Source organism: Saccopteryx bilineata, chromosome 1 (assembly GCF_036850765.1).
Source record: "Saccopteryx bilineata isolate mSacBil1 chromosome 1, mSacBil1_pri_phased_curated, whole genome shotgun sequence".
Taxonomy (NCBI): domain Eukaryota; kingdom Metazoa; phylum Chordata; class Mammalia; order Chiroptera; family Emballonuridae; genus Saccopteryx; species Saccopteryx bilineata.
In genome coordinates this window covers 94,486,531-94,758,439 of record NC_089490.1, presented here as the reverse complement: position 1 = coordinate 94,758,439, position 271,909 = coordinate 94,486,531, and the positions used below count along the sequence as shown (strand labels likewise).

The following is a 271,909-nucleotide window of genomic DNA, read 5'->3' as shown; positions in this document are numbered from 1 at the left end:
GACCCCAAACACCCCGCCCCCTCCTTACATCCTGACGCTGCCAAGCCTACCCTGGCGGGCCTCGTTTTCCCCATCGCGACTGTCGGCGGCGCCCCTGGCCCCGGCCTCTCCGCCGGACAAACAGAAGAGGCGGCCTGACTCTATCCCCTCCTCGCATCCCAGGCTCGCAGACCCTGCAACCCGCTCCGATCGAACCTCACCGGTCCCCGGTTCGGGCTCAGCGGCCCATTCGGCCGGTCTCTCCTCTCTGTGCGCTGCAGGATCAGGGTTTGCGGCCCCGGACGCAGGATTTGTCCGGGCTCGAGCTCCTCGGGCTCCCGCGCCGCCTCCTCCCAAAGCAGCAACCTCCGTACCCTCCTCGGCCCACGGAGCCCGAAGCGCTGCCAGGCCCGGGCGGAAGTGACGTCAAGGCGACCCGCCCACCCCTGGGCCGGGCCCACGGAGCTCCGCCCACTGGTGGGCGTGGAGAGGAGGCCCCGGCCCATTCTGGGGCGGCGGGGCGCTGGGCGCAGGGCGCAGGACGTGAGGGTCCTCTGGGGACAGAGGGTGGGGCTTGAATGCTAACCTGGATTTGGGTTCTGTGACAGGAAGAGGCTCCCTGTAAGGGTTTGAGGAGGAGGGAGCAGAAGAGTCCATTCCTCGCGAGGGCTGGGATGGGGCGGCACGTTCACCAGGGGAAGGAAGAGATCAAGGGCCAGATTCCCATGGGGAGGGGTAGGCTCCCTATGGACAAGATAGGGCGGGTCCCTGGAGGAGCCTGGAGCAGAGTTTCTACGGGAGAAGCGTCCAGCCCAAGAGGGAGGAAGGGCGGCAAGTCTGCGGGGGAAGCGCTAGGGACTAGTTCTTTCAGAAGGAGGTGCGATCCAAGTAGGGGGAGTGTTCCTGGGAGTGACGTAGAGGAGGAGGTGACAGTCCTGTCCAGGTCTAGCTCAGGCTTAAGGAATCCAGGGTAGGATGGCGGCTCGGCTGCCAGGTGGCGCTCTTCGGCCAGGCTGGAACTACTACCTTAGAGAAGTGGAGTTGGTGAGGCTCCTAAACCCCCTCACCCTGCTGTGAGGGTACGACTGATAAAGGCTCTAGTTTGGAAATAATCTCATTTAGTGCCAACCTTCTCTTTCTTTTCTCTAACTCCTGTGTTCCCAAGGATCTAAAGTTTGGGAAATGAAGAAAAAGGCTGGATAGCTCCATTAACCAGAATCACCTAGGGGTGGAGCTCAAAACAGACTCTGGAGCCCTGACTCGGAGGCCAGAGGCCAAAGACTGATACTTTGACATAGTAAATGTCTTGCATAAAATCTGGCCCAACTGGAGAGAAGGGCCCTCCCCCTGGGTATCAGGGGATTTGGACTGTCTAGGATGGACTTTAAACCAGATTTGTCCAAATTCTAGCTTTTCCTGTTTCTTTACTCTGGCTGCTGGCCATATGAATGCTATGTGGAGACTGACAATGAGAAAGACTTGTTCCCAACACTTCCCTGAAGGGGGCAAGGGGTGTTGGTAACTCAGGAAAAGGTACTGGGTGTAGGGCTCCTCGATTTCTTTGAAATTGATCTCTATTAAAGAGGAAAGAATAGTGAAGACAAAGAGGACAGATCATTTAGAAGCTGGCAGACTGGCAAAGCCAAAAAAAAAAATAGACAAATACAGAATAAAAGAAATTTTGTTTTCATTGGTATTTCTGGGGAAGAGACTTGGTAAAATCTTTTACATTTATCTTCCAGATGCTCTTATCTCTGGACATACCACCATGCAAATGCCCCTTTTCCTCTTAACCCAAATAACAACAGTTTGACATGCGATTGAGTTATCCCAGTGAGAGTTTTGGGGCCCTGACTTAACTAAGTGTAGTCCCTCACCTGCCAGCTTCTGCTTTCTCATTCCCATATCCAACCTTCAAAACTGGATAAGAGCTGTAACTTAGCTTTTTAGCCTTCTCCTTTTTTCTTTTTTCAATACTTGGTACTCTACCTACTTCCTTTAAGTAACTAGAGATTTTTCTCTTTTTTCTTCAAAAAATTAAGAATCTGATATCAGTTATTTTTACCTTTGCATGATTTTATTTAGTTGAGAGAGAAGGAAGGAAGGGAGAGATCCAGGAAGGGAGAGGTGTGAAGCATCAACTTGTAGTTGTGTCAGTTTAGTTGTTCATTGATGGCTTCTCACATGTGCCTTGATGGGGTTAAGGGCAGGGGGCCTCAAGCCTAGCCAGTGATCCTTTGCTCAAGCCACTGACCTTTGGATCATGATGACCTCATGCTCAAGCCAGCAACCCCGCGCTCAAGCTGGATGAGCCTGCGCTCAAACCAGAGACCTCTGGATTTTGAACCTGGGGTCTCAGCGTCCCAGGTTGATGCTCCATCCACTGCCCAACCACCAGTCATGCCACCTTTGCATGATTTTAAATGTATTAATTTCAATGTATTTCAACTCCTAGGAGTACACTTGACCCTTGAACAAGCAGGGTTTAGGGGCGCTGACCACCTGCAGCAGATAATCTGCATGGAACTTGTTGGTTTTGTACATACTTGGATTCTCAACCTAGAGCAGATCCAAAATAGTATTAACAATTAAAATTTACCTTCTAACTATAAGACAAAGCTCCAAATCTGGTTTGGAGCTTTGTCTCCGGTTAAAAGAAATACTTGAGTAGATGGAAATGAAGTAGATGCAAGAGCTCATTTTCAGGGTCCCCAGAGACATACCATTTAGGCAGCCATCTACTGCAAGAATTGAAGGAATGTAATTTTACAGATAACCTTTCTATTCCCTACAGCCACGTTCCCTTCCCTCCTATACTCCCACACTCGCTTTCTTTCCCTCCCTCCATCCATCCATCCTTCCATCTCTGTCCAATGAACTCTGATGAACAGAAATTCCTCAATCACTGGAGTGTCTTGTAGATGGTAAGATGTAGGAGGAAGTTTAACACAAAAGGATAAAGATTGTGGGGAAGGAACAGAAACAGAGTACTGTGGTTCCTATATTCACTTCTCTAGTTGATAGAGACAAAGTCAGGAAGTCCTTGAGAAAGTAGAGCTTGGACAGAAAAGGGCCTTTTTAGATCTGAGGTCATGCACCTAGAGCAATCCCAGGGCAATGGGATGTTGGAACAGAGTGAAGATGGGGAATGATGTGGGACGTAGGGGTGACTGGACTTCCTACCTGAGCCAAAGTGAATGAGTGTGACTGAGTGTATGTGTGTATGTATATGTGCACTTACATTGGGGGAGGGAGCTAAACCCTGAAAATTAGCACTAAGGTGTCCCAAGCAGAAAGCATTGTACAGTAGACACCAGATCAGTGTGAGATTTAAGAGTAACTCAGGAGCATTTTTTTAAAAATCACTTTAATGGCCTGACCAGGCAGTGGTGCAGTGGATAGAGTGTTGGACTAGGATGCAGAGGACCCAGGTTCGAAACCCTGAGGTCACTGACTTGAGCAAGGGATCACTCACTCTGCTGTAGCCCCCCCCCCCGCCCCGTCAAGGCACATATGAGAAAGCAATCAATGAACAACTAAGGTGCCGCAATGAAGAACTGGTGCTTCTCATCTCTCTCCCTTCCTGTCTGTCTGTCTGTCCCTATCTCTGTCTGTCTCTGTCTCTGTCACAAAAATAAATCACCTTTCAGTTTGTTTTTATATCCACATCCACTCAACAAATATTTATTGAATGGTTACTATGTGCTAAGTGCTGTTCCTGGCCCTGGACATACAGTAGTAATATAGAGAAAAATAAAGCAAGTTGGAAGGAGAAGAGAGGAACAGGCAAGCCGCTGGGAGGTGGTGATTGCTTTTTAGGATGACTAGGGAAAGCATCATAGGTAAGGTGATATGTAAGCAGAGACTCCAACAAGATGAGGGATAGTTGAGGTGAGAGCTTTCTGAGCTGAGGAAATAGCAAGTGCAAAGGCCTAGTGGCAAAAGTATGCTTACTGTGTTCAACAAAGAAACCATTGTGCCTAGACTGATGAGAAATAGGGAAGAGCAGTAGTAAAAGACAAGGTCACAGAGAAAGAAAGAAAGAAGCCAGATTATGTGGGAGTTTGTAAGACCTACAAAAGGATCAATGCAGCTATTCTATGGAGACTACACTGTTGGGGGACAACAGCAGCAAAGAAGGACCTATTCACATGCTGTTGCCATAATCCAGATGAGACATGATAGTGGTTTTGAGTAGGTTAGAAACAACAGAGGTGATGAGAAGTGGTCACATTTTAGATATATTTTGAAGATGAACCTAACAGAATTTGCCAATGGATGGATGCAGTGTGGGAGAGGAAACAAGGAGGACTCCAATGGCACTGGCCAGATAGCTCAGCTGGGTAGAGCATCATCCCAAAGCACAGAGGTTACTGGTTCAATCCCTGGTCAAGGCACATTCAGGAACAGATTGATGTTCCTGTCTTTCTCTCCCTCTTTCTCTAAAATCAATAAAATAAACATAAAAAAAGAGAAGGACTGCAAGATTTTTTGGTCTGGGCAAGTGAATGAGAAATAAATGTTTGCTGCATTGCACTGAATATATATAGACACTGTCTTGAGAATAGTATATTAAAATTGTGTTTGGCTGGAAGATCCTGACCATGTAGCTACGATAACTGACCTGGGCAGTCTTACCTTTAGAAGCTAGACTGGCCACCTAAACAAAGCAGGAGATATGGACAACAGTAATAATTTATTTTCATACCTAGTTTGACCATAAGGTATTAGCTATTAGGCCATCACAGGTAGATATGCTAATATTAATGGTTGGCATTAGCATTGGAGTTTTAAATCTTAAGAACTTCCTGTTGTTCTTTGATAATTTCAAGAAGACATCCTGAAAGAGGCAGAACATCTTGTGATTAACATGGGAATTAAGGATTGATTTTGTGTTACATGTTAATAAGTATTTATTAAGACAGGCAAAATAATACATGTTAACCATATTTTTAAATAAATAAAAAAATATTATGTATTATTAGTGTTAAAATTGCACATATGAAACCAAACTTGCTGTCATTAAAAAAAACTGTAAAGGCCTGACCTGTGGTGGCGCAGTGGATAAAGCGTCGACCTGGAAATGCTGAGGTCGCTGCTTAGAAACCCTGGGCTTGCCTGGTCAAGGTACATATGGGAGTTGATGCTTCCTGCTCCTCCCCCCTTCTCTCTCTCTCTCCTTTCTAAAATAAATTTTAAAAAAACTGTAAAGTTGGGGTTTTGGGGGCCCTTCAGAAGTTGGGGCCCAGGGCATGCGCTCAGCATGCCCACTGTTAAATCCTACTCTGATTGGCCCTTGCTGGTTAGATCAGGTGGTTAAGAGCATCATTCTGAAATGACAAGGTTGCAGGTTCAATCCCAATCCTGGGTCAGGGCACACACAGGGTACACAGGGCACAACCAGTGAGTGCACAAATGAGTGGAAAAACAAATGAATGCCTCCCTTCCCCCTCCCTTCTCTTTCCCTTCCTCTCCCTGTCTCTCTATAAATCAATCAATAAATTAAAAAATAATTAAGTCCTGGCCAGATAGTTCAGTTGGTTGGAGCATCTCTGGAAGCACAGACATTGCCTGTTTGATCCCAGGTCAGGGCCCATACAGGAACAGCCCAATTATCCTGTCTCTCTGTCTCTCTCTAAAAAATAAAACAATGAAATAATAAATAAATAAATATTTATTGAGCTCCTACTATGTGCCAGGAATAGTGCTAGGTACTGGGAATGAAAAGGCAAGTAAGATGTGATCTCTGCCCAAGAGGTTGGCTAACATGGAATCAATCCAGTGAAGTCTGCAATAGAAAGATTGATTGATTGATTGATTGATTGATTTGAGAGAGAGAGACAGACAGAGATGGAGACAGACAAGAAAGGAGAGAGATGAGAAGCATCAACTTGTAGTTGGGGCACTTTTAGTTGTTCATTAATTGCTTCTCATATGTGCCTTGATGGGGGTGGAGGGTCCTCCAGCCAGAGACCTTTGGGCTCAAGCCAGTGACCATGTCTATGATCCCATGCTCTAGCCAGCAACCCCATTCTCAAGCTGGCGAACCTGTGCTCAAGCCTGATGAGCCTGTATTTGAGCTGGAGATCTTGGAGTTTCAAACCTGGGTCCTCAGTATCCCAGGTCTATACTCTATCTACTGCGCCACCACCTGGTCAGGCTATTTATTTATTTTATAGATTTTATTTATGATTTTACAGAGAGAGAAGAGAGAGAGCAGGACAAGAAGTTTCAACTCATAGTTGCTTCACTTTAGTTGTTCATTGAATGCTTGTAGTATGTCCCTTGGCCAGGCAAGCCCAGGGTTTTGAACCTGAGACTTCAGTGTTCCAGGCCAAAGGTCTATCCACTGCATCGACACAGGCCAGGCAGATTTATATTATTTTCAAAATTTTTGTTAAATTTATTTGGGTGACATTGGTTAATAAAATTATACAGGCCTGACCAGGCAGTGGTGCAGTGGATAGAGCGTCAGACTGGGATGTGGAAGACCCAGGTTCGAGACCCCAAGGTCGCCAGCTTGAGTGTGGGCTCATCTGGTTTGAGCAAGGCTCACCAGCTTGAGCCCAAGATCACTGGCTGGAGCAAGGTGTCACTTGGTCTGCTGTAGCCCCACAGTCAAGGCACATATGAGAAAGCAATCAACGAACAACTAAGGTGCCGCAGTGAAGAATTGATGCTTCTCATCTCTCTCCCTTCCTGTCTGTCCCTCTCTATGTCTCTGTCACAAAATAAATAAATAAAATTAAACAACAACAAAATAAAATAAAATTATACAGGTTTCAAGTGTACATTCTATAATACACCATAATCTGTATATTGCATTGTTTGTTCACCAGCCAAAGTTAAACCCCTTCCATCACCATATATTCAACTCCCTTTACCTTTTTTTTTTTGTTTTTTTTCATTTTTTTCTGAAGCTGGAAATGGGGAGAGACAGTCAGACAGACTCCCGCATGCGCCCGACCGGGATCCACCCGGCACGCCCACCAGGGGCGACGCTCTGCCCACCAGGGGGCGATAATCTGCCCATCCTGGGCGTCGCCATGTTGCGACCAGAGCCACTCTAGCGCCTGGGACAGAGGCCACAGAGCCATCCCCAGCGCCCGGGCCATCTTTGCTCCAATGGAGCCTTGGCTGCGGGAGGGGAAGAGAGAGACAGAGAGGAAAGCGCGGCGGAGGGGTGGAGAAGCAAATGGGCGCTTCTCCTGTGTGCCCTGGCCGGGAATCGAACCCGGGTCCTCCGCACGCTAGGCCGTCGCTCTACCGCTGAGCCAACCGGCCAGGGCCTCCCTTTACCTTTTGAAAGATGTGTGTGTGTGTGTATATATAATTTTTTTTGAGAGAGAGAAGGAGAGAGAGATGAGAGGCATCAACCTGTAGTTCCAGCACTTTAGTTGTTCATTGATTGCGTTCTCATGTGTGCCTTGACTGGGGGGAGGCTCAAGCTGAGCCAGTGACCCCTTGCACCCCTTGCTCAAGCCAGCGAGCTTAGGCTCAAGCCAGCAACCATGGGGTCATGTTTTTGATCCCATACTCAAGCAGCAACCCCCCCCCCCCCACTCAAGCTGGTGAGGCTGCACTCAAGCTGGCCACCTCAGGGTTTCAAACCTGGGGCCTCAGCCTCCTAGGTCGATGCTCTATCCACTGCACCACCACCGGTCAGACTGAAAGTTGTATATTAAAAGGACAATGTGGTTCAGAAGAGGGAGTGACTTTGGGGGGTAGGGGGAATCAGAAAAGCATTTCAGGCAGAAGATGTGATCAGTGCAAAAGCACAGAGGTATGCTCCACCTGGGAAGAAACATGAGGAGTAAGAAAAAGAGGAAAAGGCTGACGTGAAACTTTTCAGGGAACAGTACTGAGAAATAAGGTAACGGAAGTTAAAGGGATCAAACCTTGAAGGGCTCTGTTTGCTCCTAGACTTTATCTGATAGGCTTGGGGAAGCTATCAAAGGGTTTTATATAAAAAAAATTATAATGGTCTGTTTGTATTTTAGGTAGAAAGGCACTGTATGCATTTCAGGAAACATTTTGAGCTCCTACAATATGCCAGGTAGGGGAAGTAGGTGCTGAAGATACAAAAATTCTTTAAATTGATTGAAAATCTTAATTTATTAAGCTTAAAGTCAGACAGTGGTGTTGACTGCTGGAGTGGAGGCAGGACTGAGCTGGGAGAGAAGAAGAACTTAAGTAATCTTTATAAAGTGAAATGTCAAGGATCTAGGGAGGGAAAGAAAAGGTGGAATCTTGAATGACCCCTTTGCATGAATGAACGAGTGGAGGGCAGTATCTTTAAATAAAATAGAAAACGAGGAAATTTCACATATGGGGTTTGAGGAGCTGTGCAGCCCCCAGGGAGAGATGAACAGAAGGGAATTGGAGTCATGACTCTGGCATTCAGGAGAGAAGCCAGTGCTAGAGATTCAGGTTTGAGTCATCAGTGTTTGAGATATGTGTTGGCAGTGGGACTTAAAACTATGGAAGTTGCCTGAACTGTGGTGGCACAGTGGATGGAGCGTTGACTTGGAATGCTGATGTCTCTGGTTCAAAACCCTGGGCTTACCCGGTCAAGGCACATACAAGAAGCGACTAGTACAAGTTAATGCTTCCAGCTCTTCCCACCCCCCACCTCACCTTTCTATTTTTATCCTCTCTCTAAAACCAATAAATAAAATCTTAAAAATCAAATATGGAAATACATGATAGAGTCATTTAGACTGTGAAGAGAACAGGACCCCTAAGACTAGAGTCACCTGGAGGGTTCAGTCAACACTGTTATTGCCTTCTCCTGGTTATTTATTTATTTATTTTTTAAATTTTATTTACTCATTTTTAGAGAGGAGAGAGAGAGAGAAACAGAGAGAGAGAAGGGGGAGGAGCAGGAAGCATCAACTCCCATATGTGCCTTGACCAGGCAAGCCCAGGGTTTCGAACCGGCGACCTCAGCACTTCCAGGTCTACGCTTTATCCACTACACCACCACAGGTCAGGCGTGCCTTCTCCTGGTTATGAAGTCTTCTTTGTCTTTTACATTCTGGGCAAAATAAGTTTCTAGCTATCATTCCTGGTCCCATTTCCCTATCCTTTTCATTTCTACTTTTTTTTCTAGACCAGCCACAGTCTGTTTAGTCTGTGAAAATCCTAAACAAATCTGCACCTACAATAAAGCATATAACAACAGTGGCTCAGCTGACTTTCAACACAGGATCCAGAGTTGCTCTTGACTTTCTCTGTAGAACACTGGGGATGGAGAAGGGAAAGGAGGTAGAATAAGAAAAGAAACCTTAGGGCCAAGGTCTAAAATGGTGCTATCCAATATGGTAGCTACTAGCTACCTATGGCTATTTAAAATTTTTTTAATTCATTTTTTTAATATTTTATTTATTTATTTATTTGAGAGACGGAGAGACATAGATCTGTTCCTATATGTGCCCTGAATGGGGATCAAACCGGCAACCTCTGCACTTTAAGACGAAGCTCTACACAAAAGAGCTATCCCATCAGTGTGGTTATTTAAATTTAATTAAATTTAACATAAAAAGTGCAGTTTCTCAGTTGCATTAGCTATATTTTAAGTCTTTTTTTTTTTTTTTTCATTTTTCCGAAGCTGGAAACGAGGAGGCAGTCAGACAGACCCCCGCATACGCCCGACCGGGATCCACCCGGCATGCCCACCAGGGGGGCGGTCGCTCTGTTGCATCCAGAGCCATTCTAGCGCCTGAGGCAGAGGCCACAGAGCCATCCTCAGCGCCCGGGCCATCTTTGCTCCAATGGAACCTCGGCTGCGGGAGGAGAAGAGAGAGACAGAGAGGAAGGAGAGGGGGAGGGATGGAGAAGCAGATGGACGCCTCTCCTGTGTGCCCTTGCTGGGAATCGAACCCGGGACTCCTGCATGCCAGGCCGACGCTCTACCGCTGAGCCAACCGGCCAGGACCGCATTAGCTATATTTTAAGTGTTCAATAACCGCATGTAGCTAGTGGCCACTATATTGAAAAACTCAAATATAGAATATTTCCATCATCACAGGAAATTTTTTTTTTCCTTTTTGTATTTTTTTGAAGCTGGAAACGGGGAGGCAGTCAGACAGACTCCTGCATGTGCAGGATCCACCCAGCATGTCCAACAGGGGGCGATGCTCTGCCCATCTGGGGCATCCCTCTGCTGCAACCAGAGCCATTCTAGCGCCTGAGGCAGAGGCCATGGAGCCATCCTCAGCACCCAGGCCAACCTTGCTCCAATGGAATCTTGGCTGCGGGAGGGAAAGAGAGATACAGAGAGGAAGGTGAGGGGGAGGGGTGGAGAGGCAAATGGGCACTTCTCCTGTGTGCCCTGGCTGGGAATCGAACCCGGGACTCCAGCACGCCAGGCCGATGCTCTACCACTGACCCAACCGGCCAGGGCCATCACAGGAAATTTTATTAGAGCCAGAAATCATTTATAAATGTTATCTTTCACCTGACCAGGCATTGGCGCAGTTTATAGAGCGTCAGACTGGGACTCAGAGGACCCGGGTTTGAAACTCTGAGGTTGCTGGCTTGAGCGTGGGCTTACCAGCTTGAGCGCAGGTTCTTTGGCTTGAGCACAGGATCCTAGACATGACCTCATGGTCACTGACTTGATCCCAAAGGTTGCTGGCTTGAGCCCAAGGTTGCTGGCTTGAACAAAGGGTTACTATCTCTGCTGAAGACTCCCCCCCATCAAGGCATATATGATAAAGCCATCAATGAACAACTAAGGTGTCACAATGAAGAGTTGATGCTTCTCAGTCTCTCTGTCTCTGACACACACACACACACACACACACACACACACACAAATACAGTGGTACCTTGAGATACAAACAGACCAACATACGAATTTCTAAGATACGAGCTGCAACTCGGTCCGTATTTTTGTTCGAGATTCAAGTGAAATTCCAAGATACGAGTCGTGATTCGGGAAGCTGCTGCTAGTTGGCACGTTGGCGCATGGGTCCAGTATCAGCAGTTTGATATACGAGCTGACTGACTTACGAGTTGACTGACTTACAAGCTTGGTTACAGAATGACTTAAATTCATATCTCAAGGTACCACTGTTGATAACTAACTAACTAACTAACTAAATAAACAAAATGTGATCTTTCTTCTGCACCTTTTTGAAGGCTTGTGAAGGCTTTTTGTTTTTTGTTTTATTTATTTATTTATTTATTTATTTTATTATTTTATTTTCTTTTTTCTGTATTTTCTGAAGCCGGAAACGGGGAGAGACAGACAGACTCCTGCATGCGCCCGACCGGGATCCACCCGGCACGCCCACCAGGGGGCGATGCTCTGCCCCTCCGGGGCATCGCTCTGTTGCGACCAGAGCCACTCTAGAGCCTGGGGCAGAGGCCGAGGAGCCATCCCCAGCGCCCAGGCCATCTTTGCTCCAGTGGAGCCTCTGCTGCGGGAGGGGAAGAGAGAGACAGAGAGGAAGGAGAGGGGGAGGGGTGGAGAAGCAGATGGGCGCTTCTCCTGTGTGCCCTGGCCGGGAATCGAACCCGGGACTTCTGCACGCCAGGCTGACACTCTACCACTGAGCCAACCGGCCAGGGCCTAGAAGGCTTTTTGAAGAGTGCACCTGGAGGAGGAATTGAAAGGACAGTGGAACTACAGCAAACTATTCTTGGTGTAAAAGTGGAAAAAGGTTACAAAAAATGTCAATCAAATAATCTGGAGGAGAGGTATGATGGTAAAACCAATTCTTTTTTGCTGGGAAGAAAGTTCATGGGGAAGTGGAAAAGTCACAGAAATTTTTTTTTAACAGTTTATTTTTTTTAGATTTTATTTGTTGATTTTTTAGAGAGAGGAGAAAGAGTGAATAAAAGAAAGGAAGAGATAAAAAGAGGAGGTAGAAACAGGACACATCAACTCATAGTTGCTTCCTATATGTGCTTTGTCCGGGCAGGCAGGCAAGCCCAGGGTTTTGAACTGGTGATGTCAGCGTTCCAGGTCAACACTTTATCCACTGCGCCACCACAGGTCATACAAATTTTGGTTGTGATGTTGATTGATACCATAAAAGACAGTGACAACCCCAGACATCAGTAGTTAGTGAGATCCCAAGTCAGAGAGAGGCAACCTGATATCTGGGTAGCAGGTTGTATGTTCTTCCCCATCTACTCAAATAAAGGTTGAGAGGACTCTGAGATTGAGTACAAAATGTTGTGGCAGGGTTAGGAAATAAATTTATTGAGTTCTTCCTCTTTGAAGCCTAGCATCATATGCTTCTTTGGTACTAGGTATTAGGTACAGGAGAGGGAGACAGTAAGAGTGGAGGAACCAAGTAAGACTGGAGTTGGGGACAATGGATAAGGATTTGTAAAAATCAGAGATCAGGGAGGCATTCCTGAAGAGTACCCACAGAGATGCGATAGCGTGCTGTCTGGTATGACTGGTGGAAAGAGAGTGCTGGATACATGCCTATTTTCAAGTTGTAATTTGGGTTCTCCCTATCTATTCCCTGAGGGCAAGGACCATGTCTTTTTCCTTCAGCTTTATGTCTCCATCACATAGCCAGTGCCTAACACCTAATAGGACTTCAATAAAAGTTTGTTAAAGTGCAAAAATTCAAGCTTGTTATAGAGCAGGGGTCGGGAAACTTTTTGGCTGACAGAGCCATGAATGTCACATATTTTAAAATGTAATTCTGTGAAAGCCATACAACGACCCGTGTACATTACGCATTATCCAATAAAAATTTGGTGTTGTCCCGGAGGACAGCTGTGATTGGCTTCAGCCACCCACAACCATGAACATGAGTGGTAGGAAATGAATGGATTGTAATACATGAGAATGTTTTATATTTTTAATGTTATTATTATTTTTTTAAGATTTGTCTGTGAGCCAGATGCAACCATCAAAAGAGCCCCATCTGGCTCATGAGCCATAGGTTCCTGACCCCAGTTATAGAGGGAAAAAAGAAACTTGGAATTATTTTTTAGTTTAACTCTACTTGAATGTGAGTAGAATATAATGATGGACACACTTGAATGGTAGTGTTTATCATGATGAATGTGTATTGTGAAGATGATTTCTTAATAAATACTCCTGAAGCAACATACTCAAACAAGATCAAAGTTTAGATGGTTCAGATCTCTCTCTAGGAATACATTTCTTTTCAACTCTCCACTGACTTGAATTTTTTTAAAGATTAAAAAAAAAAAGTACCCCTGGTCGAATAGCTCAGTTGGTTAGAGAGCATCGTTCCAAAGTGCAGAGGTTGCTGGTTCAATCCCTGGTCAGGGCACAGAGAGGAACAGTTCCTGACTCTTTCTCTCTCTCTCTTTCCCTTCCTCTCTTTTTATTTTATTTTATTTATTTTATTTTTTTACAGAGACAGAGAGAGTCAGAGAGAAGGATAGACAGGAACAGACAGATAGGAACGGAGAGAGATGAGAAGCATCAATCATTAGTTTTTCGTTGTGCGTTGCAACACCTTAATTGTTCATTGATTGCTTTCTCATATGTGCCTTGACCGCGGGCCTTCAGCAGACCTAGTAATCCATTGCTTGAGCCAGAGACCTTGGGCTCAAGCTGGTGAGCTTTTGCTCAAATCAGATGAGCCCTCACTCAAGCTGGCGACCTTGGGGTCTCGAACCTGGGTCTTCCGCATCCCAGTCCGAAGCTCTATCCACTGCGCCGCCTGGTCAAGCCCCTTCCTCTCTCTTTTTTTTTTTTTTTTTTACAGAGACAGAGAGAGAGTCAGAGAGAGGGATAGACAGGGACAGACAGACAGGAAACGGAGAGATGAGAAGCATCAATCATTAGTTTTTCTTTGCGCACTGCAACACCTTAATTGTTCATTGATTGCTTTCTCATACATGCCTTGACCGCGGGCCTTCAGCAGACTGAGTAACCCCTTGCTCCAACCCCTTGCTTGGACCTTGGGTCCAAGCTGGTGAGCTTTTTGCTCAAACCAGATGAGCCCTCACTCAAGCTGGCAACTTCAGGGTCTCGAACCTGGGTCTTTCGCATCCCAGTCTAACGTTCTATCCACTGTGCCACTGCCCGGTCAGGCTTCCTCTCTTTTTAAAATGAATAAAATACACATTTAAAAAATAAGAAAGCAAAGAAATATAGAAAAGAAATAGAAAATGAAGTTATTGGGAGTGGGGATTTAAAAAAAGTACACTGAGGCCCTGGCTGGGTTGCTCAGTTGGTTAAGAGCATCATCCAGATACATCAAGGTTGTAGGCTCCATCCCCAGTCAAAGCACATACAAGAATCAACCAGTCACCTGACCAGGCAGTGGCGCAGTGGATAGAGAGTTGGACCGGGATGTGGAGGACCCAGGTTCGAGACCCTGAGCTCGCCAGCTTGAGTGCAGGCTCATCTAGTTCGAACAAAAGCTCACCAGCTTGGACTCAAGGTCGCTGGCTCCAGCGAGGGGTTACTCGGTTTGCTGAAGGCCTGCGGTCAAGGCACATATGAGAGAGCAGTCAATGAACAACTAATGTGTCGCAAGGCGCAATGAAAAACTAATGATTGATGCTTCTCATCTCTCCGTTCCTGTCTGTCTGTCCCTGTCTATCCCTCTTTCTGACTCTCTCTGTCTCTCTAAAAAAAAAAAAAAAAAAGAATCAACCAGTGAATTCATGGATGAATGGAACAAGTCCACATTTCTTTCTCTCTCCCCATCCCTCTAAAATCAATTTTAAAATATTTTTAATTATAGTGAGGAGCAGGGAGGTACAACTCTTAGGTTTCTGTTCTCCAAAACCTTTAATGATAACTAGACCTCCCTTAGCACTTAACCTATAAGATAAATAGAAACTAAAAAACCAAAACCAAAACCAAAAAAAGCCCCCAGGAAGCTGGAGAAGGGGGAGAATTCACTTAAGAATGAGATGGTGGTACAGTTGGTAGAGCGTCGACTAGGAGTGCTGAAGTCGCAGGTTCGAAACCCCAGGCTTGCCTGGTCAAGGCACATATGAGGAACAACTGTGAGTTGACGCCTCCTGATCCTCCCTCCACTTCCTTTCTCTCTCTCTCTCTCTCTCTCTCTCTGAAATAAATAAAATCTTATTTTTTATTTTAGTGAGAAGAGGGGAAACAGAGAGACAAACTCCTGCATGTGCAAGGACTAGGATCCACCCAGCAAGCCCACTAGGGGGCAATGCTCTGCCCATCTGGGGCCATCCTCAGTGCCTGAGGCCAACTCCCTTGGGCCATTCAAGCCATGGGTATGGGAGGTGGGGGAGGAGGAGGAAGAAGAGGAGAGAGAGAGAAGGGGGGGCGGAGAAGCAGATGGTCACTTCCCTTGTGTGCCCTGACCTTCTCCTGTGTGCTCTGACTGGGAATCAACAGGACATCCACATGCCGGGCCAACACTCTACCACTGATCCAATTGGCTAGGGCCAATAAAATCTTTTTTATTTTTTATTTTATTTATTTATTCATTTTTAGAGAGGAGGGGAGAAGAGAGAGAGAGAGAGAGAAGAGAGAGACAGAGAGAGAGAAGGGGGAGGAGCAGGAAGCATCAACTCCCACCTGTGCCTTGACCAGGCAAGCCCAGAGTTTTGAACCTAAAATCTTTTTTAAAAGTAAAAAAGAATGAGATGGAGCTCTGTGCTCTGTTGGTTAAAACGTTGTCCTGATGCACAGAGTTTGCAGGTTCAATCCCCAGTCAGAGCACACACAGAAAAAGATCGGTTTCTGTCTCTCTAAAACTCAATAAATGTTAAAAATTAGATGGAAATGGTTTGACTTAAACACCTTACACACAGTACTGAGGTAAATTTCTAGGGTGTCAGGCCATTAGTCCTAATATCCAGAGTTCCTGCTTCCCTTGTTTTCACCTGGCCTCCTTTTTCCCACCTCCAGAAAATGTGTAAGAAGCACAGGTTTCCCCATTCAACTGGGGGGGGGGGGAGGATTCTAAGTAGGACTGTGGAGTGATAGAATTCTAGAGATAGGCAAGCCTCCACAAGGCTTCAGAACTAGTTCTCTGGAGTGACAGAATTCTAGAGATAGGCAAGCCTCCACAAGGCTTCAGAACTAGTTCTCTGGAAAGGAGCAAACACAAGCTGGCATCATTTAACACTGTTTGGCCCCAGAGGCCAACTCTAACCCGAGGGAGTACAGAGGTTGAAATTCTGCAACCCACCCACTCCATATTCACCCCACCTCACTTCTAGCTTCTTTCTCATGAAGCCAAGACTTAAGACTAGTCTGTTGTCCAACTAGACCCGGGAGCCTAAGGAATGCATTTCCCATGCACGACTTAGATCCCGGGCTCCTGCTTCCTAGGTCTTTTTCCTACGGTCCCTGCGGACCCTAGTGTAAGAACTCAGATTCTCAAGGCACTCCCATGGGCCGTGGGGCAGGACTCCCATTCTCTGCCTCTCCATCTCCCTGGAATTTTCCACTGCAGCTGCCTCCGCTCCCAGACACCCCTCCCTGGGCAAAATTCCCGACTCCCTCCGCCTCCCCTTCCTTAATCACACCTCATTCCCACCCCCGGCCCTGAGGCCCAACCCACAGTGCCGCTCACACCACACACTAACCCCGGTGGTCCCAGTTAGAGAAATGGGAGGACAGGTCCTTACAGAAGAGTGAGAGAGAGAGAGAGACAGAGAGAGAGACAGAGAGAAGAGAGCCCCAAGCTCTTTCCAGAGCAGGCAAAAAAGGGCAGTGGACGGGCTGTTCCTAGTGGGGCTGGAGTGTGTGTGTGTGTGGGGGGGGGGGAGTGGCCCTCCTCAAATCCCCATATAAGGCAGGGCAAGCAGTTAGGCTTTTGGATTGGCTGATTCAAATGAGCATTCCACCTGGCAACAGGGTTTCTATTGGCTCTCAGGAAAAATAGGAGGAAGGTGGATGGAGGTTGTTGGTGGCTGGGATTGGAGGGGGGAGGGGAGTAGAGGTGACCGGAGTGGGGGGCGGTTACCAGGGCAACAGGGTAAGAGCCCAGCAGGGTGTCCGAGACATCAGGCGGGGCTGGAAGGTGGCGAGGGGGGTAGAGGAAAGGAGGGTGGGAGGGAGAGGAAAAGGAGTGAGACAGGGAGACTAAGGGGGAGGGGGAGGGCAAAAGAGGGGGGAGAGGAGGAAAATGAAGCAAGAGAGCACAGAGGTGGAGAGGGTCACAGATCGCTAAAGACATCAGCGAGTGAGTCAGAGAAACAGACTGAGAGATGGAAAGATCTCAGAGGATAGGTTCGGCAAGGAAAACTTGGGTGGGGCTCCAAGATTTTTGAGGAGTGGGAGACTGAGAAACTGATAGAAGAGTCAGCAAGAGAAATTGGGAGGTGTGTACACCAAGGGCCCAAAAGATGGTGTATTTAAGCACTTCAATACTAAATTACGATGATTGATCAGTGTCTTTTTTTATTAAGAAAATTATACCAGCAATGATAATGATAACCAAATACAGGAGTACACACACACCAAAGATACCCTTTCCCAAACCCTAGCCTTCCACCTCATTCATATTTCTGACTTTTAATTTAATATACACCCCAGCTCCTGTCCCGCCTGAAATCCCAAGCTTCTCAAAATGACCGAAAGATAGTGAGGCTGAGGACCAGAAACTGAGCATGTGTGGAGTAGAGTGGGGCTGGAACTCCAAACCTGGTCTCCTGGCAAAGGAGGCAAACATAATTCCGAAAGGCTAAGCAAGATGGCAGCAGAGGAAAGAGAAAAGAACGAGAAATGCGGAAAATAAGGACATGAAGAGGAACTGAGGAAAATCAGCTAAAGATATAGAGCTAGGTGACAGATGAGACAAGAACAGTGTTGTCTAGGAGAGGGAAAGAGATAAGAGATGGAAGGGTAGAAGAGGGCAAATAAAAAGCAGAGCACAGGTGACAGAGTAAGAGATGTGAGATATGAATGGTCGTGAGGGAGGGGTCTGAGTACCGGTGAATTAGGAGGAATGAAGAGAAACAGGACCAGGAGAAGGAAAGTGAGGTGAGAAGGGCGAACAAGAAAGGTCAGAGATGGAAAAAAGAAAAGGAGACTGGAGGGCCTCTGACTCTCCTCAGAGCACAAGGAGGAGCCAGGAAGGGAAGAACGCGGAAAGGGTCACAAAAGTCAGCCTGGGGCAGGGTAGAGGCTAGGCTGCCCTTGATGCTCCCATCCCCTCTGAAAGCCACACAGAATATGTTGATAGATGTCGGATAAGGGGAAATCCAGCGTGATGTGGAAGTAACTCTTCCTCTTCTTTAAGCTTTTGGTTTCTCAAATACCTGCCCAGCCTTTCCCTCTGCTCTCCCAACCACCCCTAGGCAATATCTCAGGGCTTTTGGGGGTGGAGGGGAAGGTCAGTAGGACTCTGACCATTCCTTCAGTCTGTTCCCAAAAGACTGACTCCACATTCAGAGGCAGTAGGTCGGGATTCGAAGAGGTCCCTCCCCACAGGAACCCCACCCCTTACCACCTCCGCGCCCCACTCCTTTCCCCACGACCGTCAGTCTCTCCATTCCCCCCTCCCGGTCTTGCCCTCCCTCCCGCTTCTCGCGCTCTCCCTCCCGCCTCTCGCGCTCGCCCTCCCCTCGCTTTCATCCTCCTATCCCCACCTCTCCAACCTCCGCTTTCATCCTCCTCCCTTCTCTTCTCCTCCCAGCTCCCGCCTGCCCCACCCCTGGGAAGCCCCTCCCGTCGGGCAGCGCCGCCTTTATAAGCGGTTTCTCTGGCCGGGGGCGGCAGCGGCTGGTCGGCGGCAGCTCTGCGGGTGCGGGGGCGGCGAACGGAGGACTAAACAACAGCGGCCGGAGCGCGCCGGCCACCGCCCGCACCGCCCTTCCGCCCGCTCTCTGGACGGCCGCAGCCCTGCGGGTCTCCACCCCCCCCCCACCGCGCGCGCCTCTGCAACCTCTTCCAGAAACCCAGCGTGCTGAGCGGCTGCCGCTGCCGCTGTCGCCGCCGCCACCGCGCCAGGTTTTGGCTGCGGCCACCTTCCGCCGTCCAGGGCCCCTCCGTCCCGGCCCCGGGACCCCGGCTCCCCTCTAGCCCCGGCCCCGGCACCATGTCGGAGAAGAGTGTGGAGGCAGCGGCCGAGCTGAGCGCCAAGGTACGGGTGGGGACGGCCACAGCCTGGACCCCGCGCGACCCCCGGACTACGCGCGGTCGTACGCCTTAGGCCGCCACCGACGGCCCCACGCTGCCTTGGCGCCGGATCCCAGCAGACCCTTTCCGCCCTCCCCCCGCTCCCCAGCCTGGTGCTGCCTACCCTGCTCGGCGCGCCGCTCGCCTGCGCCCTCTAGCTTCCTGAGTGCCGCTCCCGGCCCCGCTCGGGCCCAGCCGCCGTCCCCACCCCTCTCCCGGCCAGGCCAGCGCGCCTTGCCGCCGGCCACTTTACCGTCGGAGCTCTCTGTGGCTCACTTTATTTGGCCCCTCCCTCTTACCCTTCTCACCGTGCCGCGCTTCTCCGTCTCTCCTTCCAATCTGACCTCACCATTTCCGCAGCTAAGCGGCTTGAGACCCTCCAGTGTAAACAGGACTCCCGGGAGGCTGCGCCTCTAGGTCCCTCCCCTCGAGGCCCTACCGCCTCTTCTGTCCTTGGACGCCTACTGCCTCATTTTATTCCCTTCTTTCTTTCCCCAGGGCTTTACCTATCTTTTCTCTCCATAGCAGCCTTTCAGCCTCTCCCCCAACATTTAAAGAATCTTGAGTCCCTAAAAATGAGAAGCGGGGCAGGAATAGCCTTCGAGAAAAGCTCAGCTTAGCATTGCTTGGTCTTGCATGGAACCGTTCTTGCTCTCATCAGCTCCATTCTCTGGCCCATCCGTTTGCCCTTGCTTCTCTTAATTTCCCTAGGGAATCTGCTGAGTGTTGCTTTGGGAAATTAATTTAGTGAGGGCTTGGGGGCTGGGAGCCCGACCTTGGGGGTGGGGGGTTGCTGAGGAGGTCAGAGAGGCCTCCTGGTGGCTTGTGAAGTGAAAAGGGGGAATCAGTGGGATTAAAGGCAGTGGGAGAGAGGTGCTATGAGTGAGCTCTGACAAGGTGTGCCGTGTGGCTCTCCGGTGGGCTTTGTGGTGGCATGTGACTTCACTGAGTAGGTGTCTTTGTATGTCTGAAATTCAGCGAGTGTGTGGGACTGCCCGTGTCAGCTACATGTGTGCATTTGGAGACCTGGAGCCATGTTGTTGCTGTGCTTGTGCTGAGTGGCTCCACTCAGCTCTTGTGCTGTCTGTCTCAAAAGTGTGCCAGAATGCCCAGACACCAGGCCATGTGTCTTTGGGTCGCATGGGTGCTCCTCTGGAACCATGTGTGTGTGAATTGGTGTCAGCCTGTGTCAGTGTGTGTGACTGTGTTGAGTAAATGAGGCCAGAGGGCTGCTTAGCACAAGACCTGGATCACATATCCTCCTGAAAAGGGATCATGGAAGGACAGTGACCAGAAGGACAGGACAGGGAGGAGAGGGCCTGGCCCCTTGGACTTTGGTCTCTGGTGGTAGCCTCCCTCCCTCCCTTTCACATTCTCTCCCTCCCCCATCAGCCCAGACGGGAAACTCAGGCCAGGGCCACACAGACCTGAGGTAGGGCCCCAGATGAAGCTGAGGAGCCCCAGGCCTTCCAAGCCCAGGATGGAGGAGGAGCAAGTCCACCAGATAGAAGAAATGCCATACCCACCATGTGGCAAAGAAATGAGGACAGCCAAGTGACAGGAAGGAACCTAGCTGGAGTGAAAGGGTCAAGCATTCTGTGCTCCCCTGGAAGGGAAAAGGGAATTGAGTGACTCTCCAGGCCAACCATTGGCACCCCCCCCATCCCCAGTCCCGTTCCAGAAAGGACACACCCTCTCAGGGTGATCTACTCACACAGAAAACTTCCATCCACACAGAATCAGATATACAGAGTTGCACACTAACACCAGGTTGGATCACAGGGAGACACTGTCGTTCAGTGCCTGCCAAGGGTGGGGTGGGAGAGGACTGGAATCAAAATTGGAAGGGCCTGTGTGTCTAGAGAGGAGGGACTCTTCTAGGAGCATTTCTCTCTGCCACATCAGAAAAGGATTAGGGCTGGCCTGATATCTCAGTTGGTTAGAGCGTCCTCTAGATGCATAAGTTGTGGGTTTGACCTGTGATCAGGGCATATACAAGAATAGATTGATGTTTCTCTTTCTCAAATCAATAAAATAAAAATACTTTTGAAAAAGAAAAGGACATTTGGGTATGCCTATTAAGACCTTGGGGTAAAGAAGAGAGAGGTGCCTGACCTGTGGTGGCGCAGTGGGATAAACCATCGGCCTGGAACCCTGAGGTCGCTGGTTTGAAACCCTGGGCTTGCCTGGTCAAGGCACATATGGGAGTTGATGCTTCCTGCTCCTCCCCCTTCTCTCTCTCTCTCTCTCTCCCTCTCCCTCTCTTCCTCTTTCCCTCTCTCTCCCCTCTCTGAAAATTGAATAAAGTCTTAAAAAAAAAAAAGACGGGGCGGTGTGTGTGTGTGTGGGGGGATCCTCTAGACAGGTACGTTCCGCATCTGTATTCCTGTCCCACCCCAGACACAAAATTTGTCTCTCGTCTCCCATGTCGCACACTCCCATTTTTCTTTTATCCTATTTGACCTACATCCCCTGGAAGTGGTTATTTCTACCCTTCTACCACACCATGCACATTCACGAGTCTTAGGGAGGAGGGAATACTTGAACTTTTTTTTGGAAGGGGAAGTAGGGAAGGGTGGGGAGGGGTGCCAGAAATCAGGCTAGAGTGCTCTCCCTGTTATGTGGTATTTGCCCGAGTAGGAGCATAAGGATTCTAGGGACAGATAGAGGGAAACAAAGGCTCTGGTAGCTGGGGGGAAGCTGGGAGGGATGCCCAGGAGAGAGTACCAGGAAAAGGCCCCAGAGGTAGACAAAAGGCAGAGCTCGGCAGGCAGTGGGAGGGGGTGGGGCATTGGGGCTTTGACCAGATGGAGGGGATTTGCTTTGCTGAGCTGAACTCTGGCTGGGGAGGTTTGGAAAAACTTGATGGGGATGGTGAACAGTTGCATTGACCACCTAGTTCCCTTTCCTCATCACTTCATCTTCCCCGAGTCTTGGGGCAAGTGTCTGGTCTCAGCCTCTTTGTGGTCTTAAAGACCCTGGGACCTCTGTTCTAACTCTAAGCTGCTATGAGTCCCTTCTCCGTTTCACACTCTAGGCTCCTCTTCATTTGTGGTGAAAGAAAGGTGATCTCTCTCTCTCTCTCTCTCTCCTCTCTCTCTCTCTCAGGACTTGAAGGAGAAGAAAGAGAAGGTGGAGGAGAAAGCGAGCCGGAAAGAGCGGAAGAAAGAAGTGGAGGTGCTGAGGGTCAGGGCTGGGGGTTGTGAACACACCTGCCCACCATTCCCCCTTCAGTTTCTGGGAGGCTGGGTCCTGTCTTTCCTCTGACTTATTCTATCCTCCCTGCCCCACCCTCAGGCTCTCCCAGTGCCCCTTGCCTGTGGTGGTAATAGTGGGTGGAGGCAAATAGCCAGCCTGACACTGCTCCCTCTTCTGGTTCCCAAAGGAGGAGGAGAATGGAGCTGAGGAGGAAGAAGAAGAAACTGCTGAGGACGGAGAGGAGGAGGATGAAGGGGAAGAAGAAGGTAGGGAGGGGCAGGGTGGCTAGACTCCAAAGAACATTCAGAGTGGGTTTGAAGACCGGAAACAGGGCTGAGGGCGACCACAGGGGGTCTGCTGGAGCTTCCTGCTCTTCCCCAATGACCCATTTCTGGCTCCTCAGATGAGGAAGAAGAAGATGATGACGACGAAGGGCCCGCGCTGAAGAGAGCTGCTGAAGAGGAGGTTTGGGCTGGGTTGTGGGGCCTGAGGGGCTGTCAGGGATGCAGCAGGTGCTGGGAGCCCTTTGTATTTGGACCCAGATCCCTGTAGTGCATGGGTGGGTGCTGGAGCAGGGCAGGGACAAGGGGCAGTCCCTCACACTTAACAGCTCTTTCCCTCTCCACAGGATGAAGTTGATCCCAAGCGGCAGAAGACAGAAAATGGGGCATCGGCATGAGCCCCCCTGCCAATGGGCTGGGGTGGGAGGTCCCTTAGGGCCTGGAGATGGGGGCAGGAACCATGAGTGCAGCCACTCTTCACCTGGCTCCTTACTCTGGGCCCTGTACCAGAGCTGCCACCCTCTTTCTCCCCAGCCTCCTCATGTCCACCTCTCCAGACACTGCCCCCCCCCTGCCATTCTTCTACTTCCTGACCTGTTCCATCTGAGTTTCCCAGCTGGTCCCCAATTGCCCCTCTCCCTCTTTTTCTCTCTTCCTCCCTCCCACCACCCCCGACCCTCCTCTGTTAGCCTTTCTTTCCTAATCACTGCATCCTAGCCTCTTGTCCTGTCCATCCCTACCCTGCCTGATACCTGGGTCCCCCTCACATCCCCTTCTCTCAGACAGCGCCAGGCCAGGGTGGGGCCAGGGTCGGGACCGAACCCCACAGCTGCCCCCCTCACCTCCCCTTTTTGTATAATTTAATAAAGAAATGGTCGCGCTTCTGTTTTTAACCTGTCTCCTGCTTTCCCAGGGCAGAGGGAGGAGGGTGGCTATGTCACATTCTGTCAGAACCCTTCCCTTATAAAAAAGTTCCGTCCTACCATCCACCACTCAAGAAGACAAGGTCAGCACTCCCAGGATGGACATGGAGTGCAGCATCTTTGAGAGCTATTGTCCTCTTTTTGGATTCTTAGGGATGCTCCTCCCCAGTAATACACACTTCTCTGCTAGACCACACCAGGTCTAGACACTGCTGAGCAGAGTGGAAAGCTACCAGCCCTATTGTGCTGAACCAGGCAAAGAAACAGCTTAGAAACAAGAAGTCCTACTCCTTCAGTGGGAGAGGACTGGGAGGCCTGGGTCTCAACCTCTTTGTACCTGGAATGAGTTTCCTGGCATCAGAATTTCCCTTTCTGGAAACACTGAGAAAGTGAGCACCTGGTTAAGTAGAGAATTCCAGGGCCTCCTACAGTACCCAGGCTGGCTGTAAGTTCTTGGCACCAACCCTCCACCACTCCCTGCTTTGCTTCTCAAACTGGGTGGGATGGGGAGCAAGAGTCTCTCTGGCAGTCTCAGGCTTTCTTCCATACTACTTCTGCCTCTTGTTTTTCTAGAGTTTGATCTCTGTTGAAAGATCTCTTCAATTTCTCTATATCACCCTGGCCAATCCAGAACCACTGATTAGGAGCAGATGCTGAGTATATACTGGTTTGAGCTGGGGTAGGGTGTGTGTGACTCATGGATGCCACCATTCTTGTCAAAAGAGCCACAGTTCACCAAGGGTCAGGTCTATACATAGCTTTTGTCTTCACACTCCATAATTGATTTTGGAATATTATTTAATCTCTGAGCCTCTTAGTTTCCTCATCTGTACAATGAGGATAACATTAGATCTCATGAGTTACGGTATCTACAGTGTCCAATACAGTGCCTAACACACTGAAGGCTCAATACAACGTAACTATTCTTTTCCCTGGGCTTAGGTGCCATTCCCCAGACTTAACATCTTTCAGGGTCCAGTAAAGCTGTTTACCTTATTCCCCAAAATCATCCTATGGATGGGTGGGGGAGGCAGGTCTACAAGGGTAATGAAGTTCTAGGAGATTGAAGGAATGAGGGAGGGGACTGGTACCAAAGGGCTGGCCAGGAAGAAAGTGTGAATGTTGGGATTGATTGGGGAGGCAGCTTATAGATGGGCAAGCAGGTAGTTTTAGGCAGAAAGGGTTTCCAGAGAAGGGCAGAAGGTCTTGGGAAAAAGAACAGTCAGGAGGGTAGGGGAGGGCAGAGAGGGGGTGGTGGGGACACCCAGGACTGAGGAAATAAACAAGGGGAGCGCCACCACAGGGGTGAGGGTAATGCTGCTGGGAATCAGCCCCCTCAGACTTTCCACTGCGAAGCGAAACTGTAAACCCTGAAGTGTGTTGGGGGGGGCAACGCGGAGGGGAAGTGGGGAAGGTGGAGGGAAAGCAGAAGGACAGGGGCAAGGGCCCTGGGAGCAGCAGACCGGCCTCCCAGCTCAAGACATTCACCTTGCCTCGCTCTGCTCTCTGCCACCGCCCTGTCCCATTCCCTGGGACCCCCCTCCTTCACCCCCTACCCGTCCCAGCCCCCAGCTGCCTGATCTGGCCAGCTTTCCTCTGGATTCCAGCCTTTGGTCATTGGTTCCTCCACTCTCTGTCCCTGTCCCTCTTCCTCTGGGTTCCCTTCCTCCACCTCCTACTGTGCAGAACCTTTCTTTTGGCAGGCTGTCTCTCCCCACTTTCTGATCTCTTCCCTTTGTGGGGCTCATTGTTGCCCAAGCCTAAGGGGAGATGGGGAAGGACCAGGTTCTGGTCTTGCTGCTTCTGCAACTGCTGTGGGTGGCTCCAGGTAAGGTGGGGATGACCCTCTGGGGGGCTGACCTCCAGACCCACAGGAGGGGGTCGGCAGGGATCCCTGGATGACTGCATAGAAGCCAAGTTTCTTAGTTTGGGTGGATTCTTCTCATGCCTTGCTTGGGGCAGTCCTTCAGACTCCAAGCCTCTTCAGGCTCCCCTTTGTCAGGGAAGGGGCAGAACCCTTAGTCTTCTCAGGCTCCTTCTCTACTCCTAAGTCACTTGGCTCATGGCCCCTTCCTTTTCCCCTTGGCCTCTTTTTTCCTCCCCAGTGGAGACAGCAAGGCCTGGGGCAGAGGTCCCAGAGGTGTGGACCCAGGAGGGGGCTCCTGTCCGGCTCCCCTGCAGCCCCAAAATCCCCCTCCAGGATCTCAGCCTTCTTCTGCGAACAGGAGGGGTCACTTGGCAGCATCTACCAGACAGGTATGCACCCCAAATACGGGAAAACAGAACTCCCAAATGCAGCAGTAATGGTATCCAGACTCATAACCTAAGGCCCAAGCCAGCCCCCAGTCCCCTACCCTGAGCTGTCAGTCCCTCTAAAACCAGTGGCCTGCCTTCCCTGCCACTCTGCCCCTCCTCTGCAGACTTCTCCCCTCATCCTTGCATCCCACAGGTTGCTAGCAGGGGATGTACCGGCGCAAAGCGAAGGGGGACGGGGACAGTTAGTGGTCAAAGATCTTCCCTTTGGGTGGGCTTCCTTATCCTCAAAGTATGGCGAGACTGCATCTCCCCTGAGCCATCTTCCACTTTAAGGTCTCCATCTGTCTCCCCCGCGCCTAGCCGGCCTCCAGCCCGGGGCCCGCGCCCAGTGGCGCCCGCCCCCTACACGATGCTGAGGCTGACTCCCGGGGGCCTGCGCAGCGGGCGGCCGCCGCTGCAGCCCCGCGTGCAGCTGGATGAACGCGGCCTCCGGCGCGGAGACTTCTCCCTTTGGCTGCGCCCAGCCAGACGCTCCGACGCTGGCGAGTACCGCGCGGCCGTGAGCTTCAAGGACCGCGCCCGCACCTGCCGCCTCCGTCTGCGCGTGGGCCTGGCCTCGAGTAGGTGGGGGCGGGGCGAGAGGAGCCGGGTTGGGAGGAGGACGCCCAGTCCTGCGCCGTCTGGAGGCAGGAAGGGCTGGGCTGAGACTGTTCTTGTAAGGATGCGCTCTATTTTCTCTCAGCAAGCCCCCAGAAGGGTAGCGGAAGGAGATGGGAACTGGATTGCTAAGTGGAAGGTGCCCCCCCAAAACACGTGTATGTGTGTGTGTGTGGGGGGCGGCTGTGGAGAGATTGTATCACCCCTTGAGCTTCCCTTCCCCCACCCACAGTGGGAGTGCCAAAGTGGAGGAAGGGAGGCACCCCTCGTGGGGGGAGGTAGAGTGATTCATTTCAGACATCTGTAGCTCAGGAGTTGGGCTTAGTGGGGATCCAAAGGCAAGGCCTGGTGAAGGGGAAGAGTAGACCAGGCCAAGTAAACCTCGAGTCAGGGGAAGTAGATAGGAGACTCCGGGCATCCATTTTAAACGCCTCCAGGAGCCAGGCACTGAACTGGGGGCTGGAGGCAGGGGTGGAGGTGGGGGTGAATACAAAGAAATCGACATTGTGCTGCCTATTTCCAGGAGCTTCCAGCTTAGTTGGCTGCTGTGTTGGAAAAGTTTTTGTGGTGGGTCTGATCAAACCTTCTTTATCTTGCACAGTGACTGTCCATCCCTCATGGTCTCTCAAGACCAATGATTGGGTCGTTTTGAACTGCTCCTTCAGCCACCCTGACATCCCAGCCTCGGTGCACTGGTTCCAGGGCCCAAGCAGAGTCCCTGTTCGGGAGTCCCCACATCACCACTTGGTTGGAAGCTTCCTCTTCTTACCCCAAGTCAGCCCCTTGGACTCTGGGCCCTGGAGCTGCATCCTCACCTACAGAGATGGCTTCAATGTCTCCATCACACACAACCTCACTGTTCTGGGTAACTCCTCCAGTCTGCCTTCACATTTGACCACAATGCCTTCCTGTCCCCCTCTCACCTCCCCCTGACTTATGGGTCCCCAAAGCAGCTCTTCTGCAGTTAATACCACCTATGATTGCTCTGTCTCACAGTCTGTCTTTCTCCTGTTGCAGTCTTTCGGCTACCTGCTCCTGTTGTAGACTTTCCTTTGGCTATTCAGCCTCAAATACCAGCCAGCCTTTGGTCTCCTGCTGGGCCAGCCTACATCCTGGTTTCTGAGCCTCTTCGGTTCATCCACCTCCTTCTCCTCCTTAGCACTCTTCAGAGCTGGACCACCTCCTTCACTCTTCTGCTTTCTTTCCAGCCCCTCTGTTATCTCCCCATCTCTGCTTTAACTTTGGGTTCCCTTTTCTCTCCAGATCCAGAGCCTCCAGTCCGTCTGACAGTGTACGCAGCAGCAGGTTCCCGGGTGGAGCTGCCCTGCCACCTCCCTCCTGGTGTAGGGACCCAATCTTCCCTCATTGCCAAGTGGGCTCTTCCTGGGGGAGGCCCTAGCCTGCTGGTGGCTGGAGACAATGGCAACTTTACCCTTCAACTAGAGGCTGTGAGCCAGGCACAGGCTGGGACCTACACCTGTTGCGTCCACCTGCAGGCACAGCAGCTCTGTACCACTGTCACTGTGGCAGTCATCACAGGTCAGCTCTGTGTGGGGAAGGAGCAGCTTCTAACCCAGGGGAACTGGGACAGATTGGGAAGCTGGGCTGGGCAAAGACTGAGCAAATCCGCCTCATGCCAGTCCATGGGCACAAGTGACAGAGGCTTCCCTTAGTGGCCTCCTCCTTTCTCGCCCCCATATATAAAGAACTGAAACTGAAAATCTTCCCTGAGTCACTAGATGAATGTTCCATTTTTCTCTAAGGGGATCCCCTGCTCTGAATTGGGGGGAGGGTCTGAGAAGTTAGAAGGAGAGGTGGCAAAAATTTGAATGGTTCAAAAGGGGTGGAATCAATTTCTAGAATCCTTGTCTTACTTTGGGGTTAGGTCTTGGGTTAAAGTTGTGGGAAGTGGCCTGGATTTGGGAGGACTTAAAGCAGTCCTTTAGTCAGCAAATATTTACTGATATGGGCTTTCAAAGACATTGTAAAACAAATACTCATTTTAAAGAAACTCAGAAAATGTATGAATTGATTGGTAATTCCATCAATTACTGATTGCAGTACTTACCTATGGCCACTAAATAGTAGCATCACATAGTAGGTGCATAATAATGTCTGTAGGTTGAATGAATAAGTGAATATGCCAATACGTAATACATCTTCTGGGGCAAATGCTATATTTCCACATGCTTCCTGGATATTTCTACGTAGATATTGTAGTCACACCTCAGCCTCACTCTGAATGCCATCTTTTTCCTCATTCCCAATCCTCTTGCTGACTTAGCCTTCCTGTGAATAACTCTACTTGTATCCCACCCTACTCACCCTGAAACCTGGCCTCCTCCTTCCCCCATGTGCAGTGAGTCACTAAAGCCTACCAATTCTTTCTTTCCAAAGTCTTCTTGAAGGTCCAGTATTTTGTGTCAGTTCCCCATGTTATGTCATGACAACTCGATGGGAGATGTTTTATAGAGAAAGAACTTTCCCAGTCACACATCTGGGAAAGTGCCAGACTCAGGCGCTACACTCAGGTGTCTGTGTCACCAAATCTTCAGGTTCCTGTACACCAGGCTCAGTTCAATGTCCTTCACCATTTGTCTCCTCCTACTCAATCTGTCTCTCACTGTTCAGTTTTGAGATGCTCTGACTCTAGATCATTTGGTCAGTTCACTGTTCTCCAAACATTCAGGAAGGAGGCAATGCCATTCAGGGGGTACCTCAAGACAGGGGCACTGATGTGATTCAAATTGTAGAAGCAGGGGAAATGCAAAGTATTATTGGGGGCCACTCATCTGACAGATATTGGGGGTTCTGAGCATTTGATTGGACAGTAATGTAAAAGAATCTGAGCCCTGGCCAGGTAGCTTAGTTGGTTAGAGCATTGTCCTGATACACAAAAGTTGTGGATTCCATCCCCAGTCAGGGAATGTGCAGGAACATACTGATGTTTCTCTCTCTCTCCCTCTCTAAAGTCAATAAAAAAAATAAAAGAATCTGAAATAATATTTGTTATATGATCCTTCTGGGCCAATCTGAGTTTGAACAGTTCCCTGAAGGCTGTAGGGAGCCTGGAAAGTTTTGGAGCAGCAGAGTGGTCTGACCAGAACTTTGTCTTCATAAGGTTAATTTGGCCATGACCCTGATCTCCTCCCCTCAAACTCACCCAATCAGAGCCCAGGGGAGTGCTATGTGATTGAGACTTGGGAGTTGAAATTATGGTGTCAAGTAAGGGGGTCTGAGTACTCAAAAGGTCTCTTCTAATGTTTTCAGTGACTGCTAAATCCTTTGGGTTACCTGGCAAACTGAGAAAACTGCTTTGTGAGGTGACTCCAGCATCTGGACAGGAACGCTTTGAGTGGAGCCCCCTGGACAAGCGGTCTTGGCGGAGTTCCCCAGGACCCTGGCTGGAAGTGCAGGAGGCCAGCTTCCTTTCCCAGCCCTGGCAGTGCCATCTGTACCAGGGGGAGAGGCTTCTCGGCACAGCTGTATACCTTACGGAGCCGGCTGGCCTAGGTCTGAGACCCCACAACACCTCAGCCCCAACTACAGACCAGTCATCTTAATCCAACTTGCAGAACCCCTCCACAGCCCACCCAGCTTTTTTTTTTTCTAGTTAAGGACCTGACTTCCAGCTCTTGTCTAGTTCCTACCCACTTCTGCCACTAAGTAGCTGAATGATCCTGGACAAGTCCCTTAAACTCTCTGGTCCTCGTCTGCATCTGTAAAATAGGAGGGTGTGGCAAGTTGCTTTTTCGGCAGTAACCCTATGCCTAATCCTGTACTTTCTCCTTAGGTGCCCAGCGCTTCGGGAGAGCCCCAGGAGCCCCGAAAACAGCTCATCTCCCTCTCTTTCTCACTCTTGGTGTCCTCCTGCTCCTTTTGGTGGCTTCAGCCTTTGGCTTTCACCTTTGGAAAAGACGGGTGAGCCAAGGACTCCCTTCCCCCTGCCACTAGCTTCAATTCTCCCCAGTCCAGAGTGCTGTCTGGCATCCCTTTCTCAGGAAAGGTGACTAAGATGGACCCTGATCTGGCTTTTAGAGCCCCTTCCCCTCTAGGGAAGCCCTTGTGTTTGAAGAACCCAAGGGAGGCTTGAAGGGGCTGAGAAAAGGCCTAGGACCAGATGGGGAAGGCAGGGGGCTGAGAAAGAATAGATGGGCCCAATATCCTCCTTATTCCCTTTCTCTTCATCGTTCTCTTCCTCCTACCCTCCACGTATTCCCACAGTGGCGACCAAGAAGATTCTCTGCTTTAGAGCATGGCATTCACCCACCTCAGGCTCAAAGTAAGATAGGGGATCTGGAGCAAGAACCAGACCTGGAGCCAGAGCCAGACCTGGAGCTGGAGCCAGAGCTGGAGCTAGAGCCGGAGCTGGAGCCACAGCAGCCCTGACCTGGAGCTGAGGTAGCCAGTGGATCTCCATAGCTCAGTCCAAATAAACTCCCATCAGCAGTAAGCCTGAGTCTGGCTCCTTCTTGTCCAGTGGAGGTTCTTGTCTCTCCGGACCTCTGAGGGTCTCTTCTCCCACCCCAGCCTTTCAACCTACTTTCCCCAGCCAGTCTCTCTTATCTTCTCTTTTCTGTTCCTGGCTTCTCCATGATTCTTTTTGCCTTGATCTCTTTCTTACTGTCTTTCTCCTGGGTTGCCCTTTTCTGTAGCTCTAGAAAGCCCTTATCCCTTACCTCCACAGCCCTTTCCTCTGTCCTTTAGCTCATATCGTGCTGGCTGCCCTGGTTTCCTTTACATTTTTATTCCTCTGGCCCACCCACCACACCCCACATTTGGCTCCACTTCAGCACTGTCCTTGGCCCTCTAGCTTCAGTGCGCGCATGCGCGCTCACCACACACACACACACACACACACACACACACACGCGCGCGCGCGCGCCCAGTAGCCGTGCCATGTCAAGTCCTCCTGAAGATCAAGTCTTGCAACCTTTCTGCGCTGCTGGCTGAGGTTCCTGCCTGCCCCCCCCCCCTGCCCTCCCTTCCTAAGCTCCTGGGGACCTGTCTGTTCCCAGGCATGAGAACACACTGCCACCAAGTGGTCACTGTTTGTCACTCACCACTGAGGGTCACGAGGTAGGCCTGAGCAGGCCGGATCAGCAGTGCAATGGAAAGGTGGACACATATCCCCACAGGTAGGCACTGCCTTTGTGGGGAGCCCTTGCTATGGTCTGCATATGAGTGTGCACCCAGCAGCTGTCACATGCCTATGTACCCACCAGGAGAGGGACTGAACAATATATGCCCTGGGACACAGAGCCCTGCACCCAGCAAGGTTATACTTCAAGTCTGACAAAGGAGAGTGCTGTGAACAAAGGCCCCACGTGGGGACAAGAACAGTCAACAAGACAGCTGGCTACTGCTGCAGCTTTGGGAGTCAGGAGACCTGGCTTCTGATCCCAGCTGTGCTGATGTGATCAGGGTTACTCTCCCTGAGCCTCAGCTTCCTCACCTTTTAAACGGGATAATGATAATAACCCATCAAAATGGGCTATTGTAAATACTGGATAATAAAAGGGCTTGGAAAACTGTGATGTGCTCCACCCATGGGATGTACTTGTCTGATCATCCATTTGTGAAGGCGGAAGCAGGCCTGCTCAGGTGATGCCAGGAAGGATATAGAAGACCCACCAGCCTGCCTTCTCCCCTCGCTCTGTCTGTCTTTCTTGGAAAGAACATTTATCTGGGCCAAGCAGATCATCATCAGCAGAGCGCACACAGAGCAGCACCCCCACAGTGACCTAGACCTCTGCTTGCAATGTGTGCAGGGCTCTGGACTTTGGCTGCAGATAGCTCTGTCAGGGAACTTTACCCTGGACAGAAGGGAAAGAAAAAATTGGAAGGGAGTGGAAGCAAGTCTGCAGGAGCCCACATGTTTCAGTGGGGCAAGGGTTTCCTGGAAATTTCTGTGGGTGGCATTTTTCCTTTCTACATTTCCTATGCCCTTTGGGCTTATGAAAGTAGTCATCGAGGATTCACCAGCATCTATGTGGGGACTTCCCCATGCTCCTCCACAAAGGGGACAGGGAGGGGACAGGGGCAGAGTGAAGGGCCACCTTCTTCACCCACTAAAGAAGTAAAGAGCAAAGAGTGGAAGGAAGAGAGGGCATGGGACTTGTACATACAGTGATCATTTTATTAATTTTTACTCCCTTCCCTATGAGATCTCTCCTAGGGGGTGACACACCAGCTCTTCCCTCTCTCCCCTCAAAGCCCTAGCAAGATAACATCCGGCCCTTTCATGTCCTCTTAGTCCTTACAGGGAGCTATGTTAATTCATCCCACATTGCCAGGTTTATCTGTGAACCAAACCAGTGTTTCTGGCTGGGGACCTGGACAAGGAAGGGGCATCAACGAGGCAGGGAACTCAGTGCAACCCGCGGGGAATGGGGAAGGGACCATCTTAGGTCCTGGTTAAAAAGGAAGGGGTGTATTAGTTATGCATTGACACATAATAAATCACCCCAAAACTCAGTAATTTAAAACAATAAATATCTCACATGGTCAGGAATCCAGGAACAACTGAGTTGAGTAGTTCTGGGGCAGGGTCTCTTGTGAGGTTGCTACCAAGATGTGAGTCCAAGCTGGAGTCATCTGAAGGCTTGGCTGGACGAAGATCTGCTTCCAAGAAGGCTCCTTAGGTGGCTGCTGGCCAGAGGTGTTAATTCCACCCCACCTGGGCCTCTTCTTAGGGCTGCTCCTGAGCAGCCAAGACAAAAGCTATCATGCCTTTATAACCTAATTTGGAAAGTGACATACCTTCCCTCCTGCCCTATTCTATTGGTCACAAAAACCAGTGTACTGTGGGAGGGGACAACATAAGGGTGTGACCTGAAGGAGGTAGGAATCACTGGGGCCATCTTGTGTCATCTTGGGCTAGCATAGGAGGAACAATGCCTGAAAGAGAGCTAGACCACAAGAGAGGAAGAGGTATCTCTGAGTACCTCCACCCCCAGCCCTACATGGACCTGACAGCCCCCCGATTGTCCACTGTCCAGAAGTTCTGGAGGCCAAATGAAGTCCAGAGTCTTGCCAAGTCAAGTGTGTCAGGCTAGAGGCCATGCTATGCTCATCCAGACCTGTGGTCACATTTGCCAGTGTGTCCACTCTTCTGACCTTGGTCTTCTTATCTTTATGGTGCAGGGCAGACCCAGAAAGTTCCCGGTTTGACCTCCCCCACCAGGCAAAGGTGTTAGAGTTCAGGCCTGGGCTCTGCTGCTATCCCTCTCACAAAGGGGGTGAGCAAGGAGTTTAGGTGTCCTTGCTTGGGCCCACCCCAAGGTGGAGTTTGCCCTTTGAAGGGCATGGGGTTGGGGTGGGGATGAGTTCTATCTGTTTCACCCTGTGGCTGACAGTTTATCCAAAGGGCTGCAGGTGCCAGCTGGCTGAGCCCAGGCTGGGCTCTGAAATTTGCCTGCTCATAGCTCCCATGGGGTGTGGGAGGCCCAGGAACCACCCTCTGATAGTTGCAGAAGGTGGTCATGACACTAGGGAGAATGTGGCCAAGGTGGAGATGGGTCAGCCCTCCAAGACTCTACTTCCCAGAGAACAGGCTCTGTGGCCCCTCCCCCACACCCTCATCTTTAAGCCCTGCCCCCAACCCCCTTTGCAGAGGGTGTCAGTGTAGCTGCAGATGTTTATGGTAAGGAGGCCACCACAGGACTGCACCTGGGCCTTCCAACTTCCCTCCCACAGGCTTCCACAGGCAGCCCCACCCCTTCTCCAAAAGCTGGGCCTCCACCACTCTGTCAGCCTTAGTGAAGGCTTCCCCCTGCTTTCCCTCTCTTTCATGCCACTTGACCTCCTCCCCTCTTCTAGCCTGGAGACAGAACCCATGCGGCAAAAATAGCTCTGTATCAGGAACAAGAGACTTCTGGAAATCTCCATGCTCTGTGCTTATAGTCCTATCATGAAGCAAATAGCTTAAGTTCAGTTTCTTCTGCAAAATGAGGATCCTAATACCTACCAGAAGGGTTTGGCATGTGCTAATGTATGTGAAAGTGTTTTGAAAATGGAAAATCACCCTATAGATATAGGGATAGTGGTGACGCTAAGCCTCAGAAGCCCCAGATGAGGTTGTCAGCCTCATATCCCTGCACCGGTATGGGAAGATGGCTTTAAGTCATTATCCTGGACTTCCTTAATGAGGAAGAGAGGAAGTGGGATGAGGGGGACAATCCAGGCATTGAGGTCCAGGTAGAAGTTCAAATTTCAGTTCCACCAGTTATGGCCACTAGCTCTGTGTGGCCTTCAGCAATTTTATTAAACTTTCTGAGCCTGAGCCTCAGTGTCCCTACCTGTATGGTCTGCAGAATAATGTTTATACCCTATTAGTGTTGTAAGGATTAAATATAATATACAGCCATATAAAGCACACAGCTGTTCAAAATGTTCAATATAAACTTGTTTTCTCTTCCTCTTTGGAAATCTCAGAGACAGAGCTGAGTTCTTGGAGCCTGTTGACTTTTGGGAACTCATTTTCATAGGTGTTCACCGATCACAGACCCAAGTGTCACATAACCCATCTTGATCATCAGGTGCAAACTGTGAGCCCTAAGCTAGACCCAGCCCTTGGAATGCTTTGTTTGATTTACCCAGTGTTAAAACAAAACAAAACAAAAAAATTAGTTACCAACATTAAAATTAGGAGATATTGTATAAATGTCTGGTTTTCCATCTTCTCTCAAAATTTTGGCAGAGCTGGCAACTCTGAGTCCACATTCCTCTACTGTCAACTCGGCTGCAGCTGTGTGATTAGTGGCCACTCTCATTAACTGAGGCAGGTACTCTCTAGTTTACCTCAGTCCCCACCCCTCCCTATTGTTCACAGCCAGTCTGCTTTTCTCATTTACATTACCTGGCAGGCTCCTGTAGTCATGTAAGTTTGTGATTCAATCTAGTCCCTCTCCATTCATTCACTCAAAAAGTATTCAATAGCTCTGGCTGGATGGCGTTGTTCACTGGAGCATCTTCCTGAAGCACAGAGTTTGCCAGGTTCGATCCCTACTCAGGGCACATACAGGAACAGATCGATGTTTCTGTCCTCTCCCTTCTCTCTACTGTCTTCCTCTCTCTCTCAAATCAATAAAATAAACATTTTTAAAAAAATTATTCAATGGTCAGGAGCTAGGAAGAGGGAGAATAGGGAGTTAGGGTTTAACAAGTATAGAGTTTCAGTTGGGGAACATGAGAAAGTTCTGGAGGTGGATGGTGGAATGATTGTACATCAATGTGAATGTATTTAATGCCACAAAACTGTGTACTTAAACATGGTTATAATGGTAATTTCTATGGTGGTATGTATATATTTTATCACAACAAACTTAATATCAATAAATATCAATAAAATTTATATATATAAAAGATTTGAAAAGTATTAAGGGTCTAGCAGGCCCTAGGCACTCTGCTAGTACTAAGTAAGACAGAGGTGGTAGCCATTCTAGTCACTAAACAATAATTTCATAATCCTTACTTGGACAAGTACTTCCAGGTAAGAAGCAGCACAGAGTACTGGAAGATATTACTGCAAAGACCCTGATTTCAGCTGAGGAACTTCAGTAGTCTTCTCAGGCTATGAGGAGAGGTCATGGGTGAAAGATGGTCAAGCCCAAATCCAGTCTCTAGGGTGCAATGTGGAGTCCCCTCACCTCCCTCACCTCTGAACCACCTACCTCCAGACTCCTCTCAGGTGAGAATCAACTTCAGTCTCATGTAAGCTTCTATTATGTTGAATTTCCTTTTACTTGTAGCAGAGCCCAATGCTTAAGAATACACACTTCCCATGGAAGTCTTTTTCAGTGCCCCAATTGAAGCAAACTTCCCTGTGATAAGCTCTTTTAGCACTGTCTGCTTCTCCCTTTGTAGCACTGTCTAATCATCATGAAATTGTTGAGTGTTTAGTGCCTACGTCACAGGCTAGAGCAGTGACCATGTCTAGTTTACCTAACATCTCCAGCACTCAGCAGAGTACCTTGGGTCTGGTAGACACTTAACACTTGCTGAATACATGAATGAATGGAGGAACCAGACTAGATCAGGGTTATAAACTTAAATGCCCATCAGAGCCTGCTAGGGAATGTAAATGAGAAAGCAGACAGAGGGTGTCTGCATTCCAGCCTGCAGTAAGGGAATGAAGGCCTGAGGAAGGACACATGCCCTCCTTTTAAGGGTATCCTCTCTTGAAGGACATATACCCTCTTTTAAGGGTGTTCTTTAGAAGATGTACCAAACATTTTCACTTATATCCATTAACTACAATTGTCACTTAGCCACATCCACCTGCAAAAGAGGCTGGGAATTATAACTTAAATCTGGGCAGTCATGAGCTCCACTAAAAATTGAGGGTATTACTAAGGAAGAAAAGAAGACAGACTTTGGCAACAATGAAGGTCTGTGCAGAGAGATGATTAAGACCTGAAGAATGAATTAAAATTTTCTAGATTAGTGGTTCTCAAAGTGTGGCCCATGGGAGTTCCTAAGACCCTGTCAGGGTTTGTGAGGTCCAAAATCAGGTAATTTTCATTAAAATAATGGAAAGTTTTCTGTATGTTGACATTGCAATGATGTTGCAAAAGCAATCTGGGACAGATGCTTGCTGCCTTAGCACAAACCAAGGCAATGGAGCCAAATCATACGATAGTCATTGTAGTCTTCACTGCCAGGCACTTGCAATTAAAAAAGGAAAAAAATGTTTCACTTAAGAATGTCCTTGATGAAGCAGTAAATATTAATTTTATTAAAGTTCAACCCTTGAGTACATTGTATAGAATGAAATGTAGCACTTCTCATTTGTTATGAAATGTTGTAAAAAGAGAAGTGCTTCTGCTGCAGATGAAGCCCAATGGTTGTCTCAAGTGGAAACACTGTATTAATTGTTGGAGTTGCAAGCTCAACTAGACATTTTTTTTCATAGTAAGGGAATGGCATGATGATATGTGCATATTTAAATTTAGGCTGCTGTGCAGAGGAGGTCTTAGAGGAAGAAGAATAGAGAGGCTGGGAGACCAGTGAGGAGTCAAAGGTGATCGTCCAGGAAAAAGATGATATTGGCACCTTGGATGGGGATGGTGGCAGTAGAGTAGAGTGACTTGGATAGACTTCAGAGATATTTAGAAGATAACATCCACCTGACCAATGGTTGTGCAGTGGATAAAACATCAACCTGGAACTCTGAGGTCACTGGGTTCAAAACGCTGAGGTTATGGGCTCCCCAGTTTGAGTATGTGGTCACTGGCTTGAGTGCAGGGTCATCAACACCATCCAAAGATCACCGGCTTGAGCCTAAAGGTCACTGGCTTCAGCCCAAGGTTGCCAGCTTGAGCAAGGGGTCACTGGCTCAGCTTGAGCCCCCTAGTCAAGGTATGAATGAGAAGCAATCAATGAACAACTAAAGTGAAGCAATGATGAATTAATGTTTCTCTCTCCCTCTCTCTCAAATTATGCCCATTTTTTTTTTTTTGGCTTCTTCAACTTGGTGGATGGTGAAGCCCTCAATGAATGAGAGATTTGAAAAAGAAGCAGAGGCCTGACCTGTGGTGGTGCAGTGGATAAAGCGTCGACCTGGAAATGCTGAGGTTGCTGGTTCGAAACCCTGGGCTTGCCTGGTCAAGGCACATATGGGAGTTGATGCTTCCAGCTCCTCCCCCCTTCTCTCTCTCTGTCTCTCCTCTCTCTCTCTCTCTCTCTCTCTCTCTGTCTCTCCCTCTCCTCTCTAAAATGAATAAATAAAAATTAAAAAAAAAACAAACAAACTAGCTTTAAAAAAAAAAAGAAAAAGAAGCAGAGTTGCAGGTATAAAAAAATAATAAATGAATTTGTTTATTTATTTATTTAAAAACAATACATACCTTCATTACATGAGCTATAATAGGAAGAAGGGGGATTTATTTGCCTTTCTGGCCTGGTTTCCCTTTGCTGAACTCCAGCTCCTTGCCATCTAGCACAGAACCATTTGCCTGCCGCTCTGGCCTGGTATTGAAGTAATGTGAGCAAAAAGCTTGCCCTGCTGGAACTGCTCCTCTAGAAGGCTGCGGATGTTGCCATCCTTTTTTCTTTTACCATATTTCTTCTAAATTTTCTTTGATTGTTTTTCTTCTTTAAATTCTATTCCTTCTCAGGAATCAGCTTGGCCACCTTCTTGTGGCTGGGGGGCAGTGAATAGTGGGGCACTGTCAGTGAGCACAATGCCGCTCATTACTAAGGTCTTGATACAGACTGGCTGATTGTTGGATGCATTGCAGACAGCATCAACAATCTCTGTTCTGCGTATGTAACACTTGGAGTCCCAGGGAAAGTGCTTATGTCCAGCCCAGAGCCTCGGTACTTCTTCCCACATGCAGACTGTGTGTCGGTGTAGGGCTAAACTTAGTTTTGGCAGCAGTGTGTCCCAGCTCATACTTCTACTTCTTGTGGTGGAGCTTTTTCTTGTCCCAAGTCTTGCACAAGTGCTCGTGCATGAGAAATGGAGAAATGCACATGGCTCAGTGCTGGCTGGAAAGAACAAAACAGAGTCACTTTAAAATGGAACCGGAGCTGTTATGCGAGAGGCACATTGCCCATCTTATGCCTCAAAACTTTGGAATGTTATAACAGGGCAAAATAATTTTTGGACTGGGTGGGCCTAAAGCAACATTGTGTCCCGAAGAACTGTTTCAAGGATAATAAGAAAGCAGTTATTATGACTATTGGAGTGATGACTACTAGATTGAAAATTAAAAGCATTCTTTAGAATAAACATCATTATGTTATGTTATCTGCACCAATAGAAATGCCTTCTTTGTATTGATGTAATTGTTCACCTTTCCTTTCTTATAAATGCCCCTTGTCTTTGTCTCCTAATTGGAACATTATTTGGGCTTCTGCTGGAATCAATGCTTCCCAAATAGCTATTCTTCTGATCTCAAATAAATGCTTGTTGCTTCTCACATGAAAACATTATTTTATTTATTTGTTTGTTTGTTTATTTTTCCAAAGTTAAAAGCAGGGAGGCAGTCAGATTCCCGCATGCACCTGACTGAGATCCACCCGGCATGCCCACCAGGGGGCGATACTCTGCCCAGCTGGGCCATTGTTTCATTGCAGCCAGAGCCATTCTAGAGCCTGAGGCAGAGGCCATGGAGCCATCCTCAGCGCCCAGGGCCAACTTTGCTCCAATGGAGCCTAGGCTGCAGGAGGGGAAGAGACAGAGAGGAAGGAGAGGGGGAAGGGTGGAGAAGCAGATGGGTGCTTCTCCTGTGTGCCCTGACTGGGAATTGAAGCTGGGACTTCCACATGCCAGGCCAACGCTCTACTGCTGAGCAAACTGGCCAGGGCCTAAAACATTTTTAAAAAATTGTTTAGCCTGACCTATGGTGGTGCAGTGGATAAAGCATTGACTTGCAATGCTGAGGTTGCTGGTTTGAAACCCTGGGCTTGCCTGGTCAAGGCACATATAAGAATTAATGTTTTCTGCTCCCCCTTTTCTCTCTCTCTCTCTGAAAAATGAACAAGTAAAATCTAAAAAAAATTTTTGTTTATTGGCCTGACTAGGCAGTGGTACAGTGGATAGAGTGTCAGCCTGGAATGCTGAGGACCCTGGTTCAAAACCCCTAGGTCACTGGCTTGAGCACTGGCTCATCTGGCTTGAGCATGGGCTCACAACTTTAAGTGTGGGGTTGCTGGCTTGAGTGTGGATCGTGGACATGACCCCATGGTCACTGGCTTGAGCCCAAGGTCATTGGTTTGAGCAAGGGGTTGCTGGCTCAGCTGAAGCCCTTTGGTCAAGGCACATGTGAAAAAAGCAATCAATGAACAATTAAGGTGATGCAACTGTGAGTTGATGCCTCTCATCTCTCTCTCTCCCTTCCTGCCTGTCTGTCTCTCTTACAAAAAAAATTATTTATTGATTTTATAGAGAGAGGAAGGAAGAGAAAAAGAGAGAGACAGAAGCATTGATATGCTTTTGTATGTGCCCTGACCAGGGATTGAACCCACAACCTTTGTACATCAGGATGATGCTCCAACCAACCAAGCTATCTGGCCAGGACTTTTGCCTCTCACTTTGAAAGGTCTTTTACTTTAGGATAACAGGGTAGCAATATGCAGATGATAAGTTTGGTTTAGGACAGTTGTCTTTGCTATGTCTGGTGAACATCCAGGGAGAGATGTCCAAAGGGCAGAAGGATATACACATCTGGAGCTCTTGAGAGATGTAGGCTAGAGATAAACGTTGAGGGTTGGCCAGGGACAAAGGCCCAGAGGGAAAGAGTCTGGTCCCTGGTCACTCTAGGTATCTCCGATATTCTCCTTTCCGCCCAGGCCCTTTTCTGAAGCTGGAAACGGGGAGAGACAGTCAGACAGACTCTCGCATGCGCCCGACCGGGATCCACCCAGCACGCCCACCAGGGGCCACACTCTGCCCACCAGGGGGCGATGCTCTGCCCCTCCGGGGCGTCGCTCTTTTGTGACCAGAGCCACTCTAGCGCCTGGGGCAGAGGCCAAGGAGCCATTCCCAGCGCCTGGGCCATCTTTGCTCCAATGGAGCCTTGGCTGCGGGAGGGGAAGAGAGAGACAGAGAGGAAGGAGGGGGGGGTGGAGAAGCAAATGGGCGCCTCTCCTATGTGCCCTGGCCGGGAATCGAACCCGGGTCCCCCGCACGCCAGGCCGACGCTCTACCGCTGAGCCAACCGGCCAGGGCCTGCCCAGGCCCTTTTTGGTGCCTACTCATGAACAAGTGCCCACAGGGCCCGGGAGCAAGCTGCTTTTGAGGTCTTACCACAGCTGTTCTCATATGCCCTCTGCTCGCCTCCCACTTCTTTCCCTGAAGCCCGGGCCAGACTGCAGTATCACAGACAGAATCTTCTTTTCGCCACCTAACAAAAAAGTGCAGTGACACTTTTTCTTGCCACCCAACAAGAAGCCTATGACGCTCTGGGCAGCCTGATTCTGCTTAACTTTTTCCCTTGACTTTGGTATTTTCACTTTGACATCTTCTCCAACAGGCTTGGGGGTGGGGACCCCAGCCCCAGATGGTGACGTTGGGGCCCGGCCCAGGTCCGGGGTGTGGAGGAGCCTCACTACTGGGCTTCCTGTTTCTTCGTTACTTGCAGCTCTGCAGGAGTAGCAAGCACTCTCCCCAGTGGGCTCCTGGTGCCAGAGCTCCCAGCCCTCACATAGGCACACCTGTGCGAGAAGCAGACACAGGGAGACAAAAGACACAGGCCTAGAGGTAAGACTCAGCTTCATTCCTTTCTGCAGGTCTGGGAAGGGGAGGAGAACGTGGCAGCAGGTGCGTTGGAATGTACTAGACTCCCAGGTCTCTGCCCACAGCTCTGGCCGCCTTCTCTTGCTTTCATGAGCAGTGATCTCCCATTGGGACTGTGAGCCTCAAAAGGCCAAGGACTATGCCAAACCCCTCTCCTTGTCTCCACCATGTGCAGCTCAGTGCCCAGACCAGGAGCTCCTCAGAGGGGTGTTGACTCAGATTGCAAAATCAGAGAAAAAGTGGGAACTCAGCCCTCAGGCTGAGAAAGGCAGTGGAAGGCAATTAGCTATGGGAGTGAAGAAGATGAAGACAGGGAGAGGGAGGACAAGAGGAAAGAAAGAAGAAAGGAGTGGGAAAGAAATAGAACAAATATTACAGAGGGAGGAGGCCTATAAAAGATAAATGAAAAAAGAGGAAACAAAGGGAAAAGCCAGGAAAAGAGAAAAAAAGAGAAAGAAAAGAGAAGTAGAGGCAATTCTTTCAAAATCAATTTGCCAATGACACAATCACCAAAAAAGTCACCCCAAAAGTCATTTGCAGCACTTCATAGGGCACATGACTGATGCAGCCTCTGCTAATTATCTTTTCTGTTTATATGTGTTTTTACGTTTTTGTCTACTTTTATACATTTTTAGGATTTTTGAAATGTATAGCTAAAGGCACTTCTCTTTTAATTAGCTTTAAAATGATTAATGAGATGGAAAAGCTCAAATTCTCAAAGAGGGTTGAAATTGAGCATTACATACAAAATGCTGTAAAAATGATAGATGTGCATTTTTAGGTAAATACGTCACTGGAAAAATTGGCTCTAAGAGAATTGGTTTTAGGTGTTTTAGCTGCTCTGGAAAAGGAAGCTAGAGGGTTAGAAAAAGATATGCAGACCCCTTCCCTACCCTGGATTTGGTCAGGTGTGGGGAGCACTCAAGATGTGATACCCCTCAAGATGCGATACCTTATACAACTCCGCAGCCTTAGACTTCTTCTCTCCTAAGACCTCCATGGCCAGCCGCATACCCAAGGCGTCCTCTGCCTTTCCTTTGTAGACATGTCCTGAGAGAGGATCCTCCTCAGTACCATCATATTCCTCAAAATAGAAAGACCCCACCCATTCTCCTTAATTCAAAGATTTTGTCCTTGGTGAAATATCTCCTCCTGAATGTCCTGCTCCGTGGGGCAGATATTTAATAGTATGAGGCTGAGAGTGGAACCTGATAGGGGAGATCACTGGGTTTTTTTCATGTTTTGACAAATAATTTCTTGGGCTACACTAGATTCTGTAGGGTTATACAAAATGGCCGCCCTCTTAACCTCAGATGAGAGAGTTCCCAGAGGTCAGGGCCAGAGACAACTCACCAGATGACTTTGCTCTTTCAGTGTGGAGGCACTTGTATAGAAAAAGTCTACCTTGAAATAAAAACTCCCCCCACCAACTGGTTCTAGGCAGAAGCCTCTCAGTGCCTTAGGCCTCAATCCTGGCCATAGTGGTGAGGTGGCCGTGAGGGAGTTAGGTAGACCAAGGACTTTGCACATTTTAGACACTGAATAATGAAATAAGACGTTGTTGAATGAAATAAGCTTGATGAGGGTGGGTGCTGGGAGAAGGCAGATGGGAGCCTAGGTTTGTAAGGCTCTAAGGTCGAGCTCTGTTCTGCACCTTTCGGGGGACAGGGGAAGGAGGGAGGGCACGGCTCCCCCAGTGTGGGCGTCTGAGGCCAAGGAGAGGATGGCGGAGGTTGCAACCACTGAACCACAAGGGTCCCTTAGAGGGGTCGTGATATCTAGGAAGTTACATGAAACCAGTCAGCAGTGGAGAAGGTGTGTGTGGCGGGGGGCACATCCGTGGCTGGGCTTGAGGGAGCTGACTGGGGACCATGGGGAGAAGATAAAAGTGCCTGTAGAACCACAGGCTTTCGCTGTGGTGGGGCTGTGCCCTCTTCCTTTCCCCAGCCTCGCTCCTCTTCCCATCTCAGGTGCCAGGGTGAGGGCAGCAGGAGCCTCAAGGGCTCTGAATGTGCACTGTGTGTTTCCATTTTGGTCTCATCGCTCCCTTGTTTTCTGTCTCTCTTTTGGTCGACTGCACTATGCATGGGTCTTACGCCTCAGAATTTCTTCGTCTCTTTGCCTCTGCTTCCACCTTGTTTGTACTCCCCTGGGCTTTGTGTGTGATCATGGACTGTGCCGAGTGTAGCTGTTGCTTTAATGAGCTGCTCTGGGTCTCTCTCTACCTTGGGCTTTCCCTCCCATCTTCCTGTCATCAGCCCCCAGGGTGTCTGCGAGTTTCTCTGAATCTGTCCCTTTCCCTTTGTCCAGCGTGCAGCTCTCCCCTTTGTATCCACCCCTCAGCTCCAGGCTGTGCTCTGCAAGCTCCCTTCAAATCAAACTTTGTTGACAGCTTGCATTCCAACCCGAGGCCTAGATGCCTGTTTACAGGCAAGAAAGAGGACTAGAGCTTGGTGGCAGCTGGAATGGGGAGAAATGAAACAAGAGAAAAGGCAAGGGGCGCTGCAAGCAAAACCAGGAGAGATTTGCAAGCAAATCCCTCCTGGCGGATGAGGCACCGAGGAAGAGAGACAGAGACCCAGGGAGTTGAAGATATGTGTCCACATCAACGTGGGGAGACGTAGACACAGAAAGCTCAGATGTGAGCAGAGAAACAGGGAGAGAGAGAGAGAGAGAGAGAGAGAGAGAGAAGCACCAGGACCTTGAGGACCAACAAGCCCTCCCAACCCCTCTCAGGGGACTGTGGTGTACAGGATGCTGCTTTACTTGGGGCAGAGCGCCTCTGGGGAGGCTGAGGATGTGGGAATCAAAGGCCAGCTCTCTGGGGTGGTAGCGGAAGCCCAAGGCACCAAAGCAAGCAGCAGCTGGAAACCCATAGCCCGCTGCACTGAGCTGAGCCCTGGGTGTGGGCTGGGGCAGTGCAGGGAGCTGGGAGTGGTCCTTGCAAAGACCCCAGGATCACGGAGGAGGGAAGAACAGATGACCACCATTAGGGGAAAGGTCAGAAACATCCCAATTTCCTCAAGCACCTAAGCTGAATTTGAGCACCAGGGTAGGGATATCCCACAGGAGACCCCTTCACTCTCTGCTCACCTAAGACACCATGAGTCTGGGATGAGGGGACAGTAGGAACCACTTCAGATGTAAGAGTGCCCCCAACCCTCTGTCTCACTCAGCCTTCCCCTCAGCGCTTCCCTGCCCCAAACTAGCTTGTAAACAGCTGCACCCCGTGACCAGCCTCCTTCCTTTTGTGAACCCTCCTTCCTGACATTTTTGCTTCCTATTTCCCTGGTTAAAAAAAATTCTATAGAGACCCTACTATGTGTTAGGCCCTGGGTAATTGTTCTTTCAAAGCAGATGGGTTGACTGGAGAAGGCATTAAAAAATTTTTTTTAACGTTTATTTTTAGTGATTTGAGACAGAGAGGAAGGGAGAGAGAAAGAGACAGTAAGAGAGAACATCAATCTGTTCCTGTATGTTCCCTAACAAGGGATTGAACCAGCAACCTCTGTGCTTCCTCTGGGCTTTTGAACGATGCTCTAACCCCCTGGTTGGCAAACCGTGGTTCACGAGCCACATGCAGCTCTTTGGTCCCTTGAGTGTGGCTCTTCCACAAAATACCATGTGCGGGCGCTACCTTGATAAGGAATGTACCTACCTATATAGTTTAAGTTTAAAAATTTGGCTCTCAAAAGAAATTTCAATCATTGTACTGTTGATATTTGGCTCTGCTGACTAATGAGTTTGCCGACCACTGCTAACCAACTGAGTTATACGGCCACGGCAAATGTTTTGTTTTGTTTCTTAATTTTTAGAGAGAGGAAGGAAGGGAGAGAGATAGAGCTAGAGATAGAGAGAGGGAGAGACCGATTTGTTTTTCCACTTATTTATGCATTCATTGGTTAATTCTTGTATGTGCCCTGACCGGGGATCAAAACCGCAACATTAGCGCATGGAACAATGCTCTAACCGAATGAGTTATTTGTTCAGGGCCTGGAGAATTTTTTTTTTCTTTTCTGAAGCTGGAAACGGGGAGAGACAGTCAGACAGACTCCCGCATGCGCCCGACCGGGATCCACCCGGCACACCCACCAGGAGCGATGCTCTGCCCACCAGGGGGCGATGCTCTGCCCACCAGGGGGCGATGCTCTGCCCCTCCGGGGCGTCGCTCTGCCGTGACCAGAGCCACTCTAGTGCCTGGGGCAGAGGCCAAGGAGCCATCCCCAGCACCCGGGCCATCTTTGCTCCAATGGAGCCTTGGCTGCGGGAGGGGAAGAGAGAGACAGAGAGGAAGGAGGGGGGGTGGAGAAGCAAATGGGCGCTTCTCCTATGTGCCCTGGCCGGGAACTGAACCCGGGTCCCCCGCACGGCAGGCCGACGCTCTACCGCTGAGCCAACCGGCCAGGGCCTGGAGAATATTTTTTTTTAAATCTTCCCCCACCCAGAAGTCACTGGCTTGAAGCCCAGGGTTGCTGGCTAGAGCCCAAGGTTGCTGCTTCGAATAAGGGGTCACTGGCTCGGCTGGAGCCCCCCTCAACCCCATGAAGGCACATATGAAAAAGCAATCAATGAACAACTAAGGTGCTGTGAGTTGATGCTTCTCATCTCTCTCCCTTCCTGTCTATCTGTCTGTCTCTCTCTTGCTTAAAAAAAAAAAAATCTTCCCTCAAACCTCACCAGGAAGACCCAGCTCCCAGCATCCCTCTCTTGACTCCCAACTCTCCTTGAACAGCCCCACCACCTCTTCACACCTTGGGATGGGATGCCCTTCCCCTTGTCTTCAAGTGAGCATCAGTCAGCTGGAGGTCTGTGAAAGCACAGACTGCTAGACCCACCCCCAGTTTCTGATTCAGCAGGTTTGGGTGGGGCCTGAGCACTTGCATTTCTAACAAGTTTCCAGGTGACGCTGCTGCTGATTTGAAACCACACTTTGAGAATCTCTGCTCTGACCTAATGCTGCCCCTTCCTCAAGGTCTAGGCAGAACTTTTCTGCAGTCCTCACCCCCACCCAGCAACAGTCTCTCAAGCACATTAAATGGCTCCTGCTCTTTTATCTTTTTTTTTTAATAAAGGGTTTTTTAAATTAATTTATTTATTCATTTTTAGAGAGGAGAGAGAGAGACAGAGAGGAGAGAGAGACAGAGAAGAGGGGAGGAGCTGGAAGCATCAACTCCCATATGTGCCTTGACCAGGCAAGCCCAGGGTTTTGAACCAGCGACCTCAGCATTTCCAGGTCGACGCTTTATCCACTGCGCCACCACAGGTCAGGCTTGCTCTTTGATCTAAACACTGAAAAGGCCTGTCATGCTCATCCCCCTGGGAGTGATTATAGCCTGGGTGGGCTAGTGAGCAGGGCCTCCTCTCTGTTCTTTCTCTCCCTATCCTCTGCCTCTATCAAACCCCGAGTCCTGGGAATCTCACTTCAGAACTGTTCCTCAAGTCAATCTCTTTCCCCACATTCTTACCACCACTGTCTGAGTTTAGGCCTTATCTTCTCTGTCGGGATTGTCACAATCCTGACTCTTGTGCTTGGCCTCCTCCCATTCCTCTTTCATACAGCAGCTCAAGGGACCCATTTTGCATATCTAATCATGTCCTTCTCTACATAAAGTCCTTTGCTGGATCCCCATGGCTCAGGGCAGGTCCAAGACTCCCAGTCAAAGACCCTCATGGCTTGGCTTGGCCCCCTGACATCAGTCCCTACCAATTTGCCACTTTCTCCATCAATCTTTTTCTGATTCCAACTGGCAGGGACCCCACCCCTGGCCGGGGCCCAGCATTATGTGGCAGATACTGGTGAGGGTCTTCTTAGAGGTAGACTGAGAATCTGGCTTGGCTGCAGGTTCCTGAAGAAAGAGATTGCCTAACATCCCCATATGCCCCAGGTTCAATAAATGCCTGCTGCCTAACATTTAGTACCTCCCTCAGGCACTACCCTCCTGCAGGGGAAGGCCCAGGTCCCTGCCTGCCTCAGCACCACAATGAACCATGGAAACTCTTTTAAGCACCTGCTCCTGCTGCTGCACCTGGGTGAGTGCTCAGACTTGGGGTGTGGGTGCCGAAGGCCTGGGATGGGAGGGGGCACTGACTGAGAAATGCAAAGGTGAGGGATGGAGCAGTGGTGGGACAATGACTGGTTTGAGGCCTGACCACCTTCTTTTCTACCCAGTACCGCTTCCCGGGGTCACTCAGGGGAAAGAACTGGTGCTGGCTAAGGCAGGAGACACAGGGGAGCTGCCCTGCAAAGCTTCCCAGAAAAAGAGCATGAGCTTCAACTGGAAAGAGTCTTCTGGGACCAAGATTCTGGGAATTCGGGGCACCTTCCCAGTTATAGGTAAGGTGGCCCTGCTCCCCACCCAGGGAGAAAAAAAGCATTGTGGATCAAACATCCCTGGTGTCAGAGCTTTGCTCTTAGTAAACTCTGAGATCCCAGAGGGTTCAGGTTGACAGAGACTCAGATACAAGTGTTGGTTTTAAGGGATAATTATAATAACATTGTTTTTATGTTGTTTTTATAGTTGCCTTCTGTTTGTGTCAAGTGATACAGGCTTTCTGTTTATTGTAGCAATATAAAGTTTCCTTTTTAAACGAATTGATTTAAGTTTAAAAAATGAATCCATTTGGCCCTGGCCGGTTTGCTCAGTGGTAGAGCGTCGGCCTGGCGTGCAGAAGTCCCGGGTTCGATTCCCGGCCAGGGCACACAGGAGAAGCGCCCATCTGCTTCTCCACCCCTCCCCCTCTCCTTCCTCTCTGTCTCTCTCTTCCCCTCCCGAGGCTCCATTGGAGCAAAAATGGCCCCGGGCGCTGGGGATGGCTCCTTGGCCTCTGCCCCAGGCGCTAGAGTGGCTCTGGTCGCGGCAGAGCGTCGCCCCGGAGGGGCAGAGCATCGCCCCTGGTGGGTGTGCCGGGTGGATCCCGGTCGGGCGCATGCGGGAGTCTGTCTGACTGTCTCTCCCCATTTCTAGCTTCAGAAAAATACAAAAAAAAAAAAAAAAAAAAAAAACCTAACAAAAAAAAAAAAAAAAAAGAATTCATTTAACAATGTTACATGCCTGGCCTATGGTGGCAGTGGATAAGGTGCTGATCTAGAGTGCTGAGGTTGCTGGTTCAAAACCCTGGGCTTGCCTGGTCAAGGCACATACAGGAAGCAACTACTATGAGTGGATGCTTCCTGCTCCTCCCCCCTTTTTCTCTCTCTCCCTACCTCTCACTAAAAATCAAAAAATAAAAAATCTTAAAAAAAAAAGTTGCATAGCCTGATCTGTGGTGGCGCAGTGGATAAAGCGTCGACCTGGAAATGCTGAGGTTGCCGGTTCGAAGCCCTGAGCCTGCCTGGTCAAGGCACATATGGGAGTTGATGCTTCCAGCTCCTCCCCCCTTCTCTCTCTCTCTCTGTCTTTCTCTCCTCTCTCTCCTTCTCTGTCTCTCTCTCTCCCTCTCTCTCTCCTCTCTAAAAATAAAAAAATAAAAAATAAATAAATAAAATAAAATAAATTACTTAAAAAAAAAAGTTGCATAAACAGGATTGGTAGGTTTGGCCAAAGCCATGTATAAGGTATGTGAATGGTTGAAGTCTGGGAAATATGGCTCCAGTCCAAGACTGATTTTACTAGTGAGGAAACAGGTCCAGGAAGAGGAAATCCTGACCTGAGCTTTTGTAGCCAGTTAGAGACAGAGCTGATTGGAGCTTTGGTCTTTCCATTTTCATGCCGAGGCTGCCATGTAGAAAGCTATCCTCATTGCAGACAAACTTGAATTGACCACAGTGCATAGGAAACCATCTTCCTTGAAGATAGACATCTCCCCTTTCAGGGGGAAAAAGCTCCTTCTTGCTGGGCTTCCAGAGTCACATTTCAAACACCCAGATCCACTCTTCTGGTCTGAACATAAAGAAAAAGCCATTCCCTAAAATTAACAAAACTCTCAGTTCCTGATCCTAGGCTGATAAAAACACAAAGCAGAAATTAGCAGGATAACTAGATTAACTGCCCCTTGTGGGCCATGTCTTGTCTTCCTTCAGACAGCTGTTTCAAGAAGCCCTGATGATCAAACTAACTTGTAGTCTCCCCTGGACCAAGGACTCCTGGTGCCCATTGTATAATCACACCCTTGGACAGAGCTCAGGGCTACAGCTCTCACAAACTTTGCAAGTGATTTTTCTGTCCTAGAATTTTATTCTGCTAAATTGCTTAAAATAAGCTGAATTTTTGTTGGGTTATTTATTCTGATTAATTCTAAAGTTAAAATAACTTGAAAAAAATAATACCGGTACCTGGTAAAAATTTAAAGCTGTGCAAATGATATACAGTGACAATAAATCTCCCTCTTACTTGTGATCCCTAGTTTCTTAGCTCTGTTCCATAGAAACAACTGTTTTAATCACTTTTTGTTTCTTTCAAGAGATGAACTATGCATGTAGAAGCCCGTATGTATTTGGTCCCCTACTCTCTCTCTCTCTCTATTTATTTATTTTGTGTGTGTGTGTGTGAGAGAGAGAGAGAGATGAGAAGCATCAACTTATAGTTGCAGCTCCTTAGTTGTTCATTGATTGCTTTCTCATGTATGCCTTGACCCAGGGGCTCCAGCCAAGTCAGTGACCCCTTGCTCAAGCCAGCAACCTTTAGGCTCAGGCCAGCCACCATGGGGTCATGTCTATGATCCCACACTCAAGCTGGTGACCCTGCACTCAAGCCGGTGAGCACACACTCAAGCCGGTGACCTTAGGGTTTTGAACCTGGGTCCTCAGTGTCCTGGGCTGATGCTCTATCCACTGCATGATCTCCTGGTCATGCTAGTCCCCTCTTCTCTTAAATTATCAGTTCATCCTCTCTCTCTCTTTCTCTCATGCCTACAATTGCTAAGTAATGTTATAGATGTTGGGAATAAAATAGAGTGAAAACAAAAGAGACATTCAAGTGGTGAGCATACCATAGCTCACACCTGGTTCTAACCTTGTATGTATGTATATATGTATGTATATATGGATTTATTTATTTAGTTGATTTCTTTTAGAGAGACAGAGAGAGGAAAGGGGGAGAGAGAGAGAGAAAATAATTCATTTTGTTGTTCCACTTAGTTGTGCACTCACTGGTTGCTTTCTATATGTACCCTAACCCAGGATTGAACCCACAACCTTGATATTTCAGGACAATACTCTAACTGACTAAGCTAACCGGCCAGGACCTGTTTTGTTTTTTAATTAGACAGCTATTTTGAAGGTTGTTCTATATTCATATGTAGAACAATCTATAGCTAGCTAGCTATCTGTGTATATTTCTACTTCATTTCTTTTCAGTGACTATATAGTTTTTTTGTATAATTACACCACAATTTATTTGACTAATCCCATATTGTTGGACATTTAGGCTGTTTTCAGTTTATTGCTGCCAAACAATTCTGCAGTGAATCAAACCTTGTATCTTGGACACATATGCAAATTTCTTTGTAAGATAAATTCTTAGAAGTGAAATTGGTGGGCCAGGTCAGCGTGCTCTTTAGATATCTTTTTGTTACACAAATTTTGCTGAAATTGCTTTGCTATAATAAGACTTGACTGTGTTTTAATTCACACCTTCCAATATATTACTTCCTTTATACAAATTTTATTGATATTACTGTTTTTTTCTTCAGGTTTTAGGAGTATTACATCCTCATTACAAACTATTTGGCAAATGCAGAAAATAATAAGGAAGAAAATAAAATAGACACATACTTCCAGCACTCAGCTATTCCCTGCTAACATTTAATTTATTTCCTTCCAATCTTTGTTTAGAGTGGCAAATATAGTACATGTTATGTACATAGTTGATATTTTACTGTCTATACCTTTATGCTACTCCTTAATAACATTATATAATGATGGGATGATCAAGTAGACTTAATTTTACAAGTAATCTGGCAATGTTTAATAAATACAAAATTCTATAACCCTTTTACCTAGTAGCAGCTATTCTGGAAAATCTATTTGACAGAAATAAAACTGTGCCTGACCAGGTGGTGGCACAGTGGATAGAGCTTCAGACTGGGACGCAGAGGATCCAGGTTTAAATCTAAGAGGTTACCAGCTTGAGTGGGTGCTCACCTGGTTTGAGCACAGCTTGAACTCAAGGTCGCTGGCTTGAGTAAAGGGTCACTTGGTCTGCTGTAGCCCCCCGGTCAAGGCACATATGAGAAAGCAATCTATGAACAGGTAAGGTGCTGCAACAAAGAATTGATACTACTCATCTCTCTCTTTCTGTCTGTCCCTATCTGTCCCTTTCTCTGTCTTTCTCTCTGTCTCTGTCACACATACACACACACAAAGAAATAAAATTGTTAATATTTTGTGATATCTATGCAAGGCTGTTATTATAAGTATTGTTTATAAAATGAGAGAATAGAATTCAACTTGAATACTAATTAGTGAGGAAAGAGTTGAATTATAGTACAATTGTGGGAAATTATGCAGGTAATAAAAAAATGAGGGCTGCCCTGGCCGGATGGCTTGGTTGGTTAGACTAGAGCATCGTCTTGAAGCACAGAGGTTGCCTGTTCTATCCTCGGTCAGGGCACATACAGGAACAGATTGACGTTCTCTTCTCTCTCTCTCAGCTTCTTCTTTTGAGAAAATAAAAAAATTTAAAACTGAGGGTTTTCATGTATATATGTAAATACAATAGACTATTACTATAAAATGACTCATTTCTACAGAGCTTGATAAATGTTATAAATTGCATCCTTTACCCTAGAGCATAACTGCAGGTTTAAAAGACATTTTGGGGCATATTTGTGTATGAGTCAGTTGTTAGTTCTGATCTCTGTAACCTGAGTTAATCCAAATATGCTCATTTACATATTTTAAAGGGGAGGAGCTCTTCACAGTGTGTGTGCATACAAATTCAATTGTGTTTGTGCAATAAAATAATACAATTTAAAACATGAAGGCTTTCAGGAAAATGAAGTAGATGTATACATTATTCTGCTTGGGCTGCTATAACAAAATGCCACAGACTGGATCACTCAAAAAACAGAAGTTTATTTTCTCACAGTCCTGCAGGTTGGAACTCTGAGATGAAGGTGCCAGCATGGTTGGGTTCCGAAAGCCTCTATTCCTGGCCTGCAGATGGTGCCTTTTTTTAAAAATTAATTAATTTGCCTGACCAGGTGGTGGCGCAGTGGATAGAGCATCGGACTGGGATGCTGAAGACCCAGGTTTGAGACCCGGAGGTCGCCAGCTTGAGCACGGGCTCATCTGGTTTGAGCAAAAGTTCACCAGCTTGGACCTAAGGTTGCTGACTTATGCAAGGGGTTATTTGGTCTGCTGAAGGCCTGCAGTCAAGGCACATATGAGAAAGCAATCAATGAACAACTAAGGTATCGCAACGAAAAACTGATGATTGATGCTTCTCATCTCTCCGTTCCTGTCTTGTCTGTCCTTGTCTATCCCTCTCTCTGACTCACTCTCTGTCTCTAAAAAAACAAAACAAAAAACAAACCCGAAATTAAAAAAAAATTAATTTATTTATTTATTGTGTTTACATAGATTCTAGTGTCTCCCCAAAAGCATCCCCCCTTCCCCGTATTCCTCCCAACATCTCCCCTACCCCCCTCCCAACAGCTCCCTCCCCCCTTCCCTTCAGGTTTAATTCCATTCCTCAGTTCACATTGTTTCTTGGATTCCTAAAATGAGTGAGGTCATTTGATATTTTTCTTTCTCTGCTTGGCTTATTTCACTCAACATATACATATATTAGTTTCCAGGTCCATCCATATTGTTGCAAAAGGTAATATTTCCTTCTTCCTCGTAGCCCCATAGTATTCCATTGTATATATACCACAGCTTTTTTTTTATTTATTTATTTATTTATTTATTTATTTATTTATTTATTTTTATTTTTATTTTTCCTAAGTTGGAAACGGGGAGGCAGTCAGACAGACTCCCGCATGCGCCCAACCAGGATCCACCCGGCATGCCCACCAGGGGGCGATGTTCTGCCCCTCTGGGGCATCGCTCTGTTGCAACCAGAGCCATTCTAGCGCCTGAGGCAGAGGCCACAGAGCCATCCCCAGCGCCCGGGCCATCTTTGCTCCAATGGAGCCTTGGCTGTGGGAGGGGAAGAGAGAGACAGAGAGGAGGGAGGGGTGGAGAAGCAGATGGGCGCTTCTCCTGTGTGCCCTGGCCGGGAATCGAACACAGGACTCCTGCACGCCAGGCCAACGCTCTACCACTGAGCCAACCGTCCAGGGCCTATACCACAACTTTTTAATTCGCTCATCCACTGATGGACACTTGGGCTGTTTCCAGTTCTTCGCTATTGTGAACAATGCTGCCATAAACATGGGGGTGCATTTCTTTCTTTCAGTCGGTGATATGTGTCCTTGAGATATATTCTTATGAGTGGGATGACTGGGTCAAAGATGGTGCCTTCTTGCTGTGTCTTCACATGGTAGAGAGAGAGAAAGCAAGCTTTTCAGTGTCTTTTATATTTTATTATTATTATTAATTATTTTGAGAGAGAGAGAATGGGAGAGAGATGAGAAGCATCAACTGAGAGTTGCGGCACTTTAGTTGTTCATTGATTGCTTCTCATATGCACCTAACAGGGGTAGGGGGGTGGCTGAGCCAGTGACTCTTTGCTCAAGCCAGCGACCTTGGGCTCAAACCAGTGACCACATGACATGATCATATCTATAATCCCACACTCAGGCCAGATGTGCCATGCTCAAGCCAGCAACCATAAAGTTTCGAACCTGGGACTTCATTGTACCAGATCAATGCTCTATCCATTGTGCCACCACTGGTCATGCATGTCTTTTATTTAAAAATTTTTAAAATTTGATTAAAAATCTTTTAAATTAATTTTAGAAAGAGAGAAAGGGAGAGAGAGAGAGAGAGAGACAAGAGCATCAATCTGTTCCTGTATGTGCCCTGACCGGGGATCTAACCGGCAACCCCTATGCTTCAGGACAATGCTCTAACCAACAAAGCTAACCAGACAAGGCTTAAATTTGATGAGAGAGAGAGAGAGAGAGAGAAACATTGCTTTGTTGTTCCACTTATTATGCATGTATTGTTTGATTCTTGCATGTGCCCTGACCCAAGACCAAACCTACAACCTTGGCGTATCAGGACAACACTCCAACCAACTGAGCTATCCAGCCAGGGCTCCAGTGCCTTTTCTTATAAGGACACTAATCACATCTTGAAGGTCCCATCCTCACACCCTCATCTAAATCTAATTACTTCCCAAAGGCCCCATCTCCAAGTACCATCACATATAGTGTTAGGGCCTCAACATATGAAATTTGAAGAGACACAATTGAGTGCATAGTAACATACTTTTTGCTGTTCCTCTCAGTAAGTACAACTGAAAACCCTGGACATTATGTATAGAACTAACAAAAGAGTATTTTGAAAGGTGCAGAGAAGAGGGCAGACTGGTAGGGACCTCAGGACCTGAGGAACAATATGTAGTGAGTTTCCTTGGTGCTGTATATATACCAGTCTTGGAGCTGAAAAAGCTGGCAATCTGGAAACACCAATGGGCACAGACAAAATAAGCCTCAACAAAAGCCCATTTTCTCTAGCCAAAGGACCAGGAAAAGAGCAACTTAGATAAAACACTTTTAGATAATAACTGCTCTACTTCAGCCAAACACCAGAGAAAAACACTGTGGCCCACAAAAAAGAATGAAAAGTTCTACATGTACAATCTCAAGCATATTTTCTTAAGTGGAAAAAGTAAGGTATATATGTTAATATACCATATTTCCCCATGTATAAGATGCACCTTTTAAAAAAAAAATTGGGGTCTAAAAACTGGGTGTGTCTTATACAGTGGTTGTAGATTTTTTAACTTGCATTTCTCTCTTTTTCACGCTTGTTTTTGCGCTCATTGTTGTAGATGAATAAAACTTGAGTTCAATAACTTTATGGAATACATTTTTTTTTCAAATTTTGGGCCCCAGAATAAAGGTGCATCTTATACATGGGAGCATCTTATACATGGGGAAATACAGTACTCTCACTTTAATTTAAAAAATACAACCTGCCTGACTGGGTGGTGGTGCAGTGGACTAGGATGCGAAGGACCCAGGTTCGAGACCCCAAGGTTGCCAGCTTGAGCAAGGGCTCATCTGGTTTGAGCAAAGCTCACCAGTTTGGACCCAAAGGAGCTGGCTCAAGCAAGGGGTCACTCGGTCTGCTGCAGCCCCACGGTCAAGGGACATATGAGAAAGCAATCAATGAACAACTAAGGTGTCGCAATTAAAAACTAATGATTGATGCTTCTAATCTCTCTCTGTCCCTATCTATCCCTCTCTCTGACTCTCTCTCTCTGTCACTGTAAAAATAAAAAATAAAAAATAAAATAAATAAATAAAAATACAACCTGACTGGTAGTGGTGCAGTGGATAGAGCATTGACTCCAAGCGCCAAGTTTGCCAATTCAAAACCCAAGGTCACTGGCTTGAGGTCAGGGTTGCTGGCTTGATCCCCAGTCAAGGCATGAATGAGACGGAATCAAGGTACAACTAAGTGGAGTAACAATTGATGTTTTTCTCCCTCTCTCTCTCTAAAAATAAAAAAATAAAATGTGAATATATGTTTGCATAAGCTAAGAAAAAAGCATGCAGGAATCCACACCAAACTGTTTACAGCAGGGTTAGAAAGGTGGGCCAGGGATAGAGGAAGTGTTGAGTCTGTATGATTTTTCTAATTCAAATAACAAACTTAAAAAATAAAGATTAGCTTAACATAACTCAAAAAAAATTCCATTTCATTAAAATTTATTTATAAATATTATTTTTGGTGCCACCCTATTATTCTATTGAATTTGTGTACACTAATATGTAGCCATTATCCTCTTGTCTAAAGTTGTACCCTATTAACAACACTATAGTTATTACTTTTGTACTCCTATTTTAGTTTGAATTTTTAAAATTATTGTTTTAAGAATAAAGTTCTAGAGCCTGACCTGTGGTGGCACAGTGAATAAAGTGTTGACCTGGAACACTGAGGTTGCCAGTTTAAAACCCTGGGCTTGACCGGTCAAGGCACATACAGGAAGCAACTACTATGAGTTAATGCTTCCTGCTTCTCCCCCCTTTCTCTCTTTCTTCCTCTCTCTAAAGTCAATAAATAAAATAAAAAAAGAATAAAGTTTTAGAAGTGAAATTAAGAATATGAACTTTTTTTTTCTTTAGAAAAAAAATTTTTTAAAGACAGGAAGGAAGAGAGATGGAGAAAAAGAAAGTAAAAAGCATCAACTCATAGTTGCTTCGCTTTAGTTATGCATTGATTGCTTCTCTTACCTGCCTTGACTGGGGATTAGATCTCAGGCTCAAGCTGAGCTAGCAACTCCTTTCTCAGGCTGGTGACCTTCGGTATCGTGTAGATCAGTGGTCCCCAACCCCTGGGCCGCGGACCGGTACCGGTCCGTGGGCCATTTGGTACCGGTCCGCAGAGAAAGAATAAATAACTTACATTATTTCCATTTTATTTATATTTAAGTCTGAACGATGTTTTATTTTTAATAAATGACCAGATTCCCTCTGTTACATCCGTCTAAGACTCACTCTTGACACTTGTCTCGTAAGTTCGACAATTATTTTTACGCCAGTTGCATAATTTTATTTTGTGCATTTATCCATCCCACCCTAAAGGCCGGTCCGTGAAAATATTTTCTGACATTAAACCGGTCCGTGGCCCAAAAAAGGTTGGGGACCACTGGTGTAGATGACCCCTCACTCAAGCCAGCAATGCTACATTCAAGTTGGCGACCCCATGTTCAAGCTGGTTACTTCAGGGTTTCTCCCCCCCCTCCTCCTCCTCCTCTTCCTCCTCCTTCTTTTTCCTTTTTGAGAGAGAGGGAGGAAGAGAAAGATAGGAACATCAAGCTGCACCTGTATGTGCCCTGACAGGGGAATCAAACCCTCAACCTCCATGCTCTGGGAGGGGGTACTCCAATGAAAACCAACAGAGCTATCCTTTTTTTTTTTTAATTTATTGATAGAGACCAGAGAAAGGAGATGCGGAAAGGAAGTACTCATTTGTTGTTCCACTGAGTTGTGCATTCGTTGGTTGCTTCCTGTGTGTGCTGACCAAGGATCAAACCCACAGCCTCCTTGTTTCCAGACAACGCTCTTAACCAACTGAGATAACCAGCCAGAGCCATCTCAGGGTTTCAACCCAGTGACCTCAGCGTTCCAGGTTGATGCTCTAACTACTGCACAACCACAGGTCAAGCTAAGGATATGAACTTTCAAAAACAGTTAGTGTAGCCTGGCTTGTGGATAGAGCATTGAACTGAAATGCTAAGGTCACTGGTTTAAAACCCTGTGCTTGAGTGGTCAAGGCACATACCACAGGGAATCAATGAACAACTAAAGTGAAGTGACTATGAGTTATACTTCTTGCTCTCCCTTCCCTCTCTCTCTTCTCTCTGTAAAATCAATAAATAAAAATCTAAAACAACAGTTGGTGTGCACTGTGCACCATTGCTTCCAGAAAAGTTCTATTCATTTGCAGTGAGTCTAGTGAATGCAGTGTGCTTCTCTCACTGGTGCCCTTGCCAGCACTGAATAGTATTATTTAAATTTTTTTCTCTTTTAAGATTTATTAAGTTTGGGGAGAGGAAGAGAGAGAGATAGAGGGGGGAGGGAATGAGAAGCATCAACTCCTATTGCTTCTCTCCTTGGCTGGGCAAGTCAGGGGTCTTGAACCAGAGACCTCAGCATTCCAGGTCAATGCTTTATCCACTGTGCCACCACAGGCCAGCATCTTTTTCTTTTTGCTAACTAGACAGTTAAAAAAATATATCACTGTTATTTTAATTTGCATTTCTTTGATCATTTGTGAGATGGAAAAATGTGCTCCTAAAAATTCTTAAGTCTTTTGTGTTGACGCATCTGTTCTCTTTCTCATTGGAGATTCCCAACTTCCTGATCTCTGACAAAGTCAGTATCAATCTCCTGGTTCCTCTAGTTCTGAACCACAGAGTCAAGGCTTTTTCTACTTTGGCCCTGGCAAGATAGTTAGGTTGGTTAGAGTGTAGTCCCCATATGCCAAGGTTGTGGGTTTGATCCCTGGTCAGTGCACACACAAGAATCAACCAATGAATGTATAAATAAGTGGAAAAACAAGCTAATGTTTCTCTCTCTTTCTCTCTTTCTCCCTTCCTCTCTCTAAAATCAATAGATAAAAATTACAAGATTTTTTTTCTACTTTAATCCCTGGTTTCCTATCCATCCCCAACTATGGCTATTCCTCACTTTGGAAGTGCTTTTCTGTTTCATCTTCTTTGTCCCATGTGAATGTCGCTATCATCCACCAAGGCCACACACCTGGTAATCTCTCTGCTACTAACTAGTCTCTTCTACTTTGATTTCCCTTCTACCTTTTGCAGCACTAACTTCCAAAGCAATACTCTACATGTCACTCCCTAGTCCATTAGACTAAGCCCAGAAATTTCTGCCTGACATTCACCCCTAGCATCACTTCCCACAGCTTCCCAGCCAGAAACTCCACACCCAGCTGGTTTCCCCACTCCTTCAAGGTGGTGGCCCCCTGGAGCTTTCCCTCATTTTTAGAGGTCTTCACCACTCCTCTTCCCTCTAGTCCACTGGTCTTTTAAGTCTTGGTTCAACACTGATCTCCTCTGTGAATTTATCCCAGACTCAACCACATCCATAGACCTCTCACATTATCCTTTCACATTATCCTGAAAAATCACTTTTGCAAAGTATGGGACAGCTTGGCAAAGTGGACCATCATGAGCCCAGAAGGGGAAAAGACAGCAAGGAAGAAGAGTTATTTTAGGGAAGGAATGATGCATTTCATTTTGAACCATTATTTTGGGTGATGTCAGGCTTATCCGATAAAATTATCCCTTGGGCTGCCTGACCAGGCAGTGGCACAGTGGACAGAGCATTGGACTGGGATGCAGAGGACCCAAGTTCAAAATCCCGAGGCCACTGGTTTGAGCACAAAGGTCACTGGCTTAAGCAAGGTGTCACTCACTTTGCTGCAGCCCCTCGGTCAAGGCACATATGAGAAATCAATCAATGAACAACTAAGGAGCTGCAACGAAGAATTGATGCTTCTCATCTTTCTCCCTTCCTGCCTGTCTGTCCTTATCTGTCCCTCTGTCTCTATCACATGCACAAAAAATTATCCCTTGAGCTACTGAAAATGTGGGCCCAGAATTGAGGAGAAAGATTGCAGTTGGGAATAGCAATTTGGGAGTGATCTGCAGCAGACAGGAGGCAGTGGAATCTAGAATACCAACAGAAACGCGGGGGAGGATCCAAGGCAGAGTCTGGGGTGAAACGTAAACGTAGATGCCAGAACAAGAGTCGAAAATGAAGAAAAGAGAATGGCACTTACTTAGATATGGGGGAAAGAATCAAAAGAGGTACACATGGGGCAGAACTAGAGAAGGCTACTCTTTCAAGAAGTTTGGTAAACTGTGAAAGAATATGGTAGGGAAATATAGCCGGAAAACTTGAGGAACTAAACCAACGTGTAGCTCCAAGGGAAAGAGTAAGTAGGGTGGGAACAACTGAAGGGACAAGTGAAAGGGGTGTTGAGTGTACTGGAGGGAAAGCGGGGCTGGGCCGGTCCCAGGGCTCCCGGCTCTCTGGGAAGGTCTCCTGGAGAGGGTGAGCCTGGGGGGGGGGGGCTATGAGGTCTGGAAAAAGAGAGAAGGGAGAATGCATGGCCAACATAACATGCAGTCTCCCACGCCAAGGGCCTAGGATGGTTCAGGGAGGCAGAGCTGGTGCCGAGGGGGTTGACGGGAGGAGCTTTATTTCAGCCACCTTCTTCCCATCCCTGCAGACATGCCCTCTAAGTAAAAACCCGTGTGTTTGCTAAAGCCTTACTCCACGGGAATTCTAGAGCTACCACTGCACTTGAAAATGGTTAGCTAATGAGAACTTCCTGGTGGCGGTGATGGTTGTTAGATACTAAAAGAGGAGACTGCAGGAGACCACGTGTCTATGCCTGAGGAACTTCCCGGAGACAGACTGCATGGTGTACTTGACAGGCCTGAATTTTAATCCTACTCCATCACTTACCAGAGTCAAAATCCAAAAGGCAGAAAAGGGTATATAGTGAAAAGCCCTCCTCCCACACCTGTGTCAAGGGTATTCACTTCCTATCTCCAAGAGGCAACCAAGGTTACCATTTTCTTATGTTTACTTCTATAAATATTTGTTCATATACAAGATAGATAAATAGATAGATAGATACATAGATAAATTGCCCTTTTCTTTTTAAACAAATAGTAGCCTGTTTAATATTTTGCTTTATTCAGTTAATGGATGATGTTTCTTAGATATTATTCCATTGCAGTATAGAAAGAGCTCCTCACTCTTCTTTTATAGCATTCCACTGAATGCTATGGATGAACTATAATTTGTTTAACCTATCCTTTCTTGGTGGACATTTTTTTTTCTACAGAGACAGAGAGAGGGATACACAGACAGGAACGGAGAGAGATGAGAAGCATTAATCATCAGTTTTTCGTTGCAACACCTTAGTTGTTCATTGATTGCTTTCTCATATGTGCCTTGACTGTGGGCCTTCAGCAGACCGAGTAACCCCTTTCTCAAGCCAGCAACTTTGGGTCCTAGCTGGTGAGCTTTGCTCAAGCCAGATGAGCCCGCGCTCAAGCTGGTGACCTCGGGGTCTCGAACCTGGGTCTTCTGCATCCCAGTCCGACACTCTAACCACTGCACCACCACCTGGTCAGGCTCTTGGTGGACATTTAGTTTTGCATGTGCATTTGGAATTCTGGTAGATATTACAAATTACTTTCCAAAGGAATTGTACTGGTTTATATTTCTGCTGACATTGCGTTGGGGCAGCTACTTAATCCCTCTAAATTGCAGTTTCCTTATCTGCAAAATAAGCAAAACAGTAACTATTTCTTGGAATTGTTATGCAATACCAAGAAATATCTGAGATAATGTATGGAAAGTATTTGGCAAGTAGGAGTTGGTGTTCCCTAAATACAGTGTTTATTCTGGATTAGTGAGATCTTGTCCTGTCCAGGTAAACGAATGTGATGGGACCTACTCGCCAGCCTGGGGTGCTCTGACTAGGATGAGGGCATATCTGCAGGAAGTTAGCAACTCAGATCAGAGGAGTTGTGGCCTTGCCTTCACCAGGGGTGCTGTGTCTTTAGAATACTCCAGTTTCCTCCATGTGACTTCTATTCCCAGGTTCTTCCAAGCTGAAACAACGCATCGAATCAAGAAAACTCATGTGGGATCAAGGATCCTTTCCTCTGGTCATCAAGAATCTTGAGATAGCAGATTCAGGGATTTATATCTGTGAAGTAGAGAACAAGGCAACAGAAGTGGAATTGCTGGTATTCAGCTGTGAGTAGGGCAGGCCTGAGGTGTCAACACCTCCAGCCAATCCAATCTCCTTCTCCCCTTCCCATCCCTTCACCAAAAGCAGGGCCTGAGCTAACAGTACATCAATAGTCCAAAGCCAGATAAGACTGGCCACCACATCTTCCTCAGACCCTCCTCAGGCCTTGAGGCAGGCAGGAAGGAGAGGAGGAGACCTGGAGAGAAGAAAGGAGAGGGGCAGGAACCCTAGGAAGGAGGGGGAGAGACAAAGGAAGAAGGGGAAGGGCCGAGGAGGGGAGAGAGAAGCCTGCCAGGGCTGGGGCTGGGCAGCTAGCTGGCTGTTAGCTGGAAGAGGGATGTTGGGACAGGGATGATGAAGGGGCACTCTTGGTTTCCTGGTTTCTTCCCTTCTCAGGGATAGTGTGTGTGTGACACAGGTGGCCTGCTCCCTCCACAGTGAATGCCAATTCGGAGACCGGAAGCAACATCCGCCTGCTGCCCGGGCAGAGCCTGACCCTGACCTTGGAGAGCTCCCATGATACTAACCCTTCAATAAAATGGGAAGGTCCAGGAAATAAAAGGCAGAATGGGGGCAAGAGCCTCTCACTGTCCCAGCGGGAGTTGCAGGAGAGTGGCACCTTGATGTGCACCGTCTCGAAGGACACGAAGACACTGGTGTTCAAAATAAACATCTTAGTGCTGGGTAAGAGTTGCTTCTCTTTCCTGCAGACACCCCCCTGCCTCAGAGGCTGACGGACCCTCCCTCCCTGCTCTGCTGCAGAGTCTGGTACTGGGCACAGAGGGAGGCTGGGGCCAGGCTCCCTCTATCCAGAGGGATACACTGGGCCCTCTCTACCTCAAGGTGGTGGACAGGGAGGGAGGAAGGGGTGCGGGAATGTAAGGATAGGAGGGGCCCCAGAGACTTCTGGAGGAGGCCCCACAGGAGGAATGTCAAGGACATCTATTTCCTTTGTTGCCTCAGCTCCCCACTCCCACCAAGGTGGCAAATCTACTTATTTGGGAACAGTAGCCAGGCCTGAAGAAATTCCATGTCACCTTTAGAATTCTAAGCTAAGCACTGTGAGGAAACTGAGAGCCCAGAATGCAGGTTACTTCAGATGCTGTCTAAATGCTTGTGTGACACAGGTAAGGTAGGGTCCGGATTCAGATTCAAATCCTGGCTCTGCCTTAACCTTGGGCAAGTTACTGAACCTCTCTGTGCCTTGGTTTCTGTAAAACAGAGGTGAATGCTCTCTGTGATAGCATGCAGCTTGTAGTGTTATGGTAAGAATTAATATACTATGTAAGAACAGTGCTTCTTGGTACATAGTAAGCCAGTGGTAGTCAACCTGGTCCCTACTGCCCACTAGTGGGCGTTCCAGCTTTCATGGTGGGTGGTAGCGGAGCAACCAAAGTATAAATAAAGAGATAGATTTAACTATAGTAAGTTGTTTTATAAGGCTTTATTCTGCCAAACTTAGCAAAAATCCGACATAAAGTACTTGGTAAGTAGTTATTATTATATGCTTTAACTTGCTGTAACTCTGCTTTATAAATTTTATAAAGTAAAGTTACTTCCCTACTTTATAAATCACCATTACTGTGGAACCTGTGGGCGGTTAGAAAATTTTACTACTAACAGAGATACAAAAGTGGGCGGTAGGTATAAAAAGGTTGACTATCCCTGTAGTAAGCTCTATGTAAGTGTTTGCTCTTATCTTGTGAAGGGTGTTAAGCGTCTATTTAATGTAGGCCAAATACCCTCTGTGCTCCAGGGATCCTGAAGAGGGAGAGGTCTCCCTCTGGCTGGGCTGTTCTAGGAGGGCTTCCAGGGGGAGGAGGCACTGCCAAGGGAGCACACTAGGGGAGAGAGATGAGAGAAGGTTGGAGGGGTAGATGGGAATTTAAGGGCCTGAAATGGCACCCTGGGTGTTTAGATGCCCCTGGTCTCCTTCCATCTCTTTGCTGCGCCCACCTCATGCCTACCCCTCTCTCCTATACCCTCATCATTCTATCTGCTTCTTTTTTTTTCTCTCTCTTTTTTTATTAATTTTAATGGGGTGACATTGATAAATCAGGGTACATATGTTCAGAGAAAACATCTCTAGGTTATTTTGACATTTGATTATGCTGCATTCCCATCACCCAAAGTCCAATTGTCTTCCGTCACCTTCTAACTGGTTTTCTTTGTGACCCTCCCCTCCCCCAACCCCCTCCCTCTCCTCCCCTCCCTCCACTGTAACCCCCACACTCTTGTCCATGTCTCTGAGTCTCATTTTTATGTCCCACCTATGTATGGAATCATAAAGTTCTGCTTCTAATCCAGGTTCTTTCTCTTCCCACCTCCAGCTTTCCAGAAGGTCTCTAACACATTCTATGCAAAAGAGGGAGAGCCAGTGGAGTTCTCCTTCCCACTTAACTTTGAAGTTGAAAGTCTGGACGGAGAGCTGAGGTGGCAGGAGGAGGGGGCTTCCTCCTTGCAGTCCTGGATCACCTTCTCCTTGGAGAACAGGAAGGTGTCTGTGAAGAAGGTTCACCAAAACCGGAAGATCCGGTTGAAGGAGACCCTCCCGCTCAGCTTCAGCCTCCTTCAGCCCTCCCTGCAGGATGCTGGTTCTGGAAACCTGACCCTGTCTCTCAGCACGGGGCAGTTGCATCAAGAAGTGAAGCTTGTGATGCTGAGAAGTGAGGAGCTGGGCTGAGAAGGGAAAGGAAGGGGCTGGAGGTGGAGGGGCTTGCCCCAGGGCTCCTGCTAAGGCAGGATATGACACCGAAGCCCTGGTTGTCTGAGGCAGCTAGTTCAGGGCCCACTGGTTTGGGGGCTGATTTTGAACTATAACTGGAATCTGTATGTCCTTCCCTGACATCTGTGAGCCAGCCTTGGGCACATTCCACCAACAGTCCCCAAAGGGCATTGTGTTGATAACCAGGGTTCTAGTTCTGCCTCCGCCCCGTCCTCTGTGTGCCCGGCTAAACTCCCTACCTCTGCATGTACCTGCTTCCCCCTAACGAGGATAACAAACCCTGCTCTGAGTGGGACAGTGATGATGATAATGTCGGGCTTTTCTGAGTTCTTCACTTCTCTATTTCCTTAATCATCACAACTCCACAAGTAATAATGGCTAATGCTTCATGCTTCCTACATGTCAGGCCCCGTTCAAGAGCTTTACAAATATTTGTGCATTTAATAATCATCCAGGGCTCGAGTTGCTAAGTAACTTGCTCAGGGACACACGGATAGTAAGCAGCGGGGCTGGGATTTGAACCCAAGACTGTTGGACCTAAAAAACTGTGTTTTCTCTATTAGAACTACATGGAAATGTGCTCTGAGAGGCTAAAAGAGGAATGCCCACGTGAAGTGTCATTTTGATTGTTCTGCTGATTCCCCTCAGAGCATGCAGGTGCCAGGAACGCAGGGGTCCAGCCTCCTAACCTCAGGCTCCTGTCCCTCTACAGTGACTAAGTCCCAGAACCAACTGACCTGTGAGGTGCTGGGGCCCAGCTCCCCCAAGCTGATGCTGAGCTTAAAGCTGAACAACCAAGCTGCAAAGGTCTCAAATCAGCAGAATCTGGTGAAGGTGACAGACCCTGAGATGGGGACATGGCAGTGTCTACTGACCGGGGAGAACAAAGTCCTGCTGAAATCCGAGGTTGAGGGTGAGTGAGGCTTAACCCTGAGCCCCTGCCTCCTTAGCTGCGGGACCTGCCCAGGGTTGGTGGAGACCACCCAGAGTCCCAGCCTCCCACCTGCCTTGGGATAGGTGGGTTATGTGTGTGGTGCTTAGATACAGGGGTGGTAAGATGAGGTGGGGAGTCCTGGGCTCTGGGTGCCCACCTGTAGTCCTGCAAGTTCTCACCTCCCTAACGTCTACAGCCTAAGAAAGGGGCCCACCTGGTCAAGAAGTCCCCATTCTGGCTCTTTTCCAAACCCTTCCACAAGCACTCGTGTGTGTGTGTGTGTGTGTGTGTACACGTACATGTGTGTGTGCACACACATGCAAGGCATACAGACTAGACCGCTGCTCCTAGCTCCCCAGAGTGCCTTGCAGTCTCTTAACCTTAAAACCCTTCCCCAGACCTTCCCTCCCAGCCCCGTGGCCTGTGAGACCCCAAGGGGCCCCGCCCCACTCTCCCAGTGCTGAGATCAGAGCCAAGTGGAGCTGGGCAGCCAGGCCTTCACAGGCCCTCCGGAGTGCTCTGTGCATTGATGGGAGGTAATGAGCTGAACACACCTCTCTCTCTTACAGTTTTGCCCCCAGAATTAATCCGGGCCTGGCCAAAGCTCCTGGCCATTGTGCTGGGGGCAACTGCAGGCTTTCTGATTTTTACTGGGTTCTGCATCTTCTGCTGTGTCAAGTGTCGGTACCGAAGGGTGAGTGAGCCCCCAGACCTTTCTCGCTCCCACAACACACACATAGCAACAAGGGTATCCTGCCTACGTGACCTACTTCTGCTGTTTCTCTATGTCCACCACTGAGTTCCCTTACTGCCGACTGGGCTCTATCCCAGATCCCAGGGAGGGGAGAGGCTGGAAGGAGTAGAGTTAACTCGGGGACAGATGGCCTCAGCCACAGTATCTGCTTCTCCTCTCCCAGCTTTCCCCACTCCCCCCTCCAAGGGGCACCTCCCTTCTGGAGGCCTGGGACCCTCACAACTCCCCTCCTTCTTCCTGGACAGCGCCAGGCAGAGCGGATGTCTCAGATCAAGAGACTCCTCAGTGAGAAGAAGACCTGCCAATGCCCCCAGTAAGGAACTGGGGAGGGGGAAGAAGGGTGCTGAGAATGGGAGGGCTGAGAGGAGGGCAGGAGGGGGAAGGAGAGAGGGCAGGGGAGGAGGAGGGAGGGAGGGAGAGGTGAGGAGGTGGGGCTAAGGGAAGTGATGGAGGGAGAAAGGTGCAAAGGGATGGCTGAGGAGGTAAGAAGCAAACAGAAGGTGAAAGGAGGACGTGGCCGGCCGGCAACTGGGCCCAGAGGCCGTCACCATACTGGAAGAGAAAAGGGGTCTGGGAGCCATGGAGGTTCTAGAATTCAAAGGAGTGGGGGAGGAAGAGATTTGCTCCACTTATTCTTTTTTCCTGCAGTCGATTCCAGAAAACATGTAGTCTCATTTGAGGCACCAGGCCAAGGGGAGCTTTCCACTCACAGCCTCCCCAGCTGTCTACCCTGCATTTGCTCTGGGCTCCTGGGCCTGCGGACCAGATGAATGTAGCAGATCCCAGCGCCTCTGGCATCTCCTGCCAGAGGTGGCCGAGTCTCTTCTTCCAGAGACTTACTCACGCTACTGCTTCCCCCTTCCCTTTTTAGTTTAACCCTGACCCTTCTTTGATTATTTCTTGTCAACTCTCTCCCTCACTGTCCACTTGGATGCCAAGGAAACATGCAGGACCAGCCCTGCCTGGCCTGGAGTGTGAGGCTGGATGTCAGAAGCACAAAGCACAGAACTGTCATTTTACATGGAAGAACCTTGGGATAAGAGAGGGCAAGGACTAGTACATGATCACACAGCCAGTCAAAGACAGATCCAGAGCTAAAGGCTCCACTGTTCCATTCTGACACACACCCAAGTACACAGCTCATACTTGTGCAAACACAATTCCTTATCACCCAAATAGCACACTCAGTGTATAAACCAGTTTCCTATCCTTTGTCTATTTAAACCTTATGAAAATCCTACAAGGCTGATAGTGACAGGACCAAGATTAGCATCTACAGGTTATAGATCAGAAATGGAATTCAGAGAGGTCAATGATTGTCCAAGGTCACAAAGCTAGTAAGTACTGGAGTCGCAACTGGCCCAGACTGCTTGACCCCTAGTTCTACCACTGTTTCTTGGACATAGTAACAAATGTCTCACAGATCTCTGCAGCGGGCTAGTCACAGATGCCCAGTATGTACGTTAGGATTCACAGGAGCATACCCCTCAGGGAGGGCCTGCTTCAGAGAGTCAGGAACATGGAGGAGGGCCTCCCTACCTAAAATATTTGCTTCATTACTGGTTGGAGGCAGGTCCTGTTACTAGAGGACAACGCCTTCTGCTCTAATCAGAGCACAGACTGGGAGCGCAGACTCTGTAGGAGAGAGTAGCTAGTGACCCACCACTCACCTTGTGCAGAACTTTCTAGAAGGTGAGCTTTGCCAGGGGTATGGGATGGGGCACTGGCCTGAGAGTAAGCCCTTCGAGAGGACTTCCTGTGAAGGGTGATAGCACTGGGCACCCCAGTCGGCCCCACCCTGCCCTACACACTCCTTTGTCCTTCCCCCAAACCATTCAGGATACAGGAAAATTAAGGTTACATGTATCCCTCCTCTTTTTCTTGATCCAGTTCTCTCAGGGTCCCTGGGCTCCTCTGCCTCCCCTTCCATTCTTTTCTCACCATCTCCCACAGTCCCTGTGCCCTTTCCCTTTCTTCTCTGCTTGCCTCTTCCAAGAACACCCAACTGCTGCCAGAGCTCCTCACTGCTCGCTTTGTATCCCTGCCCACTCCCCGTGCCTAACTCCCTGAGCTGACAGAAAATACAATAAACTTACTGTAAAGAACATGCTCTTCTTCATTTGTGTGTGTGCGTGTATGTGTGAGAGAGGTGTGTGTGTGCGCGCGCGCGCTGGTCTCTGAGGACCCAGAATCTTCAGAGCAGGGTTTGCCAGGCTTGCGCCAGGAAGAAGAGGTTTCTCTAGAGAAAAAAATCCTTTGGAGACTAACTGCCCACCTACCCACCCCAAAGGGCCCTGCACATGTGTGTGTGAGGCTAAGGCTTTGTAGTCACGCGTGTGTGATGCACTGAGGGGGGAGAGTCCGTAGGGGTGTGTGTTTTCCACACCTGTGTAGGGCTGTGGTGGAGAGCAAGGACCATGAGAAACTGTCATGTGCACATGCAAATTGTGTGTGTCTCCAGGAGTGTGAGTTTGTGTTCCAGGAGGTGCGTGCGTGCCCCGACCCCACTAGCAGCCCAGCTGCAGCGCTACCACCCCTCACTGCCCACAGCCTCCATCCAGCACAGGCCCCTCTGAGCTGCACCCCAGGCACAGCCCTCACACAGGCACACACGGTGACACATGCTGTCATGCTTTCTCCTTCTGGAACAGCTAGCTCCTCAGTCCCTGAACACCACCAGCTGCCTCTAGGAGCTTGTGTTCATGTTGAAAACGGGATAGAGTGGGGGTAGGACACCAACCATTTCACCAGTGAAGTCGGCTCCCCGCCATGCTCCTCGCCCCCTCCCTCTCGGCGCCTTCCTTGCCCCTCCTCCCGCAAGTCACCACCGTCCAGTTCCCCGCCCTACACTCGTCCCCCTTCCCCCCGAGCAGCTCGCCTTCGGTCCTCAACCCGGGGCTCAAGGGCTGGAGGACTCAGGGAGACAGGGCTTGGGGGAGTCCCCAGGGGCAGAGACGGAGTGCGCGGCGGGCAAAGCGGAGAGGCTGGGACCAGGGGGAGGGCGGGAGGCCAGGAGTGGGGGGAGGGGAGGGAGGAGGAGAGCGGGCGAGCGGAGCAGGCGGCCCCGGGAGCCCGGCGCGCGGCGTCGGGAGCACGGCCTCCAAGGCAGTGCTGGGCGCAGCCCGAGGTAAGCCGACCCCTGCCCTGTCCCCAACGGTCTCTTCCCCTCTCCCCTCCACCCCCAGCTGCCGCCTCTCCCCTCCGACCGGCCCCTCCTCCCCAGCCACCTGCTGTTTCTGCCCTGGAGAACCCGGTAGCAGCAGGACCAAGGAGCCACCTGCTCTTACGCCTTCACCCCGAAGAGCGAGAGACCCCTCTTCACTCTGGAGTCCCCCAGATCCTTTCTCCCACCTTCCTGTAATTTTTCCCTGCCCTTCACCTCCTTCTCTCTGTCCTTCAGATCCTTCCTGTCTTCTTCCCTCTATGATTCCCCTGTCATTCTTCCTGAGCCCACCGGGTGGGCCTAGGTGGGGGTGAGTGGAAAAGGGGCCCTGGTTGTCCGGGAGGAAAGTGGGGGAGGCGCTCCTGACCAATTCTTTCCACCTCCCTCTGGCTGGCCATTGCCATGGCAACTAGGGTGTCCTGGGCTCCAGAGAGGAGACAAAGGTTGTGGGTGGACTAGGACCTCTCCAGGAAAGCAAGGGTCTGAGGTTCTTTCACAAGACATAAACCCTCCCATTGCTGTGTCTCATTTCTCTCCAATTTACCCCAAAGCCATTATGCCCATCCTTCCTGCCTCCGCTCTGTTTATTTAAGGTTGCACCTGATTTCCTCTTAGCCCCCTCTCCAGGGCTTACTGAAGCTCAGCATCACAAAATTCAGGACTATCCTCCCTCCCATCAAAGGGGAACTGAGGCTGGGGCAGGGGAGGAAAGACTCAAGGTCTACCGTGGGAGGCAGCCCCTTAGCAAACATTGAGCTTTTCTTCTGTGCCTCCCTATTCCCTGCTGTCTCCCTCTCTCCCTCCCTCCCTCCCTCCAAATCTTCTTCTCCAGGGGTCGCTGGGCTTTTCCTTCTATTTTCAGATACTATCACTTTGCCCCCTCTTTCTTTCTCTTCTGCTCAAACTCTCCTCCTTCCTCCTAGTTCCCCCTCTTTCCATTTCTGGATGCTTCTGATGTCAGCGGTTTCCCCGCCTTCAGGTTCCCTAGTAGTCTCCCCTCGGTTCCAGACTCCTTTATCCCATTTCCCTGATTCCTGGTGAGCTGAAGGGAAATCAGGGGGCAAGGGGAAATGGACTGAGCACCAAGATCACCATGATCCCGGGAGCCTGAAAGGTTGGGGAGGGGGTTGTAATACCATATCCCAGTTTACTGTGAACCTTCAAGAAGAAACAGCTCATACGTCTGCCATCAGCAGCTCCCAAGAGGGATTCTGGGGAGTGAAGAGGGGGTTGAGCAGCACTGAGCAGGGGGTATGAGAAGAAGGGATTTGAGAGTGCCAGAGGTAGGAAAAGGGCTGAAAAGGGATGGGAGACAGGTGGGCAGAAAACCTTCTTTCCTGGAGGTCTGGAAAACAAGACTTTTATCTGTGTGGGGTGTTCCAGCAGCCATCTGATTTAAGGCAGGAGAATGTTCTGAATAAATGACCTCATGACCCCTAATAATCAGTCATTTCTATAGTTTCAAGAGAAGGGGAGCACGAGACACCAGTTGGAGACCAACCTAAGCCTTACTTGTGCCCTCCCCTTTCCACATCTCATCTCTCCTTTGCATCTGTCCAGGTGGCTGAACCTCACCTCTACACCCCTTGGGGCATCTGGAAGATCCCCAACTGGTCAAGAACCAGAGGAAGAAGAACCAGAGGAAGAAGAGAACTGCAAGTCCCAGCATGGGGCCCCGAGCTCTCCAGCCACCCTCATAGTTGAGAAAGTAGCCAGCGCGCCTCCTCAACTACAGGGATACTTCAGGAAGGGTCTCAGCCAATATGGAGGCTGAGGACCACCTCTGCTGACCCCCAATCTCTTCCCCTGCCCTCCACACCTGACCTTAGTTGGGTCAGTCATGCAATGCTGAGCACTAGGGTGGGCTTAGGGGCTACTTGCCTCACTACAGGGCAAGGACTGTGGGCATCATGGGGGTGTGTGTGAGTGGGGCTCCTGGGTGAGACCTAGCCCCCACCCCCAGGAGTTTAAAGGGGGTGGGGGGGCCCAGGATAGAATGGCTCGGGGCGGGGCAGGGGCAGAGGAGGCCTCCCTGCGCTCAAACGCGCTGTCCTGGCTGGCCTGTGGGCTCCTGGCTCTGCTGGCCAATGCCTGGATCATCCTCAGCATCTCTGCCAAGCAGCAGAAACACAAGCCACTAGAGTTGCTGCTCTGCTTCCTGGCCGGCACACACATACTCATGGCAGCTGTGCCCCTTACCACCTTCGCTGTGGTGCAGCTCCGACGCCAGGCTTCCTCCGACTATGACTGGAATGAAAGCATCTGCAAGGTCTTTGTGTCCACTTACTACACACTGGCCCTGGCCACCTGCTTCACAGTCGCCTCACTCTCCTACCATCGCATGTGGATGGTGCGTTGGCCTGTCAACTATCGCCTCAGCAATGCCAAGAAGCAGGCACTGCATGCTGTCATGGGCATCTGGATGGTCAGCTTCATCCTCTCCACTTTGCCCTCCATTGGCTGGCACAACAACGGTGAGCGCTACTATGCCCGAGGCTGCCAGTTCATAGTTTCCAAGATTGGCCTCGGCTTTGGCGTCTGTTTCAGCCTCTTGCTACTTGGGGGCATTGTCATGGGGCTGGTCTGTGTGGCTATTACCTTCTACCAGACGCTGTGGGCCAGGCCCCGGAGGGCTAGGCAGGCCTGGAGAGCAGGGGCTGGGGGTGGGGCTAAGGGGAGTGGGCCAGGGGGCTTGGGTACAAGGCCAGCCTTTGAGGTGCCAGCCATTGTGGTGGAAGATGCCCGAGGGAAGCGGCGGTCCTCGCTGGATGGCTCCGAGTCGGCCAAGACATCCCTGCAGGTCACCAACTTGGTCAGCGCCATCGTCTTTCTCTATGACTCACTCACAGGGGTGCCCATCTTGGTGAGATTGGGGTCCCCCTCTTTTTTCCCCCAAATTAGTCCCCAGCACGATCACCTGACCTCCAACTCCATCATCCATCTTCAGTCCTCTACCCATCCCCACTCCATTTGTGAGCCCCCATCTCTATCATTCACCCTCTGGTTCCTATTACCCCCAGCTCCATCATTTGTCTTCCAGTTCCCACTACTCAACTCCATCAGCCATCCTTCAGCCAACTACCTAACCTCCAGCTCCATCATCCATCCTGAGGCTCTGTTACTTAGCTCCCCCCACCCCTGACCTATTTATTATCCAGCTGCTAAACTCCACTTTCTATCCCAAATTCCCTCTGAGCACTCCTGGGTGGAAAGCCAGCACCCCAACTTTTTGCATCCTTATGTGGTGCTTGAGAATTGTTTTCTGTCTTCAGGTTTACTATATCACCCCTGCTCCTCACCCAGAGCTTTGCTCTAGTACCCTCCCCTGACCTTCCTTTGAGTATATCCCTTCCCTTCTATTCATCCTGTCTCCACCTCCAACTTTGCTTCTGTCATGATCAGATGTGATCCGGGCCATTCATTCCTTCCTGCCTTCTTGCCCACCAGCTGGATACCAGATCTGGGGTCAAGTGGGCCCGTGGGCTCTGGGCCCTGACCCGGCGCCATTCCCCATCCTCCCACCAGGTGGTGAGCTTCTTTTCCCTTAAGTCGGACTCGGCTCCCCCATGGATGGTGCTGGCTGTGCTGTGGTGCTCCATGGCACAGACGCTGCTGCTACCCTCCTTCATCTGGTCCTGCGAGCGCTACCGCGCCGACGTGCGCACGGTGTGGGAGCAGTGCGTGGCTATCATGTCCGAGGAAGACGGCGACGACGGTCAGAAGAGGGACCGGGCATCGACTCCCTTTTTTTACCCCTTTCTACCAGCCCTTCTCTCTGCTGAGAGGGCAACCCTGGAGTGCCCCCTACTGGACAGAACCTGCGCCGTCCCCGGGCTGACTCCAGGCTCCCCTTTCCCTAATCACATGCCACGACGAAAACTCACGGCTTCCTTCTGCACTGAGGCCTCCCTCCAAGGGGCATCGGTTCCCCTCTGGAAGTCTACACTACTCAGCTCTGCCTCCGCCAAGCAGAGTGCCTGAGAAACAGTCTAGAGTCCTAACAACCATAAAGGAAGGACGTAGAACTAAGGGAAAGTTAAGCTTCCTGAAAGGGACCCAGCTATAGGGATAGCCTTTTGGGGAAGGGCGGAAGGGGATGTCATGCCTATAGTATTCGTATATGCCTGATGCACTAGGGATTCAGCATTGAACGCCACAAACCACTCTTACTTTCCTATTGGAGCTTACAGAGTAGTGGGAACAGAAAGCTTTCTCCGGGAAACCTATAAAGAGGGTGGAAGCTTTTAAATGGGGTGGGGAGTGGTGAGCATTCCCTGCCTGTAACCACTCTACCCCTTTTCTCTCCTAGATGGGGGCTGTGATGACTATGCAGATGGCCGAGTGTGCAAAGTTCGCTTTGATGCTAATGGGGCCACAGGACCAGGGGACCCCGCCCAGGTGAAGCTGCTGCCTGGGAGGCATATGCTCTTTCCCCCTCTTGAGAGGGTCCACTACCTACAGGTATGAGACTAGGGAATATGCCTCCTATTTTGCGTCTCCCCTCATTACTTTTTTCCAGTCTCTTTTATCCATCCCCCCCTCCCCCAGCCCTGGCTATTTAAGGCACATAAGAGGTAGGAAAAAGAAAGGCACAGCAAGAGAAACTCTCCTTCAGACCTCTCAGAACCAGGTTTGCCCATCAGAGGATGTTTTGCAGTTTAAGGGGGTGGAGCCATCTTGCAGAGCCCCACTTTGGCCCCTGCCTCTCCCTCCTTTGTGCCTGCAGTAACTCTGGTCTACTTGCTCCTCTCCCCAGGTCCCTTTGTCCCGCCGTCTATCCCACGATGAGACCAACATCTTCTCTACTCCTCGGGCCCCAGGCTCCTTCCTGCACAAGTGGTCATCCTCTGATGACATACGGGTCCTCCCAGCCCAGAGCCGAGCCCTGGGGGGCCCTCCTGAATACCTGGGACAAAGACAAAGGCTGGAGGATGAGGAGGATGAGGAGGAGGCGGAAGGTGGAGGGCTCGCCAGCCTTCGACAATTCCTGGAGGGTGGGGCTCTGGGGGCTGGGGGGTCAAGGGGTCCTGGCTTTTTCCGGGAGGAGATCACCACCTTCATTGATGAGACACCTCTGCCTTCTCCAACGGCCTCTCCTCGCCGGCCCAGGCCACTGGGCCTCTCACCCCGCCGACTCTCCCTTGGGTCCCCTGATAGCAGAGCCATTGGACTTCCTTTGGGGCTAAGTGCAGGGAGACGCTGCTCCCTGACAGGAGGTGAGGAGAGTTCAAGAGCTTGGAAAGGATCATGGGGCCCAGGTAACCCCATTTTCCACCAACTGACCCTGTGAGCCCAAGTGGGCCTGCTGTATGCAGAGGAGGGGGCCTGGGTGTGTAACACCTCCTTCTGGCTCTGAGCCTAGGGTAGCTGCTACCAGACTCCAGGGAGATGGGCACTGGATCTGGGGCCCGGGAGCCCCCACTGTCTCCTCCAAGTGACCAGATGTCCTATTCACTTTCCAACACCCCTAGTAAAATGTATTAAAGTCTGAAGTGTTACCATGGAAACCTTTGTGTGCAGTGTACTTTGGAGGCAAAGGGTATATGGTCAGAGGCTTGGGGGGGGAGTGGCTAATAGAGGACAAAATAAAGCAAGGGCAGTGGACAGAGGCACAGAAATACCTACAGAGAAAGACAAACAAACTTACACATGCAGATACACACAGAGAAGGGCGTATAAGAGCACCTCATGCTGGGGGGCATGGGGAATCACTGGTTTGGGGTGTGAAGGATCTTTTTTTTTTTTTTTTTTTTTATTTATTTTTTACAGAGACAGAGAGTGAGTCAGAGAGAGGGATAGACAGGGACGGAGAGAGATGAGAAGCATCAATCATTAGTTTTTCATTGCACGTTGCAACACCTTAGTTGTTTATTGATTGCTTTCTCATATGTGCCTTGACTGCGGGCCTTCAGCAGACTGAGTAACCCCTTGCTGGAGCCAGCGACCTTGGGTTCAAGCTGGTGGGCTTTTGCTCAAACCAGATGAGCCCGTGTTCAAGCTTGCAACCTCGGGGTCTCGAACCTGGGTCCTCAGCATCCCAGTCCGACGCTCTATCCACTGCGCCACCGCCTGGTCAGGCAGGGGTGTGAAGGATCTTTGTTCAGATATGTAGAGGTTGTTTGAGTGTGACCCTATCCCCCATGCCTCTTTCCCCCAAATCCATGTAAGGGCCCAATTACTGGTCAGGAAAGGGATTGGGCCTGATTTAATAATCACAAGCCTGGAGTTTACACTCCTCCATGCTGCATTCTGAGGCTCTTTTCCTGGTCCCAAGAGTGGAGCCGAACACAGCTAAAGCAGTGACTCCCACGGGCCTCAGGGTCTGACCTCAATGGTCCTAGGAGACTCATCACTCACTCTTCCAAAGCACCAGGCCCGCTCCATTCTTCAGTTCGGCCGGCCCGTCGCGCCCTCCTCTTGTCCCACACTACCCCATTCGCCTTAAGGACCGCTTTCTTCACTTTCTGTCAGGCTCCCTCTGAACTCTCTCTCGCTCGTACTGGCCTCTCCCAAGGTTGGGTTTCGGCTCCATCTTTGGCTCAGCTCATTCATTCCTCTCTCTTCCTTTCCTCCCTCCTCTCTATCTCTCTTTCCTTTCCCCTCCCTCTCCCTGCCCCCGTTCCTCTCTCTCTCCCTCTCTGCTCCCGCATTTCCCTTCGGCAGCCGCCGGAGGCTCGAGCACCATGCTCCAGCTCCTCCGCTTGCTGCCGCTCCTGCTCCTGCTGCCTCCCCCGGGATCCCCCGAGCCCCCCGGCCTGGCCACGCTGTCCCCCGGGGCGCCCCCCCAGGCCCCTGATTTGCTCTACGCCGACGGGCTGCGCGCCTACTCGGCGGGGGCCTGGGCATCGGCGGTGGCACTGCTGCGGGAGGCGCTGCGGAGCCAGGCGGAGCTGGGCCGCGCGCGGCGGGACTGCGGGGCTCACTGCGCTGCCGAGCTCGGGGCTGCGCTCCCTGCCTCCCCGGGGCCTGCCGCCCCGCCGGGCCAAGAGCCCAGGGCCTGGGAGAGGCTGCTGCTCCGTGCCACGCTGCGCCGCGCGGAATGCCTGAGCCAGTGCGCGTTGCGAAGGCTGGGTCCCGGGGGCGCGGCGCGGCTCCGCGTGGGGAGCGCGCTGCGGGATGCCTTCCGCCGCCGAGAGCCTTACAACTACCTGCAGAGGGCCTACTACCAGGTGCGCCAGCCGCCGGGGCCGACGGTGGGGTCCTGCCCCGACCCACGTCGCTGTCCTACTTTTGCTTACCAGGAGAGGGCGGGTTGCCAGAGCCAGGGCTCGGGTGGGGCTGTAGGGGGCGATCAACAGACCTCTCCTTTTAAGTAGATCTTCCAAAATCACAACCAGGACCCACTGAAGTCTCAGAGGGACAGCCTAAGGGAGAGTGCGAGCCAAGTTGGAATGGAATGGGAGTCATGAAGCAGGGTGGAAGTAGATCGAAGATGGAAGGGTCCTGACATCCTAGTCTGCCCCTCTGAGACCTATTTGGGGGTGAGGGCTGCCCCTTCCTAGGGATGAAGCCAAGGAGTTAGGGGCAAAACTCGCAGCTGGATGGGAAGTATGGGAAGGGCGGTGAGCACGAGACTTTCCTTGGGGCAGGAGGGAGCTTGGGGAAGGTAACAGGAAGAGGGCCAGGCTCGGAAGGCCCGTGAGAAGGATGTTTGGGGGTGCAGTTGGGGGCGGGGCAGTGGACACTGCGCAGCTACTGGGACAGTAGCTGTCTGTTGTCTACGTGGCTGGGGACGGGGGCTGGTCACACACCTCAGCTCAGGGTCCTAGAGACCTACGGGTTTTGCTGGTCACTCAGGTCTCCCCTACTTACCACGTTAGGTAGCCATCACTTCCACCTTGTCTCCCAAACTGAGGGCCCTCTGCCTTCAGTCCCACTGACTTCAAAGTCTTCAGACTCCCATTCCTTAGCCACCAGACTCCTGAGAGTGCCAGCATACTGGTGTCCAGGGACCTGGAGCTTGGGAGGGGGGCAGTTCTGACTGACAAGTCTTCCAGAAGGTGTGTGTCTGGGTGGGAGGCTGGTGAGAGGCAGAGGTCTGACACCCACACCTCAGGGCACTGACTCCCTCTTCCTTCCTGCTTCTCAGCTGAAGAAGTTGGACCTGGCGGCGGCAGCGGCTCACACCTTTTTTGTAGCAAACCCCACACACCTGCAGATGCGGGAGGACATGGCTAAGTACCGACGTATGTCTGGGGTTCGGCCGCAGAGCTTCCGGGACCTGGAGACACCCCCACACTGGGTGAGACCCTCAGCAGGATCCCTATCCTTCCCCAGCCCTCGACCAATAGGATATATCATACAAGCTTCCCTGGACTGCGGCCCTGTGTGTCCTGGGCATCAGGAGATCTGGGTACCGTTCTCAGTAACCCTGGATGGGGAGTCCCTCTCTGGGACTTAGTTTGCTTCCTGAGGATCACTAAAATCCCATGTTCTAACATTCTGATCCTGAGGCCCACCCTTGTCTTCCCAAAGTGAAATAGGAACCTGGAGTCCATGCCCCAAATGATACCAACACCCTTTTCCTTCTTTCTATGTCCCAATCTTGTTTGGTACCCCCTGCCCCAGGATCTCAGGTGACTGACCACTCCCCTCTCCAACAGGCAGCCTATGACTCAGGCCTGGAGCTACTGGGGCGCCAGGAGGCAGGACTGGCACTGCCCAGGCTGGAGGAGGCCCTGCAGGAGAGCCTGGCTCAGATGGAGAGCTGCCGTGCTGGCTGTGAGGGGCCTGAGGAACATCAAAGGGAGGAAGAGGAAGAAACTGGGAGCCAAGGGGGCCTCTATGAGGCTATTGCAGGTAAGAAGATGGGAGGGGGGCAGGCTCACAGCTCTAGGAGAAGGAGCATGACAAGCTGAATAGCTTATGTGTGTCCTCCACAGGGCAGTGGATCCGGGTCCTGCAGTGTCGGCAGCGCTGTGTGGGGGACATAGCCACACGGCCTGGACGCAGCTTTCCTGTCCCTGACTTCCTTCCCAGCCAGCTGAGACGGCTGCATGAGGCCTCTGCTCAGGGTCAGTTGGGGAAGGGTGAGCCCTGGGGGTGATGAATTGGAAACAGGGAAAGTGAAGGTTTGTCTTTGATGGCATCCTGAGCCTCATCTCTTCATCCTTCCCGTGTGTCTCTGGATCTGTAGTTGGTCAGGGCTCCATGGGGACCGTCACTTCTGGAGGACTCTAACTTGCTTTCCTTTGGTGCCACTGTGGAAAGCTCAGGAGATGGGCCACAGGGCTCCTTCTGCCCTTGCTGCTTCTCACCTTCCTCTATTCTGTCCTCTCTTCCTCTCCTTTGAACTCTGACCATTCAGCTCAGGTATGTTTGAGTAAGTTTTGAAAAGAAGTGGTGGAGGAGCATGTCTGCGGTGGGTGGGGGTGGGGGACGAGGGTTTGCAGTTGGTTGGCATTGGGAGATCACTTTTTCAGGCTCTGCCTCTGTCTACCTGTCATCGCTGCCTCTGTCCGGGGATCATTGCCATTCTCAGTCTGTGTGCCCCACTCCACCCTATTGTTCTGTCTCCAGTGGGGAATCTGTCCCAGGCTGTGGAAAATGTCCTGAGTGTCCTGCTCTTCTATCCAGAGGATGAGGTTGCCAAGGAAGCTCTGAACCAGTACCAGGCCCAGCTGGGAGAGCCGAGACCCAGCCTCGGGCCAAGAGAGGTACATCTCCCCAACCACTTACCCTGTGAAGTAGCCCTAAATCAAACAAATGTACCTGAGCAGTAACCCGGACTCTGTCCCCCCATTCTGGCCCAAGCACTCTAGTCACCGGAGACAACCCCAAGTTCAGCTCTGACTTGTCTCCACACCCTGCTACCCACTTCAAACCCCTTCTGAGTCCAAGTGCCAACCCATCCCTCTCCCGTTAACGTCACCCTTGCCTGCCCCCACCCTATACACACAGAATCCTCCTCCCATTTGAGCCCAGATGTCCTGAGCTGCTGAGGGAGGAAAGTTGAGTGGAGAGGCATGGTGAAGTGTTTATGGAGCATGCAGGTTGTCCCCTAGAACCGGGGCTGCCCTGCTCTCCTCCAGCTTTAACTTCCTTGTCCCACTTAACTTCTTGTCTCACCCCCTACTCCCTGCCGTTCACCTTGCCCCAGGACATCCAGCACTTTGTCCTTCGATCCCTGGGGGAGAAGAGACAACTGTACTATGCCATGGAGCACCTGGGGACCAGCTTCAAGGATCCTGTGAGTAACTTCACTTCTCTCCATCTCACTCCCACATATAAAGCTCTTAGACTGCCTGACCAAGTGGTGGTGCAGTGGATACAGCATTAGCTTGGGATGTTGAGACCCAAGTTCAAAACCTCAAGGTCGGCCCTGGCCGGTTGGCTCAGTGGTAGAGCGTCGGCCTGGCGTGCAGAAGTCCCGGGTTCGATTCCTGGCCAGGGCACACAGGAGAAGCGCCCATCTGCTTCTCCACCCCTCCCCCTCTCCTTCCTCTCTGTCTCTCTCTTCCCCTCCCACAGGGAGGCTCCATTGGAGCAAAGATGGCCCCGGGCGCTGGGGATGGCTCCTTGGCCTCTGCCCCAGGCGCTAGAGTGGCTCTGGTTGCAACAGAGCGATGCCCCGGAGGGGCAGAGATCTCCCCCTGGTGGGCAGAGCGTTGCCCCTTGGTGGGCGTGCCGGGTGGATCCCGTTGGGCACATGCGGGAGTCTGTCTGACTGTCTCTCCCCGTTTCCAGCTTCAGAAAAAAAAAAAAAAAAACCACCAAAAAAATACAAAAAAAACCCCCCAAAAACCTCAAGGTCGCTGGCTTGAGCATGGGCTCATCCAGCTTGAGCGTGGGGTCATTGACTTGAGTGTGGGATAATAAACATGACTCCATGGTCACTGGCTTCAGCCCAAAGGTCGCTGGTTTGAAGCTCAATGTCGCTGGCTTGAGCAAGGGGTCACTGGCTCAGCTGGAACCCCCCCCCCACCGCCCCCAGTCAAGGCAGATATGAGAAAGCAATCAATGAACAACTAAGATGCCACAACAACAAGTTGATGCTTCTCATCTCTCTCCCTTCTTGGCTATCTTTGTCTGTCTGTCTCTCTCTCTCTCGTAAAAAAATAAAAAAGCTCTTAGCCCTGGCCGGTTGGCTCAGCGGTAGAGCGTCGGCCTAGCGTGCGGAGGACCCGGGTTCGATTCCCGGCCAGGGCACATAGGAGAAGCGCCCATTTGCTTCTCCACCCCTCCCCCTCTCCTTCCTCTCTGTCTCTCTCTTCCCCTCCCGCAGCCAAGGCTCCATTGGAGCAAAAGATGGCCCGGGCGCTGGGGATGGCTCTGTGGCCTCTGCCCCAGGCGCTAGAGTGGCTCTGGTCGCAATATGGCGACACCCAGGAGGGTCGCAACATGGCGACGCCCAGGATGAGCAGAGCATCGCCCCCTGGTGGGCAGAGCGTCGCCCCCTGGTGGGCGTGCCGGGTGGATCCCGGTCGGGCGCATGCGGGAGTCTGTCTGACTGTCTCTCCCTGTTTCCAGCTTCAGAAAAATGAAAAAAAAATTTAAAAAAATAAAAAATAAAAAAATAAAAAAGCTCTTAGACTAGCACTTGGCAAATAGTGCTATGTAAATTGTTTTTCTTGTTGTTATGACAGGGTTTGGCCCAGGTCTTAGGGCTGTTCCCTCCACCTGGCCCTCTGGAAGCAGGAGAACCTTAATGTGGTAGTTCAGAGTCTAATATCAAGGATCAAGGCTGGACTTTGTGGGTGATGGTGCTTTTCTTGTCTGTTCCAGGATCCCTGGACTCCAGCAGCTTTCATCCCTGAGACACTTAGAGAAAAGCTCAGGTAGGTGATGCCAGTGGTGGGAGGGGCTTGCCCTGAGCCGGAAGGTGACAGACGGGGTCCTGGGAGGCTGGGTCTGGGCAAGATGGATCTGGACTGGTCTATGCATCCACTGAGTATGTCTTTCACCCCTGAGAGAGGATCAAGAGCAGCGGCCTTGGGACCATGAACCTCCACAGCCAAAACCCTTGACAGACTGGAAGGGTAAGTTCCTGGGAGAGCAGGAGTCAGGAACCTGGAGGGTCTGGGGCCTGTCAGTTAGGGCTACTGCTTGGCCTGCCTACAGGGGACCCTCAATCCCCTCTGCCTGTCCTTTCCCCTACAGATGTCCTCCTCCTGGAGGGAGTAACCCTGACCCAGGATGCAAAACAGCTGAATGGGTCGGAGCGGGCGGTGCTGGATGGCCTGCTCACCCCAGCAGAGTGTGGGGTGCTGCTGCAGCTGGCCAAGGTAAGGAGACCTGTGAGCAGGTGGCACAGCTGGCTAGTAAGGGACTCCAGGCACAGCTGCCTGCCCCCTTGTTCTTGACCTGTCCCCTTTTCTGCCTCCTCTGGTTCTCCAGCGGGGACTGGGCTTGCCACTGCCTCACTGCTGTGGATAAGTTCCTGTTCCTCTCAACTTAGAGGGCATGGGGTGGATGTTCTTTACAAATGAATTTTGCTAGAAGTTGATAGAAAGAACAAAACAAAACAAAGAACATAAAGGCATAAAAAAGTGTGAGTATGCAGGTAAAGATCCCTTGCAGTATTTTTGTTTGTTTGTTTGTTGTTGTTTTTTACAGAGACAGAGAGAGAGTCAGAGAGAAGGATAAACAAGGACAGACAGACAGGAACGGAGAGAGATGAGAAGCATCAATCATTAGTTTTTTGTTTTTGTTTTTTAAAGATTTTATTTATTGATTTTTAGAGAGAAAAGACACAGAGAGAGAAAGTGGGGGAGGAGCAGGAAGCATCAACTCATAGTTGTTTCTGGTATGTGCCTTGACCAGGGAAGCCCGGGGTTTTGAACCAGAGACCTCAGCATTCCAGGTCGGGGTTCTATCCACCACGCCACCACAGGTCAGGCATCAATCATTAGTTTTTCGTTGCGTGTTGCAACACCTTAGTTGTTTATTGATTGCTTTCTCATATGTGCCTTAACCATGGACCTTCAGCAGACCGAGTAACCCCTTGCTGGAGCTAGCGACCTTGGGTTCAAGCTGGTGGGCTTTCGCTCAAACCAGATGAGCCCGTGCTCAAGTTGGCGACCTCGGGGTCTCGAACCTGGGTCCTCTGCATCCCAGTCCAACGCTCTATCCACTGCGCCACTTTTTGGTCAGGCTCCCTTGCAGTTTTGTTACTGGCTGGGCTGATGGTTCAGTGGACACACAGACTTCTTTTTCTACCCATTGAATTCCTTCCTAGTTTGGGTTGAGTGATCCATATTCACCAGAGTGAGTCTGCCATTTTTTCTCCCCAAGTTAGAAGTGAGGAGGCAGTCAGACAGACTCCTGCATGCCAGGATCCACCTGGCATGCCCACTAGGGGGCAATGCTCTGCCCATCTGGGGCATTGCTCCATTGCAACCAGAGCCATTCTAGCACCTGAGGTGGAAGCCATGGAGCCATACTCAGCGCCCAGGCCAACTTTGCTCCAATGGAGCCGTGGCCACGGGAGGGGAAGAGAGAGACAGAGAGGAAGGAGAGGGGGAGGGTGGAGAAGCAGATGGGCGCCTCTCCTGTGTGCCTTGGCCAGGAATCGAACCCAGGACTTCCACAACTGGGCTGATGCTCTACCGCTGAGCCAACCAGCCAGAGTGAGTCTGCCATTTTATAAAGCATCAATCCTTTTTTTAAAATTGATTTTTAGAAAGATAGAGAAAGGGGAGAGAAGTGGGAAGCATCAACTCATAGTAGTTGATCCCCGTATGTGCCTTGACCAGACAAGCCCAGGGTTTCAAACTGGTGACCTCAAGTGTTCCAGGTTGACACTTTATCCACTGTGCCACCACAGGTTAGGCTGAAGCATCAATCCTTATTCTAGGCTAGCACACTCTCTTTGAGTGTGTGCTTTGTACTCAAAGCTTCTAGGTTGCAGGGAGGTAGATGAACAGTGACCCTTCATCCAGGAGCTCGCTGTAGAGAGAAGAAATCAGATGTGGAGACACAAAATTAGGGTGGGTGGTAAGTCTGATAAAAGAAATACGTACTGCCTGACCAGGTGGTGATGCAGTGAATAGAGCATTGGACTGGGACACGGAGGACCAAGGTTTGAAACCCTGAGGTCACCGGCTCAGGCACGGGCTCATCTGATTTGAGCAAGGCTCACCAGCTTGAGCCCAAGGTTGCTGGCTTGAGCATAGGTCACTCAGTCTGCTGTAGTCCCCCCAACCCCATCAAGGCAAATATGAGAAAGCAATCGATGAACACTAAAGTGCCACAACAAAGAATTAATGCTTCTCATCTCTTTTCCTCCCTGTCTGTCCCTATCTGTTCCTCTTTCTGTCTCTGTCACACACACACACACACACACACACACACACACACACACAAGAAGTATGTACTCCTTCAAATAGAAGCACTGAAATGCAAAGTCATAGAGGGCTTAGTGTGAGGGGTGGCATTTTTTTTTTTTAATGTGCCTTGACCGCGGGCCTTCAGCAGACCGAGTAACCCCTTGCTTGAGCCAGTGACATTGGGCGCAAGCTGGTGAGCTTTTTTACTCAAACCAGATGAGCCCTCGCTCAAGCTGGCGACCTCGGAGTCTAGAAACTGGGTCTTCCGCCTCCCAGTCCGACGCTCTATCCACTGCGCCACCATCTGTCTGGTCAGGCCTTTTTTTTGTACTTTTCTGAAGCTGGAAACGGGGAGAGACAGTCAGACAGACTCCCGCATGCGCCCGACCGGGATCCACCCGGCACGCCCACCAGGGGCGAAGCTCTGCCCACCAGGGGGCGATGCTCTGCTCCTCTGGGGCGTTGCTCTGCCCCGACCAGAGCCACTCCAGCGCCTGGGGCAGAGGCCAAGGAGCCATCCCCAGCGCCCGGGGCCATCCCCGCTCCAATGGAGCCTTGGCTGCGGGAGGGGAAGAGAGAGACAGAGAGGAAGGAGGGGGTGGGGGTGAAGAAGCAAATGGGCGCTTCTCCTATGTGCCCTGGCCGGGAATCGAACCCGGGTCCCCCGCACGCCAGGCCGACGCTCCACCGCTGAGCCAACGGGCCAGGGCCCCATTTTTCTTTTTTACAGAGACAAAGAGACAGAGAGAAGGATAGATAGGGACAGACAGACAGGAATGGAGAGATGAGAAGCATCAATCATTAGTTTTTCCTTGCGCATTGCGACACCTTAGTTGTTCATTGATTGCTTTCTCATATGTGCCTTGACCGCGGGCCTTCAGCAAACTGAGTAACCCCTTGCTCAAGCCAGCGACCTTGGGTCTAAGCGGGTGAGCTTTTTGCTCAAGCCAGATGAGCCTGCGCTCAAGCTGGCAACCTCGGGGTCTCGAACCTGGGTCCTCTGCATCCCAGTCCAACGCTCTATCCACTGTGCCACCACCTGGTCAGGCGGGGGTGGGGGTGGCATTTGAGCTCAGTTGTAAGGATGTGTTAATGAGGCAGAGAAAGGGAGGAGAGTCAGGCTTTGAGGGAGAAGGGGTTAATAGCATAGGGCAGACCTCACAATGACTACCTGTGTGATGTTGGGCAATGTATTTTAACATCTCTGAGCCTAGTGTCCTCATCTATAAAATGGGGCTAAATGCAATGGCTTTGTGATAGTGTTGTTCTGAGGATTAAATGAGTTAGCACATGGTAAAGATCTTAGAAGACTATAGAAAGTGGCCAGTATCTAGCTGTCACTGTTATCATCTGCCTGTATATTATTTGGAGGTGATATAGGGGAGAGACCCAGAGCTGGAGTCACAAGAGAGATGGTGAAGAGCCCTGTGTACCCTACCAAGGATGGTAGGACAGCTTATTGAAGGATTTAAGGAAGGGGTTGACTTGAGTGTTCCTGTAGAACCTCCAAAGGCAGGGTCTGGAGTCACCACCATCCTGTAGAACTGGTGGGTCCCTCTAGTGGCAGTGTGGAGAAAAGCAATGGGAGGGGAAAGTAAGGGAGGACCCTGGAGTGATGGAGGGCGCCTGCTTTAGGTTAGGTCCTTATTTCAAGGGAGTGAAGAAAAGGGGACAGATGAGAAATATGTAGAAAATCAAAGACAGAAAAGTTAAGGACTAAATCTGTATGGAAGATGATGGAAGACTGGCCTTCAAGGGTAACTCCCAACATCAGACCTTTCTGTTCCTTGATTACACTAAACTCATTCTGGCCTCAGGACTGCATCACTTGCTACTTCTGCTGCCTGGAACATTTTTCTCTCAGATATTCAAGTGGCTCCTTCATATCATTTGGTTTAAATTCAGATGTACCTTGTCAACTAGCTGTACTGTAGCCACAAGGTTGTAGCCCTGCTTATATTTTCTTTGTAACATTTAACTGAATTGATCTGGTTGGTTGGTTTGTTATCTGAAAATATAAACTCCACCTAGCGTGCGGAGGACCCGGGTTCGATTCCCGGCCAGGGCACACAGGAGAAGCGCCCATTTGCTTCTCCACCCCTCCGCCGCGCCTTCCTCTCTGTGTCTCTCTTCCCCTCCCACAGCCAAGGCTCCATTGGAGCAAAAATGGCCCGGGCACTGGGGATGGCTCTGTGGCCTCTGCCTCAGGCGCTAGAGTGGCTCTGGTCGCAACATGGCGACGCCCAGGATGGGCAGAGCATCGCCCCCCTGGTGGGCAGAGCATCACCCCATGGTGGGCGTGCTGGGTGGATCCTGGTCGGGTGCATGCGGGAGTCTGTCTGACTGTCTCTCCTTGTTTCCAGCTTCAGAAAAATGCAATAAAAAAAACCCCCAAAAAAACAAAATATAAACTCCATGAGAACAGGGACCTTTTCATGTTCATAATTGTGTCCCCTGTGCCTAGAACAATGCCTGGCACATAGTAGATGCTCAGTACAAATTTGTTGAATGAATGAATACAAGAATAGAAGGTTAAATGACTTGCATGACAAAATGGACTCTCAAAGATGAGGTTTAGCCTGACCTGTGGTGGCGCAGTGGATAAAGCGTCGACCTGGAAATGCTGAGGTCACCGGTTCGAAACCCTGGGCTTGCCTGGTCAAGGCACATATGGGAGTTGATGCTTCCAGCTCCTCCCCACCTTCTCTCTCTGTCTCTCTCTCCTCTCTATCTCTCTCTCTCTCTCCCTTTCTCTCTCCTCTCTAAAATGAATAAATAAAATTTTAAAAAAATTAAAAAATAAAAAAAGATGAGGTTTATATATGGGATAACTAGGTACTGGTACGTTAACTGAGTTTCAAAAACCAAACAGAAAAATAAGTGTCCAAATATGAGGAGATGCCCCCCAGGTGATGACAGTCGTGTAGCTGTTGGGTGATTGGGACTTCGCATCAAGGCTTCTCACATTCTCCAAGAGCGTGTCAGTGGGAAGAGGTCAGAGAGAGATACCTCAGCTGGACTGGCCTATCGAGCTTCTGCTGGAGTCCTGTCTCCAGATAGACGCCTCTGATCTTTGCTCATCAGGGGTGAATGATCAAGCCGTCCTGCACCCCTTTCCCAGCTGTCCTTACCCTCTCAGAGGCCCTTTCCCCACTGCAGGATGCTCGCCAGAGTTCTGTGCACAGGCCCCTCAGCCAGTAGGACTCCAGATCTTTACAAGAGAGTGACAATACAAATGTGAAGATAGTCGTTCTCTGGGGAAGGACAGCAGCTCAGGAAAAATAGCCACCAGAGAACTCTGGGAGCTCCTAGCCTCTTCCAGAGAGTGGCAGGGTTGGAAGAAAGGTCTTGTGGTCTGTGGGCACTGAAGTGAGCAGAAGTCCAAGGCTGAAGGACGGTGACTCTAGTCAGCTCCCTTCTATTGTATTTAGGATGCAGCTGAGGCTGGAGCCAGGTCTGGCTATCGAGGCCGCCGCTCCCCTCACACCCCCCACGAACGCTTCGAGGGGCTCACAGTGCTCAAGGCTGCGCAGGTGAGAGAGGAGGTACCCATGCCCTGGTCTGATGCCCAGAACTGGAGAAGAGGATATATAGGAGGCTGGGCGCAAGGGCCTGGGCTTCCCCCATGGAGGGGCTCTCCTGGGACTGAGAGTCCTTAAGTCCTCTGCCCAGGATTGAGGAGGGGTTGTCATGGAGCCAGTGGAAGGAGCATTTGGAGCTGATGGGCAGGCTGGGTCCTGAGATCAAGCCCACCCTTCCATTGCCTCCCTCCTTTCTTGTCCTTCCTGTTGCCTGCAGCTCGCCCGGGCTGGGGCTGTGAGCACTCATGGTGCTAAGCTGCTTCTGGAGGCGAGCGAGCGAGTGCGGATCCTAACTCAGGCCTACTTCTCCCCGGAACGGCCCCTGCATCTGTCCTTCACCCACCTGGTGTGCCGTACTGCCATCGAAGGTAACTGCTGGGACCCCACTGTTCCTTCCCAGCCTTGGGTCCCTGTGGGGCGCTGCATATCCTCAACACCCCCAAACTGTGTGGGTTCATCTTCACTCCTAAAAGATTTTGACTCCTCTGCCCAAGTGGAGGCCTGGCCTCTCTGCTTAGCTGTGACCTCCAAGGTTCAGGGTGGGTGTGGATGGTGGTGGAAGGGAAGGGGGGCACAGAGACATTCCCCAGGCCCCTGTACTTTCTAGGGGAGCAAGAGCAGCGCATGGACCTGAGTCACCCGGTGCACGCCGACAACTGCGTCCTGGACCCTGACACCGGAGAGTGCTGGCAGGAGCCCCCAGCCTACACTTATCGGGACTACAGGTGGGCAGCCCCTCCGGTGACCAGGCAGGTGGGCCTGGGTCGGGATCTCACTGCCTCCTGTCTTCCTCCTCCAGTGGACTCCTCTACCTCAATGATGACTTCCAGGGCGGGGACCTGTTCTTCACAGAGCCCAATGCCCTTACTGTCAGGGTAAGTGAGGTGGGGGTTGGGACAGGGAGCCCAGCTGTGGGCTCAGGATTCAAAACAGAAGGTTCCCAGAGGCAAATGCAGGGAAATGGCTGGGGCCACTTTAACCCTTTCCTTCCCTGGCCTCCCCACCCCTCTTTACCACTTGTCCGTGCTCAGGGGCTCTCCTAGCAGAAGTTGATTATGCCCCCCAGGAGATATCAAAGTGGCCCCTCCAGATCCTGCCCTCAGTGTCTGCCTCACCTCTTTAGGGAGGGTGGGTGAGCACAGGGCCCCAAGTCCCTATTCCATGTAGAAACTGGGAGCTAGAAGGAGGTAGAAGGAGAGGACAGTGAATTCTCCTTGTCTACTGCTCTGTCATACCAACTACCTCCTTCTCTCCTTACCACCATCCGATACCTATAATCCAGGCCCTCCTTGGGGCAGAAGAATGTCCCCAAGTCCTTATCCCCAGTACCCTGAGTCTGGTCCTGTGCTAATTTCCACAGATTACTTCACACCCAATTCAAAGAATTAGACCAGAAAAGTCAGGGAACCCAGGGGGCAGGGAGGGACTAATGGGGGGCCCTTGATGGAGGCCCCTTCTCGTTTGGCTCTTTTAGCCTCAGTCTAGCACTTGTGCTCCCAAGTGCAGCCCAGTTTCCTTCCTATTTGTCCCAAACTAGTCCATGAATTAAGGAGTGGGAAGTGATGGGCAAGAGAGCTGACCTTTTGGTGCCTCCTGCCCTGTCCTGATCTGGGAGTCAGGGCCAAGTTCTCCGAGGGCCTCTCCCTGGAGCTGAACCTGCCCTCATCCCCCAGGCTCAGGTTCGTCCTCGCTGCGGACGCCTCGTGGCCTTCAGCTCCGGTGGGGAAAATCCCCATGGTGTGTGGGCCGTGACTCGGGGTCGGCGCTGCGCCCTGGCACTGTGGCACACGTGGGCCCCTGAGCACAGGGAGCAGGTGAGAAGGAGCAGGAATAGGAAGGATGTCTCTCCTGCTGTGTGAACATGGGCAGCCTGGTGGGAGAGGGGCAGGGGCTAAGATGACCCAGGGAGGCTCCTTGGGGCAGGGTGGCTGCAGAGGATTGGGCCAGACTCCCCTCCCACCTCCCAGGAGTGGACAGAAGCCAAAGAGCTGCTGCAGGAGCCAGAGCAGGAGGAGAAGGATAATGAGGAGCAGGAAGAAATGCCCAGCAGAGACCCCTCCCCAGAACCTCCCAGCCGCAGGCTTCAGCGGGTCCAGGACAAGGCTGGGAAGCCGCCTCGAGTCCGAGAGGAACTGTGAGGAGCTGAGCCAGCTCCTTGGGGATGTGGCCACTTGACTTGAAAAGAGCTGCCTCGATTCTAGGACCCACAAGAAGCCCCCATGTGTCAGGAGCAGAACAGCAAGCTCTCTGTCCCTGTACCCCCGCCATCTTGGGGATCACAAGGGCTGTCGAACCCTGGACTCAGAGGACACTGTACAGACTATCCGACAGCTCACCAGGTCTGAGGAGCCGGGCTTGGTCCCAGCTGATGGGCCTCCAGCCCCAGCACAGAGGACATGATGCCTCCCTGGGAAGAAATAGCAGGGGGCAGAGCCTGACTGCTTCAAACGGAGGATGAGCGGGGAGAATAACCCCACTGCCCTCTCCCAGCCTGTCAATAAAGAACATGAAGATCCCTCAGCCAGAGCCTGTCAAGTGTATCACAGTTTCTGTGGTGGCTGGAGACGGAAGCGGCTATGGCTGGCTTGGGAGGAGACAGGTGTCTTCGGGCCTCCCAGAGGTGGAGCCACTCACGCCTGTGATTTGTCAGGGAAATCTCAGCCACCTGCTCCCCTCATGCAAATTTACCCAAACCCCTGACAGCTGCTCCTTGGGCCTCCAGCTCTAAGCCCTGTCTTCCCTCTGAGCTTGGCCAAGACTTAGCTTGATCCTTAAGGCTCCTGCTTTCACAGCCCCAGCAGGACTTTGAGTCATGGGGGCAAGTAGTGGGCCAAACCCCAGATGGGAGCAGGGGATGGGGCTGCCCTCCACTTGCAATCCTTTCTGTACCCACAGTAGGGATAGACCTGTCTGTCCATCCTTCTGAATCCCCTGTACCCCACACCCTGCCCCCCAGGATCAGATCCTGGGGCAGCTGGTTAGGGTTTGTCGGGAAGAAGGATTATCCAGATCAGTCCCTTCTAATCTCAGCTCCCGCCTGAACTCTCCCCATAGTGACCAGAACCCTCTTTCCCCACCATCCTGAACTAAGGAATATAGTTTTGTGTATTGACAATTGGGCCATCTCTCACCCTCATATTCTGGCTCTTGGAATGGTTGCTAGGTAGGCCCTGGGTGCCAAGATCATCACGACTGGTGAGGGCCAGGGCCTGGGGGTGGGGGCTGCGGGGGCTGTGGTGGCTCCTGCTCCTCTGCACCCTCCCAAACCTCAACCTTTAATCCTCACAGCTTTGCTCTAATCCCAGGGGGCCTGATGCTCCTCTCTCTGCCTGCAGAGACTGAGCGGGGAAGCACTCCTTCCACCTCTCCTCCCTCCAGGGCCTGTGGGGGGCTGCTCCTCTATAGCCAGGCACTCCTGCTCCTGCCCCTCCCCCAGGCTGGGCCCAAGTTGGTCTGGAAGCTGCACACCTCTCTCCTGTTCTCTCCCCCCCATCCCGCCCGTGCCAGCTGATTTCATTTGCCTGACGTCCGTCCTTGTTGGCCCTACCCTTCCCTGTCGGTGCCCCCCCTCCTCAGAGTGGGGCCAGGCCAGGCCAGCTTCGCTGGCAGCAGAGCCGGGGCAGGTGACGAGCTGGCGTCGCAGCTGAGGGAGTGAGGACGCGCTTGGGAACCGGAGCTGGAAACCTGGGAGAAGTCCAGTCAGAGCCCAAGTAAGAGGGAGCTGGTCTGCTCCCCGGAGGTGCGGGCTGCAGGGAGGGCTCGGGCAGTGCTGGGCTGGCTGTACAGGACTCCAAACTTGGAGGGGACAATGGGGGAGGTGCTGTAGACCACCCGGTCATTTCTCTAGTTGTTGGAGTGGGCTCTCGCCCTCATGAAGAGTCTGGTGTGGGTGTGAGGGACAGAAAAATGGCCTGGTGGGGATTTCCTCTTTGCCTACCCCATGTTCCTGGCAGGAGCAGGAGCTACCCCTCAACCCGTCAGCCATGGGGGAGATGGAACAGCTGCGGCAGGAAGCGGAACAGCTCAAGAAGCAGATTGCAGTAACCCCAGAACCTTCCCACTAGGGACCCCTGAAAATATGGAAATGGGGACATGAGGGAGTGTGGCCTGGGAGGAAGGAGGCTGGGTTCACTCTTGAGTGGCACCTTAGAGACCTCTGACCTGGGAGTGACCAGAGACTGTCTGGATCTCATATTTGAGATGTCACCAAACCACAGAGCCCCAAGCCCACCTACCTCAGAGGCCCATTCACCTCCTACTCTGCCCTTCCCTCCCCTGACGTCTGCTTTTTCCCCAGGATGCCAGGAAAGCATGTGCTGACATTACTCTGGCAGAGGTGAGACTCCTGTCTCCCTGAGGCAGGGCCTGAGGGGAGAAGAGGGCATGGGAGCTCCCTGACCAGCCCAAGCTTTAGTGCATATGTCCTTGGAATGAGGAATAACAGTAATTAATTCATTCAACAAACATTTAGTGAGAACTCTCTGGGCCAGGGACCATATTGGAAGCTAAAGACGATGCTGTCTCTATTATCCATAAAACAAGAGTGATCACACTCCCTCACCTTGCAGGGTGGTGAGGATGAAGAAAGGGATGGTACTTTGTAAATCACAAAACCCTTGGAGATGCCAGTTACTAGTTGTCTAATATAGTATTTCAATTCTAGGATGCACACCTTTTCACATTTTGACATTTCTGAAATCAAGATGCATCCAACAATAGATGATACCTTACAATTAAAATGGGCAGTATTTTTTTCTTTCTTGATAATACATAAAAGAATGGTGCTTCCTAGAGTAGGTTGCATCTTAGATAGGATTAAATATCTCAATAAGAGTAAGCATTTACTGCCTGACCAGGCAGTGGCACAATGGACAGAGTGTCAGCCTTGGGATGCTGAGGAACCAGGTTCGAAACCCCAAGGTTGCTGGCTTGAGCATGAGCTCATCTGGCTTGAGTGCAGGCTCACCAGATTGAGCATGGGGTCATAGACATGACCTCATAATTGCTGTCTTGAGCCCAAAGGTCACTGGCTTGAAGCCCAAGGTCGCTGGCTTGAGCAAGGGACACTCGCTCTGCTATAGCCCCCCCCCCATCAAGGCACATATGAGAAAGCAATCAATGAACAATTAAGATGCCGTAACGAAGAATTGATGCTTCTCATTTCTCTCCCTTCCTGTCTGTCTGTCTGTCTGTCTCTACTCCCACTAAAGAAAAAGAAAAAAATAAGTAAGCATTTACTGAACATTTACCATGAGACAGACACTGGGCTAAGTTGCTTAAATACATAATTTCATTCAATTTTCATGACAACCCCATAAGGTAGATGCTATGAACATTTATAAATGAGGAAACAGGCTCAGAGAGGTTAAGTAAGTTGATCAAGATAATAAAGCAGGCAAATGGCAAGTTAAGTCTGCTGGCCCTGGAGTCCCAGACAAAGTCTAGAAGCTGGACAAAGTTTAAGGGGCATAGGACCACAAATTCCAGTAGGTGCAATTTAAGGTCACAGTGATACCCTAGATACCCAGTTAGAGTTGGCTGTGCTGCAGTGGTACGTGTGTGTGAACAGGCTCCTGGTGGTTTGGGACTATTGAACGTGTACATATCTTCCTAAATTCATGTTCAGCAACTTCACATTGGCATCTTGACACTGGCCAACCTCCCCTCACCCCCACTGGAGAGGGAGTTGTTAAACACTTAATAACAGGCCACTGGCTGTCTCTCACATCAATGTAAGCCACTACAGGGCAGTCTTATTTTTTTAAATTAATTTTATTTATTTATTCATTTTAGAGGGGGGGGAGCAGGAAGCTTCAACTCCCATATGTGCCTTGACTGGGCAAGGGTTTTGAACCGGCAACCTCAGCATTCCAGGTCGATGCTTATCCACTGCGCCACCACAGGTCAGGCCAGAGTCTTATTTCTGTAAGGCTCTACCCAGAGCCTGGCACAAGGTAGAAACTTGTACAGATTGGTGCCTGTAACACTGACATCAGGACACGTATCCTGCTCACCCTGATTCCTTTTTATTTTTCTTTATTGATTTTAGAGAGGAAGGGAGACAGAAACATCTGTTTCTGTATGTGCCCTGACTGGGGATCAAACCAGCAACCTTGGCATATAGGGACAATGCTCTGACCAGCTGAGCTATCCAGCCAGGGCTTACCCTGACTTTTCTTTCTTTTTATTCTTCTTATTTTTTTTTTTTTTTTTGTAAGAGAGAGACAGAGAGAGGGACAGACAGACAGGAAGGGAGATGAGAAGCATCAACTCGTAGTTGCAGCACTTTAGTTGTTCCTCGATTGCTTTTCATATGTGCCTTGCTCAAGCCAGCAACCTTGGGCTTTAAGCCAGCAACCTTAGGGCTCAACTCAGCAACCATGGGGTCATGTCTATGACCCTGTGCTCAAGCTGGTGAGCCTGCACTCAAGCCGGTGACCTCTCACCCCGATTTCTAATGCCCCATTTCTGCAGCTTGTGTCTGGCCTAGAAGTTGTGGGACGAATCCAGATGCGGACGAGGCGGACGTTAAGGGGACATTTGGCCAAGATTTATGCCATGCACTGGGCCACTGACTCCAAGTGAGGCTTGAGAGGTGCCTAGAGGGGAGGGGAGGCAGGAAGGAGAGGCTTGGGTGACATGGGATGCCCTCTCCCCAGGCTGCTGGTAAGTGCCTCACAAGACGGGAAGCTGATCGTGTGGGACACCTACACCACCAATAAGGTACCAGCCCTGCCTCCTGCCGTCCATCAGCCCATCCTTCCTTGGGGACACTATGCCTACCCTTCTCTGCTTTCTCCACCTGGGAGCTCAGCCCAGACCCTGCTTCTGTCCACCCGGCCCTCCTGCAGGTACATGCCATCCCTCTGCGCTCCTCCTGGGTCATGACCTGTGCCTATGCCCCATCAGGGAACTTTGTGGCGTGTGGGGGGCTGGACAACATGTGCTCCATCTACAGCCTCAAGTCCCGAGAGGGCAATGTCAAGGTCAGCCGGGAACTCTCTGCCCACACAGGTGAGTGAGACCTTCTCTTCCCGTCCCATCTTGAGGGGTCCAGGGGAGCTGTGGCTGCTGGGTTCTGGCTGTCACCAGGGCACTGTCCTAACCACCTCCAGGTTATCTCTCCTGCTGCCGCTTTCTGGATGACAACAACATTGTGACCAGCTCTGGAGACACCACGTGGTGAGGACTGAGCACGGTGGGCGCTGGGCAGGGGAGGCAGCTCTGTCCAGGTCTCTCTCTGTGACAGTCTCCCTTCCTCCTGGCAGTGCTCTGTGGGATATCGAGACTGGGCAGCAGAAGACTGTGTTTGTAGGACACACAGGGGACTGCATGAGCCTGGCTGTGTCTCCTGACTTCAAACTCTTCATTTCCGGGGCCTGTGATGCCAGCGCCAAGCTGTGGGATGTGCGGGAGGGGACCTGCCGGCAGACTTTCACTGGCCATGAGTCAGACATCAACGCTATCTGTGTGAGCCCCCTTTGTGCTCCAACTGCTGGGACCACCTCACCACCCCAAATGCACGTCCTTCACCCTTTCCAGAGCCCCCCACCTGTCTTTTTAACTTTCTACTTTAAAATAATTTCATCTTTCAAGAAAGTTGTGAGAGTAACAGAGTTCCCATCTACTCTTCACCCATATTCAGTTAACATTTTACATTTGTTTTATCATTCTCTCTGCAGAGGAAGGGATGGAGAAATGGAGGGAAAGATGCTAGCTAGCTATCTAGCTAGATAGACACATACCCCTAGAGGTAGATGTATGTGTACATTTTGTTAATTTTTCCCCTGTTTTGAGAGTATGTTGCAGGTATCATGTGTCTACCACTTAAATACTTTAGTGTATTTCTAAACATAGGCTATTCTCGCCCTGGCCGGTTGGCTCAGTGGTAGAGCGTCGGCCTGCCGTGCGGGGGACCCGGGTTCGATTCCCGGCCAGGGCACATAGGAGAAGCGCCCATTTGCTTCTCCACCCCCCCCTCCTTCCTCTCTTTCTCTCTCTTCCCCTCCCACAGCCAAGGCTCCATTGGAGCAAAGATGGCCCGGGCGCTGGGGATGGCTCCTTGGCCTCTGCCCCAGGCGCTAGAGTGGCTCTGGTCGCAGCAGAGTGACGCCCCGGAGGGGCAGAGCGTCGCCCCCTGGTGGGCGTGCCGGGTGGATCCCGGTCGGGCGCATGCGGGAGTCTGTCTGTCTCTCCCCATTTCCAGCTTCAGAAAAATACAAAAAAAATAATAATAAAATAAAATAAACATAGGCTATTCTCTTACATAGCCACAGTAAATTCCTTTTTTTTTTTAGAGAGAGAGACAGGAAGGAAAGATAAAAAGAATCAACTTGTAGTGGCAGCACCTTAGTTGTTCATTGATTGCTTTTTTAAATGTGCCTTGACCAGGGGGCTCCAGCTGAGCCAGTGACCCCTTGCTCAAGCCAGCGACCTTGGGCTTCAGTCAGCGATCATGGGGTCTGATTCTGTGCTCAAGCCGGGGACCTTGGGGTTTCACACCTGGGTCCTCAGCATGCCAGGTTGACAGTCTATCCACTGCGCCACTGCCTGGCTAGGCATATAATTCTTAGAATCAGGAAATTTATCAGTGACACAATAAGAATCTACAGTCTATATTCACATCTCACCAATCATCTCAAAAATATCTGTAACAGCAGTGTTTTTTCCCTGCCAGGAATGCGTATTGCTTTTACTTGCCACATCTTAATTTCCTTTAAACTGGAACTGTTTTTCTACCTTTATCTTTCATGACATTAACATTTTTAGAGTACAAACTGATTTTCTGTAGACTTTCCTTCTATTTGAGTTGATCTGACATTTCCTCATGATGAGGTTCAGGTTATGCATTTGTACTTGGCCCTGCTCCTACACTCTGATCCAGCCGAGACTATAGTGGGAAGTCAGACAGCCTGCGCCCTTCTAGCCATGTGATCCTGAGCGAGCTGCAGGCTCTCCCTCAGCCTCATGGGAATAAGGCTGGTCCGCAGCGCTGTCATGAGGAACAAGTGAAGGGTCTGGGAGAGCCACCGGGGTGCATGAAGAATGGTGCAACCTCCTTTCTCACCACAGGCCCGAGAAGGGACAGGCAGGGAGGCTGAGAGAAAGAAGCAGCTTGTCCTGAAGCCACCAGGACAGGAGTCAGGGAGAGGGCAGCCCAGGTTTGAGTCCTGACCCTCTTGCCACCTGTGCCCTTAGTTCTTCCCCAATGGAGAGGCCATCTGCACAGGCTCCGACGACGCCTCCTGCCGCCTGTTTGACCTGCGGGCAGACCAGGAGCTGACCGCCTACTCCCATGAGAGCATCATCTGCGGCATCACGTCTGTGGCCTTCTCCCTCAGTGGCCGCCTACTCTTTGCAGGCTACGATGACTTCAACTGCAATGTCTGGGACTCCATGAAGGGCGAGCGTGTGGGTAAGGGCCAGCCCCCAGCTACTGCCATCTCAGATGGATGTACCCTCCTCCCAGAAACCCTTGTTGGGAACCTCTTACCACTGTTTCCTAAGTATTAGACGAGCTCTACCCCTGGAACCCAGTCCCCTTTTGGTTTCCAATATAGGACAATCTTCCCTGAAAGAAACGTTCTAAGGTGGCCTTCTCCACCGCCCACTGTCATAGCTGCTCCTGGCCACTTGAATGTCCATCAGGTCTGGGTTTCAGGAGCATCCACTGAAGGAAAGGGCAGTCTCGGGGAACTATGCAACGAACAGAATCAGATCTAGAATGACCCGAGAGTCCTAGATAAGCTAGGGGCTAGTGTGGCTTCTTATCTTGGGAGAGGTCAGGTCCTGACTAAAATAACACTGGCCTGAGAGTCAGGATGCAAATCCTAATTCTGTGGCTTACTTTCTGAGTGCCCTTGGGCCTGTCACTTCTCCCTGGGCCTCAGTCCCTTCCTTTGGAAATAAATAGCATGAGTGGTTACTTTCCTAGTTTTCCAACCCCCATCAATAGACTTCTGGCTCTTTTCACAGCACACTGACAATGCCAACCTTCCTGCACCCTCTCTGCCCCTCCTCCACTTCAGGTTCTTGACAGAGCCTGGCCTCAAGAGAAACCCCACTGCTTAGGGCTAATCCTCTTTCAGTCTTCCAGTCTCCATCAGGGGAGGCTGAAGAGTCAGAGCCCAGCCTACCTAACCTAGGATTAGGTGCACACACTCCCTGCCAAACCAGCGCATGGAGACACGCTGACTCTTCTCCCTTTTCCTCAGGCATCCTCTCTGGCCATGACAACAGGGTCAGCTGCCTGGGGGTCACAGCTGATGGGATGGCAGTGGCCACTGGTTCCTGGGACAGCTTCCTCAAAATCTGGAACTGAGGAAGTTGGAGGGGAGGTAAAAGGCCATGCACACACTCAGCTGCCCCTTCCCCTGCCCTGTTTCTTTAAGGTTCCTTGAAGGCTTTCTCTTCTAAACCCCAGCTACCATTCCCACCAAGATTTCTCCTTTGAGGATAGTGGGGACCACACAGAGTGTGCCTTCAGGAGGAAGAATCAGGGATGGGCAGAGAACTGCCCCATCTCCTCCCATGGCCTCCCTTCTCCACTGTCCTGACAGTTTCTTCTTTAATGAGCAAAGACAACTACCCCTCCCCAGCCCTTGGCAGGCCCAGCAGGCTTCCGAGATGCGGCTCCAGACCCTAGGAGCCCTCCCCTAGAGTTACTACCTTAGTCATGACCCGTGTGGCACAGGGCACTCAGCCCCGTGACTATGGCTGTGGAACCACCAGGGTCCTTGGCCCCTTCTCCTTCAAGCTTTCTCCTTTTTCTACCTTCTTTTTTTCTCTCCAAAGCACCTGCAATAAAGTATATAACACCCTGGTATATCTGTGATGTTTGGCTTCCAACCTACTTCTGTTCCAAAAAGATTCAGTTCCCACTTAAGAAAGTATTACAGGTACAAGTGATAAAGTGTGGGTATTACAAAGCTTGTGGGCAGAAAGTAGGTTGGAGGCAGAAGGCCAAGTTTTCTGGGGAAGGCCTGAGACGGGTCGGGAGAGAAGATATTCACCGGTGGCTAGGGCCTGTGTGCACAGCAGTTTCCCACAGCCTGCCTTCAGTGCATACATGTATGTTTGTACAGGAGGATTATGTTGAGAAAGAATCAGATTAGAAAAGGCCTTGAGGGCCTGACCTGTGTGGTGCAGTGGATAAAGCATTGACCTGGAACACTGAGGTCACCGGTTCGAAACCCTGCGTTTGTCTGGTCAAGGCACATATGGCAATTGATGCTTCCTACTCCTCCCTCCATTCTCTCTCTCTGTCTCTCTCACTCTCTCCTCTCTAAAATAAATGAATAAATAAATAAATAAATGTATTCTTTTTTTTTTTTTTTTTCCTGAAGCTGGAAACGGGGAGAGACAGTCAGACAGACTCCCGCATGCGCCCGACCAGGATCCACCCGGCACGCCCGCCAGGGGCGATGCTCTGCCCCTCTGGGGCGTCGCTCTGCCGCGACCAGAGCCACTCTAGCGCCTGGGGCAGAGGCCAAGGAGCCATCCCCAGCGCCCGGGCCATCTTTGCTCCAATGGAGCCTTGGCTACAGGAGGGGAAGAGAGAGACAGAGAGAAAGGGGGGGGGGGGGGGGGTGGAGAAGCAAATGGGCGCTTCTCCTATGTGCCCTGGCCGGGAATCGAACCCGGGTCCCCCGAACGCCAGGCTGACGCTCTACCGCTGAGCCAACCAGCCAGGGCAAATGTATTCTTTTTTAAAAATCTAAAGAAAAAAAAGTCTTGAATGTCAGGCTAGAGTCAGACTTTTTTTTTAAATTTTATTTATTTTTTTTTTACAGAGACAGAGAGTGAGTCAGAGAGAGGGATAGACAGGGACAGAGAGACAGGAACGGAGAGATGAGAAGCATCAATCATTAGTTTTTTATTGCACGTTGCAACACCTTAGTTGTTCACTGATTGCTTTCTCATATGTGCTTTGACCATAGGCCTTCAGCAGACTGAGTAACCCCTTGCTCAAGCCAGCGACCTTGGGTCCAAGCTGGAGCTTTTGCTCAAACCAGATGAGCCCACGCTGAAGCTGGTGACCTCAGGGTCTCGAACCTGGGTCCTCTGCATCCCAGTCCGACGCTCTATCCACTGCGCCACCGCCTGGTCAGGCTAGAGTCAGACTTTATCCTAAGGGCAATGGGGAACCACTGAAGAGTTTTGAGCAGAGTAGTAATGTGATCAGCTCTGCTTCTCAGAGAGATGGCTCTAGCAGCAATGCAGGTTGATTAAACAGAGGGAAGGGAGACAATAGGGAATGAAAGAAACAGGTAGGAGGCAGGTGGCAAGAAATGCAATAGCAATACGACAAAGGGAACAAAGGAAGGGATGGAAAAGAAATTAAACTTATAGAATATAGGATTTAGTGACCAATACTTCCCTTAAGAGGGAAGGATTCAAAATGGTGGCCAACGTTTGGGTTTGGGTGGATAATGCTGTTTTTTATAGGGATTAAAATAAAAAAGAAGAGCCCTGGCCAGATAGCAGAGTTGGTTAGAGCATCGTCCTGAAGCACAGAGGTTGCCAGTTTGATCCTGGGTCAGGGAACATGCAGAAACAAATCGATGTTCCTCCCTCCCCCTTCTTCTCTCTCTCTAAGAAAAACAAAAAAGAAGGTGGTGGAGAGAAATAGCCTTTTGGGGGAAGATCACAAATTCAACTTTAGACAAACTGACTTTGAGAGACCTGGAAGTTAGCAGAATACAGCTACGTAGCAGCTAATCCCTAAAAGTGAACACCTAGGAAGAGCAAGAGGAAAGAGCCAAGTGCAGAGCCCGGGAACACGAGGATTTAAGGGAGGCGTGTTAACGGGATTTGGCGATACCAGTGCAGGGGTACTCAGGCCAGGGAACACAAGCTCCCCAGGCCGCCTTTCTACATAAAGACGACCCAGTGCAAGATTTAGATTTAACAGTTAATAACATGATTTAAAATTACTTCCTTTAATATTCAAGAAATACATAACACACAAAGAAAACTCTCAGTTCCAGAGTTGGTAGTTGAGGGCGAGTCAAAGAAAATGAGCCTTTCTAGTCACCCAGGGGAATAAGGGGTGAGAGGACTCAAAATATCACTAGACCCCTGGCGAACACAGGGCTGAGGCCACACGTGGCCTAATTCTCTACCAAGGCAAAGTGCTGATTTTCCTTGTCATGATCCTGGGCTTGTTCCCATGCTTGTCCTCCAGTTCTCAGAAGTCGTCCAGTTCCCAGAATGGTCCCTTCCTTTAGTTCCCTAACATTTTCACTCAGGGCAGAAGGCCGCTTACCCTACAAAAGGCATTTTGCAAGTTGGGGGAGGGAGGGAGGTTGTTCAGGAGAGGAAAGATAGGGTAAAAGCCTCCCACCTTCTTAGTTGGACTTCGTAGGAATAGATCTCACCCTCACCCTTTACCTGTCGTGGTGTCAGAGTTCCAGGGGAGTTGTCATCCTGTAGGATGGTGAGGGGAGATCTCCCTAATACCTTGCCATTTGGTTTCCGTTTATTGCGCTTAGAACCTACGGTAGGTGGAGTTAAAGCAAGGAGCCAAAATTAGGGGATTACAATTTATTCCTCCTAAACTATCTGTGGACATTATCCCAGAACATGATCCCAATTTCTTTTCCTTACACCTTGCCCTTAAGATTCTGTACCTGAAGATCTGGGCGTCTCGGGGTCTCTTGTGGGCTTGTCTGAGCCCTGGCTGGCCATAAGGGTTTCTGAGGCCTGTCCTGTTTCTTCCTCAGAAAACACCTGCTTGGAGGGGAGCTCATTCTGGCTCCTATGTGGCATCTGATCCTCAAGTGAAAACTGGGTGCCCAGAGGCAAGTCCAATTCAGAAGATGAAGGTGCCTCTAGGGGCAGAACAGGCTCTAGAGGAAGATTTGATTCAGGGGCTTTGGTCTTAAATACTTCACTCAGCTGTTTCACCAGTGGGCTTGAGGGCTCTAGAGGGAAGCAGTGAGACAGTGACCCTCTGATACAAATTGTTCAGTAAAGAGGAAAAAACGTAGAAGCCTTAGGATTCATGCCCTAGTGGGTGAGGAATTGAGTAGGGAAAAATCAAGGTGAGAGGGAACAAAGTGTTGAGAAAAGAATGAGATGGGTTCACAGAGAAGGATGGAGACCCCTTTAAGGAGTCCTGAAAGCCTTCATTGACCTTCCCTACTCAAGGATACTAGTTGACAGCTTTATCAGAATTTTGTGGGCCCAATACTTACCTTCACTGCAGGTCTTCATAGGTGTCCGTGCAATACCAAGTGTAGGAGAGCGGGGATCTGAGTCCTGGGCCTGATTAGGACCCTCCAGCTGCTCCCCTGCTGGTAGGTTTGGCTGTGGAGAGCTCTCCACCTGTCAAGACCAAAGGCTATTAAATATTAAAATCTTGGCCCTGACTCTTCTTCCCTCCCAGGTCTGCAGGCTCAGGCCAATGTTCTAGGCAGGAATTGCCAAGGCCGTCAGACATTCAGGCCTCAAAATAGAGGTGGGAAGTGGGGGCTCTCTCAGGATCAGATTAGGCAGGCCATAGAACTCGGGCAGTTTCTCTATCTACCCCACACCTGGCCCAGAGTACCTGGATGGGAGTGCGCAGGATGCCGGCACTAGGTGAACGCGGGTCCGCCACTCGAGCCAGATGCTTGTTGATCGGCGGAGGCCGAGCTGGAGTGACTGGTACGCTCTTTGCTGAGCCCATCTCAACCCGGTAGAAGGGTGGGGCAGGGCCCAGCCCGGGGCGAGGAGGGGATGCCTGTGAGAGGTGACTCAGGTCTCAGACCTCACCGCGACCATGTCCGACCTTGGACTCCAGACCACCCGATCTTCCCAGATCCCAGCTAAGGAACCTCTTGGCCGCTGGGCCAGAAGTCATCTCTGGGAACAATGGTGCAAATAGCAAGGAGGTTCATCTCTGGCCTGCCGGGCCCTCTAACTTATTTACTAATTTATTTAAATCACTTACCAGGCCCTAACTTCACCTTCCAGTGCACAGTAGTTCCAGCCTTAACTCTCGAGGCTGAGTTTCAAACCTCCCGCCACGCCCTCTGTCGTGATCCTATTGGCTGAGCCGACACAGACGCCTATAGGCCCGCTATTTAAGATCCGCCTCCAGTGAAGAAAGCCGTTGGGCTTGAGGGAACGTCTATCAGGGGACCTTGGGGTCAATGGGCAATGGCTTGGCTTGCCTAAGGATGACTCCTCCTTGGTTAAAAGAGACTTTTGTTCCTATCAGGCTGCGAGTTGCCCATCGTGAGACTTTAGGGAGTGCCATTCTCCGTTTTTGAGGCCTTCAGTTTTAAAACCAAATGATTTTATTAATAAATAGAATGAATTACTACGCTATCATGTACAGGTTCAGGCGGACACAGTTTTTTGAAGTGAGAGAAATAGTAATCCTTAGTGGTTGACGGCGTTGTCAATCACTCGACTAACTCTCAAACTCCGCCTCATTGGGTAGCCCCTTTTCAAATCCCCAGACCACAGCTGCCCTTCTATTTTCCGATTGGACAAGTCTCCAAGAAAGTCTCTGAGATTGGTTTAAAAAACCGTCAGTTTCTGCTCTTCAATAGAAGGCACGCGAAGGAACTGTAGGGGTCCTAGAGTGCGAGCAACGAAAACTCTGGAGCCCACCTCGTTGCTCTACAGGCGCTCTGACCTGGGAGAATGAGATTGGTTCTCTCGACCATCGATTGCATTAGAAGCTATTTTCATTGGTTTTAGTCAAGAGTAGGGCAGAGGGCGGAGCACTAGTAGGCAGGCCCTCTCCAACTGCCATTCTCGCGTGTTCCCAGCAGCGCATGCACCTAACGAGTAGCGCTCATTGGACCGCAAGAGTAAGGGGTGGGGGCACTGGAAACGGTGGGAGCTGCTCTGTGTGGAGGAGCTGCTGCCGGTGTCATGGCGGAGCTGAGTGAGGAGGCGCTGCTGTCAGTATTACCGACGATCCGAGTCCCTAAGGCTGGAGACCGGGTCCACAAAGACGAGTGCGCCTTCTCCTTCGACACACCGGTAAGCTCATTCCCCACGCTCGCAGTGAGCACGACTTCCATAGTCCTGGTCATTCTGCCGGGGCCTGCAAGGCTTGGGCTACCGCCTCCTTGCGATGCACCATGGGACATGTAGTCTTCCGTGCTACACCCTACCTTTGCTTTTAGTTAGCTGGAGCTGTTGTGTGACTACTGCCCCCGAAAGCCACCGCGCTTGCCTTGCCTCTCTCCATTTTGTGGAGCACTGTGGGGATTGTAGTCGCTCGCTCCCATCTGCCGTTCTAAGATAGGGGCGCGACCAGATCATCGGACTACATCCCCCAAGTGGATACCTGCGAAAGCCTGGGAGTTGGCCTTTCTTGACGCGCATGGTTCTCCGGGTTTTGTAGTCTCGTGTAGGAGTGATGGGGCGACCCCCCGCTGTTCTATGCCAGAATTAGGGTTTGAGGGTGGGTACTGCAGTTCCTAGGCGCCTTGTAGTCTGGAAGTGGCCATGAGAAAGGCCGTTTTTGAGAACGGTTTGGTTAGAGACACCACCCATGGGTAATATGGACAGGGGACGGGGAGGTGGGTTATTGGTGGTAGGGAGGGGAGGAAAGGAGAGGAAAGCTCCAGTCGTGTCTTCTTTAAGATGAACCATTCCCGCGGCCCTCTCTTTTTCCCGCCCAACACAGAAAGCAGAGAGAACCCCTTTTAAAGTATCCCCAGAGAGATGGTCTCTTTCTTGTAGGATACTAAGGCCCCCCTCGCATCCCACTCCCACTCTTAACTAGTTAGACAAAGCCGCCACCCACACGGTGCTTCACGTTATGCTGGCTCCACCCGGTACCTCCCTTCCTGCAGTTCTGCCTTCCTGTGTCACCCTCAAGCAGAGACAACGCTCTGGCCAGGCCTGAGCCTAAACTGAGAGGGCAGCAGCCTGGTTGGGATCCGCCCCCCTCACCAACCCTCCCCTGAAGTCCTGCTGGGCCCTGCCCAGAGCGTTCTGCCAGACCAGCTCGTGGTTAGGAAAACTGCAAGTCAGAATGGAAAGGCTTCATTAATGCAATGCTGAGGATAGGATCGTGATCTAAGGCTCAGTTCAGGATCACCACTGATTTGTGGCTTACTTGGTTTGCTAGGCTTTGAGCTTGGCCTCAAACAATGTGCCGTTTCTCTGAAGTCTGGCTATGGCAAAACTAAAAGAGGACTGCTCAGAGCAGAGGGCTAGGATTCCCAATCCTTGGTGAAACCAGTATCTTGTATTTACAACAGAGGAATTTAATCTCTGCAGTTTCCTCATGCCTCCCAGGTTATCAGATGCATGGCTTGGTGAAGCACTATCTCAGAAGGAAAAGGTTTTTCTTAATTACCATCTGATGGTAGAAATCAATGAATTCCTCTTTATATTCCTGTCTGTGTCCTAGTAAAAGCTTTGAATAATCCAGAGGGATTTTTGTAATCTTATTAAACTTTCCTTGTTTTACCCCAAATCAAGAGATTTCCAGTGTGGCCAAATTGGCTTTGCTAACTCACTGAGGGCATATTTGATTATCTTTACATTGGGTTCATGGTAGAAAGAGAGCTCATATGACCTCCCTGATGAGAAATGCTTTGTTTATGAATATTATAATCTACACTGTTCTAGGCAGTGGTACACAATCTGTGGGACCAAGAACTGGTGGCCTATTTTTAACATCACAGCAGAGAAGTTTTCAAGGCCACTGAGGCTTTTATTCCAGGAAGAAGATGCCTGCTGTTGCTCAAAACCTTGAATCTGAGGGAAGACTCTGTTGTCCCCAATTTTCTCCTCCACCTTCTCCATTACTTTATTCACAAAGGCACTGGTAAACTTGCTTAATTTGGGGGAAGTCCATTCTCTCCCGTCAGCTAATTGTCTTTCCCTATTTTCTATCTGGGTTATATATGTTCTGCCTGTCTCAGTGAGTGTCGCTAGATTGTTGTATAAAGGAGTTGGCTTTGAGGTTGGAGGTTGATGAAAATTCAGTGGGGATTTAGTTCTTGGTCAGAGGGAAGGCGACAGAGGGGTGGCTACAGAAAGCCAGACTTCGTGTCCCTGCCAGTCTGGGGCCAGGTTTAGCTGTGAGCTGCACATAAGATATTGTTTTCCAGGAGCCAGGCTTCAGCAGGAGAGGAGGGAGAAGACTTAGGGTGGACTGGGTTTCAATTACCTAGCACAGTATGTTAAAGGAAAGGTCTTGTCTGGCTGGTAAACTCTGGCGTTAGATGTACTAGAAGAATCTCTGCTTCTCTAGTCTGAATAGGTTTTCTTTTTTAAGATTTCATTTCTTGATTTTTAGAGAGAGAGAGTGAGAGGGTGAGAAGCACCAACTTGTAGTTGCTTCACTTTAGTTCTTCATTGGTTGTTTCTTGTATGTGCCTTGACCGGGCAAGCCCGGGGTTGCGAACCAGCGATTTCAACGTTCCAGGTCGACACTATCCACTGCACCACCACAGGTCAGCTGGTAGGTTTTCTTAATTCTGGAGATCAGATAGGATTTGTCATGGTGTCCCTGGTTTAGGTTCAGTGTCTGACATGCAGATCTTTCCTGTCTGAGAAAAGAAGCCTTTTCCCCGCTGGATATAATTTCCGGCACTGAGTCCATGGTATTTGGTCTCCATTTACTTTCTGGGGCTCTTGGCTCCAGGGAAGAGGTAGGGGAGTTCTCTGCAGTTGGCTGGAATGCTCCAAAGCCCAAAGAGGGAGAAAGGAAGAGGAACGGTGACCAACAGGTGTTCAGCTCCTGGTGTCCTTGTTGGTTATTATCAAAAAAGTCTGAGGAGGATAGGGAGAATCTTAGCCATGTACTAAGTCCTAGAAATGTAAATGACTTGCCAAGAGCCACACACACTGTTAAAGAACAGAACCTTTCTTCTGGAAGCCAGCAGTTTTTGAGCCCAGGTCTTAGTTTCCCCACCTGGCCAGGCTTCATCTTCCCTGTGTTTCCTCCTCTGCCTCTTGTCCTGCAGGAGTCCGAGGGTGGCCTCTACATCTGCATGAACACATTCCTGGGCTTTGGGAAACAGTATGTGGAAAGACATTTTAACAAGACGGGCCAGCGAGTCTACTTGCACCTGCGGCGGACCCGGCGCCCGGTAAGGCTAGGGGCTGGGCCTGGGGCATTCAGGCCCAACTCACTGGGCCTCATTTTGAATCTTTTCCATTCTGATTTCCTGTAGGCCTCAGTTTTCCTCTCACCTGTTTCTGTTGATATTGTTAAAACTTGGCACATGTGTTGTTTTTTATTTCCGTTCTCTTCTGAAATGAACTCATTTCATCTCGTCCATCTTCCTCATTTTACCTTACCTGGTGCTCACTGCTGATCCTGCCCCATTGCAGAAAGAGGAGGACACCACCACAGGCACTGGAGACCCCCCACGGAAGAAGCCCACCCGGCTGGCTATTGGTGAGCACCACTGCAGCCCTATTCTCCCTGAGCTGGTCTTGCCTACTCTCGGAGGTACTAGGACAGCCCCAAAGAACGGGCCTGATCAGTGGCCCTCGAGCTCCGGAGGTGACAAAGTAACATGCTCTATCAAAGAAGGGGCATTTACCTGTGGTCATTGTCCTACTCTCCCTCTTCTTCCCTGTCTCATCAGGTGTTGAAGGCGGGTTTGACCTCAGTGAGGAGAAGTTTGAGTACGATGAGGATGTGAAGATTGTCATTTTGCCGGATTACCTGGAGATTGCCCGGGATGGGTTGGGGGGACTGCCTGACTTTGTCAGAGATCGGGTATGAATATTTTCCTGCCCTTCCAAAGATTTTAGGGCCAGTGGAGCCAGAGCAGTGATGTCTTGGGCAAGCACTGAGAAGGCTAAAGACCAAGAGCTAGAGGAGCATGTGGGGCAGGGGTTGGGTGCTCTCTCTGACCCTCTGCTTCCCCAGGTGACCAGTGCAGTGGAGGCACTACTGTCGGCCGACTCAGCCTCCCGCAAGCAGGAGGTGCAGGCCTGGGATGGGGAAGTACGGCAGGTGTCTAAGCATGCCTTCAACCTCAAGCAGCTGGACAACCCTGCTCGAATCCCTCCCTGGTGAGGCCTGGCCCCTCCACCTTGGGGCACAACCCCCAGAGCTGGGGAAAAGAGACCACCTCCTGGGAGAGCTGGTGGGAGAGAGGGCCAGGAGCAGGACGGTTAGCGAGACTTGGGGGAGAAGAACTGTCCAAAGGAGAGAAGAGAGAGATCTTGGGATTGGCAAGAGCCCACAGAGTCCCCTTTCTGTCTGCCACTCCCAGATACCCCTGACCCATATTTCAGCTTGTTTTTTTCTCCCTGCATTAGTGGCTGGAAGTGCTCCAAGTGCGACATGAAAGAAAACCTATGGCTCAACCTGACAGACGGCTCCATCCTTTGTGGCCGGCGCTACTTCGATGGCAGCGGGGGCAACAATCATGCTGTGGACCACTATAGGGAGACGGGCTACCCGTTAGCTGTCAAACTGGGCACCATCACACCTGATGGAGCTGGTACTCCCTCCCCTCCTCAGCCACCTTCATGCCGATTTGTACTTTAACTGTTACTTACTTTATATGGCCCCAAAAATACATGAATACATTCTCTTGATAAACAATGAAAATATTGCAGATGAGACTAAATCTTCAGTTACCCTTCAAACCTCAGTCCCCTTTCTAGAAGTACCATTATTATCTGATTAGTAAGCATCCTTCCCAACCCATCTGACACTAGAACCTTATCCTGTGGGGTAGAGTCACCATTAATTCCAACCCTCACCCTGTTTCAGCCCATCTTTCCTGACAGCCATCCCCAGAAGGCTCAAGAAAGGCACTAAGAGGGTTACCCTGCAGACTTACCCTTCTGTTCCACCAAGGCCCCTCAGGGCAGGGGGTGGCATTGGTGGCCAGGCCGGTCCGGAGCCACCCACTCTGACACTGCTCCTGCCTCTTATCCTAGATGTGTACTCATATGATGAGGACGACATGGTTCTGGACCCCAACCTGGCTGAGCACCTGTCCCACTTTGGCATTGACATGCTGAAGATGCAAAAGGTGAGAACCATTCGGCTTCAGAGCCTCCCTGTTCCTGCCCAGTGGGCCCTTCTTCCTTGCCTGAGGCAGAGTACTAGAGAGTCACCACACAGTTACTCCAGTCCCTAAGATATGTGGGCTTTGCAGAACTTTTGAGAATCAGTTCATTCATTGAATACTCCTGCGTACCTCTTGTATGCTAGTCACTAATAAGGCAGGTATGGTTCTTGCTTTCATCAATTTCTATTCTATATAGAAAGGCAGATGTTAATCATATGCTTACCGAAATAACTAACCAACCACAAACTGTGAGGGGCCCTATGAAAGAGATGTGGACGGTGCTACAGTAGTTCACAGAGGGGGCCTGGCATAGTCTAGGGCATCAGGGAAGTTTCTCTGAGGAAGTATTGCTTGAGGAAACACCTGAGGGGTGAGGATAGGTACTCTAGAATGGGAAGAACACTTCAGAGAGAGGGAAATGCATTCATTCCATTCCCTCATTCAGGCCTGATGACTAAGTCCTCTGCGACAGTTGCTTACAGCCATCTGGAACCTGGACTGAATGATAAGCAGCACACCTCCATAATTTAATAAATGCTAGTCTAGCTGGGCACCATCCTAGAGCCTGTGAGAGATCAGTGTAAAAAATCCAGGGCTGAGTGTCTCCCCTCGTCTGAAGTGCCCCTTCCCTGCAGACGGACAAGACGATGACCGAGTTGGAGATAGACATGAACCAGCGGATCGGCGAATGGGAGCTGATCCAGGAGTCGGGTGTGCCCCTGAAGCCCCTGTTCGGGCCCGGCTACACAGGCATCCGAAACTTGGGTAACAGCTGCTACCTCAACTCGGTGGTCCAGGTGCTCTTCAGCATCCCTGACTTCCAGAGGAAGTGAGTGGTACCTTCCCCTCTGCTGTTGCTTGGCCCTGCATCCCTAACATCCCAGCTTCTCTCCTGGTCGCCAGCCTCTAGGCACTCCTCCTTCAGCTGTCACCAACACCTCTGTTCTAACACAGTTTTAGTTCCTGTGACATTGTGGCTGGTGTGCTGTGAGGGGAGCGAGTTGTAGAATTGTACCGTTGTCACCCAGTCACACAAACCCCACTCATTGATAGAGCAGAACACCAAATCCCAGGGCTCTCTGAGGCCTTCTGAGTGACTGAAGGATGAGCAGGTGGCCATTATTTTAGGCTGGTGACATCAGATAAGCACCTAACATGGACATGTAACACGTGGAGAGGGAAGGACTTGGGACACTAAGATAGAAGAAGAAAGGCAAATTCTTAGCATAAATGATTTTACCATCTAATTGGGAAGGACCTGATGTATATGTGAAAACTTAAAACATATTGACAAGTTCTGTTCAAAAGAATATGAACTATATTTTTATCTCTCTCAGGCTGTCTTCTCCCTTCCCTGGCTCCCAGGGAGAAGGCTGGGAAAGGCCATCTCGGCACACTGCATGCTGACATAGTTGAGCGGGAAGGGTGGGAAAGAAGTGGACTCCAGGGTCCAGCCACATAACTCCCACTCTGGAAGGAGCCTATTCCCTAAGCTGGCAGATAGTTTCTCTCTTAGCTTTTCTGCTGAGCCCAGACCACAGCTACTCCAACTGTCCTTTCCTCGGTTCATAGGTATGTGGATAAGCTGGAGAAGATCTTCCAGAATGCCCCGACAGACCCAACGCAGGACTTCAGCACCCAGGTGTATGTAGCCACGTCATACTTAGGGAGGCTCTTTAGAGCCTAGCAGCCTGCATGCCTCCTCTCTCCTCTGTGACTGCCTGGAGGGGGCAGCAGTTTCTCCCTGGCCAGTTAGGAGCTTTCAGATGATTGCTTTCTGGGCATGCTCTCTGTCTTGAGATAGGTTTCTGTGGAATCTAAGGTTTTCTTCATTTTAGAGAGTTATCTAAGTAGAGCCTTGAGCCAGGATTGAGTTGGGGAGGATGAGGCATAGACCGATGTCAGATTATAATTATTTGACTAAAGTAAATGGCTCTCTTGGATGTTAATGCAGGGCCAAGCTGGGCCATGGCCTTCTCTCTGGAGAATATTCCAAGCCAGCACCAGAGTCAAGCGATGGGGAGCAGGTGTCAGAACAAAAGGTGAGTCTGGGACTCTACCTTTCAGGCTTGAATTATGGGGAAAATGAGGTCTGGGAGATGTCTCAAGAAGGCTGATGGGTGGCCTCTTGAGCCCCAGGTAATTCACTCCCCTGGCTCTGCCTAGGAAGTTCAAGATGGCATTGCCCCTCGAATGTTCAAGGCCCTCATTGGCAAGGGTCACCCTGAGTTCTCCACTAACCGGCAGCAGGATGCCCAAGAGTTCTTCCTTCATCTTATCAACATGGTGGAGGTAAAGGCTGAGAAGACAGCAAGGGAGGGCACTCTTTGCAGTTCTTCTGTCTACCTGCAGTTCAGGCCCTCTCCCTCCTGCCCCTGCTTGCCTGGCAGCCTGCGCGCCTTCCCTGTGGTAGCAGTCATGCACAAGGAAAATTGGTCCTTAAACCTGATGGCTTGCTGCCTCATGAGAGATGTTCCCCTCATGAAAGAAAGTACTATCAGGATACTTAACCACTTTTTTAAAATTGATTTTAGAAAGAGTAAGGGAGAGAGAGAGAAAGAGAAAGAAATATCGATTTGTTGTTCCAATCATTTATACATTCATTGGTTGAGTCTTATATGTGTCCTGACCAAGATTGAACCCACAATCTTGGTATATCGGGATGACACTCAAACTAACTGAGCTACCCAGTCAGGGATGATAGATACTTCTTTATTTTATTTTATTATTTTATTTTATTTTATTTTTGAGAGAGAGACAGACGGCAGGAATGGAGAGAGATGAGAAGCATCAACTAATATTGTGGCACCTTAGTTGTTCATTGATTGCTTTCTCATATGTGCCTTGACCGGGAGGCTCTAGCCATGACAGTAACCCCCTTGCTCAAGCCAGTGACCATGGGGTCATGTCTGTGATCCCATGCTCAAGCCAGTGACCCCACGCTAATCTAGTGAGCCTGCATTCAAGCCGGATAAGCCTGCGCTCAAGCCGAATGAGCCAGGGTTTTGAACCTGGGTCCTCAGTGCTCCAGGCCGACACTCTATTCACTGCCACCACCTGGTCAGGTGATAGATACTTCTTTTTTTAATTTATTTTTTATTTTTTTTACAGATACAGAGAGTGAGTCAGAGAGAGGGATAGACGGGGACAGACAGACAGGAACAGAGAGAGATGAGAAGCATATACATTAGTTTTTCATTGAGCGTTGCAACACCTTAGTTGTTCATTGATTGCTTTCTCATATGTGCCTTGACCGCAGGCCTTCAGCAGACCGAGTAACCCCTTGCTGGAGGCAGCGACCTTGGGTTCAAGTTAGTGGGCTTTTCCTCAAACCAGTTGAGCCCGCACTCAAGCTGGCGACCTCGGGGTTTTGAACCCAGGTCCTCTGCATCCCAGTCCGACGCTCTATCCACTGCGCCACCGCCTGGTCAGGCAATAGATACTTCTTATCAAGAGAACTACAAGCACATTCCAACTCCGTCCCACAGTGCTGTGATCAGGCCAGAATCAGGGAGGGGATAGGTCATTGGGAAAGGCTTTTGCTCTGTTCCTGCATCCCTGTGCCTTCAGTGGTAGTCTCCCATTCCCTCTTCTCCCTCCCTGACCCCCAAGGACCCTTTTAGGTCCCCATTCCAGTCCCTAGCTGCCCAGACCTCCCCACCTGGCTCTTTCCCATAGAGGAATTGCCGGAGTTCTGAAAATCCTAATGAAGTGTTCCGCTTCTTGGTGGAAGAAAAGATCAAGTGCCTGGCCACAGAGAAGGTGAAGTACACCCAGCGAGTAGACTATATCATGCAGCTGCCTGTGCCCATGGATGCGGCGCTTAATAAAGGTTGGTGGCTCCCAGCCAGGCCTGGGTGTGGGTACAGTCTGGGTAAAGGCTGTGAAGAGCGCCCGGGCACCTCTTAGGAGCAGAGCCCACTGTATGTTCTGCTCCCTCAGCCAGAGGTCCGAAGGTAGGCCATCGCTGGAGGTAGGATTAACCTTGCCCACAGCTTGTCAGCAGTCCTGTGTTGAGAATTAGAAGTAAAATCACATACAGCTGCATGTCGGGTGGGACTAGGGAGGCTGGAGGAGCTGAAGCAGTCATGGACACAGAGCCAGCAGGGCCAGGCACCTTCTGAAAGGCCCACGCACCAATTCTGTCACCAGAGGAGCTTCTGGAGTATGAGGAGAAGAAGCGGCAAGCCGAAGAGGAGAAACTGCCACTGCCTGAGCTGGTTCGGGCCCAGGTGCCCTTCAGCTCCTGCCTGGAGGCCTATGGGGCCCCCGAGCAGGTGGATGACTTCTGGAGCACAGCTCTGCAGGCCAAATCAGTAGCTGTCAAGTAAGTCCTGTACGTCTGGGCTGAGGGTTTCGGGCCTTGTTAGGGTAGTCTCAAAGATGCTATCTGCTCCTTTCTCATTCTGTCACTCCCTTTTTTGGATGGGATCTCAGGATTGTATCAGCTGAGGTTGGTAAGCTGGTCCTGGTGGGAACCAGGAGGCCCTAACAGGAGCAGACTTAAATGATTACTACATATTACCTTGTCCTTTTCAAACCACCCCCTCTCCTCTCAGGCACAGGGTCACTTTTTAGTGCAGCATCTTTACTTCCTCAGTCCTGGCAGAGCACAGATATTTAGTGTCAGTAATGAACAGAATGTGGGTCTCCAGCAAATGGTTTTACTTTTTGCCTCAATGTGGTTGGCCTGAGCTTGAGGTCGGTAAGAGTGCTTGGGTTTCAAGAAAGTTCAGCTATCTATCCCTTTGCTGCTTCTGTATATAAAACAGCCCTTCTGGCTTCTGCTACTGCTTGTTTGCAGGCACTATGCAAGGTGAGAATATGGACTACCTTCTGGGCTGTCACGTCTTCTACCCATGAGAGGCTGAACTCCAGGGTGGGGATTTCAGGATAGGAGAACCTTGAGACATTTTCTCTTCCCTAGGACCACACGATTTGCCTCATTCCCTGACTACCTGGTCATCCAGATCAAGAAGTTCACCTTCGGCTTAGACTGGGTGCCCAAGAAACTGGGTATGATGGCTGGGACAGGCAAGGGGAGGTTAAGCAGAAAATGCCAGAAAAAGAAGGGGCCTTAACACATGTAAACTAATGTTTCTCTAATTTCTCTCTGAAAGAGGAAAACAGTTCCTTAGATGTTTCAAAATATTTCTGATTTGAAAAACACTAAGAATATTAAAAGACTTCTTTGATTTTATAGTTATGATTTATAACCAAAAGTGGTTTCCATAATTTTATTTTTATAATTCACAAGATGCTTTTACTTTGATAATCTTGAAATAATTAGCTCTCATGGGCATCACAGACCCTTGATGACATTGAGAACCGCTGATTAAACTTCATTCCTAGATAAGTTGAGACCCACAGAAGTAGAAAAGTCATTCTGTTCTACAAGTTGGAGGCCCGCTTCCTTGCTCATTTGTGGTAGATCTAGGACTACAGTCCCACATTAATTATTTTTATTACACTGGGATCCCTAAGATTGGTACTCTGAACAGCTCCTCGGTACAGAGCAGTGTCAAGACATGGTGCAGGCGCTTAAGATTCCCAAAGTGCTTTTTCAGGGAGGACCTCAGGGAGCTCCCGAGGTGACCTTCCCTGCCATTCCTATTACAGATGTGTCCATTGAGATGCCAGAGGAGCTAGACATCTCCCAGTTGAGGGGTACAGGGCTGCAGCCTGGTGAGGAGGAGCTGCCTGACATTGCCCCACCCCTGGTCACTCCGGATGAGCCCAAAGGTAGCCTTGGTTTCTATGGCAACGAAGACGAAGACTCCTTCTGCTCCCCTCACTTCTCCTCTCCGACATGTTAGTGACTCTTTTTCCTGCCTGTCTCTCTCCCTTGCTGTTGGGGGTCTTCTCTGCCTGCCTCCCCACGACCCTGTCCTTTATGTTTCTCTTGTCCTCCCTTTCAAATCCCTCTGGCCTCTTGGTGGATGTGAGGGCCTCTCGGAGCACTCGCAGCCGCATTCTGTGGATGGCGGTAGCCCTGGCCCTTTGCCTCTCTGCCCTTAGCACCTCACGGTTGGGAGCAGGGGTTGGGGATTATACTCTAGAAACCGCCCATTCTGTGAGAACGGGCAAGGATGAGGACCCTTGGGGGTCTTTTTTTTTTTTTTTTAATTTTTATTTATTTTTTACAGAGACAGAGAGTGAGTCAGAGAGAGGGATAGACAGGGACAGACAGACAGGAACGGAGAGAGATGAGAAGCATCAATCATTAGTTTTTCATTGCGCGTTGCAACACCTTAGTTGTTCATTGATTGCTTTCTCATATGTGCCTTGACCGCGGGCCTTCAGCAGACCAAGTAACCCCTTGCTGGAGCCAGTGACCTTGGGTTTAAGCTGGTGGGCTTTTCCTCAAACCAGATGAGCCCGCACTCAAGCTCGCAACATCGGGGTCTTGAACCCGGGTCCTCTGCATCCCAGTCCGACACTCTATCCACTGTGCCACCGCCTGGTCAGGCCCCTTGGGGGGTCTTTAGCCTTGGTTCTGAGCCTTTAGGATAACTAGACCTACATTGTGTTGTCTGTCATTTTAGTTTTGGGATCAAGTGACAAGCTGTGAAAGAATAATGCATGGAATGGAATGGTTGGGAAAGGGCTTGGGGGCTGGACTCTGGGGGAGGAGGAGGAGGAGGAGGAGCAAAGAGTGCCCCACGGAATCAGTCACTGTGCCCACACTTCTCCCACCATAGCCCCCATGTTGGACGAGTCAGTCATCATCCAGCTGGTGGAGATGGGCTTCCCGATGGATGCCTGCCGCAAAGCTGTCTACTACACAGGCAACAGTGGGGCTGAGGCTGCCATGAACTGGGTCATGTCGCACATGGATGATCCAGGTAGGCAGGGATGGGTAGCAGGGCCAGGCAGGGCTGCCACCCTCCCAAACACTTCAACCCCTTCACATGCACAGATTTTGCAAACCCGCTCATCCTGCCTGGCTCCAGTGGGCCTGGTTCCACAAGCGCAGCTGCAGACCCCCCGCCAGAGGACTGTGTGACCACCATTGTCTCCATGGGTTTCTCCCGGGACCAGGCCCTCAAAGCTCTGCGTGCCACGGTAGGGGCTGCCCCGGCTCAGGTCTAGGGCCTCTGGGGTAAAAAGGGGTGGGAATGAGGCTTCATGCTCCATGAGCAAGACCAAGACATTTGGTTTGGTGTGGCCAGGGCTGAGCTCCACCCTTTTGTGGCTGTAATGAAGGAGCTGAGGCCTTCACTGGTGGTTTTCTTGCTCCTGAACAATGTAATGCTTTTCTCCTCTCCAAGAACAATAGTTTAGAACGGGCTGTAGACTGGATCTTCAGTCACATTGACGACCTAGACGCAGAAGCTGCCATGGACATCTCGGAGGGCCGCTCAGCCGCCGACTCCATCTCTGAGTCTGTGCCAGTGGGACCTAAAGTTCGGGATGGTTCTGGAAGTGAGTGTCCCAGGGAAAGAGGACAGGTCTGGTGGGGTCCAGCCAGTTTGCTGTCCCAGGTCTTTAGTCTGAGGCAGTTCTGCTTCTGCAGGGGGGCAGAGGGGGCAGAAGCTTTCCAGGACATGGCTCCTAAAGGTGGGATTCTAGGAGGGGAGATAGAGTTGTGACCGAGTACATGCCTACGTCCCTTGCATTCGAGCTGTTAGGTGTAACTTTGGACTGTCACTCAAGGATTGCTCTTGCATTGCCTTTTCTGCCCTCTCCCTCTTCCCTAGAGTATCAGCTCTTTGCCTTCATTAGTCACATGGGCACCTCCACCATGTGTGGTCACTACGTCTGCCACATCAAGAAGGAAGGCAGGTGAGGGACCAGCAGTATGCACTTGGAATGAGGGAGTGGCGGTGGGACTGAGTAGGTAGGGGCGTCCTGAAAATCCTTCCACTACCTGGGGGAAGCTGAACTGTCTGATGGGAGCCACTGATACACGGAGGGCTCGATCAGGCCACTTGCCTTTGTGAGTAGTTTTAATGAGCGTAGCCACACTTAGTAACTCATTTATGTATTATCTCTGGCTGTTTTCATGCTGCAACAGGAAAGCTGAGTAACAGTATCAGAAACCCTACTGCCTACCAAACCTGAAAGATTTACCATCTGGCCCTTTACAGAAAAAAATGGCTGATCCCTGCCTTACAGGAATGGGGTAGGGGAATGGCTGTAAAGACACCGAATAGGGGAAATTACCTTTGTGGGCTTGGAACACTCCCTTCAGACAGGTAGCAAGCAGCTGGACTATAGGTTTGGGGACCTTTCCCGGGAATCACCAGTGCAGAGTCCAGAGCCTGTCAGAGAAACCTGGTTAAAGCGCTGTGGACTGCCCGGTTTGTTGATCTTTTTACCCGCCCCACCTTCCCCAGATGGGTGATCTACAATGACCAGAAAGTGTGTGCCTCTGAGAAGCCGCCCAAGGACCTGGGCTACATCTACTTCTACCAGAGAGTGGCCAGTTAAGAGCCTGCCTTGACCCCTTACCATGGAGGGCAGGGGACAGACCACTTGGCGTAGGGAGAGGGGCTGGGGAATGGACTGCAGCGTGCCTGCTCTGTACCCTTTTTCTTCTTGTCTCCCGCAGCAGGGAGGAAACTAGAGGCCCCAGGGGAATGGCCAAGCAAAGTAGAGGGGCACTGAAGAGACTCTGGGGATAGAGCAGGAAGGGATGGGAGGGCGGCCACCTGTCTGTGAGGATACTATGTTGCTTTCCCTCCTTCTGAATCCCCAGTCCTCTGCTTACCTAATCCTGCCAGCTCCTAGTGTGGAGGGTGCTCGTTGTGTGTGTGCGCGTGGGTGTGGCTTTGTGCAGCCTCTTCCACAGGAGGGGGTGTCCCTGCTCCCCTCCCCCTTTGTGTTTGTTCCCTGTGTGGTCAGGCCAGGAAGGATATGAGGGCATTGCGGATCCCCTCGGCCTCCTGCCTCAGTCTTTCCCCCACCCTCTCAGAACCTGTCCTTCTCTGGAAAATGCCAAAATACATGATGTGAATAAAAGTACAATGGCTAAATTGTGTCCTGTTTGATACCTTGGGGAGACATCTTTCCTGGGGATAGCAGGAGGGCCAGTGTCCAAAAACTCCCAGCCTTGCCCTTTTTGTAGGCAGTTCTCTACTTTTCAGTAGTTCTAGAGCTCTTGGGAAATTGAGGGTGAGGTGAGGGCTGGGGGGCTGTCAGATCAGGGGAGGTGGAAGGGAGTGACTGCAAAGATGGGGTGAAAAGCCTTTGCAGCAGTCACACTTCCAACAGGGGGCCCAAGTGGGTATTTCCCCAAGTATCCCTAGTGGGTTAAGGATCCCTGGGCCTAAGCCCCAGGCCCATAGTCCCTTAGCAGGCTTTCGCAGACTGGAGCAAGGAGTGGGGTACTTCTGGGGGAGGGGTTCTGAACTGCCTCTTAGCTGTACATTTTCTGTGCCAGTGTGGGCCATTCCTCCCCTTCTGAACCCTGCCATTCGCCCAGTAACTGGGCTAGACTTTCTCTGCCTGGGTCAAAGGTTCCTGCTCAGCAATCAGCAGTGGAGCTGCTTGGGTGGGGAGGGGAGTACCTCTCCGCAGAGGTGGAAAGATGCCCAACAGAGCCCCCTCAGTCCGCTAAGTAATGTGGTCTAGGCCAAGTAGTTGGAGTGGTCGGATTTGCCAGCTAGTTCCCCTGGGAACCACTTCTGGCCCCCTGGAACCCCTAGAACGTTGCTACAAGAAAGAGGGTAACGTTAGAACATTGCCACACGGGCGGGGCAGGAGGAAGGGCTTGCACGCAGGGGCCGGGCTAACCATGGCTGAGGAGGCGGGGTTCTATCTCACCGCGCTCTATATAAGCGGGCAGTGGCCGCGGCTGCGCGGTGATCCTGACCTTCAGTGTGTCGGCTCCAGCACCATGGCGCCCTCCAGGAAGTTTTTCGTCGGGGGGAACTGGAAGATGAATGGGCGGAAGACGACTCTGGGGGAACTCATCAGCACACTGAACGCGGCCAAGGTGCCAGCCGACACCGGTGAGCATCACAAGGGTCGGGTCGGGCAGGTGATGGAAAGGCAAGAGGGCAGCGCCCTGTACCGGGCTGCCGGGTGTCCGCGTGGACCTGGACGCAGGGCTAAAGACTAGGGCTACTGGAGATCCAGGCATTGACCCCGCAGCGCCGTGGCCTCGCAGCTGCAGTACCAGAGGGGTCTCGAGGGGAGAAGTCGGGTTCACATTTAATGATGTATTCGGATAGTGGGGCGGGAAAGGACTTTTTGGGTCTTGGGGAGGAAGATGGCCCCGGGGCGCGGACAGGGTTGCATCGCCAGGGGCCGGCCGTGGGTCGGCCCCAGCAGGCGATCGAGAAAGGCTGGCGACAGCCCCAGAGTTGGGGAGGGGCACTGGAGGCGGCTGAGTGGGTATGCAGGCCTCCGCTACCTGCTGGTAGCCCTAGCTCCGTGCGCCGCCGCACGTAGCCCGTGACTCCACCCCGCGCCTTGTTCGGCGGGCCTAGAGCCCCCGCCGCGCTGCTTCGGCCTCCGGAGCTGCGCGCTCTGATCCTCTGCCCTCCGCAGACTGGGTGAGCCCTACCTTCCGTAGAAAGTGGCTGAGCAGGTGCCAAACAGGCTGAACCTTTGGGAACGAGGGCTTTCTCCAGCCTAGAACCAGGAAAGCACCGGGCCTCTTTGAGGCTGGTCAGCTCCCTGCCACCCACCGGTAGAATGCTATCTTCAGTGCTTCCCATCCACCTACATCACAGAACCCAGGCCTGATCAGAAGAGGCATTCCCTTCTGGTTTATTTCTCAGAGACCCCAATATCAATCGCAGGAGCTGGCCCCTCTGCTTTTGCTAAAAACCTTGCCTTGCCTATACAAGGTGGGAATAAGCTATTTTAGAGGGGAGGCGGGGTTGGCCCCCAGAGAATGCTGAGTCTAGGAGGTGCCCAGGCCCAGAATAGCCCGGGGAAATCAGAGCCACAGCTGTTAAAAGAGCAGAGGGCAGGACCATAGTCTCTCAGGCATCTGGAAGACTTTAGGAGTTGGAAATGGGCCCAACCTGGGATTTGGACCAAGATCATCTTGCTGGGGTGCAAAGGGAAGGAAAGCAGAACTAAGAGAGCTGGTGAAGGCCAGGGGGTTCCAGAGCACTGGATGGAGTAAGGAGAATGAAGACTGCTTTGTGATTTCATCCTCAGAGGTGGTTTGTGCACCCCCCACCGCCTACATTGACTTCGCCAGGCAGAAGCTAGATCCTAAGATTGCTGTGGCTGCCCAGAACTGCTACAAAGTGACTAATGGGGCCTTTACTGGGGAGATCAGGTGAGATGCAGGTGGGAGAAGGGTGTGTGGGAATCCATCCTTCACTTTCCTCATTGAGTGGAAAGCCACAGGTGGGCTACCTGTGGAACTGTGGTTTCATCTCTTCCCATAGCCCTGGCATGATCAAAGACTGTGGAGCCACATGGGTTGTCCTGGGGCACTCAGAGAGAAGGCACGTCTTTGGGGAATCAGATGAGGTTAGTAACCAGCAGAAAATACAAGAGATTCCTTATTCCAAGAGTGGTGTCTCACCAATTCTGTTCCTCAACAGCTGATTGGGCAGAAAGTGGCCCATGCCCTGGCGGAGGGACTTGGAGTGATTGCCTGCATTGGAGAGAAGCTAGATGAGAGGGAAGCCGGCATCACTGAGAAGGTCGTTTTTGAACAAACCAAGGTCATCGCAGGTATCTTGGAAGGGGCCTATGAGCCTAGCCAAGGCCAGAAAGGCACAGAGGGTGGGGTCAGGCGCCCTGCAGACTGTCTTTATTCACATGCTGATACAGAAAAGGGAAGGGGAAGATTTCAGAACCCTTGCACTCTGTCACTTCTGCTCCTGCCCCATGGTATTGATGCCTCTTGGAGTTCCTTAGATCACCACTAGGGGACAGCAAGCCTCCCTCTTCTTTTTTCCCTAGGTACTGAGCTGGATAGTTCCTGTTCACCCTTTCATCTGTAATCTCTGTCCCACAGATAACGTGAAGGACTGGAATAAGGTTGTTCTGGCTTATGAGCCTGTGTGGGCCATCGGTACAGGCAAGACTGCAACACCCCAACAGGTAACTAAGCCCAGAAGCCCCACCTTCATCCTACCCTGCCTGGGTAGAACTGGACAGCGGAGACCATCTGGGCCAAACCTTCATTTTTAAATTTTTTTTTTTTACAGAGACAGAAAGTGAGTCAGAGAGAGGGATAGACAGGGACGGAGAGAGATGAGAAGCATCAATCATTAGTTTTTCATTGCACATTGCAACACCTTAGTTGTTCATTGATTGCTTTCTCATATATGCCTTGACCGTGGGCCTTCAGCAGACCGAGTAGCCCCTTGCTGGAGCCAGCGACCTTGGGTTCAAGTTGGTGGGCTTTTGCTCAAACCAGATGAGCCCGCGCTCAAGCTGGTGACCTCGGGGTCTCGAACCTGGGTCCTCTGCATCCCAGTTCGACGCTCTATCCACTGCGCCACTGCCTGGTCAGGCCCAAACCCTCATTTTAAAGACGAGCCTTCAAGCCCAGAGAATGAGAATGATTTGTTCAAGGACATCCATTCCAGAGCTTGGAGTTGGGGCTAGGGGTGGGTGTCAGAGCCCTGGTGTTCTGACTCGGATCCCAGGGTTTCTGGGGTTCCCTGAAACCAGACTGCCTCTCCAATAGTGCCCATAATTTTGTTTTGTTTTTTCCTTGAGGGAAAGGCAGAGTCTTTTTTTTTTTTTTGTATTTTTCTGAAGTTGGAAACGGGGAGGCAGTCAGACAGACTCCTGCATGCGCCTGACGGGATCCACCCAGCCCGCCCACCAGGGGGGGCGATGCTCTGTTGCAACCAGAGCCATTCTAGCGCCTGAGGCAGAGGCCACAGAGCCATCCTCAGCGCCTGGGCCATCTTTGCTCCAATGGAGCCTTGGCTGTGGGAGGGGAAGAGAGACAGAGAGGAAGGAGAGGGGGAGGGGTGGAGAAGCAGATGGGCGCTTCTCCTGTGTGCCCTGGCCGGGAATCGAACCTGGGACTCCGGCACGCCAGGCCGACGCTCTACCACTGAGCCAACCGGCCAGGGCAAGGCAGAGAGTCTTAACTTAGTCTGGCTTCTTGTTGTAGGCACAGGAAGTACATGAGAAACTCCGAGGATGGCTTAAGTCCAATGTCTCTGATGCAGTGGCTCAGAGCACCCGTATCATTTATGGAGGTGAGTGGGTTTGGCTCCAGCCTGAGGTGGAGTAGGCTGAGAACTAGACTGAGCCCTCCTTAGAGGTAGAGGTGGGAATGGAGTATGTATGCCTATCCCACCCCTGATCTTTCGTTTTTTCCTTTCCCTTGCCAGGTTCTGTGACTGGGGCAACCTGCAAGGAGCTGGCAAGCCAACCTGATGTGGATGGCTTCCTTGTGGGTGGTGCATCCCTCAAGCCTGAATTTGTGGACATCATCAATGCCAAACAATAAGCCCCATCCATCTCCCCTACCCTTCCTGCTATGTCAAGGAGTATAAAGCTCAGAAGCCCAATAACTGCTCTTCCCTGCGCCCCCCACCCCCCTGCACATGCTCCTGATGGTATCACCTGCTCCTCCTGTGGCCTAATCCATACTGTACCTCTCCTTACCATTTACACATTACCCTGTAATGGTTGGGACCAGGCCAATCCCTTCTTCACTTACTATAATCATTGGAATGAAACATCTCACCAAGGTGGGTTTTCCTTGGCTGAGAGGTGGAAGGGGTGGAGTTTGCTTATGGGTCCCCTCAGTCCCCAGTGCAGGCAGCAAAGAGAAGGCAGGAAAGAGAAGCTATCCTCCCCTCTCCCATCTCGCACCATGGAGCCAAGGGCTGGGAGAGAGCCCTGTCCTCCCGTCAGAGGCCAGGGGCACTTCTCTCATCTCTGGTGCCAATGCCTGTGTAAGGTGTGTATGTGAGGAGTCCCACTAGGTGGGGTGAAGGGGGGAATAAACACGTGGCCCTAAGTTTTGTGGTTCATACTTCTTTACTATGCTTATTACCACATTATTTCTCTTTCCTTTTTGAGGCAGCCACAGGACCCTTGTGCAAAAACAACAAAAAACCACAAACAGGTTTTTACAACAGCATCTTTCTTATTATTATTACTTGAAAAAAAGTCTTGCGTACCAGGGTGCCACAGCTTCAAATAACAGCTCTCTTCACCCCAGGGTTGGCTCTGAGGCTGTTGAGCTCCCCAGAACTTGGGTTGGGAGAAGAGGCCCAGCCCCACTGGCTTTAAGTAGCTGGTCTAAGCCAGCAGTGCCTCCTCCCAGCCCTGAAGAGGGTAGCATCACAGGGTCACTGGTAGAGCACGTAGCGCTTCATGGCAGGCGGCAAGGGCAGGGCAGATACCTGGCCCAGCCGGGTAGCCCCCAGTACTTGGCGCAGGCATAGTCGGCTCAAGTGCCGAAGGGAGTGTGGCTCCGCTGGGAGAGAGAAGGAAGGGAAGGTAAGTAGGGGTGCAGCAACCAGCCAGACATCTTCAAACTCTAGGGTTCCCTTCTACTTTCCTGTTCTGAGTCTGCTCCTACCTTGGTTGAGAGATCTAAGGCACCCTGAAGTTCTGCATCTGCTCTTAGGTGGGAGGCATCACATACTCCCACTCAGAGCTGGGGGTGAAACTCTAGCCAAGGTCCTCAAAGCAACAGGCTAAGATGCTTTGATGGTAATGGGCTTGGGCTTTGACTCCAGAGGCCTTGGGAATGGGGCTGATGAGATGAGGAAATGGCCCCTCACAACAGCTCACCATGGGTGATGGGAGGAGAGGTATCCAGCCTCTGCTAAGACTACAACTGCAGAGAACAGTTAAATTCAATCTGCTCCAAGCCCTGGCCCCATTGTTTCCCCCCAAGGAGGTCCCTCCCCTGCAGCCCCATCCCAAACCCTGCCTTCACTGCTCTCCTTCCAAGTGCCAGTAGAGTGGGGGGAGGGGGAAGCCTCAGGGGCTTCTTCCTGGGGTTTGACAGAGGAAGTTGGTAAGTATGTGTCAGGTCAGAGCCCAGGGAATGGTACACACCCTGGGTGCCTGGTACTACCGTGTCCTCTTCCTTTTGAACTTGTACACCTAGGACAGTATCCATTTAACACTTTGCAACTCTGCTCCGGGAGCTGATAGCTCCTGTAAAGTCCTAACCCCTGGGGTGCCTCCCTCCATTCTGGGGGCTCACCACTTCCTTTGCCTCTATTGCTATTGGGAGGATTAAATTAGGCAACAGCTGTGAACATCGTTAGCCATTCCACACACTAAGTGGCAGGGAGGCAGGTCAGATGAAGGCTCTTTCCCTCTACTCTTATAAAGGCGTTGAGTTTCCAACCCAAACCACAGCCACCAGTGACAACCCCCCCCACACACACACACCTACCCCAGGCCTCACCTCTCCTTTCGCCCAGGTAGCTGATGCGGACCTGGCACTGGCCCCAAACAGCGCTTACTGCCGGATAAAGGGTCCTGCCCTTCAGTCCATGGAAGGCTGGCCCCAAGTAGGTGCCCCCAATAGCGTAGCCCAGAGTTCCCTCCTCCATGTCCAGAACCACCAGCAGCTTCTCTGGCACCTCCAGCTGCTCACCCTGAGGTCTGACTGGATATTGGGGGGCCCCGGGCCCCATGCTCTGATGGTACAGTCTTCCCCGTCCAATGTCCCAGCCCCACGACTCGCTGTTGCTGCCCAGCAGCGCGGCATAGTGGTCAGCCCGCAGCGGGGCGAGGGCCGTGGCCACACCCACCACGGCGTGGGTGCCCCTTTGCTCCCGGGGCCAGCTGATTTCCCAGGCGTGCAGGCCCCGCGAGTAGCCCCTCTTACCCCGGGCCCCATCAGTGCTCTGTGCTACGGGCCGCCGCTCAAAGCACAATCCCCCTTCCTTGACCTCTATGTTCTCTGAGCAGTCCTTGGGGTTCCATCCGTGACGCCGCTGGGCCCCCAGGTCAGTAGGAGCAGAAAGCAGTTCCTCCAGGCCTTCGGGACAGCAGTGGTCAGGGTACGGGACCTGTGGGGTAGGGGTGCTGCTGATGCCCCCTGCCAGAGCCGTCTGGCCCATGGAGGTGAGAAGCTGGAGGAGTCCCCGAAAGAGTCTTGCTGGGGCGTCTCTTTTATTCTGCAAGTTGCGCTCCGGTTCGGGACTGACCTGGGAGGAGCTGGGAGAGAAGAGGGTGTAAAATGCGGGATCCTGGCAGGGGCTCCTCACCCACGCGCCCCATCCTTTCACCCCTTTGCCCACTGCGCCGCTGCTCCCTCTTCACGTTCCCAAGCTCGTCGCCCCATCACCTTGCTCTCTTTCCCAGCTGTCCCGGGCTCCCGAGATTCTCGAGAGTTCGCCCCCTTCGGGCCTCTCCAGGGGCCGTCCCCGTCAGCCGCCCCGTGCCCCCGTCACCGGTGGCCCCCGAACCTCGCTTAATGCTGGGTCTAACCAGAGAGCCAGTGGTGAATCACCGAAGCGCGCGGAGCGCAGGCCGCCGGCCGCTTCCGCCCCAGCTCCTCCCCAGGCTTTGTCCCGCCCAAGTCCCCGCCCCTCGGGGCCTTCCCGGATGTTGAACCATCTTGTCCTCGCGCCAGGTCGCGCCCGCACCAAGGCCACGCCCCCGCGAGGGAATCCCTCTCTAGCACCACTTTGGGATCCTTGGAGGGCTGTTCTCCATGGTCAAAACCTTTGAGCCAAAAGAAAGAAAAAAGAACAACAAAAAAAAACCTTTGAGCCTGACCTGTGGTGGCGCAGTGGGTAAAGCGTCGACCTGGAAATGCTGAGGTCGCCGGTTCGAAACCCTGGGCTTGCCTGGTCAAGGCACATATGGGAGTTGATGCTTCCAGCTCCTCTCTCTCTCTCTCTCTCTCTCTCTCTCTCTCTCTCTCTCTCTCTCTCTCTCCCCTCTCTAAAATGAATAAAAAAAAAAAAAAAAAACTAAAAAAAAACAAAACAAAACTTTGAGCCACCTGGACAACTAACTCCTGAACTTCTAGATATGAGGCGCATGGGGTCAAGGGGGTTCTTCCATAGTGCTGACCTCTATTTCCCTGGTCCTGTGATTCTGGGTCACTGTTTCTGGGCAAGCCTTTTCCTGATCTTTGTGAGTCAGCCCGTTCTATGCCTGAGAGGAGAGGGAGAGACAGAGAGAGAGAAGGGAGACAGAGAGAGAGAAGGCGGGGGGGAGCTGGAAGCATCAACTCCCTTATGTGCCTTCACCAGGCAAGCCCAGGGTTTCGAACCGGCGACCTCAGCATTTCCAGGTCGACGCTTTATCCACTGCGCCACCACAGGTCAGGCCTATGCCTGAGGTTCTTGAACCCTGTGTTTCCAGCTCTGAAAAGTGGGTGTCATGGGTCTCTATGCTGTTGTAGTCTTCATCCTGAATGTCCATTCATTCCTAAACTAGGTTTCATTTGAGAGAGTTTAGTAGTTAAGATCTTGGTTGTGAGTGAAACTGTGCTACTAATTAGCTGTGTGACCTTGGGGAGGTTCCTAAACTTCTCTGAACCTGTTTTCTCTTATGTAAATGCGAACAATGATGGTATGTACCTCACAGGGTTGTTGTGGAGTTGAAATAATTCAGTTAAAGCACTTAGTATGGAGCCAAGTACTTAATACACACTCACTAAGCATAGCTATTATTGTGAAGGGTTTTTTTTGTTTTTTGTTTTTTTGTATTTTTCTGAAGCTGGAAACGGGGAGAGACAGACAGACTCCCGCATGCACCCGACCGGGATCCACCCGGCACGCCCACCAGGGGGCGACGCTCTGCCCACCAGGGGCGATGCTCTGCCCCTCCGGGGCGTCGCTCTCTCTCGCAACCAGAGCCACTCTAGCGCCTGGGGCAGAGGCCAAGGAGGCATCCCCAGTGCCCAGGCCATCTTTGTTCCAATGGAGCCTCGCTGCGAGAGGGGAAGAGAGAGAGAGAGGAAGGAGAGGGGGAGGGGTGGAGAAGCAGATGGGCGCTTCTCCTGTGTGCCCTGGCCAGGAATCGAACCCGGGACCCCTGTACGCCAGGCCGACGCTCTACCACTGAGCCAACCGGCCAGGGCCGGGGGAGACAGAGAGAGGGACAGATAGGGACAGACAGATGGAAAGGAAGAGAGATGAGAAGCGTCAATTTTTCATTGTGGCACCTTAGTTCTGTGATTGCTTTCTCATTTGTGCCTTGGCCTGGGGACTACAGCAGAGTGAGTGACCCCTTGCTCAAGCCAGCGACCTTGCCGTCATGTCTATGATTCCATGCTCAAGCCAGCAACCCTGCGCTCAGCCAGTGACCTCGAAGTTTCTTTTTTTTTTTTTTAACATTTTTTAAAGATTTTTTTTGGGGGGGGGATATTTTCTTTCTTTCTTTCTTTATTCATTCATTCATTCATTCATTCATTTTAGAGAGGAGAGAGAGAGGGAGAGAGAGAGACAGGGGGGAGGAGCTGGAAGCATCAACTCCCATATGTGCCTTGACCAGGCAAGCCCAGGGTTTTGAACCGGCGACCTCAGCATTTCCAGGTTGACGCTTTATCCACTGCGCCACTACAGGTCAGGCCACATTTTTTTATTTTAATTTTTTTTTTAATATTTTTTTATTTATTCATTTTAGAGAGGAGGGGGGGAGAGAGAGAGAGAGAGAGAGAGGAGAGAGAGAGGAGAGAGAGACAGGGGGAGGAGCTGGAAGCATCAACTCCCATATGTGCCTTGACCAGGCAAGCCCAGGGTTTTGAACCGGCGACCTCAGCATTTCCAGGTCAACGCTTTATCCACTGCGCCACCACAGGTCAGGCCCAGGCCACATTTTTTTAAAGATTTGATTTATTCATTTTAGAGAGAAGAGAGAGAGAGAGAGAAGGGGAGGAGGAATAGGAAGCATAAATTTCCATATGTGCCTTGACCAGGCAAGTGCAGGGTTTTGAACCAGTGGCCTCAGCATTCCAGGTCAGCAGTTTATCTACTGTGCCACCACATGTCAGGCAACCTAGAAGTTTCTAACCTGGGTACTCCACCTCCCAATCCGAAGCTCTACCCACTGCACCACAGCCTGGTCAGGCATAGCTATTATTGTTTACTTAACATTTATTAAGCACCCACTATGGAGAGAGGCAATATAATATAGTAGTGAAGGATGCATGCTGTGGAGCAGGCTGACTGGGTCTGAATACCTGAAGGCCAGTATGCATGAGACCTTGGGTAAATTTCTTAACCTCTATGCTGCTGTTTCTTTCTCTATAAAATGGAAATGCTATGGATATCTACTGCATGCAAGGGTCCCCAAACTTTTTACACAGGGAGCCAGTTCACTGTCCCTCAGACCGTTGGAGGGCGGACTATAAAAAAAACTAGAGCACCAATGAAAGAGGTGCCCCTTCCAGAAGTGCGGCAGGGGGCTGGATAAATGGCCTCAGGGGGCTGCATGTGGCCCGCAGGCTGTAGTTTGGAGACCCCTGGTTGTGAAGCACTTGAAACAGTTTCTGGTTTAAATGTAATCATTTGTGCTAAGCACTGAAGATTAAGCAGTGAATCAGTTTACAAGGACGGGGATCCGCCTGGCAAGCCCACTAGGAGGCAATGCTCTGCCCATCTGCGGTATTTCTCTGTTGCTCAGCAACTGAGCTTTTCTTAGCGCCTGAGGCAAAGGCCATGGAGCCATCCTCAGTGCCAGGGCCAACTTGCTTCAACTGAGTGATGGCTGCAGGAGGGGAAGAGAGAGAGAGAGAAGTGAGAGAAAAGGATAGAGAAGCAGATGGGTGCTTCTCCTATGTGCTCTGACCAGGACTCGAATCCAAGATGTTCACAGGCCGGGCCGATGCTCTACCACTGAGCCAACTGGCCAGGGCTCAGGGTGGTTTCTCTAAAATGAGTATCTGCCTGACCAGGCGGTGGCACAGTGGATGGAGCGTTGGACTGGGATGCGGAAGGACCCAGGTTCGAGACCCCGAGGTTGCCAGCTTGAGCGCAGGCTCATCTGGTTTGAGCAGGGTCCCGCCAGCTTGAACCCAGAGTCGCTGGCTCCAGCAGGGGGTTGCTCAGTCTGCTGAAGGTCCGCAGTCAGGGCACATATGGGAGGGCAGTCGATGAACAACTAGGGTGTTGCAACGCGCAATGATTGATGCTTCTCATCTCTCTCCATTCCTGTCTGTCCCTGTCTATCCCTCTCTCTGACTCACTCTCTGTCTCTGTAAAATAAATAAATAAATAAATAAATAAAATTAAAAAAAAAAAAAAAAGTAAAATGAGTATCTGACCTTGTTCCTCTCTTGCTTCTCTCCTATTTGGCTACGCATTACTGGCCTGTCCACAGACTAACACTTGTATTCTTTTTTTTTTTTTTCATTTTTCTGAAGCTGGAAACGGAGAGACAGTCAGACAGACTCCCGCACGCGCCCGACCGGGATCCACCCGGCACGCCCACCAGGGGCGGTGCTCTGCCCCCCAGGGGGCGATGCTCTGCCCATCCTGGGCGTCGCCATATTGCGACCAGAGCCACTCTAGCGCCTGAGGCAGAGGCCACAGAGCCATGCCCAGCGCCCGGGCCATCTTTGCTCCAATGGAGCCTTGGCTGCGGGAGGGGAAGAGAGAGACAGAGAGGAAAGCGCGGCGGAGGGGTGGAGAAGCAAATGGGCGCTTCTCCTATGTGCCCTGGCCGGGAATCGAACCCGGGTCCTCCGCACGCTAGGCCGACGCTCTACCGCTGAGCCAACCGGCCAGGGCACACTTGTATTCTTTAACTTGGCCTGCAAGGCTTTGGTGAACTGGCACCGACTGCTCTAGGCTCTGCTCCAGATGGGCAGAGCATTGCCCACTAGTGGGCTTGCTGGGTGGATCCCGGTCAGGGCTCATGCAGGAGTCTGTCTGACTGCCTCCCCTCCTCTCACTGAATTAAAAAATAATAATAAAAGAAAAAGAGCCTCTAGGCGGTGGCGCAGTGGATAGAGCGTTGGACTGGGATGCGGAGGATCCAGGTTCAAGACCCCAAGGTCGCCAGCTTGAGCGCAGGCTCATCTGGTTTAAGCAAAGCTCACCAGCTTGGACCCAAGGTCGCTGGCTTGAGCAAGGGGTTACTCGGTCTGCTGAAGGCTGGCGGTCAAGGCACATATGAGAAAGCAATCAATGAACAACTAAAGTGTCGCAATGAAAAACTAATAATTGATGCTTCTCATCTCTCTCCATTCATGTCTGTCTGTCCCTATTTATTCCTCTCTCTGACTCTTTCTCTGTCTCTGTAAAAAAAAAAAAGAAGAAGAAGAAGAAGAAGAAGAAGAAGAAAAGAAAAACCACCCTGGCAGCAATGTTGAGGAGGCTTTGAGGGAAATAAGACATGAAGCATGAGACTGGTTCCAGCAGCCCAGGTGACAAGTGTCAAGAGACTGAACTAGGGCAGTAAAAATAAGGATGAAAAGAATTCAAGAAGTCCTGGCCAGGTAGCTCAGTTGGTTAGAGCATCATCCTGATATACCACAGTTGTGGGTTTGATCCCCAGTTAGGGCACATACAAGAACCAGTCAATGGTCCTGGCCGGTTGGCTCAGTGGTAGAGCGTCGGCCTGGCGTGCCGGAGTCCCAGGTTCGATTCCCGGCCAGGGCACACAGGAGAAGCGCCCATCTGCTTCTCCACCCCTCCCCCTCTCCTTCCTCTCTGTCTCTCTCTTCCCCTCCCGCAGCCAAGGCTCCATTGGAGCAGAGTTGGCCTGGGCACTGGGGATGGCTCCATGGCCTCTGCCTCAGGCGCTAGAATGGCTCTGGTTGCAACGGAGCAATGCCCCAGATGGGCAGAGCATCGCCCCCTGGTGGGCGTGCTGGGTGGATCCCGGTCAGGCGCATGCGGGAGTCTGTCTGACTGCCTCCCCGTTTCCAACTTCAGAAAAAAAATTTTTTTTTTCAAATATGGTGTATTATAAATCATTTTTTTTATTTATTCATTTTAGAGGGGGGGGAGAGAGAGAGAGAGAGAGAAGGGGGAGGGAGGAGCAGGTAGCTTCAACTCCCATATGTGCCTTGACCGGGCAAGGCCAGGGTTTTGAACCGGCGACCACAGCATTCCAGGTCAACACTTTATCCACTGCGCCACCACAGGTCAGGCCAGAAAAATTATTTAAAAAAAAAGAATCAGTCAATGAATGCATACATGAGTGGAACAGCAAATTAATCGAACTTGCTCTCTCTCTGCCTCTCTCTTTCTAAAATCAATATAAATTTTTAAAAATTTTTAAAGAGAAGAATTCAGGAAATACTGATAGAATTGCAAGATTCAGTGACTGATTAGATGCTTAGACCAGGGAAAGGAAAGAGAGAAAGAGAGGTTTCTAGCCTGGAAGAGTTTGTTGAATGGTGGTGCCACTAATGATGATGGAGATTGAGGCAGACTAGTAAGTAGCTAGGAAAATTCCTTGGCAAGTAGAATGGGGAAACTGAGATAAATAGCTGAACAAACGAGCTGAGAAATTTAGAGCTAGATGCAGTATGTCTCCTCCCTAGAGATAACACAGCTATATTTTAGCTCCGGCCTAGAAAAGCAGCAAAATCAGGTGGGTGATGACAGACCAGCTGCAATGACTAATGAACCCCTGACCAGGGGCTGACCACTTAATAGAGACCATTATCCTGAAATGGCACACCTGGAAAAGCTGATGAACATTCTACTGAAATCCTCCTCTAAACTCCCAGTCTTTAAAAACCTTCAAAACAAAGGACCCAGCATGCTCTCCTCTCCCTCCTAGGAGTATGCCAGCATCTCCCCCTTCCCTTCTAATTCTCCCACAACCTTGTGTCTCCTAAACTCTAAGGGGCCCCAGGAGACTTGCTGCCAGGGGAGCAATGGGCAGCAGCAGCTCTTCCCAGGCTAGCGTCCTGAACCTGTCCCCAAGGCCCCCTTTTCTCTGACTTCTCAGTGTAGGCTCATTTCTTTCCCATAAAACTTCTAGAAGGTCAAAGCAGCCCCATCTAGGCTCTCTCCTGTTGCTTCTTCTGTTCTAGGCCCTTCCTTTTTCACTGTCCCCAGCTTTAAGAAACTTACTGTCAAAATCACTTGGACTTGCCTGACCAGGTGGTGGCGCAGTGGATAGAGCATCGGACTGGGATGCAGAGGACCCAGGTTCGAGACCCCAAGGTCGCCAGCTTGAGCACGGGCTCATCTGGTTTGAGCAAAGCTCACCAGCTTGGACCCAAGGTTGCTGGCTTGAGCAAGGGGTTACTCGGTCTGCTGAAGGTCCACGGTCAAGGCACATATGAGAAAGCAATCAATGAACAACTAAAGTGCCACAACGAAAAACTAATAATTGATGCTTCTCATCTCTCTCCATTCCTGTCTGTCTGTCCCTGTCTATCCCTCTCTCTGACTCACTCTCTGTCTCTGTAAAAAAAAAAAAAAAAAAAAAATCACTTGGACTCATGTTGTGAAATTTTTCCTGCATGAAGTCAAGAACCTACACACTATCAGCTGCCCCTAGGCAGACCTGAAGGGCCAGGTCCCCTTTCTGGTAACAGATGACAGAAAGAGGAGGAGAGGCATGAAGGAGACAGGCATGAGGGTGAAAGGGAGAGATGGTGAGTTCAGTTTAGGACACATTTTTGAGGTGCCTGAACAACAACCAGAAGGAACCATTCAGAACATACTTGAAAATGGCAAGTATGGAGGGGGAGTGAGAGGTCTGGGTTAGAGAGAGAAATTTGTGAGGTGTGTCAGCCTTTATTCAGAAATTGACCTATGAGAATCAATGAGGTGACTCGGCAAGAGTGTGTATAGAGTGAGAACAGGTTGATTCTTTATGTGCCCTGCCCGGGGATTGAACTCACACCCTTGGTATATTGGGTGATGCTCTAACCAGCTAAGCTACTCAGTCAGGGCCAAGGTCACTACTGTTTGACCTTTATCAGTATAGAAGCTTAGCCTCTTCTTCAATTTCATATAAATGAAACCATATATAGGGGGTCCTTGGGTTATGACAGTCTTGACATACCCTGTTTTGAGTTTATGACACTCACTCCCATAAGAACTTAAAAAAAGTGAGACACAAGCCCTGGCCGGTTGGCTCAGCGGTAGAGCGTCAGCCTAGCGTGCGGAGGACCCGGGTTCGATTCCCGGCCAGGGCACACAGGAGAAGCGCCCATTTGCTTCTCCACCCCTCCGCCGCGCTTTCCTCTCTGTCTCTCTCTTCCCCTCCCGCAGCCAAGGCTCCATTGGAGCAAAGATGGCCCGGGCGCTGGGGATGGCTCTGTGGCCTCTGCCTCAGGCGCTAGAGTGGCTCTGGTCACGACATGGCGACGCCCAGGATGGGCAGAGCATCGCCCCCTGGTGGGCAGAGCATCGCCCCTGGTGGGCGTGCCGGGTGGATCCCGGTCGGGCGCATGCGGGAGTCTGTCTGACTGTCTCTCCCTGTTTCCAGCTTCAGAAAAATGAAAAAAAAAAGTGAGACACAAGTGTTTTGGCAAACTAATTTGGTTGCACGTGGCAGAAAAATATGCAGTAACATGTACAGTATAGTATATTTATGTCCTTTTCCTTTTTTCTATGGCTTAGTTGTGTTTTTTTAATATTTATTTTATTTTATTTATTTATTTTTTTTTACAGGGACTGAGAGAGATGAGAAGCATCAATCATCAGTTTTTCTCCATATATTTTTTTTTTACTTTTATTAATTTTTGGAGAGGAGAGAGAGTGAGAGAGAAGGGGGAGGGAGGAGCTGGAAGCATCAACTCCCATATATGCCTTGACCAGGCAAGCCCAGGGTTTTGAACTGGCGACCTCAGAATCATCAGTTTTTCATTGTTAACACCTTAGTTGCTCATTAATTGCTTTCTCATATGTGCCTTGACCGTGGGCCTTCAGCAGACCGAGTAACCCCTTGCTGGAGCCAGGGACCTTGGGTTCAAGCTGGTGAGCTTTGCTCAAACCAGATGAGCCCACGTTGAAGCTGGCGACCTCGAGGTCTCGAACCTGGGTCCTCCGCATCCCAGTCTGACGCTCTAACCACTGCACCACCGCCTGGTCAGGTTTGGTCAGGCACTCTTGAAGTTATTTACCTCTATTATACCTGTATGGTCATGAGTTGCTAGCCTGAAATCAGCCATGGTAGGAGTATTTACACCAGAGAAATAAGCAAATGCTAAAAATTAGGGCTTTTGTTTCTGGAAAGACTATTGTTAAAGATTTACCACACATCACAGGTCTAGATATTATTTAGTCTTTAGAGTATAATTTGACTGACAAATGGGAAATATATGTTCACACACACCTTTTATTTAAGTGATGCAAACTATGGCTGGTAGAGCTACAAAGACAGTACAGGTGTTATCAAGATGCTTTCCACTGAGTCACAGAAACTTTAATACAAGATAGTATTGAGACTTTTTTTTTTTTTTTTTAATTTTTCCGAAGCTGGAAACGGGGAGGCAGTCAGACAGACTCCCGCATGCGCCTGACCGGGATCCACCCGGCATGCCCACCAGGGGGTGATGTTCTGCCCCTCTGGGGCGTCACTCTGTTGCATCCAGAGCCATTCTAGCACCTGAGGCAGAGGCCACAGAGCTATCCTCAGCGCCCAGGCCATCTTTGCTCCAATGGAGCGTCGGCTGCGGGAGGGGAAGAGAGAGACAGAGAGGAAGGAGAGGAGGAGGGGTGGAGAAGCAGATGGGCACCTCTCCTGTGTGCCCTGGCCGGGAATCGAACCTGGGACTCCTGCACGCCAGGCCGACGCTCTACTGCTGAGCCAACCGGCCAGGGCTTGAGACATTTTTTTAATTAATTTATTTATTTATTCATTTTAGAGAGGAGAGGGAGAGACAGAGAGAGAGAAGGGGTGGAGGAGCAGGAAGCATCAACTCCCATATGTGCCTTGACCAGACAAGCCCAGGGTTTCGAACTGGCGACCTTAGCATTTCCAGATCGAAGCTTTATCCACTGCGCCACCACAGATCAGGCCAAGAGACATTTTATAAGAACATTTACTATGCCTGACCAGGCGGTGGAGCAGTGGATACAGCATCGGACTGGGATGCGGAGGACCCAAGTTAGAGATTCCGAAGTCGCCAGCTTGAGCACAGGCTCATCTGGTTTGAGCAAAGCTCACCAGCTTGGACCCAAGGTCGCTGACTCGAGCAAGGGGTTACTCGGTCTGCTGAAGGCCTGCAGTCAAGGCACATATGAGAAAGCAATCAATGAATAACTAAAGTGCCACAGTGAAGAAATTGATGCTTCTTATCTCTCATCCTTCCTGTGTGTCTGACTGTCCCTATCTGTCTCTGTCTCTGTCAGAAAAGGAAAACAAAAACTGATATACTGAAAGGTAGTTTATCATTTCATGCATTTAATACTTAAATAACAATAAAAGAGGTACACAAAACAAATTATGTTATAAGAAAGACTTTTTTTAATTTTTTTTATTTACTTTTTTAGATTTTTATTTATTTATTCATTTTTATTAGAGAGAGAGGAGAGAGAGAGAGAAAGAGGGAGAGATAGAGAGAGAATAGGGGGAGGAGCAGGAAGCATCAACTCCCATATGTGCCTTGACCAGGCAAGCCCAGGGTTTTGAACCAGTGACCTCAGCATTTCTAGGTCAACGCTTTATCCACTGCGCCACCACAGGTCAGGCTAAAATATTAATAAAAAAGCCTGACCAGGCGGTGGCGCAGTGGATAGAGCGTCGGACTGGGATGTGGAGAACCCGGTTCAAGACCCCGAGGTCGCCAGTTTGAGTGCAGGCTCATCTGGCTTGAGCAAAAAGAAGCTTGCCAGCTTGGATCCAAGGTCGCTGGCTCGAGCAAGGGGTTACTTGGTCTGCTGAAGGCCCACAGTCAAGGCACATATGAGAAAGCAATCAATGAACACCTAAAGTGTCTCAACGAGAACTGATGCTTCTCATCTCTCTCCGTTCCTGTCTGTCTGTCTCTATCTATCCCTCTATCTGACTCTCTCTCTGTCCCTGTAAAAATAAATAAATATATTAATAGCCTGACCAGGCGGTGGCGCAGTGGATAGAGCATCGGACTGGGATGCAGAGAACCCAGGTTCGAGACCCCAAGGTCACCGGCTTGAGCACGGGCTCATCTGGTTTGAGCAAAAGCCCACCAGCTTGGACCCAAGGTCACTGGCTCCAGCAAGAGGTTACTCGGTCTGCTGAAGGCCCGCGGTCAAGGCACATATGAGAAAGCAATCGATGAACAACTAAGGTGTTGCAACACGCAACGAAAAACTAATGATTGATGCTTCTCATCTCTCTCCGTCCCTGTCTGTCTGTCCCTGTCTATCCCTCTCTCTGACTCACTGTCTCTACAAAAAAATAATAATAATAATAATAATAAAAAATGTTAAATAATACCTGACAAAAAACAAACTTTTTAAAGATATTTTCAAATTGCATAATACGAAGCTGAAACAAATGACAGCTTGTCACCCCCTAGTTGTTCAGTAGTTTTTCTTTTTACATTATATGTTTGTTTACTGAAATAACAAATGTGAAGGAATTAAAATGTAGTGCTCACAAAAATTAGAGAATATTTTATCACTTTATATTCCTTTTGAAATATCCCCTAAGTTTTGTCAGCAATGTATTTCATCAAAGGTATAATGAGTTTTAAGACATGAACAGGCCTGACCTGTGGTAGCGCAGTGGATAAAGCGTCAACCTGGAAATGCTGAGGTCACTGGTTTGAAACCCTGGGCTTGCAGTATATAGCCATGAGAACAAAACCTTTCTTACTGTTGTCATGCATAAAGCACAAGATCTTAAACTTAGCCCAGATGTGGTATGTGACAGTACTAGCCTTCCCTGCTGGGTTTGGGGAGGCCAGCCTTTCTTCCTCTGGAGTAAATTGTGTGAACTTATGGAGCAGGCCAACTGATGCAGAGTAGTTGGGGCATCACTTTTGATCTTCTGTAATTCTATTAAACTTGAACTGAAATCTTGTTGTTTCTTCATTTTAGGGGGCAGTAGCCTTGATTTATTCTTTGCTTTCCTTCCCTATGGGAAAATGAGAAGTGAGAGCTGCCTCAGAATCAGGAAATTAGAGGAAAAATGCAAGTAGACACAGGGAATGGCACTGAACCAAGGTGTTAATACTTAAAATGTTTTGTTAAAGATTTTTATGTCCTGAAGTGCAAAGGTTGCCTGTTTGATCCCTGGTCAGGGCACATAAAAGAACAGCTCGATACTTCTGTCCCTCTCCCTCCCTCCTGCCCTTGCTGAAATCAATAAATAAAAATTTAAAACAAAAAAAAACAAAGAAACAAAAAAACAAAAACAAAAACAAAACAAAAAGAAATCCTGGGCTTGCCTGGTCAAGGCACATATGGGAGTTGATGCTTCCAGCTCCTCCCCCCTATCTCTCTCTCCTCTCTCTCTCTGTCTCTCTGTCTCCCTCTCTCTCTCCTCTCTAAAATGAATACATAAAATTAAAAAAAAAAAAAAAGACATGAACAAATAGCCTGACCAGGCGGTGGTGCAGTGGATAGAGCGTCGGACTAGGACGTGAAGGACCCAGGTTCGAAACCCTGAGGTCACCAGTTTGATTGAGCAAAGCTCACCAGCCTGAGCCCAAGGTCGTTGGCTTGAGCAACAGGTTACTCAGTCTGCGGTAGCCCCCTGGTCAAGGCACATATGAGAAAGCAATCAATGAACAACCAAAGTGCCACAACGAAGAACTGATTCTTCTCATCTCTTTCCCTTCCTTTCTGTCTGTCCCTATCTATCCCTCTCTCTGACTCTCTTTCTCTCTCTGTCAAAAAAAAAAAAAAATCACTACCGCCCCCCAAAAATAAACTAATAAATATTACAAGCAAATTTTTTTCACCTATGAACGGAATGAACATTATTTCAGGTGCTTAGAATATGCTGTTGCATAGATGAACATTAAAACAAAAAAAGTAATGTAAATTTGTGATTTCCTCATTGGGCAGCTGCCCAGGTGCCCACTTTAGAGAGAACCCTAATTATAAGTGCCAATTTTTTTTATTCAGTGAGAGAAGGGAGGCAGGAACAGATTCCCGCATGTGCCCCCACTGGGATCTACCTGGCAAGCCCACTAGTGGGGATGCTCTGCTCATCTGGGGTGTTGCTCCATTGCTCAGCAACAGAGCTCTTCTTAGCGCCTAAGGCAGAGGCCATGGAGCCATCATCAGAGCCAGGGGCCAACTCACTCTATCCAGCAATGGCTGCAGGAGAGGAAGAGAGAAAGAGCGAGATGTGAGAGAGGAAGGGATGGTGAAGCAGATGGGCACTTCTCCTGTGTGCCCTGACCAGGAATCAAACCCAGGACAACCACATGTCGGGCAGACACTCTACCACTGAGCAAACCAGCCAGGGCCACAAGTGCCATTTTAACAACTGGTTTGCCAAACTCAACAAAAAATCAGATATCGGTTCTGCCAAACCGGCTGAATCCCACCACTGGGCCTGGGTCCTGGCTGGGTAGTTCCACCAGTTAGACTGTCTTCCCTGTATGCCAAAGTTGTAGGTGCCAGGGCACACAGGAGAATCAACCAATGAATGCATAAGTAAGTGGAACAACAAATCGATGTCTCTTTCTCTTAAATCAATAAAGTTTTAAAAGTTAAAAAAAATAACGCCTGACCAGGCGGTGGCGCAGTGGATAGAGCGTCGGACTGGGATGCGGAAGACCCAGGTTCGAGACCCCGAGGTCGCCAGTTTGAGCACGAGCTCATCTGGGTTGAGCAAAAAAAAAAAAGCTCACCAGCTCGGACCTAAGGCCCCTAAGCAGGGGTCACTCGGTCTCCTGAAGGCCCTCGGTCAAGGCACATATGAGAAAGCAATCAATGAACAACTAAGGTGTCGCAACGAGAAACTCATGATTGATGCTTACATCTCTCTCCGTTCCTGTCTGTCTGTCCTTATCTATCCCTCTCTCTGACTCTCTCTATCCCTGTAAAAAAATAATAATAAAAAAAATAAGCTACTTTGGGTCTGGGCTTCTTCTATTCCAAAGGTCTACCTGAAAATAACAAATCCAGGTGGGGGGTGGGACGGGGTGGGGCGGGAGCCAGACCACTTACCTTGATATTTTTACTCCTTGTCCCCCAACTTTTGCTTCAAGGGGATGAGTTTCTTTTGAATTTACAATATTTTGCATTGAGGATGTCCGGTCCCTTTAAGGTCTCAGGTGATGTAATAGTCATCACGGCCCCCTCCCTCCCCTCCGCAAAGTTCTAAGCTCCGCCCACTGGGTTTTACGCCAGTCAACGCCCTCATCCGGGTTTCTGAGAGAGAAAGTGGATTTGCAACTCGTCAACTACTGATCCAGTTCAGTTAGTTGCGGCTTTTCTCTCAACGGTTTGTCAACTTCCCAAATGCCTTTGTAAAATGACTCACCCCTCTGTTGCCATAACAACAGTATACAACACCTCCTTCTTCCTTCGCCCTCTTCCAAAACAATCCTTCACTCTGGGGGCCAAGACCCTCTCCAGAATTGCTTGTAATTGAGCAGATCGAGAGCGGGTCCTTCTGCCAAGGAGGATTGGGTAGGAGGACTGGAGACTGCGTCAGCCTGGTGTCCCTAAGGGGACAGGGAAATGGGGCAAAGCAGGGTGGGAGAGTTAGAAGAAATGAGTGAAGTGGAGGTTAGCGATTAAAGGGAAGGGAGAGAATCTGTAAGGGAGATTGGAGGAGGACCGTAGCTTTTTTTTTTTATTTTTTAATTTTTATTGATTTTTTTTTTTTCATTTTTCCGAAGCTGGAAACGGGGAGGCAGCTAGACTCCCGCATGCGCCCGACCGGGATCCACCCGGCATGCCCACCAGGGGGCGATGCTTTGCCCCTCTGGGGCGTCGCTCCGCTGCTGAGTCCAGAGCCACTCCAGCGCCTGAGGCAGAGGCCACAGAGCCATCCCCATCTTTGCTCCAATGGAGCCTTGGCTGCGGGAGGGGAAGAGAGAGACAGAGAGGAAGGAGAGGGGGAGGGGTGGAGAAGCAGATGGGCGCCTCTCCTGTGTGCCCTGGCTGGAATCGAACCCGGGACTCCTGCACGCCGGGCCGACGCTCTACCGCTGAGCCAACCGGCCAGGGCCTAATTTTTATTGATTTTAGAGAGAGGAAGGGGCAGAGAGAAAAAGAAAGAAACATGGACTTGTCCCATTTATGCATCATTGGTTGATTCTTGTAAGTGCCCTGACTGAAGATTGAACTGCAACCGTGGTGCACCTGGACAACCGACTGAGCACCCAGCCAGGGCAGCACGTTGCTTTAAGTGGAGATAGGAAGAACCTGGGAGAGGGGAGTCCAGGAAGCAGGGAAACTGAGCTTCTGGAGAAGAGTGGGAGCCCCTGTGAAGGGCAGGAAAGGTGTTGAGGTTCTATAAAGGCATCCTGAAAAGAGAGGGGTCCTTGGTGGGAAGTATGAAGTGGAAGGTAGGAAGCAAAATGAGCTGTTCATAGGGATGAAGAAAGAAGCATAACTGGGAAGAGATCAGGGGTGATGGGAGGGGTAATACCCCCATCAATGGAGGTGAGGGAGCTGAGGGTTGGCAGAGGCTGAGGAGACCTTTCTCAGGACGAGAACTTGGCTTAATCAGATTCCAGAGACATCAGCAGGGAAGAAAGATGTCGGATGAGGAGGATCTGGAAGATTTTGAGCCAGACCAGATTGATGAAGAGAGGGAAAGGGAAGATGATGAGAAGGAGACAGACATGAAAGAGGAGGAAGACTTCTCGGAGGAGGTGAGAGCATGGAGGCGGAGAGGTCCTAGGGCTAAGGACAGGGTTGGGCTGGAGAGGGATGCCTGACTCCACTTCCTCCTGTAGTGGACGCCCATCCCCCTCACAGAGGACATGATGAAAGAAGGGCTTTCTTTGCTCTGTAAGACCGGCGATGGACTGGCCCATGCTTATGCCAAACTGGATGTTAAAAAGAGGTGTGTTTGGGGAGGAGGAGTGGAAGAGGACTGAGGTTGTAGGGCCTAATCTCTTTTCCCACCTTCATTTCTGGGTGTTTTGGCTGAGAGTTTGGATCTCTCTCACCCTGGGCCAGTGGGAGGGAAAGATAGAATGTACTTTTCAGGAGCCCTGAGACTCCCTGCGTTAGGCCTGGCCTGGGGATTGGAAGCTGTGAGGGAGTATATGGGGATTCCTGCTAGACTCCCTCATTTGTCCTTCAGAGTGTAAGGTCTCAGCCTTTCACAGACACAAGGTCCTTGCCCACTATTAAGAACCCACCTGCCTGACCTGTGGTGGCGCAGTGGATATGCTGAGGTCGCCAGTTTGAAACCCTGGGCTTGCCTGGTCAAGGCACATTTGGGAGTTGATGCTTCCAGCTCCTCCCCCCCTTCTCTCTCTCTCTCTCCTCTCTAAAATTAATAAAAAAAAAAAAAAAAAAAAAAAAAGGACCCACCTACCACCTGACCAGGTGGTGGCGCAGTGGATAGAGCGTCGGACTGGGATGTGGAAGGCCCATGTTCGAGACCCCAAGGTCACCAGCTTGAGCACGGGCTCATCTGGTTTGAGCAAAAGCTCACCAGCTTGGACCCAAGGTCTCTGGCTTGAGCAAGGGGTCACTCGGTCTGCTGAAGGCCCGCGGTCAAGGCACATATGAGAAAGCAATCAATGAAAAACTAAGGTGTCACAACAAAAAACTGATGATTAATGCTTCTCATCTCTCTCCATTCCTGTCTGTTCCTATCTGTCCCTCTCTCTGACTCTCTCTGACTCTGCCACAAAAACAAACAAACAAAAACCACCTACCTGCCTGACCTGTGGTGGTGCAGTGGATAAAACGTCGACCTGGAAATGCTGAGGTCGCCGGTTCAAAACCCTGGGCTTACCTGGTCAAGGCACATTGGGAGTTGATGCTTCCAGCTCCTCCCCCCTTCTCTCTCTCTCTGTCTCTCTCTCCCTCTCTCTGTCCTCTCTAAAAATGAATAAATAAATAAATAAAATTAAAAAAAACCCCACCTACCTTCTCTCCCTCACCCTTTCCATAGGTCATCCATTCTTCTCCCCATTATAAGTCATTTCCATGCTGTCCTCTGCTTTAGCACCTCTGCCAGTCCTTGCTGGCTTTTTTTTTGTGTGTGTGTGACAAAGACAGGGAGACAGAGAGAGGGACAGACAGACAGGAAGGGAGAGAGATGAGAAGCATCAATTCTTCATTGCGGCTCCTTAATTTCCTTAGTTGTTCATTGATTGCTTTCTCATATGTTATCAGCAAAGCAAGTAACCGCTTGCTCAAGCCAGTGACCTTGGGCCCAAGCCAGCCACCATGGGGTCATGTCTATGATCCCACGCTCAAGCCTGATGAGCCCACGCTCAAGCCAGTGATCTTGGGGTTTTGAACCTGGATCCTCCACATCCCATTCTGACACTCTATCCACTGCACCACCGCCTGGTCAGGCCTTGCTGGCTCCTTCTCCCCCCCCCCCCGAAGTTAGAAGCAGGGAGGCAGTCAGACAGACTTTCTCATTTGCCCCACTGGGATCCACCCAGCATAACCACCAGGGGGCAATGCTCTGCTCATCTGGGGCATTGCTCCGTTGCAGCCAGAGCCATTCTAGTGCCTGAGGTGGAGGCCATAGAGCCATCCTCAGCACCTGGGCCAACTGCTCCAATGGAGCCTTGGCTTTGGGAGGGAAAGAGATAGAGAGGAAGGAGAGGGGGAAGGGTAGAGAAGCAGATGGGCGCTTCTCCTGTGTGCCCTGGCCAGAAATCAAACCCGGGACTTCCACATGCTGGGCCAATGCTCTACCACTGAGCCAACCGGCCAGGGCCTGGCTTCTTAACCTTAACCGTATCCTCTGCCATCTCCTAGAAGTCTGACAGACATCTACTTGCTGCATTCCTACATCCACCTGCGCTATGTGGATATTTCTGAGAACCATCTGACAGACCTGTCCCCACTCAATTACCTCACCCACCTGCTCTGGCTCAAGGCTGATGGCAACCGGCTGCAGACTGCCCAGCTGAATGAACTGCCCTACCTGCAGGTTGCCAGTTTTGCCTATAACCAGATCACTGACACTGAGGGCATCTCTCATCCTTATCTGGGCATCCTGGATCTCAAAGGTGGGTCCTTAGGATGGGCTACACAGATTCTTTCCTTCCTAGCTGGGGCTAACAGAAGTGGGCAGTGTGGTTCTTTCTATGCCACACAGCTATTTGCATTTATTCATTCATTCAGACACTTTATGATTCATTATGGCAGTTCTATGTATGGGAGATAAAACAGTGAACAAAAAAGTTCCTATTCTCATGCAGCTTACAATCTAGATACACAATAAACATAGTAAGTAAATTTATATAGTAAGTTAAAAGGTGATATGTGCTAAGGAAAAAAATAGAATAGGGTAAAAAGGAATGGGGGGCACAGGTGGCAATTTCAAACAGGTTGGTTAGGGTAAGCATTGTTGAAAAGCTAATATTTGAGCAAAGATTTGAGGGAGAGGGAGTTAGCCGTATGGACTGCTGGGTGGACAAGTCCTTCAGACCCTGGACCACCAGACTGCTTACCCTAGGACCCCTAGGACCCCTAGGACCCTTGATGTGTTAAGTCTGGACCTGTCTGCTCTCATATCCACCTGGCATTAGAGGGGGAGAAAATGCAGAGGCTCCCAAAATTCAGGCTCTGTTGCTGAACATTTTGTAGTGGCCCTTTGAGCTCTTGACATCCTCCTGCTCCTCAGGGAACTATATCCGCATTGTGACGGGTCTGGACCCCCAAAAACTGATTGACCTGCACACACTGGAGCTTCGAGGGAATCAGCTGGAAAGCACGCTGGGAATCAACCTTCCTAAGCTGAAGAACCTCTTCCTGGTAGCTCACTGGGTCAGAGGGTGGTTGGTGCAGGGAAGAGGGCACTATCGTGGGGGACAGGATGCCTGGCTTCTAGGAGGCTCAACTACTAACTTCATCATCATAATGGTAATTGGTATCCTTTACTGAGCCCTTACTTGATGCCAGATGCTGTGATGATACAAAGTTAAAACAGACAAGGTGCTGACCACCTAGCAGGGCTTATGATACATAATGCACGGATAATACAGAAACAGTGCTTTGATACAGGGAGAAGCATAATGTGCCATAGCTGAGGTACAGATGACAGGCTAATGAGACCACTTAAATGCTCAGTTATTTAGACTCTTGAGCTTCCTCATTCCAGGATGGTGCTGAAGTCATTTCTGCTTAGTAGAGCGAGGGCTCTTAGAATGGGGGATGGGTTGAAGCATTGCCTCCTTAATGGGTGGCTTTGGTGAGATAAGCAGTCAGTAGGGGGTTACTGCTGACCTTTCTCTGGACTGGCAACTTCTGGATTTCTTTACTCTCATTACCTATCTCTAATCTCTTCCACTCCCCTCCTGCACCCCTCCCTCTCTATGTCTTAGATTTCCTTCCTCTTTTGCTGCATCTCTTTCTGATTTCTCTTCCTTCCCTATTTATCTCCCCTCTCCCAATGTATCTACTGTATCCTGGAATCTAGGCCCAGAACATGCTGAAGAAGGTGGAAGGTTTGGAGAGCCTAAAGAATCTCACTAACTTGCATCTTCGAGACAACCAGATTGCAACTCTGAGTGGCTTCTCCAAAGAAATGAAATCACTGCAGTACCTCAACCTGAGGTATGCACCCCTCCAGGCCTCACCCTGCTCCTACCCCTGACCAGAAGCAGCTTTTGACCCTGTGTCCTTCCCTGGTCCAACTCCCCCAACCCCCAATCCTAGCCTTCTCCCAGACTCACCCTTAACCTCTATCTTTTTTTTTTTTTTTCAGAGACAGAGAGAGAGATAGACAGGGACAGACAGACAGGAACAAAGAGATGAGAAGCATCAATCATTAGTATTTTGTTGTGCGTTGCAACACCTTAGTTGTTCATTGATTGCTTTCTCATATGTGCCTTGACCGTGGGCCTTCAGCAAACCGAGTAACCCCTTGTTCGAGCCTTGGGCTCAAGCTGGTGAGCTTTTTGTTCAAACCAGATGAGCCGGCACTCAAGCTGGCAACCTCGGGGTCTCGAACCTGGGTCTTCCGCATCCCAGTCCGACACTCTATCCACTGCGCCACCGCCTGGTCAGGCAACTTCTATCTTGATCCTCATCCTTCCTTTCTTTTGCATTTAGTCCTAATTGCAACACTAAGACCTTTATAGCCTGAGACCCCTGAACCCTTATACATTCAATCACAGCCTTGTACTGTGTTTCAGGAACATCTGAAGGAATCAGAGATGGTCCCTGTTCTCAAGGAACTCAGTCTGGCTCCAATTTTATTTTTTGGGTCCCAAAGGTTTCTACTCTGCTTCTCCATCTTCTGGGCCCCAATTCCTCTTTCCATTTCTTTCTTTCTTTTTTTTAATATTTTATTTATTCATTATAGAGAGGGGAGAGAGAGAAGTGGGGAGGAGCAGGAAGCATCAACTCTCATATGTGCCTTGACCAGGCAAGCCCAGGGTTTGTTTGTTTTTTTAAAATTTTTATTTATTCACTTTAGAGAGGAGAGAGAGAGAGACAGAGAGAGACAGAGAGGAGAGAGAGACAGGGGGGAGGAGCTGGAAGCATCAACTCCCATATGTGCCTTGACCAGGCAAGCCCAGGGTTTCGAACTGGCAACCTCAGCATTTCCAGGTCGACGCTTTATCCACTGCGCCACCACAGGTCAGGCCTCTTTCCATTTCTTTTTTTTTTTTTTTTTTTTGCATTTTTCTGAAGCTGGAAACAGGGAGAGACAGTCAGACAGACTCCCGCATGCGCCCGACCGGGATCCACCCGGCACGCCCACCAGGGGCGACTCTCTGCTCACCAGAGGGCGATGCTCTGCCCATCCTGGGCGTCGCCATGTTGCGACCAGAGCCACTCTAGCGCCTGGGGCAGAGGCCACAGAGCCATCCCCAGCGCCCGGGCCATCTTTGCTCCAATGGAGCCTTGGCTGCGGGAGGGGAAGAGAGAGACAGAGAGGAAGGCGCGGCAGAGGGGTGGAGAAGCAAATGGGCGCTTCTCCTATGTGCCCTGGCCGGGAATCGAACCCGGGTCCTCTGCACGCTAGGCCGACGCTCTACCGCTGAGCCAACCGGCCAGGGCCTCTTTCCATTTCTTGCCTCTCTTCTCCTGAGCCCCAACTGTAAGGCCCCATTACTGATATAAAATACAAGATGTGCTCAGATGTGAGCAAAGAATATTTGAAAGAAATCTCGAGATAGAAAAGCACTGGGCAGCAGGGAGATTTATTTTCGGCGACTCTTGTCTGATGGAGGATTTTATATGTTTCATTAAGCAAAGATGTAAGGAAACCACCTCCTTAGTCAAGGCTGGTAATGGAAAAGGAATCTCCATTTGGAGAGGTGGTTGCACCTTGAACCCCAACTCCTACCCTGATTCATGGAGCAATCTCTTGCTAATTAGCTCTGCCACATTGGTCTGGTAGGGTAGATAGGGCTTCTGTTTTCCTGCTAATAGCCTAGACAGGGATGGTGGACCCTTCTCAGTGGCTGTTCACTTGGGAGGTTTGGAAGCAAGTGTAGTGGAGACGCGTTGTCTCATTGACTAGGAGGCGCCTCTGGGGCCAAAGACGCTAAATGTCCCACAATGCACAGGGCAGTCCAACACAAAGTACATGTAGCATTCCCTGTAAGAAACACAGTGTGAGGTTCAGCATCTTTAGTGAGATAAGGTAGAAACATTTAAACCTGATTTCATAAAACCTTGAGGCAAGAACGTGAAAATAAACACAGCATACTGTACAATGAGGCATATTAGGAGATGAAGCTTGTTCTTCAGGCTGGGAGGCCCCAGCCCATCCCTTCCTCTAGGTTCCTTCCAGTGGGAAGCACCAACATAGCACCCACCATTTTGACCTTCAATCCCAGTTTCTTTTTTGCTGGCCCAAAACCTATCTTCTGACCTCTAACTAGGTATAATTGATACGGAAGTCTGTCCCTGCAAAGGAGATTTCCCTCCTGTTCTCCAACAATAAGATAGGGTTGTGACCTAGTATCACCTAGTATGGAGTAGAACTGGACTGTACCTCTGCAGCAATCTGGCAATGCTTGACAAGCCAATCCACAGAGGCAGTGTTTCTAGGGAAACTGGAGCCAATGGGAGATTCCCCCTGAGGCCCCATTCCTGGCAGCTGGCCTCTAAAACCCATTATTCCCCAGTGAACCCCTTCTGACTGCACTGGCAGGGGCAATATGATCACTGACCTGCGGGAGCTCAACAAGCTTCGGGACCTGCCCAAACTTCAAGCCTTGGTGCTGCTGGACAACCCATGTAGAGATGAGAATGACTACCGCCAGGAGGCCCTGGTTCAGATGGCACAACTAGAACGTCTGGACAAGGATTTCTACAAGGAAGAGGATCAGGCTGAGGCCAGTGAGATTCGTCAGCAGAGGCTGAAGGAGGAGCAGGAGCAGGAGGCTGAGCCTGAGCATGACACAGAACTGGACCAGCCACGTAGCAGCAGTTCTTCTCTCCTTCAAGGATAATAAGGAAGTTGGCAGGAGGCAGGGAGAAGGAGGCCAAGGGCCTGGCACATAGAGGGGGAGAGAAGGTGCTATAGGAGAAGGTGGGTGAGGAAGGGATAAGGCAAGGAGAACTCTTGGAGATATCAGAGTTAGGAGCCAGGGAGTGTCTCAGAGTGAGGAGTAAGGAACGGCAGGACCTAGGAAGAGCTGAGAAAGGCTTAGGAGATATATCAGGAAGCCAGAAGAATAAATGAAAAGAATTGGGGTAGCAGGCAGAGCTATTGGTATGGGGTGGGCAGCCATACCTGACCTAGAGTTAAGATCAGCTGGCAAGACCAGGTCTGGGGCAAGGCAGTAAGTAGTGCAGGAAGAGAAGTGGTTGGTGGCTATGAGGAATGCAGCTGGGCCCAGGAGAGGAGGCAGGAGAGAGATCCTGCACTAAAAATCTGAAGTTAAAAATAACAGGACACAGAGGTAGAGGGAAGAAAGGAGGGCAGGGTAGTGAGGCAGAAAGAGACTGAAGAGTTGAGCCCAGGAAAGTGTAGCAGCTGGGCACTTCAGATGAGGCCAGAGGCAGCAGTGGGAATGCAGTAGGGCCCAGAGGATTTACTTCTGTCCACTTCCTCCAGAGGATCAAAGACACTGGCCCCAAGACCCAAGAAGACTCCATTAGCAAGGACCACCACACACACATACATCCTCATCCGGGGACATAGGATGCCTTCTCTTGCCCCAGACCTGGGGATTCATCACAGCCTGCTGCCCGGGCTCTGTGTGGGCACTGGTCACCTTGTCAGCGGGGTGGGGGACCTGGGCTCTGCCTGAAACTTGGCAGCAGTCATTCCTAAGGCAGGTCTGGTAGGAGCCAAGCCTGGATGGGTAGAAGGGATGGTGGTAGAGTTGGCTGCAAGGTGGCTGCGGAGGCGGGCTGGGGTGTTAGAACAGTTGTTTTCCAATAAAGAGATTCTGATAGGCTTGTATCTCACTGGGAGATACGGAGTCTGTCACGGGCTTCCCTGATTGTGGCGGGCCTCGGGTCTGAATATTCGGTAAAGCTATGCCTGTTTCTTTCTAGAGGGGTCGTGACGTGGGCAGGAGTGTGCGTGGGTGCTGGGGAAGGCAGGCTCTGGGTCACCCCCAGTCCTTCCCCATCATTTCCCCCCAACCTCCCCCACCACACCCCCATCGGCCCCCCACCCGCTCTCCTACGTGCGCCTCCGCCCGCGGCTCCTGACTCATCGGGGGCTCCGGGTCACATGCACCCGCCCGGCCCTATCGGCGCCTCCCCCCGCCCGCCCCCCGCCCGCTGCCCGGGAGCCGCAGTCGTCGCTGCCGCCGCCACTCCCGCTCTCTCTGCGCCGCCGTCACCGCCGCCACTGCCCACGCCGCCGCCACAGGCTGAGTCTGCAGCCCCGAGGTGAAGCCCTGGCCCGGCCCCTGCGCCCCTCCAGCCGGTGCCCCGGCCCCCGCGCCCCCTCCCAGCTGCCCCGGCCCGCGCGCATCTCTTCCCCGGGCGCTGCGCACCTGCTCCGTCACCCGAGCCTCCCCGGCGCCCTCCTTCCCCGCCTTCCCGACCGCTCCTCTCGGTTTCTGGCTGTCGCCTGCATCTCATTTGAACACCAGCCCTTCCTCACCCTGGCCTGCCCCTCTCCTCACGCCCTGCTTCGCCTCCGGTGCTGTCGACATCAAGTTCGGGGTCTCCCGCGGCTGTGCGTTTTCACCCTGGCCCGTTCTCTGGGCTTCGCTTCTGGGGAGATGGCTTCTCTCACCGCCCGCAGCATCCCCGACCTCCTCTAGACTCCCTCTCCCCACTGCTCCCCCACTTCGCCCCTCTCGGCTGCATCGGGGCTTTGAGGGAGATTTGTCTGGGGCAGCTGGAGGACGGGCCCAGCCCTGCCTCCCCCACCGCCCCCCGTCTCTCCTCCCCGGCCCTTCCCTCTGCAAACCCCAGGGACAGAAGGCCTTTCCCAGGACCTCTCCCCAGACTTCTTGACGGTACATCCGTGGGGAAGAGGAGGGACGTACGTCTAGGAGAGAGACTGGGGCCTTGGCCTGGGGACTGGGGTGTTAAGTTGGATGGGATGGGGCTCTGGAGGAAAGGCTTCAGCTCGCCAGACTACCCATCCTCTTAGCTCCAAGGAGAATGGCAAGCCTGGCAGCCATTCGGTTCGGGGGAGGTCTGGGGGAACCCCGCCAGCCCCTGCGGGGCCCCTCCACCCCTCACTGCGGAGTCCTTTCACCTCTATGTTGGATCTTACCCCACCCCCTACTGCAGTGACCTCCCCTTCCTCACTGCATTGACTTTCTCCTCTCCCCTTGGGAGGGGTGGGAATCCTTTCTAGGGCCAACAGAGGCAGCTCCTCCCCCACTCCCCACCCACTGCAGTAACCTCTTTCCCATCCTTCCCAGCCTCTGGCCCCTCCCACTGATCTCAGGCTCCACCCCTCTGAGCTTTCTTACCTTTCTCATTACTTCCCTTCCACCCAAAGAGATCCCAGCCATCATGTCGATAGAGAAGATCTGGGCCCGGGAGATCTTGGATTCCCGTGGGAACCCCACGGTGGAAGTGGATCTCTACACTGCCCGAGGTACTGAGCAGGCCTAGACGGAAACACAACCCCCACCCCCCAGTGCTGGGGATGCCCTGGTCTGGGATGGGAAGCTTCCTTGATTCCCAGTAAGGACAGGGTGCTAGGCTAGGCTCATAGCCGTGACTGTAGGGGATGGATCCTGTTGTCCTGGGCAGCTGGGATAGGCAGGCCTCCCTGTTCTAGTTTAGTTTATGACACATGTCCTGCCTCTTTATGTTTGTGTAGTCACCTGTCTGTGCATATGATGCATGACTTCATTCCTCTGGGTTCCTACTGGTGCATGTGGGACCTCAGTTGGCAGATGAGTAGGCCATTGCTTGTGCATCTGCCATCATGTATTCATGTGTCTGTATTAGGGAGCAATGTGTGTGTATCTCTGTGGGTGTCTATGAATTAGGGAGCAGTGTGAGGAGATGGCTGGATGTGGCAGGCAGGAGTTTAGAGCTGGAGAGCTAAAGGGATCCCTGGTACCTGTAGAGTCTGTCTCTCCATGTTCCTCTCCCAGGTCTTTTTAGAGCTGCAGTACCCAGTGGAGCCTCCACTGGGATCTATGAGGCCCTGGAACTAAGGGATGGGGACAAACAACGTTACTTAGGCAAAGGTGAGGCCCTCTTTTCCAAGCTCTTCCACCCATCAGCTTTATACTCCTAGCTCACACCAGTCCCCAAGACCCCTCCCCTTTTTCCATTCTGGATCCTCTTGGTCTGACCCAGCCTGGCCCTTTGCCCCTTCCCAGGTGTCCTGAAGGCAGTGGACCACATCAACACCACCATTGCGCCAGCCCTCATCAGCTCAGTGAGGCTCACTCTTTGCTGGGAGTGGCAGGACCAGGGTCCTGGAAGGGGAGGAGAAAGAGGGAGAAAGGCCCACCCCTTGGGAATCATGGTTACCAAGGGAAGGGTGGGAATATGTCCCCTATCGCCCTCTGCTCCTCTGCTCCCGTGAGGGCTCAGGTCCCTTGATCCAGATGGGATGTCACAGGAACCTGGTTGGACCCTGGCTGGATGTGAGCCTGTGTGAAGGGGAAAGCCCTGTCTTAGGGCCCAGCCTCCATTCCGGCCGAGGGTGATGGTGGGTCTGCCTGTAGGGCCTCTCTGTGGTGGAGCAGGAGAAGCTGGACAACCTGATGTTGGAGTTGGATGGGACTGAGAACAAATGTAAGCAGGGGCCGGAAGAGAGTGGGGAGGCCGAGGGTGGGGATGTGTGGAGCAGACAGAGAACCGAAGGGGTCAGTGCTGTGGGGGCTTCCTGAGGAAGGACTTCTTCCATCCCTCCCCCCCCCCCAATATCAGAGCAGGAGAGGGTGAGTTTAACTGCAGTGGTGGTGGTGTGTGTATGTGTGGGGGGTGACATTAGAGGAAGAACTTCTTTTCAGTATAAAGAGGAGGGAGTGGCGTGATACAGTCTGGTCTCGGGGTATTTAGAAATACGTGCAGCTTTCTGTCCATTCCTGTGACCTCCTCCCCAACACCCCAGGAGAGAATGGATGAGGTGTTGCAGGAGAGGAGGGAAGAGGGCGGAGGGGATCTCCTTTACTGGCTCCTTTGGGGAATATAGGTGGAGGCAAGATCTAGAAGGGGACGGAGCATGTTGCTCAGTGCCTTCCTCTATAATCTCCCAGCTAAATTTGGGGCCAATGCCATCCTGGGTATATCCCTGGCCGTGTGTAAGGCAGGGGCAGCTGAGCGGGAACTGCCCCTATATCGCCACATCGCTCAGCTGGCTGGGAACTCAGACCTCATCCTGCCTGTGCCGGTGAGCACCGCGCCATGCCTGTGCCTCTTCCAGGGGTGGGGGTAGGGGAAGCATGAACTCCTGTGAAGCCTGATAGGAGGAAAGGAACTGGGGCAACTAAAGAGAAAGGATGGGGAAATGAAACTTGTAGTCTGGCAAGCTGGGGGACATTTGGGATCTTGGGTGAGCATTCCCAGGGGTGGAAAGGAAAAATGCTCAGTGACTTTTCCGTCCTGTGGCTCCTAGGCCTTCAATGTGATCAATGGTGGCTCTCATGCTGGGAACAAGCTGGCCATGCAGGAGTTTATGATCCTTCCAGTGGGCGCTGAGAGCTTTCGTGATGCCATGCGACTCGGGGCGGAGGTTTACCACACACTCAAGGGGGTCATCAAGGACAAGTATGGAAAAGATGCCACCAATGTGGGAGATGAAGGTGGCTTTGCCCCCAATATCCTGGAGAACAGTGAAGGTGAAACCAGGAGCCCCACTCCCAGCTATGAGCCTCACTTTATCCTGGGCTACTGAGAAGGGCCATACTTCACCAAGTCCTGAGCAGTGTGGGTGGATGGTCCCTGACTCTTGCTAGCTCTAAGCAGTGCCAGTTCCTGAAGTGGGTTCCAGAGACCCTGCCAAATTCAGATGAATGCCTAGGAGAACAGTCCACCTGTTCAGCCAGGTTCCTTAGCAACTATAAGTTCTCACTGGAGCCCTTGGGAGTGTTGGAAGGTGTCTGGGTCACCTGTGGAACCCATCCCAGCCTTTAGCTCCATAGGGTTCTCAGTTTGATGACATACACCAAAATCCAAGTAATCCATTCCAAATCTATCCCATTCTCACCCCCCACTTCTTAGGCCTTGAGGATCCCTATCTTCCCTGCCCTGTGAGAAACTATATAGTGAATAGAAACAATACTGGTAGTGGCTAAGACTTAAGGTTCTGAGGCCAAACTGCCTGCATTTTAACCTTGACTTGAAGAACTTCATTCTTATTTAATTTCTCCATGCTTCATCTTTCTTATCTGTAACATAGAAATACTGATAACAATATCTTCTTCAGACAGCACTGTGAAAATTAAATGAGATCATATACGTGAAGTGCTTACATGACATAGCCCTCAGTAAATGATAGCTATTTTTTTAAATTTATTTATTTATTCATTTTAGAGAAGAGAGAGAGAGAGAGAGAGAGAGAAGGGGGGAGGAGCAGGAAGCATCAACTCCCATATGTGCCTTGACCAGGCAAGCCCAGGGTTTCGAACAGGCAACCTCAGCGTTCCAGGTTGATGCTTTATCCACTGCGCCACCACGGGTCAGGCATGATAGCTATTTTTTTTAATTTTTATTTTACTTATTCATTTTAGAAAGGAGAGAGAGAAACAGAGAGAGAGAAGGGGGAGGAGCAGGAAGCATCAACTCCCATATGTGCCTTGACCAGGCAAGCCCAGGGTTTCGAACCGGCAACCTCAGCATTTACAGGTTGACACTTTATCCACTGCGCCACCACAGGTCAGGCCATGATAGCTATTTTTATTTGGATTTTTCTGAAGCTGGAAACGGGGAGGCAGTCAGACAGACTCCCGCATGCGCCTGCCCGGGATCCACCCGGCACGCCCACCAGGGGGCGATGCTCTGCCCATCCGAGGCTTTGCTCTGTCGCCTGGGGCAGAGGCCAAGGAGCCATCCCCAGCACTCAGGCCATCTTTGCTCCAATGGAGCCTTGGCTGCAGGAGGGGAAGAGAGAGACAGAGAGGAAGGAAAGGGGGAGGGGTGGAGAAGCAGATGGGCGCTTCTCCTGTGTGCCCTGGCCGGGAATCGAACCCGGGACTTCTGCGCACCAGGCCGATGCTCTACCACTGAGCCAACCAGCCAGGGCCGCCAATAGCTATTTTTATTTTTATTTTTTTTTGTATTTTTCTGAAGCTGGAAACGGGGAGAGACAGTCAGACAGACTCCCATATGCGCCCGACCGGGATCCACCCAGCACGCCCACCAGGGGCGATGCTCTGCCCACCAGGGGGCGATGCTCTGCCCACCAGGGGGCGATGCTCTGCCCCTCCGGGGCATCACTCTGCCCCGACCAGAGCCACTCTAGCGCCTGGGGCAGAGGCCAAGGAGCCATCCCCAGCGCCCGGGCTATCTTTGGAGCCTTGGCTGCGGGAGGGGAAGAGAGAGACAGAGAGGAAGGAGGGGGGGTGGAGAAGCAAATGGGCACTTCTCCTATGTGCCCTGGCCGGGAATCGAACCCGGGTCCCCCGCACGCCAGGCTGACGCTCTACCGCTGAGCCAACTGGCCAGGGCCCAATAGCTATTTTTAAAAACACTATTATTGCCTGACCAGGCGGTGGCACAGTGGATAGAGCACTGGACTGGGATGCTGAGGACCCAGGTTCAAGACCCCAAGGTCGCCAGCTTGAGTGCGGTTCATCTGGTTTGAGCAAAAGCTCACAAGCTTGGATCCAAGGTCGCTGGCTCAAGCAATGGGTTACTCAGTCTGCTGAAGGCCTGCAGTCAAGGCACATATGAGAAAGCAATCAATGAACAACTAAGGTGTCACAACATGCAACAAAAAACTAATGATTGATGCATCTCATCTCTCCGTTCCTGTCTCTCTGTCCCTGTCTATCCCTCTCTCTGACTCACTCTCTGTCTCTGTAAAAAAACAAAACAAAACAAAAAAACAAAAAACCTGCCTCCCCCCCCCAAAAAAAACCCAAAACACTATTATTAACAGAAGCCCATTCCTCTGCCTTCCTGGAAGAAGGCCTGCTCTTCCTAGACCTAGGGATAACCCCAGTGAGAACCTTAGCCGGACTTCTCCGCAGCAAGTCCTCAACCACTGCCCTTCATTTCTTCCTTGTCTTTGTTCCTCCTTGCCTGCCCTTCCTGCTAATACTGTCACTGTGTTTCGTCCCCAGCCTTGGAGCTGGTGAAGGAAGCCATCGACAAGTCTGGCTACACGGAAAAGATTGTCATTGGCATGGATGTCGCTGCCTCAGAGTTTTATCGTGATGGCAAATATGACTTGGATTTCAAATCTCCTGCTGACCCTTCCCGATATATCACTGGGGACCAGCTAGGGTCCCTCTACCAGGACTTTGTCAGGGACTATCCTGGTGAGAACAAGGCAGAGTGTGGGAGTAAGGGCAGGGGGGAGGGCAGAGGGATGTATTGGGGCAACTTACAGTCTGCTGACTTGGGTGCCAGGCAGAGGTGTCCTAAGAAGAACCTGAGGACAGGGATGGGGTGAGGAAGCCTTCTACAGAGCCTGAGCTTTGTTTGTAGTGTAAATGTGCAGGTACCTGCAATGAATCTGTTCCATCTGCTTCAGATCCTGACTCAAGTCATGTTCTGAAACTACTGGAATCATGGGGAAGGCTTTGGAAGGAATGGTGAGAGAGTGACTGGACCTGGCAGGGAACAGACAGATTTCAGTATAGCTAAAAACTGTGGATGCTGAATGGAGCTGGAAGTAATGTGTGAATAGAACAAAAGGCTGATGAGAAAATGAATTATCCTTTAGGTCTACCAAGGATATAGTTTAAATATAAATATAAACTTTAAATATAAGTTGCAGAACGAAGGAATTTGATTAGTAATAAGGAAGGGCTTCCTGGTAGTGAAAATATGAAAATGCAGATAGGTTGTGATAAAGATTTTGAACCCTTGTTGTTGTTTTGTTTGTTTGTTTGTTTGTTTATTGTTGGGATTTTTTTTGTATTTTTCTGAAGTTGGAAATGGGAAGGCAGTCAGACAGACTCCCACATGTGCCCGCCCGGGATCCACCCAGCATACCTACCAGGGGGCGATGCTCTGCCCATCTCGGGTGTTGCTCTGTTGCGACCAGAGCCATTCTAGCGCCTGAGGCAGAGGCCACAGAGCCATCCCCAGTGCCTGGGCAAACTTTGCTCCAATGGAGCCTTGGCTGCGGGAGGGGAAGAGAGAGACAGAGAGGAAGGAGAGGGGGAGGGGTGGAGAAGCAGATGGGTGCTTCTCCTGTGTGCCCTGGCCGGGAATCGAACACAGGACTCCTGCACGCCAGGCCGACGCTCTACCACTGAGCCAACCGGCCAGGGCGAACCCTTGTTTTTTGAAAGGCTTCTGAATGAATCAAGTTAAGAATCATTTTAGGGCAGGCTTATTTGAGGATGGGGGAAGCCAGGATGAACAGGCTCAGTTAGCCAGGGGATCAGAGTAGGGGAGTGTTCCTGCCTGGTGCAAAGCCCCAAGGAGGATCAATAGCCCCCTCGCTGCTCTCCCTGCAGTGGTCTCCATAGAGGACCCCTTTGACCAGGATGATTGGGCTGCCTGGTCGAAGTTCACAGCCAATGTAGGGATACAGATCGTGGGTGATGACCTGACAGTGACCAACCCAAAGCGCATTGAGCGAGCAGTGGAAGAAAAGGCTTGCAACTGTCTGCTGCTCAAGGTCAACCAGATCGGTTCGGTCACTGAAGCCATCCAAGCGTGAGTACCTCCTGGTTCTCTGCTTCTCAGCCCATTTCTCAGGACCCCTCTTGCAAAAGCTCTAAGCCTTTGTAATTGACCTACAGATGCTGAAGAGATCAGGGAACCTGGAGTCACCTTAATGGCCCTCAGTTCTGCTCCCGCCATCACTGATTCTCTGTTCCCCTTGCAGACAGCACAGCTTTTCTCCAAATGTTTAACATAGATCAATGTTGAGGCAGGGGAACAGAGTGCCCAGCGCGAGGGGCTGTGAGTCAGTGCTGGTCTATGGATACAGGTGCAAGCTGGCCCAGGAGAATGGCTGGGGGGTCATGGTGAGTCATCGTTCAGGAGAGACTGAGGACACGTTCATCGCAGACCTGGTGGTGGGGCTGTGCACAGGCCAGGTGAGTTCAAGGGAGATCTTTGTGCAGTTGGAGGGTTCTAGGCTCAGGTGGGTCTCTCCTCTAGGTGTTTGAGTGTCAGGGCAACTTCGAGGGAGTGTACGTTTCCTTTCAAGGAACGAAGGGGCAGCCAGTGAGCTGCTTATTTTTCTGAATGTTTCAGATCAAGACCGGTGCCCCATGCCGTTCTGAGCGTCTGGCTAAGTACAACCAGCTCATGAGGTAAGGGAACCTGGGGAATGGGATCTGTTTGCCCACCATTCCATCACCAGTGCCCAAGGCCTTGAGAACAGTAGATATCTAGAAAATACTTGGTTTTGAAAGATGAGTTGACTGATGGCCAGATGGGTGGATCCTACAGGTCTCATGGGAGAGCCAGGGAATACCCACCCTTGGGCCAGGAGCAGGTGGTTTGATGGCCTTGGAGACTGAGGGTCTCCTGGAAAGAGAAGCATAATCCTCCTGCTTCCCTGACATTTCCTTTTTGGTTTATCTTTCTCAGAATTGAGGAAGAGCTGGGGGACGAAGCTCGCTTCGCTGGACACAATTTTCGCAACCCCAGCGTGCTGTGATCCCTCTACTTGATTGGAGACTTGGACCTTTCCCATCCTGGAACCTCTTCCTGTCATGCTCTGTGATATTTCACCCCAGATATTCTGGCTGACCTGCTGCACTGCTCCTGGGCTTGTTCCACTCCTGCTATCTCTGCTATCCCCCCTCTGGGTTCTACAGTCTTCTCTTCTTTCCTATTCTTTCCCCTCAAAAACTTGCCACAGGACAGAATTATAATGGGGTCCATAAAAAAATGATCAGGGTCTGTGACAGGAACTTCAAAGTTGGTTGTTGAGGTGTTTAGAGGGGCCATGCATCACTTGTGCTTTGGGCTGGTTCCTTGTGTTTTCCATGTTGCATATGAGCCAAGCACTGCATGGTGCTGAGGTGGAGGGAGGTGCTGGCTGCTGGTCATGCCTGGCCTAAGGGTTTAGTGTGTTATTTACTTATTTATTTTTTCATTCATCCTGTTAATTACTTCCCTATAATTCCAGGGCCAAAAACTGGCCTGACTGGAGGGGACTATGTGTCTGTCTTTCATGTGGCTGTAGATTCCGAGATGGCCTGGGATGGGAAGACTTGCTTGAATGCTAAGGGTAACAGCAAAGGGCCTTGCTGGCAGCTCCTTTATGTGTACCAACCCTTCCCTGAAGGCTGGCTGGGGCCAGAGGGGCTGTGCACCTAGAGGCTTTTCCCTGGAACCCTCTTCCCAGCTCTGCCTTCCCCGCTCTTCCTCCAGCTGCACCAGAGCGATGTCTCATTCCCCATGCCATGTTCCACAGTTGCCACCACCTCTGTGGCATTGAAATGAGCACCATCATTAAAGTCTGAATCACGGTGTATTATTGTGTCTGAGGGTCTTACTGTAGCCCATATGAGGGGAGAGAATATGGAGTACCAGGAAGGAAGCTGATGAAACTGGATAGCAGGGCTGGGGCGGGCACAAAGGGAGGAAGACAAATAGAACAGATATGGCCAAGATGATGACATTGCCCACTCCATCCTGGCCAGGTGAGGGTCACATTTTCCCTGTCTTAGAAACAAGCTTGGCTCCAGGACCCAGGTGAGTTAGGGGTTCTTAACCTGGTGTAAGATTTCCTAAAATTATAAAAAATATTGTATGTTCATTGTGGGGAAAGGCATCCAAAATGTTTTCAGATTCCCTAAGGGTCTTTGCCAAAGAAGGGATAAATGTGTGAACTAGAGCAGCTTCTATACTGGGCCTTTCCCAAAAAAACTGGCTGCTAAAAAATAAATAGTAATAATAATAAATTCCTGGCTGCTTCTGGGATGGAACAGCACTGCATGGCCATTACTCCCTGCAAGGTCTGGAACCAGGGAGGGAGAAACGGTACCAGAGTGCGTGAGAGGAAGGCCTGAGGGGAGTCCTGTAAACGGAAGATTCAGGACCTGAAGTGCTCAACAGGCTCCTCCTTTCCCAGTTGGGTCAGGCTGCAAGTAGGTTGCCAATGTGTGGCTGGAGACCCGCTACAACTCTTCAGCTCCTGTGGAGACCCAGCATTCAGATGGGAACCCAGGAACCACGGAGGGGAAGAACCCCTCAGTGCTTTGTGGGGCTGTGGCCACTAGAGGGAGCCAAGGTTCTGCAGGACACCTTACCTAAAGCTTGAGGAAAGGGGTGGGAGGAATTTCAAGGTTGTTCCCTCTCTGGGCCTCCCACTCTCTACTTCTGGTTCTGGGCTCCCTTTACCTTCCTGCCCAGCTCCAGGACTAGAATATTCCAGTTCTGCATGACCAGGACCCCCTTCTCAGCCCCGTCCTTTCTGTGTTGCTGAAGCTGCCTCCATTTTCAGTTCAAAGCACGTCTTGCTCTCTCTCCTGGGCACCTCTTTCTTTCAGGGCAGGCATCTCACCTTTCCCTTCTCTCCTGTGTCTCCCGGGTGCCTTTTCTGTTTCTCTTGGGGCACACTGTACTTTTCTCTGTGCCTCTTGGTTTTCTTTGGAGTGCATTATATTCATCTTTCTAAAGTAACTCCTGGACTGACCAGGCCTATTCTGGTTGGAGTCACATTTCCTCCCTCCTTACTAAGGCACCTTCTCTGGCAGCCGTGCCCCCCTCCCCACTGCCACCCAGGTACTGGGTGGATTGGGTTACAGCTAGCTCTGCCTGGGCTTCCCAGGCCCTTATCTCCACCCTCCCTTTGTGCTGTTGCCTGGAGACCAGTGGGTTGTGGGGGACTGGGGCCAGAGAGGGAGCTGGGGTGAGGGATAGTGGTGTTGGTGGTGGTAGTAGTGATGGTGTTCCTGTGTGAAGCTTCCTGAAGCTGAACTGTCAGCCTGGCCCTCAGGTTGGGGAGGAATTGGAGTGGGTAGGCCCTGGCTTTTCTTCTGATTCTCCCCATCTGTGCCTACCTAGGCCTTTTTTTTAGGCTCAGATATTCCATCATCCTAATCCATCCTTTAGTGGTTTTAAAAAACAAACAAAAACTGAGGGAGAAGAACCCAGCCTGGAAGGGTGTTGGAAAGGGAGTGGACCAGGGCCCAGCAGGAGGCTAAATTGAGAAGTGCAGAGTGAAAGAGGAAATGCGTGAGGGAGGGGGAAGGGGAGGAGGAGTCTTGGAGCAAAGTTGGGAGGTGGAGAGAAGGAGCAGGAGGATCTTAGGGTACTGGGAGGGGGAAAAGCATGGGAGATAGGGGGAGTCAGGGAGCTGGCCTGGTCTCAAAGGTTCTGAGGGATAAAGAAGGTGAGTGAGCATGGGGTGGAAAAGTGACAACCAATTTAAGAGACTAAAGGGTCTCTTCAGGGTCCCCAGTGCTTTAGAATCCTTTTAGAGCTTTTGTGTAATCCTAGAACTTGGCTGAGCCTGGCCCAAGGAAATATGAGGCAAAATCTACCAAGTTGCTACAGAGCCAACCTCCTTCCTCCCCAGAAGGCTAGTGGGATCCTACCATTTAGGGCCCACACTTGGCCTCTAGCTATCCTGGCCTCACACATACCCTAACTCCACCCCAAATCTGGAGAGCTATGGAGGGCTTCCAATCCATATTCCAGCTCCAGCTCTTCCTGTTTCCCAGCCTGCCTCTCTCCCATTCTCTGGCCTTCCCCAATCTCAGCTGCCAAAAACCAACCAGTGTCTTGGCGTCCTTTGTCCTAGACCTAGGAGATGTTGCTGCTTGATGGGGCCCAGAAAGCCAGCCCAGAAGACACTGGTGGTGGACTGGTGGGGGTGCAGGCTTCAAGGCTGAAGACTAGGAATGGCTGGCAGACTAACAATATCAGGAGCTTCCTGGAGAGCAGTGGAGGGAGCCTGTGTGTGTGTGTGTGTGGGGGGGGATTGTCTCTACATTAAATGATTGGAGTTGGGGAACCAGGGCACCTAGGGATTTGCCTCTGCTTTGAGCCTAATCCCCACTTCACCCCTTCCCTGGGGCCCAAAGTATCATCAGGGATGACTTCAATGGAGACACCATCGGACAGAGGGCCTGAGGGTGGTGTCCCACTCCTATAAATTAGTCTCTTTCCTGCACTGGATCTTGCTCTGCACCATTTCTATAATTTCCTTCTTCTGTTTTCCCTTCTACTCTCCTGCCTTCTGCATCACTGACCTTCCTTCTTCCATATTGCCACCAAAGGCTTTGTTTAGCCTACATTTCCTTCCAATCTTCTTTATCCACCCTCAACCCCCCTCCACACCCACTCTACTCTATCTACCTAGTGTTGCCAATCAAAATCTTCCTCAGCTCTCCTGGAAACCCCCCAAGGACCCAGCCATCCTGTGTCCTCCAATCTACCTACCCAGAACCCCAGTCCCCCCTAGAAAATGCTGCTGGCCTCACCTGTCATCCCTTATTAAGGTTCCTTACACTTTCTCTCACCAACATTTCTCTGACATCTCTGAACTTCTCTCCAGCTTACCCTCATCAACGCAGAATTGTTATTTCCTATGCTTCCCCAACACTAGTCACCCCCAAACTCTACTTTCAGAAATCCCATCCTCCTAGATGTCTCCATTTTTTCAATTTCTACAGCTCCTTAGGACACCAAACTTCCACCCCATTCTCTCGTCTAGCTGCCTTCCCAGCCTTCCCCCTACATGTCTGCCGCAGACGCTGTCACCCCAAACTGCCTTCATCTCTTCTTGTCACACACTTCATTGCCCCCTAAAGCCCCCATGTAGCTCCATTTTTCCAATCTCACCCCATTACCCCAATCTGTCTCATACCTACAACCTCCCACCCCACTTCTGTCACAGACCCCTTTGCCCCCAACTTCTGCCTCCTCCATATCTACCCTTAAAACCCACAGCCCCTCCCTACCTAGCTCTCTCCGGTGCCAGGCCCGCGGGCTCCCCACATTCCGCCTCGGCGAACCCCTCCCCGCGCCCCAGGCCCCTTAGGCCTCGGTCTCAGCCAACTCGCACAGCGCCTCCCCCTTTCTCTCCTCCCTCCCCCTCACAGCTTGCCTGGCGCTCCCTCCCTCGCTTCTCCCTTCTGGCCCCTCTCTCCTGGTTCCTCCGCGCTCCCTCCTTCTCCCTCTTCCTCCCTTCTCCCATCCCCCTCTCCCAAGCTCCCTCCCTTCGCCGGCCGCTTTCCTGTGCGAGTCGCCGGACGCACCGCCTAGCCCGCCCGCAGCCCCGCGTCGGGCGGGGGCCAAGGGCCAGGACCCACTCGGAGGAGGGGGGAACCGCTGGCCTCGGGGAGGGGATAGGAGGGGGCTAGGGAGACGGCCGCCCGGGAAGGGTGGGGGCTGCAGGCGAGGCCTCCTAGGCGGCCAGGGGTAGCGCGAGTGCGGGCCGCGCGGGGCGGGCGCGGGCGGCAGGCGGGAGGCACAGGGCAGAGCGGCGCGGAGGGCCGGCCGGGCCGTGGGGGCGAGCGGAGCGGCGGGGGCGGGTGGCGCGGCCCAGGCATTCCGGGCGGCCGGGGGGAGGCGGCGGGCCTGGGGAGGGGCTGAGCGAGAGCTGAGATCGGGATTTGCTCTGGGGGCTAGCGAGCGATCGGGACCAGGTAGGGGGGAAATAGGGTGATGGGGGCCGCCCTCCGAGAGGGTCGGGGCCGCCGCCGCCGCCGTCGCGGCGGCGACTGAAGCGGGAAAAGGAGAGGGGGGCGGGGGAGCGGCCGCCGCCGCCCCCCGGAGGCGCGGGAGCTCGGAATCCCGCTCGGAGTCAGCCACCCGTCCCGAGCTACAACCAGGTAAGAGCTACCGCCGTCCGGGCCTTGGGCACGCCCGGGTTCGGGCCCGCGGCTCCCCACCCCCACCCCTCCCAGTTCCCCCTCCCGCCGCCGTTGCCTCCATTTGTTATTTTCCCGATCTGGTCCCCCCACTGCGGGCACTGCCGGGCCTGAGGCTGGGGCTCGGAGTGGGGCTGCCCCCGAGGAAGGAAGGGGGCCAGGGCACCCGGAGGATCGGACAGGTGTGGGGAGGTGGGAGGGTCTCAGTAGGAGGGCTGATGGGGCAAAAGAGGGTTGCCGGGGGTGGCAAAACGAGGGATGCCCGTGAGAGGGCTTTGGGGCGAAGGCAAGAAGGAATGGAGAGATGGCAGCGAGGTGGGGCATAAGGTCTCCTGGAAAAGCCCCAAAGCCCCACAACCCGGATTTCAGAGCCCCGGCTTGGGGATGATAGGTGTGGGAGGGAAATGGGAAGGGGTGTGGTAGGTAGAAAGACGGATTGTAGCTGATGAGGGAGGGGAATGGAACCTGGGGACAGGTCCAAGGAGGGGTCCACCTTTGAGAAGACCTAGAGGTGTTGCCCCGGTGAAATTGGGAAGGCAATGCCTTTGTGATTCAGTTTTCTTTCCCCTACTCCGGGTCCCCTCTGGTCTCCTTCCATCATCCCCAATTTCAGACCTAGTTACTTCTTAGAGAGGGGCACACTGGGGCCCAGTAGTGTGGGTCATCCTAAAACTAATGGAGGGAGGAACACGGACCAGAGAGTTAGGGAGAAAAGATTTCCAGGAGGGTGGAAACAGAAGACAACTGGGCCATCTTGTAGGCACTCCAGACAAGTTGTTACCTCCATCTTCAAATCCCTAGAGCATCCCTGTGCTTCTCTATCTGTGGTTTCTTGAGGGGTGGGGTCTTCATTTCTATTTTGAGTTCCAAGATTTCCCTTTGTGCATGTGCTTATTTCTACTGGGGTAGGTACCTTTAAGCTCTCTTCACTGAGGGTACCATAGGAGAGCAGCAGTTGCTTTGGCAACTGGAGGGGGAGTGGCTGGCAGATGGACCCCTGGGATGGACTCTTGAGGGGGCAGGTCTGCCATTTTGCTGCTATGGCAGTGACCCAGTGGGATGTTCAATAGGTGGGGGTTCAGAATGTTGATTGGACCTCAGCCTTTGGCTGTGTCCTTGGGACTGTTGTCTGGGTTCTAGAAAATGTTTTTGGAAGGGGTTTGGGGGAAGGTCCATCCCCTTCCATCTAGCAGTCTGTTGGACACAGGTAGTTATGTTACTTGACAGTCAGGGTATTCCTCCAAGTCCCTCCTCCTAGCATGGTAGGAGCACAGAAATGCTGTTATACCATCTTTTGGTAGTTTTTTTTGACTCTATCTCTTATTATTAGGGGCTTTTTGGATAGTCTCTTTGCTTCTTTGCACTGATATTCTTCCATTTTCTTAAACTTGAGTCTCCTTTCCCTAATCAACCCTTTTCTCTTTTGACACAGTGACCCTTTCCCTCAGCTAACCTTTGACCTATTTCCCTGACCTTGTAGGAATGGCTGGGTTTCCACCTTCATCTCAGGTGAGGGTAGCCCAGGGGAGAGGGGCTGTGCAACAGCTTGGTGGAGTGGAAATACTCTTGAGCTGGAGCCAGGAGACCTGGGTCTACTTCTGTGACCTTGGGCAAGTCGCTTCTGTTTCTTTGAGCCTTGGCTTCATATTAATGAGGGGATTATAGATAAGATGATTTCTGAGGCCCCTCCTACAATCATGGATTCTTGAAAGGTTTAGGCTAGTGTGTTATCTGCTGGTCTGGGCTGCATTGTTATCAAGGAGTTACTGTAGACGGTTTGTTAGTCTGGCAGATCCGGAATGATGATGGGGGCTGGGCCAATAATCCCGAAATTCAAAAAGCCTTGTACCTCTATTGTATTTTCTGATATTCTTCTCACAGTTCTCCCTTAATTTTGTTTTCTGTCCTTACTTAGAGACTCTTCCTATTTCCTCACTTTTCCAATTCCCCAATCTGGTCTTTTTTTTTCTTCTCCTTTTGTAGTGAGGCAATGAAGGTGAATGAGTTTAGTGTGTTGCCAGATACATGGTAGGTGCTCTGTAAACATTAGTTACAGAGACTGGCTACTAGTGCAAGATGAAGTGTAGCTTACCTTGGTGCTAAATCATGCCCCTGGTTCAGACACATAAATACAACTCTAACTTCTCTCCCCCTGCCCCTCCTTACTCCAGGGTTACCTACCTTTTTATGACTGCTTTTATCCTTCAAAGCTACTCATTGCTTGTTTTAGCAGATTTCTGCTGATTTTAAAAGTTGAGAGGGGGAGGGGCACAGTAGGATTGCTCAGGTACATTCCTACATTTCTGACCTTTTGGACTCCCTAGCTCTGACTGACTTGGTGAGCAGGTTCGGAAATGGAGAGGAGAGGTAGGCACTCTTCTCTTGAGGGGCTGGCAGTCTAAGATACACCAATCACAATAGTCATAGTTGTGCTTTTATTAAGATGTTTTCCCCTTTTGTTATTTGGGTTTTGTTCTTTGGATTTTTGGGGTTGATGGTATTTTAAAATTAATGTGCAGAACAGAAATGTGGTAATAGCTGTAGTTGAAAAATGGCTAGCTTCACCTGACCAGGCGGTGGCACAGTGGATAGAGCTTTGGACTGGGATGCTGAGGACCCAGGTTCGAGACCCCGAGGTCTCCAGCTTGAGCTTGGGCTCATCTGGTTTGAGCAAAAGCTCACCAGCTTGGACCCAAGGTCGCTGGCTCGAGCAAGGGGTTACTCGGTCTGCTGAAGACCCACGGGCAAGGCACACATGAGAAAGCAATCAGTGAACAACTAAGGTGTCGCAATGCGACATCTCTCATCTTGATGCTTCTCATCTCTCTCCGTTCCTGTCTGTCTGTCCCTGTCTATCCCTCTCTCTGTCTCTGTAAAAAAAAAAAAAAAATGGCTAGCCTGATCAGTAAGTAGATAGAGCATCGACCTGGGATGCTGAGGATCCAGTTTCAAAACCCCAAGGTTATCAGCTTGAGCACAGGCTCATCTGGCTTGAGCATGGGGTCGCTGGCTTGAGTGTGGGATCAGAGGTATGACCCCATGGTCACTGGCTTGAGTGCAGAGGTCGCTGGCTTGAGCAAAGGATCACTGGCTCAACTGGAGCCCCCTGGTCAAGGCACGTATGAGAAAGTAATCAAAGAACAATTAAAGTGATGCAACTATGAATTGATGCTTCTCCTCTCTGTCCCTTCCTATCCGCCCCTCTCTGTCTCTCTAGCTAAAAAAAGAAAAAGAAAAAGAAAAATGGCTGGTTTACTGGACAGAGCATCAGTTGTAAGTTCAGAAGACCTGATGCTCTGTTCCAGCTATTTTGTGACTCTAAGTAAATTCTTATTAAGTTTCCTGGAAAGGTTAGGCTCACCCCTCACTACCTGCCTTAGTATAGTTCACTGGAGGTGAGATATAATTACTTTGTATTCCTTGGGGAAAATAAGATCTAGAATGTGGGAATGTCATTTACCTAGCCAGGCCTCCTAACTCAGAACAGGCAAACATACTCTGTTCCCACTGAGGCCAGCAGCACTTCATTCAAGAAGAGCTACAAAGTTTATTTTGTTTTATTTATTCATTTTTAGAGAGGACAGAGAGAGGGAAAGAGAGAGACAGAGAGGGAGAGAGAGGAGAGAGAGAGAAGGGGAGAGGAGCTGGAAGCATCAACTCCTATATGTGCCTTGACCAGGCAAGCCCAGGGTTTCGAACTGGCAACCTTAGCATTTCCAGGTCGATGCTTTATCCACTGCGCCACCACAGGTCAGGCCTACAAAGTTTAAAGGTCAAGAACAAGAACAAAAACACTCATATATATATGACATCAGTGTGGGATATAGAAAAGAAGAAAACAGTAACAAGATAACATCTTTGCCCTCAAAAGATCAGATGGCCAGTAGTATGGAAAGAAATACAAATCAGTGCAAATGAAAAAAGCTGACTATAGATACAGATGTAGATATAGATAGGCTGTGGTGAGGTGTGTGTCCCCATCTCAGCCAAGTGGGAGGATATAGGCTTACAGATTTGTAAATTTGTCTTGGGTCCTTATTGATATTTACTGATTTGGTTGGTAAAGTGAAAGCTGCCTTTTCTTCTAGCTTTGGGAAGCCAATCACTAAAGAGGGTGTTTAGAGGCTCTACGGGATCCTAGATGGGCTTGATTCTGATGCTGTCACTGGTTCTTCATTGTATATTTATCACATGAAGTTGGCAAGTCAGAATCACAATCTTTGAGTGTAAGTTTCCTCACCTATACAATGGGAATAATAAGAACACTTCTCAGAGTTGATTATAAATATTAAATTGTATATGTAAGGGCTTGACATAGAGAAGATACTTAATAAATAAATGAATAGGCCTGACCTGTACAGTGGCGCAGTGGGTAAAAGCGTCGACCTAGAACACTGAGGTCGTTGGTTCGAAACCCTGGGCTTCCCTGGTCAAGGCACATATGGGAGTTGATGCTTTCTGCTCCTCCCTCCCTTTTCTCTCTGTCTCTCTCTCTCTGTCTCCTCTCTCTAAAATGAATAAAAATCTTTAAAAATATAAAAAAATAAATAAATGAATACTTTAGTTATGTTTCTTTATGCTCCTTTCTTTGTAAAGCTCTGTGGAATTCATGTGTGCACAGATATTTCTTAGGGATCATGAAGGGTAAAATAGTATTAGCTCCTGAATTGGGGCTCATAGCTATATCTGAGTTTATTGCCTTCCCCAGAGATGAAAGAGATGATGTGAGGAGATGCTCCTTCACTTGTAAATACCTGGGTAGCCCATGAGGCAAGGCCAGCAATGTGTTATGGGGCCTGTACCTCCTGAACAAAAGGCCTAGGACTGGGACACTTGCTGAGCCCCTTGACAAGGACAGTGGTATCCCCTTCAGATTCTGTTCCCTGATTTGGTGACTTTGATTGTCATTTTCTCACAGGCTTCACTGAAAAAAGATCGTGCTAGTTCCAGGTGTCTACGCTGGAAACTTAGAGATCCTGCTTTCTGCTTCCCAGGCCACAGCTGTGGGGAACTTGGGGGTGAAGCAGAGAAGTTTCTATATTCAGCTGCCCAGGCAGAGGAGAATGGGGTCTCCACAGCCTGAAGAATGAAGACACGACAGAATAAAGACTCAGTGAGTGACAGCTTATATTAGAGACATGAAAGATTAGGGGCAGAGAAGCTAGGGGGAAGGGTCTGGAGAGAAAGGATAGAAATAAGGCACATTCTAAAGTTAGGTATAATGTAAAAAACCTTTTTACTGTTCCCTTTCTTCTCTCTCAGATGTCAATGAGGAGTGGACGGAAGAAAGAGGCCCCTGGGCCCCGGGAAGAACTGAGATCGAGGGGCCGGGCCTCCCCTGGAGGGGTCAGCACGTCCAGTAGTGATGGCAAAGCCGAGAAGGCTAGGCAGACAGCCAAGGTATTTTATCCTAAGGTCCTCCCACAGGATGCCCAGGCAGTGGGCCTGAGGGTGTATGTGTGTGTGTTGTGGGGGAATTTCCTGTCTAACAGAGGGTTATGGTGGAGGCTTGGGCGGTATAAGACAGTAATTTTCTCTTTCTGTCTAACAGAAGGCACGAGTAGAGGAAGCCTCCACCCCAAAGGTCAGCAAGCAAGGCCGGAGTGAGGAGATCTCAGAGAGTGAAAGTGAGGAGACCAATGCACCAAAAAAACCCAAAACTGAGGTGAGAGACCCTTGCAGTCATCCTGACCCACCTTCTCACTATTCTTTCCCCCATGTTTCTTTTCATTTAGGATTCTTACTTTAATCTCACCTAGGATATAAGAGAAAAGTTATATCCTAGTGCTTATTAAATTGGCCCTGTCTATAATGTATCAGTTAGACCATTAGATAACCAGACAGGGCCAAAGGGGACTAGAAGAGTGCGGAGGAGCCTAACCTTTCCTTTTCTAGGTCCTGATTTTCAGGAATGGGCTGGGAGGGAGATTAAGGGTGAGAAGTCTTGGTGGAAGGAATAGATAATTGTAAGGAAAATGCAGAAGTGTTTTTTTAAAGAACCAAGGGTTTCTGGGATGTTAAAGGGGTAAAGGAGTTGAGACGAGAGTGGATATAAGCTGGTGGACAGGGATTTGAGTTCAGCTGAGAATAGGGAGAAAGTGCTTAAGACAGACACTTGAAGAAGGAATAGAGTTTTACAAAGAAGGAAACAAGACCAGCTGCTAGGGAGCAGCTGAGAATATAAAAAGAGTAATGGAACCAAAGATGGTAGGGAAATGGGCTTGAGTAAGGGTATTCATCACATTGTGGCACAATGGTGTGCTGTGAGGAGGAAATGATTTTGTGCAAGGGAGGCCCCAAATCTAGGGAAGGCAAGAAAAGAAAGGAAAAGGGGCAGATGGCCCTCTCTTCTCTGCAGCAGGAGCTCCCTCGACCACAGTCCCCCTCGGATCTGGACAGCTTAGATGGGCGGAGCCTCAATGATGATGGAAGCAGTGACCCGAGGGATATAGACCAGGATAACAGAAGCACGTCCCCCAGCATCTACAGCCCTGGGAGTGTGGAGAATGACTCCGACTCATCTTCTGGCCTGTCCCAGGGCCCAGCCCGTCCCTACCACCCACCTCCACTCTTTCCTCCCTCCCCTCCACCATCAGACAGCAACCCCCGACAGCCAGAGCCTGGTTTTGAAACCCATCCTGTGACACCCACTGGATATCATGCTCCCATGGAGCCTCCCACATCTCGGATGTTCCAGGCTCCTCCTGGGGCCCCTCACCCTCACCCACAGCTCTACCCTGGGGGTGCTAGTGGAGGAGTTTTGTCTGGACCCCCAATGGGTCCTAAGGGGGGAGGAGCTGCCTCTTCAGTGGGGGCCCCAAGTGGGGGTAAGCAGCACCCCCCACCCACTACCCCCATTTCAATATCAAGCTCTGGGGCTGGTGGTGCTCCCTCAACAAAGCCGCCTAACACTCCAGTGGGTGGTGGAAACCTATCCTCTGCTCCACCGGCCACCTTCCCCCATGTGACACCAAACTTACCTCCCCCACCTGCTCTGAGACCCCTTAACAATGCATCAGCCTCTCCTCCTGGTCTGGGGGCCCAGCCACTACCTGGGCATCTGCCCTCTCCCCATGGCATGGGGCAGGGTATGGCTGGACTTCCTCCTGGCCCAGAGAAGGGCCCCACTCTTGCTCCCTCACCCCACCCTCTGCCCCCTGCTTCCTCCTCTTCTGCCCCAGCCCCGCCAATGAGGTATCCTTATTCATCCTCTAGTAGTAACTCTGCAGCAGCCTCTTCTTCCAGTTCCTCATCTTCCTCTGCCTCCCAGTACCCAGCTTCCCAGGCACTGCCCAGTTATCCCCACTCCTTCCCTCCCCCTACAAGCCTCTCTGTCTCTAATCAGCCACCCAAGTATACTCAGCCTTCTCTCCCATCCCAGGCTGTGTGGAGCCAGGGTCCCCCCCCACCTCCTCCCTATGGCCGCCTCTTAGCCAACAACAATGCCCATCCAGGCCCCTTCCCTCCTTCTACTGGAGGCCAGTCCACCGCTCACCCACCAGCCCCGACACATCACCATCACCACCAGCAGCAGCAGCAGCAACAGCAGCAGCAGCAGCAACAACATCACGGGAGCTCTGGGCCCCCTCCACCTGGAGCATATCCCCACCCCCTGGAGAGCAGTAATTCCCACCATGCACACCCGTATGCCATGTCTCCCTCCCTGGGATCTCTCAGACCCTACCCACCAGGGCCAGCACACCTGCCCCCACCTCACAGCCAGGTGTCCTACAGCCAAGCAGGCCCCAACGGCCCCCCGGCTTCTTCCTCCTCCAACTCTTGTTCTTCCTCCTCTCAAGGGTCCTACCCATGTTCGCACCCCTCTCCTTCCCAGGGCCCCCAAGGGGCGCCCTACCCCTTCCCACCGGTGCCTCCCGTTACCACCTCCTCGGCTACGCTTTCCACAGTTATTGCCACAGTGGCTTCTTCGCCAGCAGGCTACAAAACAGCCTCCCCGCCTGGGCCCCCGCCGTATGGGAAGAGAGCCCCATCCCCAGGGCCCTACAAGACAGCCACCCCACCGGGATACAAGCCGGGCTCACCACCCTCCTTCCGAACGGGGACCCCACCGGGCTACCGAGGCGCCTCGCCACCTGCAGGCCCCGGGACCTTCAAGCCAGGGTCGCCCACGGCGGGGTCTGGGCCGCTGCCGCCTGCAGGGCCCTCTGGCCTGTCATCCTTGCCACCACCACCTGCCGGCTCTGCCTCAGGCCCGCCCCTGAGCGCCACGCAGATCAAACAGGAGCCGGCTGAGGAATATGAGACCCCCGAGAGCCCGGTGCCCACAGCCCGCAGCCCCTCGCCCCCTCCCAAGGTGGTAGACGTGCCCAGCCATGCCAGTCAGTCAGCCAGGTGAGTGGGGCGGGGAGCTGTGAAGGAGTAACGGAGAGAGAAAGGCACGGAGCGAGGGGGCTTGCTTTACTTAGATGCTTTTAAAGTACTGCGGACCCTCACCCCGCCTTTCCAGCCAGCGGCGGCTGGCTTTGGGCCGGAGTCACTGCGGGGCCCCTCGCAGGGGCTGAGCCGCGCGCTGCCTCCGCGCCTGGCAGGTTCAACAAACACCTAGACCGCGGCTTCAACTCGTGCGCGCGCAGCGACTTGTACTTCGTGCCACTGGAGGGCTCCAAGCTGGCCAAGAAGCGGGCGGACCTGGTGGAGAAGGTGCGGCGCGAGGCCGAGCAGCGCGCGCGCGAAGAAAAGGAGCGCGAGCGCGAGCGAGAACGCGAGAAGGAGCGCGAACGCGAAAAGGAGCGCGAGTTGGAACGGAGCGTGGTGAGTGCGTCACCGCGTGCGCCTCTCGCCTTCTGACCCTCCCTTTGCGCCGCGCAGGGAGGCTTGGGGGTCGGGAGAGTGTTATTGCGCCACCCCTTGGAGAGGAGGAAACGTTGCATCCTAGGAAATGGAGACCAAAGGTTTCCTGCGGGAGGAATACCTGGGTTGAGGAAGGACAACGCAGGTGAAACTTTTGGGGCTGTAAAGAAAATGAAACAAGCCTGACCTGTGGTGGCGCAGTGGATCAAGCGTCGACCTGAAATGCTGAGGTCGCCGGTTCAAAACCCTGGGCTTGCCCGGTCAAGGCACATATAGGAGTTGATGCTTCCTGCTCCTCCCCCTCCCCACTCTCTCCGTCTCCTCTAAAATGAATAAAGTAAAAATAATTTAAAAAGAAAAGAAAAACAAATTTAAAAAAATAAAACAACAAAGGGAGAAGGAGGTAGTGCCTGGTAGGCTGAGTTCCAATAAAATGAGGTATTTTGTCAGCTGTTGAGATAAATGAGAAGCTCAGGACTGGCCACCTTTTTACAGAACTGCTCTTCTGACTCTTCTCCCTGTACCCCACAGAAGTTGGCTCAGGAAGGCCGTGCTCCAGTGGAGTGCCCATCTCTCGGCCCAGTGCCCCATCGTCCTCCGTTTGAACCGGGCAGTGCTGTGGCTACAGTGCCTCCCTACCTGGGTCCTGACACTCCAGCTCTGCGCACTCTCAGTGAATATGCTCGGCCCCACGTCATGTCTCCTGGCAATCGCAACCATCCGTTCTACGTGCCCCTGGGGGCAGTGGACCCAGGGCTCCTGGGTTACAATGTCCCAGCTCTGTACAGCAGTGACCCAGCAGCTCGGGAGAGGGAGCGGGAAGCCCGAGAACGAGACCTCCGCGACCGCCTCAAGCCTGGCTTCGAGGTGAAGCCCAGTGAGCTGGAACCCCTACATGGTGTTCCTGGGCCAGGCCTGGATCCCTTCCCTCGACATGGGGGCCTGGCTCTGCAGCCTGGCCCACCTGGGCTACACCCTTTCCCCTTTCATCCGAGCCTGGGGCCTCTGGAGAGAGAACGTCTGGCGCTGGCTGCTGGGCCAGCCCTGCGGCCTGACATGTCTTACGCAGAGCGTCTGGCAGCTGAGAGGCAGCATGCAGAAAGGGTAGCAGCCCTGGGTAATGACCCACTGGCCCGGCTGCAGATGCTCAATGTGACCCCCCATCACCACCAGCACTCCCACATCCACTCTCACCTGCACCTCCACCAGCAGGATGCCATCCATGCAGGTGAGATTTCTATTCCTTGGCTCCTGGGGCCACCTTATCCCCCAGCAAGTGATTGGGCTCTTCTCTTCCTCAAGCTAGCACTTCCCTAATCTGGCAGGAACCTCTCTTGAGTGCTGCCCTGATTTTTTCCTCCCTGTCATCAACCAGCCTGTCACCTCATACCTTAGCCTTAGCATAAAGACTGTTCCCCACATCCCACCCTCTTCAAAGTCTAGCATCCCTCCTCTTATAGGTGGAAACCTTTGAAAGAGTACCATTTTTCTATTGTTATAGCCCTTTTCCCCCAGCCCCTCACATACCTGTTTTCTTGCTCCTCTGGATTCAGCTCTATTGTGGCTTCTTGCCATCTTCTCTCCTACCAGTTGGAGGTCTTTTATGCTCCTCCCCATCTCTGTGCCTTTTCAGAAAGAGCCTGTAGCTGTGGTTGTGGTCATCATAGGTGATAATGAGTTTTACTTACTATCCCTTCACTATATTTCTTATTGCTCAATCTAGCCTTATAGTCATGTTCCTTCCAGTCTCCCTTGAGCTTTCTCTCTTAACCTTTGTTTTCTTCCTGTCTCATCTTCTAAATTTTGTATCCTCTTCCATCTCCTCTAAAGAGTCCACTCTTTCCTCTTTCCTTTTCCTCAGACCCCTCTGACAACTCATTCCACACTGGAGCTCCCTGTGTTTGATTTTCCCTCTTCTTTTCTCAGACTTGGATCTCTTCACCTACATGCATGGTTTTCCCCAAACCTGCCCTCTGGTGACACCTTACTCTTCTCTACCCTCTAGCCTCTGCCTCGGTGCACCCTCTCATTGATCCCCTGGCCTCAGGGTCTCACCTTACCCGGATACCCTACCCAGCTGGAACCCTCCCCAACCCCCTTCTTCCTCATCCTCTGCACGAGAACGAAGTTCTTCGTCACCAGCTCTTTGGTAAGGATGGAGGTTGTGGGTGGGGAAAGTCTAATGAGAGAAGGGCAGAAAGGAGGAATTTGGGTGGTAGGATTGGCCTAGTTGGGCTTGGGGAGGGGTGAGGAGGTGCCCAGAGGAGTTAGGAATGGGAGTAGGATGTCTAGGGTCCTGCCCAAGGGAAGCATAGGTTTTAGTGCCAGGCTAAGAAGTTTGAATCCTAACTCCACCATTGGCATTTTGTAGGACTTGCCTGTTACCTAACTTTTTAAATTTCAATTTCCTCCATATGTAAAGTGGTTGACTATCTCCTGGCTCAGAGTAGGTCATCAATACATCAGTCATGTGCCCCTTGCCCTTACTGCCCACAGCTGCTCCTTACCGGGACCTGCCAGCTTCCCTCTCTGCCCCGATGTCAGCAGCTCACCAGCTGCAGGCCATGCACGCGCAGTCTGCAGAGCTGCAGCGCTTGGCGCTAGAGCAGCAGCAGTGGCTGCATGCCCATCACCCATTGCACAGTGTGCCGCTACCCGCCCAGGAGGACTACTACAGGTACTACCAGGCACCCCTATGCCAGTACTAAGAGGATGTAAGCCTGAGATGTGGTGTGGGCATGGTATAACTGGGTGCTAGGCTCCTGGGGAAGGGACCCCTCCTCCACCATCTGTGAGATGGGTCAGGTCAGGTTAGACCTCAGTGTCTCATCTCTGTTCTGTACTCTTTCTCCCTTCAGTCACCTGAAAAAAGAAAGTGACAAGCCGCTGTAAACCTGCAATCAAGAGAGCACCCATAGCCAGAGCGTGCATCTGGACCTTGGAGGTCTCCCTCCTGTCCTACCACCCAGAGCGAGGAGCGGTGCTGCTCAGTTGCAGGGCCTCAGCAGCTGGACAGAGGGAGGAAGGGAGGGAGGGGGTGGGGACATGGAAAACCAAGGCTTCTGTGGTGTGCAGAGGTGGGGAGGTGGTGGGGCAGAAAGCGCACAGTATCTTGGACCAGGTCCCTCTTCCTTGTCCCCCTGCTTTCTTCCTCGCCCATGCCCAAGGCCTGTGGCCACAGCCCCTCCCCCCACCCCTTTGGTGTGATTATTTCATCTGTTAGATGTGGCTGTTTTTGCGTAGCATTGTGTGCCGCCCCTGCCCCTCCCCAGTCCCTGTGTGCGCGCCCCCCTCTGCGATGTATGCCCCTTGCCCCTGCCCCACATTAATAATTTATATATATAAATATCTATATGACGCTCTTTAAAAACATCCCAACCAAAACCAACCAAACAAAATATCCTCACGATTCCCCGGGAAGGTGGCTGTGACTCGTTATTTGCGGGCAATGTGGGTGGGGTCTCTGCGCCTCGGGGCCTTGAGAGAGCCGCTGGGAATTTAGGAAGGGCCTTGTGAAGGAGCTGAGTGGAGGGAACCTGTACACTTGGAAGTTGGACAGGGTATACCCCCAGAGGTAGCCCCCTTCCTCTCGTGGCTGAGAAGTCAGGACGCTGGGGCAGGCACGCCTCTGCCAAGGTTAGATCTAGGAAGTAAAACTTAGGAGGCGTTTCTCCTACTGGCCTGACAGGAGCCACCGATCTAAGTTTTTTACGTGGAATCGTTCGAGACACGGGTATGAAGCAGAGGCAGGAGCCGTGGTTTCAACAAATTACAGCATTAGACTCCAGGAGTCTACCCTATGGTTTGAGAAGAGAGTAGGTGACAATTTGAACCGCTAAGAAGAGAGAAATTACAGAACATTACGCTGCAGCACACAGTCATATACAAGGAAGGCCCTTTTAGAAAAGGGCGAGCGCTGTTTCCGTTCGGAGCTTTTATTGCTGCGAATCACTCTTTAAAACTAAAGGGTGTGGCTGGTTTCTCTCAGCCAATCAGCAGTGGCCTCATTTGCATAAACCCGTATCAAGCGTTTACAGACTATAGAAATGAATGATATTGGTCGGTTCCTTAGAATACTGTTTTTTCTTGTGAAAGTTACAATATACCTTGTTGCTTATACAGCAGTAAGAATTAGAAAAGTTGCCTCTGAGCTCACCCTCACCAATGTTGGAGTTCATGGATATGCCATGTTCTCTCCAGACAACTTCCTGTAGTGCTTACAGCTCTTTTTGAATTTGTCTAGTAGGTCTTCCGGCGTTTGCCGGAAGGCCCCTTCTTTATTCCGGTTTTACATAACAAAAGACACTATTTTTGAAAAAGGCCTAGCTATTGCTATTATTTTTTTTATGTCTTTGTGGGTATTTTATGTTTGACTATTCTAACTTATGGGAAGTTCGCAGTGGGATGGTTCGCATTACACTGCGAAAACTTCCGGCTACCGCTGATGCGGTCCTCCCTTCCCGCCCCCGCCATTCTAGAGAGGCGAACTCGGAGAGGTTTCTTCTGAGCATTTCCTTGGTTCTGCTGTACGTGCAACTTTCGTTGCAGTATGGCGTCCGCCTCGGCCCAACCTGCGGCCCTGAGCGCCGAACAGGCGAAGGGTGAGGAGCATCCTAGCCACCGGGTGGGCTGCCGGCCGGGGGAGGATGCAGGTGGAGGATAACAACGAGAGATGTTCTTGCATCGCCGGGAAACGGCATACGGGGAAACGGGGGTACCCTGGAGCGAGGGATTCGGGGCCGTGTTATCGGGTTAGCATGGTTTCAGTCCACTAATTCCCTGCCCTCTTCCCTGTACTGTCGGCTGGGCCTCATGGCCATGCTGCGATGTCTACCCCGGGACGACATCCTGGGTCGCATCTGCCACACAGTGGTCCTGGCTGAGGTGATCCAGGCGTTCTCCGCCCCGGAGAACGCCGTACGCATGGATGAGGCTCGGGACAACGCGTGCAACGACATGGGCAAGATGCTGCAATTCGTGCTGCCCGTGGCCACACAGATTCAGCAAGAGGTTATCAAAGCCTATGGCTTCAGCTGCGATGGGGAAGGTGGGTTGGACGAGGACGTGAGGGGGTGGGGTGGAGTGGGTCGGGTCTGGGAGAAAGGGTGTTGGATCTGTTGGGTCCCTGAACTGTCGTCTCCATTCTTGCCACACCGTGGCAGCCACAATCTGACTAACAATATTGGCACTGAGAGCTGGGGTCTTCTCTGAACTGTGCCAGGTGAAGTCCTAAGTGCATTTTGTAGTTATTACTAATTATACTATCATTTCATTTTAAGATGAGGAAACAGACTCTTGTAGTAACCATAAGTGCCAGAGGTCACAGCAGAGCTGGACCCGAACTCCATTCTGAAAACTTTTAGTGGGATGTCTGCAATGACAGAAGGCTTCTGCAGTGGATCCAAGGTGTTTCCACTAATTTCTGTTTGAGGGTTGAAAGTTCAGTTTCTTTGATGAAATCGTGGTGTACCCCAAAAGTATTTACTGATTAGGGTAGTTGGCCCATTGCCCTCCTGTGTTGTTTGTTTATTTATTTATTTATTTATTCATTTTTAGAGAGGAGAGAGAGAGGGAGAGAGACAGAGAGAGAGAAGGGGGGAGGAGCTGGAAGCATCAACTCCCATATGTGCCTTGACCAGGCAAGCCCAGGGTTTCGAACCGGCGACCTCAGCATTCCAGGTTGACGCTTTATCCACTGCGCCACCACAAGTTAGGCTACCTCCTGTGTTGTTTAGATGTGAGATCTTGTGGGTGCTCATACTTTGAGTTCCATTGACTAAATTGCTGAAATTGTTTACCTGATAGCAGCACACTATTTTATTTCCATTCACTGCATTCCATCTAGTTGTGCCCAATGTAGACCAGGAAGTGGTCGATTCAGACCCCACAGGGCAGAGGCCTTGCCTGTGCCTGGTTTTGCAGACAGCTAGCTGGCTACCTGGCCTGAGAGGAACAGCCAGTAACTTATGTTTAGGTTGCCCCCTCCTTGTCTTGGGCATCTCCACTCTGAGGATGTGGGTTGATGCTCAGATCTCCCTTGCAGGTGTACTTAAGTTTGCCCGCTTGGTCAAGTCTTACGAAGCCCAGGATCCTGAGATTGCCAGCCTGTCCGGGAAGCTGAAGGCACTGTTCCTGCCGCCCATGACACTGCCGCCCCATGGGCCTGCTTCAGGTGGCAGTGTAGCTGCCTCCTGAGGGTTGGCCTCTCCTGTGACACTGCCTGAGAAGGGATGATCTTGGTGTTCCAGAGAATAATAAACGTGCCTGTAACTTAGCCTCAGTGTCAATCTTTTTTTTTTTTTTTTTTGTATTTTTCTGAAGCTGGAAACGGGGAGAGACAGTCAGACAGACTCCAGCATGCGCCCAACCGGGATCCACCCGGCACGCCCACCAGGGCGACGCTCTGCCCACCAGGGGGCGATGCTCTGCCCCTCCGGGGCCTCGCTCTGTCGAGACCAGAGCCACTCTAGCGCCTGGGGCAGAGGCCAAGGAGCCATCCCCAGCGCCCGGGCCATCTTTGCTCCAATGGAGCCTTGGCTGCAGGAGGGGAAGAGAGAGACAGAGAGGAAGGAGAGGGGGAGGGGTGGAGAAGCAGATGGGCGCTTCTCCTGTGTGCCCTGGCTGGGAATCGAACCCGGGACTTCTGCACGCCAGGCCGACGCTCTACCACTGAGCCAACCGGCCAGGGCAAGCCCAGGGTTTTGAACTGGCGATTTCAGTGTTTCAGGTTGATGCTTTACCCACTGCACCACCACAGGTCAGGCTCAATCTTTTGTGATCTGACAACCCCACCATCAGGTCCTGGAGAATTCCCTTAGCCCAGGGGTACAGAACCTTTTTGGCTGAGAGAGCCATAAACGCCACATATTTTAAAACGTAATTCCATGAGAGCCATACCACAACCCGTGTACGTTAGACATTATCCAATAAAAATTTGGTGTTGCCCCGGAGGACAGCTGTGATTGGCTCCAGCCACCTACAACCATGAACATGAGCGGTAGGAAATGAATGGATTGTAATACATGAGAATGTTTTATATTTTTAACATTTTTTTTATTAAAGATTTGTCTGTGAGCCAGATGCAGACATCAAAAGAGCCACATCTAGGCCTGACCTGTGGTGGCGCAGTGGATAAAGCGTCGACCCAGAAATGCTGAAGTCGCCGGTTCAAAACCCTGGGCTTGCCTGGTCGAGGCACATATGGGAGATGATGCTTCCAGCTCCTCCCCCCTGTCTCTCTCTCCTCTCCCCCCCTCTCTAAAATGAATAAATAAAATATAAAAAATTGAAAAAAAAGAAAAAAAAAGCCACGTCTGGCTTGCGAGCCATAGGTTCCCCACCCCTGCCTTAGCCATTCCAGCTGTTCATCTCTCTGTCCAGATTATTCCTGTGTTCTTACTGAGCCCAACCCTGCTCTAATGCAAAATAGGAGGATGGGCCGACCCCTTAATACCCTGGGTAGGTGGGCCTGCGCTAGCATCACCTCTGCTGAGGAATAAGGCTTCCTGGGCTTTTCCTAAGGCCCCATTGGTTGGTGTTCACTTGGCCAGGGTTACTTCCTGGTCTTTCCACACTCACCCTCCCCTGCTGCCCTGTCAGCTTGAGCTCCAGGTGGAGCTCCAGGTGGCTCCTCCCCTCCCAAGGGTAGGAGGCCCAGGCAGGCAGGCGGGTCCTGGACTCCCTACGGAGGAGTAGGGCTGGAAGGAAGAGCAGGCTGCTGTTGGTTCTCTGAGGCCAGCCCCACCCCACCTGTCCCTTTACTGGGGCTGATTAGTCCAGGGGCTTGTTTCTGCAGTACTGTTGGCCTGCTGGACAGCACTGAGGAGGAAGTGGCTGAGTTTAGAGCGTTCTTCCCAACTACATTTGGGCCACTACACAGCTGCAGCTTGGACTCAGCCCCACCCCCGTGGCCCTCTGTCTGTGACTCTCCCATCCCTCTGGGGATATGTCCAGTGGGTAAGTCCCCTGCTCTCCGGGATACTGTATTCTCCGGCTAGTTTGAGAGGGAGGAGCAAGGTTCATGCTCACTCCTGACAAGTGAGTACAGTCTGTCACTGCCCCTGCTATGTACGGGTCTGCATCCTGCCTCTAGTCTCAAGTTTCAAGGAACTCCAGGCTCCTTTATGCTCTTGGTGTGGGAGCACCCTCCCACTTCTCTAGCACTTTCCCCCTGACATGTGTACTTATTCCTACCACTGTTTTTCTCTTTCCACCCTTTGATCCTCTGCTTTTGCTGTCTGCTTAACACCTGTCCCTTGGGTAGCCCACATCACCTTAAACATACTGTGTCTGGAAGGCAAACCTGAGAAAGCTTGCCTTCATTCCACTTTCAATTTCCCTTCACTTCCCCTCACCTTCATCATTCATACAACAGATACACAGTGAGCATCTATTATATGCCAAGTACTTTTTAAGGTGCTGACAGCAATACTGTAGTGGACAGAACGAACATAGTCCCTGCTTTCACGGAGCCTCATTTCAGTGGGAGGCTACGGACTACACAGAGAACCCCCAAATAGGATAATTTCAGATTCTCAGAAGTGAAATGAAACAGTTTCACGTGCCAGCAGGTAACTGGGGCTGCCGATGGCATCACTAGCTGGGGGTCAGAGGGCTTGTCTGAAGGGGAGACAAATGAGCTAAGACCTGGATGGTGAAGAAGAGCCAGCCAGGTGCCCCTGGGCAGAGGGAATGGTGAGTGTGAGGCCTTGCTATGGGAACAATGACACAAGGACAGTGTGCTTGAAGTACTGGTGGAGAAGAAGGCAGGGCCCAGGCAGGCCTGTTGGAATTAGGATCTTATAGGGAAGACCTGCTTGGAATGTTGGTGAGTTGGTGGGTTGGTCACCCCCTTCTTTTCCACTTGCGCTGCTTTCCCCAGTGCACTCCTTGTCACCATCAGCCCAACTGACAAGGTTCTTACCCAGTCTTCTGGTCCCTGCTCCCTTCCATACTCCTGCCACGATAATTTTCCTATCAGGTGGTTGGTAAGGCCTCCCCAGGTGCAGAATCCTGCCTTGGCCCCACAGCCTTGAAGGGTTCTGCAGCAAGTCCCAGCCTCTCAGAGCAACTTTGCAGCAGCCACCCATTCTGCCCACACCCAGCCCAGCTCCGGTGGGTCCTGTGTCTGCTGCCTCAGTGCTGCCTCGGTGCTGCCTCTGTGGAAGCGTGGGCCCTCGAGCTTCCCCTGTGGGCCATCCCAGCGCACACATGCCACCCCCCAACCCCATCCCTGCTGAAGCCTGCTCCAGCAATGCGGTCAGTATGCAGAGAAGGACAGCAGACTGGTGTCAGACAACCTTGGTTTGTCCACCTTCTCACTCCTGAGTTTATGACCTTGAGCAAGTTGTTTAATTGCTTAGATCAGTGGTAGTCAACCTGGTCCCTACCGCCCACTAGTGGGCGTTCCAGCTTTTATGGTGGGCGGTAGCGGAGCAACCAAAGTATAAATCAAAAGATAGATTTAGCTATATAGTAAGTTGTTTTATAAAGATTTATTCTGCCAAACTTAGCAAAAATCCGACATAAAGTACTTGGAAAGTATAAATAATTATTATTATATGCTTTAATTTGCTGTAACTCCACTTTATAGATTTTATAAAGTAAAGTTACTTCCCTGCTTTATAAATCACCATTACTGTGGAACCGGTGGGCGGTTAGAAAATTTTACTACGAAGAGAGATACAAAAGTGGGCGGTAGGTATAAAAAGATTGACTTCCCCTGGCTTAGAGCCTTCATTTTTGTTTCTAAAATTGGGTTAATAGACCTGGCCAGGTAGCTCAGTTGGTTAGAGTGTTGTCCTGCTACACCAAAGTTGTGGATTATATTTCCGGTCATGGCATATATAAGAGTCAACCAGTGAGCCTGACTAGGCGGTGGTGCAGTGGATAGAGAGTTGGCCTGGGATGCTGAGGACCTAGGTGCAAAATCCCAAGGTTGCATGCTTGAGCACAGGCTCTCTAGCTTGAGCGCAAGGTCGCCAGCTTGAGCATGGGATCATAGACATGACTCCATGGTCACTGGCTTGAGCTCAAAGGTTACTGGCTCAAGCAAGAGGTCACTGGCTCGGCTGGAGCCCCCCCCCCCCCCGCCCTCCCTACCCTCCATCAGGCACATATGAGAAAGCAATCAATGAACATCTAAGGTGCCTCAACTATGAGTTGATGTTTCTCATCTCTCTCCCTTCATGTCTGTCTGTCCCTGTCTGTCCCTGAATATTTCTCTCTCACACATACACACAAAAGAACCAGTGAATGCATAAATAAGTGGACAACAAATCAATGTTTCTCTCTCTCTCTCTCTCTCTCTCTCTCTCCCCCTCACTAAAAATAAATAAAATTGAGCTAATAAGACCTACTAAATAGGGTTGATATGTGGATTAATTTGTAAGTAAAAGCCGTTGGCACTGAAACCCTGCTACATACCAGCATCTGGGAGGTATTGTTAAGTATCAGGTGTGGATTCTTCTTGAGGAAGCTCTAACTTTCTAGAGATGATTTCACCTTGCTTCTTCTTCTAGACTGCCTAGCTTCCTGCATCACCACTGATCTCTATTTAACCTTTATTTCCCTGCTTGCCAAGTGAAATGTCCTCTTCTGAAATATTAGACACTTCTTTTTGTAATTCTCAGCCTCCTTGAGCCTGTTTTCCTCCCTCAAAAATATGGATAAAATAATTCCTATGTCACAGGGACGTGTGAGGCCCAGATAGGATTGTGTGTGTTAGTACTTGTGCCAAAGCAAGAGAGGGGGTTGTAATTTATTGTCCTGTTCAAGGGACAGCAGAGATTGTATATCTTACCTTAGTGTCTGTCTGTTTTCTGGCTTGCCACCTTTCAGAAGAATTCCTGCCTCTTTCATGGTTCAGGAGTTTTCTGGTTGCTCAGCTAGTTTCTTCCCACCAAGTAGGTTTAAGTCCCAGAAGACAGTGGCCTGGGGCTTGAGTAGAGCGGATATTCAATGCTGAGTGTGGGCCCGCAACTTTGTGTGGGGTCAGGATAGTGTGTCCATGTGGGTGTTGTACCAGGCCAGGTATGTGTGTAGATGGACATGAGTGATCAGGTGCATGTCGTAGGACTGTGTGTGCATAATTGGATGCTTATGTGTGTGTGTGTATATGCATGTCTGTACATTGCAAGTGGGGTGCATACACGTACGACCAGGAGCTGGGCTTGTGACCATGTATGTGTATAAGTATTGATGAGCTTGTTTATTGGACACATACTCTGTACAAGGCATGATGCTATGCTTTGAACATTTGAAGGTGAGCAAGACTGGCAGTAGACCCATCATGGAGTGGACTGTGCAGCTGCTCTTTCTGTCCTTGATGTGGGAAGGAGTTCATGGTCTTTCAGTGTGGCCGTCCAAGACTGAAAGGGTTGTCAGTGTTAAACCATGCAATAAACAGACCAGACAAGTTCCCCAGGGTACCAAAAATATGCCCTTTTTTGGGGGGAAGGGTGAAATTGATATTTGATGTTTCAAAAATGCTATAGTAGTCATCATAGGAAAAATAGACTTTTTTTGTGACAGAGACAGAGAGAGAGTCAGAGAGAGGGATAGATAGACAGGAAGAGAGAGAGATGAGAAGCATCAATTTTTTGTTGCGGCACTTTAGTTGTTCATTAATTGCTTTCTCATATGTGCCTTGACCGTGGGCCTTCAGCAGACCGAGTAACCCCTTGCTCAAGCCAGCAACCTTGGGTCCAAGCTGGTGAGCTTTGTTCAAACCAGATGAGCCTGCGCTCAAGCTGGCGACCTCGGGGTCTTGAACCTGGGTCCTCCACATCCCAGTCCGATGCTCTATCCACTGCACCACCGCCTGGTCGGGCCAATCAACTTATTTTTATAAAGGTAATACTTGCTCAAACTATAACTTTAAAAAAGGAATAAGGAGAAGTCAATGTCTCTCCCAGCCCTCTCCTCTAGCTAGCTACCCAGTCTCCCTCCTAGGGAAAGCTGCCAATATGAATTTCTGTATATTCTTTTTTTTTTTTTTTTTAACAGAGAGAGGGATAGACAGGGACAGGAACGGAGAGATGAGAAGCATCAATCATTAGTTTTTTGTTGCACATTGTGATACCTTAGTTTTTCATTGATTGCTTTCTCATACGTGCCTTGACCACGGGCCTTCAGCAGACCGAGTGACCCCTTGCTGGAGCCAGCAACCTTGGGTCCAAGCTAGTGAGCTTTTGCTCAAACCAGATGAGCTCGTGCTCAAGCTGGCGATCTCAGGGTCTCGAACCTGGGTTCTCGGCATCCCAGTCCGACGCTCTATCCACTGTGCCACCGCCTGGTCAGGCTCTGTATATATTTTTTTAAATTATTATTATTTTTTATTGATTGATTTTAGAGAGAGAGGAAGGGAGAGGGGAAGAGAGAAACATTGATTTGTTTTTTTCACTTATTTATGGAGTCATTGGTTGATTTTTTTTTAATAAGGCACACTCTTAGGTAAGAGGTGCATTTTTTAAAATTAATTTTAGAGAGGAGGGGGAGAGATAGAGAGAGAGAGAGAGAGAGAGAGAGAGAGAGAGAGGAGAGACAGAGAGAGAGAGAAGGTGGTAGGAGCTGGAAGCATCAACTCCCATATATGCCTTGACCAGGCAAGCCCAGGGTTTCGAACCGGCGACTTCAGCATTTCTAGGTAGACGCTTTATCCACTGCACCACCACAGGTCAGGCCATTGGTTGATTATTTTTTTTTTTTTTTTTTTTTTTGTGAGAGAGAAAGAGAAAAAAAGAGACAGATAGGGAGAGAGATGAAAAGCATCAACTCATAGTTGCTTTACTTTAGTTGTTCATTGTTTATTGATTGCTTCTCATATATGCCTTACCTGGGGGGCTCAAGCCAAGCCAATGACCCCTTGCTCGAGCCAGTGACCTTGGGCTCAAGCCAGCAACATTGGCTTCATTTCAACAACCCTGCACTCAAGCCGCTGACCTTGCCCTCAAGCCGGCGACCCTCTCCTCAAACTGTTGAGCCCGCATTCAAGCCAGCGACAGCAGGGTTTTGACCATGGGTCCTCAGTGTCCCACCCAGGTCGATACTCTATCCACTGCACCACCACTGATCAGGCATTGGTTAATTCTTGTATATGCCCTGACTAGGGATCAAACCCACAACCTTGGTATATAGGGTCAACAATCTAACCATCTGAGCTCCGGCCAGGGAAAGTTTCTTGTATATTCTTTGTTGGGCTTCTTTCCTCTGATTTTGGTTGTGCGGTGTTTGTGTTGTATTTGGAATTACACACATAAGAATATCAGAACCTTTTAGTGTTTACGGCATCTCAAGGTCAACCAGCCCCAAGAGTATCAGCCATGGCAGAGACCTTGGCCCCAGCCCCTAGGAGACCGACTCCTGGTCAGAGTCCTAAGCTATGATTGGTTCAGACCAGACCCACTTGGTAAGAAGCTATGGCTCAGGCATAGGGTAGTTGGACCCACGGGGCCTGGCAACTCTGCCCCCATCTCCTTCCCTTTCCTTATTCCTCCCCACCCCCACCCAGTTCTGTTCCTGGCTTCAACTATATGGTTAGGGCAGGTTGGGGACAAAAAGCCTAAGGACAAAAAAGTAGAAAGGTGAAAATTTATTTATTTATTTATTTATTTATTTATTTATTAACAGAGGCAGAGATAGACAGGGACAGACAGACAGGAACGGAGAGAGAGATGAGAAGCATCAATCATTAGTTTTTCGTTGCGCGTTGCGACTTCTTAGTTGTTCATTGATTGCTTTCTCATATATGCCTTGACCGTGGGCCTTCAGCAGACTGAGTAACCCCTTGCTGGAGCCAGCGACCTTGGGTCCAAGCTGGTGAGCTTTGCTCAAGCCAGATGAGCCCGCGCTCAAGCTGGCGACCGTGGAGTCTCGAACCTGGGTCCTTCCGCATCCCAGTCCTACGCTCTATCCACTGCACCACCACCTGGTCAGGCTAGAAAGGTGAAAATTTGACAGGCTGCATAGGGTCATTTTGTCCACCCTTCTGTCCGCGTGGCACCTCCTCAGGTGTGTATGCTGAGAAGGCGAGGGCACCCTCCTCTGTAAGTGTCTGCAGGACGTGGCTGTTAGGCACTCTCCCCCTCTGGCAGCCCCAGTGGAAGAAGAGGCTCCCACCCTCTGTTCTGTGAAGCCTGGAGGGCCGGCATAGGGTAGCTAAAATCACCGACCTTAGAACCAGATAGAACCAGACCAGCAGGGTTTCACTGCGGCACTTATGCACTTACTGACTGGATGACCTCGGGCAAGTTCCCTACACTCCCTGAGCCTCAGGTTCCTTGTCTGTAAAGAGGGGATGAAGATAGTACCTGCTTCATAGGGCTCTTGTGGCAGTAAATCAGCTAAGGCTCCTATAAGACATTATAGCACAACGCCTGGCGTGTGGTGAGATTCCATTAAATGGTACTGATCCTTGACCATTATTATTAGCTTGGACCAGGGAAGGCTGTGCAGAAGCAGCTGGTAGAGGAGGAAGAGATGGCGTGTGACTGTGTGGGTTCCCATGTATGAAGTATGATCTTTGCCTGGAGGGTGCAAGGCGCACGTGTCCTTATTTGTGGAATGCCATGCTACTAAGGCCTTTGATGGCAGACATGTGGAAGTGAGCCCCAACCCCACCCCCACCGCCAGCCTGCCCTGCTTCTCTTCCCTCTGCTCTAAAATGAGAAGTACAGTGAGTTCCCCCAAGGGGGCCGCGCCCCTTCCTGTCCCCGCCCTGCCGGCAGCCTTAGGCCATTGGAGTGGCAGCCCCAGAACCAGGACTGCAGGGGTGGTGAGGCGGCCTGCGCGCCAAGGGCCGAGGGCCGCGTTTGAGCTTTAGCCCTCGTGCTCTCCGCTTGCCCGACTCCCCGGCGCCACCTTGTTCCCTGCACCCCCTTCCTCTTGGGGAACCCCCAGGATGGTGAGGTAAGGGCCTGGGACTCACGGTAAGCAGGAGGCATGGGTGCCCTGGAGCCCATGAGACGTCTCCTCACTGCCCTGCTGGGCCTCCCAGGTGGTTCCACCGAGACCTCAGTGGGCTGGATGCAGAGACCCTGCTCAAGGGCCGAGGTGTCCATGGGAGTTTCCTGGCGCGGCCCAGTCGCAAGAACCAGGGAGACTTCTCCCTCTCCGTCAGGTAGGTGGCCCTCAGTTTACTCAGGGCCAGTATTTGGGCAGTTCATTCCGGTTCCCCAATGGCAGACCCAGTTCTCCAGCCCCATGGCAGCATGTCCCCAGTCCCTGTCTGTGTCCACCCCATCCTGTGTGTGGTCTTCCTCGGGACCTCAGCCCATCTCCCACTTGCTCCCATCTCTAGTCCTGCATTCACTGTCCTCATCGCCTGGTGTCTCGCAGGGTCGGGGATCAGGTGACCCATATTCGGATCCAGAACTCAGGGGATTTCTATGACCTGTACGGAGGGGAGAAGTTTGCAACACTGACAGAGCTAGTGGAGTACTACACACAGCAGCACGGTGTCCTACAGGACCGCGATGGCACCATCATTCACCTGAAGTACCCACTTAACTGCTCTGACCCGACCAGTGAGAGGTGAGAGAAAGGCTTTGCGTCCACCCCTACCTGTCAGTGCCTTCCCCATCCCGGCTCCTTCTCAGGGCTCTGTGGCCCTCTTCCATGTGACCCTAGGCTGTCTCAGGGTACCAACCTCCCACCCCTTTCCATCAACTCCTGAGGAAGCAAGAGGTCACCTCACCTCACCCTTCTTCAGGATCCCTTTCAGCTGTCAACCCAGGCCTTACTGGTGACAGAGAGGCCATTCCTTGTGGCCAGCTTTGTGGCCATTCTTCTTCCTTCTGTGGGACTGAATCTGACTTCCTATAACTGTTCCCTCCTCCAGGACAGGTTAATACAGCGAGAGGTGGCTGTTGAGCAGGAGCACAGAGACTAACGTCTATGAGGGCATTTAATCCTTATCTCAGCAAACCAGAGGGAATGGGTCTGTCCCTTGAGGCTGGGTAGAGCATCACTGTGTGGTGTGTAAGGGCTTAGTACCTGGGCACAGGGTAATACTCAAGGCATTTCCCACTCATCCCTTTGGTTGCAGAGATGTGGCCGGAGAGCTGGGCTGGCCATACCCCAGGTGGTCTCTCTAAAGTCTGGGTGGGAGGTGGGAGCACCTGGTCATTCATATCCCATGTGGTTCATTTTAGCAGCTACATGTCAGTGACAGCTCCTACTATTGTGAAGGGCAACTGAAAAAGCTAGGGTTTTTTCCCCCCCTTCACTCCTGGGACCAAGCCAACTTGCCCTGGTACTGTGTTTGTGTATTGACTGTTGAAATCATTCTGAAATTGATCTGTCAGTTTTCAATGTTTCTGAGATGCATGCCTCCCAATTTGCATCAGTGTTTTTGGTCAAGTCACTGATTAAAATTTAGACTTGAATAAGGTGAGGTAAAGGCCCCATGTTCCACCTCTGGAGACCTCTCTCCAGTCAACATGAAGCCACTGATCCCCTTTCTTTGAAGCCACATCTTGGAGTGAAGCCTCAGCATTGATGACCTTGTTCATCATTGCCCTCCTTAGAACTTTCCCACCCTTTTCCTTTGTCCCATCCAACATGCATGGGCATTTCTCACCCCACGCCTCTGAACTTCTCGTGTTCTCTCTCCGCCCTTGCCCACAGCCAGGCTCTGCCCTGCCAGAGTAGAATGAGATGACCAGACCATAGAGAAGCAGTAGGTTGAGTGCTGAGCTGAGAGAAGGAAGGAGGAGCTGAATAGCCCCCCACCCCCACCCCGAGAGCAGCTGAGACCTGGGTTCACAGTCCCTGGAGAAACAGAAGAGCAAGCTGGGGCTAGGGGAGTTCAGACCAAAGCCCTTTGGTTACCCACGCCTGGGTGCCTGGGCTCACCCCTGACCCTGGAAGTGTATGTGGGAGGCTCTTTCTCCAAACCTCTGTCTGTGTCCCTGCCTTGACTGCTGCCCCTCCTCCTCCACAGGAATTTGCATCTGTCCCCTTGATGGCTAGGTCTCTGTCTGTGGTCAGCCTGACATTTGCATGGAAACTTCCTCATCCTGGTGCCTGGGGGAAGAGGGTTAGACCCCTCCTCATTGCCCTGGGGCCTTGGCCTGTCCCTGAGTAGTGGGATGGGGTAACCCAGGGGGCTCCTAGACAGGCCAGGGGACTCTGGAGGTCTCTGAATTGTGGTCTTCTCTGGGCTGGAGTGAGATGGGTCTCCTCCCTCTTTCCCCCCCATCCTTGCGGTTGGAAAATGCCCCCCCCTCCTGTCCCTGGGCTGAGGAAACCTCACAACCTCACTTCTCACTCTCTCCCCAGAAGGAGTTTTGTGTTTTTTCCATCACGTGGTTTCCTGTGGGGCTAGGCATTGTGGGGCTACAGTTTCCTCCTGGGAAGGGGTGTGCTTTGGGGAACGGTCCTAGTTCTGCTTTCTGCCCCTTTGAGCCCCTCTCAACACCAGCCTCCCTTTTAATGGCATCATGCTGGGTCTCCAGAGCCCCCTAAACCACTCTCCCCAGCGGGTTGTCTGTCCTCCCCGCCTTCCTGGGGAAGTTCTCCCATCATGCCTTCTTGGTGACTTCCGACTCTCCCATCTCCATGGTTCTCTGTGGTTTGACCTTTGTCTGCCTTTCTCTTGGTCTCTTTCCTCTTTGCAGAACCTAGCCCTATCTTTCATGGAGACCCTTCCTGGGTTTCTCCCATTCAAGTATTCTGCCTTTCTGCTTTTCTCTTCAACGTTCAGAAGTGAACCTGGTTAGCACACTTCACGCTTGCCTTTTATCAGCAAGGACCCTAGGCCAGTATGCAGCCGCCAGCTTCAGTTTCCTCATCTGTAAAATGGGGATGGTTCATACCTCTTTGTGTTTTTGTGAGTAATGGACCTAAATATGATGGTAGGTTTGGAAGCATTTAACACAGTGCCTGGCACATCACAGGTACTCAGTTTCCCTGTCCCTCTCTGTGAACATCTCTGCGCAGTAACTGCCTCTTGATGTAGGACTCATCTTCCCTGATGCTGCCTTTTCTAGATGGTACCATGGCCACATGTCTGGGGGGCAGGCAGAGACACTGCTGCAGGCCAAGGGTGAGCCCTGGACATTTCTCGTGCGTGAGAGTCTCAGCCAGCCTGGAGATTTTGTGCTGTCCGTGCTCAGCGACCAGCCCAAGGCTGGCCCGGGCTCCCCACTCAGAGTCACCCATATCAAGGTCATGTGTGAGGTAAGGCAGCTGGGCACTGGGGACATCTTGGGGCTCCCATCTGTGTTTACAGCGTGGGTGGTGGGAAGGGTCAGTCAGGCTTTGGTCCAAGGCTGGGGTGGAGGGAGGGAGACTCAGCCCCTGTGGGTGGCCTGATTTGGTACCCATCAGGGTGGACGCTACACAGTGGGTGGTTCGGAGACCTTCGACAGCCTCACGGACCTGGTGGAGCATTTCAAGAAGACAGGGATTGAGGAGGCCTCAGGCGCCTTTGTCTATCTGCGACAGGTGAGGGGTGGGCCTGGCTGCCTCCTTCCTCCCCCTGGGCCGTCCCTCAGCCCCATGAGCCTCTGAGATCTGGAAGTTACTGACTTCTTGCCCTCGCCCACCTCAGCCATACTACGCCACACGAGTGAATGCCGCTGATATTGAGAACCGGGTCTTGGAACTGAACAAAAAGCAGGAGTCTGAGGAGACAGCCAAGGCCGGCTTCTGGGAGGAGTTTGAGGTACGTAATGGGGACCATCAGGGCGACCAGCCTGGGGTCCTAGGCAGACCCCATCTCCTCTCTCTGCACCCCTCATACTGATCTGCCCCATGATCTCTCCCTTATGGATGCCCCTCTTAGGGGCTGGTGCTCCATTGTCCCCTCTCACCCCTCAGAGTCTGCAGAAGCAGGAAGTGAAGAACCTGCACCAGCGGCTGGAAGGGCAGCGACCAGAGAACAAGAGCAAGAACCGTTACAAGAACATTCTCCCATGTGAGCACCCCGACCGCCCCCATCCCTCCCTGTCCCGAGCAGCGTCCACTCACCCGGGAGCTGCTTCTTCCCTCAGCTAACCTCCTCCATCTCATAGGATCTCCACCCTATCTCAGGGACGGTCCACCTCCCACCCACACACTAGAACCTCCTCTCCCTCGGAAAGCCTCTTATCCCCCAGCAGAGCCTCCCGCACCCCCACCCTCACCACTTTCTTTCCTCTAAACTCCCTGCCCCATGCCGCTCCCCTGCCGCCCACAGGGCTCTGAGAGCCTCCCAGCCTCTCAGACGAGAATGGCCTGGGAGCTTAGGAAGGGGCAGGTGAGTTCCTGCTGACCCAGGCCCTTCTTGCCTCCTCTCTGCTCACTCTCAGTCGACCACAGCCGAGTGATCCTGCAGGGACGTGACAGTAACATCCCTGGGTCCGACTACATCAATGCCAACTACGTCAAGGTTGGTGTTGTCCACCAGTCTAATAGGAGGAGAGGCTGGGCTGTGGGGATTCCCCATCACAGTGGGGTACCAGGTCCAGAGACACCTGGGCAAAGCCAAAGCTGACGACTTGTGTGGGTGAGGGTGGTGGGGGTGAAGAGCACGTGTCAGGCCAAGAGGCTCACAGTCCTGGTATGTGTCTCTGCATTTGCATCCAGAACCAGCTGCTAGGCCCTGATGAGAACTCTAAGACCTACATCGCCAGCCAGGGCTGCCTAGATGCCACGGTCAATGACTTCTGGCAGATGGTGTGGCAGGAGAACTCCCGTGTCATCGTTATGACCACCAGAGAGGTGGAGAAAGGCCGGGTAAGCCCGAGCCCCTTGCCAACCCCTGACCCCACCCTTTTCCCAGGACTCTCTGTCTATCACCATTCAACTGAAGAATGCCAGAGCAGAAAGGCACCTCAGAGGGCAAGGGTTCAATCTGAGACATGCAGACAAACTCTCAGATATACCCTCACTCCCAGATCCCTGCTGCTGGCCTTGGGCTCTCCTGACCACCAGACCCAGGTTTCAAATGGGCCTTCTGCCTGAAAATGTCCCAAAGCAAACATTCCAACTGCCCCTCCCCTACCTGTCCCCATCCAGGCACGAGTCCCTCTTGTCCCCTCTGCCCATGAATCTCTCTGGAATTGACCCCTCACTCTCACCCCTGTACTGCAGAACCCTCTGTACTGGAGTCAAAGTGATTCCGTCCATATCATGAACTGTATCACATTGCTTTCTCCCTGAAAACCCTACTGTGGCTCCCAGTTGCCTTTAGGATAGAATCATACTCTAAGACTTGGTGCTCAAGGCTTGCTGGCTTCTCTGCAGCATCCACTGCCTCCAGTGGGCCAGGCTTTTCAGGATTCTCTGCCTTTGCACAACCTCATTTGCTGCTAGGAAACAACTTCCTCTCTCCACCCTATCTCTGCCTGACAGACTCCTCATCTGTGAAGACCCAGTTCAAAAGCTCCCTCCTCTATGAAGCCATCTCTGATTTTCTCCTGAACCGAGAGGGAGAATTAGCCTCTCCCTACACTGTGCTCCGTGTTAGCCTCTCCCTGCACTGTGCTCCGTGTTCTCCCTGTCTACCTGCCTCTCTGTGAGCTCCTAGAGGCACAGGGTGCAGACAGCGTCTTGTTTGTGTTTGTAATTCCTGCCTTGTGTGCTCAGCCTCAGGTACAGTGCGTGTGTTGGCTGGTGTTACTGGATGACTTATAAGGTTAGCTGGCTGTTCAGAACAGTCCCAGCACTGGGTCTTTTTTTTTTTTTTTTTTTAAGATGTTATTAATTTTAGAGAGGGGAGAGAGAAAGAGAGAGGAACAAGAGGGGAAAGCAGGAAGCATCAACTCCCATATATGCCTTGACCAGGCAAACCCAGGGTTTTGAACTGGTGACCTCGGCATTCCAGGTCAACACTATATCCGCTGCGCCACCATAGGTCAGGCCCAGTGCTGGGTCTTTTTTTTAAAATTATTTTTATTTATTTATTCATTTTAGAGGAGAGAGAGAGAGAGAGAAGGGGGGAGGAGCAGGAAGCTTCAACTCCCATATGTGCCTTGACGGGGCAAGCCCAGGGTTTTGAACTGGCAACCTCAGCATTCCAGGTCGAGGCTTTATCCACTGCGCCACCACAGGTCAGGCCCCAGTGCTGGGTCTTAAGACTGATTCTTGGCCAGTTTATCTATTCATCTAAGTGACGTTGACTGGGCCAGCACCAGGACTCAGGACCTAGAACAGGGCCTAGAGTGCCCTGCCTCATGCCTGCTTCTGTGCTCATCTCTGCCTCTACCTTCCCTTCCAGAACAAATGTGTCCCATACTGGCCGGAGGTAGGCGCTCAGCGCGTGTATGGCCCCTACACTGTTACCAATTGCGGGGAACATGACTCAGCCGAGTACAAACTCCGCACCTTACAGGTCTCCCCACTGGACAATGTGAGTACCCCCTACCTCTGCTTCTTGCTGGGCCCTCCGCTTGTCTGATTTTGGGGTGGGGTGGGGTGATAATGTGGGAGCAGGGGGCACTGATTCTGCACTTGGCCCAGGCGAACCTCACGCGGGAGATCTGGCACTACCAATACCTGAGCTGGCCTGACCACGGGGTCCCCAGTGAGCCTGGGGGTGTCCTCAGCTTCCTGGACCAGATCAATCAGCGGCAGGAAAGTCTGCCTCACGCGGGGCCCATCATCGTGCATTGCAGGTGAGAATAATAATAATAATAAAGATATTAGTAGTAATCATAAAAATAGTAGCTAGCAAGTAAATACTGCTAAATGCCATGCACTATTGTATGCAATTTACATATTAACTTTTTTTACTGCCTCAACCCATCCCCCAGCCTCTTTTGGGTTCCCTGATGGCTCCAGATTCATGAGTGGAACTTAGCTTGATCCAACCCTACTGTCTGATCCTGTGCTTGGGGATGGCTTTCTCAGAGACCTCTCTAGATGTACCATCTTGTCTAACCCTGCCAAAGACAGATGGAGAAACAGACTCAGCCCCTGCTCAGGTCACCAGCTGGTCAGGGGAGAGCCTGGACTGGGGCTCACAATGGCCCTAGGTCCTAGTCACTGTTTTCCTGTGCTGCCTCACTCGTCCTGTTCCTTCTCGGCCTCAGCGTCGTCCATGTAGGGGCAGAGTGGCTCTCCTTTCTCTTTTTCCATCAGTAGTCCTGTGAGTGGGGGGCCTCTTCATTGCTGCTCCCAGTCTACCCTTCCCAGCCAGTGCCCCCCAAATTGACCCCAGAGTGCATAGGAACGGGTGGTATGTTCAGGAGGGGCCTATAGATCACCAGCTCCAGTGGAGACCCTCTGGCTCATGATCAGGAGACCTAATTCCTGTGGGGAGGTGGGGTGGTCAGCAAGGAGAAGTAGGGTCCCACCAGGTCTGAGGGATGGAGTCCTGCAAATAGGCTGGCCCAGCTGGCTGGCCTGGGCGGATGGGGCAGTGGGCCCAGGGCCCAGGACAGAGGCTGCTGGTTTAAATTCCTCCCCTCACTGGCTGAGTGATCTTGGGCAAATTACTTTGTTTCTCTAACCCTCAGATTCCTCATCTGTAAAATCAGGTTCTCACAGGACTGTGGTGAGGGTTAAATGAGATCTTATCACTATGTCTAGAGTACAGTAAACCCTCAAGAAATGAGAGCTGTCAGGGAATGGGGAAATAGAAACCTGCTCTGTGCTCTTCCTTCGTGTGAGCCAGGCTGGGAGGGCCTCGACCTCTCTCTTCCCACCAGCAACTGCTTTTCCTGGGACAGGGCTGGGTGGCCTGGATCTGGAGGTGCCCCCCATGCTCTGCATCCAGGGCAAGCCCATCACCAGGAACGACCTCCTGCTGTCCCTTCCACCCCCACACTCTCACCCAATTCTTGAAATCCCCATAGTCTTTATTTAGATGTTACAGGAAGGAAGTGGGTGAAGGGGGTTATTTTTTGACAATCTGGGTTTGAAATTAGCCCGACTCAGGACACCAGTCTCACAGCCCAGTGAAGGTGTGGGACTGAGGTCCAAGTGGGGTCCATGAGGTTCCCGGGCTCTGTTTGCCCAGGGGTGGAGGCAGGGTGGGAGGGAGACTTCCTGCTGCATTCCCCCATGTCTCCTGACCCCGGGGCGCCCTGCACCCCACAGTCTAAGTAAGGGCTGCCCTTTTCCTGCCACCGGAGTCTGAAGAAAAAGGGAAATGAAGTCCTGAAGAAACTCTAGAGAGAACTTTTTTTTTTTTTTTTTGTATTTTTCTGAAGCTGGAAACGGGGAGGCAGTCAGACAGACTCCCGCATGTGCCCAACTGGGATCCACCCGGCACGCCCACCAGGGGGTGATGCTCTGCCCATCCGGGGCGTCGCTCTGTTGTGACCAGAGCCACTCTAGCGCCTGGGGCAGAGGCCATGGAGCCATCCCCAGCGCCCGGGCCATCTTTAGCTCCAGTGGAGCCGCGGCTGCGGGAGAAGGAGAGAGAGACAGAGAGGAAGGAGAGGGGGAGGGGTGGAGAAGCACATGGGTGCCTCTCCTGTGTGCCCTGGCCGGGAATCGAACCTGGGACTTCTGCATGCCAGGCCGACGCTTTACCACTGAGCCAACCAGCCAGGGCCTCCAGAGAGAACTTTTGAAAGGAGGAGGGGAAGGCCTGGCTCAGGCCAAGGGTTTGGGAGAGGGGCAGGGAGGTGGGCAGGATGCTGGTGAGACTGGAAGTCCTGGGTCTTCTGGGGTGGGCCGCAGCTGCTGACCAGAAATGAGGAGTCAAGGCAGGGAGTGGAGGAAATGGAAAATGGAAAGAAAGCGTGGTTGGGCTGAGCGCCGGGCCCCCTTCCTGGGGCGGTGCGAAACCCGCTGACGGAGCCCCCCCCCTCCCCAGCGCAGGCATCGGCCGCACAGGCACCATCATTGTCATTGACATGCTCATGGAGAGCATCTCTACCAAAGGTGAGGGCTGCCTGGGGGGGACGGAAGTGGTGGTGGTGGTGAGCAGCTCCTCCGTGTCCACCTCCACCTGGGCCTGAGGTCCACCTGCCATCCCTGCTCAGGGCTGGACTGCGACATCGACATCCAGAAGACGATCCAGATGGTGCGGGCACAACGCTCAGGCATGGTGCAGACGGAGGCACAGTACAAGTTCATCTATATGGCCATCGCCCAGTTCATTGAGACTACCAAGAAGAAGCTGGAGGTCATGCAGGTACATACCAACCAGGGCCTGGTGGGGCTGTGGAGGGCGGTCAGTATCACTTAGTCGTGCTGAGCTCACTGCCCTCCCCCCACACTTCTGCTGACAGTCCCAGAAGGGCCAGGAGTCAGAGTACGGGAACATCACCTACCCCCCAGCCATGAAGAATGCCCATGCCCAGGCCTTTCGCACCTCCTCCAGGTGAGTGATCCCTCCCTGCCTGCCACCACCCAGCATCTGTCCCTTTCTCCTCCCCAGCCTGACCCTCCCTTTCCAGAAAGGACAAGGGCTGCTGTTGAAGAGACCTGGGTTCAAGCGTGGTTCTTACTACCTGTGTTTAGTATTTTGTGAGTGCCCTCTGCTTGGGGCCTGTGCTAGGCACTGGTAGTGTACTAATATATAGGATGGAGCCTCTACCCCCAGGGAACAACGCGTCTAGTGTAAAGACAGTGCTGAGGTCTCCTTGCTTTCCTGGCCTCAGTTTACACACCTGTGAGGTAGAGTGGCTCAGAGGCCTCTGGTGCTGGGTGAGCCTGCATTGTCTCCTGACCTATGCCAACTCCCTGCACTTGCCTTCCGTACCTGCAGACACAAGGAGGATGTGTACGAGAACCTGCACAGTAAGAACAGGAAGGAGGAGAAGGTGAAGAAGCAGCGGTCAGCGGACAAGGACAAGAGCAAAGGCTCCCTCAAGAGGAAGTGAGCTGGGCACCCCGAGGCGGCCATGGTATGGCCTCTCTGCTCAGGGCTCTTCTGGACCCAGTCCCCAGTATCCTCTGGCTCCAGCGCTTACCCTGGATGGATGGGGCCTGCAGCCTCAGTCTGCCCTTCCCAGCCATCCCGGACCTGCTGTTGTCCCTGCTCCTCAGGTTCCAAACACCCCCTTACTCCCTTTCTCCCTTCTCTCTGCAGCCTCAGCCCTGATCCCTGTGGAAGCCTCTAATGAACATCCACAGCCAGAGCCTAGGAGCTGTCTGCCCAACTCTATTGTAATTTAAATGTCTTATCCCCACCTCCCTCTCCCAGACACTGTATATAGCCCAGCAAGGCTCCTGGCAGGGCCAGCCCCTTCTACTCTTGTAAATAAATCCTTTAAGATCACTGTGTGTGGGTCTCTAACTCTGTGCTGCCTGGTAGAAAGGACAGAAAAAGGTGGAGGGGGAGGTGAGCAAGAAGCTGTGTGTGTGTGTGAATAAAAGTTCAATCTTACAGTCAGCCAGACCTGGTTCTGGACTCTGCTCACCACACTTGGAATGTGACCTTCAGCCGGGTACCTCAGTTTGTTTCCTGGAAAGTAAGGATGATTCTAACACGGTGGTTATGCTTGCCATAAATACCAGACACTGTTTCTTTATTTATGTATTATAAGAGTTTGAGCCACGCTGACCTCATATGCCAAGGAGCAAGATTTCAAACGCTTTTGTCAGGCACTGTTTAAAACGCTACACGTGGCTCTGGCCGGCTGGCCCAGTGGTAGAGCATTGGCCCAGCGTGTGGAAGTCCAGGGTTCAATTCCCGGCCAGGGCACACAGGAGAAGCGCCCATCTGCTTCTCCACCCCTCCCCCTCTCCTTCCTTGTTGTCTCTCTCTTCGCCTCCCACAGCCAAGGCTCCATTGGAACAAAGTTGACCTGGGCACTGAGGACAGCTCCACAGCCTCCACCTCAGGCGTTAGAATGGCTCCAGCTGCAATGGAGCAGTGCCCCAGATGGGCAGAGCATCGCCCCCTGGTGGGTATGCTGGGTGGATCCCAGTTGTATACATGCATGTGGGAGTCTGACTGTCTCCCCGCTTCTAACTTCAGAAGAATACAAATAATAATAATAAACCCCCTCAAAAAAACCACTACATGTATTAGTTCAGTCTGGGTATCTATCATTCCCATTTTATAGTGTGGGAAACTGAGGCACAGAAAGATTCAATTACTCGCTCAAGGTCACAGGACTGTTGAGCAGCGAAGCTAAGATTTAACCCACAGCCTTGGAGATGCAGCTGGAGCCACCTCAGCAGGACACAACCACACACTCCTGGTGTTGACTTCTGGGTCCCAGAGCTAAGAGGATATATAAAGGCCAGGAAGTGCAAAACCTCCCCAGTTTCCCTCCCTTCTCTGGGCTTCTGACGCTCATAGGAGCCCCTGTTCCTCCCTTCCACTGAAGCCCCTGCCATCCTTATGCTTCTGATCAGTTTTATTTTTGTCTCCTTTTCCTTCTCGTGTGCAGAGTGGGCTACTGATGATTCATTCTTTGTATTAGGGCTTTATCTGAACTCCTGGGAGTTAAGCCTGTGCGAATACCCCTGCTCGGCAGGCTCAGGGAAAGGCACAGTCCTGATGCAATGTGGGCTCAACTGTAATTCATTCAGCACATACGTTTTTTTTTTTGTTTTTTGTTTTTTTTTACAGAGACAGAGAGAGAGTCAGAGAGAGGGATAGACAGGGACAGACAGACAGGAACGGAGAGATGAGAAGCATCAATCATTAGTTTTTCGTTGTGCATTGCAACATCTTAGTTGTTCATTGATTGCTTTTTCATATGTGCCTTGACCGCGGGCTTCCAGCAGACTGAGTAACCCCTTGCTTGAGCCAGAGACCTTGGGCTCAAGCTGGTGAGCTTTTGCTTAAACCAGATGAGCCCACGCTCAAGCTGGCGACCTCGGGGTCTCGAACCTGGGTCTTCCGCATCCCAGTCCTATGCTCTATCCACTGAGCCACCGCCTGGTCAGGCAGCACATACGTGTTTTTGAGTGTCCACTGTGTCACAGATACTGGAGTAGTGCTGGGGGCGTGGTGATGAAGAAAACAGCTCCTGTCCTTGTGGAACGTGGGAGAGTGATAGGGACAGAACCAGAGACAGTCCATAGGCATAAAAAGTAAAGACTAGTATTAAAAAGGATGCAAACAGCCTGACCAGGCGGTGGTGCAATGGGTAGGTAGATTGTCGGACTGGGACGTGGAGGATTCAGGTTTGAAACCTCAAGGTCGCTGGCTTGAGCAGGGACTTACCAGCTTGAGCCCAAAGGTCTCTGGTTTGAAGCCCAAGGTCGCTGGCTTGAACAAGAGGTCACTTGCTCTGTTGGGGAACCCCCCCCCCCCATCAAGGCACATATGAGAACGCAATCAATGAACGGCTAAGGATCTGCAATGAAGAATTAATGCTTCTCATCTCTCTCCCTTCCTGTCTGTCTATCCCTATCTGTCCCTCTCTCTGTTTCTGTCAAAAATAAATAAATAAATGTCTTATTTTATAAAAAAAAGAAGGATGCAAACAAAACAAAGAAGGGAGGGATGGTGGGTTGAGAGAGAGAGGAAGAGACAGAGAGAGAGAGAGAGAGAGAGAGATGGGAACTCAGACTGGGCAACACAATAGCTCCCTGGAGCTAATGCCCTCCAGGGGTAGCTGGGTGGGGCCATCACCTGTGGGCCTCAGGGCCTGTCTCCCAGCAACGCCCTTTCTGTCCCAGCTAGAGCTGCACAAAAGAAAGGTAGGCCCCACACCCTTTAATTACCCTTGAGCTAACTGCCCGTGGGCTGGGACTTGGACCCAGGGCAGTGAGGTGGGTCTGTCTGGAGAATGGAGCACAGTCTACGGGGCCATTCTTTCCTGAAGGACAGTTAGTTGCAAGGGCTGAGTCTGCGAGGGCTGAAGGAGAGCAGCTCAGTACTTTAATCACCTAGGTCAGTATTGATGCTCCTGGCGGTGGTGGGTGCCCCAACACTAGGGCTGAGGAGAGAAAGGTGCCATGCTGGGAACTGTCTGCCCTCCACAGGCAGGGATGCCCAGCAAAGGTGGAGCACTGATTCTGGGTACAACCCAGCACTACCATGCTGACCCACCGCTGACCTCAGGGACCTCTGGGCCTCTAGGTCTGGCCATAGGCAGGCACGTTTGGAGGCCGTTTGGAGGCCTCTCAGAGGAAGAAGGAAGGTAGTTGGGAGCATGAGTGGCTATGGGGAGAGGCCAAGGAGGATGGCCCCTCCCTTTGTTCCTCTGGAGCTGAGAGCAGTTTTCTTGGTCTAGGCCTGGGGGGGGCAGAGATGGCAGGTAGGAGGGAAGACATGGCTAGGAAAGGCAGGGAGGGCTAGTGGGGTGGCTGGGATTCAGAGGAGGTGCCTGAGGGCTGGTGCTGGGAGGCAAGGGGTTAAGGTAGTGGGGGGGGCAGCCTATGGCAGGAGGACACACCTGTACGCAGGGGCAGCAGGCGGGGCCCAGGTAAGGAGCCTGCGCTGCCGGCAGCGGAGAAGGAAGAAGGAAGAGTGAAGGCCAGGCTGCCGCTAGCTGAATCCTGGGCCTGACTCCCCTTCTTCTCCTGGGCACCCGCTTGTGGGGCAGGCGGCCTGGTGACAGGTAAAGGCTATCAGGAGAGGGGTCCTGGGGCTGAGCTGGAGACGCAGAGGGGCGATGAGGGTCAGTGGATTGGTATGTGGGGGCAGGGACAGGTTATGTGGGTGGTGGGGGAAGGGGGTCTGAGGAGGAGAACAGGTGGGCAGGGGGTTGCTGAACCTCTGTCTGGGTGGGCCTCAGTGGATCAATAATTTAGGATGGAACTGGTGGCACTCTGCAGGGTCACCCGGAAGTGTCCCCAGGGACGTGGGTAGTGGGGGAAGGGAGCCAAGGGTTCTGCAGCCTCTTCACAGGGAGCCTGGGCCTAAGACTGCCTGACCTGGAGGTAGGCAGGCTGGGTAGGGGCCCCCGTCTTACCCAGCAGTGTTTGGGTGCTGGTTGGGAGTCTCTAATACTGCCGGGTAATGATGGAGGCCCCTGCCTCTGTGTCAGCGACATCCTTTACCTCAGGCCCCCAGCAGGCTGCAGCCCCCCACTCCTGAACCTCCCCACATACCCTGGAATCCCCTTCATCTTGAGCGGAGGGTGCTGTAAACAAGGTAGCTTCTTTCTTGGTGAGTTGCCCACTGAAGGGACACAATGGTTCCCAGCCCCTCCCCCAACCCAGAGTGATTTGTCATCTGTTGGCTCCAGAACCCACAGCCAACCTTAAGCTTGGGATTGGTTCATGCACTCTCAAGAGACCTCACCTGGCCTGCGGCCACGGTCCCTGTAGCAACTGGTCAGCTCTAGCCTGGAGTTGCATGTCAGCCGGCTCTGGGTCCATCTTCCAGTACAGTGTTGGATGGTCTAATTGTGAAGCTCCTAACACTGTCTGGTAAAGATGGCCCCCGGGCCTGGTTCACTCGGCAGTGACCTTCAGGGAGCCCTGAAGACCATGGAGGCCTCCTGACCAACAACCTCTGACCTTTACCCCTCTGGATGGGGGTGTAAATCACTAGGAAAAGGGGAACAATGGGAGGAGACAAAATGGCTGCCTCTAGAACCTCAGCAGGATTCGAAAGCATTCTTGCTCTCCAGGCACCTCCACTTTCCACTTCTTCCCGCCTCGGGAAGGTGAACAAAATAAAGTGTGGATGGAAACTTGTGCAGACTGACTCAAGTTACTTGACCTTTTTTTTTTTTTCTTTGTCAATCTCATTTTAGGCTCGCAGCTCCGGAGTAGGGCTGCCCCATCTGCTTCATCTCCCTCTCCCTTTCATGACAATCAACCTGGAGAGCAGGTTACAATCAATCAACTTTTTTCAAAAATCTGAGAAGCTGATGAACCCATCCCTCACCCTAAAGACTCCCTTCCTCCCGACCACACTATGCAATTCCTGTACATGCTTTTGCCCCCAGGGCTCTTATGTTCCTGTCTTCCTATGACAGGCGGTGGGAATTGGACTGTGGTGTCATCAGGTACAGCAGTGGCTTCACTTTTCTGGTGTTTGAGATTCAGTGAGGTCTTGGGATGAGGCAGCTCATACAGGAACTGAAAACAGGCACCTGTTCTCTTGGAGGTCTGAGTGGTGGAGTGAAGAGCTCACTTCCACAGGTTGAGCCGTTTCACAACAGCTCTTTACACCTGGTGATTGTGAAATCGTGTGTGGGGAGTTCACAGAAGGCGGCAGGACCCATGGGGCCTTTGAGCTCATAAGCCCCTCAACAGGCATGAGTGGTCTCCTCACAGCTGCATGGGACCCTGGTTCCAAGGAAGCAGCTTCTGTTGGGGTCATCAGATTTTTGGTCTAGCTCAGCAAAGCCGCAGCTGCTCCAGCCTTAAAAAAGACGTTGAAAAAAAAAAAAGGATGTTGGCAAAAAGAAAACCGGGGCGATGTGGTAAAAATGGAGGGTCGGGTGGAAAGAGCAGCTGGACCTGCTATTTCCAGCTTAGGTCCCGTTTCCCGTTTACTCTGCTGGGTTTCCAGGGTGAGGGCAGCCGGACCCCAGGTCTGCTGTTCCGCTGTCCTGGCCAGAGGCTGCGCGCCCCCTGCTGGTGGAGTGGAAAATCCAGGCCCGTTAGGTGAACTTGCGCATGCGTACCCCTACCCCCACCACAGCTCAGACAAGTGAAACCTTGACTTCAGCTTAAGTAATAAAAATTTATTGAGAATTCCTGGGATGGTAGTTATCGCCTCCCAACTTTGAGGGAGGAGCCAACACTATAGGAAATCACTGAGAAATCACACTGTCCCAACAGCCCCGGCCAACACAGGGAGAAGGAAAGCCATTCCCTTGAAAATGGGTCAGTCTTCATTCATCTGAGGGCTGGGAGGACAGATGCAGAGGGGACCATCACATGATATGGGGGCGGGGTGGGGGCGTGCTGGACCCAAAGCTGGCTCCTCATATACCAGGGCAGGAGCAGATCCACTTCTCTGGGGGCCGAGTTCTTGGTCATCAGGCTCATTTCTTAGCCTTGATGAGGCTGTCACTGGAAAGGAGCCAGATAGAAGACATTGTTAGGGAACACAGATATGAGAGAAGAGCAGCTTGGCCATTGCCTTCTCAACCACCCTCCTTCCTGATTCAACGTGTGTGAGGAGGTGAGAAAGGTTAGGTGGTGGGGAGAAGGCAGGTACTGGGAGATGAGCTCCAAGACCCCATGGGAACAAGGAGGCTTCAGCAACTTACCTTCCCCTGTGGACACCAGATCACCAGATGGACGGGAAACACATAAAAAGAAAAATGCAGAGGTGATTTATAGTTCAGGCCCCACCCATCTCTAAACCCTCCTTTGCTCCCAAGAGAAACGGGTGAATAGGTTGGAAGCTGGGCATCTCAGGCTCTGGAAAGGGAGAGACTGGTCCCCTTGGCCACTGCCATTTCTCACTTCTCCTCCCTAGCGCCCTTCCATGCACCAGAGCAACAATCTTAGGGTTCTTGAGTAAGAATACTGAATACTGCCTTTCACTACTTTTCAGTGAGACAAAACATTAAAGTGCCTTTTTTTTTTACATCAACAATACTATTCTCTTAAATTCAACCATGAGATTCAAGTCACCTACACTTTTCTATCTTTTGGTTCAGAGAAATGATGTCTTTCCGGATTTGCATGAGTAAACCAGTAACAGGCTCCAGAGCCCAAGTGACCAGACTCAGACCCCATGTTCTCTGTGACACCCCACTGTGTAAGTCACATCTCTCACCGGGTGAAACTTTCATCCTGTAGGTTCAGCACAAGGTTGTCAGCAGTGAGATAGATACGATTCTGTGACGTGGCTATCTACAGGGCAGGAAACAAGACAAATGCTTGTACTATGCAAAGACCTTGACTCCTATCCTTGCGTTTAGCATCTACCAACAGAACACTTGTGGGTTAGGAACAGGGATCCAACAAGGGCAAGGACATGGTTTCTGTCCTTATATAAGGATCCAGAGCAGCAAGCAACTGTGGTTCTTAGTACCACACCGTCATGAACTAAAGGTCAAGGGAACCCAGAGGAATCTCCCTTTGACGAAGGGGAGAGTGTTGGAGAAGCCAGTCCGAGTAGCAACTTGAATGAGCAGGATTCTAATTGCCACACTTCAGTGTGCTTTAACTGAAAACATTGTCACTCTCCAGGAAGTTCTTTAACGGATACTGGGTTCTCACACTCACCGTCTTGGAGATGTTCTGGGCCGCCCGAATTTTTCGCAGCTTGATATAGCCAGGGTTCTTACTCAATGCTTCTCCAAGGTGAGCAGGGTAGGGTTAAGGGTTCACACAAGGTCTCATTCTCTGGCCCCATCCTTACTACTCCCATTACTCCAGCCTTCCTCTGGGCTGTCAGATCTAAGGTTGCGCTCAGGTGGCCCATGCAGTCTGGCTTTGGTTCTCATTTGTGGGCCCCCCTGCAGGCAGCTGCCAGGAACTGGAGGCAGCAGCAGGAATAGAGGCAAGGCCAGCAGTGCTATTGATCTGCCTTACAGTGAGGAGCCAAGCTCAGGTACCCCACTAAGATTTCAGATCCCATTAGAAATCCCCCCATCTCCCCGGAGCAAAGGATCAGAGAGCACGGAATCGCATTCGCCTTAGTCTCATCAGCCAGCCCAGGAGGGAGCACAGGGGAGAAGGGAAAGCAATGTGTCTCCAGGGTGTGCTGAGATCTCTCCAGCAGGATATCATCTTGGCGGCCTCGGCCTCACCCTCGGCCTGCACGATCTTCTGCCGCTGTTCCTGCTTTGCTTTTTCCACCAAGAACTGGGCCCGCTGGGCCTCCTGCTGTGCTGTGGTGGGAGAGTCAAGAGGTCACAGGTGTGAGGTGTCAGGAACACCTCACCCCTCTTGCATCCTTAGAAACATTTGACTTACTCCTCTGGCCACTCACCCACTTGTTTGGCTTCTACAGCCGCTGTGTACTCTCGGCTAAAGCTTAGTTCGGTGATGGCTACGTCATCCAGGATGAGGCTGAAGTCCTTGGCCCTCTCTGTCAGCTCCCTTCGGATCAACAGGGACACCTGGGGTGCAAGGTGAGGAGGGGAAGGGAGAGGTGGTTCGAGGGGACTGGAGAACTGAAAGGAAGGTGTGTTGCTGTGACCATCTGAACACCAGATCTTCTGAAAAAGGCAGAACACTCAACCCTTTCTTGGTACCTAGTGAGTTCCAGTCTTGGCTCTCCTTATTTCCCAGTGGCCTGAGTGCAGCTTTTAGGGAGAAATGGAATTGAGGTCACAACCTTTCTCTAATAAACTGTCTTTCCTAATACTCAGTGCCCTGGGCCTAGGAGGAAAATGCAGATGGTGTTGGGAGCTGGAGTCCAACCTGGGCCCGCTGGGTGATCAGCTGTGAGGCGTTGAACTTGGCCACCACACTCTTGAGAACCTCGTTGACAATGGACGGCAACACTCTCTCCTCATAGTCTAGCCCTAGGCGCTGGTACATGCTGGGAAGCTCCAGGGCATTGGGTCGAGACAGCACTCGCAGGGAGATGTTCACCATCTGTAGGTCTAAGAAAGGGGTCAGCAGTGGCCTCTTAGTCAAGCACCCTTCCCCAAGCACTGCCTCTTCTGTGTAATGTTGTGCAGCCTGGAACTCCCCTGGAGGGAGGGTAATCAGGCTGACAAAATGTGACTTGGCACAGGCCAAATGCATCCTTGTCCACTGTGATGTCTTCTTTACCTATAGTACTTCCACCAATAAAGCTAACTTCTCTTTTTGCCACTGTACTGTGTGTAACCTCTACTATAGCCCTAGGCTCTATCATAATCACCTGTCTTTTTTACTAAACTGTAAGGATTTGAGGATGAGAACAGTATTTTATGAACCCTTTATTCCCAGGGCCTTGGGTTTAAGTGAATGTTAAGTGCTCTGCACTAAAAATAGTACAAAAAAGCGTGACCGCCTGACCAGGTGGTGGCGTAGTGGATAGAGCGTCGAACTGGGATGCAGAGGACCCAGATTCGAGACCCCGAAGTCGCCAGCTTGGGCGCGGGCTCATCTGGTTTAAGCAAAGCTCACCAGCTTGGACCCAAGGTCGCTGGCTCCAGCAAGGGGTTACTCGGTCTCCTGTAGCCCCATGGTCAAGGCACATATGAGAATGCAATCAATGAACTAAGGTGTCGCAACGCGCAACGAAAAACTAATGATTGATGCTTCTCATCTCTCTGTTCCTGTCTGTCTGTCCCTGTCTATCCCTCTCTCTGACTCTGTCTCTGTAAAAAAAAAACACACAAAAAACTGTCTTCTGTTAATGTGAATAATAATAAAAAAAAAGCGTGACCTTGTGGTGGTACAGTGGATAGAGCATCAACCTGGAATGCTGAGGTCGCTGGTTCAAGACTTGAAGACCTTGGGCTTGCCTGGTTGAGGCATATATGAGAAGCAACTGAGTTATGCTTCCCACTCCTCCCCCTCATGCCTTTCTCTCTCTAAAATCAGTAAAATAAAATCTTTTCTTTTTTAAAGTGTTTATTTTATTGGTTTTAGAGAAAGGAAGAAAAAGGGCAGGAAAGAGACAGGAACATCTGTTCCTGTATGTGCCCTGACTGGGGGTTGAAATGGCAACCTCTGTGCTTTAGGACGATGCTCAACCAACCAAACTACCTGTCTAGGGCATAAAATCTTAAAATTAAAATAAAATAAAAATAGTACAAAAATATATTATAGGCAATCTACTTGCCCCAGTGTGTGTTCACGTGCACCCATGTGTGTGAAGAAGGGGTCTGGGGAATCTCAAAAGGCACAGCTTCTAGGTACAGTCTAGAAGGAACCAGGTGCACCAGTGACGAGTGAGACCAACTTTTCCCAGAACAAGGCGTACTAATGGGTATCATTAAGTCAAGCACTTAAAAGGAAAGCTTTAAAACAAGGCTTTGCTCTAGGCAGTGAAGGCAAAGGACAAACAGTGCTCTCATTGAAGTTAGAGGGTATGAACAGTTAATAAATAAGTGCAGCCTGGCCTGTGTGGTGCAGCGGACAGAGCGCTGACCTGGAAAGCTGGGGTCACCAGTTTGAAACCCTGGGCTTGCCAGGTCAGGGTACAGTATATATGACTAGCAAGGAACAACTAATGTGAAGCAACTATGAGTTGATACTTCTTGTTCTTCCTCTCTGTAAAAATAAATAAATAAAATCTTAAAAAACAAAGTGCAAACACAATGTGTCCAGAATGTACTGCTTTAATCCCTGAAGCAGGTGCTTTTAATCCACATGTGGAAACCAAGGCCTAAGAGCTCTGACACAATCATCTTCCCCTAGGCGCTCTTACCAGTCTTCATTATTGACTTTAGGTAGCCCATTTGCTGGTGGCTTCCAAGTGTCCAAACCTACCTACCTTTGGAGCCTGTGGGGGAGGAAATTTTTCGCGGTCTGGCCCGAATGTCATAGATGATGGGATACTGGAACCAGGGGATCCTGGAGGAGTGGGAACAGGATAGTTATCAGGAGGCTGCAGTTTCACTAGTTTTGCCCAGTTTTTCCCTCATGACGTGTTTCTTGGCCTGCACCTCCTCTTAATGGCCACGAAGTAGGAAAACTTATCTTCTTCCAAGGAGTGAGGAAGGGGAAGAGCTGTTTAAAATCCTACTACAGCTATCGGTGGGTTGGCGTTCAAGGGTGAAGGGTCAGGGTCAATCCACTCTGCCCGCCATTACCTGAAATGAAGGCCCTCGGCGAGAATGGTGTCCTGTTGCACGCCACCGATCCGATTAAAAAAGATGGCTCTGTGCCCGCCTTCCACTGTGGAGAGAGGGGTGGGGATCAGGATCAGGCTAGGTCACTGCTCAGAGTACGTGCTAGACCTTGGTGCGGCGCGGGGCTAGGTGAGCGCGGGAACCGGGCGGGAGAGGGCAGGGGTCTGGAGGGTCGGGAGGAGTCCGGTGAGCGGGCGGAGGTTGCTCACCAGTGAACACGGACTCGCGGACCCCGTAAGCCACGGCGCCGGCCCCCAGCAGCAACTTCAACGCCGTGCCCATGCCCCGGGGCCCGGACGGTAGCCGTCCCGCCAAGTCCTTCAAGTTCTGGGCCATGTCCGATCCTGAGGCCGGGGGCACCAAAGGTCAGGAAGGGGTGCCGGCCCGCCTCCACCCCACTCCAGTTTAGAAACAGCACCCTTCACACGAGGGTCCGTAAGGCAGGTGCTCGCAGGAGAAAGGGCACAGGAAGTGTGCTCCCTTCTAAACCCTCCCTCCCGGCCACGGAGGACCCGAACTTCGCGCACAGGAATTGCGCATTCGGAAGTCCCGCCTCTCTCTGAGACCCTGCCCTCCCAGAGAGGCTTTGGAAGTGTCTAACAGTAGCCTTTTCCTAGCGACCACTTTCAAATGGTAGCCGGAAGGAAGTTTGAGACTAGGAAGAGTTTGAGGTTCTAATGTAAGGATATCTGCACAGTTTCCGGGTCGGGTTCAAGATGGCTGCGCCCAGCGGAGGATTTCAACCTCGTGAGCGTCGCCGTGAGGACCAGGAACAGGACTGGGATGTTGTGGCGCCCAAGCGGCCCCGATTTGGGGCGGGAAGCAAGATGGGAGGCCGTAGGCTCATTGTGGTATTGGAAGGAGCCAGTCTGGAGACAGTCAAGGTAATGTGCGACAAGAAAGTGTAGAGCTAGTATAGAAATAGAACAGGACCCTATAGGATGAGGTTAAAGGGCTCAAAGTGGATGGAGAAAGCAGAGAGAGGTGAAACATGCTTTTGTATGAAGAGTGGCCTATTTGATTATCTTTTGGTTTAACGTCCTGGGTTGGTAGTGGTCGTTTTCTTCTGCCCCCCCCCTTTTTTTTTTTGACAGAGAGTCAGAGAGGACAGATAGGGACAGACAGACAGGAACGGAGAGAGATGAGAAGCATCAGTCATCAGTTTTTCCTTGTGACACCTTAGTTGTTCATTGATTGCTTTCTCATATGTGCCTTGACCACGGGCCTTCAGCAGACCGAGTAACCCCTTGCTTGAGCCATCGACCTTGGGTCCAAGCTGGTGAGCTTTGCTCAAACCAGGTGAGCCCGCGCTCAAGCTGGCGACCTCAGGGTCTCGAACCTGGGTCCTCCGCATCCCAGCCCGACGCTCTATCCATTGCGCCACCTCCTGTTCAGGCGTGCCCTTCTTATTTTGCCAGGATTCTGTGGTAGAAAGTCACCTAAGGCAGCGGTTCTCAACCTGTGTCGCGACCCCGGCGGGGGTCGAACGACCAAAACACAGGGGTCGCCTTAAGCCATCGAAAATATTTAAAAATGTATTGTGTAATAAATATGTATTTTCCGATGGCTTAAGGCGACCCCTGTGTTTTGGTCGTTTGACCCCCACCGGGGTCGCGACCCACAGGTTGAGAACCGCTGACCCAAAGGGAGGGGAAGTTCATCCACCGCAGTGTCCTACAGCATCTCAGGACAAATTACTAGGAAAGGAGAAAGGTGGTTACTGTAGCAGCAGCTTAGTGAGCCCATCCTTTTATTCATAGGGGGTTTTTTTTTGAAGGAGAGGGAGAGAGATGGATTTATTGTTCCACTTATTTATGCGTTCATTGGTTGATTATTGTACGTGCCCTGACCTGGGATCAATACGCAACCTTGGCTTATCAGGACGCACCTCTAACCAACTGAGCTATCTGGCCAAGGTCAGGACTTAACGTTTTATAAAAGGTGTTTACTGTCAACCTCCTCTGTGTTACTATTCGCTTTGAAACATTGGGTCAGATTATCATTTAATACTTTACATCTTTTTTTTTTTTTTGTATTTTTCTGAAGCTGGAAACGGGGAGAGACAGACTCCCACATGCGCCCGACGGGATCCACCCGGCACGCCCACCAGGGGGCAACGCTCTGCCCACCAGGGGGCGATGCTCTGCCCCTCCAGGCTTCGCTCTGTTGCGACCATAGCCACTCCAGCGCCTGGGGCAAAGGCCGAGGAGCCATCCCCAGCGCCCGGGCCATCTTTGCTCCAATGGAGACTCGGCTGCGGGAGGGGAAGAGAGAGACAGAGAGGAAGGAGAGGGGGAGGGGTGGAGAAGCAGATGGGCACCTCTCCTGTGTGCCCTGGCCGGGAATCGAACCCGGGACTTCTGCACGCCAGGCCGATGCTCTAACACTGAGCCAACAGGCCAGGGCCAATACTTTACATCTTTATTTTTACGTATCATTAGGCTCTTTTTTCCCAAATAAGCCAGCAGTTCCCTATCTTAAAAACTTGTGCCATGTTCTGATTCCCTCTTTCTTGTTTGTCTTAACTGTTCATAGCTAAATTTGTTCAATGAGAAGGCCCAGAAGAAATGGTGGCACTGGTTTAGAAGTCAGACCTGCATTATAATCTTTGTTCTTGTACTTGTTTTACTTATGTGATCTTGAGAAAAAACTGTCTTCAGTTTGTAAAGTGGAGGTTAATACTTTGCAGGGATAATGTAACGAAAGTGCTTTAAAACTAGTATATTTTCGCCTGACCAGGTGGTGACGCAGTGGATAGAGCGTCGGACTGGGATGTGGAAGACCCAGGTTCAAGACCCTGAGGTTGTCAGCTTGAGCGCAGGCTTATCTGGCTTGAGCAAAAAAGCTCACCAGCTTGGACCCAAGGTCGCTGGCTTGAGCAAGGGGTTCCTCAGTCTGCTGAAGGCCTGCCGGTCATGGCACATATGAGAAGGCAATCAATGAATAACTAAGGTGTCGCAAGGAAAAACTGATGATTGATGCTTCTCATCTCTCTCTCTGCGTTCCTGTCTGTCCCTATGTATCCCTCTCTCTGACTCTCTCTGTCCCTGTAAAAAAAAAAACAAAAAAAACTAGTACATTTCCATAGTAATCTACAGTGTGATTTTTTTTCATCTTTTCTTCTCAACCACTGATACTTTATTAAGCTTGCAGTTTAGATCCCCCCAACCTGTTTTTCATTATCTTCTGTAATTGGCTTCTAATTTATTTACAGGTTCTATGTTCATCCTTCACTTAATTGCCTCCTATCTTGCCAGCCTATTAATTCTGAATGTCACTTAACTACTCCATTTCTTCCTATGTTCCTTGGGGATGATAGTGTTACCTACCTTATTGGGTTTTTGGGAAGATTAAAGGAGTTAACATTTGCAAAGGATTTAGAATAATGTCTGTCACTTGGAATCAGATAGTATTGTTACTGATTGCATGTTACCTATTAAGTAGTTGAAAAGGTCATGGCCAAATTAAAATTCCTGGAACATATGCTGGTAGAATTTTAGCCAAGTTGTCATTAATGGTACTCCCAAGGGTGACAAATCATAGTTGGTTGCAATCTTCTGTACTGTTATCTTGTGCCTTCCTTGTGTTGGTACCTCTTGCTTCTGCCAGCACCCTCTGGGCTTCCTCTCTCCATTTATTCCTTTTTTTTTGTATTTTTCTGAAGTGAGAAGCGAGGAGCCAGAGAGTCACACTTCTGCATGCCTCTGACCTAGATCTATCCGGCCTGCCCACCAGGGGGTGATGCTCTGTCCCTCTGGGGCATTGCTCCATTGCAACCTGAGCCATTCTAGTGCCTGAGGTGGAGGCCATGGAGCCACCCTCAGTGCCCGGGCCAACTTTGCTCTAATGGAGCCTTGGCTACGGGAGGGGAAGAGAGAGATAGAGAGAAAGGAGAGGGGGAAGGGTAGAGAAGCAGGTGGGTGCTACTCCTGTGTGCCCTGGCTGGGAATCGAACCTGGGACTTCCACATGCTGGGCCAACTAGCCAGGGCCTTAATAATTTTATTTATTGATTTTACAGAGGTGGGGGCAGGGAACATGAATAGTTGCTTCACTCTAGCTGTTCACTGGTTGCTTGTCATATGTGCGTTGACCAGGCAAGCCCAGGGTTTTGAACTGGTACCTCAGCATTCCAGGTCAATGCTTTATCCACTGCACCACTACAGGTCAGGTAGGTCCTCCTGTTATAGTCCTTTAATGAATTGCTACTTCCCCTTCATAATGCTTATCACAATTTGAGTTAAATATTCATGTGGTTGTTTACTATTTGTCTTTTCCATTAGAAGACTCTATGAGGGCAGAGTCAGAGAGGGATAGACAGGAAGGGAGAGAGATGAGAAGCATTAATCATCAGTTTTTCGTTGCGACATCTTAGTTGTTCATTGATTTCTTTCTCATATGTGCCTTGACCATGGGCCTTCAGCAGACCCAGTAACCCCTTGCTCAAGCCAGCGACCTTGAGTCCAAGCTGGTGAGCTTTAGCTCAAACCAGATGAGCCTGCGCTCAAGCTGGTGACCTTGGGGTCTTGAACCTGGGTCCTCCACATCCCAGTCCGACGCTCTATCCACTGCGCCACCACCCTGTCAGGCAGGAAATAAAGTTTTAAAATTTTTTATATCTAGGCCCTGGCCGGTTGGCTCAGTGGTGGAGTGTCGGCCTGGCGTGCAGGAGTCCTGGGTTCGATTCCCAGCCAGGGCACACAGGAGAAGCGCCCACCTGCTTCTCCACCCCTCCCCCTCTCCTTCCTCTCTGTCTCTCTCTTCCCCTCCCACAGCCAAGGCTCCATTGGAGCTAAGTTGGCCTGGGCGCTGAGGATGGCTCTGTGGCCTCTACCTCAGGCACTAGAATGGCTCTGGTTGCAACAGAGCAACGCCCCAGATGGGTAGAGCATTGCCCCCTGGTGGGCATGCCAGGTGGATCCCGGTTGGGCGCGTGCGGGAGTCTGTCTGACTGCCTCCCCGTTTCCAGCTTCAGAAAAATACAAAAAGAAAAAAAAAATTCTTGTATCTCACTTGGCCAGGTGGTGGCGCAGTGAATAATAGTGCATCGGCTTGGGATGCTGAGATCCCAGGTTCCAAACTCCGAGGTTGTTTGCTTGAGCATGGGCTCATCCAGCTTGACCATGAGGTCGCTAGCCTGAGTGTGGGATCATGGACATGACCCAGTGGTCACTGGCTTGAAGCCCAAGGTTGCTGGCTTGAGCAAGGGGTCACTGGCTTGGCTGGAGCCCTGCCTTAGTCAAGGCACATATGAGAAAGCAATCAATGAACAACTAAAGTGCCACAAGTACGAGTTGATGCTTCTCATCTCTCCTTTTTTTTTTCTTCTTTTTGTATTTTTCTGAAGTTGGAAACGGGGAGGCAGTCAGACAGACTCCCGCATGCGCCTGACCGGGATCCACCCAGCACGCCCACCAGGGGGCGATGCTCTGCCCATCTGGGGCATTGCTCTGTTGCAACCAGAGCCATTCTAGCGCCTGAGGCGGAGGCCACGGAGCCATCCTCAGCGCCAGGGCCAACCCAACTTTGCTCCAATGGAGCCTTGGCTGCTGGAGGGGAAGAGAGAGACAGAGAGGAAGGAGAGGGGGAGGGGTGGAGAAGCAGATGGGCGCTTCTCCTGTGTGCCCTGGCTGGGAATCGAACCCAGGACTCTTGCATGCCAGGCTGACACTCTACCACTGAGCCAACTGACCAGGGCCTCTCTCCCTTCTTGTCTGTCCTTTTCTCTCAAAAAAAAGAAAATCTTATATTTCCAATATCTATTATAGAAAGTGAATACATATGGATGGTAGTCATTATGATTATTCTAGTTAGTGGTTTTCTTGGCTTAGCCACAACCCTCAATTAAAAATTACATTATTAACAGCCAATACCCACACTCAACTTTAGGAAACCAAAAGTTTCATAAACCTTCACTTACCATTACTATGTATATGAAGTAACAGTAATGAAGTACTGATGTTTTCTATTCTGTCTCATTAAAAACTCTAGTTATAACTTACTAATGGGTTACAACTGGATTCTTTTAATCGACAGGTTTTTTCTTCTATAACTGAGTGACATGGTCTTAGTTTTTTTTTGGCCTTTGTGCTTTCTCTCTGCCAACTTTTTTTTTTTTTGTATTTTTCTGAAGCTGGAAACGGGGAGAGACAGTCAGACAGACTCCCACATGCGCCCGACCGGGATCCACCCGGCACGCCCACCAGGGGCGATGCTCTGCCCCTCGGGGGCGTCGCTCTGTCACGACCAGAGGCACTCTAGCGCCTGGGGCAGAGGCCAAGGAGCCATCCCCAGCGCACGGGCCATCCTTGCTCCAATGGAGCCTTGGCTGCGGGAGGGGAAGAGAGAGACAGAGAGGAAAGAGGGGGGCGGTGGAGAAGCAAATGGGCGCTTCTCCTATGTGCCCTGGCCGGGAATCGAACCCGGGTCCCCCGCACGCCAGGCCGACACTCTACCGCTGAGCCAACCGGCCAGGGCCCTTTTTTAACAGAGACAGAGTCAGAGAGAGGGATAGACAGGGACAGAGAGACAGGAACGGAGAAAGATGAGAAACATAAATCATCAGTTTTTCGTTGCGACACCTTAGTTGTTCATTGATTGCTTTTTCATATGTGCCTTGACCGTGGGCCTTCAGCAGACCGAGTAACCCCTTGCTTGAGCCAGCGACCTTTGGTCCAAGCTGGTGAGCTTTGCTCAAACCAGATGAGCCCTCGCTCAAGCTGGCGACCTTGGGGTCTCGAACCTGGGTCCTCCACATCCCAGTCCAACGCTCTATCCACTGTGCCACTGCCTGGTCAGGCTCTGCCAATTCTTTTTTTTAAAGAATACTTAATTTTTTTTAATTTTTATTTTTTTTAATAGAGACAGAGCGAGAGTCAGAGAGGCCAGACAGACAGGAACACAGAGAGATGAGAAGCATCAATTATCAGTTTTTTGTTGTGGCACTTTAGTTGTTCTTTAATTGCTTTCTCATATGTGCCCTGAATGTGGGCTATAGCAGACTGAGTAACCCCTTGCTCAAGCCAGTGACCTTGGGTCCAAGCTGGTGAGCTTTGCTCAAACTAGATGAGCCCGCACTCAAGCTGGTGACCTTGGGGTCTTGAACCTGGGTCCTCCGCATCCCAGTTCGACGCTCTATCCACTGTGCCACCGCCTGGTCAGGCTCTGCCAACTTTTTGATACTTTTAGAATCCACATGCCTCTTCCTCCATTTTTTGGAGTTGCATATAATTTTTTTTAAATTTATTGATTGATTTTAGAGAGAAAAGAAGAAATATAGAGAGAAAGCATTAGTTTGTTGTTTCAGTTAGTTGTGCCTTCATTGGTTGCTTCCCGTCTGTGCCCTGACAGAGGATTGAATCTGCAACCTTTACATATCTGGATGATGCTCTAACCCAGTGGTAGTCAACCTTGTCCCTACTGCCCACTAGTGAGCATTTCAGCTTTCATGGTGGGTGGTAGCGGAGCAACCAAAGTATAAATAAAAAGATAGATTTAACTACAGTAAGTTGTTTTATAAAGATTTATTCTGCCAAACAGCGAAAATCCGACATAAAGTATTTGGTAAGTAATTATTATTATATGCTGTAACTTGCTGTAACTCTGCTTTATAAACTTTATAAAGTACAGTTACTTCCCTACTTTATAAATCACCATTACTGTGGAACCGGTGGGCAGTTAGAAAATTTTACTATTAACAGAGATACAAAAGCAGGCGGTAGGTATAAAAAGGTTGACTACCCCTGCTCTAACCAAGTGAGCTAACCAGTCAGGACTTGGAGTTGCATATCTTAAGATGATGTCAGTCTGACCAGGCAGTGGCACAGTGGATAGAGGAGCATTGGCTTGGGACGCTGAGGACCAGATTTGAAACCCTGAGGTTGCCGGCTTGAGCTCAGGCTTATCTGGTTTGAGCGCAAGCTCACCAGCTTGAGCCCAAGGTTGCTGGTTTGAGCATGGGATCATAGACATGACCCATGGTCGCTGGCTCGGCTGGAGCCCCACCCCCCTAATCTAGGCACATATGAGAAGGTGATCAATGAACAACTAAGGTGCCACAACTATGAGTTGATGCTTCTCATCTCTCTTCCTGTTTGTCTCTTTTGCTTAACAATGTCAGACATACAAATGTTCTATTGATACAAGGCCCTGGCTGGCTAGCTCAGTGGTAGAGCGTTGGCCACGTATGTGGAAGTCCTGGGTATGATTCTTGGCCAGGGCACACAGGAGAAGCACCCATGTGCTTCCCCACCCTTTCCCCTCTCCTTCCTCTCTATCTATCTCTTCCCCTCCTGCAGCCAAGGCTCCATTGGAGCAAAGTTGGCCCGGCTGCTGAGGATGGCTCCATGGCCTCTGCCTCAGGTGCTAGAATGGCACTGGTTGCAATGGAGCAATGCCCCCTGGTGGGCTTGCTGGGTGGATCTTGGTTGGGTGCATGCGAGAGTCTATCTCTGCCTCTTTTTTTCTCACTTCAGAAAAATTAAATTAAAAAAAAGCGCCTGACCAGGTGGTGGCGCAGTGGATAGAGCGTCGGACTGGGATGCAGAGGACCCAGGTTCGAGACCCAGAGGTTGCCAGCTTGAGCGCGGGCTCATCTGGTTTGAGCAAAAGCCCACCGGCTTGAACCCAAGGTTGCTGGCTCCAGCAAGGGGCTACTCGGTCTGCTGAAGGCCCGCGGTCAAGGCACATATGAGAAAACAATCAATGAACAACTAAGGTGTCGCAACAAAAAACTAATGATTGATGCTTCTCATCTCTCTCCATTCCTGTCTGTCTGTCCCTGTCTATCCCTCTCTCTGACTCACTGTCTCTGTAAAAAAAACCCAAAAAAACCCCCCCAAAAACAAAAAACCCCAAAAAACAAAAAAAAAACTGTTAATACATAAAAACTTAGTCTTTCAAAACTTATATTTGTATTTAATGGTATGGTTTTACACTTTGTACTATCTTAATGCTCCTTAGGTCTCCAAATTGCAATGTACAGTTTCTTTTTTTAAAAAAATTGATTTTTCCCTGACCAGGCGGTGGCGCAGTGGATAGAGCATTGGACTGAGATGCGGAGGACCTAGGTTCGAGACCCCGAGGTTCCTAGCTTGAGTGCGGGCTCATCTGGTTTGAGCAAAAGCTCACCAGCTTTGACCCAAGGTCGCTGGCTTGAGCAAGGTGTTAACCCCATGGTCAAGGCACATATGAGAAAGCAATCAATGAACAACTAAGGTGTCACAACGAAAAACTGATGATTGATCCTTCTCATCTCTCTCCGTTCCTGTCTGTCTGTCCCTATCTATCCCTCTCTCTGACTCTCTCTCTCTGTTAAAAAAAAAATTTCGAGAGTGGAGAGAGAAAGGGGCAGGGAGGAGTGGGAAGCATCAATTAGTACTTTCCTCTTGTATGTGCCATGACCAGGCAAGCCCGGGGTTTTGAACTGGCAACCTCAGCATTCCAGGTCAATGCTTTATCCACTGTGCCACTACAGGTCAGGCCTACAGTGGTTTCTTTTAGCTGCTATGGATAGATCCAGACAGATCTTTAGAATCAGAATTCTACATGGTATATTTATCAGTATATACAGAGTTGCCAGGATAGTATTCCTCATTCTTATGCCCATTATACCAGAGTGATTTCTGACTGTGCTGGATACTTGAGCATTCTGCAGTTTCTTTTTTTTTTTTAACAGAGACAGAGAGTCAGAGAGGATAGATAGGGACAGACAGACAGGAAGGGAGAGAGATGAGAAGCATCAATTATTAGTTTTTCGTTGCAACACCTTAGTTGTTCATTGATTGCTTCCTCATATGTGCCTTGACAGTGGGGCTACAGCAGACTGAGTAACCCCTTGTTTGAGCCAGTGACCTTGGGCCCAAGCTGCTGGGCTTTTGCTCAAACCAGATGAGCCCGCGCTCAGGCTGGCGACCTCAGGGTCTTGAACCTGGGTCCTCTGTGTCCCAGTCTAACGCTCTATTTATTGCGCCATTGCCTGGTCAGGCGAGCATTCTGCAGTTTCATATGTAATCATTGTCCTTCAATGTTTCAGCTCCCACTTTTTCAGCATAATTTTTTCCCCCACATTTTTGTTTTTTTTGTCATTCCATCTATACCTTTGCTCACATATCTTAAAACTAGGAACAACCCCTTGTATTTGTTTTACTTCTGACAGAAGTATTCCTTGAGTAAACTACCTACTGCATTTCACACTTCTCATTCAGATTTGCAGCTCTCATTTAGTGCGTTTGTTACAAGCAAATGCAGGGTCATGATCATGTACCTTTTGCCCAGTACATCATGGTGTTCCTGTGATAAGCATTCAGCCTTGCTCATTACCATTAGTCCACCTCTGGCTTTGCTTAATAGCCACTGATCTTAAAATTAAATCCAGTTTAAATCATATGAAATTACAGGTTGTGCTTTCTTCCCTTTTCTGATGGGGGAGTGGGGGAAGGGAGAGGAGGGTAGATGTGGGCACATAGTGAACCCCTGACAGGCTTGCTGGGCCCTGCCTCCGTAACTTCTGTTTCAAGAAATCTAGAGTGAACCTGAGAATTTGACTAACAAGTTTCCAGATGCTGCTGCTGCTGGTTTGTGGCCACACTTTGAGAACCACTGGGCTAGGTAAAAGCAGCTTATGTTGTTTTCTTGTCATGTTTCCTCTTCTTCAGGCAGGGAAGACATACGAGTTACTAAACTGTGACAAGCACAAGTCTATGTTGTTGAAGAATGGACGGGACCCTGGGGAAGTGAGACCAGACATAGCTCACCAGGTAACTCCAGGGACAGAGCTCAAATCCCCTTGAGCCCTTGTATGGAAGGCAAAGTAGCTGCATGCTACTTCTTGTCCGTCTTAACTGTGCCCTGATATCTGACTCCCCCAGAGTTTACTGATGCTGATGGACAGCCCCCTGAACCGAGCTGGCTTGCTGCAGGTTTATATCCATACACAGAAGAATGTGCTGATTGAAGTGAACCCCCAGACTCGAATACCCAGAACCTTTGACCGCTTTTGTGGCCTCATGGGTAAGATCTTTAAGAGTGAAGAAGGGAAGAAGAGGGAATGATTGATCCCAGAACAAGGACTCTTCATTATTTTCCACGTGTATGGGTAAAGCCTGCATGGGTTCCTGGCAGAGTAAAATAGGGAGAGAGCAAACCCATCAGTATACCACTAGTCTTGTGCTTGATGACTGCTTGGTCATAACATTTTCGGAGTACAGTGGAGTCAGACAGGACATGTGGAACCCCCCTTACCCATGAGTGTTTCTGATTAGATTACTGGGCAGAAATGCAGTCTCCACCTAGCTCTGAACTTTTTTTTTTTTTTTTTTGCCTAGTTCAGCTTTTACACAAACTCAGTGTTCGAGCAGCTGATGGCCCCCAGAAACTCTTGAAGGTGAGGTATTGACGCCTCTTGGTTGGAGGTGGGGTTCTGAGAACTTCTCTGGGCTCAGTTTTCTCTTTTACTTTAGGTAATTAAGAACCCGGTGTCAGATCACTTCCCAGTTGGGTGTATGAAAGTTGGCACTTCCTTTTCCATCCCAGTTGTCAGTGACGTGCGAGAGCTGGTGCCCAGCAGCGACCCTATTGTTTTTGTGGTGGGGGCTTTTGCCCATGGCAAGGTAAGGTCTGGGCTCAACTCATATTTTTCATAGAGCTGAAGCTTAGTACAGAATTCTGGGAGTAGTTAGCATTTGATGATCCTTATCCTCCGTTGGGAAAGAGGGTAGGGACAAAGCTGGAAGACAAGTGGGTTCCCTGACCCACCCCGGGATGCATCCTTTGAGGACTGCTGGCATATTTGTAATAGTCAAAGCTAGGACCTTTTTATCCTTTGTACAAATTTGATATAAATAGTGCTGTGAAAGACGAGATCAGTCCAATTTTCCTACCCTAAAGAAGGACCAAACCTGTTACAGAATTATCAAGTCGACTGATAGAACTGTTCTTTTCTCAGGTCAGTGTGGACTATATAGAGAAGATGGTGTCCATCAGCAACTACCCCCTTTCTGCTGCCCTCACCTGTGCAAAACTTACCACAGCCTTTGAAGAAGTGTGGAGGGTCATCTAACAGTGGGGCCTTGTTCTGAAACTGAGACTGTTGACCTTGCATCCCTCGACTCTCAACTCATTGTTGGAAGATGACCTTCCTGCACCAAGACTGTGGGGTTAGTGGAAGTTGAGGCTGTATATTTGCTATTTGTTTATCTTATAAACACTGTTCTTGCAAAATTGGTTGTTCTCTGGGGATTACTAAACTGAGTATCTAATGGTGAAAACTCTTCGTCCTCTTAAAGGTGTGAGGTTACTGTATTTGCAGTTTTGTTCCAGGCTTTCCTGGTGGGCTCTAGCCCACACTTCTGGGATTGCTTGCTCTAAAGGAGACTGCTCTGATTATTGGAGCCATGGTCAGCTCGCACACTGTGTCTGAAAGAAAGCATCCAGGAATGCTAGCAGTGAAAAATTGAACAAACAGAAGTGATTTTATCTGATACAGTTCCAAGGTAGAAAAAGTGGAGCAGGCAAGGTCTGTGCCAGTCCCCACCCCCCCATGGGGGGAGTGGTGGCAGCAGCATGTATACAATCATAGTAAATTGGCAGAAGAAAAACACAATAGATTCCTGGCTAGAGGGGGAGAGATAAGGCAACGTGCATGGGGGAGCCCAGAGGGGAGACATGGGCCCCTCTACTCCTCCCATAAGAGTTTCCCCTTTGGCCCAAATGGAGACTTGGCTGTGAGCAGAGGCACAGCTGGGAGTGACGTGTCTCCCTGCTCCCTGGCTTCTGTGTCTCTGTGCTCTGGGGTGAAGGAGTGTGGGAAGGGAGACAAGTCATTTCTGCACCCGTCTTGCTCTAGGCCACCTGCAGAAGAAATTTGATTGGAAGGCTGGTCAGTTATTCTTTCTTGTCCTTGGTCTATAGCCCTTCTTCGAGGCATATTAAGTTAGTGCCCATACTGTGTTTCCTAGTAGCCACACTGAGATTTACCCTAAATTTCTAACACTTGCCCATCCCCATGCCCCCAATCTATTGCTCTGTTGCCTGGTGATTTCAGTTTAGCTGTAGGGATGTTAACTTACCAGGGAAATAGATTAATAGATTACTCCATTTTCTTTAACTTCTCTTTCCTTGGCACCATTGCTTTGCGAAGATAAGGCAATATGAATAGCAGGCTCAGGAAGAAGACGTGGCCCAGGAAATAGATGGATTTATACACCTGTGGAGATAGAGGCCATCCAGGTAGCCCGAGGGCATATTATATCCCTCACTTCCTGGGGTTTCAATGGTTCCCTCCCATCCTGCGAGCAGGCCCTCATTTACCTTAAACCATTTGTCCCATGTGAAGAGGCAGAAGGCAGTCATTGAGTAACCCATGAAGAGCCAGTGGATGGTCTGCTGCACCAAATAGTAGAAGGGCTGTAGGACGGTGATGGAAGCCAGACTGTCCAGGAGTGGGCTGTCTCGAATCAGGCAGGCAGTCTGATGAGGAAGGGAAGAGGTCATCAGTGTCTCCCCTCTTCTCATATTCCTCTTTCACCCACCACCCTGAAGGCCTACCTGTCTTTCCACAATAACGATGAGGAATTCCATCTGGAAGCAGACCAGGTATCCTGAGTGTAGGCCGTGCCAGAGGGCCAGGAATAACAATGAGAGACCCTGAGATACTTCTTTACATCCAAGGAACTTGAGTCGTTTGAAGAAGTAGCTAGAGAAAAGGGTGCGTCAGGGTGAGCTGCAGATTGTCCACACACTCCCACTGGGTTCTCGGTGCCCTGAGGAGTGCAGTGGTGGTGGCTAGCTCCTTGGGGCCACCTGCAGTGAGGGAAGCTGAGCCAGCTGGTTGGCTTTAGAGATGAAAGGCAGTGACATTGACTCAGTTTAGAGACAGGAAATGGACCTACAACTTAGCTGGGTGAACTTGGGCAAGCCAGGTAATGACTAGTGCCTGCTGAGTGCTTGCTGGTGAACTGCAGTGAGCAGGGCAGACCAGTTTTCTGCTTGTGCTGCTTACGCTGTAGTGGTGGGACAAATAAACCAACATGCTTATAAATGGCCACGGAGGACACAAAGCCAGGGCCGAATTGGGATTAAAACCCAGGACTCAAAGCACTTCTATATCATGCTTTTGTTTTTCAAATAATGACAGGAATGGTTTTTGGGAGGGTAGGGGTGGGCACACAAGTTCCTGTGTAGGGGAAAGTGTGGGAATGATCGGAGGTTCTACCCAGAGGGGAAAGATAGAAGCAACAATACATTTCTGCCCTCAAATCCAGGAAAGTGGTGGAAGGTAGAGGCTCAAGTCCAGACTTCCCCGCCCCGCTGCTTACCGGGACACCCAAGCATTGGTGTTGATGTTGAAAGAGGCGATGGTGCCGGTGAAACGGGGTGTTGTTTCAAAGAGCCAGACCTTCATGTTGGCGCAGGCATCCCACTTTGCCTTTCCGTTTTCATCAAAGTCATTGAAGCCCAGCCCCGTCAAAATGCATACTCCTTCCTGAGGGAAGGACCGACTCAGGGTTCTTGCCACTCTCTTCCCGATGTCCCCTGCAGCTTGTCTATGACCCTATTTTATCTTTTCTACTTACTGTGACCAGCCAACAGGTGACGTATTTGTACAGCACAAACTTGCCCCAGATCAGCATGTACATGCAGCGGAACCAGAAAGGGCGGTTCTTTAGGGAAGAACAAACATGTGCGTTAGGTCTGGTGAATTTCCCTACTGTTCTTCCTTTCTACCCTCGTGGCTGACTGCTTCATGTCCTCCTGACAGCCTGCCTAAATGCCTCTACAACAGGCTAAGAGGATGAGCAGGGAGCCCAGTGAACATCCGTTCACCACCTTTTCCTTGGAGAGTCCCAGAAACAGCACTGTTCTTAACTCCTCTTCTGAAGTACTGAGCACTTGGGACACTAAGTACCGAGAGACTTTTATGTATTTGTGCTCAGTGTGAATTTATGGAGACAACCTACCTAGAGTGGGTATGAAACTGTTGCAAGCCTGTCAGCTGGATGGGAGCAAAAACCAGCACTTACCCCTCCCATGAATTCTGAACTCCCTAAAAGCCCCCATCTATCAAGAGAAGAAACAGGCTGGAGAGGACCAGCAGCTGCTACTCTGGGCTGTAATGCAGCAAGCTAAGAGCTGCTCCTGGGGAAGGTAAGGGGTGCTGAGAGTGCACCTGGCACAGCCCTGTGCCCACGCAGGTCATTCAGTGCTGTCTGATGAACATGTCCCGGCCGGGCTGGCATTGACACCAACTCTCACAGATCTAGAGCAAAACCAATATGCATTTGTTGATGGTCTCACCCACTTCTTGGCTATCTACATGGATCCTTGCCTGTCCATTTTCTATCTCAGGTGCAGTCACACTGCTGCTGCTTTAGTAACAACTCACTTCATAGTCTTCGGTGAGGAGATAGTTTTCTGTGATGTGGGGGCTGAGCAGGACGTAGCCGACCAGGTAGACAAGGCCCAGACTCAGGCGCCTGAGAGAAGGTACAGTGCTGGAAAGGAACAAGGGGGGGTCACTGTATGCAGAAGCCATCTGAGACGGGACGAACAGCTCCACTGCCCCAAGTATACAGGCAGTTCCTGGTACCGAGGTAGGTTCTATAGGTTTGAAAATGTTTAAGTATATGGTAAGACAAACATCTAAGTTGCATTTAATAGGTAAAAGTACCTGTTCCAACTTACATACATTCATCGTAAGAACAAACCTGCAGAACCTATCTCATTCATAACCCGGGGACTGCCTGTTCTCAGTCTCAAGGAAAGACTTCTCCATGTGGCTGCCTCTGAGGAATGGTGAATGCAAACTCGGCAAGTTACAGGGCAGGGAGGACAGCAGGGAGGGAGCAATCTGTGGTGCTTCCCCTCAGGAATACTGCAGATCTTGAGGTCTCACCCATGTCCTTAGTCTATAGCAGGGCTGAAAACCCAATGGATCCACTCATTCCTATCCTGGTTGAATTGATGCTCAAATGCAGCCTGGACCTGTTCTCAGTGAAAGGATTTTCTCTTTTTTTTTTTTTTTTTTTTAACAGAGACAGAGAGAGTCAGAGGGATAGATGGAAACAGACATCTCTTCCTACGGAGAGAGATGAGAAGCATCAATTATCAGTTTTTCGTTGTGAAACCTTAGTTGTTCATTGATTGTTTTCTTATATATGTGCCTTGACCATGGGGCTACAGCAGACCGAGTAACTCCTTGCTCGAGCTAGCGACCTTGGGTTCAAGCTGGTGAGCTTTGCTCAAACCAGATGAGCCTATGCTCAAGCTGGCAACCTCGGGATCTCGAACCTGGGTCTTCCGCATCCCTGTTTGACGCTCTATCCACTGTGCCACCCACCTGGTCAGGTTTCAGTGAAGGGATTTTTATGGTAACTAACTGTAACATTTTTCTACTGTGATATATCTTTTTTTTTTTTTTTTCCCTGTATTTTTCTGAAGCTGGAAACGGGGAGAGACAGTCAGACAGACTCCCGCATGCGCCCGACCGGGATCCACCCGGCATGCCCACCAGGGGCGTCGCTCTGCCGCGATCAGAGCCACTCTAGTGCCTGGGGCAGAGGCTGAGGAGCCATCCCCAGTGCCCAGGCCATCTTTGCTCCAGTGGAGCCTCGCTGCGGGAGGGGAAGAGAGAGACAGAGAGGAAGGAGAGGGGGAGGGGTGGAGAAGCAGATGAGCGCTTCTCCTGTGTGCCCTGGCTGGGAATCGAACCTGGGATTTCCGCACACCAGGCCGACGCTCTACCACTGAGCCATCCGGCCAGAGCCGATATATCTTTATATATACTTAAAATATTTTTTTAATGAGAAAATTTTTTTTTTAAGATTTTATTCAATTTTGAGAGGAGAGAGAGAAAGAGAGAGAGAGAAGGAGAAGGTGAGGAGGAGTAGGAAGCATCAACTCCAGTATGTGCCTTGACCAGGCAAGCCCAGGGTTTTGAACTGGTGACCTCACTGTTCCAGGTCGATGCTTTATCCACCGAGCCACCAGAGGTCAAGTGAAAATATTTTTTTAATTAAAAAAAAAAATTTATTGACTTTAGATCGAGAGACAAAGTTCAGCCTATTCCTGTATGTGAGCTGAACGGGGATCGAACCAGCAACCTTTATCAGGATGATATTCTAACCAACTGAGCTATCCAGCCAGGGCTGAAAATGGTTTTAAAGGCAAGGAAGTGACTGGTTCAGGCAAAATTCTGTGGCATAAAAGTACATTTTTATGTTTGTTAGAATGGATGTCTGGAAGTGACCTAAGCTGACAAGGGCCCACTGCCTGCAGTGAGCAGCGCAGAGTGCCTGTCTCGCAGTCCAGGGCCTGGGGGCAGAGGCCTGGGAGCCTGGGCCATGCCTGAGAATGCCGCCAGGGCTGGTCCTCAGGAAAGTCACTTCAGAAATGGCTTTATAGTGGGTGAGACACTTACACAGAGGTCTTGGCCAAGAAGGACAATTACCTGTTTGGTATCTTTCCTGGTATGTCAGTCAGTTGTCTCTGCACCAGCTTCATGTAGTGGTTCATTGAGAACTGGGGCCCTACCAAGAAGGCCCCATAGAAGTAGGAGAAACCAGCAACTTCCAGCAGGGAAGGGACACCCCGTATGGCATATTTCTGTTGCTCAGAGGACAAGGAATTCTATGCCAAGAAGAGAATGAATGGTTCAGGATAGCCTTGAATCTCCCTGCAAGAGCCAGTCTGTGTGTTGCCCACCCTTCTGGCCCACTGAACTGGTTCTTTAAACAGCCATCTCTGAGGGGATGATATAGAGAAAGTAGTTGCTTTATGTGGAAACTAGTGTGTGTAGAAACAGTTGCCTGCAGCTGCTTTTCCAAATTCTTGCTGGCATTGCTGTCTGGACTTGGTGTAAGAGCTGGATCCGGGCAAATTAGTTTGCTGATCATTGATTGCTCAGTGCTGTCTGACAGGGAGACCACATAGGCTGGGGGTGAGGGGTGGGCTCTGCCCCTGGCATTTGGGTCCAGTCTTTTGGTAACAGCCTCTCTCCTTCCCTCTGGTTTTAGTTCCTTAACCTTTCTGTGCAGGAATTGTTCTTACCTGATGTTGTCCTCCATCAAAGTAGTCAACAGCCAAACCTGAGCAGAGAGAGAAGGTATGGGTAGAGTGCAGGGAGAGGACACTGAAGATGTGACCTGTGGACTGAGGGTAGCAGGAGTGTCAGGAGAGCACAGAGTAAGTTTATGGTCACATGGGGAGGAGCCTAGGTGTAAAAGGGGAAGGTGGTGACTCATCACTTACCAATCAGTTTCAAGGTCAGAACACAATGAGGCATTGTCCACTTGATATCGTAGTTGCCAGTGGCTGTGTAATAATACCCGGCAAGAAGGTAGGCCTAGGAGAAGGGAAGTATTTATTCTAGTGTTGCTATGATTTATTTCAGGGGTCCCCAAACTTTTTACACAGGGGGCCAGTTCACTGTCCCTCAGACCGTTGGAGGGCCATACTATAAAAAAAAAACCTGAACAAATCCCTATGCACACTGCACACATCTTATTTTAAAGTAAAAAAGCAAAACGGGAACAAATACAATATTTAAAATAAAGAACAAGTAAATTTAAATCAACAAACTGACCAGTATTTCAATGGGAACTATGGGCCTGCTTTTTGCTAATGAGATGGTCAATGTGCTCCTCTCACTGACCACCAATGAAAGAGGTGCCCCTTCTGGAAGTGTTGCAGGGCCTGGATAAATGACCAGGGCTGGATAAATGACCTCAGGGGGCCGCAGTTTGGAGACCCCAATTTATTTTCTCCCTGCTCTGAAATCTCACGTATTCTTTCCTTTCTCCCAGTGTCGTCATTAAAGGATACTGTATTAGAAGTTCCTATAAATGGAGACACTGAAACTGTAAAGGGGAAGACCTTTGTCTCAAGATTTCTCAGCAAAATGCAGGTTAAATTGGGCATTTAGATGCTTAGGTTCTGTAGCTAATTCTAAGTTGATTTTCTTTTAAAGATTTTACTTACTGATTTTTTTTTTTCAGAGACAGAGAGAGTCAGAGAGAGGGATAGATAGGGACAGACAGACAGGAACGGAGAGAGATGAGAAGCATCAATCATTAGTTTTTTGTTGCGACACCTTAGTTGTTCATTGATTGCTTTCTCATATGTGCCTTGACCGCGGGCCTTCAGCAGACCGAGTAACCCCTTGCTCGAGCCAGCGACCTTGGGTCCAAGCTAGTGAGCTTTGCTCAAACCAGATGAGCCCGTGCTCAAGCTGGTGACCTCGGGGTCTTGAACCTGGGTCCTCCACATCCCAGTCTGACGCTCCATCCACTGCGCCACCACCTGGTCAGGCTTTTACTTATTGATTTTAAAGAGAGGAGAGAGAAGGTGGGGTGGGAAGCATCAGCTCATAGTAGTTGCTTCTTGCATGTGTCTGGACTGGGCAAGCCTGGGGCTTTGAACTGGTGACCTCAGCATGCTCCATCCACTGCGCCACCACAGGCCAGGCTCTAAGTTGATTTTCTGCCTTGCCTTTAAGTGACTCTGCTCATCGATAGCTGGGCTAATCTTGGTCAGAATCAAAGAACCGTCACGCACAACCCTCTGAAAAGAATTAGCTGGCACCCCTTTCCTTGAGGCAGGTGAAGTATTATCACTGCCACCTGCAGATGAAACACCTGGGGCCCAGGTAAAGTGACCAACGTAAAGCCATACTGCTCAGTGTTATGGGGAGAAAGGATCAGAAATTTTATCTCCCAGTTCACTGCTTTTTCTATACCAAAGTCCCTCAGCCCTTCCCAACCCTGCACTGCTGTCAGCTGTGACTGAGCTGCCAAGGGAAAGATGTTTACCATCTGGAAACAAAAGGTAGTGAGAACGGCAGTGACGGTGCGGCCCATCAGTCGCAGGATGAGGAACTGAAGGATGACACATAACAGGGAGTGGTAGAGCTGGGTTCCTGGGTGCAGAAGAGAGCACATTTTAGCTGTTTTTGTTTTTGGGTTTCTTGTTTTTGTTTTTTTTGCATTCTCACTCATGCTGAAACTTCTAAACACAAAGAGAATACATAAAGAAAAACTACTTGGATATTAGGATATCTTTGTCTAAATAGCCGCATGTTCTGAAGAAAGGGAAGGAAATTAATTATATAATAGAAGGAACTGTCATGCAGTTACTGTATTTCTGAATATCTGAGCGCAGGCTTGCTCCTGAGGGGTCTGCTTGGATGTGTTATCCGGATATAGCCACAGCAGAAAGAAACTGATGTTTCTTTATTGATGGGGTCTGGCAAAGGTAACCACTCTCAGAATGCTTATCTAAGAGGACTGTACATAAAAGAATTTAAGCTGTATTCCTGTCCATACTAATACTGTTTTTGCAAGCAGAGCATTATATTGTAACTTCCCTATCCATATCCAGGAAGTTTGCTCAAGTTTCTTCCTTCCCACGTGCCCTCTGATTGTGGGGCCTCTGCCAACCCAGTGTACTTACCAAAGTTAAAATAAGCAATTGAGAGGCCTGTGAAGGTGTGGAAGAGGTGGATGAGGTAGCTGTCCTTGTAGAAAAGGTAATGCCGATAAAACAAAGCCAATGGGTAACCTGAGGGGAGAGCAGAAGAATGTTAAGTATTTGTGGCTGGTATGCTCCCAATTTTGTTTTGGAAGTTTATCTGGCATGAAAGCCCAGAAAGGAAAAACATACATTATATGGATGTCAACAAAGAAGACAATATCCTTCAGAATCAAGTCTCTGTAAATACATTATTTATTTATATTTTATTTTATTTTATTTTTTTTATTTTTGCATTTTTCTGAAGCTGGAAACAGGGAGAGACAGTCAGACAGACTCCCGCATGCGCCCGACCGGGATCCACCCGGCACGCCCACCAGGGGCGACGCTCTGCCCACCAGGGGGCGATGCTCTGCCCATCCTGGGCGTCGCCATGTTGCGACCCTCCTGGGTGTCGCCATGTTGCGACCAAAGCCACTCTAGCGCCTGGGGCAGAGGCCACAGAGCCATCCCCAGCGCCCGGGCCATCTTTGCTCCAATGGAGCCTTGGCTGTGGGAGGGGAAGAGAGAGACAGAGAGGAAGGTGCGGCGGAGGGGTGGAGAAGCAAATGGGCGCTTCTCCTATGTGCCCTGGCCGGAATTGAACCCAGGTCCTCCGCACGCTAGGCCGACGCTCTACCGCTGAGCCAACCGGCCAGGGCCTATATTTTATTTTTTTGTCACAGAGAGACAGAGAGAGAGAGACAAAAAGACAGGAAGGGAGAGAGATGAGAAGCATCAATTCTTCGTTGTGGCATCTTAGTTGTTCATTGATTGCTTTCTCATATGTGCCTTGACTGGGGGGTTCCAGCAAAGCAAGTGACCCTTTGCTCAAGCCAACAATCTTGGGCTTCAAGCCAGTGACCTTGGGCTTCAAGCCAGCGACCTTTGGGCTCAAGTCAGCAACCATGGAGTCATGTCTATGATCCCATGCTAAGCCAGCGACTCTGCACTCAAGCTGGTGAGCCCGTGCTCAGGCCGGAGACATCAGGGTTTTGAATATGGATCCTCTGCCCCATTCTGATGCTCTATCTACTGTGCCACTACCTGGTCAGGTTGTAAATATATATTTAAAACTGAAGATGGCCCTGGCCAGGTAGCTCAGTTGGTTAGAGCATGGTCCTGATGTGCCAAGATTGCAGGTTTGATCCCTGGTTAGGGCACATACAAGAATCAACCGATGTCTGGCTAGGTGGTGGTGCAGTGGATAGAGCATTCATCTGGGATGCTGAGGACCCAGGTTTGAAATCCTGGTTGCTGGTTTGAGCATGGGATCATAGACATGACCCCCATGGTCTCTGGCTTGAGTCTAACATCGCTGGCTTGAAGCCCAAGGTCACTAGCTTAAGCTCAAGGTTGCTGGCTTGAGCAACGGGTTACTGGCTCTGCTGGAACCACCCCCCCATCAAGGCACATATGAGAAAGCAATCCATGATCAATTAAGATGCTGTAACGAGGCCCTGGCCAGTTGGCTCAGCGGTAGAGTGTCGGCCTGGCATGTAGGAGTCCCGGGTTCGATTCCCGGCCAGGGCACACAGGAGAAGCACCCATCTGCTTCACCACCCCTCCTCCTCTCCTTCCTCTCTCTCTCTCTCTCTCTCTTCCCCTCCCGCAGCCGAGGCTCCATTGGAGCAAAGATGGCCTGGGCGCTGGGGATGGCTCCTTGGCCTCTGCCCCAGGCGCTAGAGTGGCTCTGGTCACAATGGGGCAACGCCCCGGAGGGGCAGAGCATCGCCCCCTTGTGGGCAGAGCATGGCCCCTGGTGGGCGTGCCGGGTGGATCCTGGTCGGGCGCATGCGGGAGTCTGTCTGACTGCCTCCCCATTTCCAGCTTCGGAAAAATGAAAAAAAAAAATGATGCTGTAACGAAGATTGATGACTCTTATTTTTCTCCCTTCCTGTTTGTCCCTGTCTGCCCCTCTTTCACTAAAAAAAAAAAGAACCAATAAATGCATAAATAATAAATAAGTGGAACAACAAATTGATAATTCTCTCTCTCTCAAAACAATAAATAAAAATAAAACAAACACCCCCCTGAAGAGAATAGTCTTATACAGAAGCAATAAAGACTGGGTCCGAAGGCTAGGTTTCTCTTATAGCCTATTAAATATCACTAAAGATTTTCTCTTGCATTTTTCTTCAGTATTGCAAGGAATTGAGGATACACAACTATGCCCAGAAACACTATTTTATGATTTTATGATCTATTATAAAATATATATATTTTTGTATTTTTCTGAAGTGAGAAGTGGGGAGGCAGAGAGACAGACTCCACATGTGCCTGACTATAGGATCCACCCGGCAAACCCACTAGGGGGTGATGCTCTTTCCATTTGGGGCGTTGCTGTGTTGCAACCAGAGCTATTCTAGCGCCTGAGGTGGAGACGGAGCCATCCTCAGCACCTGGGCCAACTTTGCTCCAATGGAGCCTTGGCTGTGGGAGGGGAAGAAAGAGATAGAGAAAAAGGAGAGGAGGAAGGGTGGAGAAACAGATGGATGCTTCTCCTGTGTGCCCCAGCCAGGAATTGAACCCAGGATTTCCACACGCCAGGCCAATACCTCTACCACTGAGCCAACTGGCTACGGCCTGCAATTCTTGCTTTTAAATAGTAAGTTGCCGTTCGTTTATCACTGGCAATATATTTGTGAGTTTGGTTAATGGTAATGCTTAGAAGAGTGTCATGCACAAAGAAAGCACTCAATTATTGAGTAAGTAAATGGATAATCTTGTTGTATAATTGGCTTATGTCCTGGTCTTTTTTCCTATACTTACTTTTTTTTTTTTTTTTAAACTTATGATCACAGCCTGTGTACTTATGTAACCTATTTTTTCACATAACAAGAGTATCCACCATTTGATCTTCCTGGTGTCAGGATTTGCTAGTGTTTTTTGACTGCTATTCTCATAACGGGCCAGAATCTTCATCAAATTTTTTTTTTTTTTTTTTTGCATTTTTCTGAAGCTAGAAACAGGGAGAGACAGTCAGACAGACTCCCGCATGCGCCCCACCGGGATCCACCCGGCACGCCCACCAGGGGCGACGCTCTGTCCACCAGGGGGCGATGCTCTGCCCATCCTGGGCGTCGCCATGTTGCGACCCTCCTGGGTGTCGCCATGTTGCGACCAGAGCCACTCTAGCGCCTGGGGCAGAGGCCACAGAGCCATCCCCAGCGCCCGGGCCATCTTTGCTCCAATGGAGCCCTGGCTGCGGGAGGGGAAGAGAGAGACAGAGAGGAAGGCGCGGCGGAGGGGTGGAGAAGCAAATGGGCGCTTCTCCTATGTGCCCTGGCCGGGAATCGAACCCGGGTCCTCCGCACGCTAGGCCGACGCTCTACCGCTGAGCCAACCGGCCAGGGCCTTCATCAAATTTATAGCTTCATGTAAGTTGCTAATTTTATAGATAGATATCCTGTGGATTACTGGCTCATTCATTTATTCAACAAATGTTTATTAAATGCCGACTATATGCTAGGTATTGTGTTTATAGATCACATAATGAGGGACAAGATGGTATGTAATCATTTGTTTTATAGCTAGCTAAGGTGAAGTGATATAGTATTACTAGCTCAAGGGAGAAGGAGACAGCTATGACCCTTTCACAGTCAGATGAATGTGCAAAGGAATAGAATCAAATCTCAGACATATCACATATCAAATTTGGCAGGGACAGAACACATCAGCAAGTATTGCTAAGAACCAGAGCCAGGTACTAGAAAGTATACAGAATAAGATCTGACTGCCGGCCCTGGCCGGTTGGCTCAGCGGTAGAGCGTCGGCCTAGCGTGCGGAGGACCCGGGTTCGATTCCCGGCCAGGGCACACAGGAGAAGCGCCCATTTGCTTCTCCACCCCTCCGCCGCGCTTTCCTCTCTGTCTCTCTCGTCCCCTCCCGCAGCCAAGGCTCCATTGGAGCAAAGATGGCCCGGGTGCTGGGGATGGCTCTGTGGCCTCTGCCCCAGGCGCTAGAGTGGCTCTGGTCGCAACATGGCGACGCCCAGGATGGGCAGAGTATCGCCCCCTGGTGGGCAGAGCGTCGCCCCTGGTGGGCGTGCCGGGTGGATCCCGGTCGGGTGCATGCGGGAGTCTGTCTGACTGTCTCTCCCTGTTTCCAGCTTCAGAAAAATGAAAAAAAAAAAAAAAAAAAAATCTGACTGCCTTAAATCTTTTGCTGTTTGTTTGTTTATTTATTTGGAGAGAAAGAGACAGGGAGATGAGAAGCATCAACTTGTAGTTGCAGCACCTTAGTTGTTCATTGATTGCTTCTCATATGTGCCTTGACTGGGGGGTGCCAGCTGAGCCAGCGACCTTGGGGTTTTGAATCTGGGATCTCAGGGTCCCAGGTCGATGCTCTATCCACTGTACCACTATTGGCCAGGCTTTTGCTGTTTGTTTATTGACTGATTTATTTTTTAATTTTGTTCAGTGATAGCTGGTGAGGCTGAGAGACTCCCGACTGGGATCCAGCAAGCCCACTAGAAGATGATGCTCTGTTCATCTGAGGTGTTGCCCTGTTGCTTAGCAACTGAGCTCTTCTTAGCGCCTGAGGCAGAGGCCATGGAGCCATCCTCAGCACCCAGGGCCAATTCTAAGTTGAACCATGGCTGCAGGAGGGGGAGAGAGAGAGTGAGAAAGAGAAAGAAGTGAGAGGGGGAGGGGTGGAGAAGCTGATGGTCACTTCTCCTGTGTGCCCTGACTGGGAATCAAATCTGGGACATCCACATGCTGGGCCGATGCTCTACCACTGAGCCAATTGGCCAGGGCTGCTGTTTATTTTTATTTATTTATTTATTTTTACAGAGACAGAAAGTCAGAGAGAGGGATAGATAGGGACAGACAGGAAGGGAGAAAGATGAGAAGCATCAATCATCAGTGTTTTGTTGCGACACCTTAGTTGTTTATTGATTGCTTTCTCATATGTGCCTTGACTGTGGGCCTTCAGCTGACCGAGTAACCCCTTGCTCAGGCCAGCGACCTTAGGTTCAAGCTGGTGAGCTTTGCTCAAATCAGATGAGCCCGTGCTCAAGCTGGTGACTTCGGGTTCTTGAACCTGGGTCCTCCGCATCCCAATCCGACGCTCTATCCACTGCACCACCGTCTGGTCAGGCAGTAGTAACTTGCTGAGCTTTCAGTGTGCCTGCCAAGAATAGTTGTTTTTCTTTACTGCAGGATTTATGAACTGTATCTTTGCTTTAAAGTGTAAAAATAGGCTATAAGACAAGAGCAAGTGTCTTGGGTGCTTTCTTTAATTTTTTTTTTATTAGGTGTTTTCTTATAGACTTTGGTGTTTAGCCTGGGAACATCTTTTCTGGCCACTCAAGGCCCTTAGTACTATTTCCTGTTTTCAGGTGTATTTTGGGGGAGTGGAGGTTGTTGAGTTCCACATAGATAGGTTAAGTATTATTGACACTAGTAAACCCACATTAAGAAGATGGAGCGATTGGCAGAAAAATAAAAAGAATGTAGCGGGCCGTTTAGGTTACTGAGAACATTAAGATCATAACGGAGAACAGCAAAGCCTGGATTGAAGCCACAAAGAGGAAGAAGGAACTGTGTTGGGGTGAGTTGCTGTGACAACCCAGAGCTGGTTTTGAGTGTGTAAACACCAAACCTTGCTCTTGGCTGCTGCTCAGCTCAGCAGGCTTTGGAGCCTGGTTATCCAGTCACCCCTTTAGGGATGTGCTGGGGTTTTCTGGAGGGTGTTGTCCCACAAGGTATTTCTGAGTCTTAATGTTATGTGGGAGTCAATGTTTAATATAGTGGCTACAGTCACCTGAATAATTTTTTTTTATTGAGGGTAATCTCCTTTATTTTATTATTAAATTTAATGCAGTGACATTGGTAAATCAGGGTACATATGTTGAGAGAAAACATCTCCAGATTATTTATTATTTTTTTATTTTTATTTTTATTTTTTGCATTTTTCTGAAGCTGGAAACAGGGAGAGACAGTCAGACAGACTCCCGCATGCGCCCGACCGGGATCCACCCGGCACGCCCACCAGGGGCGATGCTCTGCCCATCCTGGGTGTCGCCATGTTGCGACCAGAGCCACTCTAGCGCCTGAGGCAGAGGCCACAGAGCCATCCCCAGCGCCCAGGCCATCTTTGCTCCAATGGAGCCTTGGCTGCGGGAGGGGAAGAGAGAGACAGAGAGGAAGGCGCGGCGGGGGGGGGGGGGGGGGGCGGGTGGAGAAGCAAATGGGCGCTTCTCCTGTGTGCCCTGGCCGGAATCGAACCCGAGTCCTCCGCACGCTAGGCCAACGCTCTACCGCTGAGCCAACCGGCCAGGGCCATCTCCAGATTATTTTGACATTTGATTATGCTGCATACCCCTCACCCAAAGTCAAATTGTCTTCCATCACCTTCTATCTGGTTTTCTTTGTGCCCCTCCCCTCCCCCCCCTCTCCTTCCACGCCCCATCCCCCCCCACCCCTCGTTACCATCACATTCTTGTTCATGTCTCTGAGTCTCATTTTTATGTCCCATCTATGTATGGATTCATATAGTTCTTAGTTTTTTCTGATTTACTTATTTCACTCCATATAATGTTATCAAGGTCCATCCATGTTTCACCTGAATAATCTTTTTTTTTTTTTTTTTTTTTTTCATTTTTCTGAAGCTGGAAACAGGGAGAGACAGTCAGACAGACTCCCGCATGCGCCCGACCGGGATCCACCCGGCACGCCCACCAGGGGACTACGCTCTGCCCACCAGGGGGCGATGCTCTGCCCCTCCAGGGCGTCGCCATGTTGCGACCAGAGCCACTCTAGCGCCTGAGGCAGAGGCCACAGAGCCATCCCCAGCGCCTGGGCCATCTTTGCTCCAATGGAGCCTTAGCTGCGGGAGGGGAAGAGAGAGACAGGAGGGGTGGAGAAGCAAATGGGCGCTTCTCCTGTGTGCCCTGGCCGGGAATCGAACCCGGGTCCTCCGCACGCTAGGCCGACGCTCTACCGCTGAGCCAACCGGCCACGGCTCACCTGAATAATCTTTGAAAAAACAATGAGCCTGACCTATGGTGGCGCAGTGGATAAAGCGTCGACCTGGAAATGCTGAGGTCGCCGGTTCGAAACCCTGGGCTTGCCTGGTCAAGGCACATATGGGAGTTGATGCTTCCAGCTCCTCCCCTCTACTCTCTCTGTCTCTCTCTCTCCTCTCTAAAATGAATAAATAAATAAATAATTAAAAAAAAAAAAGAATCAAGAAAAAACAATGAAAGGCCTGACCAGGCAGTGGCACAGTGGATAGAGAGTTGGACTGGGATGTAGAGGACCCAGGTTTGAGACCTCGAGGTTGCCAGCTTGAATGTGGGCTCATCTGGTTTGAACAAAAGCTCACCAGCTTGGACCCAAGGTCGCTGGCTCGAGCAAGGGGTTACTCGGTCTGCTGTCAAGGCACATATGAGAAAGCAATCAATGAACTAAGGTGTCCCAATGAAAAACTGGTGATTGATGCTTCTCATCTCTCTCCGTTCCTGTCTGTCTGTCCCTATCTATTCCTCTCTCTGACTCTCTCTCTGTCTCTAAAAAACAAAAACAAAAAACAATGAAAGGTCTTGGTAGCTCAGCTGGATAGAGTATTGACCCCATATGCCAAGGTTGTGGATTCAGTTCCCTGTCAGAGAACACACAAGAGTCAAACAAGGAATGCATAAATGAGTAGAATGAAGAATTAGTGTTTCTCTCTCTCTCTCTCCCTAAAATCAATAAATAAAAATAAAAATAATAAAACCAAACCAAAACAATGAAAGTACTTCCTCCTCCTTCTCCCCACCCGGGAGTCTGATTGGGTGGGTCTGAGTGATCTGATGGGCAGCCAGGGTTAGGCAGCACGGCTGCACTAATATCTTAGTGCAAGGCAGCAGTATACCAGGTCCTGAGAATAAGATTCTGAGCTTCATGACTGAGAGTTGCTATCTTTCCTTTAATAGCACCTATGAGGAGGTTTGTTTTATAAACCTAATTGGGAGCTTTTTAAGGACTTACTTGGCAGTACTATAACAGTTTCTTCTTTTTGTTTGTTTTTAAATGGTTATTTTATTGATTTTAGAGAGAAGAAGGGAGAAAGAGACAGGAACATCAGTAGGTTCCTATGTGTGCCCTGACTGGGGATCAAATCAGCAACCTCTGTGCTTTGGGATGATGCTCTAACCAACCGAGCAATCTGGCTAGGGCACTGCCTTTTGTTTTTTCAAACAAGAGCCTTCAGAAACTTGTAGCACACGCAGGACAATGACCTAATCGACCCCCTAAACCCGAGGATCCCACACTAGAATGGGAGCATTTCAATAGCAACACCTAGGCCGTTTTAAATGCTGTGATCTTAAAGCAGACTGCAGGAATACACACGCTCTGGTTGTGTTCAGGGGCTCAGGTCGTCAAGCACATGGAATGTATCCAGCTGTGTTCTCCAGTCAGTCACTGGACACCTACTCAGATCCAACTGCTGTTGGTGTCAGAGACTGGGATCTACCACAACCTAGTTGCTAGTAGAACTCCTTATTCTCTGTACAATCATTGTGAAATTACTTATTAATTCCAAAGGTTCTGAAGTTTCATTTGAAAAAATAGAAATGGGATGTTTTCAATAAGTTTCTTAGTCTTTTCATCCTGTATTGCTATTTCTGGGCTCTGTGGGAATAGGATATGACCCCATTTGATTAGTCAGTGGTTTATAAGACTGGTGAAAAGAAAACAGAGCATGTCTTGGCAAGTGTGAGGGAGAATATAGAACTAGAATTGTTATGTTGACTTAGCCAGATACAGAAAACCAGCTCAGACACTATACAAAGTTAATATAACATCTATAGCATATAGTAGAGATTTTCAAACTTTGTAGTCTCAGGACCACTTTATACTGTTAAAAAATTACTGAAAACTTCACACAACTTTGTTAGTGTGGATACAATCTATTAATATCTACTATATTAGAAAATAAATAAGAAAATTAAAAAATATTACTAATCATTAGAAAACCGTTTATATGTTCATGTAAATATTATACATTTTTTTGTGTGTGACAGAGACAAAGAGAGGGACAGGTAGGGACAGACAGGAAGGGAGAGAGATGAGAAGCATCAATTCTTCATTGCAGCACCTTAGTTGTTCATTGATTGTTTTCTCATATATGCCTTGATCAGGGGGGCTACAGCAGAGTGAGTGACCCCTTGCTCAAGCCGGATGAGCCTATGCTCAAGCTGTCAACCTCAGGGTTTGAAACCTGAGTCCTCCACATCCCCCTCTGACGCTTTATCCACTGCGCCACCACCTGGTCAGGTGTAAATACTATACTTTTAATGAAACAATTATATTTTCCAAAACAAAACCATTTAATGAGATTGGCATTGCTTTACATTTGTACATATTTCTAGCCCTTTTCTAGCTAAACAGAAGATAGCTGGATTCTCAAATTTGCTTCTGTATTTAATCTGTTGTAATATGTTGTTTTGGTTAAAATATATGAAGAAAATCTGGCTTTACACAGATTTAGCATTAGAAAGTGAATCAATAGCCTTTTCAGATAAGTTTGGATATTCTTTTTTTTAAAGATTTTATTTATTCATTATAGAGAGGAGAGAGAGGGAGAGAGAGAGAGAGAGAGAAGGGGGGAGGAGCAGGAAGCATCAACTCCCATATGTGCCTTGATCAGGTAAGCCCAGGGTTTTGAACCGGCAACCTCAAGCGTTTCCAGGTTGACGCTTTATCCACTGCACCACTACAGGTCAGGCTGGATATTCTTCTTTTATACTACACCAAAACTCAACAGGTAAAGTAGTTTCTTAAAGGTCAATTGCAGCCCTGACTGGATAGCTCGGTTGGTTGGAGCATCAATGCTGAAGCACAGAGGTTGTCGGTTCGATCCCTGGTCAGGGCACATACAGGAACAGATCGATGTTCCTGTCTCTCTCTCTCTTTCCTCTCTAAAATCAATAAAATAAACTAAAAAAAAAAAGGCCTATTGCAATGTGGAATCTGCAGCAATCATATCAATGACCTTTATTCATAGTCTGTTATGTTAAAATCCAGTGGTCTCTCATGTGCTTTGACTGCATCTTTTACCTAGGCATGGTTTTTGTAACATTGTGCACTGGTCATCTGGAAAATATTGGTTCACTGCATTGGGCAGATCTTTCAAATATTGACAACATGTTATTAGACTACAGTATCAAAAAAAATCACATCTTTTGCCTGACCAGTGGTGGCACAGTGGGTAGAGTGTTGACCTGGGATGCTACAGTCTCAGGTTCAAAATCCTAAGGTCTACTGGTTTGAATGTGGGATCATGGTTGCTGGCTTGAGCCTAAAGGTCACTGGCTTGGCTGGAGCCCATCACCCCAGTCAGGGCACTTATGAGAAGCAATCAATGAACAACTAAAGTGCCATAACTATTAGTTAATGCTTCTCATCTCTCTCCCTTCCTGTCTTTTTTTTCTCTCTCTCTAAAAAAAAAAAAAAAGGAAACCACATCTTTTAACATCACTATTTATTTTCAGCAGAAAGAAAAGTCTTTATGTATTGGGAAGTTGTCAAGCTCATGGTTGCAGATGCAAGTTTTCCAAAATCCTAATTTTCACTTGAAAGCTTGAATTTTATCATTGACTAAAAATACTGTTAGTTATTTTTCTTAAAGACAGGTTCACAATGTACATTTTTAAAAAACTATCCGTCAATGCCCATGTCTAAATAATCCATGTCTAAGTTTGTCTGTCATTTCTTTTTCCAAGTAAAAATGGTGTTCCATGAAAGAGAAGCTTAATTAAACATGTAACTCTAGCAACTGCACATAGCAAGTTTTTTTTTAAAATTTTTTAAATTTTATTTATTCATTTTAGAGAGGAGAGAGAGAGGGAGAGAGAGAGAGAGGAGAGAGAGACGGGAGGAGCTGGAAGCATCAACTCCCATATGTGCCTTGACCAGGCAAGCCCAGGGTTTCGAACTGGCGACCTCAGCATTTCCAGGTCGAGGCTTTATACACTGTGCCACCACAGGTCAGGCCAAAGCAAGTTTTTGAGTGGACATATATCTTGAGTTCTCTGGGTTCTCTTACTGCTTGATTCTTTCATCCTCTGACCCAGTACTTCTCAGTCAGTAGTGTATAGACGGTTTCTCAAATTTCCCCTCTGTTATGGACCAATACTTTTGTAATATACAAAATCATGGGCTTGGATGATGTGACACTGTCATATTGCTATGGAAGTTCCTAAATGTTTATTCTCATTTTTGTGTTTACTTTCACTGGCAAATGGTGGCCAAATTCAATTTTAATAGATTGTACTAATCTACTTTTTTTTGTCTCTTTCTCTCTCTCTTTTTTTTTTTTTAGTGAGAGAAAGAGAGAGAGATAGACAAGACAGGAAGGGAGAGAGATGAAAAGCATCAACGCATAGTTGTGGCACCTTAGTAGTTCATTGACTGCTTTCTCATATGTGCCTTGACTAGGGGGTGGGAATGGGAGGCCCAGCTGAGCCAATGACCCCTTGCTCAAGCCAGTGACCTTTGGGCTCAAGCCAGTGACCATGGGGTCATGTCTATGATCCCATGTTCAAGCCGGAGACCCCACGCTTAAATCGGATGAGCCCACACTCAAGCCGCTGACCTCACGGTTTTGAACCTGGGTCCTCAGTGTACCAGGCTGATGCTCTATCACTGCGTTCCTGCCTGGTCAGGTTTTTTTGTCTCTTGCAATGATGGCTTTTTTCTGGCTCCTAAATATGGCCAACCTCCAAGATTCAGTCTTGGCCTTTATCATACTTACCATACTGCTGCTTTGGAAACTTCTCTACTCTCATGTGACTTAATATGATTTTTATGCCAAAACCAAATCCACACCTTTAATCCTAACTGCTCAACTTTCAGTCCCACATGTCCTACTTTCTAACTGGACTTAGTTTGCTACTCATACCATCTTATACTCTATAAAACATCACTTTTCCCTTAAATCAGCCTTCTCTTGCCTTTTTTTTTTTTAAATTTTATTTATTTATTTTTAAGTGACAGAGAGAGAGACAGATAGGGACAGACAGACAGGAACGAAGAGAGATGAGAAGCATCAATCATCAGTTTTTCGTTGTGACACCTTAGTTGTTCATTGATTGCTCTCTCATATGTGCCTTGACCGCGGGCCTTCAGCAGACCGAGTAACCCCCTGCTTGAGGTGAGCCTTGCTCAAACCAGATGAGCTGCGCTCAAGCTGGCGACCTCGGGTCTCGAACCTGGATCCTTCCGCATCCCAGTCTGACGCCCTATCCACTGCGCCACCGCCTGGTCAGATCCTTGCCTTCTTTTTTTGTTTATTAATCTCTCATCACCACCGCCTTTCTCTTGTGCTGCAGTACCCACATTTATTTATTTCCCCGGGGGAGTGCAAGCACAGTCCCCCCACTATAACAAATTATAGTCAAGTTCCCCACATTGGGGAAATCATAGGGGCCAGTATATCTGGAGTGCAAAGGTTAAGCCTTGCTTTGGGAAAACCACCTTTGTGATCATGGTTTCTCCCCTGCCAGGTAAGTATAGCACCCACCTTTAAACTCTTGCCATGGCTTCCTACTTGGTCTCTATCTGCAGCCTCATACTCCCCGTAATCCTACATTAGAGTACTCTTTTTTCAACTGCTCAGAAACCACCACTGACTCCCAACCAATTACTCAACAGAGTACCAATTCCTAAGCCTAAGATTCAAGGTCTGTCTTCTAAACTGCATTTCTAGTTAAGCTTCAATTTTTTTACTTCAGCTAAAACTGATCTTGTTTTGGTTCAAACATATCTTGTGTCTTTTGTCCCTAGACTTGAGCTCATGCCAATCCCTTACTTTCTCCAACTACCCCTCTACCAAGTGAAATGCTACCCATTCTTCAAAATTCAATTCAAAATGAAAACAAACAAATAAAATAAAACTAAAAACAAAACCCAGTTCAAGTATCCCCTTCTCTGTGGCTATGTCTGACCACAGTGTACTCATAATCATGTGTATTACATCTTAAGTGAATGGCACTTAGGACTAAGACTCATTTGGCAAATGACTGTATGTATACTACAATATGTCATTCCATACTTTTTTTGTTTTGTATTAAAATGTTCATGCTTATAATCTCTTTTCCTGTATGCCCTCTTATGTCTTTGGATTTCCCACAGCTGCATATCCTATATACCTTTTCTGACAGATTGACCAATAGCTATTGACATGTAATAGCTGCTTGTCCTTGAATGTCCATTTCCTCATCTGTGAAGGGATATTACTAGTGCCTGCTTCAGTGAATTGTTGTAAGGACTAAAGTAAATAATGCATATAAAGTAACTGCACAGTGCCCAAAATATTTTAAGTTTCACAAAATTATACAAACACACATTCACATAAAGTTAGAAGGAGATAAAGCAGGCTTTATCTGAGAAATTCTAGGGCAAGTGGGTATCGAAGCTTCTGAATCTAATCTTTTGTTCTGTGTGACAATCAAATGACTAAGGGATTTCCCTGTCATCTACTTTTCAAAAGAAGATACATAGCATATTATCTAAAATGAGGGTACCATTAAATTTAATTTTCTAAATAAAACTTAAACAATAAAATAAAATAAGGGTACTGATTATGGTTTGCCAAAAGCACTTTCTGTAAAATGCAATGCATTATTAAATTAAGCCACTGGATTTTTAAAAGTACACAGACTTTGGAGTTAAGACAGATCTCAGTTTAAATACCTGGTTCTGCTACTTACTGGCTGTCACCTAAGGTTGGCTGATTAGTTAACCTTTTTGGGCCTCAGTTTCATTAGTAAAATGAAAATGTACCTCAGGATTTGTATATTAGGCTTGGTACATATTAGATGCTCAATAAATATGAGATTGCTTCACCTCTGCTTTCACCCAATGATCTCACCCAGCCACTTGGCTTTACATATATACCATCTGTTTGCTGATGCCTCCCAAATGTTCATCTCTAGCCTAAACCTCTTCCCTGAACTCCACACTGTATAACCTACTTGACAAAGCCCAAACTGAAGTGCTGACATACGTCCCTCAATAAACCTGCTCCTCCCTTAGCCTTCCCCATTTCAGCAAACAGCATCTTACCCTTCTGTTCACTCAGGGCTGAAACCCTACAACCTTGCCATCATTCTTGACCTCCCTTTCCTCCATACTCAACCCAATCAGTAAGCAAATCCTGTTTGTTCTACCTTCAAAATAAAGCCAGAAGCTGACCACTTCTTCCTGTGTGTACAAGTAAACACCATTTCTGGCCTGTATTATTATAGTCGCCTTATGACTGATCTCCCTGCCTGTGCTCTTGCCTCCTTTCAGCCTATCCTTAACACAGTATCCAGAGGAATTCTACTGCAAGTCTGATCTGCTCACTGCTCTGCTCAAAACCCTCAGAAGGCCTCCAGTCTCACTCTACACAAGCCAAAGTCCAACCAGAACCTATAGATCTGTTCACCCCTTCTCCACCCCACCTTTCTCTGACTCATCTTTTACTCTCTGCCTCCACCATTCTGCCCCAGTCACAAAGCTCTCCCTTCATGGAATATCAAGTAGGTCCAGTCTTGTAGCCTTCACATAAGAAGTTCCCTGCCTGGAATGCTCTTTCTATAGATATGCTCAAGTCCCTCCTTATATCCCCTCTCACTTCAGATCTTTACTGAAAAGTGACCATATTAGTGAGGCCCTCCCTGACCATCTAGCTAATGCTGACCATGTTCCCCACACCCACCACCAAACACACTTCCTGCCCTTTTTACCACTTCTACTTCCTCTCGGCACTTTCACATAGTAGTATATATTTTACTTATTTAACTGTCTTTGAAAGCAGAGATTTTTGTTTATTGCCCCCCCTGCTGTACCCCAGTGTCTAACACAGTTCCTGGTTAAAAAAAAAAAAAAAAAAAAGGTCTCAAAGCTATTTGTTGAATGAATGAAAGAATGAATATACAAATACTCTGTATTCTAGTCAGTCAATAAAATATTGAGCATCCATTATGTGGTCAGCACTGCATTAGGCAAAAAGGGGAACGTGATAGAAATTGTAAGAGATGCTTTTTAACTCTTAGGGACTTTTTTTAGATAGTGAAGAAATATTAAACAATGATGTCCTATAAGTGCTTAACTGCATGAAATAGCCAAAGCTGTAGTAGTTAGAGAAGAGAGAAATCAATAATGACCAGAGTATTTAGGATGAACAGAGAAGACAGAAGGAAATGGCACTCCACGGGAGGGGGGTTACATAGTAAAAGACATGGAGGAAGAAAAGAACATGGAATAGACACCTCAATACCATCAGTGGATAGAGCATCATCCGCTTGAGCGCGGGCTCACCAGCTTGAGCGCAGGATTGCTGGCTTAAGTGTGGGATCATAAACACAACCCCATGGTCGCTGGCTTGAAGCCCAAAGTGGCTGGCTTGAGCAAGGGGTCACTCACACTGCTGTAGCCCCCTGGTCAAGGCACATATGAGAAAGCAATGAACAACTAAGGTGCCGCAATGAAGAATTGATGCTTCTCATCTCGCTCCCTTCCTGTCTGTCTGTCCTTCTCTCTGTCTGTCACACACACACAAAAAAGACTATCCCTCCTCTGCCAGGGGAGAAACAGTAACAAAAATGAAGTGGAAGGTTTGGAAAAACAGGCCGGGCCTGAAATTGATGTAATAGGGAAAAGAAAATCAGTAGAACTGACTAGATATGGGGGATCATAGGAAAGGTTGAATTAAAGATGACTAAGCTGCCACAATGATTTCCAAACCCTTTTTTTGCTACAATAACCCCTAAAAGAATTCTGAAAAACCATATTCCTTCTCACATTTAAGTTGCCATCTAAAATTTTAAGTAGAAACAACAAATGATGTGCTAAGTATATTGAAGACTTGCTTCAAGTACACATGGAAAATGTCTGCCATGTAATCCAAATGGCAAACCAGTTGGCTTGATTAGGCTTATTTTCTGTCAAAAGAGGTCTAACTTCATTTTAAGTTCAAATAACTTCAACTTTAAATTCAAATGTTACTATTTGTCTCTCCTGACAACCATCTTGCTTCTGAAATCTCCCTTTAAGACGGAGAGATAAGACAGACGGTTGCCAGCGTTGGTTGCCTGAACAAAATAAGGGGCTGTTCCTCTTTAATGGCATTTTTTACACCTTGGAGAACACTATGCTTTTCTTCCCTTTTAAGGCTAGTGAAGGGTGACTGTGGGAGAACTGGAAAGACCTTTAGAGTAGATAGTCTCAACCATATCAATTTTAGAAGTTCATTTGGAAGTTGGAAATCTGGAAACTGATTCCCTATCCATGTGCATGTATACCCTGGAAAATCTCTGTGTTCTCCTAGGGTACATGGATCCCAATGAGAAGACCACTGACTTCAAGATTCTGTGTCTGGCCCTGGCCGGTTGGCTCAGTGGTAGAGCGTCGGCCTGGCATTCAGGAGTCCCGGGTTCGATTCCCGGCCAGGGCACACAGGAGAGGCGCCCATCTGCTTCTTCACCCCTCCCCCTCTCCTCCCTCTCTGTCTCTCTCTTCCCTTCCCGCAGCCGAGGCTCCATTGGAGCAAGGATGGTCCAGGCGCTGGGGATGGCTCCATGGCCTCTGCCTCAGGCGCTAGAGTGGCTCTGGTCGCAACAGAGCGACGCCCCGGAGGGGCAGAGCATCGCCCCCTGGTGGGCGTGCCGGGTGGATCCCGGTCGGGCGCATGCGGGAGTCTGTCTGACTGCCTCCCCCTTTCCAGCTTCAGAAAAATACAAAAAAAAAAAAAAAAAAAAAAAAAAAGATTCCGTGTCTCAGAGGTCAGAAAGAGTGCGGCGCCACAGACAGAGACACAAAGGTTGGCGGAGAAAGCTGGCTCTGGTGCTGGTGGTGTTGGTGTCAGCTGGAACCAGGAGCCAGGTAAGCTCGCAGTGGGAAAGACCACAAGAGGAGGGCAGGCCAAGGCTCAGTCTTGGAAAATGTCTGTATGTAAGGGAATACAAACAAAAGTAACTGAGATAAAAAGAGAAAATGAAGTAAATCAGGATAGTATATATGTAAGAAGGGAAGAAGACTATTTCAGTAGGAGTTTAATAACATCAAATGTTACAGAACCTGAGGAGTGTGAGGAAGAGGAGAGCAACGCTGAATTTCAAAATGACATCAGTGATCTGAAACAGCGGAGCAAGATGGATACGGAGACCAGGAGATGGAAAGCAGCCCACAAGGGCGTGAATGGATCAAGAGGAAATGTAGGCTGGCTCTGAAGACTGTTCAAGGAGTGGAAGATGGAAGAAAAAAGGCAGCACAGTGGAAAGGAACAGTATTTGTGCCACAGGAAGGATCTGCCTTAGGGGGAAAAACCTGGCTCTTGCCGAGACTGGAAGGCAAGCAGTAAGACCCTTAATATTCTCAGTGAAATGGGTGATGTGGGGCATCTCTTGGAGAGAATGGCAGTGTGGGAGAAGCAGAATGACATGGGGGGGCCTGAGGGAACACACAGCCCAACCTAAGAATCAACCAACCAGAGACAATGCTCTCTTGTTGCAAAAGTTGTCAAAAACAGAAATGGGAAGTTCCTCAGCTATGGAACATTCATTCTTCTTTCTTCAGAAGTTGGTATTATATTATACAGGAATATGGCAGAGAACTCTGACTTTTTACTGTCGATGAACATATATCAAATATGAACTGCTCGCCTGACCAGGCAGTGGTGCAGTGGACAGAGCGTCAGACTGGGGCGCAGAGGATCTAGGTTTGATACCCCGAGGTTGCCAGCTTGAATGCGGGCTCACCCACTTCAGTGAGGGGTCGCTGGCCTGAGTGTGGGATCATAGACATGACCCCATAGTCGCTGGCTGGAGCCCAAAGGTCGCTGGTTTGAAGGCCAAAGTTGCTGGCTTGAGCAAAGGGTCACTTGCTCTGCTGGAGCCTCCCCCCCCCCCCCCCCCCCCCCGGTCAAGGCCCATATGAGAAAGCAATCAATGAACAACTAAGATGCTGCAACAATGACTTGATGTGTCTCATCTCTCTCCCTTCTTGTCTGTCTGTCCCTCTCTCTGTCTCTGTCACAAAACAAACAAAATATGTATATATATGAGCTGCTCAAACTGGGGCAATTGATGGGAGCTGCAAGACCAAATGTGGTACATCTGCTTTACTAGATGTTTTGCAGAAAAAAAATTTAAGTAATTTAACTGGTAAGTAACTTAATTATATTAAGAAATAAATTACACAAAGTGGAATACAAATTTGCCCTGTATATTAAAGATACAACATGAGACTTCAAGACATCTTTTTATTATTTTTTTTAAAATTGATTTTAGAGCAGAAGGGAGAGAGAGAAAAAGAGAGAAACATCAATTTATTGTCCCACTTATTTATACATTCATTGGTTGATTCTTGTATGTGCCCTGACTGGGGATTGAACCTGCAACCTTGGTGTATCAGGATGAAGCTCTAACCAACTGAGCTATCAAGCTAGTGCAAAACTTTGCATTTTAATAGCCACTTTATGCTAAATACTCCATAGCCCCTGAGCATATACTTTTATTGAGTCTTCCACCATGGCCTTTAGGGAACTGTCCATGAGAAAACTTAAGGAGCTCTGCTTGAAATCCATATTTTTATTCTTTCCTCTAGATTCAGAAAAGGATGTCCCTCCCTTGTTTTTTGTTTGTTTGTTTGTTTTTGTGACAGAGAGAGAGAGATAGGCAGGGAGAGAGATGAGAAGCATCAATTCTTTGTTGCAGCTCCTTAGTGACCTTAGTTGTTCACTGATTGCTTTCTCATATGTGCCTTGACCAGGGGGCTACAGCAGAGCGAGTAACTGCTTGCTCAAGCCAGCGACCTTGGGCTCAAGCCAGTGATGATGGGGTCATGTTTATGATCCCACGCTCAAGCCAGCGACCCCGCGCTCAAGCTGGTGAACTCCTTTCTCAAGCTGGATGAGCCCATGCTCAAGCTGGTGACCTCAGGGTTTTGAATCTGGGTCCTCAGCGTCCCACTCCAACGCTCTATCCACTGCGCCACTGCCTGCAGGCTCTCCCTTGTTTTTAAACCTCTCTTTCTTCCCTTAGGTCTCAATCCTCTGAATTTTACCTCCACCAGGTCTTATTTGAGAACTTCCTTCTTGATCTTTCTTGCTAAGTTCCTTATTCGTTTCTTCTCAATAATAACAGTAACTATTATTATCATCAACACCAGAAACGAACTTTTATTGAACACTTACTGTCATGCATTGAGTTAAACACTTTACATATATTATCCTGCTTAATCCTCATAACAACTATATGAGGTAAACAATGAATAATACATTGTCTTCATTTTAGGAAACAAAGAAATCAAAGTAGTTATTTAACCTGTGCTGATTAGCTGGTAACTGATAAAGCTGAATTCTAACCCAGTCTCACCTTTAGGTCCATGACTTAGCTACTTAGCACATTATTTCCTCTACCTTCAATCCTGCACAGACCTTTGCTCCCACCTTTTCCCCTGTGCTGCTGCTTTTAGCTACTGTTAATTTTCGCTTATTCCTTTTGGAATCAATCTCCTAGAATCTTGGTCTAACTCATCACGTTGATTTCTTGTCTACTCATTCCCTTCTTAGCCTTCAGTAATGTGGCCCAGGTCACCTCCCTGAATCTCACCTTCACTTCTGGGAAGATCTGGTTTAGATGGTCAATGGACTGCTTAAAGTAAAGTGATTGAAACTCATCTCAAACTCAAAATTCATACTTAAAGTTGGAGACAAAGGATGGGGGACAAGCCCTGGCCAAGTAGCTCAGTTGATTAGTGTTTTCCCGATATGCTAAGGTTATAGTTTCGATCCCCATTCAGTACACATACAAGAGTCAACCAATGAATACATAAACAAGTGGAACAACAAATCGATGTTTCTCTCTCCCCCTTCTTCTCTCTTTAAAATCAATAAATTTAAAAAAAAGGAAGAGCCTGACTGGTGGTGGTGCAGCAGATCAGCTTGGGACTCTGAGGACCCAGGTTCAAAACCCTAAGGTTGTTGGCTTGAGTGTGGAACATAGACCTGATCCCATGGTTGCTGGCTTGAGCAAGGGGTCACTGGCTCAGCTGAAGCCCCCTCACCCCCCATCAAGGTACATATGAGAAAACAATCAAGGAATGACTAAAGTGTTGCAACTACGGGTTGATGCTTTTCATCTCTCTCCTTTCCTGATTGTGTGTGTCTCTTGTCTTGCATAAAAAGGGTGGGGGGACTATGTCTGTTCTTAGGAGTTGTTTACTGATAAGATTAAGGCTATTCTAGATTTTTGAGTTAAAAGAGAGTCATCTGGAGGTTGTAATTTTTCTAGACTAGGGAATGTTACTACCATAGATAATGGGTATTTGGGCAATATTGGAAGGCCATAATCAGGATCTATCTGCCTTTTTTACTTTTTTGAGAGAGAGAGAAAGAGACAGGGAGGGAGAAAGATGAGAAGCATCAACCCGTAGTGGCAGCACTTTTTTAGTTGTTCATTGACTGCTTCTCATATGTGCCTTGACTCAGGGGGCTCAAGTCAATTCAGTGACCCCTTGCTCAAGCCAGAGACCTTGGGATCATTTTGATGATCTGCATTTGGCGCTCAAGCCAGCAACCTCGGGGTTTTGAAACCAGGGCCTCAGCATCCTAGGTTGATGCTCTATCCACTGCTAGTCAGGCAGGATCTATCTGCTCTTTTAACCAAATTTCAGTTAAATTATCCCAAGAATCACAGACCAGAATGTAAAATAGGGACTGTTTTTAACATGGATTGTTTGTAGTTTATTTTTATAAAATATTTTCACATGATAATTTTAACATTATTATTTCTACTTTCAAGATCTGCCACTCAGTTTTTCCTATTATTTCATTAAAGTGGAAATTCCTTGTGCTAAAGAACTATATAGAGAAAAGAAGGACACATACAAATAGCAGAGCTAAGCTTGACACTGTCTATTTAAGTGATAAGTAACTGATTAGGCCAGGGACTGGGAACCTATGGCTCGTGAGCCAGATATGGCTCTTTTGATGGCTGCATCTGGCTCGCAGACAAATCTTTAATAAAAAAATAATGTTAAAAATATAAAACATTCTCATGTATTACAATCCATTCATTTCCTACTGCTCATGTTCATGGTTGTGGGTGGCTGGAGCCAATCACAGCTGTCCTCCGGAACAACACCAAATTTTATTGGATAATGCGTAAGGTACACAGGTTGTTGTATAGCTCTCACAGAATTATATTTTAAAATATGTGCGTTCATGGCTCTCAGCCAAAAAGGTTCCCGAACCCTGCTGTAGAATATCCCTGGAGTCAGATCAAGAGTAGTCTAGTTTAGAAATTCAGTTCTGCAGCTTGGGAAAATTACTTAGATTCTTTGTACCTCAATTTCTTCATCTGGCCCTGGCTGGGTAGCTCAGCTGATTAGAGAGGTTGCTGGTTCAATCATGGGTCAGGGTACACACAAGAATCAACAAATGAGTGCATAAATAAGTAGAACAGGTCAATGTTTCTCTCTCCCCCCCCCACCAATCATCTCTCTCTCTAAAAATCAATAAAAAAATTAAAAAAAAATTTCATCTGTGAAATAAGGAAAATACCAGCCATCTCACAGGCCATTGCACAGATTAAAAGAGAAAATATTTGGCCATGGCCGGTTGACTCAGTGGTAGAGCGTCGGCCCAGCGTGTGGAGGTCCCCAGTTCGATTCCCGGCCAGGGCACACAGGAGAAGCGCCCATCTGCTTCTCCACCCCTCCCCCTCTTCTTTCTCTCTGTCTCTCTCTTCCTTTCCCACAGCCAAGGCTCCAATGGAGCAAAGTTGGTTTGGGTGCTAATGTCGGCTCCACAGCCTCTACCTCAGGCGCTAGAATGGCTCCAGCGGCAACAGAGCAACGGCCCAGATGGGCAGAGCATCGCCCCTGGTGGGCATGCCGGGTGGATCCCAGTTGGGTGCATGCAGGAGTCGGCCTCCCTGCTTCTAAGTTCGAAAAAAAAAAAAAGAAAAAAAGTAAAAGTCTCCCCTCGAAGATCTCTGTTGTGGGTGTTGATAGTCCTATTTTCTGCTGCTTTGTTTAATATATAGTGTTTCCTTTATTCCTCCTACCTCAATGCCCCACTCATATTTCAGGCTGGGACCTATTCCTAGTTTAGAGCTCTCTTTCCTCCTTTTGCCAACTTCTATTATGAATTTACCTTTGCCACCCAGCTTAGTGTATCCCAAGGTTCTCTTTACCACGCCACAGTCGCAGAGCTCCAGGGAAAGGCACCCTGGTCTCATCTGTCCAGGCAGAGGAGAACAGAAGCTCCATCTCCACACGTGCTGAAGATGGCTTTTCCAGTCTACCTGAATTATTACCAGCTAGAAGCAGCAGTCATTGGGACTTGGACGTGAGCTGCAAAGTATAGAATTGTGACAACAATTCCAGTGCCATGCGGACTTTTCCTGGATGTGGACTTTTCCTGGACTCTTGCTCCTTGTGACAGCTTTTTTTTTAAATTTTTTATTTATTTATTCATTTTAGAGAGGAGAGGGAGAGACAGAGAGAGAGAGAGAGAGAGAGAGAGAGAGAAGGGGGGAGGAGCTGGAAGCATCAACTCCCATATGTGCCTTGACCAGGCAAGCCCAGGGTTTCGAACCGGCAACCTCAGCATTTCCAGGTCGACGCTTTATCCACTGCGCCACCACAGGTCAAGCCTCCTTGTGACAGCTCTTAATGGACTGAACTGGGATTGGTTTGCATTTGCAGGGATTTGGAATGGTGTTGGTGCCAACTTGGACTTGGTGAACATGTTAAGGACACTACTCTTTTGTGCATTCTTGCTGTATTGGCCAAGAGTTTGCTTAAAGGCTTTAATCACTGTAAAAAAAAAAATAGAAGACTGGATAAGAAGATGTGGCACATATACACTATGGTATACTACTCAGCCATAGAAATGATGACATCGGATCATTTACAACAAAATGGTGGGATCTTGATAACATTCTACGGAGTGAAATAAGTAAATCAGAAAAAAACCAAGAACTGCATTATTCCATATGTAGGTGGGACATAAAAACGAAACTAAGAGACATGGACAAGAGTGTGGTGGTTAGGGGGGGCGGGGAGGGAAGGAGGGAGAGGGGAGGGGCACAAAGAAAACTAGATAGAAGGTGACGGAGGACAATCTGACTTTGGGTGATGGGTATGCAACGTAATTGAATGACAAGATAACTTGGACATATTTTCTTTGAATATATGTACCCTGATTTATTGATGTCACCTCATTAAAATTAATAAAAATTTATTTATAAAAATAAAAAAGTAAAAGCCTCCTATATGTACTTTCTTCAGGTTATTAAAAAAATACTTATTCTATGTATGGGCAAATACTTTATATAAGCATATCTATACTTGATTTCTTAAAATCTGAGTATTCTTTTACCTAGTTTTAAGATATAAAATTCCCAGACTCAAGCCTTTAACCTCAGAGTTGGGAAAGTTTGGCTGTAGCCCACCTCGATCTGATTTAGCTAATTTAAACCTATAACAACTTTTTATTTTATGTTACGGAGACAGAGAGAGGGAAAGACAGACAGGAAGGGAGAGAGATGAGAAGCATCAATTTTTCGTTGCGGCACCTTAGTTGTTCATGATTGCTTTCTCATATGTGCCTTGACCGGGGGGGCTACAGCAGACCACGTGACTCTTTGCTCGAGCTAGCGACCTTGGGCTTAAGCTGGTGAGCTTTGATCAAACCAGATGAGCCCGTGCTCAAGCTGGAGACCTCAGTGTTTCGAACCTGGGTCCTCTGCGTCCCAGGCAATGCTCTATCCACTGTGCCACTGCCTGGTCAGGCAAACCTATAGCAACTTTCAAAAATAAAGGTCTGTGTGTTACACCTAGTATTCCCAGGAAGAAGCTGATTTTCCAATCCACGAAAGCTTCAGTTTCAAGGCCCTTTATTTACATAGGCCCCTTTTAGGGCCATGGGATGGTGGAGTAAGGGTGGAGGTGGGAGAGAGCAACATGTGCATATCAACTTTTATTTCTGTAAAACTTTTAAGGCATTTTTGTATCATTTTTTTCCTTAAAGAAGGTCTCTATGATTATATGAATTTCAGGTCCTACAAATCCTGGTTACTTAAAAACAGTCAACCACCACAACAAAACTAGGCATATGCCAGAAAATTCTGTTACTCCCAGAATTCCCAGTGGGGACATGGTTCTTTGGTTCTCTGATCCTATTGTGACCTGATCTGGACTAGGGTTCCCCGTCACACTGCCAAGTGGCTAATTAGTTGCTCTTTCTCCAACCCTCCCAAATACTTGTCCTGATAACTTCTTTCTTGTGTTTAGAGTTGCCAAATCTAATCTTTGTAAATACAAACAAGGTAGGTGAGACTTCTTTTTCTCAGCAAGTATTTTAACAATAAACTCTTTCTTACCCAGCTAAGATTCTAACAGGAGAAAAAGATAACAGCATCACATCCTTTAATTGTTTGTTGGGTTCTCTCTTCCTCTCTATCTTTGTGATCATACATAGTCCCTCATTTTTTTTTTTATTTATTCATTTTAGAGAGGACACAGAGAGAGAGAAGGGTGGGAGGAGCTGGAAGCATCAACTCCCATATGTGCCTTGACCAGGCAAGCCCAGGGTTTCGAACCGGCGACCTTAGGATTTCCAGGTCGATGCTTTATCCACTGTGCCACCACAGGTCAGGCTTTCTTTTTTTTTGACAGAGAGAGAGATAGACAGGGACAGACAGACAGGAATGGAAAGATGAGAAGCATCAATCATCAGTTCCCCACTGGGCATTGCAACACCCTAGTTGTTTGTTCACTGATTGCCTTCTCACATGTGCCCCGACTGCGGGCCTTCAGCAGACCAAGTAACCCCCTGCTCGAGCCAGTGACCTTGGGCTCAAGCCGGTGAGCTCCCGCTCAAACCAGATGAACCCGCGCTCAAGCTGGCGACCTAGGGGTCTCGAACCTGGGTCCTCCGCATCCTAGTCCGACGCTCTACCCACTGCGCCACCGCCTGATCAGGCCCTCATTATTTTTTTAAATGTACAATTCTGTGGATTTTAGTACATTCACAGCTATGCAACCATCCCCACTATCTAATACCATAACATTTCCATTACCCTAACAAGAAAAAAAAAAGCAATCATACACTATGTGGTCATTTATGTCTTATTTCTATCACTTAGCACAGGGGTCGGGAACCTATGGCTCGCGAGCCAGATGTGGCTCTTTTGATGGCTGCATCTGGCTTGCAGACAAATCTTTAATAATGTTAAAAATATAAAACATTCTCATGTATTATAATCCATTCATTTCCTACCGCTCATGTTCATGGTTGTGGGTGACTGGAGCCAATCACAGCTGTCCTCCAGGACAACACCAAATTTTTATTGGATAATACGTAATGTACACGGGTTGTTGTATGGCTCTCACGGAATTACATTTTAAAATATGTGGCATTCATGGCTCTCTCAGCCAGAAAGGTTCCTGACCCTTGACTTAGCATAAAGTCTTCAAAGTTCATTTACATTGTAACATATATCAGTACTTCATTCCTTTTTAAATGGCTGAATAATATTCCACTCTAGGAATATAACATTTTGTTTGTTCATTTACTAGCTGGGGTACAATTGGGGTATTTCCACTTTTTAGCTAATATAACAATGCTTGAGACATCTGTGTACAAGTTTTTGTGGTGAGCACATCCTTTCAGTTCATTTAAGTATGCTATCTAACTAAGAGCGGAAATGCTGGGTCATACTATAAACTGTTTTATTTTGAGAAACTGCCAAACTGTTTCTACAGTGGCTGTACTATTTTACCTTCCTGTCAGCAATGCATGAGGATTCCAGTTTCTCCACATCCTTACCAACGCTTGTTTATTTGTCTCTTTCCATGTGCTTATTGGCATTTATGTCTTCTTCAGACAAACGTCTATTCATACCTTTGCCCATTTTCAGATTGGGCCATCTGTCTTTTTATTGTTGAGTTATGAGAATTCTTAATATATTCTGGATACTAGACCCTTGTCAGATATATGATTTGCAATTTTTTTTTCATTCTGTGGGTTATCTTTTCACTTTCTTTTTTTTTTGTTTTTTTTGTTTGTTTGTTTTTCTGAAGCTGGAAATGGGGAGAGACAGTCAGACAGACTCCCGCATGCGCCCGACCGGGATCCACCCGGCACGCCCACCAGGGGCGCCGCTCTGCCCACCAGGGGGCGATGCTCTGCCCCTCCGGGGCGTCGCTCTGCCGCGACCAGAGCCACTCTAGCGCCTGGGGCAGAGGCCAAGGAGCCATCCCCAGTGCCCGGGCCATCTTTGCTCCAATGGAGCCTTGGCTGCGGGAGGGGAAGAGAGAGACAGAGAGGAAGGAGGGGGGTAGGGGTGGAGAAGTAAATGGGCGCTTCTCCTATGTGCCCTGGCCGGGAATCGAACCCGGGTCCCCCGCACGCCAGGCCGACGCTCTACCGCTGAGCCAACCAGCCAGGGCCTCTTTTCACTTTCTTGATAGCATTCTCTGATGCATAACTTTTTGATTTTTTTTTTTTGTGTGTGTATTTTTCTGAAGCTAGAAACCGGGAGAGACAGTCAGACAGACTCCTGTATGCGCCCGACCGGGATCCACCCGGCACGTCCACCAAGGGGCGACGCTCTGCCCACCAGGGGGCGATGCTCTGCCCCTCTGGGGTGTCGCTCTGCCGCGACCAGAGCCACTCTAGCGCCTGGGGCAGAGGCCAAGGAGCCATCCCCAGTGCCCGGGCCATCTTTGCTCCAATGGAGCCTCGGCTGCGGGAGGGGAAGAGAGAGACAGAGATGAAGGAGAGGGGGAGGGAGGGAGAAGCAAATGGGCGCTTCTCCTGTGTGCCCTGGCTGGGAATCGAACCCGGGACTTCTACACGCCAGGCCGATGCTCTACCACTGAGCCAACTGGCCAGGGCAACTTTTTGATTTTAATGAAGTCCAATTTATCCCTGACCATCCAAGTTGGAAACAATCTCCTTTCTGTATTAGCATCTTAATATTACCTAAAGATTTGGAAAGAATCTTAAAAAATATTTTTAAATGATATATTTTAGAATAAAATAAAAATATGAATACTTTAAAAATGCAAAACAAGAGGGTAAGACTTGAAGAAATTTGGAGCATCTGGTGAGATGATGACCTGGGTTCCCATAATTACTCTAATAGGCTCTTGGTGTAAGTAATAGAAATATTATCTAGGAGTTTCTATTTTTAGCCAGGGCCGCAGTATATTTGTACTCCGACTATAATCAATCTTTTCCATTTCTGTCTGAGGTATACACCATAGGAGCCTTACAGTGTACTATTCCAGTTGGCCTTTTCTTGCTGGCTTATAAGTGAAAGTTTTATACCCTTTTATTTATGGACAGTAATCCAGAGTAGTGTCCAAGTCCATGTGAGTTTAGAAATGCTGTCACAGCAGAAACGGAAAACCTCAAAGCTATAAGCCATTCACCATGTCTACATGGATGCCACTTCTCATTAGAGCACTTACAATTATACAGCAATTAAAATGTTAACCTCCTGGGACCTCAGATCTATATACAATATGTGCACATGAATCTTCAATTTTTTAAAATAGTGATTTCTTTTTTTTTTTTAGTGAGAGAGAGGGATGGGAGAGAAAGAGGAAGAGAGGGAGAGAGTAGGACAGATAGAGAGATGAGAAGCATCAACTCATAGTTGCAGCACCTTAGTTGTTCATTGATTGCTTTCTCATATGTGCTTTGACTGGGGAGAAGGGCTTCAGCTGAGCCAGTGAGCCCTTGCTCAAGCCAGCAACCTTAGGCTTCAAGCCAGTGACCATGGGGCCATTCTATAATATAATCCCATGCTTAAGCCAGATGAGCCCATGCTCAAGCTGGTGACCTCAGGGTTTTGAACCTAGGTCCTCAGCATCCCAGGTCAATGCTCTATCCACTTTGTCACTGCCTGGTCAGGCTAAATAGTGAATTCTTAATTGCTTGCAAAATTACTGTTTTACATTAATAATTTTATGTAGTAGTTATGACCATGTATACTTTTCTTATGAAAATACAATAGCAACATGAATACTTGCACTGAAAGCATCTTTAATTGACAAAATCTTTAAACTTAGCCTAGAGTGGGGCATTTAAAAGATTTTATTTATTCACTTGAGAGGAAGAAGAGAGACAGAGAGAGAGAGAGAAAAGGGAGGAGCAGCAGGAAGCATCAACTCCCATATGTGCCTAGACTGGGTGAGCCCAGGGCTTCGAACCAGTGACCTCAGCATTTCCAGGTTGACACTTTATCCACTGCCACCACAGGTCAGGCTAGAGTGGGGCATTTAAATAGTCTACTTGATGACTTCATGTGAGTCAAGAACAAAACCTGGGTCTGATCATTTTTGGCTTGATCTTCTACCCATTTTCTGACAAGCTGTACCTATATTACAATGCAATGACATTTCTAGCAGAAGCCTCTATTGTTAACAATTGTGGTATATGAGTCTTAGATTCCTTTTTTCAAGGTATCCAGAGTTTCATGAATCTCACTTACCTTCATAGCCACTGCTTGAAAAGGGAGGGACTTAAATTTGAAACCAGTTCATTTTAGGCCAAAGGGAAATTAATTTTTTTTTCTTTTTAATTAAGTGAGAGGCAGGGAGGCAAACAAACTCCTGTATGCATCCCGACCGGGATCTACCTGGCAAGCCTCCTATTGGGTGATGCTCTGCCTATCTGGGGCTGCTGCTCCGTTGCTCTGAACAGAGGTATTTTAGCACTCAGGTGGGGTTATGGAGCCATCCTCAGTGCCCAGGGCCAACTTGCTCAAATCATTTGAGCCATGGATGCAGGAAAGGGAGAGAGAAAGAGAGAGAGAGAGAGAGAGAGAGAGAGAGAGAGAGAAGGGGGAGGGGTGGAGAAGCAGATAGTCGCTTCTCCTGTGTGCCCTGACCAGAATCAAACCTGGACTTCTACATGCCAGGCTGATGTTCTCCCGCTGAGCCAATCAGCCGGGGCCCAAAGGGAAATTCTTATCCAGAAATTATCTGTTTTTTTTTAGTGTTTTACCTGCCCCCTACATTCTCATTTTGAACATAGGGAGAAATAAAGATTCATCCAGCATCTTTTGGGCTATACAAATTATAGATAGGCTTTGAAGTTCTCTAAGAAGTTATTATTGCTTCACCAAGAGAATTCCAAGTGGGCTCTAAATCTCCTGGCCCTTGACTTTAGCAACTGATGGGAAAATGTCAAAACACACACACATACACTCACACCTTAAAAACTCTACAAGAAGGACAGTTTACTTAGACTTTACCTTAGCCAAGGCTGAGAAGTGATGGGGACAGTTTTCCCTGGCAGCCCTAATTATGACACCTAATATTTGCTAAAGCTACTAGCTGTAATTTCTTAATTGTATTAAGAAATGTGAGATGATCAATTAGGAGAATGCTATATTGCTCAAGGTGGTTGATACAAGACAGAAAAAATCATTTGTCCAACGACCTTAAGAAAAAAAATATCTCTATATTTAACATCATAAAAAATGTGAAACAAATGGTGTAGGTAATGATGATAGTTAAGACAATAAAAGTGATAATGATATTATTATAATAACATTAATAATGATTCAGTAATAACAATAGTATTTGAAGAATAACAAGAGATGTTAGCAAATGGGAAAAACTAAGCCTTAAAGAATCTGAGCATTATGTTTATTCCAAAGATCACAAGATACAATGACATTTCAAGAAGTTTAAGGTACTATCACGACATCAAGTATTACAAAACAGGTACTTGAAGAAATACAGTCATATGTTGCTTAACAATGGAGATACGTTTTGAAAAATACATCATTATGTGATTTAGTCACTGAACAAACATCACTTACACAAACCTAGATGGTACAGCCTATTACACATCTAGGTTGTATGGCATAGCCTATTGCTCCTAGGCTACAACCCTGTACAGCATGCCACTGCACATGATTAAATCAAACACACAAAAAAATAATACAATTAAGAAACATGGTCATCAAAAGACATATCAGGCCACTGCTTGTGTTACACAACATACTGTTTTACAGAAAATTTCTTTTTAATACGCAGAAAGAGTACACTCTAAAATAATAAGTATAATATAGTAAATATTATACATAAACAAGTTACACAGTTGCATATTATAATTATCAAGTATTATATACTGTACCTAACTATGTGTGTTATATTTTTATACTCACCCACAAACATGTGAGTAATGTTACGATGGTTATGATACCATTAGGAATTTTTCAGCTCCATTATAATTTTATGGGACCACTACTATATACATGGTCCATCTAAATGCCGTTATGTAGCACATGACTGTAAACTAAACCAGTGATCCTCAAACTTTAGGGTAATCGGTAAAACCCAAGGGCTTATTAAAGCAGATCACTGGCCCCCATCCTCAGAGTTTCTCATTCAGTAGGTCTGGGAGAGATTTGAAGATTTGCATTTCTAACAAGTTTCTAGGAGATGTTGATGCTGCAGGTCCTAAGACCATACTTCGAGTCTCCTTGGAAAGAAATGAGATGAATACTTATCGAGAGAAGGGAGAGAACAATTATTTAAAACTACCTTGGCTCAGGTTTGGTCAAAGTGCATACAGTTTATCTCATTTAGTCCCCACAGCATCCCAATGAACAATGAGATGCTGCTCAAACTTTTCCAGGGCAGAGGAGAATGAACACGTTTGCACAAAGGATCAGTTCTTTAGGAATAGGAAATTTCTTTGATGACTTTATTATTTTTAAAAAATCAGGTAAATTTTGCATTGTTTCAAAATACTGCTGCTTACTATGAATTAAATATATTTTAAAATTATTTATCAGATAAACTGCCTAACTCTTGACCTCTGTTCTTTAGTAAGAACGGTCTTTGGGAACATGAAGAAATGAAAGGCTGAAGTTTAGTAATTACTGAGGAATAGGTAGTATATATTTAATCCAGAATTCACACCTACGCCTGCAGGTCTCTAACAACAATGCACATCCTACCTCGGTACCCTGTTCTGCCCCCATACCCCCGCCAAAGGTCTACTGAGTTTTTCTCTACTCCTTTATGGATCCTTTATTTTTCTAGCCAAAATGGATGACTTGCTGTTCCTCAGATGTGTCTCACTTTTCCTGCTCTTCACATATAGGCTCATTATTCTCTTGCAGTTGGAAAGCTCCCCCTGTATCTCTACCTGACTAGACTCTTCCATACCCTTTGAGGTCCAGCTGAAATGCTATTTCCTTTTTAAAGACCAAATCCCATGTATTTATATAAAAGCCTGTTGGACTGAACGCCTCCAGTGAGTTCCTATGGCTGACTAGACAGACCTATGTCAATGGGTATGTAATTATTTTTGTTAAATTAGCTCATGCATATAATTTCATGGGCCTTAATTTACATGTGCCTCTGCAAAGAAATGATTCTATTTGATATGAAAGCTATACTGGCATTCAAAACATAAAGTTTATTTTTATTTTTATTTTTTTTTGCAAAAGAGAGAGTCAGAGAGGGACAAATAGGGGCAGACAGACAGGAAGGGAGATGAGAAGCATCAATTCTTCATTGCAGCAACTTAGTTGTTCATTGATTGCTTTCTCATGTGTCTTGAGGGGGGGGAGGAGGGGACTACAGCAGAGTGAGTGCCTCCTTGATTAAGCTGGCAACCTCTAGGCTTCAAGCCAGTGACCATGGGGTCATGTTTATGATCCCACGCTCAAGCCAGCGACCTGGCACTCAAGCTGGTGACCTCAGGGTTTTGAACCTGGGTCCTCCATGTCCAAGTCTGACACTCTCTCCACTATGTGACAGCCTCGTCAGGCATGAAGTTTTGTGCAATGTAAGATACTGGAGTGTAAATAAGTAATTAGAAACATATATTTAAAAGAAATCCTCAGGCCCTGGCCGGGTAGCTCAGTTGGTTAGGAGAGTTGTCCCAATACACCAAGGTTGATGGTTTCATCCCCAGTCAGGGCAGATACATGAAACAACCAATGAATGCATAAATAAGTGGAAAAACAAACTGATGTTTCTTTCTCTTTTCTTCCTCTCTAAAATAACTAAATAAATAAATAACAAGGAAATCCCCAAGTTGGAAGCTTTAGCGCAGGGGTCCCCAAACTACAGCCCGCGGGCCATTTGCGGCCCCCTGAGGCCATTTATCCAGCCCCCACCGCACTTCTGGAAGGGCACCTCTTTCATTGGTGGTGAGAGGAGCATAGTTCCCATTGAAATATTGGTCAGATGGTTGATTTAAATTTACTTGTTCTTTATTTTAAATATTGTATTTGTTCCCGTTTTGTTTTTTTACTTTAAAATAAGATATGTGCAGTGTGCATAGGAATTTGTTCATAGTTTTTTTTTATAGTCCGGCCCTCCAACGGTCTGAGGGACAGTGAACTGGCCCCCTGTTTAAAAAGTTTGGGGACCCCTGCTTTAGCTTATGATGGCTGTGGATTAGAATAAAGATAGTTTACAAATATAGACTATATCTAGACCTTAGAATTGGAAGAGGACTTGAAAGTCATTTAGGATCACCCCCTTATTTTATAGTAGAATTCTTGGATCTTGCTTTCTATTATGATCAGAAGTCCCATTTGTTTAGTTTATGCTGTTTAACTTCCATCTAGCTTAGCTTTGGTCTATTTATATTGTCATTGGAATGCTACCTGAAGAAAGCTTTTTGCATTGAAAAAGGGATTTAATTATGAAGGGCCAGAGCTGACTTTGGTCCAAAGGAAACTAACCTGCAAAACCTCCTTTGATTGTAAACATTGCTAACCCTAGTGATGCTAATTCTGAACCTCTGAGGAACTAATCTTTACCCCCAAGTGCATTTTTGATCAGCCAAGCCACAGTCACGGCCACTGCTAGAGGACACTCATACTAAATGGGGTGGCCATCTGCTCTATTTGGCCACCTCCAGCTTTGGAAGCTGAGAGCTATCTCATATGCTGATTACATCTTGGTTTAACCACGTAAGAGTGAAAAGGGAAAAGGATATCAAGTACATTTATCTTTTCCACCCCCACATGCTCCTCCCAATTCACATTAGGCAAAATGCAAGGACTATATAGAGTTGGGTAGAAATGAGTGTGACCTTAGGAAAGTCACTTAACTCCTGAAGAGGTTTCCTATCTGCATAAGGGTTAAAAAAGTACTGTAATTATCTTGTGGATAATTGGCAGGTTTAGGTGGAATATTCTAACAATGTCTGGTATGCAGCAAATCCTTAATAAATGTCAGCTATTGTTATCAACAGGTGGGTAGCAACATACTCCATCAACACGAATTAGGTTCTATTCTCTCTTATAAGCTTTTATATGGCATTTCATTTCCTCCCAGATTCAATTATGGTGCCAGTATGGACTCCAAAAACTATCTTTAGCCCAAATTCTTTTCTGAACTTAAGACTAGACTTCACAATTTTCAGGACACATACAGGTGCCCTTGGAACCTAAAGCAAATCCAAACTATATGATTACCTGGCACCAAACAATATTTAACCTTCCTCTTGACCTCTGCATTTGTGAAAGATACCATCATCTTTCCAGCGATTCAGGTAGATAGGCAGTGTTTAAAAACTACCCTTTATCTTCCATTTAATCAGTTGTAAAGTCATTCATTCAACAAATATTTACTGTACCTTTTCTATAAACTAGGTACCGTGTTAAACTCTGTGTATACTGCGGTAAACAAAACTTCCATGTTTTCTGTCCTCATTTGTAAATATAAAATGACAAATCAGAATGTATATTTGGAAAGAAATTTCAGTCAGTATGAGGAAGTACAACAAGGGACATACTTTTTAAAAAGAGAGAATCAGAGGCCCTGGCCAGTCAGCTTGGTCGGTTAAGAGTGTCATCCTGAAACGACAAGGTTGCGGGTTCAACCCCTGGTCACAGCACACATAGGAAGCAACCAATGAATGGAACAACGAATGTTTCCCTTCAGTCTATCCTCTCTCTCCTTCCCTCTCTCTGTCTTAAAAAAAAAAAAAAAAAAGCAAGCCCTAGCTGGATAGCTCAGTTGGTTGGAGAGTTGCTTGGAGCGTTGCCCTGGAGGGTGGAGGTTGCCGGTTCTACTCCCCAGTCAGGGCACATACAGGAGCACCTCGATGTTCCTGTCTCCCCCTGCCTCTCTTTCAAAAAAAAAAAAAAAAAAGGAGTGTCAGAAAAGAACTTTCAGAGGAAGTGATAATTTGAACCAAGACCTGTAAGACCAAAATGAGTCTGTCAGGTGTAATAAGTGAAGAGCATTGTAGGCAGCAGGATGAACAGGTACAAAGCCTCTGAGGTAGGAAGGGGCTTAATGTCTTTTCTGAGGAACTGAAAAAAGGCCATGTAGCTAAAAGGCTGCAAACTTGCTTAAGGTGAGAGTAGAGCAGCAGGCAGGGGCTTACCAGCCATGTATGAAAGCCCCTGAAGGATTCTGAGCAGGAGAGGCACAGGGTCGGACAACTCTGGCTGCTTTTGGAGAATGGACTGGAGAGGGCAAGAACAGAATTGGAGACCAGTCAGGAAGCTACCTGGGTGGTTCTGGTGACAGATGGTCAGTGGCTGTGGTGATGGAGAAAAGTGGATGTATCAGAGACACAATTTGGAGGTAGTATCGATTTAACTTGGTGACTGGGATGTGGGGAGATGACAAGGATGATTCTTGGGTTTCTAGCATAAGCAGCTGTGTAGGTGTAATTATTTACAGAATCTACCTCACATGATAGCCCTCTTTTCCTCTCTTAGTGCAGCCACCTTACTTCCAAGTCACTATAATTATTTAGATCATGTTCCTTCTCTTGTCTATGTCCACTTCAAATTACCCTTCAATGTATTACTCCCTAACACAGCTTTGGTTATATTATTCCCCTTTTAAATATTTCCAATGGCTCCCTATCATTTACTTAATTAAGTACAAACTCCTTACCTTGGCTTTCAAGGCTCCATACTCTACCTTTCCAGTCTTATTTCCCACCACTTCTCTACTTAAGTCCTGCCTTGGCCAAACTGGACTCCTGACTGCTCCTTGGAAGTGTCACCATGTTATTACCTCAGTGCTCATGCTATTCCCTCTGTCTTATCTCAATCAGCTGAAACCTTATTCAACTTTCAAAGTTCACTAAAGGTCCAATTTTTAAATCTCATAAAGCTCTGTAATTCCCTTATGGCCCACAGATATATCTGCCTTTTATTGTGGTTATTAGAGTACTTATCTTATGCCCATTCTCTACTCACTAACAGACCATACATCATACCTTTGAGTGCATAGTTCTATTACTCATACTGCACCATTGCCTTTGCCCTTGCAGGGTCAAGCATACTGCTTCACTCACTGTAGGTACATTTTATTGAATTTACTTGGAACAATTCATGTTATTATGCTAAGGAGTGATGAGGTCCAGTTGTTGAAGATGTTTTCCAGTAGTGTTTGCCAGCACCAGGGCTCACAGCAAACTCATCTTCTACCAAACTGCCTGCAATCATACCCAGGATATACACACACTAATAGAGTCTCTGACTATTCCCAATACTCCAATACAGCAGTCCTAATGAGCTTATTCTTTCCTTGAAATACTGAATATTAAAAATTATAGTCTCTAACTCGGGATTTTTCAAGCTACTTGTAACCCAATAATGGGTCATTAAATTAATTAGTATGTCATAAACAACGCTAAAAATAAAATAGCTAAACACGCTGCCTACAGTAAGGATAAGTAGTGTTTCCTGAAACTTTTGTTTAAAATATGTATCTACATATATGTGTGTACTACACATATGATGTAAAATATATTTCTTACCATGGGTCTCAGTCAGAAAGGTTTGAAAGCTAGTGCTTAAATGCTCTCCAGCCCACTCCAAGATCAGCACAGGAATTCAAGCAGGGCAAGGAAGATGATAAGGACATAGTAATGAGAGACTAATTCAAAATTATTCACACCTTAAAAAGTAAATGTTTGATATACCTAACTCTTCCCTTGGGGTATCTGCATTTAGGTACTTTTTTTTTCTTTTTCTTTTTTCATTTAGGTACTTTTAACCCAAATTAATCTTGAATTAGTAGGAAGTGAGCCAGAATTAATTTTGGACTACAAGCCTTCTTGGTACCTATACAAGGATTTCCTCCAGTATACCAGTTCCCCAAGAGACCTGGGTTCAGGAGCCAGGAACTCTATTGCTGAAAGGCTACTGGTTTCTAGATTATAATACACAGAAGTGATAATATGAAACAGATTTTCAACCAGAATGCATTATTCCTCCCATACACATCAGGCTAATCAATTTGTTTGCATGTATGTATTTAACCTAGTTCTAAAAAATACATTCCTATATATCCATGTGGAAGAGCTATGCCTGATATGAGGCAACATGAAGCCCCTTGAGTTACTGAGACAGTGGGACATGTGAAATAGGAAGGGGGGATATGGGAAATGACAGAACGGGTAAGGGGGCTTAGGAGGGGTAAGGAGGATACAGAGAAGACAATTTCCCAGTCAGTTGTGTGCCATGATAGTACAAAACAGTTGCCCATCAGTAGTGCACAGGTAATATTTGATGGGCAGCACAAAAAGGATAAATTCCCAGTCCTGGTTCCCTTTAACAGGCTGCCCCCTTATAATCTGTTGCTACTTGTGTTAAATTCTCAATTTATAGCTGAGAAACCAACAGTGAGTTTCCTAACTAAAGTAAACACTCCTAACTGCCAGTCACAATTCAAAGAAATAACTGGGTCAGAAACAAAGTTAGAGTAGGAAGTTAAAAGCTACTGTAGTGCAAAGAACCCTAGATAGGAATGTTGTAAGTTTGTGTTAGAACTGGGCAACACTGAAGAAGTCACATAACCTAAGGCCTGTTCCATCTCGAAAACTTTTAAATTCTACAAGGGAGAGAAAGGGCGACCTTTATTTGGAAAAAAGGAAGATCATTTTGGTTTGATATGTAATAGGCAAATGGCAATGATATTAGCCAAGGTTGTTTAAATATGAATTAATGCCTCTCCCATTATCTAGATTGGTTAACACTCTTAGGTGATATTATATATCAATGTCCTACTGACTACTGGATAAATTCCAATTTCTTTCTGGCATTTAAGGCATTCCACAACTGTCCAACTTTGTACTGTTCAGGTCTTTAACCCTTTGCTCTTGTCCCAGTCCTGTTTGCTTAATTCTTCTCCACCCCCACTGTCCTAGCTAAAGTCCCATAAAATCTTCACAAAACCTTCCAACTACTCAAATATTTATATATCAAAACTTGACCTTTGAATTCCTACAGAACTTTACAGCAATCCTATAGGTAGGCATTATTGTTTTCATTTCATAGGTAAGAAAACTAAGGTCCAGAGAGGGTAAGAGGCTTGCCCAGGATTCCACAGTTTCTAAGCAGCATGCTGCGTCCACATGTTGAAAAAACCATGGAGGAAGGAGGCAGTAAAAAAGAGCCTATAAACCAGTTATAACTTAGCTTGTTGTGACACAAATTCAGATACACCACATCCTTTGAACTATAAAGGTAATGAACGCTTGGGGTAGCCACGGATAGTTTATAAGCGGGTTGTCAATCCTGTTTCCCAAGCCCAGTATCAAAACCGATATTTCAGGGTGAATTACAGGTGGGTGGTTAAGGGGAAAAAAGCAATATGGCACAAGAATATTAGAAAGAGGAACGAAAAGAGATTAAAGTGTAATGTAAACTGGCAATGTACAAAACAGAGACTCAGAGTATGGAAATGAAGAGGCCCACAACGCTAAAATACTTAAGTTAGGGGGCTTATGCTACTGATAAGCGCGCCTGTGAAGGTTGATATCAATAAGAGCAGTGCACATGGCCAAAGAGTAGAACTCACGAGAGACAAATAAGGACAGGTCGTGGGGACACGGGCTAGATCATGGTATGCTGAGAGGGTGGTGGCGCTAAATGAAGGGTACAGCAGGGGTCGAAGAGAAAGGTGAAGAGGTTCAGAAGGCACATCACCCCCAGACTGGAGACAAGACTTGTCATTCTTTCAACTGCTGATTGGTGTGTTTTAGGATTCACATCCTCACACCACAAAGCCCTCCTGGATGACTCTGGGAAGAGGTGGAGGTCACGTCCCCACTCCCCGCGGACTCCGTGAGAGGGCGGAAGGAGGCACGAGGGTCCTTACCCAAGAAAATGGAGATGATGAGCCGCAGCGCCTGTTCTGACGCGCCCAGGGACGTCGCCAACTTGTTAAGGCTCAGCTCCTCGAAACCCCACCGCAGCACCCTTGCCAGCTCTGCCACTGTTCCCACGTCCCCCTCAGCAGCGGACGCCATCTTAGCGGCGGGCGCCCCCCAGGGACCCCTTAGCTCCGTGCGCCCCGAATGTGGGCACAACGCTCTAGCTTCACCCCCAATTCCGGCCCAGCGCCCGCCCACGGCGTTCGCATTGGCTGCAGACCCGCCCAGTGCTCCAGGCGCTCCCGATTATTGGCCGGCCCTATTAAGGGGTGGGGCCTAACGCACTAAGGTAGGCAGAGGGCGGGGCGGAACGTTTGTAATGCAAAGGTGACTCGACCCGAGAGCGAACGCCGGGTTGCCCGGAGGGGCGGGGCTTGGAACCGGGAACTAGAGTTGTGATTGGAAAAGTCTAATGCCTTGGGCAAGGTAATTGTACAACTCGGTTCTAACTGTTTAGGGGAGGAGTCGGTGAGGGCGAATGTCCGACCGGCTCGTGCGCTGCCTTCTCATTGGCTGAGATGGAGCAGGCGAGAGTCGGGGAGGGGGGGTCAGTCCCCCGACTGCGAGGTTACTCTCGGTCGCTGGCGCGCCGGGGTTACTGGGGCATGTAACGGAGAGGGCGGGAAATCCTGCTGCGGCTTCGCGAGCGCCTCCTAACGGTGTCTCCGAGCCATTTTTAAACCGTTAGCTGCTTGCACTCCCAAAGGGTCTCGTTAGAGCTCAGCACCCCAGAACACTATTTGCTCCTTTTATTTCATGCACCCTTTTTCATGCACTTTCTTATATTGAAACGTTAGGCCTGACCTGTGGTGGCGCAGTGGATAAAGCATCCACCTGGAACGCTGAGGTTGCCAGTTCAAAACCCTGGGCTTGCAAGGCACATACGACAATCAATGAGCCACTAAAGTGAAGCAACCATGAGTTGGTACTTCTCATTTCTCCCCCTTCTCACTTTCTCCTCGCTCTGCAAAATCAATAAATAAAATCTTAAAAAAAAAAAAAAAAAAAAAGAAACGTTACCTTCCCATGAGAGGCGGTGAAATTAAGATAAGCCGATTTAATCATTCTTTTCATTAGTTACTACATAATACAGGTTTATGATAAAAGTTCAAGCAGTAGAGGAATTTAGAAATAAAATAAAAATCCTTTTGCCCCCACCCTGCTTCTTATCCTTATTTCCTACAGGTAATTACTGTTCAGATTACGCTAACAGTGTTAGCAAGGATGTGGAAGAAAAGAAACCCTCATGCACTGTTGGTAGAAATGCAGACTGGTGCAGCCACTGTGGGAAGCAGTACGAAGAGTCCACAAAAAATTAAAAATGGAACTACCTTATGACCCAGTGATTCCACTTCTGGAAATATATCTGAAGAAATCCAAAACACTAATTCAAAAGAATAGATGCATCCTATGTTCGTTGCACCATTATTTATAATATCCAAGATTTGGAAGCAGCCCAAGTGTCCATTAATAAATAGGTGAGTGGATAAAAAAAGCTGTGGTACATTTACACAATGGAATACTATTTGGCTGTTAAAAAGAATAAAATCTTGCCTGACCTGTGGTAGCTCAGTGGATAAGGCGTCAACCCGGAAACACTGAGGTTGCCGGTTCAAAACCCTGGGCTTGCCTGGTCAAGGCACATATGGGAGTTGATGCTTCCAGCTCCTCCTCCCTTCTCTCTCTCTCTCCCTCTCTCTCCTCTCTAAAAATGAAAAAAGGCCCTGGCCGGTTGGCTCAGCGGTAGAGCGTCGGCCTAGCGTGCGGAGGACCCGGGTTCGATTCCCGGCCAGGGCACACAGGAGAAGTGCCCATTTGCTTCTCCACCCCTCCGCCGCTCTTTCCCTCTCTGTCTCTCTCTTCCCCTCCCGCAGCCAAGGCTCCATTGGAGCAAAGATGGCCCGGGCGCTGGGGATGGCTCTGTGGCCTCTGCCCCAGGTGCTAGAGTGGCTCTGGTCGCAACATGGCGACGCCCAGGATGGGCAGAGCATCGCCCCCTGGCGGGCAGAGCGTCGCCCCTGGTGGGCGTGCCGGGTGGATCCCGGTCGGGCGCATGTGGGAGTCTGTCTGACTGTCTCTCCCTGTTTCCAGCTTCAGAAAAATGAAAAAAAATGAAGAAAAAAAAAATAAAATAAAAATGAAAAAAAAAATTAAAAAGAATAAAATCTTACCCTTTGTGACAGCATGGATGGACCTGGAGAGCATTATACTAAGTGAATTATGTCCGTCGGAGAAAGACAAGTACTGTACCATATGATTTCACTCACATATGGAATCTAGTGAACAAAACAAAGTAAAAACAAAACAGCAACAGACTTATAGATATAGCAGGCTGACAGCTGTCAGAAGGAAAGGGTGTTGCAGCCTGGGTGAAAAATGTGAAGGGATTAAGCAAAAACAAAACAAAACAAAAACAAACAAGCAAAAAACCATTTCATAAACACAGGCAGTATGGTGATTACAAGAGGGAAGGGAAGGTAGGAGAGGTAGAAAAGGGCAAAGGCAGGATAAATGGGATGGAAGGAGATGACTTGGGGTGGCAAACAATATAATATACAGATGATATATTATGGAAACCTATATAATTTTATTAACCAATGTCACCCCAATAAATTCAATAAAAAAGAAAAAAATCCCAGCTAAACTAACAAAAATCTGTTGAGCACTTAGTATGTGCCTGGGACCAGGCTGGGCTCTGGGGAATATAATGAATCCAAAGCTGTGTAGTGGGGATGATGCACAGTCATACAATAGTGTTAATTAGGATGTAATTGCAAGTGAAGGTAAGTGTTTTAAAGAAAAAGTACAAGGTTCTATGAGAGTATGTAACAGAGGAACATTAAAAGTTTTTTAGGTAGAGCATCAGCCTAGCGTGCGGAGGACCCGGGTTCGATTCCCGGCCAGGGCACACAGGAGAAGCGCCCATTTGCTTCTCCACCCCTCTGCCGCGCTTTCCTCTCTGTCTCTCTCTTCCCCTCCCGCAGCCAAGGCTCCATTGGAGCAAAGATAGCCCGGGCGCTGGGGATGGCTCTGTGGCCTCTGCCTCAGGCGCTAGAGTGGCTCTGGTCGCAACATGGCGACGCCCAGGATGGCAGAGCATCGCCCCCTGGTGGGCAGAGCGTCGCCCCTGGTGGGCGTGCCGGGTGGATCCCGGTCGGGCGCATGCGGGAGTCTGTCTGACTGTCTCTCCCTGTTTCCAGCTTCAGAAAAATGGAAAAAAAAACAAACAAAAAACAAAACAAAAACAAAAACAAAAAAAAAAAAGTTTTTTAAAGCTCTGGCTGAATAACGCTGTTGGTTAGAGCATCATCCTGAAGCACAGAGGTTGCCTGTTCAATACCCGGTCAGAGCACATACAGGAAGAGATCAGCGTTCCTCTCTCTACCTTCCTCTTTCTCTAAAATCAATAAATAAAATTTAAAAAATGTTTTTTGTAATGACTGGCATTTGTGGAGTATTCTTGTACAATTACAGCTTATACTTCTATAGCACTTTGTACTTTATAAATAATTTATCCATATTATTTTACTTAATTTGGCTGTGAAACTGGATATTTTTTATTATTATTATTTATTTATTTATTTATTTACAGAGACAGAAAGAGAGTCAGAGAGAGGGATCCATAGGGACAGATAGACAGAAGCGGAGAGAGATGAGAAGCATCAATCATCAATTTTTCGTTGCAACACCTTAGTTGTTCATTGATTGCTTTCTTATATGTGCCTTGACCGTGGGGCTACAGCAGACCGAGTAACCCCTTCCTCAAGCCATCGACCTTGGGCTCAAGCTGGTGAGCCTTGCTCAAACCAGATGAGCCCTCACTCAAGCTGGCGACCTCGGGGTCTCAAACCTGGGTCCTCCACATCCCAGTCCGACGCTCTTATCCACTGCACCACCGCCTGGTCAGGCTGGATATTTATTATTATGATGTCCTCTTACACGCATAGAGGCTTGGAGAAACTAAGGAACTTCCTAAGTGCCTTTTCCAGTAAGTAACACTAGAAAACAAATATATACATACACTACTCACACAAACACACACACACACCGCACACTGCCATACTATGTGTGTGTTCTCTGATAATTTCTATTCTGTTGGATAGGAGTGTCTTTTTTTCTAATGAGGTGACTCTGGGAGGGCTCCTGAGTGGCCTCTGGATGGGGGCTGGTCACCAGAAAGACCAAGCTATAATTAGAAGCCTGGACTTTTCAGCATTGTTCCCCACCTCTTGAGAAGGGAGAGGGCTGAAAATGGAGTTAATGATTGACCATTAACTCCACTTTTGTGGTGAAGTCTCCGTAAAAGTCTCAGTAGTATGGGGCTTGGAGAGCTTCCAGACTGGTGAACACCGGGTGGGCGTTGCTGGGAGAGCGACATGCCTGGGGAGGGCATGGAAGCTTCGTCCCCTTCCCACTTACCTTGCCCTACTCATCTCTACCATCTGGATATTCAACTTTTACAACCAGTAAAAGTAAGTAAAATGTTTCTCTGAGTTCTGTGACCACTCACTCTAGAAAGCTAATTGAACATAAGGAGGGAGTCCTTAGCACTTCCAAACTAGGAGCCTGTTGGTCAGAAGCCCGGGTAATAATCTGGGCTTTCTGCTGGCGTCTGCAGTGGGGCGAGTGCAGTCTTGTAACAGGTAGTCTTACCCTGTGGATTCTAATGCTGTCTCTGAGTAGAAGTGTCAGAATTGAGTTGAATTGTACAATACGACACCCAGTTGAACTGCAGAAAATTGTTTGGTGTGGGGGAAAAGCTCTACACATTTGGTGATCTGAAAGTGAAGTGTTTTGTGTGAGTAATAAAGGACACTCACAGAAAAACTAGATTTTTCCTTACATCAGAGGGAAAAAACCCTGAGTTTTTCTATTAGACAAAGGTTATGTTAATTTGCTCAAGCAATGAAAGCACACCTGGTAAGCAGCTACAACTGAAGTCTCCACCTGGTTATTCTTACAACAATCCCCTGTCATTCTCCAGGAGTTATCTGTCTTCTGCACAAGCTGAAAAAGTGAGTTGAATGCAAATGTGGAAATCACCACTCCTGCATTTTTCAAGTACTTAATGGTGAGGGGCACTAATCTCTGCAGTCCCTCCAGGAATTGTGTATTGCTTTTGGTTTCCCCAGGTAGAGGCAATTTTGGTGGCTCCCGCCTGGCCTTTCCCACTACAGTAGCACCGACTCTATAGTTGGGGAGCCAATGTGGGTATTCTGCCAGCTGCTTATTAGATTTATCCCAAGTATGCATTTGGAACTGGAGAAATAACCATAGAATGGGTTTTTGGGACACTGCTGGGCTCACTGTGCAAAGGATCTGAGCTAAAACTCCATTGATCACCTGACCTCTGTAAACCCCTAATCTGACTGGTGGACCACAGTGATGTTTTGAGTCTCCTGGAATTAGTGTCAGCTCAGAGCCAGTGTCCTAAGGCATATTTTTTCTCTGGCCTCATCCTTTCTGATGGCTTCACCTATGTAGCTGGAGACTGAATGTGGTGGTCCCAGCCTGACTCATACATTTCAGAAGGCTCTCTCCACAGAATGGCTGAGTTAGTTATATCAATAATCTATTTTCACGAAGACCTCCTGGAAGAGAACTCATCAAAAGGGAAGAAAAAACTTAGCACCATACGCTCAATTCGGTAACAAAATCTCAGTTTCAGTGTTGACATGAGATTCTCCCACATTAGACTGTGACTTCAGTAAGGCAAGGGTTGTGTCCATTTTGTTTACACTGTACATCCAGAGCTTAGCAGAGCCTGGCACATAGTAGATCCTCAATAAGTATGTATTGACTGACTGAATTCTTATTACTGCCCACTGCAGGCCACTCAAATTGGTTTTCTCCTCAGTTCTGATGAATTAATATCTGGACCCAGGAGGCTATAGGTAAAAAAAGGCAGGAATTATATCTCAGAAAATTCTGTAAGACAGATGCCTTGGGATGCCCTAAATGGAATAACCAGGAAGACAAAAGGAAGTGTTTTTTTTCTTCTATATTACTTTCCTCACTTTACATTACTATGCAGTTTTAGCCTTTAGTGGGCTTCTGTGTAATAGCAGGCGGTTCCTTCCAGCACACGTTACAGTCCCCACAGTACAGTGAGGAAGTTGCCAGGTAATAGATAAGAATGTTTGTGAATATGGAGCTAGAGACTCTGTGTAAATGGGTAGAGGGGAAGAGCCAGAGAAATGTTAATGGGACCCCATTTGTATCCAAAGCTTGAAGAAATATGGGTGTCATATTTGGGGGTTGTGGCAGAGATTACTAGCTGTCACATAGTAGACATTCAGTAGGTGTTTGTTGGATGAATGAATAAACTAGCATAGCAATATTAAAGGTTTCGATAAGCTCTCATCAGAGAAAGGATGTTTTGTTTGTGAGAAGTAAAATATTTGGAGAACTCACCTTTCTAATCTAATTATGAAAACAAAGGAGAGACATTAAAGTTTTAAAAAATGTAATTAGAGTTGTCATTAGGAAGACTAATTTTTCAGTTTATAGGGTAGATTTAGGGATGATGAGAGAGGAGGAAGGGGAGGCAGTATATCCAGAGGAGATGTAATGAGGCTCTGACTTGCAGGAGTAAGCGTGAAAGACACTGAAGAATAGACTCAAGCAATCTCAGGGGGGATAGGGGGCAGAGAAGAGGAAGAATTAAAAATAACTAAGCTATTGAACCTGGATGGCCAGGAAAATGGTAGGATCATTAACAGGAAAAGGGAAGGCAGAGTAGGCCCACTGTTGAAATGCTAGCCTTTCAAGTCCCATTTCAAATCTCAATTCTTCCATGTAGCCTTTCTGATTTCTCTTTAGCCAGAGGCAATATCTTTCCCATTTTCACTCCCAAGCCATTTGTTAGATTGTCATATTGCTTAACTTCCTCTTACCTCTTACCCTATCAGTTTTGCATCCCACGTAGTACCCAAAATAGTGTTTTGTACTTTACAAGCCATGGTACATTTAAATTTTATTAGGTAGTTTGAGGTGGGGAAAAGTAGTACCCAAATTAGCTTTACTTTGTTACTGTATTTGTCCATTTGCCTTGCTCTAACAAAATACCATGGACTAGGTAGCTTATAAACAATAGAAATGTATTTATCACAGTCCTGGACACTGGCGGTCTGAGATCAGGGTGTTAGCATGGTCAGATGAGGGCTCTCTTTCTGGTCACAGAGTTCTAGTTGTGTTCTCACGTGGCAGAAGGGCTCTGAGGGACCTCTTTTATAAGAGCACTAATCCCATTCATGAGGGCACCTCTTTCATGACCTAATCACTTCCCGAAGACCCCACCTTCTAACACCTCACATTGGGTGTTAAGTTCTAACATGTGAATTTGGGGGGGGGGGA

General features: G+C 49.5%; 19 protein-coding genes and 4 non-coding genes across 44 annotated transcripts in view; 16 read left to right on the top strand and 7 right to left on the bottom strand.

The window, feature by feature from the left end:
- MLF2 (myeloid leukemia factor 2) overlaps positions 1–406 on the bottom strand; it is a 4,566-nt gene extending 4,160 nt beyond the window's left edge. Inside the window, exon 1 of one of the 2 annotated variants that reach the window (XM_066260565.1) lies at positions 196–406. The gene's annotated coding sequence lies outside the window, so the exon portion shown is untranslated. The remainder of the gene's footprint in view (positions 1–195) is intronic. The other variant, XM_066260576.1, reaches the window with a different exon arrangement.
- An 18,009-nt stretch (positions 407–18,415) lies between these two features.
- PTMS (parathymosin) lies at positions 18,416–23,417 on the top strand. Its single transcript, XM_066260551.1, has 5 exons — positions 18,416–19,010; positions 22,154–22,222; positions 22,431–22,509; positions 22,647–22,708; positions 22,872–23,417. Exons 1-5 carry the CDS (start codon positions 18,966–18,968, stop codon positions 22,920–22,922), a joined length of 306 nt encoding a protein of 101 aa, XP_066116648.1. The 5' UTR covers positions 18,416–18,965; the 3' UTR covers positions 22,923–23,417.
- Positions 23,418–24,880: 1,463 nt separating this feature from the next.
- Positions 24,881–30,800, top strand: LAG3 (lymphocyte activating 3). 3 transcript variants are annotated; one of them, XM_066253101.1, is made up of 8 exons: positions 24,881–25,275; positions 25,553–25,703; positions 26,064–26,323; positions 26,962–27,225; positions 27,624–27,899; positions 29,631–29,873; positions 30,154–30,281; positions 30,585–30,800. In XM_066253101.1, the coding sequence occupies exons 1-8, from the start codon at positions 25,218–25,220 to the stop codon at positions 30,747–30,749; spliced, it is 1,545 nt and encodes a 514-aa protein (XP_066109198.1). In that variant the 5' UTR covers positions 24,881–25,217; the 3' UTR covers positions 30,750–30,800. The 3 variants fall into 3 exon arrangements, with proteins under 3 accessions (XP_066109198.1, XP_066109197.1, XP_066109199.1); XM_066253100.1 differs by having other exon boundaries at positions 26,037–26,323; XM_066253102.1 differs by lacking the exon at positions 26,962–27,225 and having other exon boundaries at positions 26,037–26,323.
- Positions 30,801–41,432: 10,632 nt separating this feature from the next.
- On the top strand, positions 41,433–68,481 carry CD4 (CD4 molecule). Of its 4 annotated transcripts, XM_066260521.1 has the most exons (11): positions 41,437–41,568; positions 46,711–46,867; positions 47,533–47,634; positions 47,774–47,938; positions 61,810–61,968; positions 62,402–62,647; positions 64,294–64,629; positions 65,401–65,601; positions 66,192–66,316; positions 66,540–66,689; positions 67,025–68,481. In XM_066260521.1, exons 3-10 carry the CDS (start codon positions 47,586–47,588, stop codon positions 66,663–66,665), a joined length of 1,407 nt encoding a protein of 468 aa, XP_066116618.1. In that variant the 5' UTR covers positions 41,437–41,568; positions 46,711–46,867; positions 47,533–47,585; the 3' UTR covers positions 66,666–66,689; positions 67,025–68,481. The 4 variants fall into 4 exon arrangements, with proteins under 4 accessions (XP_066116627.1, XP_066116608.1, XP_066116618.1 ...); XM_066260530.1 differs by lacking the exon at positions 46,711–46,867 and having other exon boundaries at positions 41,433–41,568; positions 66,622–66,689; XM_066260511.1 differs by lacking the exon at positions 46,711–46,867 and having other exon boundaries at positions 41,433–41,568.
- A 919-nt stretch (positions 68,482–69,400) lies between these two features.
- On the top strand, positions 69,401–75,037 carry GPR162 (G protein-coupled receptor 162). The gene is made up of 5 exons (XM_066260499.1): positions 69,401–69,503; positions 71,100–72,402; positions 73,065–73,254; positions 73,849–74,000; positions 74,296–75,037. The coding sequence occupies exons 2-5, from the start codon at positions 71,536–71,538 to the stop codon at positions 74,827–74,829; spliced, it is 1,743 nt and encodes a 580-aa protein (XP_066116596.1). The 5' UTR covers positions 69,401–69,503; positions 71,100–71,535; the 3' UTR covers positions 74,830–75,037.
- A 1,150-nt stretch (positions 75,038–76,187) lies between these two features.
- Positions 76,188–89,907, top strand: P3H3 (prolyl 3-hydroxylase 3). Of its 2 annotated transcripts, none has more exons than XM_066260437.1 (15): positions 76,188–76,708; positions 77,629–77,781; positions 78,143–78,338; positions 78,422–78,553; positions 79,116–79,195; positions 79,639–79,728; positions 81,264–81,316; positions 81,450–81,517; positions 81,639–81,763; positions 87,238–87,339; positions 87,605–87,755; positions 87,995–88,112; positions 88,187–88,262; positions 89,061–89,201; positions 89,355–89,907. In XM_066260437.1, exons 1-15 carry the CDS (start codon positions 76,223–76,225, stop codon positions 89,523–89,525), a joined length of 2,142 nt encoding a protein of 713 aa, XP_066116534.1. In that variant the 5' UTR covers positions 76,188–76,222; the 3' UTR covers positions 89,526–89,907. The 2 variants fall into 2 exon arrangements, with proteins under 2 accessions (XP_066116534.1, XP_066116523.1); XM_066260426.1 differs by having other exon boundaries at positions 79,059–79,195.
- A 770-nt stretch (positions 89,908–90,677) lies between these two features.
- Positions 90,678–98,212, top strand: GNB3 (G protein subunit beta 3). 2 transcript variants are annotated; one of them, XM_066260459.1, is made up of 10 exons: positions 90,678–91,097; positions 91,341–91,427; positions 91,685–91,723; positions 93,862–93,968; positions 94,047–94,110; positions 94,239–94,401; positions 94,503–94,569; positions 94,656–94,857; positions 96,586–96,802; positions 97,779–98,212. In XM_066260459.1, the coding sequence occupies exons 2-10, from the start codon at positions 91,371–91,373 to the stop codon at positions 97,838–97,840; spliced, it is 978 nt and encodes a 325-aa protein (XP_066116556.1). In that variant the 5' UTR covers positions 90,678–91,097; positions 91,341–91,370; the 3' UTR covers positions 97,841–98,212. The 2 variants fall into 2 exon arrangements, with proteins under 2 accessions (XP_066116556.1, XP_066116547.1); XM_066260450.1 differs by having other exon boundaries at positions 90,683–91,097; positions 97,602–98,212.
- TRNAG-GCC (transfer RNA glycine (anticodon GCC)) lies at positions 95,254–95,329 on the top strand. Its single transcript has one exon. It is a non-coding gene; the product is annotated as a tRNA-Gly (tRNA).
- Positions 98,213–100,309: 2,097 nt separating the features above from the next.
- On the bottom strand, positions 100,310–102,452 carry CDCA3 (cell division cycle associated 3). 3 transcript variants are annotated; one of them, XM_066260469.1, is made up of 6 exons: positions 102,323–102,452; positions 101,939–102,112; positions 101,586–101,715; positions 101,019–101,312; positions 100,780–100,883; positions 100,310–100,655 (listed from the first exon to the last, which is right to left on the bottom strand). In XM_066260469.1, the coding sequence occupies exons 2-6, from the start codon at positions 102,056–102,058 to the stop codon at positions 100,500–100,502; spliced, it is 804 nt and encodes a 267-aa protein (XP_066116566.1). In that variant the 5' UTR covers positions 102,059–102,112; positions 102,323–102,452; the 3' UTR covers positions 100,310–100,499. The 3 variants fall into 3 exon arrangements, with proteins under 3 accessions (XP_066116566.1, XP_066116584.1, XP_066116575.1); XM_066260487.1 differs by having other exon boundaries at positions 101,019–101,237; XM_066260478.1 differs by lacking the exon at positions 102,323–102,452 and having other exon boundaries at positions 101,939–102,314.
- Positions 102,453–102,963: 511 nt separating this feature from the next.
- On the top strand, positions 102,964–117,370 carry USP5 (ubiquitin specific peptidase 5). 2 transcript variants are annotated; one of them, XM_066260359.1, is made up of 20 exons: positions 102,964–103,368; positions 106,317–106,442; positions 106,687–106,753; positions 106,947–107,080; positions 107,234–107,379; positions 107,629–107,813; positions 108,259–108,353; positions 109,028–109,221; positions 109,965–110,036; positions 110,347–110,434; positions 110,559–110,684; positions 112,071–112,224; positions 112,545–112,719; positions 113,320–113,408; positions 114,012–114,203; positions 115,094–115,237; positions 115,312–115,457; positions 115,664–115,817; positions 116,093–116,177; positions 116,732–117,370. In XM_066260359.1, exons 1-20 carry the CDS (start codon positions 103,258–103,260, stop codon positions 116,823–116,825), a joined length of 2,577 nt encoding a protein of 858 aa, XP_066116456.1. In that variant the 5' UTR covers positions 102,964–103,257; the 3' UTR covers positions 116,826–117,370. The 2 variants fall into 2 exon arrangements, with proteins under 2 accessions (XP_066116456.1, XP_066116465.1); XM_066260368.1 differs by having other exon boundaries at positions 102,966–103,368; positions 114,012–114,134.
- A 746-nt stretch (positions 117,371–118,116) lies between these two features.
- Positions 118,117–122,298, top strand: TPI1 (triosephosphate isomerase 1). The gene is made up of 7 exons (XM_066260381.1): positions 118,117–118,348; positions 119,511–119,634; positions 119,747–119,831; positions 119,906–120,038; positions 120,325–120,410; positions 121,441–121,528; positions 121,664–122,298. The coding sequence occupies exons 1-7, from the start codon at positions 118,132–118,134 to the stop codon at positions 121,780–121,782; spliced, it is 852 nt and encodes a 283-aa protein (XP_066116478.1). The 5' UTR covers positions 118,117–118,131; the 3' UTR covers positions 121,783–122,298.
- On the bottom strand, positions 122,047–125,150 carry SPSB2 (splA/ryanodine receptor domain and SOCS box containing 2). 3 transcript variants are annotated; one of them, XM_066260393.1, is made up of 3 exons: positions 125,031–125,150; positions 123,709–124,466; positions 122,047–122,760 (listed from the first exon to the last, which is right to left on the bottom strand). In XM_066260393.1, the coding sequence occupies exons 1-3, from the start codon at positions 125,114–125,116 to the stop codon at positions 122,633–122,635; spliced, it is 972 nt and encodes a 323-aa protein (XP_066116490.1). In that variant the 5' UTR covers positions 125,117–125,150; the 3' UTR covers positions 122,047–122,632. The 3 variants fall into 3 exon arrangements, with proteins under 3 accessions (XP_066116490.1, XP_066116510.1, XP_066116501.1); XM_066260413.1 differs by lacking the exon at positions 125,031–125,150 and adding an exon at positions 124,740–124,830; XM_066260404.1 differs by lacking the exon at positions 125,031–125,150 and adding an exon at positions 124,597–124,719.
- A 13,479-nt stretch (positions 125,151–138,629) lies between these two features.
- On the top strand, positions 138,630–147,647 carry LRRC23 (leucine rich repeat containing 23). 3 transcript variants are annotated; one of them, XM_066260344.1, is made up of 7 exons: positions 138,630–138,754; positions 139,803–139,947; positions 140,032–140,141; positions 142,031–142,284; positions 142,902–143,140; positions 143,697–143,833; positions 143,985–144,202. In XM_066260344.1, the coding sequence occupies exons 2-7, from the start codon at positions 139,831–139,833 to the stop codon at positions 144,049–144,051; spliced, it is 924 nt and encodes a 307-aa protein (XP_066116441.1). In that variant the 5' UTR covers positions 138,630–138,754; positions 139,803–139,830; the 3' UTR covers positions 144,052–144,202. The 3 variants fall into 3 exon arrangements, with proteins under 3 accessions (XP_066116441.1, XP_066116423.1, XP_066116433.1); XM_066260326.1 differs by lacking the exon at positions 143,985–144,202 and adding an exon at positions 146,388–147,647 and having other exon boundaries at positions 138,631–138,754; XM_066260336.1 differs by lacking the exon at positions 143,985–144,202 and adding an exon at positions 146,388–147,647 and having other exon boundaries at positions 138,636–138,754; positions 142,902–143,032.
- A 309-nt stretch (positions 147,648–147,956) lies between these two features.
- On the top strand, positions 147,957–157,230 carry ENO2 (enolase 2). Its single transcript, XM_066260313.1, has 12 exons — positions 147,957–148,084; positions 149,157–149,255; positions 149,764–149,859; positions 149,995–150,053; positions 150,346–150,415; positions 150,880–151,013; positions 151,239–151,461; positions 153,907–154,104; positions 155,254–155,455; positions 155,733–155,841; positions 156,002–156,060; positions 156,341–157,230. Exons 2-12 carry the CDS (start codon positions 149,171–149,173, stop codon positions 156,408–156,410), a joined length of 1,305 nt encoding a protein of 434 aa, XP_066116410.1. The 5' UTR covers positions 147,957–148,084; positions 149,157–149,170; the 3' UTR covers positions 156,411–157,230.
- Positions 157,231–159,801: 2,571 nt separating this feature from the next.
- Positions 159,802–173,811, top strand: ATN1 (atrophin 1). 3 transcript variants are annotated; one of them, XM_066260282.1, is made up of 10 exons: positions 159,802–161,541; positions 166,499–166,693; positions 166,843–166,980; positions 167,132–167,245; positions 167,942–169,932; positions 170,130–170,352; positions 170,923–171,619; positions 172,397–172,540; positions 172,888–173,068; positions 173,250–173,811. In XM_066260282.1, the coding sequence occupies exons 2-10, from the start codon at positions 166,667–166,669 to the stop codon at positions 173,281–173,283; spliced, it is 3,549 nt and encodes a 1,182-aa protein (XP_066116379.1). In that variant the 5' UTR covers positions 159,802–161,541; positions 166,499–166,666; the 3' UTR covers positions 173,284–173,811. The 3 variants fall into 3 exon arrangements, with proteins under 3 accessions (XP_066116379.1, XP_066116361.1, XP_066116370.1); XM_066260264.1 differs by having other exon boundaries at positions 159,807–161,541; positions 167,939–169,932; XM_066260273.1 differs by having other exon boundaries at positions 159,808–161,541; positions 166,575–166,693; positions 167,939–169,932.
- A 738-nt stretch (positions 173,812–174,549) lies between these two features.
- On the top strand, positions 174,550–176,665 carry C1H12orf57 (chromosome 1 C12orf57 homolog). Its single transcript, XM_066260298.1, has 3 exons — positions 174,550–174,992; positions 175,262–175,438; positions 176,435–176,665. The coding sequence occupies exons 1-3, from the start codon at positions 174,941–174,943 to the stop codon at positions 176,584–176,586; spliced, it is 381 nt and encodes a 126-aa protein (XP_066116395.1). The 5' UTR covers positions 174,550–174,940; the 3' UTR covers positions 176,587–176,665.
- Positions 174,603–174,665, top strand: LOC136321121 (U7 small nuclear RNA). Its single transcript, XR_010728415.1, has one exon. It is a non-coding gene; the product is annotated as a U7 small nuclear RNA (small nuclear RNA).
- A 1,398-nt stretch (positions 176,666–178,063) lies between the features above and the next one.
- On the top strand, positions 178,064–195,551 carry PTPN6 (protein tyrosine phosphatase non-receptor type 6). 3 transcript variants are annotated; one of them, XM_066260245.1, is made up of 16 exons: positions 178,064–178,347; positions 185,387–185,509; positions 185,728–185,922; positions 188,382–188,571; positions 188,722–188,838; positions 188,945–189,058; positions 189,214–189,310; positions 189,684–189,763; positions 189,961–190,110; positions 191,594–191,725; positions 191,836–191,990; positions 194,141–194,208; positions 194,310–194,461; positions 194,559–194,650; positions 195,038–195,176; positions 195,362–195,551. In XM_066260245.1, the coding sequence occupies exons 1-15, from the start codon at positions 178,337–178,339 to the stop codon at positions 195,150–195,152; spliced, it is 1,791 nt and encodes a 596-aa protein (XP_066116342.1). In that variant the 5' UTR covers positions 178,064–178,336; the 3' UTR covers positions 195,153–195,176; positions 195,362–195,551. The 3 variants fall into 3 exon arrangements, with proteins under 3 accessions (XP_066116342.1, XP_066116333.1, XP_066116352.1); XM_066260236.1 differs by having other exon boundaries at positions 195,038–195,551; XM_066260255.1 differs by lacking the exon at positions 178,064–178,347 and adding an exon at positions 185,126–185,298 and having other exon boundaries at positions 195,038–195,551.
- A 5,304-nt stretch (positions 195,552–200,855) lies between these two features.
- Positions 200,856–206,374, bottom strand: PHB2 (prohibitin 2). The gene is made up of 8 exons (XM_066260198.1): positions 206,096–206,374; positions 205,848–205,932; positions 205,529–205,608; positions 203,518–203,702; positions 203,084–203,213; positions 202,879–202,982; positions 202,375–202,452; positions 200,856–201,999 (listed from the first exon to the last, which is right to left on the bottom strand). Exons 1-8 carry the CDS (start codon positions 206,220–206,222, stop codon positions 201,919–201,921), a joined length of 870 nt encoding a protein of 289 aa, XP_066116295.1. The 5' UTR covers positions 206,223–206,374; the 3' UTR covers positions 200,856–201,918.
- Positions 202,541–202,804, bottom strand: LOC136321356 (small nucleolar RNA U89). The gene has a single exon (XR_010728617.1). It is a non-coding gene; the product is annotated as a small nucleolar RNA U89 (small nucleolar RNA).
- A 90-nt stretch (positions 206,375–206,464) lies between the features above and the next one.
- EMG1 (EMG1 N1-specific pseudouridine methyltransferase) lies at positions 206,465–218,104 on the top strand. Of its 2 annotated transcripts, XM_066260212.1 has the most exons (6): positions 206,465–206,770; positions 216,541–216,642; positions 216,754–216,895; positions 217,210–217,268; positions 217,345–217,494; positions 217,830–218,104. In XM_066260212.1, the coding sequence occupies exons 1-6, from the start codon at positions 206,603–206,605 to the stop codon at positions 217,941–217,943; spliced, it is 735 nt and encodes a 244-aa protein (XP_066116309.1). In that variant the 5' UTR covers positions 206,465–206,602; the 3' UTR covers positions 217,944–218,104. The 2 variants fall into 2 exon arrangements, with proteins under 2 accessions (XP_066116309.1, XP_066116319.1); XM_066260222.1 differs by lacking the exon at positions 217,345–217,494.
- A 225-nt stretch (positions 218,105–218,329) lies between these two features.
- Positions 218,330–264,754, bottom strand: LPCAT3 (lysophosphatidylcholine acyltransferase 3). 2 transcript variants are annotated; one of them, XM_066260185.1, is made up of 13 exons: positions 264,499–264,754; positions 226,331–226,438; positions 225,691–225,797; positions 224,132–224,225; positions 223,931–223,968; positions 223,332–223,510; positions 221,268–221,376; positions 220,459–220,545; positions 220,201–220,367; positions 219,431–219,578; positions 219,194–219,352; positions 218,953–219,089; positions 218,330–218,759 (listed from the first exon to the last, which is right to left on the bottom strand). In XM_066260185.1, the coding sequence occupies exons 1-12, from the start codon at positions 264,647–264,649 to the stop codon at positions 218,973–218,975; spliced, it is 1,464 nt and encodes a 487-aa protein (XP_066116282.1). In that variant the 5' UTR covers positions 264,650–264,754; the 3' UTR covers positions 218,330–218,759; positions 218,953–218,972. The 2 variants fall into 2 exon arrangements, with proteins under 2 accessions (XP_066116282.1, XP_066116274.1); XM_066260177.1 differs by having other exon boundaries at positions 218,330–218,734.
- On the bottom strand, positions 238,735–238,894 carry LOC136321406 (U1 spliceosomal RNA). The gene has a single exon (XR_010728660.1). It is a non-coding gene; the product is annotated as a U1 spliceosomal RNA (small nuclear RNA).
- Positions 264,755–271,909: the final 7,155 nt, after the last annotated feature.

Excerpts from the sequence above, each read along its gene's own strand:
- PTPN6 (XM_066260245.1), top strand. Across the intron at positions 194,209-194,309 it reads GGAGAGCATCTCTACCAAAG|GGCTGGACTGCGACATCGAC; the intron begins GTGAGGGCTGCC and ends ATCCCTGCTCAG. Across the intron at positions 194,651-195,037 it reads GCCTTTCGCACCTCCTCCAG|ACACAAGGAGGATGTGTACG; the intron begins GTGAGTGATCCC and ends CCGTACCTGCAG.
- GPR162 (XM_066260499.1), top strand. The coding sequence starts at position 71,536 with ATGGCTCGGGGCGGGGCAGGGGCAGAGGAGGCCTCCCTGCGCTCAAAC. Across the intron at positions 72,403-73,064 it reads TCACAGGGGTGCCCATCTTG|GTGGTGAGCTTCTTTTCCCT; the intron begins GTGAGATTGGGG and ends TCCTCCCACCAG. Across the intron at positions 74,001-74,295 it reads AGAGGGTCCACTACCTACAG|GTCCCTTTGTCCCGCCGTCT; the intron begins GTATGAGACTAG and ends TCCTCTCCCCAG.
- LAG3 (XM_066253100.1), top strand. The coding sequence starts at position 25,218 with ATGGGGAAGGACCAGGTTCTGGTCTTGCTGCTTCTGCAACTGCTGTGG. Across the intron at positions 26,324-26,961 it reads GCGCGTGGGCCTGGCCTCGA|TGACTGTCCATCCCTCATGG; the intron begins GTAGGTGGGGGC and ends TATCTTGCACAG. Across the intron at positions 29,874-30,153 it reads TACGGAGCCGGCTGGCCTAG|GTGCCCAGCGCTTCGGGAGA; the intron begins GTCTGAGACCCC and ends CTTTCTCCTTAG.
- ENO2 (XM_066260313.1), top strand. The coding sequence starts at position 149,171 with ATGTCGATAGAGAAGATCTGGGCCCGGGAGATCTTGGATTCCCGTGGG. Across the intron at positions 155,456-155,732 it reads GTCACTGAAGCCATCCAAGC|GTGCAAGCTGGCCCAGGAGA; the intron begins GTGAGTACCTCC and ends CTATGGATACAG. Across the intron at positions 155,842-156,001 it reads TGGGGCTGTGCACAGGCCAG|ATCAAGACCGGTGCCCCATG; the intron begins GTGAGTTCAAGG and ends TGAATGTTTCAG.
- C1H12orf57 (XM_066260298.1), top strand. The coding sequence starts at position 174,941 with ATGGCGTCCGCCTCGGCCCAACCTGCGGCCCTGAGCGCCGAACAGGCG. Across the intron at positions 174,993-175,261 it reads GAGCGCCGAACAGGCGAAGG|TGGTCCTGGCTGAGGTGATC; the intron begins GTGAGGAGCATC and ends TCTGCCACACAG. Across the intron at positions 175,439-176,434 it reads CTTCAGCTGCGATGGGGAAG|GTGTACTTAAGTTTGCCCGC; the intron begins GTGGGTTGGACG and ends TCTCCCTTGCAG.
- GNB3 (XM_066260450.1), top strand. The coding sequence starts at position 91,371 with ATGGGGGAGATGGAACAGCTGCGGCAGGAAGCGGAACAGCTCAAGAAG. Across the intron at positions 94,111-94,238 it reads ACACCTACACCACCAATAAG|GTACATGCCATCCCTCTGCG; the intron begins GTACCAGCCCTG and ends GCCCTCCTGCAG. Across the intron at positions 94,858-96,585 it reads CAGACATCAACGCTATCTGT|TTCTTCCCCAATGGAGAGGC; the intron begins GTGAGCCCCCTT and ends CTGTGCCCTTAG.
- PHB2 (XM_066260198.1), bottom strand. The coding sequence starts at position 206,222 with ATGGCCCAGAACTTGAAGGACTTGGCGGGACGGCTACCGTCCGGGCCC. Across the intron at positions 203,703-205,528 it reads CTCCCCCACAGGCTCCAAAG|ACCTACAGATGGTGAACATC; the intron begins GTAGGTAGGTTT and ends CCCCTTTCTTAG. Across the intron at positions 202,453-202,878 it reads AGGCCGAGGCCGCCAAGATG|CTTGGAGAAGCATTGAGTAA; the intron begins ATATCCTGCTGG and ends TACCCTGCTCAC.
- USP5 (XM_066260359.1), top strand. The coding sequence starts at position 103,258 with ATGGCGGAGCTGAGTGAGGAGGCGCTGCTGTCAGTATTACCGACGATC. Across the intron at positions 110,037-110,346 it reads CAGGACTTCAGCACCCAGGT|GGCCAAGCTGGGCCATGGCC; the intron begins GTATGTAGCCAC and ends ATGTTAATGCAG. Across the intron at positions 116,178-116,731 it reads CACATCAAGAAGGAAGGCAG|ATGGGTGATCTACAATGACC; the intron begins GTGAGGGACCAG and ends CACCTTCCCCAG.
- CDCA3 (XM_066260469.1), bottom strand. The coding sequence starts at position 102,058 with ATGGGCTCAGCAAAGAGCGTACCAGTCACTCCAGCTCGGCCTCCGCCG. Across the intron at positions 101,313-101,585 it reads TATGAAGACCTGCAGTGAAG|AGCCCTCAAGCCCACTGGTG; the intron begins GTAAGTATTGGG and ends GCTTCCCTCTAG. Across the intron at positions 100,656-100,779 it reads GAACTCTGACACCACGACAG|GGTAAGCGGCCTTCTGCCCT; the intron begins GTAAAGGGTGAG and ends TGCCTTTTGTAG.
- ATN1 (XM_066260264.1), top strand. The coding sequence starts at position 166,667 with ATGAAGACACGACAGAATAAAGACTCA. Across the intron at positions 169,933-170,129 it reads CATGCCAGTCAGTCAGCCAG|GTTCAACAAACACCTAGACC; the intron begins GTGAGTGGGGCG and ends CGCGCCTGGCAG. Across the intron at positions 172,541-172,887 it reads TCTTCGTCACCAGCTCTTTG|CTGCTCCTTACCGGGACCTG; the intron begins GTAAGGATGGAG and ends TACTGCCCACAG.
- LRRC23 (XM_066260326.1), top strand. The coding sequence starts at position 139,831 with ATGTCGGATGAGGAGGATCTGGAAGATTTTGAGCCAGACCAGATTGAT. Across the intron at positions 139,948-140,031 it reads AGGAAGACTTCTCGGAGGAG|TGGACGCCCATCCCCCTCAC; the intron begins GTGAGAGCATGG and ends TTCCTCCTGTAG. Across the intron at positions 140,142-142,030 it reads AAACTGGATGTTAAAAAGAG|AAGTCTGACAGACATCTACT; the intron begins GTGTGTTTGGGG and ends GCCATCTCCTAG.
- CD4 (XM_066260511.1), top strand. The coding sequence starts at position 47,586 with ATGAACCATGGAAACTCTTTTAAGCACCTGCTCCTGCTGCTGCACCTG. Across the intron at positions 47,939-61,809 it reads GGGCACCTTCCCAGTTATAG|GTTCTTCCAAGCTGAAACAA; the intron begins GTAAGGTGGCCC and ends TTCTATTCCCAG. Across the intron at positions 61,969-62,401 it reads GGAATTGCTGGTATTCAGCT|TGAATGCCAATTCGGAGACC; the intron begins GTGAGTAGGGCA and ends CTCCCTCCACAG.
- SPSB2 (XM_066260393.1), bottom strand. The coding sequence starts at position 125,116 with ATGTGCCTTGACCAGGCAAGCCCAGGGTTTCGAACCGGCGACCTCAGC. Across the intron at positions 124,467-125,030 it reads TACCCACTGCGCCACCACAG|CTCCTCCCAGGTCAGTCCCG; the intron begins GTCAGGCTCAAA and ends CTTCTCTCCCAG. Across the intron at positions 122,761-123,708 it reads CTACCTGGGCGAAAGGAGAG|CGGAGCCACACTCCCTTCGG; the intron begins GTGAGGCCTGGG and ends TCTCTCTCCCAG.
- P3H3 (XM_066260426.1), top strand. The coding sequence starts at position 76,223 with ATGCTCCAGCTCCTCCGCTTGCTGCCGCTCCTGCTCCTGCTGCCTCCC. Across the intron at positions 81,317-81,449 it reads ACACTTAGAGAAAAGCTCAG|AGAGGATCAAGAGCAGCGGC; the intron begins GTAGGTGATGCC and ends TTCACCCCTGAG. Across the intron at positions 81,764-87,237 it reads TGCTGCTGCAGCTGGCCAAG|GATGCAGCTGAGGCTGGAGC; the intron begins GTAAGGAGACCT and ends TATTGTATTTAG.
- EMG1 (XM_066260212.1), top strand. The coding sequence starts at position 206,603 with ATGGCTGCGCCCAGCGGAGGATTTCAACCTCGTGAGCGTCGCCGTGAG. Across the intron at positions 216,643-216,753 it reads GACCAGACATAGCTCACCAG|AGTTTACTGATGCTGATGGA; the intron begins GTAACTCCAGGG and ends TGACTCCCCCAG. Across the intron at positions 217,269-217,344 it reads GCCCCCAGAAACTCTTGAAG|GTAATTAAGAACCCGGTGTC; the intron begins GTGAGGTATTGA and ends CTTTTACTTTAG.
- LPCAT3 (XM_066260185.1), bottom strand. The coding sequence starts at position 264,649 with ATGGCGTCCGCTGCTGAGGGGGACGTGGGAACAGTGGCAGAGCTGGCA. Across the intron at positions 220,368-220,458 it reads TCACCTGTTGGCTGGTCACA|GAAGGAGTATGCATTTTGAC; the intron begins GTAAGTAGAAAA and ends TCCTTCCCTCAG. Across the intron at positions 219,353-219,430 it reads TCGTTATTGTGGAAAGACAG|ACTGCCTGCCTGATTCGAGA; the intron begins GTAGGCCTTCAG and ends CTTCCTCATCAG.
- TPI1 (XM_066260381.1), top strand. The coding sequence starts at position 118,132 with ATGGCTGAGGAGGCGGGGTTCTATCTCACCGCGCTCTATATAAGCGGG. Across the intron at positions 118,349-119,510 it reads CAAGGTGCCAGCCGACACCG|AGGTGGTTTGTGCACCCCCC; the intron begins GTGAGCATCACA and ends TTTCATCCTCAG. Across the intron at positions 119,635-119,746 it reads GCCTTTACTGGGGAGATCAG|CCCTGGCATGATCAAAGACT; the intron begins GTGAGATGCAGG and ends CTCTTCCCATAG.
- PTMS (XM_066260551.1), top strand. The coding sequence starts at position 18,966 with ATGTCGGAGAAGAGTGTGGAGGCAGCGGCCGAGCTGAGCGCCAAG. Across the intron at positions 19,011-22,153 it reads CGGCCGAGCTGAGCGCCAAG|GACTTGAAGGAGAAGAAAGA; the intron begins GTACGGGTGGGG and ends TCTCTCTCTCAG. Across the intron at positions 22,510-22,646 it reads GGATGAAGGGGAAGAAGAAG|ATGAGGAAGAAGAAGATGAT; the intron begins GTAGGGAGGGGC and ends CTGGCTCCTCAG.